General features: G+C 44.6%; 1 protein-coding gene and 1 pseudogene across 1 annotated transcript; one reads left to right on the top strand and one right to left on the bottom strand.

Annotated features, from left to right (window-relative positions):
• Positions 1–28,632: 28,632 nt before the first annotated feature.
• LOC137636757 (gastrula zinc finger protein XlCGF57.1-like) lies at positions 28,633–30,086 on the bottom strand (annotated as a pseudogene).
• Positions 30,087–81,896: 51,810 nt separating this feature from the next.
• LOC137636756 (zinc finger protein 813-like) lies at positions 81,897–283,214 on the top strand. Its single transcript, XM_068369133.1, has 2 exons — positions 81,897–82,072; positions 280,114–283,214. Exon 2 carries the CDS (start codon positions 280,335–280,337, stop codon positions 281,628–281,630), a length of 1,296 nt encoding a protein of 431 aa, XP_068225234.1. The 5' UTR covers positions 81,897–82,072; positions 280,114–280,334; the 3' UTR covers positions 281,631–283,214.
• The last annotated feature ends 5,144 nt before the right edge of the window (positions 283,215–288,358 follow it).

Raw genomic sequence — 288,358 nt, 5'->3', positions numbered from 1 at the left:
ATAAAACTTTACCAGGAATGTTATATCATGCATGAAGTGTGTAGGTGCCTAGGCTAGGAAGCCTAACACTCGTGAGGCTCGAAATAAATAGCCAAATCCATGACAACAAAGACATAATATAAGAATCCCTAGCTAAAATTCTAAATAGCTAAAGTTATTAAAGCGAATAATGATGGGAAGAGTCGCTCTCGCTAATTAAATGTACAGAAAGAACGACCGCGTCTATGACGCCATCCGGCTGGCAACAGCTCTTGTTACGTTAATTATCATCTCAATCGAAAAGCAAAACTGGCAAGAGCTTACATTTACATAATTCAAAGATATTACTTAACTTTCTAGAAGCTGATGAAGCTGGTGAAGACATCATAGCGACCAAAAAACTCCAAAATAGCGAGAGATAACACGGGGTAACACCGGTCAACGAAGCTACGTGAGAAAGAATGGCTTGGTGGCACCTCGCGGTGGCGATCTGGCGCACTATTTACAGTACAGTAGGGGAGTCGAGAGCGTTGTCTCTTTAACGACTCTTCTGATTCTTGCCACTCTTTCCTCTCGAAGCAAAAGCGCTATTGTGGGTGTAGATAGCCATGAGACGTGTCAAGAATACGTCCTCTGATATTACGCGATATCCCTTTTAAGATTTTAAGGGATATTGGCTCCAGGAGTTAGAATTCTGGATACCTTAGGTAAATTCTCTGGGATATATCACTGTAGTCAAATATACCTAGGAAGCTACCTTTGAAGGAACTTTCATCACGACGACATGGCCTGAGCCCAAAAATTATGTACAGTAAATACATCCTTAGGTTTGTTTAGGCCAAAGGGATTACCTTATGGTATTGCAAGTAGTCCAGCTATATGGCAACAAACTATGGATAAGATTTTTTCAGGAATGCAAGGAGTATTCATTTTTATAGATGATATTTTAATTGCTGGTAAAGACACAAGAGAACATAGAGAAAGATTGCAAACAGTTCTGAAGAAGTTGAAGGAACATAATATCAGGGTAAATAAGAGCAAATGTATTTTAGAAGTTGATTCAGTGGAATACTTAGGTTTTGTAAGGGTATTCACAAAACTAAAGAGAAAATTAAAGCTGTACAATCAACAAAAGTGCCCTCAAATGTTAAGGAATTACAATTATTTTTAGGTTTAGTAACATTTTATGGGAATTTCATTCAGAATTTGTCTACAATTGCACATCCATTGTATAATCTGTTGAATAAGGGTGTAGAATGGAAGTGGACAAAAGAGTGTCAGGAATCTTTTGAAAGAATCAAACAGGAAATGACATCACCTACATTCTTAGTACATTATCAAATGGATTTACCAGTTAAATTAGTATGTGATGCATCAAACATAGGTTTGGGTGCAGTATCATCTCATGTAATGCCAGATGAACAAAAAAAACCAATTGCATTCACTTCTAGAGTATTGAACAAGGCAGAAAGGAATTACTCTCAAATAGAAAAGGAAGGTTTAGCATTAGTTTATGGAGTTAAAAAAATTCCAAATGTATCTTTATGATATGAAAAAGTTCACACTTGTTGCAGATCATAAACCTTTATTAGCAATATTGGGTCCAAAAGCAAGTTTACCTACATTGGTAGCTGCAAGACTACACCGTTGGGCAATTACGTTAGCCGTATATGATATATAATACCGTCCAACATCTAACATGGGTAACGCAGATGCTTTATCCAGATTACCCGTAGACAAAGCTCCAGAAGAGTATGATGAAAGTGTTCTGTTAATTTCTGTATATGATATACCCATAACTGCAAAAGATGTAGCACACAGTACCAAGAGAGACCCAATACTTAGTAAGGTTTTAGAGAGTTTAATGACAGGTAGGGACTTATGTGGAAAAGAGGAAAATTGTAAACCGTATAAGGATATATGGTATGAACCGAGTTTAACACAAGGAATAGTGATGAGGGGTTCAAGGGTAGTTACTCCTAATTCACTGAGAAATAAGGTTTTGTCTGAAATACATGCTGATCACCAAGGTATTGTAAGATCAAATTCAATTGCAAGAACTTTTGTATGGTGGCCAGGTGTAGATAAAGATGTGGAATGTTACATAAGGAATTGTATGAATTGTGTTATGCAACAGAACAATCCTCAATTTGCTAGAAGGCATCCGTGGGAGTTACCCAGGTATCCATGGCAAAGAGTGCATATAGATTTTGCAGGTCCTTTTTTAAATTATTTGTTTTTGATAGTAGTAGATGCTTACTGTAAGTGGCCAGAAATTATCCCAATGAAGACAACAACATCTTACGCCATAATAAAAGAGTTAATGCAATTTTTTTCTATACATGGTATTCCAGAAAGAATTGTTACAGATAATGGTCCACGATTTACCTCACAAGAGTTTAAAGAATTTTGTAACGTCAATGGTATAAAGCATACATTTTCAGCAACATATCATCCATCTACCAATGGAGAGGCTGAAAGATTTGTCCAAATGTTTAAACACAATATGAAGTGAGGAAAAGCAAATTCAGGTAACATATTTTTTGCATGTATCAAAGTTTTTATTGTCTTATAGAACAACGCCGCACAGCACAACAGGCGTGACACCCTCAAATTTGTTGATGGGGAGGAGGATAAGGTGTAAGTTACATTTGTTGTATCCAAGTTTGCAAAGTTATTTAGAAGATAAAGGGTATAAACAAGTAGTAAAGCTTCCTAATGTAAGACATTTTTTACCTTTATCTGATGTCATGGTAAGATCGTACAACACTCCAGAGAAAGGGGTACCAGGAGAGATTGTAAGAGAGATAGGAAATTTACATTATGATGTTCGTGTTGGTGATAATGTTGTAAAACGTCATATTGATCAATTACAGCTATTAACAAGAAATACAGTAGAGCATGTGAATGTTATAGATTAGAAACTTAACCCTGGATAGGTACGGTGGGTCGTTTGCGACCCCGAGCGTCAAAAAAAAACAGGTTTTTCTCACGTGACTCACCCCTGTGACTGAATTTGTGGGTGATCGACCTGCAGGAGGTGTCTCCCCTACACGCTCTAGTAGTGTCCAGATGTGCATTGCTGTAGCTGTACTCCTTCCCCGATTTCTGAGACGCGTCGGGGTCGTTCGCGTCCGAGTTTACCCTTCTGAGGTAGTTTGCATAATTATCAAAGTTATTACGTATTATGAAATTGTCGTAGAATGGTGCAACTTGTATAGGTTATCAGTTGTGGAAAGTCTTGGTGGATTGTTTGGCTACCATGTGCATGTTTATTTTTTTAGTTAAAATGTCGTTCATCACCACGAGGACCATTTTACCGCGAGTGCCCCTTTTTCATTTTTTTTCATTTTTTTGCCAAGTCATTTTTCCGTAAGATATTGCCAAATAGTGTCGTAAAACTTTTGCTTGTTTAGTGTTGGAAAGTGTGTCTAGATGATCTGGCTACCCATGCATGACTTTGTTTTTGTCAGATACGACGTAGTTATTGGTATATTGGGTATTTAACTGCGGTTACCAATTTCTGTTTTTTTTTCAATATTTGTAAAAATTACTACGTAGTAAGGAATTGCCGTATATTATTCATTTTTTTTTCATGTTTATGTGTTAGAAAGTGTGCCTTGATGGTTGGGCTAACACGTGCATGTCTTTTTTTTTATCTGAGATGTCGTATATTAGAATGTCGGGCATTTTACCGCGAGTGTCCCTTTTTAATTTTTTTTAATTTTTTTGCCAAGTCATTTTTCCGTAAGATATTGCGAAATAGTGTCGTAAAACTTTTGCTTTTTTAATGTTGGAAAGTGTGTCTAGATGATCTGGCTACCCATGCGTGATTTTGTTTTTGTCAGATACGACGTAGTTATTGGTATATTGGGTATTTAACTGCGGTTGCCAATTTCTGTTTTTTTTTCAATATTTGTAAAAATTTACTACGTAGTAAGGAATTGCCGTATATTATTGATTTTTTTTCATGTTTATGTGTTAGAAAGTGTGCCTTGATGGTTGGGCTAACACGTGCATGTCTTTTTTTTTTATCTGAGATGCCGTATATTAGAATGTTGGGCATTTTTCCGCGAGTGCCCCTTTTTATTTGTTTTGCATTTTTGTGCTTAGTCATGTTACCGTAAGGAATTGGCAAGTAGTGTCGCAAAACTTATATTTTTATAGTGTTGGAAAGTGTTTCTAGATGATCTGGCTACCCATGCCTATTTTTTTTTTAGCCAGATATGGCGTATATATAAGTATGTGTTCGATTTTCCTGTGATTGCCATTTTTTCGTTTTTTCCCATTTCTTTCAAAATTACTACGTACTAAGGAACTATCACAGAGTAATATTTCATTTATATGTTTATTTGTCGGAAAATATGCCTTGATGGTTTGCCTAGCACGTGGCTGAAATTTTTTTTTTCTGAAATGCCGTATATTAGAATGGCCATTTTTCCACGAGTGCCCCTTTTTATTTGTTTTGCATTTTTTTGCTTAGTCATGTTACCGTAAGGAATTGGCAAGTAGTGTCGCAAAACTTATATTTTTATAGTGTTGGAAAGTGTTTCTAGATGATCTGGCTACCCATGCCTATCTTTTTTTTAGCCAGATATGGCGTATATATAGGTATGTGTTCGATTTTCCGGTGATTGCCATTTTTTCGTTTTTTCCCAATTCTTTCAAAATTACTACGTACTAAGGAACTATCACAGAGTAATGATTCCTCTAGATGTTTATTTGTCGGAAAATTTTGTTTACTTTTTTTTTGATTGAATATCATCAAATTTTTTTAGCTAAAATATTGTTTTACATTTTTTTTTTCGATTTTATTTCCCTTCAAAAAAAAATTTTTGGGTCAGAATTTTAATTTTATAGTCGTAAAATAATCGACAATTATCCAGCAACCCACCATACAATTTTCATGCATATCCAATAATAATTAGATTAGTAAATAACACCTTGAAATTGACATACCCTTCCTACATTTCAAGTTACAGATTAGGGAGTCTGAGTCAGTGTGGTTGGCGGCCATTTTGTGGACATATCCGAAGCGTAAGCTGCCCTATCTATATATATTCTTGTTCCCTATAGAATTTGTGATATTTTGGTATATTTTTACCTGCATTAATATCATATTATATATTAAATATATGTATTTTTTTACGAAATTTCCAAGTACTCAAAAAATTACTTTTAGATATGGCCCCTGATATAAATGTAATTTACAAAATAATGAAGATTTTTTTACATATTTCTATTTTAGGATAACATATGTTTATTCCCTAAAATAATTAGCCACTTCCTATTTCATTTGGGTACCCAAAAAAATTCATGAAATTTGGACAATTTTTTTTGGCCAAAAAAAGTTACCCTTTTTTTCTCATTTCAGATCTTCACCTCCATGGGTCTGACTTCATCCAAAATACATCAAGATGTGTCCTAAACATTCAAGAATCAATTCCTAAAAGGATTTGTGTATATATGTATAAACTTTATTTTTATGAAATTTTATGTCAGGTCTTTTTTTTTTCTACTTAATTTTTTAAAATATTTATAATAAATAGTTTTTCTGCAGATGAGTAGTATTTATCTTTACAGTTGTTTTAAGCATTCATTGAAGTTTTTTTTGGCAAAAGAAAAAAGGAGGTTACTGCAAAAACTGATTTTTCAAGAATTTTTTTTGGCGTCGGGGTCGTTCGCGTCCGAGTATACCCTTAAAGGGGTGTCCGAGGACCGTACCTATCCAGGGTTAAAGAAGTAGTTAGGTCAAATGAGTCAAATATTAACCAAGATGCTCCAACATCAAATGTAGATTCAGAACCAATTCATGTACCAGTACAAGATGAGGTTAAAATGCTTCCTACTAGGATTAATAGAGGAAAGCCCCCTGAGAGATTAGATTTATAAAGATTTTTACAATGTCAAGTTAAGGGGGAGGAGACTGTTATATAATATTGTAATAATGTACTGTAGGCTATTATTTTAAGTGTTGCATGTATTATGCAACATTGCATCATATTGCATGAATAAAATAAGTTATGCTTTGTGTATAAGTGAAATGCTTTATTTTGATATTAGGATTCAAGCATTTATTAATTACCTTAAAGATAGGATGTGATTCTTTATAGTTTTGTACTGGTGTAGGATTTAAGTCTTTTGGGAGCGATGCTCTTTTGTTGTTTAGCAATGTTTTGGTTTTGTCAGATTGTTTATGACGCTTCACACACACACACACTTGGGAGTTGGCTGTCACAGAGTAACGTAGACACAAGAGAAATTAAACTTGTATTTTAAGAATACCAACGTATCATTAAATCCCACCGAAAAATTGACGACCAGAGATGGGATCAGCTGAGGAACAATTACTAACAATTCTTCATCTATTTCTAGGTAAACATTATGGTTGTTAATTAAACATCCTATCAACATATTAAATTCGATCGGAGATAGTAAATCTCTTAGAATTACTAGCAAAATTCGAAACTCATCTCTTTTAGAGATTTAAGGATAAACCTTTCCTTCCCTCTGAGTGCCGCCATTAGGCGGCAACCCTATCTTTTGTCTAGCCATAGAGTAGTGTACTCTGTCTTGACTGAGATAGTGCTTCTGTCCATCCTCTTTGCCGGTGAGTATCCCAGTTTTGAAATACGACAGTAACTCAAAGTATTCAGTCTTGTTGACGGTAACTCTACAGATGGGGGATTAGTCATTCCCTACCGGTTAGACAGTTGCTGGCATAGGAAGCTCGGCTTCCCTAGTCCACTACCGGAATTGGTAGTACAGTTGCCGCCACCTTTCTCCCTTGTGGACTAGAAGACATGCCTTTTATCCGGCATAAGAAATTATGTTTCCTTGTTTTGCAGCCGACAGTAGGAGGCATATCTGTCGCCTTCTTTCTATGCAAAATATAAGACCCTTTCCCTTCCCCTTCTTTCTCTTAGTGACGGCCTAGCCATCACAACCTCTGTGGCCGGTATTCTACAATCTCCCCGCTTGCCGGGCTGATTACGATGCCGGCCGGGCTCCTACAAAGGCGGCTAGATTGCCGCTTTGACCTTCTCCCTAACGGAAGCAAGGCTCCGGGAAAGGTTGTGCTGGCTATGACGGCTGCCAGTGGGAGACCCATTACAACTTTGAGTATTCTTCAGTCCTCTCTTGGACTGCCATCCACAAACCCTGTAACCAGCAGTGCAGCAGGCAACAGATATTGTGGCTGGATGGAAGCTAGAATTAATACATTTTCTCCCCTTCCATTTGATTCCTCATTCTGGAAAGAAGGCAGTAGAGACAGTAGTCCCTACAACCCTAATTATTGTACTAAACTATAATAATATGGTAGCCCTTCTCTCCATTCTTTCTCTTTCTCTGTCGGCTAGTGCTGCCGGGTACTAGCCTAGCCGGTAGTATGCCAGCAGAACTACAGTATAAGACTATACAGTAGCCAGTATTCCTGCAGTATAGCAAATACAGCATTTAGAAAACTACAGTGTATAACATACAGTAGTAAGATTTCCAACATATTCTGTGTATCCTTTCACAGTCCATTGTTGAGGCTACTAAGTAAATGTTGAAGTGAAGTATTCCTTCAACATTCTGATGTACCCTAGATCATCAGAACATAAAAATCTTTACCCTACAGTATTAATATTTCACTTGTGGGGGAGTTAGTGCTAGTATACACTGACTCCAGCTTTATGTTCTAGAGCTATTCCACCCTATATTTCCCTAATAAGGAAAATTTAAAATATTAATATTGAGGGAGGTCACAGCAATTGCCTGGACAGGAAACACAGATATGTATCTTTCCTATTTCCTTTCTAGCTTACTATCCTAGGATATAATTATAATAGTAAGAATTACTTTTAATACATGTGAATTATTTACCAGTGTGATAAATTACCCCATACTCATTTCACTCTTTCTTTCCTTACAGGAGGAGCCCAAGGTGAAGTGTGCAATTATGTACTGCAACCACAAAAGAAGGAACTTTTGTGGCCACAACATGTGCAGGTCTCATGCCCCCTGCTCCATCACAACTGAAACCCTGAGGTACTGGAACCCGAAGGGTTGCAACAACGTCTGATCGGCCTTGATGTCCGAGGGTTTCAGTGACCCCAAGACGGCGGAGTCGAGGGATACTGCGTGGGAAACGCTTCGAAAGTGGGTAAGAGGGTTCCAGAAGAACTCTCCAGGACCTTACTTACCAAGGGAGACAATTAGAAGCCTTCTCTTCCCTAAGGCAACATCTGATGCGGTTGTGCCTAAGGTACGGGTCGAGCCTCCCTGCATACAACTGGCGATAGAGGCCAACATTAATAAGGCTTTGGAAGGCATGGACATCCATTAGGAAAGGATGTCAGAGGTGTCCTCAGACACCGAAAAGGATCTCCTTCAAGAAGACCCTGAAGAAGAGGTGGCTCAGCCACCCGAGGAGGTTGAAGAATCCGGATCAGCCAGAGACGGAAGACCCACTACTGTCTGTAACGGCATTACAACCTGTGCCATCAACCTCTTCGGCCCCAACCCCTCAACCAGACCCGCTGTTCCCCAAGGGCGAAGCGTTCATGGCGCAGATCCAGTTGATAATGGAAACTATGTGCAAGGAACAGCAAGAGATGAGAAAGGAAGTCAGGGAAGCATACCGCGCAGTCGCTTCTCACGGCTCCTACAAGCAGCCCAGAGTCTCTGACTGACCTCAATGCTCCGAAACCAACCCCTGGAGGTATGCGGAGTTCATGCCCATGATGAATGGGAAACTCTACGTCTCGGAGAAGATAAGGGCCATACCCCTTGACGATCTCCAATTCTGGCCGAACTTTGCAGCTTACCCAGAGTGCTTCATCAGGTTGAAGAACAAAACCTGCGTCTAAAGAAGAGACGGAACCTAAGGCGGTCATGGTCTTTGACCATGACAAGGCACAGGCTCTCTTGACGAGTAGCCTGAAGAAAGCAGGATATACGAACTCCAAGGTTTCTGCTTTGAGCAAGAGGCACCGTACCTTCCTTGCTCCTTCCTCTAGAGCTTTTCCCTTTACATCTAAAGCCTTCTACTGCGTACTAAAGGCAGTTGATGCAGGCAAACCATGCCGTATGCTAGAAGAGTGTAGACCATTGTCTCTAGTCCTGCCTACGGGCGAGAAGGACTGGAACGAGGCCCATCTAACCTTCTCGATTGCATAACTAGATGCAGATTTCGCAGGACAGCAGTTCAATGAGAACCTTCCAAAGCTGTCAGACTTTCTTCTGCGAAGAGAACAGGAGACAAAAGACTAGCCACCTCTCTGTCTCTCCAGAACTGCATGGAGATGTGTGTAGGCATCTCAAGTACCCCAGATATGTACACAGTCCTAGCCAAGATACACATGGCTACACTAGTTAAGGACATGTACACTTTCGTGAAGGCCAGGAGGGCCTGTATAGAGTACGTGTTTACCAATGCAACGGTCAAGCATGAGCCTAGGAAGTTGATCACTTTATGTATCTGGGGCAAGGACCTCTTCCCAAAGGAAGCAGTCCAAGAGGTAGTTGCTAAAGCTGCCACGGAGAATAGGAACCTTCTCTAAAAGTGGGGCATGTCTTCCAAAACGAAATTATCCTCTGACAGTGGTCCCCAACCCTAGAACAGGAAGACAAAGAAGCCACTAGGGCCTCATAGACCTGCGCAACATCCCACTGTTACCATGACCACAGTGCCCCAAATGGTTGCCCAGCGGCAAACCACTTTCCAGAGGGTGCCTCAGCAGTTAGTAGCCCAGTCACCAGCCTTTAAACCAGGCTTTGAGAGACACACCACTACCTTTCGCCCAAAAGGTAGAGGATCTAGGCGAGGCTCTTCAAGAAACCCCTCAAGGGGTAGAGGAGGACGTGGTCAGGGTAACAAACCCTCCGGATCATCCAAGCAATGAGATGCTCCAGGTAGGAGGAAGACTCTTCCACTTTCGAGATCGTTGGACCTTCGATTCCTGGGCCCACAGACTAAACAAGAATGGACTAGGGTGGAAATGGAACAGAACTCCACCTTCCTTTCCTCAATTCTTCCAACACTCCACCCTCTTATTGGAAGAATATACCTTAGAACTCTTGAATAAAAAGGTCATAAGGAAAGCAAAGTCCATCAAATTCCGGGGAAGGCTGTTTTGTGTTCCCAAGAAGGACTCGGGCAAACTCAGAGTCATTCTAGACTTGTCTCCGCTCAACAAGTTCATCAAAGATAACAAGTTCCAGATGTTAACCTTACAACACAGAAGGACCCTGTTACCGAAAGGGGCATACAGAGTCTCAATAGACCTAGCAGATGCTTACTGGCACCTTCCAGTCAGCTGCCCCCTCTCCTCCTACCTAGGATTCAAGTTACATAAGACAAAGTATGTTTTCAAAGCCATACCCTTCGGACTAAACATAGCCCCAAGGATATTCACAAAACTTGCAGACACAGTCGTACAACAGCTACACTTAGAAGGCATTCAGGTAGCAGCATACCTGGGCGACTGGCTGGTGTGGGCAGCATCCAAGACTGCTTGTCTGCAGGCAGCCACGAAGGTGATCCAGTTTTTGGACCATCTGGGCTTCAAGATCAACTACAATAAATCTCGCCTCTCTCCAGCTCAAGAGTTTCAATGGTTGGGAATCCATTGGAACTTGCAGTCACACCGCCTCTCCATTCCACCGAAGAAGAGGAGAGAGATTGCGGGTTCTGTCAAGAGACTACTGAAATCCAACAAGATTTCAAGATGCCAACAGGAAAGTGTACTGGGCTCTCTCCAGTTCGTAGCAGTAACAGCCCCAGTGCTAAGAGCACAACTAAAGAATGCGTCAGGAGTCTGGAGAAGATACGCATCACACACTCGAAGAGATCAACAGAGACCGACACCGACCTTATTGTGATCGCTTCAGAGGCTGTGGTCGAAGGTCAAGAGCCTAGCAAGGACTATTCCCTTACAACCACCTCAACCGTCAGTAATCATCCACACGGATGCCTCACTGGAAGGATTGGGAGGTCATTCCCATCAAAGGAAAGTTCAAGGGAACTGGTCACACCAGTTCAAAACCTTTCACATCAACATTCTGGAGGCCATGGCAGTCTTCCTAACGTTAAAGAATCTATCCCCTCACAGATCAGCCCACGTCAAGTTGGTCTTGGACAGCGAAGTGATAGTGAAATGTCCGAACCGACAAGGCTCGAGATCGCCCTACATCAATCACGAGATGTTGGCTATCTTTCGCTACGCAAGAAAGAAAAGATGGCACTTATCAGCAGTTCACCTACAAGGGTTCCGCAATGTGACACCGGACGCTCTATCCATGCGAAAGCCGAAAGAGTCAGAATGATCCCTACTCGCAGACTCATTCTCCTTCATCTTGGAAAAAGTCCCAGAACGGCAGATCGACCTCTTCGCAACGAGCGACAACAAGAAACTTCCTCGATATATAGCCCCTTACGAGAACCCTTGGGCAGAAGCGATGGAACAGATGGAATCATATCTATCTGTTCCCTCCAACAAATCTCCTGCTGAAGGTCCTCAACAAGCTGAGATCCTTCAAGGGGAAAGCAGCAGTAGTGGCCCCCAAATGGCCCAAGAGCAATTGGTTTCCTCTAGTGATAGAACTGAGGCTAAGGCCGTTTCCTCTACCAAACCCAGCTCTATCCCAACTGGTTCAGAAGTCGAATGTCTACGGTTCATCATTGAGAACCCAAAACCTACATCTCATGATTTTCTCGCCTTAGCAGCCAAGAAACGGTTTGGGATCTCAAAAGACAACATCGACTTTATAGAAGAATACAAGTCAAAGTCAACCAGAAGACAATATGAATCGTCTTGGAAGAAGTGGGTCTCCTTTGTCAAAGCAAAAAGGCCGGCAGAAATCTCAATAGACTTCTGCCTGTCCTTCATCCACCTTCATGAGCAAAGCCTGGCTTCCACCATGATAACTACGTGTAAGTTGGCTTTGACTAGACCTCTTCTCTACACCTTCCAGGTGGACCTGTCAAACGAAATCTTCAATAAGATTCAGAAAGCATGCGCTAGACTTAAACCGGCAACCTCTCCAAAGCCCATATCATGGTCATTGGACAAAGTCTTGCACTACGCTTCGAACTTGAACAGCGAAGATTGTTCCCTAAAGGATCTAATACAGAAAGAAATATTCTTGTTCACTATAGCCTCACAGGCTAGAGTTAGTGAAATAGTGGCCCTATCTAGAGACAACGGCCATATTCAGTTCACAGAAGAGGAAGAACTGAATATTTTTCCCGATCCTACCTTTCTCGCCAAAAACGAGCTACCCACTAAAAGGTGGGGACCTTGGAGAATCTGCCCTCTGAAGGAAGATGTCTCTCTATGTCCAGTAAAGTGTCTTAAGGTCTATCTTCGAAGAACTTCAGACTTCAAGGAAGGACAGCTCTTGATAGGCGAAACATCAGGATCAAACTTATCCCTAAAACAACTGAGGGCAAAACTTACATACTTTATTTGCAGAGCGGATCCTGACAGTACACCCGTAGGTCACGATCCTAGAAAAATTGCTTCCTCTCTGAACTTCTTTCAGCATATGGACTTTGATAGACTCCGCTCAAATACCGGTTGGAAATCCTCTAGAGTCTTTTATAAACATTACGTGAAGCAAGTGCATGAAATAAAAGACATGGTGGTGGTGGTAGGTAGTGTTATAAAACCTGTCATCTAGTGTTGCGATGAACAGTGAACTGTTTGGGACTTAACAGTGTAAAGGGTGAACAGGTATTAGTACTTATGAGTGTAATACCTTTTATTGAGAATCACTATGGTAATTCTTGGACTGTTCTATATAGTTGCAGAATCTAACCAATAACACCAGTGCCATGTGAACATTCGTACACAGTGTTGAAACATATCCAACATCTAAGTGAAATCAATCTAATAATTTCACAATACTGAGTGGCACCTGTGATTTACTAATATATATTTCTTCAATTACAGGTTATAAATATATTTATTACTTGAAAATGTTATTTATGTAAAAGATTCTATTTATAATACATTCGTTGTTGTATTTATTTGTGTCTATACAAATAGATACATGAAATGTATTTGCGTCTTATTTGCCCTACAAGTGATCGAATAAGTTTTCCAGTCTTTTATTTTCCTAAAATAAAAATAATTGAATATATACCAATGTATGAACAACCTGGTAATAGCTAAAATTCCACCTTGTTCCCACGAATACAACCTTGACAATTTTATAGTCAGTATTGACATATTCCCTGCACAGGGCAGGAAGCCCTAAGTTAGTTCCAAACTTAGTGGATGTGACAAACTTAGTGGATATGACAAATAACGGTAATATCATATAATCATTTAGTCAAGGTAAAGGCACTTATACAAACCCACAGATATAGTATTTTCAAGTAATTTTCTGGTAAACTTCCATCAGGATGACATGGCTGTGCCCAAAAACCAAATTTTGAGCAAAGCGAAAAATCTATTTTAGGGTGATAAGGCCATGTCGCCCTGATGAACCCTCCCTCCTTTCGAAAAAGGAGTATACATCTATGTAGCACAGTCCCCACCCGAAACTACTCTATCTGTGGCTATCCATGCTTAATTGCAACAAGGAATAGTTTGCTGTGGTGGTACCGGGAGGGGATCTACCAGGTAACCTTGATAACGGCTCCCCTTCAAATTCGCCACTCTTCCCCCTCAAAGCAAAAACTCTATTCAGGGTGAAGATTGATATGTATCGTATCAAGAAATACGTCCCCTGATATTATGCGATATCCTTAAGAGTTATTTTAAGGATACTCGCGCCAGGAGTTAGAATTCTGGAGACCTGTGGTCAATTCTCTGGGAGTATCACTGTAGCCAAAAATCCCTTAGAAAGCTGCCTAAAGGAACCTTCCATCAGGACAACATGGGCATAACACCCAAAAATAGATTTTTCGCTTTGCTCAAAATCCGTATATATATATATATATATATATATATATATATATATATATATATATATATATATATATATATATATATATATATATATAAAATGAAGAGAGGTTAGCCAGCTCTTAAGATGAGTTCCTCTCGTGTAGATTTAAGTTTATTATGCAAATTATGTAAGACTTTTGTCGTTCATTTCATTGTATTCTTTAAAGTCAGTATATGTAAATTTACATTATTTTTTAGCATTAACTTTTTTACTTCACGTATTTTGGTAACGAAGTCTTATGTAACTTGTTTGAGAGTGTTATGTGACCATACAAGATAGGAACAAGGGCTTATGTAATGTTCTTTTATATTTTTATGAGGTAAAATATGCCATGTGCTTAGGAAATTCTCGAAAAACCTAGTGATAGATCTTATCTTCTTTTTATTTCGGGAACAAAGGGTGGGCGGAGGTAGCTTACATAGAGAGCCATCTGGCATTAAGTAAATACAGGTTCGAGAGAGTAATACTTGGGATCTATGACGCCCTTAGCCCAACACCCCATGCTACTAGATCTCCTGGAAGCTTCTGGAAGTAGCTAAATTTCATGTAAAGACGACTCCATGGTTGCATAGATGAGATAGAGAATTCCAGCCTTAAGACAGCCATCTCCACCACCCACCTATCTATCATACGCAGCTCAGAGTATTGTTTTAAAAGTGTTCAGTGAAATCTCGAAGTTTTGGTGAGACAGGTTTTTGTAAACATAGTGAGTACTTGTAAAAGTTCTCTTGAGGTTTTCATAAACAGCCCTTTAGGAAGGTGATAGGTACTTGTCTTGTGATCCGGTTATCTATTTTCATTAAGTGTCAAACTTAAATATTGTATTCAGATTTAATTTCAAGTGAAACAAGTGATTGTATAATTTTCATATGTATTTCTTTTGTCGTAGTCTAAGGTTTATTCCGATTTAATATTTAAAGTCAAGTGCTTATATAATCTTCAGATTGTAACATTTTTGTCTTAATCTAAGTTTTGTTCAGACTTAATATTTCGAGTCATTTATTTTTTTTAAGTAAATTCTTTCAAAGTGTTGTAATTTATGTAGAATATACTAATTCTTGTAAAGGGTGTATTATTTCAATCATCAGTGTTTATTACAACCTTGCTTGTATCCTGTTAAGAGTTATAGTAAGGTTGTTTGAATAATTCTTAAGAATAATTACCGAGTTTTGTTTTGGGTGTACTTAAGAGACCTTTGGATATTCAATGTTTTATATATGACTGTCTGGGAGTTATTTAACTGTCTCAGAATTCGTGTATTAATATTTCCAAGCTTAACAGAATTAATGTAAAATCTAACAGGTGAGTTTGAAACTACGGAGGTTATTTAGCTTGCCACCTGCAACATATTTGATATTATATATTTGGTTCCCAGACCCGGGAGCCATCATCATATATATTTTTGGTGCCCAGACACGGGGAGTCATCATATAATATATATATATATATATATATATATATATATATATATATATATATATATATATATATATATATATATATATATAAATATATATATATATATATATATATATATATATATATATATATATATATGATTTGTAAATTGAACAAATAAAATAGGAAAAGCATCATAAATACACATTTATCATCTAAGTATAAATATATATATACAGTTATCATCTTAATATATTTAACAACTAATAAAATGTAAATAAAAAAAAAGAAAATAATTTAACGCATCTTCAAACCAAAAAGACAGGTTGTGGCAGAGTTCCACTTTGAGATCATTGTTTACAAAGTCATCAATTAGCCGGGGACAAGTAAAAATAACACTCGAGATTATCGGATAATTTAATATCACATCACATATCCAGTAGTAGAACAGTAAAGACTAGAGGGGCACTCAGTAGAGCGCAAACCTCCGCTGAGGCAGCATATTTCTCGAACGTTTACTCGACCTTAACCTTGACCTTAACATATATCAATTGGCGTGGATTTTCATACACTCAAATATGAACCAAGTTTGAAGTCTCTGTGACAACAATGTCCAAATTTACGGCTGATTACCAGAATTGGAAATTTTGCTTGACCAACCATCAATCACTGCAAGTCTCCATACTCTACAATTAAAATTGTGGCCAGGAAGCTGTTCACACCCACACAAACAAACGCACAAAAATGGGGTGAAACATAACCTCCTTCCAACTTTGCTGGCGGAGGAAAAAACCCTGGGGACAGAGGTGCTGTCTTTTTCACTAACTGGTTTATATCTATTCACTTTTGCCCAGATACTTCCAGTAAACTGGCTGTTATCATTTTCTAGATGTTATCCAAGTTAATAAATTTCTTATTGTTCCTTAACAACCCAGATGTGTTAGTGTGCAAATGTTATACATACACATTGTGGTTCCATCTTATGTCTCTTCAATGTGATATAGAAATATTAGACTTGTAGGCTAGGTTACTTCTTAGAATAAGTCAAAGTTTTAGGTTAACTTTAAACAATTTATTGATAGCTCCATCACTGGAGTATGGATGGTTTGGTCGGATGAACTAATGTATACATTTATAAACCCATGACCCAAGGGATCATTGGAGAGTTGGGAGTGTGACAGCAGCCATAACAGGATGTGAAAATAGACCATGCTAAAGCAATGCTTGGAAAGCATTGCATGAGTAAACATTTATGTACATCTTGTAAACATGTCACAACGCCTCCCGTGAGAAACAGTTGACCTATTGATCCCAACCGGAATCACCTGACTTCCAGCCATAGGGCTACGTGATCATTTCTCTTTGTATTTGTATGAAACTCTGAGATAGCTAATGTTGCGTTATCAACGCAAGCTTATTGTACAGCAGTTCTATTCATCTTTTCATACGGAATGGTCATCCAACCAAACCATCCATACTCCAGTGATGGAACTATCAATAAATTGTTTAAAGTTAACCTAAAACTTTGACATATTTTAAGAAGAACCTACAAGTCTAATATTTCTATATCACATTGAAGAGACATAAGGATGGAACTACAATGTGTACGTATAACATTCGCACACTAACAGAAGTAGTTAAATGATTGCACTCAAAATTGTCTGTCAGTCCTCATTTAGACACTGTCTGAAAGGGATCTTATTTCTATGCACTAGGTCCATGTTTCAGAAAATGTCTCTATCATACCATTTCTCAGCCACCTTTGGCGTCCTGATTTGCACTCTCTTACAGTTCACATAATCAAAATGTTTCAAGCTATATTTACTGAAGCTAACACTATACATTGGCAGTACCTGTCCTTACTTGAAATCTTACCTTCTCACATTCCAGGCGCTCCTTCAAACAGAAATTTTTTCAATCACAATTCAAGCAATCAATGATTCTCCATATCCCTGCATTCTAAAGCTTCTGTATCTCGACAAAAAGAGGCCTCAAGGTTTCTTTCGGTTTCCCTGTGGCCACTAATCCACTTTATCCTATAAATAGGAGTACAGTACATTATTGCGAGTTGGGTCAGCCAGAGATTTTTTAAGAAGGTAGGTGCGGTAGTTCATGGGAGGTACATGGTAGAAGCCACCAGCTTGTCTGACTGTATAATGTCACTTTTGACCTTTGCCTCAAGGATTAAGTGGGAAGTGGGAATTAAAGGGGTAAGGCTTGTAGTTAGGAAAAATACAAATAATTTTCTAAAATTTCTTATTTGTTCCTATACTGTAAATATACAAAACAATGTCCTCCAAAAATAGGAGACTCATCCTTAGGTGAGATACAGACTGGATGGTTCTTTTCTTTCCCGGACATGTTAAGGTGCCTTCAAAAACTTCTTAGCAGCTAATCATATATTTATAAATGGTGTTAGTTCCTCAGCCAGTAAGTGACGGTTACGGCTACTTCATCCTCTCAAGAGAACAAGAAAAGGTAAAAAAGCCGGTCATTCATCTTTCCTCGAGACGTATGCTGAACATGTTACCTTAGACAAGGTGCATACAGTACTTGCCCAGTGTGGGAGCTTGGAGAGCTGGGCAACTACTGAGCAGCACCCACAGGACCCAAGGGATGAAATCCAGGGGTTTATGGGCAACGTCCTAAAAGCACCGAGGTGAAGAAGGTCTGAAACTTGCGGTAAAGACTGTATGAAACTCGCAGACACGATCTTTAATTCACAGATGTGGATGGATACTGTGAAGACTAGCTGAGTTTTTCCCAAGTCTGTGTAACGTCACCTTACCAAAAAAGAGTAAAAACCCAGTCCCTCCATACTTGACATAATGAAAGAGCCACAAGAACTCTTACCTCTTGTAGCAGGAGGCACATGAGCTCAAGTGCATCACTAGATCCTACCTAGGAGATAGAAAAACAGAACAGCACTCAACTTGGGGACACTTAGAAGGGACAACGTAGGTAGACAAAATATTCCACTCTTCCTGAACAATGTGGGTACATTACAGGTACTTGATCTCTGGAGGGACTGTTACCGGCTACCAAGCTCAAAGGCTGGCTGATCAAATCCTGGGAAAAGGCCACCAAGCAAGCGCTCTTACACCCTTCTAGAGGAGGAGGAGGAGGGTAGCTTTCAAGTCAGCGTATACCTTTAACTTTCCTAGCATGGTATGCTGTTTATCAGTGCAGTCCTGGAGGGACCACTAACCTGCTATCAGTTCTACAGATGGAGCTGTCACATAAGGGTTGAGGTAGGCTATTGGAAATGTTGCTGTCAGTCCTTCTGCTGGAAGGTAGTTTGAGATCACCTCAAGCTTGATAGTTCCTTGTAGTGTTTGCAACCTCACCGTCCCTGTGAGCCACAGATACGAGATTTTGGTGGAGTCTAAAGGGCTACCTGCTGAGTCATCAGTAACCATTGCCTGGCCCTCCATGGTCCTAGCTTGGTCACAGCTGGGATAAAACTTCTAAAATACTGTGTAGTATTGAGCCTCATGATGGAAAAGGCCTGACTATTAGTATTAACTGTAACTGCATACCTAGTTTGCAGTTATTAGACTGAGACACTTAGGAATAATTGAAGGTGTAAATGCACTAAAAGTCCCTCAAGTCACTAAAAATATGCGGTCTTCCTCTGTGCAGGCTACGTAGCTAAGTTCCAACTGAAAGTAGTCTGAAAGCACGAGTATAGCCCAGATGAGAATGGACTCGTGCTCTGTCCCTGCAAAAATTCAACACGTGAGACAAAACGTTTGTATTCTCGAAGGAAGAAATTGCACTTCAACAAATGCTTACCATGTATGGACTCCTGCTATGAAGCGAAAGCAGTTAGAAAACACAAAATAAAACAATGGATTTTGAGCGAAGAGAAAAATCTATTTTTGGGTGAGGTAGCTATGTCGTCCTGATGGAAGTTCCTTCTTAGTAGCTTCCTAGATTATATTTGACTTCAGTGATATATCCCAGAGCATTTTACTAAAGGTATCCAGAATTCTAACTCCTGGAGCGAGTATCCCTTATATTTCTAAAAGGGATATCGCATAATATCAGAGGACGTATTCTTGACATGTCACATAGCTATCTACACCCCTAATAGCATTTACGCTTCGAGAGGGGAAAGTGGCAAGAATTATAGGAGAGCCGTTATTAAGGCAACACTCCTACTTTACTGTAATTGGGCGCCAGTCCGTCTCTGCGTGGCGTCATCTAGTCATTCTTTATAGCATTATATAGGTGCTACAGATACAGTATATTAGTGAGGGATTCATTATCCTTTGTCAAAAAGAGGGTGGGTCCATCAGGACGACATGGCTACCTCACCCAAAAATAGATTTTTCACTTCGCTCAAAATCCATTTTTTGGGCTCAGGCCATGTCGTCCTGATGGAAGTTTACCAGAGCATTAATTTATCTGTGGATTTTCAATAGTGCCCGTCATCTCAAGATAAATTTTCCTTGGTCGTCTGGACCTAGAGACACTTGATGTTGCCATTATACATCATTTAGCTGATCATGGACTATGTCACTGCTTCCTGTCCCTTACAGGGAAGAGTCTGGGAAGACTCTAGGAGAAAACCCAAGGATTGTGAGTTCAAGGAACACTCTAGCAAACAAGTTTGTATATTAGTGTCCTCATATACATAAAGCATAGTTTTTACTCTGCATGGAAATGATCTGTGTAGGTTACTGATACCTCCCGAATCTGTTCATTCATGGAGACAGATAGACAGGTTTACATTCGTGTAGGAAACCTTAATTCGGTAAGGTAAACAGGTCAGTACAATCAGTCATTACCAGTGACTGAACTTTAAAGCATAGCAAATTATCTGAAGAATGTTTGCTTGGAACAGAATAACCTTAGTTCCGAATATTTTTCCAAAATTAAGAGGATAAAAAGACGCTCTGACACAACCTTTATTGAATGGTTTGGGATATTTGGGGCGAAATGAGATGCAAAGATTCCTACTATCGTTTATTACAATAGAATAAAGAAATCATGGTTGTAACATTTACAATTAATCATATTTTTCGCTGAAAATATGTGTGAAAGCATAATTGGTAATAACAGAAGAAATTTTATAAGTTTCATCTGAAAAGGAAACACAAGCCACTCTATGGGAAATATGGAATATTTCACTTTGGATTCTGTTGTTACAAGGAACACTTGCATATGAATATGCATGGCACATGTGTCAGTCTATTATGCCTAATGTCACCCGTGTAATTAGAACAGTCTATAGTGTCATGCACTAGACACATCACTCAACATGATATACCATAAAAGTTTATCGTGTACACCCTTCACTAAAAGTCCCAAATAGTGCACTGTTCTTCGCAGAGATCAAGCGGCAGGTTTTAGTACACTACCTGCTGCCACCACGAAGTGTTTGATCTCCTGTAGTTGTTTTGCGTAGTGCTTGAAGAAAACCCTGGATGACTTCCATCTAGTGTAAGCGCGAAGACTTTCAAACGACATAGTTTAAAAGAAATTTAGAGACGAAGCAACTTTTCTCAGATCATGACCTGCGGGTGTACTGTCTGGAACCGCTCTGCGAATAAAATAGGTGATCTTCCCCCTTAGTTGTTTCAAGGTTAATGTCGAACCTGATGTTTCTCCCCTGAAAAGCTGACCTCCCTTAAAGTCTGAAGTTCTACGAAGATAGACCTTTAGGCATTCCACTTGGCATAGGGATGCTTCTTCCTTCAGAGGACAGATTCTCCAGGGACCCCACCTCTTAGTTCTTGGCGAGAAACGTTGGGTCTGGAAAAAGGATCAGTTCTCCGCAGTCTGTGAACTGAATGTGCCCATCATCCCTCGAGAGGGCCACTATTTCGCTAACTCTGGCTCCTGAGGCTAGTGCAAATAAGAATATCACCTTTCAAGTCAAGTCTTTTAGAGAGCAAATCTTCATTGTTCAAGGTTGATGCTAAGTGAAGAACCTTATCCAAGGACCATGAAATGGGCTTTGGAGGGGCTGCGGGCCAAAGTTTAGCGCTGGCTTTTGGAATCTTGTTGAAGATTTCGTTAGAGAAGTCCACCTGGAAGGCGTACAGCATGGGTCTGGTTAGATTTGCACGTAGCAATCGTGTTGGCTGCTAACCCTTGTTCATGGAGATGGATGAAGAAGGATAAACAGAAATCCGTAGAAATCTCCTTTGGTTTCTTTGCCTTGACAAAGGCGACCCATTTTTTCCAGGAAGACTCGTATTGTCTTCTCGTTGACTTTGACTTGTATTCTTCTAAGAAGTTAATACAGTCCTTTGAAATCCCGAACCTTTTCTTGACTGCTAAGGTGAGAAAATCATGATATGAAGGTTCCGGGATTTCTGTGATGAAGCTGAGACAGTCGATTTCTGCACTTGTTGAGTCAGAAATGGATCCGGCAACGGGATCAGCTTCAGGCGTAGTTCCATTATCAGGGGGAACCAGACGCTGTTGGGCCACTTGTGGGCCACTAATGCTGCCGTTCCGTGAAAGGATCTCAGTTTGTTGAGGACTTTCTGCAGAAGGTTGGTTGGAGGGAACAGGTAGATCTTGGACCATCTGTTCCAATCTAGGGACATTGCATCCATTGCTTCCGCTAGAGGATCCTCATACAGGGCTACATAACAGGGTAGCTTCTTGTTGTTGCTCGTTGCGAAGAGGTCTATTTGCAGTCCTGGGACATTGCGTAAGATGAAGGAGAATAATCTTGCGTTGATGTGGAAAGTTTTGAAGAGGGGAGACCAGGTTCCTTGGGCTTTCCGATGGTGAGAGTGGCCTCCCCACCCTTCCTTCGAGGCATCCGTGTGAACGGTGACTGACGGTGGAGGCGGTTGAAGGAGTACCTTCTTCTTTAGATACTTGGCCTCCGACCATGGCTTGAGGAGGGATCGCAGACGATTTGGTATCGGTCTTCGAGCATTTGATGCGTATTTTCTCCAAACTCCTGATGCATCTTTTAATTGAGCTCTCAATAGGGTCTGTCACTGAGGCGAACTGGAGAGACCCCAACACTCTCTCCTGTTGCCTTCTTGATATCCTGGCGGATTGAAGGAGTCTCGTGACAGATCCCACTATCTCTTTCGTCTCCTTTGATGGAATGGAAAGGCAGTGTGACTGTAAGTTCCAGTGGACACCCAGCCACTGGAACTTCTGAGCTGGAGATAGTCGAAACTTTTCCAAGTTGATCTTGAATCCTAGATGTTCCAGGAACTGGACCACTTCCTTGGAGGCTTGCGTGCACTCTTCTTTCGATGCTGCCCACACCAGCCAGTCGTCCAGGTAGGCTACCACCTGAATTCCCTTTAGGCGTAGTTGATGAATGACCGCATTCGCAAGCTTGGTGAATACCCTTGGGGTTATGTTCAGACCGAAGGGCATGGCTCTGAAGACGTACTGTCTTTTCTGTAGCTTGAATCCTAGGTAGGGGGAAACTTGACGGTTGATTGGAACATGCCAGTATGCATCCGTCATGTCTATGGAGACTGTGTATGCCTGTTTGGGCAAAAGGGTCCTTGTGTGTTGGAGCGTCAGCATTCTGAACTTTTAGTTCACTATGAACTTGTTGAGTGGTGATAGGTCTAGAATGACTCTGAGCTTTTCCGAGTCTTTCTTCGGAACACAGAACAGCCTTCCTTGGAATTTGATGGACTTTGCCCTCCTTACAACTCTCTTGTCTAAGAGTTTCTGAACGTATTCTTCCAATATGGGGTTGAGTGTTGGAAGAATAGAGGGAAGTTCGGTGGAGTTGTATTCCAACTCCACCCCAGTCCGTTCTTGATTTGGCTGTGGGCCCAGGGATCGAAGGTCCAGCGATCCCGAAAAAGGAGAAGTCTCCCTCCTACCGGCAGCATCTCACTTGGAGTGCTGGTTGGAGTGTTTGCCTCCTTGGCCACGTACACCTCTGTTGCCCCTACCTCTGAAGGGGCGTCTAGAGGCTCCACGAAAGGAACCTCGAGACTTCGGCCTAAAGGTCGTCGATTGCCTTTCAAAGGCTGGGGTGAAGACAGGCGACTGAGTCGCCACTGGTTGGGGCACCAGCTGGAAAGTGGTGGCTGGTTGTGCCACCGTCTGGGGCACCATGGCCATGGGGAGCTGTTGCTGTTGTCGAGGACGAGAGGGCACTTTTGGTCGTTTTGTCTTCCTTTTCGGCTGGGGACCCTCCTCAGCGGAAGACTTTCTTTTGGAGGACAACCCCTACTTGGAGAGGAGATTCCTGTTCTCCGTTGCGGCTTTGTACACGACCTCTTTGACCACTTCACTTGGGAAGAGGTCTTTTCCCCAGATGCTGGAGGCTATCAGCTTCCTTTGTTCGTGCCTCACCGCAGCCGAGGTGAACACGAACTCTCAACAAGCCCGGCGGCCTTTGAAATTATAAAGGTCTTTGGTGACCGTTGCCAAATGAGCTTTGGCAAAGACCATAAACATATCTGGGGTCTCGGGAACACTTGCCATTGTCTCTAACCCGGTTTGTAGAGACATGGAGGCGGCAAGTTGTTCTTTGGTCTCCTGCTCCCTGCGCAGGTGAAAGTCCGACAACTTTGGTAGGTCTTCATTGAACTGACGTCCGGCAATGTCAGCCTCCAGCTTCCCGACTGAGAAGGTGTTACAGACATCCTTCCAGTTCGCATCGTCAGATGGTAGGGCAAGGGAAAAGGGTCTACACTCCTCAAGTGTAGGACAAGGTTTTCCTATCTCGACTGCCTTCAAGGCTGCCTTAAACCCTTTCTCCATAAAGGGGAAGGCACGGGAAGAATCAGCAATGAAGGAAAGGTGCTTCTTGCTGAGAGCCGGCACCTTAGAATTAGTGAAGGCCCTCTCCTTCAAGATTTTGGTAAACAAGGCCTGGGCCTCAGGGAGGTCCAGAATGATGACCTCTTTTGGCTCAGTTTCCTCTTTGGAAGGGGGTTCCGTCCTCAGGCGAACGTAACAATCTGGATAGGCCCCTTTGCTGGGCCAGTGCCCAGTTTTTCGGAGAGGAAAATCTTCCCCCCTGACATCGGCATGTGCTCAGCATACCTCCAAGGGTCGATGTCAGAAAAGGCGGGAAGATCTTTGATGTTTAGCTTCTTGGGAGCTAAACGCGTAGACACGAGCTGGTGCATTTCAGTCCGTAGAGAAGCCTTCTTCTCAGACGACTGCTTTTGCATGTCCTGGAACATAGACAAAAGTGAGTGTAACGTATTGGTGATCGATTCTAGCTGGGGGGCAGAAGAAGAAATTGACGGATGAGGGGAATCTTAGGTTGAGCCTGGGGAATAATTGCATCCAAAGATGCCCTAGGGAACAGACAAGCCCTCATCTTTTCATTAGGAAGATATGGGCCAGAGGTGTTCTGAAAACCTCTGACCCATTTTCGCAGCGTATCTCTTGCCGCATTCCTTGACTCTGTGGACTTTTGATCATCAAAAGCCTCTTTCACCAGTTTGTCACAAACGGTACATAAATGTGGGTCCCAGTATTTTAGACATCCCTTCGTAATTGTGCAGCGCGCGTAGGTCCTGCACATAACATGGCCGCAGAGGCTCTTACTGCGGTCCTTGCAGAAATGGTTCCCGCACTCGGGATGCTCCTCCTGTAAAGAAAGAAAAGCATATAATAAGTATTCGGTGAAAATCTCAGATTTCATCGTACAGATTCATAAAATATTTATTTAGCTAAGGATAGTGTAAGCTAGAAAAAGGGAAAGACACCCACATGTGCCTCCTGTCCAGTCCATTGCTATGACCTCCTCCAATATTGAACAGAAAATTCTTGATGAATTATATGGGAAGATAATATCCTTGGATATAAAGTGTAATCTTAACACTGTCTTCCAAGTTCATCATTGGGGATTTTTTAAATAATAGATATCATCCATTAATTAAGCAGAGAGAATCGCTCTCTAGATGGGGTAGTCTCACAATAGGCTGCCCATGAATCACCTTGTAGGTTGGAAAAAATTTTGTGTATAGGCTACAGTTCAGACCATTGCCATCAGTACTGTGTGCCTGCTGGCATACGCCGGAATTGCTCTAGGCTATTAAAGGTATGTACTGCCTTCAAGATAAGGGGCGGCAGGTCGCCTGCAGTTGCTCCGCTGCCGGCAGCCGGAGGGTCCCTCTATCAAGGTGGACCTGCCGGCAGCCGGTGGAAAAAGTCTGTAGACTTTGGATGACCAGCCGCCGGCAGTCAATATGGTTGCCAGCGGCCGGCCAGAGTGTGTGCCAGTTGCCCTTGGGTCGCCGATCAATGGTACCCCATGGCAAGTGGCGGCAGAGCAAACTGACAGCGGTCAGTCGTCCGAGATGGCTGCCGGCAGCTTAGTCAGCCCAGGGTTGGTGACAGAAAAAGAAAAAGCGTGGATGGGGGAAAAGCAAAGGCTCAGCCTTGCAGACCTTCATCCGGAATGAGGGTTCAAATGGAAGGGGGAATATATTCGGTCTTCCATCCAACCATAGCCCATCCATATGGTAGTAGGGTCATGGAAGGCAATCCAAGGGAGGACTGAAGAATACTCTAAAGAAGGAGGAGGATCCCTGCCGGCAGCCAGCTCAGCCGGCGGCAGACAGGGAACCTCAGGGCAATTCCCCCAACTACCCATAGGGTCAATTGTAGAATGATGGCCAGGTAGTGTGGAGGCTAGGCCAACACCAAAGGACAGCAGGGGAGGGGCAAGGGTCTTGTAGGTGAGGTAACACCTAGAAGGCACTACCTAACCTAAGAGATTCTGATACATAGTAAAGACAACCTTAATGGCCGGAGAATTCAATTCCCCAGTTGGGTTAGTCTTAAGGGGGGAACAGAATCTAGTGCCGGAGGCCCTAGGCAAGGGAAGAATTCAATTCTTCTGCCTAGGACCTGCCAGTACAGGACTGTCTGCTAGGCCATGGAAAGGAGGAATTATCATATAACGCCTCCAGGGTATGGCCTAGGGAGGTCTAGCCTTCTGCATATACAACCTAACCTGACTTTGGAAATCATTTCACCAAGACGGACGGTTGTCAATGACAGACATTCTACTCTGATGTCCCGTTCTAAACTCAAAACCAACTCAGTGGTTGAGAGAAAGAAATGGGAACACCCCAGTAAAGATTTGCCAGAACACAGTTCAAGGCAAAGCCAACCGGAGTTAGCCTAGGCTAGTTAGAGGGAAGAGGAATTGCTCTTAAATCTCGCAAGGAGATTAGTATTGACTTAAAAGGTAAAAGAGGTGTCAGTCTTCATTTAAAAGACGATACAAGAGTAATTGGGGACATATATGAAAGTATACTAAAGCCCCTAGGCTGGTAGCCTAGGCGTAGTGAGAATCGGTCACCGAAACTCTCTCGTATACTATCTTGGAAGAGGAAAATATTTTATGCAGTAATATCTTAATTGTATAAAATATTGCCTGAGCTTCAATAAAACTTTACCAGGAAGGTTATATGATGCATGAAGTGTGCAGGTGCTTAGGCTAGGAAGCCTAGCACTCGTGGGGCTCGGTCATAATTCAGCCAAATACATGACAACAAGGGCATAATATAAAAGTTATCAAAGCGATAAATGCCAGGAAAGTCGTTCTGGCTAACTAAATGTACATGCAAAGAACGACCACGTCCATGACGCCATCCGGCTGGCAACAGCTCTTGTTACGTTAATTACAATCTTAAATCAAGGAAAAAACTAACAAGAGCTTACATTTATAGAATTCAAAGATAATACTTAACTTTCCAGAGGCAGATGAGGCTGGGGAAGACATCATCGCAGCAAAACAAACCAAAATAGCGAGAGATGACACGGGATAAACACCAGTCTAAGGCGCTTCAATAGAAAGAAATGACTAGATGGCGCCACGCAGAGACGGCCTGGCGCCCAATTACAGTACAGTAGGAGTGTTGCCTTAATAACGGCTCTCATATAATTCTTGCCACTTTCCCCTCTCGAAGCGTAAATGCTATTAGGGGTGTAGATAGCTATGGGACGTGTCAAGAATACGTCCTCTGATATTATGCGATATCCCTTTTAGAAATATAAGGGATACTCGCTCCAGGAGTTATAATTCTGGATACCTTTAGTAAAATGCTCTGGGATATATCACTGTAGTCAAATATAACCTAGGAAGCTACTAAGAAGGAACTTCCATCAGGACGACATTGCCTGAGCCCAAAAAAACACTTATCTTAAGCGAAGTAAAAAATTTCCCAACAGTCTGAAGAACAGCATTGATTACAACCGTACTCTTTGCACCCAAAGACAAAATTGCAGTGATACAGTTCGGCAGGCGGGTGGGTCTCCACCTCCTACCTCCCGCATCGACTTTTTTAAATATTGTATGGCTGTTCAAATTCAAAAATAAAGACTTACTCCTTTTCAAAGGACAATGTTTTGTACACATGTGTAATAAGTGAAATAATTATTATTACATGTTTAAAACACATGATGTAATATGTCATTTTGGATGAAGATGCTAGCCGTGGGATTTGCTGTAGTCACTAAAATCATAAACAGGATGCACAATGCAGCCTCAGCAATGTAACATTTTTCTTAAACATCAACACCAATGCATCAGTGTGTGAAAGTTTGTGACGTCACCGGATGCAGGTGTCTTCCGAGATTGTGTTTAAAATTGCTACATCAACTAAGCATACAATATCTGTGATATCGATAATTTAATCAGTTCATATCTATATTTCACTAGAATTGGTCATCCGACCAAACCAGCTCCCTCCTATGATGGAGATGTTTAACTCTGTTGTTTTTAGACAATAAATACTTTTAAAGCTAATAAGATGTACTTCGTTATCCAGCTTTACACATCTTAAACAACACATACTCAATGTGTGCTTATAAAAGTAGCACACTTATACATGTAAGAGCAAATGAAGAGGAGCATCCATTCTTGCTTAAACAGGAATAGGCTCAGCATCTTCCACTTACTGCATGGAATCCGGTAATTCTCGAGGTGCTTCACTTCGGTGATTATTCTCCCCTCCTGATTACCATGACCTCCAATAAGTAGGACTAATACTTCTGAACACTCTGGACACCCACCTTTTATCTTAGCTCTCTTTTCCATGACGTCTGCGTAGGAAACAGATATCTAGAAGTATATTCCATCAACCTCAATTTTCAAATACTATGTCCCTGCTTAATGACGTCCCTTCAATTTCTTAGTATAAAAATTCTATGCAATTAGAGTAATACAATTCCAATTATAATTTCCTTCAATATTTCTGGCAAACAAACAATATTTACCATTGTAATTTATCAATACAGTACTGTATACAACAAGAGTACATACAGTACTCCATTTTTTATAAAAAAAATACAGAAAAAATACATTCTGCCCAACATTCAGGCAAAATCTTTTCACACATTCTCGACGACAGTGTAAACACATGCCTTTCCACCTTTTTGGGACCTCAAATGTCTCTTGAGGGCAACTCTCTTGTCGAAGGCTTCTCCGTACCTCTCGCACACGTGACGCTTCACCGCGTGAGTCTTTTCGTGCTTCGTCATATACTTGATGTTGAATCTCTTTCCACAAACGCCGCACACGAAGGGCTTCTCCCCTGTATGTGTTCGTACATGACGCCGGAGGTTGCCATTCTGAATGAATCACCTCCCACAAACTGCACACACGAATGGTCTCTTCCCTAAGTGCGTTTTGGTGTGTTTGTTCAGGCCCCTTTTGCCAACGAAGCTCTTCCCGCATTCCTTGCAGACGAACGGCTTTTCCCGCTGTGGGTTTGGATGTGCTGATAGAAGTCCGAATGGAATCGGAACGTCTTTCCGCACTCGTTGCAGAAATACGGCTTTTCCCCGCGTGAATTCTCATGTGTTTGCATAGTACAGACTCCAGCCTGAATCTCTCCCCGCACTCATCGCAAACAAACAACTTTTGCTCATGTGTCCATAAGTGCTTCTTCTGTTCAGGCTTCCCCACAAAATGTTTCCCACATTCTACGCAAACAAGTGGCCTCTCGCTCAAATGGATGCGGCGCACGTGTCTGAGCAATTCATGCTTCCTTATAAAACTTTTTCCACATTCACTGCAGTTGAATGGCTTGATGCCCGTATGGGTTCTCAGATGCAGTTCAAGGTTTATCTTCCCGCAGAACGACTTACCGCAGGCGAGGCAGTCGAACGGCTTCTCTTCAGTGTGAGTCTTCATGTGCCTGTTCAAAGGATCTTTCACAGAGAAGCTTTTGCAGCACTCGGGGCAAGAAAAGGATTTCTCACCAGTGTGGGCTTTTCTCTCGTGCCCGACGAGGTGACCTTTCTGTCAGAATCTCTTGCCGCATTCCTTGCAACGAAACGGTTTGTCGCCCGTGTGCAACATCAGGTATTTTTAATACTGCACTTGTAGCTGAAGTGTTTTCCGCACACATCACACACAAACTGATTTTCTTTTATATTGCCCTTCTCAGCAGGAGGCTGCTCATTGCTAAAAGTCAATACCTTTCCAGATTCTAAATACATGTCTTTTTCTACTTCTTCATTGCTGATATTGTCAAGAAGCAAAGGCTGCCCCTTTTCCTTTTCTGAAAAAGTTCCTTTTCGTTGAAATTTTGCTGGTTCGCCATCGTCTTCTCGCGTGCTTTCCTCTCCATATTCCTTGTAAGTCTGGATCTTTTCAGTTTTAATTTCCACTTAATTAGATGGAAAAACAGTTTTTCCTCACTGAAAGTTGTAACGAACAAATGCGTTTCTGTTTCGTCTTCTTCGCTCTGAGACTTTACTGGGAATCTCTGAAATTCTCCAGGTACACTTTCTTCCCTGCTCTCTGTCAATGCTTGTATATTTTCAACTTTAGTTTCCATCTTATTCTAATCAAAACTCTACATTAAATTACTATTCCTTCACCACACTGAGCACACCCAAATAAACCACTGCTTGGAACTCATAGCTTTCATCTTGGCTCTTACATTTCAGTACTAAATTATTACAAAAATATTATCAGGGTCTGATTAAATAAATAATAGAATTAAGGTAATTTTGCGTAAATCCCCTGTCCATCTGATGTCACACTATTATATGTATATCTTCAGTTTTTTAAAAAGGACTTGAAATGAATGAGAGGAGTCTGAATAGTAATTATCCAATAATTCAAGTCCAAATGAGCTAATTGATAACTTTCATTTCACTCATCTCAAAAACAGCAATCACTGTTTTGATACGAATTAATTCCTGCTGTTAAATTTTAACAAAACGTAAGCATTTATTCTTCCATATATCATCAACAAGAAATACTATTGTCAGTGATATTCTAATACAATTCTAACCTTCCACAAATCCGATGATGAAATAATATCAATATTGTTTTTAGTTAAATGATATTTCAAGACTTACACAGTTCTTGAAAGACTTCCCTTTTATGCAAGTCTCATTAAACAGGATTATAAACAGGAACAGCTATTATGAAAAAGCCCTCGTGAACTTTATCATCTTTGTCACTGATCTCAGTGTAAAAATTCTACAAATGGACAAGTCCTACGAAACCTTAAAATTACCTTATTCTGCTTTCTCCTTCTAGTTTTGTAAAAGGGCAAAACTTGAAGATGTTTTTACTCTAACAAGAAATGCAGTGAGATCACAAACCTCTTCTTCAAATCTCCGACATATTCTTGACTTGTTCCTCTCCAACGCATCTTTCCAACTATAAAAGCTGAAATTCTTAAATGAGTTACAAAAATAAACACCAACACACTTCATAAAATCTGAATATGTAAATTTCTAAAACAACGGCTAATTTTTTTCATACAAATTCCTGATGACTTTCAATAGAATCAACTTTTTGTATCACACAAACACCCAGACTCATCTGTAAATTGTCCAGTCAGAGCCAAACTTCCACCTCTGTAAATTCCTTTACGTGTGCTTCAGGTGAGAGGAGAATAAGATGTCCTTCAGCTAGTCTCTAGAACCTTCCTCTTTCAAAAATATTGTAGATTTCTTTCAATTCGTATTTTTCCTTGCCATGCAAACCCAAGGCCTTTAATTAGGGAGATTTCAGTACAGTACTTCAGCATAAGCATAAATTGGTCGTTAAACTTAGCTAACGAACAGTTATCCAACTGGTAAGGGTGTGCAGCGAGGAACCCCACCCCCTCTCCAGTCGGAGAGCATTCTCTTTTGACCTTCGTCCCAGGTCTGAGAGTGGTTGTTGAGGAGGTAAGTTTAGTTAAAGATTCAGGTTTATATAATAAAGAAAAATACAAATATCTTTAAAAACTTATCATTTATTCCTACGCAACATACAAACCTTTTAATTGGGAAGATTCACTGCTTAGTGGGTTGGAAGTCCCCTGTAACCCAAACTAGATGGTTCAATTTCATCCCTGGAAGCGAGCAACGCTTGATCTATTGAGAAGCTAAGCAAGGGCTGTTGGCGCCCCCTATCTGCCTTGTATGTGGAAGAAAGACCAATAGGACCTGAGTTGTACATGTATACATGTATCCGATCAAAACTAGAGATCCCTTTCCCTGAGGGGGACATCAGTTGGTTACAAATACCAAGCAAAGATTATTGGGTTGGTATAAGTTCCATCAACTTCTGGTCCTTTACAGAAGGATGGGGAGGGTACTTCTTTAAACTTGAAGAATGGAACTCTGAAGAAAAACTCACATGCATCTAGTTCTACCAAATGAAAAAGAGCCAATCAAACTACCGTTCATTCCAGACTTACATCTACACGTTACCATAGAGGAGATGCATCCCTGTCCCATTAGGGAGCTGGGTTGGTTACATAACTAACTGAGCAGCCAAAACACAAGTCCAAGCACAAGATATCATGGGACTTGTGAAAACTTTCGCAAGAAAAAGGGTCATGAAGGTGGTCTGGTATGCAGATACTAACCTCTAACACTTGGCCTACTGACAGGATTCTCCTGAATGCTGGGGTGGTGCCAAGGCTACTGAATTGGGGAATTCTATGCTCTACCGATTATCTCACAAGATGAAGATAACAAAATTGGAAATAATTTGTAATTTTCCTAACATACAAACCTGGAGCTATTTATAGGGTATTAATTTTGGCAAACGCTGAAAACCAGCCAAGACCATTTTAGTGAGGGATAATTACCCCATCCGCTAATTAGCAGGAGGGGGTTGGGGTAGACTAGCTACCCCACTCACTCACACCTGTCAGTTAAGTAAGCACTTTTGCTTTCTGGCAAGACTTCTAGGTGGACAGGGTGGCAGGCCAATTTGTATAAATAGCTCCAGGTTTGCATGTTAGGAAAAATACAAATTATTTCCAAATTTGTTATTTGTTCCGACACAGATACAAACCTTCGCTATTTATAGGGTGACCTACTCTTAAGAGGGAGGAAGTTTTACCAACTGGCCTTGGTCATGACCCGGGGTTCCTTCTAATTGATCTTTGATCTAATTAGTAGGAACCATACCCTCGGTAAAATCAAAGTAGTTACAAGGTAACTCAATGATAGCGGCCTGCAGAAACTTATGTGAGAGGGACTCGTGGCTTCTCTTTACATAGGAACTTGAGAATAAGCATGAGTTCTAAGACATATCTATTACCCTACCTCATGAGGTATTGATGACGTAACAAAGTATTTATTCATACTCTCAGGATGCACAAGGGAAATGAATCTTACCTGCAGAGGGGTGAGGTCAGCTATGCTTTGGTCTTGCGAAGCTGTTTCCCCAGGGGGGGGGGGGGAGGAGGAGAAAGAAAGAAGGGAGCCAGACATTTTTTTCATTCACCCCAGACTAACCGGGGTAACATTAGTGCTCAACCCTCTCGAGTTGTATCTGTGTGCCGGTGAGTGAATACACTTGTGCGACCCTAAAAATATCCTGATTTAACGTGGATAACAAAAGGCTATCAAGTGCAATAGAGCTACAAGTTTTCGTGAATAGTCGGTGATTAGTTTGAGGTCAGAAAAGTGGGATAAAACGTCGGCATAGGTTAGTTATCTTGTGAATTACTAAAAATCTGATCAAGATGGCGCTCTATAATACAGGCAAAGCTTGGAGAAACATCGCTGGACTCAGCAAAAGTAAATTCCATGAGTTGGCGAAACAAGAGCTTGACCGTCTGATAACAGAGGTCATTAGTAACTCCAACCAGTGTGATGGAAAAATATTCACAGACATATTGAAACAATATGATCTAATAAACTGGAGCCAATCTGCGGAAAACATCAGCAAAATAATAGAAGAAATTCCAAAGAAGATCTAAGTGATAAAGAGACTTATAAAGAAAGTTTACATCAATCAACACAATCCATCAAGGAACAATAAGAAGTCCAATATGGTGAATATGCTGATTGATGCATTTGGAAAAAGAATGCTAAAATGGTGTAATACATGTAAGATATGGTATTCCATTAATAATCCTCAACAACTGATTAGAAAATGTGATGCCTGCCATGTTCCAACACACCCTGCATGTGCTGAAATACAGCAAAAAATAAAAAATAGAGACACAAAGGTATTCTGCTCAACATGCTTAGTCTGGATAGAAAATATAATTACGTCGAGACTAAATCTGCAAATAGTTGAAGAAGAAGAAGAAGAAAAAGAAGAAGAAGAAGAAGAAGAAGAAGAAGAAGAAGAAGAAGAAGAAGAAGAAGAAGAAGAGAAAAATTAACAGGATATGTGTAAGGATGCAGAGGAAATCATTGATATAACTTATGATGCCATCCAACAACATACTTATGAAGAAATGAATTATCAGAAGGAAACAAATAATAGACCCAAGAGACTCTACCTGGACCTACATACTTTTAGGGAAGAGCAAGAACAAGAAAAAAAAAAGATATAGTGTTCAATTTGCTGAAAAGAGGGAATTGCAGATTTGGCGAAAGATGCTACTACAAGCATCCAAAGATATGCCATAATTATGAAATATATGGTAAATGTGCGTATTTAGACGGATATGGAGACGAATGCAGAGATCTCCATCCAAAAATATGCAAAAACCTAAAAGAAGGAAAAGGATGCAGTTTCAACAAAAAATGTCGATATATGAATCCTGCAACCATGAATGAAAGTAAGAAAACTCAGCAAACTGAAAAGGAAAATGAAACAAAAAAGCAGGCCCATATATACTGCGCTATGCACCAAAGGCCCCAAGATATGAGGCCTTTCAACCCAAATATGCACATTTAGAGCCCAACTACAAAGAATGCATCTATAATGCCAGCGGTTGGTACAGATATGGGGATAATTGCAGGTATACACAAAAAAAATAAATATGAAGGCGAAAGAGCAAATATAATAGAAAAACTGGATTTTTTAATGGCAGAATTCCTGGAAATGAAGAAAAGAATATCATATCAGAACAGGAAGGAAGTATGGGAGAATCCATATCATTACCAATTTTAAATAATGGGAATGAAACACAAACCATAATAGTGATGAATGCATAGGGTTTAGTCACGAGTAACTCTAAAAGGAAAATAGAGTTCTTAGAAGAACTAACCCAAATAGAAAAAATGGATATATTAAATATAAGTGAAACATGGTATTCCTAAGAGACTGGCAGTGATGATCAGATAAAGGGTTTCCAAACTTATAGATCAGACAGAACAAATAGGAATCAAGGGGGAACCGCAATATATGGAAGAGACATAAATCAAGGAAAAGTCTGTGAAAAATACAGCAACACAGAATATGAATTGATTGTGGTAGAATTTGAATTTGAAAAACTAGTGAATATTGTAGTTTACAGACCCCCAAATACTAAGGAGTTTGACATAATAATAGAAAATATAGATGATATATGTAGAAACCATTAAGACTGGAAAATACTCCTATCCGGAGATTTTAACTTTCCTTTTGTGGATTGGAAAGAACGAATAGAAGAAAGTTATTGTATGTATACATATAAAAAAGAGAGTAATAGTAGCGCAGAAGATAAGAGGCAAAAAATAAACCACATTCCAACAAGAAAGGAAAAAGTCCTAGATCTAGTATTTGTGAATGAGGTGAATTATGTTACAGAAATAATAGTGTATAACACGGAAATTTCAGACCAAAATGTCATAGAATTAATAGTCCATTCCAAAGCAAGTGATCGCAGAAATAATCAAAGCACAAAACTTTGGGAAGGATATGGAAAATAAGATTTTTATAGTAAGAATATAAAATGGTCAGAAATAAATGAAGAACTGAATAAAGAATGGAAAAATGTATTTTTCAGTGATAATATACAGGTAAATACGGACATACTGTACAAATTACTGGAAAAAATTGTTGGAAATTATGTACCGATGAAAACAATAAACAAAAGACATGCATACCAAGAGATAGAAGGATCTTATTTCAGAAGATTAGAAATTGGAAGAAAAATCTTGCAAAAGAAAAAATGTGTGGAAAATGATGGAAATAAAATATAAGATAGAAAATGTAGAACAAAAGATTATATAGTCGAAAGAAAATGAAAAAAGGGACTTAGAAGAAAGGACACTTCTAAATATAAAAAAAAAACCAAAGTACTTTACTCCTATGCAAAAAAGATGAATAAAGGGAGATTAGAAATAGGCCCCTAAGAATTGAAGGACAGTTAACGAATGAAAAAAAGGAAATATGCAACATATTAGCAGAAAAATATAAGAGTGAGTTCACGCCAAGAATTGCGAATGAGAATAATGAAACAGAAATGAGAGAAGAAAATGTTGAATATCTAACGGATATAGATATTAATGAAGCAGATATTGTCAAGGCTATAAACAAAATTAAAAATGGATCGGCAGCCGGACCAGATGGAGCTCCAGCGATTTTGTTAAAAAAACTGCAAACACTATCGCGAAGCCGCTTGCAATACTGCTGAGACAAAGTGTAGATATTAGCGAGATATATGTTAAACATAAATTAGCTTATATAACCCCTATCTTCAAAAGTGGATCAAGACTAGAGGCAAGCAATTATAGACCTGTTAGTCTAACATCACATATTATGAAAGTGTATGAGAGGGTAATAAAAAAGAAAATAATGAATCATTTGGTTAAAAATAATTTGTTTGATATAGGTCAACACTGTTTTGTGCCCGGAAAAAGTACACAAACCCAACTGATAGCATACTATGAAAACATATACAAAAATATGATAAATGAAAAAGACACAGATGTGATCTATCTAGATTTTGCAAAAGCCTTTGACAAGGTAGACCATAATATATTAGAGAAAAAAATGAGAAAGCATAATATTGTGGGAAAGATAAGAAAATGGATAAAAGAATTTCTGCAAAACAGAAAACAGATAGTGATTGCAAATGACGAGAAATCAGATGAAGCTCATGTAATATCTGGCATGCGACAAGGTACGGTATTAGCTGCACTGCTGTTTGTTATTATGATCTCAGACATAGACTGTGATGTTGAAAACTCTGTAGTGAGAAGTTTCGCCGATGACACAACAATAAGTAGAGAAATTACTTGTGATGAAGATAGGAACTCACTACAAAGAGATCTAAACAAAATATATGAATAGGCGGAGATAGATAGGATGGTATTTAACTCCGATAAATTCGAATCAATAAATTATGGAAACAGAGAAGGAATGGTATATGCATACAAGGGACCTAATAACGAGACAGTCACAAACAAGGAAGCAATTAAAGACCTTGGTGTAATGTTAAATAGGAATATGTTATGCAATGACCAAATAGCAACACTGTTGGCTAAATGTAAAGCAAAAACAGGAATGTTATTCAGACACTTTGAAATAAGAAAAGCTGAACACATGATTATGCTTTACAAAACTTATGTACGTAGTACACTCGAGTACTGCAATGTGACATGGTACCCACACTACCACAAGGATATTGCACAAATAGAGAGTGTACAAAGGTCCTATACTGCTAGAATAGAAGAAGTTAAGGACCTTGACTACTGGGAAAGACTGCAATTTTTAAAACTATACCGTCTAGAAAGGAGAAGAGAACACTACATGATAATACAAGCGTGGAAGTAAATAGAAGGAATTACTGAAAACATCATGGAGCTAACAATATCAGAAAGAGCAAGCCGAGGTAGATTAATAGTGCCATAAAATATACCAGGAAAACTAAAGAAGGCGCACAGGACATTAATCCACTACGCACCAGCATCGATAATGCAGCAACTATTTAATGTGCTGTCAGCTGATCTAAGAAACATATCAGGAGCGAGCGTAGATGTGTTTAAGAATAAGCTCGATAAATACCTAAGATGCATCCTAGACCATCCAAGACTGGAAGATGCAAAATACACCGGAAGATGCATTAGCAACTCTCTGGTGGATGTACGAGGTGCCTCACACTGAGGAACCTGGGGAACCCAAACATAAAATAAGGCAATATGGCAATAAGGTACTTGTCCATCAAGGAGCCTGAGGCATTAGATCAATTGTTGTGCGGCCACCACAGGACCAGTGGAGAAGATTTCCATGCTGCTGTCGGTTACGTCTTTCAGGTACTGGGCTGTGAAGGTCGTCTGATGCTTCCACACACCCGTTTGCAATATCTGTGCCACAGAAAAATTCTTCTTGAACGCCAGAGACATTGCAATGCCTCTGACGTCATGAGCTCTGGGTCGGTTGGACAGAGGAGGGTCTGGATATAGAGTGTATTCGATTACTTTCCTTATCCAGGAGGAAATAGTATTCCTCGTGACCCTCCTCTTGACCTTCCCCGTGCTGACAAAAAGTGCTCGTACACGGGGGCGATCTTTTGCTGTTCTTCTTAAGTAACACCTCAGACTCCTTACTGGACATAGTAACAGTTGGTCTGGATCTTCGGTTACAGAACGAAGACTCTCTATCCGAAATGGGCCGAACCTGGAGTCCGGCACACCCGGATTTTGAGTCTTAGCTACAAACTCAGGGACGTAGTTGAGGATTACTTCCCCCCATCTCCAAGAGTAGGAGACATCAGCAGATACACCATGAAGTTCGCTGACTCTCTTGGCCAAAGCCAGAGCGAGCAGGAACACCGTCTTCCACGAGGGGTGGCGATCGGAGCCCTGGCGGAGTGATTCATAGGGGAAGCCCTTCAGAGACCTGAGGACCCGAACCACGTTCCAAGGAGGAGGTCTTAGCTCTGCCTGGGGACAAGTAAGCTTGTAACTGCATGTGAGCAAAGAAAGTTCCAACGAGGAGGAAATATCAACTCCTTTCAGTCTAAAGGCGAGACTCAAGGCTGAGCGGTAGCTTTTGACTGCCGAGACCGAAAAAGGAATTTCTTCCCGAAGGTATACAAGAAACTCCGCTATAGTTGGAACACAGGCATTGAGGAGAGAGATACCCCTTCCACGACACCAACCACAGAAAACTGACCACTTCGCCTGGTAGACTGCCTCTGTGGATCTCCTGAGGTGTCCAGCCATTCTTTTCACAACCGGTTGCGAAAAGCCTCTCTGTGTGAGGAGGTGCTGGATAGCCTCCAGGAGTGAAGTCGAAGCGAAGCTACGGCTTTGTGGAAGATGTTGGCATGTGGTTGTTTGAGGAGGTCGTGCTGTGAAAGAAGCTCTCTCGGGATCTCCGTGAGGAGATGCAGAAGGTCTGGGAACCATTCTGCGTGATGCCATAGCGGAGCTATGAGGGTCATTTGCAAGTTGCTTGCTCATACCTGGTTGAGGACTTTTCTCATCAGACAGAACAGGAGAGATGCGTAAGCGTCCAAGTTTATCCACCGTTGTTGGAAAGCATCCTGCCAAAGAGCTTGGGGATCCGGGACTGGGGAGCAGTACAATGGGAGCCTGAAATTCAGGGCCGTTGTGAACAGATCCACAGTCAGGGAACCCCACAAAGTCAGGACTGTTGGCTATCAGAGGATTCAAAGACCACTTGGTGCCAACTATCTGAGTCGCTCTGCTCAGCTTGTCTGCTAGCACATTCCTCTTGCCCAGAATGAAGCAAGCTGATAGAGTCACCGAGTTGTCCTCCGCCCATCTAAGTATCTCTACTGCAAGAGGGCACAGCTGCTGCGAAAAGGTACCGCCCTGTTTGCTTAGATAAGCTACTACCGTGGTGTTGTCACTCATCAACACCATGGAATGCCCCGCCAGGAGCTGGTGGAACTTTTTGAGGGCCGGAAAGGCTGCCCTCATCTCCAAGAGATTTATGTGCTGGTACCTTTCTCATTTGGACCATTGGCCGGAGATGTAATGGTGCAGCTCATGAGACCCACACCCTTCTTTTGATGCATCCGAAAAAAGCATCAATTCCGGGGGAGAGACGAGAAGATCGACCCCTTTGCAGAGGTTCGGCTCCGCCAGCCACCACCTGAGGTCCGACTGTTCCTCTAGCCCTTTGCAGACTAGGTGATCCCAGGAATTGGAGTGTCGGTTTCACTAGGATTTTAGTCGCCACTGAAGGGATCTCATCCTGAGGCGACTGTTGGGGACCAGTCGGGTCAGGGAAGAGAGGTGACCAAGAAGGTGAAGCCAATACTGCGCCGGGAGCTCTTCCCGACTAAGGAAGACCTGTGCTATCTCCCTCAGTCTCTGGATCCTTTCGTCTGATGGAAACGCTTTGTACCTTAGGGTGTCTAATCGCATGCCTAGGTATACGAGTTCTTGAGAGGGGAGCAGTTGAGACTTCTCAAGGTTTACCACGATCCCCAGATCCTGGCAAAACCTTAGAAACTCGTCTCGGTGGCGGAGAAGGGCCGCTTCCGAGTCTGCCAGACTCAGCCAGTCGTCCAAGTATCTTAGGAGACGGATGCCGACTCTGTGAGCCCAAGATAATACTAGGGCGAATACTTTCGGGAATACCTGTGGTGCTGTGGAAAGACCGAACCACAGTACCTTGAACTGGTAATGCTTCCGAATGAACATGAATCTCAGATACTTCCTGGAAGAGGGGTGAATTGGGATCTGGAAGTATGCGTCCTTCAGATCTAGAGGGCACATGAAGTCCTGGGGTATTATTGCCTATCTGACTGTGTCGGCCGTCTCCATCCTAAAAGGTGTCTGTTTGACAAACCTGTTCAGGGCCAAGAGGACGATTACTGATCTCCAGCCTCCAGACGCCTTTTTTACAAGAAAGAGTCGACTGTAGAAGCCTGGGGACCCATCGAGGACCTCCTGGAGAACTTCCTTCTCCAACATGGAGTGGACTTCTGCCCTGAGGGCGAACTCCTGTGTGGATCCCTTCACACAGGAGTTCGATGGAATCGGCGCTCGAGTCTGTGGAGGGAGAGAGAGCGTGAACGGGATACGATACCCTGAACACATCACCTCAACCGTCAAGGTTTCGGCCCCGTGGTGAAGCCACCTCTGCCAGGGCAGGCATCCCCCCACAGGCTGCGCAAATGGGAGGATTGCCTGTCTTATTGGGACCAGCCTCAGCCAGATCCCTTCTTACCCTTTCCTCCATGAAAGGACTTTTTTCTGTGAAAGGCCTGCTTTGCACCCTTTTTACCCTGCTGTCTTGGGTCTCTAGCCCTTTTCAGCAGCGGGTTTTGCTGTGCTTTCCGCTGTGGTTGAGAGGGGTAAACTCTAGCTGTTAAGAGCTTTTGGATGAGGGAGTCCTGACTGGACTTCCTCCACCTCTCTGCCAACCACTCGACATCCTCGGGATGGAACAAAGAATTGCCGTCGAAAGGAGCATTTCTCAGTCTCACTACTTCGGCCTGAGGGAGATGTCTATGGAACTTGCCTATGATGGCATCTCTCCTCTTCAGAATAGTGTTGGCCCAAAGGTTCACTACCTGATAGGAGAGGAACTCGATGGCCCGAGTGCCAGACAATAGGAAAGTCTCCAAAGACTTCCTGGAGGACTCCAGAGACAGGTCTTTAGACCGCATCAGTTGTCCTAAGGATCCTAACCAGAAATCCAGCCACGAAGTTGCCTGCATGGTGTACTTCGCCACCTTCTCCTGGTTTAGGATTTCAGAGGCTGAAAAGGAGACTGGAAGTCCCGTAAGTTTCTCAAAGAGGGTGGCCTTCGAGAGTGCATCTATAGAGTGGTCGAGAGGCAGCGTTGGAAGAGATTCCTTGAGGAACTTGTAGTACCTCCTCTGAAACACATACGGAGGAGGTAAGAGCTTGGAGGACGAGTTGGAGCGGAGAGAAGAGGTGGACCCAGTTGCCTGGGATACTGCCTTCTGTCTGGCACTCTTCAACCCCTTTGACCAGGGCAAAGCTGCACTGGTCCTATGAGGTTTCTGAGTGCCATAGAACTGATCAAGGACCGTTTCTTTCCCATCTAGAGGGGCTTCCAATGGATCTGGAAGTCCATTGATGGAACGGATGCAGGCTAGGACCGGCCAGAAGGTGTGTTCCGACTCTTTCCTCTCATCCTCCGTAAGCTTCGGGCTAGCACTGCTGGCAGAGCGTCGTCCTCGAGGTCGCTCTGCCCTTCCATGTCCGAGCTCTGATCCATAGGAGCCCTGAGTGGGTCAAAGTCGTCAACTGGATAGACTGGGGATAGGGAGACTGCCGAGGAGGTGCTCGCTTCCGGCTGCCTGGGAGGTAGTGAGGAAGGAAGTCTGGCCGAGGATTTGGGGATGGTGAACAAATCCTTCGGTTCCCTCCCAGGAAGCCGGAGGTCCTCTGTCCTCAAGGGCCTAGAAGACTCCATTGGCTTACGGGTGGAATGTAAGACCATTGCCGTATGGGGTGAGTCCCGTCCGGTCGCAGGTCATGCCTCCTTAAACCCTATCTCGACCGGTAAAGGACGGAAGGAGTCTCCATAGGAAGTAACCCTATCCTCCTTGGGGGGTGAAGGATGAATCCTTTTCCTTTTTCCCTTTGGTCTGGCCTGTGGCGTCTTGAACTACAGGGGGCTACCCTGAGGTTCATGCCTAATCTCCTCCATAGGTCTTTTGCAATGGGATGACCATCTTCCGAACTCCTCCTAGGATTGGAGGGAGGAGACGACCCTGGGAAGAGAGGAGGCAATAAGGGGATCCTAGGTGTGTCACCCTAGGGACTGGGAGCAGGGAACGACTCCTCTCATGGCTTGGCGCATTACATTGAATAAGGTGTTAAGCCACAGGAGGTCACGGGCTCCTGAGGAACTAAGGGGGAGGTCTTTAGGAAAGAACTACTCCCTGGGTTTAGGAACCTGGGCAGGTTTCCTAACTGTCTTGTCTGATGGAGGCTTCCCTACAGGCAAGATAGGCACAGGCCTACCCTTAGGGATAGGGTCTGGGCTCGGTCGCACAGGCGACACTTGTCTCTGTTGAGGCCTAAGAGGCTTGAGAGGCTGATTACGAGCGCCAATATGGTCGAGCGCTCTTTCGCCGAACTGTTGGTAAGCGGAAGGGTGCTCGTGCACGCGCCCTTCCTGATTGCGCGTACCTTTTTCGCGCTCGTGGCGTACATGAGGTTGTTCGCACACCTGGCGCGCATAAGGTTGCTCGCGCGCATGGCACACAGTGTTGTTCGCACGCATTAGGTTGTTCGCCCGCATGGCGAGCAACAGGATGTTTGTGCGCATGGCAAGCAACAGGATGTTCGCACATATGGCGCGCCATAGGATGAACGCGCGCGCCATGTTCGCCATTTTGTTTGTGCTCGCTAAGACGGTTGTGCGCGCCAAGTCAGTCGTGCGCGCCAATTTGGCCGTGCGCGCTAACTTGGTTGTGTGAGCGAAAACTCTCAAGTTGGTGAGAGAACTCTTTGCTACGCTCACCCGAAGGTTCACGATAGCTTGTGTTATGTGAGCGCGAACGATCAACATAATGAGAGTTTGAAAACTCTCTGTCATAAAAAGAATGACTCTGGTCACGAGAACCCGAAAGTTCAGCGTGAACTGTGTTGCGCAAATCCGAAGGATCAACGCAATGAGAAACCGAAGTTTCTCTGTCACGATACACCGAAGTGTTAGCACGACTTAAGTTACGAGAACCCAAGGATTCAGCATAACTCAGGTTACGCGACCCCGAAGGGTCAACGTAACGAGGAACCGAGGTTCCTCTGTCACGAGATCCCAAACGATCAACGCGACTGACGGTACGAGAACCCGGAGGTTTATCATTACCGTCGTTACGAGAGCCCGAGGGTTCAGCGTAACAGAAACCCAATGGTTTCAAGTCGTGAGAGCCTGAAGGTTCAGCGCGACGGAGACCCGAAGGACTCCTGCTGTCATGAGAACCTGCAGGATCAACATGATGAGAGCCCGAAGGCCCACGATCACGCCAGCCCAAAGGGTGACTGTCACGAGACCCCGAAGGGTCAAGGTGAGGAGAAGCAGCAGGTTCAAAAAGATGTCTCCTCTTAGCCCGAGAAAGAGAACGTACGGGGTGGAGAGGGTTTACCCACCCCTCCCCTCTACAAACCCTTGGAGAGGAACGTTCAACAGACTCCGCCCGAGGAGGAGACTGATTAAGGTCTACAGATAATTCTTCCTCAGGGGAGGAGAGTTCACCCGAAGGAGAACTCCGCTTATAGCAAGGTTCTCTTTCCGCCCCTGGAGGAGAACCTAAAGTGTAAGGAGATTGCCGATGTACAGAGGCAATCTTCTCTCACGAACGAGATATGTTCCCCCGAAGGGGAAGCTTGCCTTGGGGAGAGTCCTGCCACCGCCCCTGGTGGGTTAGCTAACTCCTCGGCATCAGAACCAGACTCTCGGCCTGACCAACGGGCAACGGCGCCTGTGCCCAGAAGAGGAAGATCAACCTCCACAGAGGAAGGAGATGACTGCCTTCTCTCTGCTCCCCTTTGAAGGAGTTCGAGAAGAACTTCCTTCGTAGGGGGACCATCGACGCCCAGCGATGGCCATAAAGACACAAGGTCTGGAAAAGAACAGGCGCTCCCTGGGGGAAGAGAAGGAGCCGACTAACTAGGGGAGCCGCCGCCTTCGTCTATCCCACAGGGTTGACCTGGAGTCACAAGCCCTGCTCTACTGCTTGACCGTGCCCCGGAAGGGCCTGGTCGAGGATTAGCTTTAGGCAGAGATTTGGGCGTAGAGGAAGCAGAAGCCCGCGATTTCTTCGATTCGAGGAAGATCCCGAAAGCGAAGATTTGCATTTAGACTTCTTCTTATGCACAAACCTCTCCCCCTGGGAAGCAGGCCATTCCCTACACTCGGAATAGGTGTTGTCCCGCGAACACTGAGTTCCCCTGAGTTCCCCGGCAAGCCGAGCATAAAGGGTGTGGGTCTGTCTCCACGGACAACATGAAGGTGCCACAGCAGCGGCCTTCAATCCCTGGAAATGTCCGCATAGCGGGACAATAACCAAACACACACCGATACACACAAAAGAAAAAGGAGAAGTAATAAAGTCAAGGCCAAAAGCAAAAGTGGTTACTCAACCGACAGGTGTGAGTGAGCAGGGTAGCTAGTCTACCCCAACCCCCTCCCACTAACTAGCAGATGGAGTAATTATCCCTCACTAAAATTGTCTTGGCTGGTTTTCAGCGTTGCCGAAAGTAATAACTTATAAATAGCGAAGGTTTGTATCTGTGTCGGAACAAAGAGAAGGTTTCTTGATAACTCTTTCTTGAACCAGCAAACGAAAAAGACTAACCCTCCGGCCTGAAGTGTCATCAGGTACCATTTAGATAGTGCTGCAGTGCCCTACTTTTGATCACCATGTAAGTTCTCCCAAAGGGAGGGGACAGCATAGGCCACTGGGTTCTGGGTTTTGGCAGGGAAGTCTGGCACCAAATTGAAGGAGATTTTCTTCCCCCCTTGGTGTGAAAGAATAAAAATGTATGTGATTTCCCTACCTCCCTTCGTTGATGCTAGAAATAGCCTAAGAACACACTTAAGAGCTGGAACTCTGTCTGGGGACCTGCACAAAGACTTAAACGAGAATATGGGAGTTTTGTGGGTCACGGTCATGTCCCACCTTGGGGACCCAAGAATCCTGGGTATAACAGCTTGCTTTAAGTTCCTCACGAGCCTAGACAACTCTCAGGAACGTAGTGGTCTGTACCCTTTCATCGGGAGGTCATACTCAAGTACGATCTGTAGCCTTTAGCAGAGAGGAGCTTCTTTTGGCGATGAAAGACAAGGAAGACTGCGGACTGTGTAAAAACTGCTCTAATGAGAGAAATATCCCTTCTACGACATCAGGCACAGAAGATAGTCCTTTTATCCTGGAAGAACAGCTGTAGAAGACGTTCAGAGACATCTGGACATCTGCCCCATGTCTTGTGAAGGGCTTTTGTTTTGACTCCAGGTTCCTTGATTCCACTGGGATCAGACGTATGTCCAGCTCCTGTTTATGAAAGACCGTCACTGACAGGTAACATCTTACCTCTGGAGAATGAAGCATGAGCAGTATTTCACCTTCCATGTAGAATGGATGAGGAAAAGCATTCAGCCTCCTCATTTACAGGACACTCTGACCCATATGGGGCTAAGCAGCTCCTATCAGTTTGGCTACTGGAGATAACATACCACTTACCTCCATGGGACTTCTGGTGATCTATCTGCCTAGACTTCTTCTTGAGAGAAGTACAAAAATCAGAGGGAGGAGAAGAAAAGGAGGATTGACATGAAGTATATGTGACCATTGAATAAGAAGCTCTTATGAGAAGGGCAGTGGTCACTGGCACTGGGGACATCAATATTGACCTTGGGGAAGGAGTAAAAGGCACAGGGGTATGCAGAACATAGGCAGGAACTGGAGGTACTTTTACATGCCTCACATGCACTGGGGTCACTGGTACGGTGGACACCAGGGGGAGCAACCTTAGTTACGAGCTCCTTTAATACAGATATGCAGGGCCAACCTGAAAAACTTAAAAAAGGCCAAAATTTCTTTAGGTCAAACTTGTCATGAACAGTCTGAACGCCGACGGGAGACCCTACAGGATGAGATGAAATGTAGCTTTCACTGTGAGAGGTCCACGCATTCCCACAACCTGAAACTCTAATCAATGAAGTGCCAAGGCCTACTGACTTTCCCTGCGCATTCCGCAAGGACAAAGCCAGGGGACTTTACTAAGAAGTCACAGTCAAACACAAATTCGAATGAGAGAATTAAGAGCTATAGAGGTTCTTCAGCATCAACCTGGCTGTTGCTACAGTTAACATCAGATAGTCCAACTTAGGTTTCTTCCTCTCTTTTTCAAGAATGCTTACCAATGCAGAGGAGGTCATGACCTGCACTCAGTATGATTGTGAATAATCATGCAAAACGCACATGGATAATTATGATTGATGACAAGTTTACACATATATCTGCAACATTTACCAACCTTCCCTGGGTTTTATTGCAATTTTTACTACGTCTTCATATTTCAGATGTAGCCATCAAACTAAACATACAATTTGAAAGAATAACTTCCAATGGTGCAAAAATACGTCATAACGAATCAATTGCTATTCCAGCTCCACCGAAGAAATATCGATATTCTATGGATGAAAATTTTGCATTTGTGCAGGAACAAGTTGAAAAGACAGGTACTTTTCTCTTTAAAATTAAAAAGTCATATCTCATGCATGGATAGGACTGTTAACAGTGGATTAAGGTCACATAACTAGGTAGATTAATGTAAGACTTAATCATAATAATTATAATAACAATAATGATAATAATGTGCATGTATGATGACGGCTGATTATGGATAAGGCAGTGTAAGTGTAAGGGGGGTCGCAGGGGGGCGTTAGCTCTCTGTTAGGTAGGAACTAAGAATACAGCAATGTAAGTGGGGTCGCAAAGGGACGTTAGACCCCACGTTAGATAGGGACACGGCTTCTAGGTTATTTGAGGTGGGTCGTTTAAGTTAGGTGGCGTTCTTTTGTGGAGGTTTAGCAGGACAACCTTCACAGATTTTGTAGGACAGCAGTCTTGTCTCATAAATAGCTAGAAAACGGGAAGAAATTCCCGTTTTTTATGCTCGACGTAGGACCTGCCCGCTGATCCATAATAATAATATTAGGATAATCTTTGAAATTTACAATACCTTTCATAATTATTACGAATCAAACACATAAACTATGTACTCTTTTACTACTTATATTGCAATTCAGACTATCATGGATTACAGTACAATAATACTATACCAAAGCAATTAGCTCGTTTCAATTTTCCCGCTGATCCAAAACCATACTCTAATGGGGTCCATTACAAAATTCAGGCAAATCTATAGAACTAATATGAATAAAAAAAATACTGATATACACCATCAAGTTCATTCATATTTTATTGGACACGATATCAATACTGTATATCGTAAAATAATAAGCCATTTACATCATTCTGTAATTGAAAATTAAGTCCCTTTTCTAAAATAACATTCTTTGAGTGACATGCAAACATGAGAAGGAGCCCTGGCTTGAGCTAAGCAAGAATTTTATTTCTAGGTTATATATTCTATAGATTATCCTTTGGATTTAATTTATTCATTAGACATTATAATAGACAGGAAACTTACCATTTAGACATAAAACGATGGTATATACAAGGTTTTGTTAAAACTCCGGTTCCTGGTTCCTGGTTCCTTATTGCTCACTCCGCAAAATAAGTTTGCGAGCACTCTTATCACTTTATAGATACGTGCAAAGCTTCTAAGCTTATTCTTATTATTGTTATTAAGTTTATATTACCTGTGCATTAAATAAATCAATATCTTAATGAGATTCTCAATCTTTACATTTACTCCATTCTACATTGAAATTAGATAGAATAACACCCTGCCTTCATCAGTTTTGGCAACCTATTTTGGTCAGTTTGAACTTCTTAAATTCTTCTTTTATACGCATTGCCCTACCTATAAATGCAGCCAGATTCCTGCTAGGATTTTTCAGCGTACCTAAACTTGTGTCTACATTCATTAACTGTCCTAATTTTGGGCATAAAAATAAATGTTCGGTAGTATCTTCTTCATCTTTGCACAGGTCACACAAAATGGATTTTGAGCGAAGCAAAAAATCTATTTTTGGGTAAGATAGCCATGTCGTCCTGATGGAAGGTTCATTTCAGTAGCTTCCTAGTGTATATTTGACTACAGTGATATTCCCAGAGAATTTAACTAAAGGTCTCCAGAATTCTAACTTCTGACGCGAATATCCTTAAAGAGTTTCCTTTTAGGATATCACATAATATCAAGGGACGGATTCTTGACACGCCACATAGCAATCTGCACCCTATATAGCGTTTACGCTTTGAGGGGGAAAAGGGGCAAAATAAAAGAGGAGCCGTTACAAAATTCTCCTCCTCCGTTACTGTTTGAGTACTCAGATGGTGCCACAATTGTCAGCCATCTTTATTCCTTTGTAGCCGGTACTTTTTGATACAGTAATATCGGGAGGGAGCCTGCCAAGGCCTTTCATAGAAAGGAGGGCGGGTCCTTCAGGACGACATGGCTATCTTACCCAAAAATAGATTTTTTGCTTCGCTCAAAACCCGTTTTTGGGGCTCAGGCCATATCGTCCTGATGGAAGTTTAACAGAGTATTAATGTATCGTGGATATCCCAGTTGTGCCTTTCAACTTCAAGACAATCTTTCCATGGTCCTTTAGACCTTAAGAGACCTATGACATTACCTTTATATGTCATTTCTGCTAATCATATACTATGTTAGTGCTTCCTGCCCTCTACAGGGAAGAGTCAAACTAGATTCGGAAAAAGTCTCGAAGTTGCATATTTTATGGAACCCACCTGGCATTCAAAACAGACATGCAGGTCTCATTGTATGTCATTAGCCAAAGTTTTTATCTAGCATTGGAAAAAGTTACATCTAGCTAGAAAGATTTGTATAAATGTGGGAACAAAGTTATAGCTTTTGTTCAATTACTTCACGCAGAATAAAGGGTTTAAATAAATGCTCTCATATAGGCTTTATTAGAAATGTTTAGGGCTAAATAAGAAGCACAAAACCATTAGTCATTTATTGTCAAGCAATAAATAGAGTTCAACATACATTTGCAACAATGTAAAAAATGCAAATGAAAAATCCTTTCAATAACATAGAGAAGATAAAATAAATCAGAAATGCTTGTTTTATCTGAAAAATAAAACTTTGCCACCTCACATGAAAAATTTTGTTTTAGAAATTTTAATGTCTTTCTGAGAATCTATCTATTTACACTTGTATAAGAAACACATGGCACTAGTGTTCAGTCTATGTTACACCACCTTAGTATATTGGAACAGTCCATAATGTCACCGTGATGACATTTCACTACCATGTTGCACTAAGCGACAGGTTTTAGCACACTACCTGCCGCTACCACGAAACGCTTTAATTCCTGCACTTGCTTCGCATAGTGGTTAAAGAACACCCTGGATGACTTCCATCCAGTAAACGAGCGAAGACTCAAAGTCCATAAGCTGGAAGAAATTTAACGATGAAGCAATCTTCCTAGGATCATGACCTGCGGGTGTACTGTCAGGATCCGCTCTGCGAATAAAGTAGGTGATCTTCACCCTTAGTTGTTTTAGTGATAGGTTTGAACCCAATGTTCCTCCTTTAAAGAGCTGTCCTCCCCTGAAGTCTGAAGTTCTGCGAAGATAGACCTTTAGACTCTCCACTGGACACAGCGAGACATCTTCCATCAGAGGGAAGATTCTCCAGGGACCCCACCTCTTAGTGGGTAGCTCATTCTTGGCGAGAAACGTTGGGTCAGGAAAGAGGTTTAGCTCACCCGTTTCAGCAAACTGGATATGGCCTTCTTCCCTAGACAGGGCCACTATTTCACTAACTCTAGCCCCTGAGGCTATAGCAAACAAGAAAATAACTTTCTGAGTCAAATCTTTCAAAGAGCAAGGCTCATTGTCCAAACTTGAGGCAAAATGTAGCACCTTATCAAGAGACCACAAGATGGGCCTTGGAGGTGCTGCAAGTCTAAGCCTGGCACAGTCCTTAGGGATTTTATTAAAAATTTCAATAGATAAGTCTATCTGGAAGGCATACAGTAAAGGTCTTGTCAAGGCAGATTTACACGTAGTTATCGTGTTGGCTGCTAAACCTTGTCCATGAAGGTGAATAAAGACAGACAAACAGAAATCCATCGAGATTTCCTTTAGATTCTTTGCCTAGACGAAAGCCACCTAATTCTTCCTTTTGGTAGATTTTGACTTATATTCCTCCGAGAAGTCAAGACTTTCTTTCTAGATCCCGAACCTTTTCTTTACTGCCAGGGAAAGAAAATCATGAGATGAAGGTCTTCAGTTTTCTGTAATGAAGAGAAGACAATCGACTTCTGAACTTGTAGAGACAGAACTGGGTCCGACAGAGGAATCAGCCTTGGCTGTAATTCCAGAATCAAGGGGTACTAGTTACTCCGGGGCCACTTGGGGCCACTAGGGCTGCTGTTCCCTGAAAAGATCTCAGCTTGTTGAGGACCTTCAACAGCAGGTTGGGTGGAGGGAACAGGTAAATTCTGGTCCATTTGTTCCAGTCCAGGGACATGGCGTCCACTGCTTCCACTCGAGGGTCCTCGTACGGAGCCACGTATTGAGTAAGTTTCTTGTCGCTCGTTGCAAAGAGGTCGATCTGAAGTTCTGGGATTTGATGCAAGATGAAGGAGAATGATTTTGCCTCTAGGGACCATTCTGACTCTATCAGAGCTATCCTGGATAGAGCGTCCGCTGTCACATTGCAGAACCCTTGAAGGTGAACTGCTGATAAGTGCCATCTCTTCTTTTCCGCTAGTCGGAAGATGGCCAACATCACTTGGTTGAGTTGAGGCGATCTTCAGACATCTTACTACCACTTCGCTGTTCAGAATCAGTCTTATGTGGACTGAAGGACACCACCTGGACACCTTGTAGGCGTAGTTGTTGAACGACTGCTTCTGAAAGCTTTGTGAAGATCTTTGGGGCTATGTTTAGCCCAAAGTGCATGGCTTTGAAAACGTACTTTCTTTTCTGTAGCCTGAATCCTAGGTAGGAGGAGACCTGGCAATTCACCGGAATATGCCATTAGGCATCCGCCATGTCTATGGAGACTGTGTATGCCCTGTTGGGCAATAGGGCCCTTATGTGTTGAAGGGTTAACATCTTGAACTTGTTGTTCTCGATAAACTTGTTGAGAGACAAATCCAGAATGACTCTGAGTTTGTCTGAGTCCTTCTTGGGAACACAAAATAGCCTTCCTTGGAATTTGATGGACTTTGCCCTCTTGATCACCCGTTTGCTCAAGAGCTCTCGGACGTATTCTTCCAGAACGGGTGTGGAGTGTTGGAAGAACTGAGGAAATGCTGGTGGAGCTGTCTTCCAGCTTCATCCTAGTCCATTCTTGATTATGCTGTGGGCCCAGGGATCGAAGATCCAACGATCCCGGAAGAGTCGGAGTCTTCCTTCTACAGGAGGCATCTTATTGCCTCTGGTTTCCGGAGGGCTTGCCTCCTGGACCGCTTGCTCCCCTACCTCCTCTTCCTCTAGAGGGACGTCTAGAGGAATCTCTACCCGAGCCTTTACCTCTAGGGCGAAAGGTAGTGGTCTGCCTCTCATAGGTGGGAGAAAAGGCTGGTGACTGAGTCACCACTTGCTGGGGTACTAACTGGTAGGTAGGTTGGGGCTGTGCCACCATCTGTGGGGCCGCAGTCACGGGAAGTTGTTGTTTAGCAGGGCGAGCTGGCACTCTTGGCCTTTTTGTCTTTCTCTTCGGTTGAGGACCCTCATCCGGAGAAGACTTTCTTTTCGTTGACATGCCCCACTTCTGGAGAAGATTTCTATTCTCCGTGGTGGCCTTGTCGACAATTTCCTTGACTAGATCGTTAGGAAACAGATCTTTCCCCCAGATGTTGGAAGATATCAACTTCCTGGGCTCGTGTTTGACAGCAGCCGAAGCTAACACAAATTCTCTACAAGCCCATCTTGCCCTAACAAAGCTGTAGAAATCTTTTGTTAGGGTTGCCAAATGTGCTTTGGCCAAGACCATGAACATGTCTGGGGTTCTTTGTTCACTGACCATTGCCTCCATGGACACCTGGAGGGACAGAGAGGCAGCAAGCCTCTCCTTTGTATCTTGTTCTCTATGTAGGAGAAACTCAGACAACTTGGGGAGGTTCTCGTTGAACTGGCATCCAGCGATGTCAGCCTCCGACTTCCCAACTGAGAAGGTTAGCTGAATGTCCTTCAAGTCATTACCATTGGATGGTAAAGCCAGGGAGAGAGGCCTACACTCATCTAGTATAGGGCAAGGTTTCCCTGCTTCCACTGCCTTAACCACTGCCCTGAATGATTTCTCCGCGAAGGGGAAAACCATAGTTGTGGGAGCAAGAAAAGAGGGAGGCTTCTTGCTCAGGGCCGGCACCTTAGAATTGGTGAAGCCCTTGTCCTTCAGGCTGCTGGAGAACAAAGCCTGGGCCTTCGAGTGATCAAGCACTATGACCTCCTTAGGCTCTGTTTCCTCCTTGGAAACCGGTTTGGTCCTAAGACGAACGAAGCAGTCTGGATAGGACTCAAAGCTGGGCCAGAACTCGACGTCCTCAATGGGGACAGCGCCCTGCTTTTCCGAAACGAAGATCTTGCCATTGGTTATGGGCATGTACTCGGCATGCCTCCATGGGTTAACCTAGTAACACGAGGGAAGATCCTTAACATTGAGCCTCTGTTAAGGCCCATGAGAAAGCGTAAGTCGAAGAATCTCCTTCTTGAGTTCAGGTTCCCTCTGCTCGATCTTCTTGTCATACATTTCCATCATAGCTGTGATGGCAGCCAGAGTGTCGTCCGACTTCGTAGGTTGAAGAGCGAAGGACGTACAGGGTACAGTTTCTGGGGCAGGAACTGACGAAACAGAGATTGTTTCGATCTCTTCCTCTTCCGTCTCAGGAGCCACCGGTGTCCTCTGACACCTCTGACATCCTCTAATCATCTGGATGCATGTCCTTCATTGCATCCGAGACATCCGTGTCGACAGATAGCTGCATGCAAGGGATCTCAGGGTGAGGCTGAGGAATAACAGCATCTGCAGATGCTTTGGGGAATAGCAGGGCTCTCATACACTCACTAGGGAGGTAAGGTCCCGTGGAGTTCTTTTGAAATCCACGAACCCATTTGTGTAACTTCTCCCGAGCTGCATCCCTTGACTCGGCTCTCTTGGGATTTTCAAATGCCTCATTCAACAGGTCCTTGCACACTGTACATACCTGTGGGTCCCAGTATTTTAGAGGTCCCTTGTTGATGGAACAGCAGGAGTGTGTCCTACACCCCAGATGGCCATGAAAGTTCTCGCGGCGAATACTGCAGAACACGCTGTCACACTTGACATAGTCCTCCTGTAAAGAGAGGAAAATAAAATAAGTATATTGTAGTCTATCTCATTAGACTAATAAATATTATAATAATAATTTCCATTCTATTTTATTGCATATAGCTTAGGATAGGTAAGCTGGAAATGAAATAGGAAAGACACATACATGTGGTTCCCGCCCAGCCAATTGCTGTGACCTTCCTCACTCTTAATTCTAGGGTATCCTCTATAAGAGGCCCAATGGAAGATTCTAGCCCATAAGGATAGAGTAGTGTAAACAACACCCACTTCCAAAAAGAGTTGATTAAAGAAACTGATCAACAATCAGTGTAAAGAAAAAGGGAATTCCTTTCCCAATTCTATTAGGTCTCAACATTAGACTGCTCCTGGATGCACAGAGTATGTTGGAAAACTTTGACTACTGTATAATTAAATACCATAGTTTTCTATCTGCAATATGCTCTATACTACAGATGTACTGTCTACTGTATATTTATATACAACAGTTACTGCCGGCAAGGCTAGTACTTAGACTTAATTCAACTGGCATGTCGGGAATTTTCGAACTGGCCATTCCAAAGTCCCGCCATTTGACATCAGAACGTTTCGTCAAATGAGGGAAAGGCTGGGGGATCTCGCGGGCGAATGACTGAGGTTTAATACACGACTGTATTGGAACTTAAATCTTAACCACCTGGTGGGGAAGGAGCGAGTGTTGTGGATTTTGTCTGTTTATGATATATCAATGATGAATCTAACGTAAAATCGAGGCAAAATGACAAAAATGTCTTATGTATGTGTTTAGTGTCAATGACTTTCCAAGTCATTGGATATGGACAAATTCTGGCCCTCAGCCGAAGCCTTAAACTTTCCCTTGTGTTTAAAGAAAAGCCTTAACTGTTTTGCGATCTTGTAGTAAATAAAAAAGCATTGTCAAACCCCTTGCAAAGAAATAAACTAAGATTTCCCTCCACTTTGCTAAGGAAACTTTAGTTAATGCGGGAAAACAAACTTTTCTTCGAAGCTGCTGAGCCTCACTTGGCCTCTTTGCTTCTTCGTCCCCCCTAAAGATAAGTCATTTATTAATTTGTTCTCTTCTCTCTACCTCGTGTACCGGGTTGGTTGTAGTATAAGTTTGTGTGCAAGACATGTAGTTTAATGTAGAGATCCTTGTGATTGGGGATCTGAATCCTGAGTTAAAATAGAATAGGGATATTTGGTGTGTGATTCGTTGTGTATTGAATTCGAATTGGCACTATTTTCAGTTTTTTTAATGAGTCCGGTGTGGACTTTGTGCTTGAAGAGCACGTGCTACATTACCAAGGGTCAGTCTTGTTTTTCATTAAGTCTTGTGAATGCTTAAGGATGTTGTTTGTCTTGTATCAGAGTTTATTTTTATAATAAAATTGTAAATTTTATCGCCATATTTTAGTTAACTCCTGGAAGGTTTTGGGAATCTCGCCTCTTCAAGGCCTTGCGATCCGCCCAGTACATCGGGCAGATTTAATAAACTGGTGAAAATCACAACATGGCACAAAATTCATTATATGTATATCCGGCAGCCCGCCAACTTGCCAGCGACCCACCAGACTGCCGGCAGCTCGCCGGTTGCCGGGTCACCGACTGAAGGCTCACCATCCCAGTCACCATTCAATGTGACTGGGTAGTGGCTATGTATAGCCGGCAACCCACCGACTTGCCAGCGACCCACCGGACTGCCGGCGGGTCACCGACTGAAGGCACACAATCCCAGCCATCATTCAATGTGACTGGGTAGTGGCCAAGTACAGACACTGCCAGCTCTAGCCGGCAGAGTCAGATGTGACAGTGAATCAATGGCTGCCAGACCACAAGGCTAGCCTGCACCTTGCCGCCTAGGTTAGTAGCCAGCAGCTGCCAGATAGATTAGTAGTTGGCGTCACTAGCCAATAGAGAGAGAGAGAAAGCAAGGAGTGAAGGATGATGAAAGGGTGGCGGCACTAGCCACTGTATCACACCTTCCTCCTGAACGATGGTTCTAATGGAAGGGGAGAACATATCATGATCAAGCTTCCACCCATCCGCAGCTATGCCTGTATCAGTCGGACAAAGGCAGCGGATGGCAGCCCAAGGGAGGACTGAAGAACACTCTAGGGCAAATGGGTCTCCTGCCAGCAGCTAGACCTGCCGAAACAGCTATCCCAGAACATCATATCATATAGGGAAGCTGAACGATTAGGCCATACAGGCAGAAGACCGAGCCGACCCTACAACCTGCCGGCAATTGGTGAGATTGTAGGACAGCGGACACAGAGATGTGATGGCTAGGCCATCACAAAAGGACAGAAAGGGACGGGGAAAAGGGTGCTGTATAAGGTGTGAGAGGAGCCGGCGGCATGCCATCCCTACCATACAAAAATTAAACTCTGTTTCAGTATTGGCGTCATCATAGGCATAAGGAGAGTACATTCTCCAGCCTAAGGTCTGCCAATACAGTAAACGGACTGGCATCATCAAGCCGTCACCTAACTTAAAGAGAAACAGAGTTCCCATGCCTGTGCCATCCCAGGCCAAAGAATAATCACTATTCTTCAGCCTAGGGTCTGCAGGCACAGGACTAGTTGCTAGACCACAGGGAGAAAGGGATCCCATGACCCCTCCAAGTGCAGTCTAGGGGGCAAGGCCTCCTATGCCACCCAACTACGTCCAACAGGGGAGTACATTCACCCTATTGGACAGCTGCCCGTACATGACAAATACTCTGAGGTTCTGACCCAAATCCAAAGCTCATCAACAATGGCTTGGTAAAGGGGCAGAAAACCCTAGCCTAACCTTACCATAATCACAATTCAAGGCAAGATCGGCTAGGATCGTAGCCATAGGCTACACTCAGAGGGAAGAAGGGATTACCTTCACATAAAGGTAACGGGGGAATTGTATGAAAGTACACTAAAGCCACAAAGCTATTAGCCTAGTGACAGTGAGATCGACTACCTGACTCATCGAAGCTCTGTTGTATACTATCTTGGAAGAGGAAAATTATTATGCAATCCATATATCTTACATGTATAAATTGCCTAATATCTTCATTTAAAATTAATAACACCAGGAACACCTATTATATCATGCAAGAGAGTAATCTAAAACACCTAGGCTAGGAAGCTTATCATCAACAAGATCGGCTACCTAATTCACCGAAACTAAAGAATACTATCGGCATAATATAATTAATTCCTAGCAATGAAGACTACATAGCTAAATATATTTATTTAAGCTCTTATACCGGGAAAGTCGTTCTGACTAACTAAATAACACATGCGTTACGAACAACAGCACCAAAGGCGACTCCAGTCCAGGCAATGGCTCTGCCAAAAACATAGTTAATTTCGAGTTAAATCTTTACTTTACAGCCAGAGCTAAATTTATACAATATAAGAATTAAATACTCAACTTTCCAGAAGTAGAAGATGCTGGAGATTGCATTATACTGTAATCCAATATAGCGAAAGAGCACTGGGAAAAATCACCGGGCTGACGCACTACAGAGAAAGGAATAAAGATGGCCGACGATTGTGGCACCATCTGAGTACTCAAACCGTAACGGAGGAGGAGAATTTTGTAACGGCTCCTTTTTTATTTTGCCACTTTTCCCCCTCAAAGCGTAAACACTATGCGGGGTGCAGATTGCTATGTGGCGTGTCAAGAATGTTCCTTGATATTATGCGATATCCTGAAAGGAAACTCTAAGGATATTCGTGCTAAAAGTTAGAATTCTGGAGACCTTTATTTAAATTCTCTGGGAATATCACTGCTGTCAAATATACCCTAGGAAGCTACTGAAATGAACCTTCCATCAGGACATGGTCTGAGCCCAAAAATTATCTTCATATTTTCCCCTGAAATTTGCTTTTAAATTGAGCATATTTAATCTTGTCTTCATTACTAGGGATGCCTTATCCAGATTCATTTCTCTGATATAAGGCAGTGGGCCATTTCCTTTAATAAAATGATATTTCCATAATAGAATAAATTTTTGAACATACTTACCCGCTGGTTATATAAGAATGGCTAAAGTCCCTAGACGCCTGGCAGAAATTCAAAATCTCCTGGCTATCGCAGATATGCCAGGTGCACACTAGTGCCCTTGCGGTAGACAGGTCGAACTGTACCAAACCCTTCAGATCTTCCATGCCCCATGGTCTCTAGAGGGGAGGAGGGTGGGTTTTTAACTTATATAACGAGCAGGTAAGTATGTTCAAAAATTTATTTTATTATGAAAATATAATTTTTAAACATAAAACTTACCAGCTGGTTATATAAGAATGGCTGATTGACACCCTTGGTGGTGAGTCAGAGACAGTAATATCATTGGAAATTCACTTAAGAGTTGCATATACAACTTAAGAGGTTCGTACCTGATAAGGAAGCTGACTGCAATGATTCTCTGCCTCATTCTGTAAGCTATCCTTAGGAGATCCAGCGGTCCACCCAGGGGGCTGATGATCTCTAGGAGCTGTCAAACGGAGCCATAACCTATAACAGGACAGGACCTCAACTAATACCCTTGTTCCGAACGCACTCAAGGAACAAATTGACCACCTGACCAAGCAACAGATTGCGGAAGACTGACGACCAATCTCCACATACAACCATAACTTTACAAGTTCCAAGAGAAAGAAAAGGGTATTAGGAAAAGGGAACGTAGTGGTAGATCATTCACCTACTATCGCATTCGCCGCTACGAATGGTCCCAACGTGTAACAGTCCTCATAGAGAGTCTGAACATGCTTTAAATAATGGGATGCCAATACAGTCTTACTTCTCCAGAAAGTTGTATCCATTATACTTCACAGAGAACGGCTTTCTTTAAAAGCCACTGAAGTCGTTACCGCTCTGACTTCATGCGTCTTCACCTTGAGGAGCCTCTGGTCTGCCTCATCACACTGGGTGTGAGCCTCCCTAATCAAGAGCCTTATGAAAAAGGATAAGGCGTTCTTCGACATGGGCAGTGAAGGTTTTCTTACTGCACACCACAGAGCCTCTGAGTTGCCTCTCAAATTCTTTGTTCTGTTCAAATGGAATCTTAATGCTCTTACAGGGCAGAGCAATTTCTCCAACTCTTCTCCCACAACATCATAGAGATTAAGGATCTCAAAAGACTTAGGCCATGGATGGGAAGGATATTCATTCTTGGCCAAAAAATCAAGCTGCAAGGAACGTATGGCTTTCCCATCTCGGAAACCAATGTTCCTGCTTAAGGCGTGAACTTCACTGACCCTCTTAGCAGTGGCTAAACTAACCAGAAACAGAGTTTTCAAGGTTAGATCCTTCAAAGAGGCCGAGTGTAACGGTTCGAATCTGTCACTCATGAGATATCTAAGAACAACGTCCAGGTTCCAGGCAGGTGATTCTGGTTGTCTTTTCTTTGAAGTATCAAAAGACTTAAGAAGATCCTGCAAGTCCTTATTGTTGGAAAAGTCCAAATTTCTGCGTCTAAAGACCATCGCCAACATACTTCTGTAACCTTTGATTGTTGAGGAAGAGAAGTTATGCTTATTCCTGAGGTCTAGGAAGAAATCGCCAATCTGAGTTATAGAGGTACTGTATGAAGACACCGAATTAGCTCTACACCATTCTCTGAATAACTCCCACTAGGACTAATACACTGTTACGAACTCCCTCTAGGAGGAAACCATAACGGGTTCTTTTATCTTAATCTCAAATCCAGAGACAAAAACACAAATCAGTAGGAGCGAGGAAAAACCAGAAAGACACAAGGGCAAAAATTTCACAATATTTATTACACAAATATATGAACACTGATGGCTCACAGAAAGTAACAAGTTGATCAAGTAAAATATGCCATCGATTAACTTAACGAGTCACCTAAAGCTAAAACTAAACCCTACTCTTTGTGAGGAAATCAAATCTTTAATGTTAAGGGACCCAAAAACCTTTACCCACCATGCTAACCTATTACTAAATAGAAAGGAAAGAAGTGGAAGAACATACAAAAAGAAAGAATAATCCTACCTATGACACAATAATCTAAACCTTAATATTAAAGTACATACTCTTATGACACTCAAACATTACACCTTCAACAGCTTTCACAATAATCAAATACACAAATAGATTAGTCCTTTGACACCGACCGGTATTAATATAGATGTAGGAATGTTCAATTTGATGTACGATATGTTTTCCCTGTTATGTGTATCTCTTTGCACGGTGTTCAGGAAAAGACACAAGTCAGTTCCCGCTCATCCCTTGATCTGTAATCAACTCTTGTACATTAAAGGAATAAACTGTTCCCGAGTATGTCTTAACCTGCTTACATGGCACAGTGAATCTCGTTCCAAAGCAGGACCTACAAGATGCTGAGACGAGGCCATCACAACACACCCAGGGGCACAGCAAGACGTTCCCCCAGGGGTACTGCAAGCAGGAATGCAACACCGGCATGCCGGAGCCACGAGGGACAGGACTTGTTACAGGCTTTGGTTAGCCTCATGGCACAAGGAAAACCAAATGGTTCAGCCTCGGCAGGTGTTAGGGCGATGTGCCCTGAGAAGTGTAGCTATGAGATGACACAAAGCAGTTTTCGAGAATGGTGTCGCTCTATGAGTGATTGGCTGGCTTTAGGAAACGTCTCAGGAGAGAATGCACTTATCAGTATCCGGTTAAACTGCGATGAGAAGTTAAGGATGGCTATAGATGCAACGCACTCAGAGGTTCAGTGGAGCTCATTAACAGCCTCTGAGGCATTTGACAGACTGAAGGAGATCACGACGAAGTCTGTGAATAAGGCAGTGGCATGGGACAAGTTTTTCTCAGCGCAATAAGGCGATCAAGAAACCACGAAATCTTTTGTGCATAGGTGCCAACAATTGGCCTTAGATTGTGGGTTTAAGTGTCCCCATTGTCGAGCTGATCTGAATGATTTTGTGTTAGTTCAGCTGATAACAAGTGGTTTAAGCAATGTGGGACTTAAGTAAGAGATCCTACAGGATTATGAGGTTTTCAATACTGTGCAGAAATTGTTACGTAAATGTGAAATTTATGAATCCGCAGAAAAGGATAGTATTAACGCTCGTGGAAGGGCAAACGTAGCTAGTTTGGTAAAAGGGGATGAGATAGGCTTAGACCTAGTTGAAAGTGGGTTAGAAGGTGAAAGTAAAATTATTGCTAGCTATAGGTCTAATAATAGTGACAAGGGACACGGCCGTGGCCGTAGTAGCTCGAAACCTACTGGTAGCAGTAAGTCAGATACCAGGTGTAGAAAGTGTGGTGGTTGTTCTCTTTGGCAGGGAAAATGTCCTGCTGATAATGTTAACTGTTTTCAGTGTGGTATTGTGGGGCACTTTGCTAAATTCTGTCGTCAACGGGGACAACAGCCCGCCAAAACGGCGCCTATTGTGGACGCGTCTGTTACGTCATGCACTGTTGCCTATCCACCTGCGGACAATTGCCAGGTAGGCCTATGTGCAGCAGTGGGGAAACTGCCGATGGTGAAAATAAAGGTTAAGCATGAGTTCTCATGTGAGTGAGTCGTTGTTGAGGCTGTTCCAGACACAGGGGCAGAAAGGTGTATAGTAGGGGTAGATTTGTTACCAAAATTGGGTTTGAAGGTACCTAATCTTTCTCGGTGTAATGTCAATGTAAATCACGCAGGGGAGAAGTCATTGAGAATATATGGGTCTGTTGATATGCTAATAGAATTGGGTGATAAATCAGTGAGCACTAGTGTTATCGTTGTGCAGGGTGCTACCCGTTTTTATATGTCTTTAGGAGTGTGTAAATCATTAGGTCTAGTGCATACAAAGTTTCCCCATCATACTGTCGCTACCGTGAATGACGTCACTCGGAAACCCTCTGCGTCGACTAACCCCCGCCAAACGCCTGAAGAAAACGTTCGCACACGGGTAGGGGGTGGTGGTCGTCTGCGCGAGATGCCATACGCTGCCACGGAGGAGAATGTCCCTAGGCTGAGGGACTGGCTACTGCAACGTTTTGCGAAGACTACGTTCAACATTTCAAGAAACCCTCTGCCAATGATGAAAGGAGCCCCTCATCACATTCACCTGAGGGAAGGTGCCATCCCCTATGCGTGTCATACACCTATACCAGTTCCTAAGCATTGGGAGGCTGATGTTAAGGCTCAGCTGGACGAAGATGTCAAATTAGGAGTAATTAGGGAGGTCCCTGCTGGTACAGCTACGGACTGGTGTGCGAGGATGGTAGTAGCAGCAAAGAAAAATGGTAAACCACGGAGGACCGTGGACTATCAAGAGCTTAATAAGAATTGCAAACGAGAAACGCATCACACATGTGCTCCTTTTGACATGGTCTCGGGTGTGCCACTTCGTACATATAAGACTGTAGTTGATGCCTATGCCGGATTCCACCAGGTGCCATTAGATGAGGAGAGCCGACAGTTGACAACGTTTATTACACCATGGGGGAGATACCAGTATTGTCGAACACCTATGGGTCATTGCGTGGCTCCTGATGCATACACGAAAAGGTTCGATGACGTCATTATTGATGTACACAGAAAGTACAAGTGCATAGATGATGTGTTGTTATATGACGTCAGTGTTGAGGGAGCCTTTTGGCATACTTGTGATTTTTTGCAATTATGTGGAGATAATGGTACTACGCTGAATCCGGATAAATTCCGATTTTGTCAAAGACAGGTAGATTTTGTGGGGTACGAACTTGATTAGGATAATTATAGGCCTTCTAATGAGCGTATGAGTGCCATTAAGAACTTCCCCATGCCTGCAAGCCCAACTATCACGGATATAAGATCTTGGTTTGGACTTGTGAACCAAATTGCACCTTTTGTGGCTGTAGCACCAGTAATGGAACCATTCAGGGATCTTCTCAAGAAATCCCCCCATTGGAAAGTTTATTGGGACCAACGTCTTCAAAACAGTTTTGTTGCAGCCCGTGACAGCATTTGCAAGATGTTGGGCGACGGACTGACATATTATGATAAGACAAGGCGCACTGCTGTTGTTACCGATTGGTGCAGAGAAGGAATGGGATTTGTTATATTGCAACAATATTGCAATTGCGAGGATCTCATTGCCCCTTTTTGTTGTAAGGGGGGATGGAAACTGGCATTATGTGGCAGCAGGCACCTGACGGAGGCGGAGGCCGGCTATGCCGTCATTGAGGGGGAAGCGGCTGCAGTAGTATGGTGCCTTAGGAAATCGAGATAGTTTTTACTGGGATGCCCGAATTTCATTTTAATCACGGACCATAGACCTTTGGTAAAACTCTTTGGGGATAGGAGCCTAAAAGACATTGCAAACCCGAGACTACTAAAGTTGAAGGAGAAAACTATGCAATATAGTATTACCATGAGATATTTGCCGGGGAAGAAGAATTCGGCAGCCGATACGATATCAAGTTACCCAGTGATTCGCAGTGAAACTACCGTCAAAGACGAAGAAGAGGAGGAACTTATGAACGAAGTTTGTATTGCCTCCATGACGTCATCGCTGGCGGATGACGTCATTACTATGGACTGGGCTACCATGAGGGGGGAAGCAGAGAAGGATCCTGATTATTTACTATTGCAGCGACGCATCAGCGAAGGGGGTTGGCCGTCGTCAAGGTCTCAAGTGGAGCCCTGCCTAAAACCTTTTTTCAATGTACGTGATAGACTGAGTGTCATTGAAGGATTAGTCACATATGCATATGATGAGGGGCATGTTCGTCTGGTAGTTCTGGAGGTACTACGTTTACGCATTGCAACCAATTTACATTCAGGTCATCAATCAACTGACTCCATGATCAGAAGAGCACGACAGGCGGTTTATTGGCCTAGGATTGAGGGTGACTTGGCAAATTATAGGGCACAGTGCCATGATTGCAACGTTGCGGCACCTTCGCAATAAAGGGAAAGTATTATATACACTCCCTCTCCCGAATATCCATTTCAGAGAACTGTTGCAGATTTATTTCAAGTAGCAGGGAGGCAGTATATGGTCTACGCCGATCGACTGACTGGATGGATGGAAATTTATTTCTTCGCTAATGGAACTACATCCGCAAGATTGATCCCAGTTTTTAGAAGATATTTTATGCAGTGGGGAGCACCTGAAGAAATATCAGTGGACGAGGGCACGAATCTAACGAGCATGGAAATGAGACATTTCTTCGGTAAGTGGGGGTATCTATGAGAGTGTCGTCTGCTCACTACCCCCAGTCCAACGGGCGGGCAGAAGCTGCTGTGCGCACCGCCAAACGAACATTATTGGGCAATACTCTACCTGATGGAGGGCTAGACAATGACAAGGTAGCTCAGGCGATATTGCAGTATAGAAATACACCATTACGTGGTATAGATAAGTCTCCTGCACAGCTGGCCATGGGTCGCCAACTTCGAGATTCGGTGCCAGTGTTAAAAAGTTATCATTTCATCACCGAGCATTGGTCGGAAACCTTGTCCGCAAGAGAGAGGGAAAGAAGCGTTGTTGAGCAACGAACATCATCCAAGTATAACGAGAAAGCCAAGGATCTTTCCCCCCTACAAATAGGTGAGAGGGTAGCTATCCAGGATGTGACTACACGAGCCTGGAATAGAAGCGGGGTGGTTATTGAAAAGAATAGCTACCGCCGATATCGCATAAGGTTAGACGGGAGCGGAAGAATTTCAACAAGAAATTGCAAGTATTTGAGATCCCTGCCACCCACATCACCTGAGGGAGAACCTACTCCCACCGCCTCAGGGGAGGCTGGCCCAGTACCCACCCAGGAGAAGTAGCACTAGGGTACGTCGTCCTCCGCAATGGCACGATTATTATATTACAGAGTAATTCATTTTAGTTGTGTTTGTTAAATATCCCCTAAACATGTCAAGTTTTGTGCATATACTTTAATCCTGATTATTTGTGTTCAATGAGTGTTCCTCTTGTCATGTTTACCATTCATGTATGTTCCAGCGCTGTGTCCGAAGGACTATCTTTATTATAGCTGAATTCCTTTTGCTTCACATATTACTACCTTTACCAGTTTTATTATTTTTGCAACTAAAAGGAGAAATCTATACCTATGTTTTAAATATACTATGTTTGCTTTGAATGGGGAGCTTTGATCTTAAAGGGGAAGTGTAGGAATGTTCAATTTGATGTACGATATGTTTTCCCTGTTATGTGTATCTCTTTGCACGGCGTTCAGGAAAAGACACAAGTCATTTCCCGCTCATCCCTTGATCTGTAATCAACTCTTGTACATTAAAGGAATCAACTGTTCCCGAGTATGTCTTAACCTGCTTACAATAGATTAGTCCATTTACTGCTCAAAAATGCTGTCACAGGATGTCACTCCAATCAGAAGAACTGCACTTCACAAACGGGGGAGGATATGCACTTTAGGTCTACGGCTTGCCAAAATACAGGGGATGTTCCTCTTACCTGAGGGAAGACTCCCTACATACTCCAACAAGGCCACTCTGGTGCTGATACAGTGGATATATCCATCAAAGACGAAAAAAGGCTCTCGAGCCCTACTCTACACCAAACTGCTAATGTCCAGATTAAGCCAGTAGGTCACTTAAACCATAGTTGCATGTCGTACTCCCACAAGTAGCTTCATATGTATAACTGCCTTCCACATTAAGAAGCAGCTCAATGACAGCAGATTGTATATATAATTCACAATAGCAGACAGATCAGCAGCGCCAGAGTTTTCAATGGCCTTGAACTACACTGCCAAGAATACTTTAGGAGAATCACAAGTCACCTCTCCTTACAACACTCCCAGTCACCACAAAGAAAAATAAACAGTTACAAATTTGCCAAGGAAGTAAAAATACCGAGGAAGGCCGCACTTCAAACTGCACTCAATAGATGGCGCCACAAAAACTTAAGCTTTTTCAACCAAAGCAAATTAAACACTACATTTAACCAAAATATATGTACTAATGTAAAACCAACAGCAAAATACTTAACTTAGCTTTACAAAATTGTAAATAAAATAGAAATGAAAGCCATCAGTGCAAAAAGGCAAAACAAGATTTTACTTTAAAATTACGTTACTGCCTGACATACACCTTGATGGTAGAGGACCTCCTTGCTCTCGCAATAACCTTGGCTGCCTCCTTCGAAAAATCTCTAGATCTAGCGAGTTTTTCAATAAGCTGAAGGCAGTCAGACGTAGAGCTCGGAGGTTTAGATGGTTTCTCTCCATGTGAGGTTGTCTGAGAAGATCTGGTCTTAAGGGAAGGCTTCTCGGGACGTCCACCATCCACTACAGTACCTCTGGAAACCAGCTTCTTGATGGCCAGAACGGAGCTATTAGAGTCATCCTGGTTCCTTCGTGCGACACGAACTTCTGCATTACCTTGTACAGAATCTTGAATGGTGGGAATGCATACCCCTCCATGTGTGACCAATCCATGAGGAAAGCGTCTATGTGCATGGCCTCGAGATCCAGCACTGGTGAACAGTACAATTCCAGTCTTTTCGTCTTTGCTGTTGCGAAAAGATCTACGAGGGGACGACCCCATAACTGCCACAGACTCTTGCAGACCTCCAGGTGTAACATCCATTCTGTGGGGAGAACCTGATCTCTCCTGCTGAGTCGTCCGCACTCACATTCTTAACCCCCTGAAGAAAACGAGTCAATAATGTCACTTCCCTTTCCTTCGCCCATACGAGAAGAGGCCTCGCTATCTTGTACAGAGACCGCGAGTGGGTCCCGCCTTGCTTCGCTATATAGGCTAGAGCTGTGGTACTCTCCGCATTGATTTGTACCACCTTGCCCAGGATCTGCTCCTTGAAGCCTTTGAGAGCCAAATGTATTGCCAGAAGCTCCTTTTGATTTATGTGGAGAGTTTTTTGCTCTATCGTCCACAGACCTGAGATCTCTCTCTTCCCTAATGTCGCTCCCCACCCCAAGTTTGAGGCATCGGAAAACAACACTAGGTCTGGGCTCTTTTGATTCAACGACAGGCCCTCCTGTAGTCTGTGCTCATTGTTCCACCACTGAAGGTGTGATTTTATAGGATCCGTGATGGGAATGCTTTCCATGTCGAGACTATCCCCTTTCTTCCAATGCCAATTGAGGTAAAACTAGAGGGGGCGTAAATGCAGCCTCCCTAGAGACACAAACTTCTCCAATGACGAGAGAGTCCCCAGAAGGCTCATCCATTCCCTCACTAAACTGACGTCCTTTTTTATAAAAGCCCAAAGTTTTAGGAGAGCAGTTTGGATCCTTACAGGCAATGAAAAAGCCTGAAAACTCTGACCCTGAATCTCCATCCCCAAATAAAGAATCTTCTAGGATGGAGTCAGTTGTGATTTCTTTGAATTCACTAGGAGTCCTAATTCCTTGATCAATTCCAATGTCATTTGTAGATCCTTCAAACAGCAATCGGCTGAGGTGGCTCTTATAAGCCAGTCGTCCAGGTACAGGTAGGACCTGATTCCCCTTAAATGCAGCATGCTTGCCACATTCAGCAGGATTTTCGTGAACAATAGAGGAGCTGTGCTGAGACCGAAACATAAGGCTCTGAACTGGAAGACCTGCAGCTGGGGTGTATTGGAATATGGAAGTAGGCATCTTGGAGATCTAAAGAGACCATCCAATCACCCTTCCTTACTGCTGCCAAAACCATCTTCTGTGTCTCCTTGGTAAACTTTGAGTTCTGGATGTAGCCATTGAGAACACTTACGCCCAGAACTGGTCTCCATTCTCCTGAACTCTTCGGTACTAAGAATAGCCGGTTTTAAAACTCTGGCGATGTTAAATCCTGTACCTTCTCTATTGTTCGCTTCTTCAGTAACAGACATTTGAAGTCACATGGCCTGCCTCTTGGTCCCTCCCTGTATCTGGGCGAAAGATCCACAGGATCTGTGACTCGTGGAGGATTTGATAAAAATGGAACCTTGTATCCCTCCTTCAACACTAGGACGGACCAAGGGTCCGCTCCATTCCTCTCCCAGGCCTTCCAGAAGTAATTCGGCCTGGCCCCTATGCTGTCCGAAGGATAGGGCAGTCAGACTCTACCTCGGCCGGTCTTAGTTCCTCTCTTCTTAGGTTTCCTCCCGTCGACCCTGAAGTTACCTCTTCCGATAGGTTTACCCCAAAAGGGCTGGGAGGATCGTACCCCTGAAGTGCCTTCTTTTGGTTTACAGGAAGAAAACGAAGAAGGCAGAACTTTCCTGGCCGTATTAGCCACTAGGTCATGAGTAGCCTTTTGGGTTAATGCAGTGGCAGCTTCCCCTACCAACTCTTTTGGGAATAGAGTAGAAGACAATGGAGAGAATAGCGACTCCGATCTCTGGTTAGGGAGAATTTCTGCAGAGAGGAAGGAACACATAGTGCCCCTCTTCTTTATTACTCTGGCCGTGAAAAGAGCAGCTAACTCGTTGGAGCCATCCCTGACTCCCTTGTCCATACAGGACATCAAATGAATGAGGCTGCTCATGTCCGTGCCTTTCATTTCAGAGACCTTTCTTCCTAGGGCTCCCAAAAACCAATCTAAAAAGTTAAAAACTTCAAAAGCCCTGAACATGCCTTTTAACAGATGACCGAATTCTGTCATCGACCACCACACTTTAGTTTTCCTCAAGGCCAGTCGATGAAAGGAATCCACAAGGCTTGAGAAATCTCCCTGGGCAGAGGCAGGAACTCCCAAGCCCAGAACTTCCCTGTCTCATACCAAATACTGGATTTGGAAGCCAATCTCGCAGGTGGAAAGGCAAAGCCCGTTTTGCCAAGAGTCTTCTTTGATTCCATCTAAGTTCCCATCAATTTCAAAGCTCTTTTAGAAGAGCGCGAGAGCACCATCTTTGTAAACAAAGGCACTTTTGTTGCCTTCCCCAAGGTAAATTCCGATGGGGGAGAACGTGGCACCAGAGGAGTAAAGTGGTCTGGAAAAAGTTCCGTGAAAACCAGCTTTAGTTTTTTGAGGGCCACTGAATGTTGAGGAAGTTTCTCCTCTTCTCCCTCAGAAATATCTTCCAGCGGTTCGTCCGGGCAAGATACCTCATCTGGTTCTTCTTCTGACAATTCAGCCATTGCAACCGTGTCCTGAACCGAAGCGTCAGTGCCGAAATGGGAGCGTTTGCGACGTTCATCGTCTCCCTCTATCTGGTGAACACAAGTCTTACACTTAAAGTCACGTTCAGTTTGGGAAACGGCATCTAACTGAAGTGGAGCGGTCGAGGTCGACTGATGTGCAACGTCAAGAATGGACTGACGCGCAGCGTCGAGGGTTAACTGACGTGAGCTGTCGCGATGACGCGAGGCGTCTGGTTGACGCTGACGCTCCATGCCATCATGAGACAACTGATGCGAGCCGTCGGGTTGACGCATAGCTTCTGCCTGCTGCTGATGCTGACGCTCCGCCGCATCATGAGTACACTGCCGTGAGCCATCATGGTGACGCGGTGCGTCTACCTGCCGCCGCTACCGTTCTGCATTGCGTTCGTTACCATCCTGCTGCTCAGCGGCTCGTTCTATTGTTAGGCGAACATCAACATTTTTGGAGGAAAGACGTTCGAAGAATGTTTTTTGCTGTGTAGCAGCCCCCTGACGTGACCCATCCATCTCACCCTGCCGTTGAACTCTGCGATTGGGAGATCGCCTGTGCGATAACGCGTCAGCACCAGAGACAACAGGCCGCCTGTGTGAAACAGAAGACTGACGCCCAACTGCACTGCTAACCGCAGGTTGATAAGATCGCATCAACAATGAGAGCTGCTGTTTCATACCCAATAACATCGACCATTTAGGATCGCTGCTATGCGATACATTAGAAGCTTTTCCTAATGGAAAATCACCTTCTACCTCGCTTCCATATCGCTTCCCACTTTCGGGCGACGAAAGCCAGTCTGACGGAAGCGGTGGTGCATGAACCGTCACATCAGAAACAGGCATTAGCTCCGAATCTGACAGTATTACATCATTATCCACATCAGAACCCCTGTCAGAGCGTTTCGCAGGCGAGCAACCCTCAGGGGACTGAAAACGCTCAGGCATATCCCAGTTACTACAGCCCGGTTGCGGAGGCGATTCGTGCTGCTGAACGACCACGTGAGTCCTTTTAAGCGGCCTAGAGGCGTGACGCCAGACCTCGCCAAACGAACCTTCATCCGAGGAAGGCGATAACGCACCAACCTCATCTTTCCTATGATGAGGGTGAGCGACCTGTGCTACGGCAGCAGGAACGCTCGAGGGGAAGTCTGAGCGATTGATGACGCCTCTCGTTCCCTTTCACCGTCCGACATTACTTCTCTCATGGGTTCGGGAGCTTAAAAGAGGTCGTAGGCTGGGTGAACGACAGGATCGCGCAGACGCACCCTCCACAACACTAAACACATTAGAAACACTTTTCACATTCGGTTGGTCGCCTGAGCGACAACTTTTAAGCACATTAATCTCGGACAAGATCTGGCTTTTGTCCGCAGCTAACGATTTGACTCCTTCCCCGAGAGCCTGAATCGCTGTTAACATATCCTTCATAGAAGGTTCCTTCGGTTGCTGATCTACCACTACGGGGGAAGGAATAGGATCAATGACATTAGGTAAGGACAAATCAATAGAACGAGATGAACTGTGCCTAACCCTGTCCCTCTCTAATCTTTTAATGTAACGTTCATAAGTTACCAACTCGCTATCGGTTAGCGAAAAGCATTCATTACACCGATCCCCAAAAGAACATGATTTTCCTCTACATTTAACACAAATATTATGAGGGTCCACAGAAGCCTTCGGAAGTCGAGTACGACAACCTTTAACACACTTCCGAAACACAGGAGAGGGGTCGGCCATATTGAATTGGTAAGAGAGAAACCAAAAACATAAACAAAGGTTAAATTACATAAATCAACCCAAAACAAAAAGATTTCAAGATAAAATGAAAAGGAAATCAATTACGCGAAAGCCCAAACTAAAAAAACGGAGTACATCACCAAATAACCGTCCAAAACAGAGTAAGCTTCGAGAGGATTTCCAATTGTTCCAGCCAGCAATGGCGGCAGAGATCTGAAGGGTTTGGTATAGTTCAACCTGTCTACCGTGAGGGCGCTAGTGTACACCTGGCATATCTGCGATAGCCGCGAGATTTTGAATTTGTGCCGGGCGTCTAGGGACTTTAGCCATTCTTATATAACCAGCGGGTAAGTTTTATGTTTAAAATCTTAATTTTTTCATTATTTTCTTTTTTTCTTCAATAGTTTCTTCTATTTTTTTCCATAATTCTTTTTTTGATTTCTTTTTCCCCTAGTCCTTTTCCCCCAACTTCTTATTTCTTCAACTTCCATCCCATATTTTACTGCAGATTTCTTCTATGCTCTTGCTTTCCATACGGGTTCTTCAACTGATCCTCAATTATCTCTCTTGCTAATCTTTTTTTCCTCAGAGTTTATGATATTATGGAAGAGCATTAATTTCTTATATTCTATTCTGCAGGACACCGGCCATATTCCTGTTTCTGCATATATGCCCCATTATGGAGTACTTGCAGGTAGTTCATACATATTTCTTATTATCATATATTGGAGGTTTTCCAGATCTTTCATATCTTTGTCCCTTATTACACACCAGGTCTCCACGTTGGCAAATATTGTTGGTACTACTGTTTCATATATTTTCTCTATGACTTCCAAAGCCATCTTCCCTACTTTTCTCGTATACCCATATTTTCTTATTTCTTGGGTCAAATATTCGACCCTCTGGCTTTTTTTACTGATACTCAATTCTTTGTTTCCTTTCCTGTTGTTGTTGTTGTTGTTATTGGGCGGAGGGATTCGCTTTTCCATCGGCACCTCCTTGGTTTTCTTCTTTGTTCAAATTCTTTTATTTTCTTCTCTCTTTTTTTCCTCATTTGATAAATATATTCTTTTCTTTTCTCTATTCCTTCTTTCTTGAACAGCACGTTTCTAGAGGATTGTCTATTCATATCTGTTGTACATGTTATAATTATTATATGATCCTATTTCATTCTTGTGCATTATAGGATCCTATTTCATTTATGTGTATTGTGTCGTCTATACATTATGTGCATTATAGGATCCTATTTCATTTATGTGTATTGCGTCATCTATACATTGGCGCTCATTTGTGAGAATGTAAGCAAACAGTGTTTCAGTTTGGCAGCTCATTTACTCGCTGCGTATATGGTACAGTATTATTGTCTATAGACTTTAGTTAAACTTTATTATCTATTATATGCTAGCAGCAAATGGTTCATTAGCTAGCTGTGAATACTGTGAATTTACTAACTGACCCATGTATGCTATTAGGTGTCAGTGTAATTTCATATTGAATTTATTTTGACTGCCGATGCAAATGCCATTTCATTTCTCATCATGCTATCTTTCATTGCAGATATTATCATTGTCATGTGATGCCTTCCAAGTGACAATAAACATTTCATGAACAAAAAGTGAATCTTATTTATGATAATATCAGTGATCTTGCTACATTACAATGCCTGCTGTACAATGCCCCATCGACAATTGCAATTATGTGACCCCCGACCTGTCTGACGCCATTGTTGCTGCCCTACTGACCGCCCATTGCATAAACCACACAGCTGCTGCTCGACCAGGTGCTGCAGCGCAACATGCACAAGTGGAAAAGGTTAAGAGGCCTACCATCACTGCCGCAGGAACCACTGAGGAATGGTCATATTTTTTAATAAGGTGGGATGAATATGTAAATGCCACAGCCATTAACGGGCAAGAAGCTGTTGTTCAGCTGCTAGAGTGTTGTGAAGATCAATTGCGTAAAGATGTAACTAGAGTTGCTGGAGGCAGCCTCCTCGCAAAACCTATTGCCGAAGTCATTGCTGCCATTCGAGCCCTAGCCGTACGTGAAGAAAATGTAATGGTGGCACGGGTCACACTCCATAATATGAGGCAAGACAGAGACGAACCCATCCGAGCATTTGGAGCCAGATTAAGGGGGCAAGCTGGTATATGTAAATTCCTCCTAGATTGCCCTTCCTGCGATAGTGAAGTGAATTATACTGAGCCAATTATTCAGGATATCCTTATCAGAGGCATTGAAGACCAGGAGATACAACTTGACCTGTTGGGTCACACAAATCAAAACATGACACTAGAAGAAGTTTTTAGATTTGTTGAAAGAAAAGAAGCCGGTAAACGCTCAGCGTCTTTATTCACGGAATCCCCAAGCACCGATGCCTCAAGTTCGTACAAAAAATTTAACCGAACCAGGATTGTGAAACATGACTTAAATAAACCTGCTTCTGATGTGAGTTGCTCTTATTGTGGTAAAACAGGGCATGGCAGAAAGGCCCCTGCAAGTCTCAGAAAATCAGAATGCCCTGCATTTGATAAAACATGCCTTTCTTGCAATAAATTACACCATTTTGCTTCAGTTTGCAGGAAGAAATCACCTCAGGCAAGTGGAATACAATCACATGCTGCAATCCAACCTGAAGATAATGCTGTGTTTAATGAACTTTGTTCTGTCACCACATATCATAACAACTCATCCATTACACTTGATCACCATCAGTATGACGCTATGTCAAAATCATGGATTAAAAGGCCCTCTGGGCCCCAACCATTCATTAACCTCAAAATATCCACTTCCTCAGAAGACTATTCCCACTTCGGCTTCAAACTTCACGCCCCACCGAAAGCAGCAGTGGCTCGAGTAATGGCAGACACAGGCTGTCAGAGTTGTCTGGCAGGTATCCATGCTCTGAATAAACTTCACATCAAGCATTCTGATCTGATTCCAGTTAATATCTCCATGAAAGCTGCCAACAGTAAAGGCATAAATATTCTAGGAGCCGTTATTCTTCGCTTTACAGGTACCAACAACAGGGGTAAATTGGTTGAAACCAGACAAATCACATATGTCACCGACAACTCTGACAAGATTTACTTGAGCAAAGAGGGCTGCATCGCCTTAGGTATAATCTCTTCCACCTTCCCCTGCATTGGCGAAGCGACACAGGAAACATCATCGACTAATATTCAGACAGAGGAATGCTCGTGCCCCCAGAGACAACTCCCCCCACCACCACCCCAAAAGTTACCATTCGCTGCAACGGAGGCTAATAGAGAGAAGTTGCAGAAGTTCCTCCTAGAGCACTACGCATCCAGCACTTTTAATACATGTGAACACCAAAAGCTACCCATGATGTCAGGACCCCCGTTAAAATTAATGATTGATCCACATGCTGAACCAGTAGCGGTACATACCCCTATACCCGTTCCCCTTCACTGGCAGGATGAGGTAAAACAAGGACTGGACCAGGATGTGAACCTAGGAGTCCTCGAACAGGTGCCCATAGGCGAGCCTGTCACATGGATGAGCCGTATGGTAGTTTGCGCCAAGAAGAATGGTAAACCACGTCGCACAGTAGATCTGCAAGCCCTCAACCTCCATGCCACTCGCGAAACACACCACACACCATCCCCTTTCCATCAAGCTCGTGCAGTGCCAGCAGGTAAACGTAAAACCGTCTTAGATGCCTGGAATGGATACCACAGCGTACCGCTACGGCCCGAAGACCGTCACCTAACCACATTCATCACACCATGGGGCCGCTACAGGTATTGCACGGCCCCACAAGGATACATAGCTTCTGGTGACGGCTATTCCAGACGATACGACGAACTGGTCGGTCATATCCCGAACAAAACCAAGTGCATCGATGACACGTTGCTCTGAGCAGACAACATAGAGGAGAGTTTCTTCCAGACAGTACAATGGTTAGATATTTGTGGTCATAATGGTATCATTTTAAATCCTGACAAGTTCGTTTTTTCAGCTAACACTGTCCAGTTTGCGGGGTTTGAAATCACACCAGATTGCGTCCGGCCATGTGAGAAATATTTGTCTGCAATACGCGATTTCCCCACACCAAAAAACATAACCGACGTGCGCTCCTGGTTTGGCCTCATCAATCAAGTCTCTTATGCCTTCTCTATGACCAAACGCATGACCCCGTTTCGTAACTTTTTGCGCCCTGGCAACCCTTTCTGTTGGGACAGACACATGGACACCCTTTTTGAGGAATCTAAAGATCACATAATCGACGAAATCAAGAGGGGCGTTCAGATCTACGATAAAGAAAAATCAACATGCCTTGCTACAGACTGGTCCAAATCAGGCATTGGGTTCTGGCTCACCCAAAAACACTGCCTGTGCACACCAACCCGGCCATTTTGCTGCAAATCGGGCTGGAAAACCACCTTAATTGGGAGTAGATTCACACACCCAGCAGAGTCTCGTTATGCACCCATTGAAGGAGAGGCCTTGGCTGTAGTGGAAGCCCTTAACAAAACCAGATTCTTCGTCCTTGGATGCCCTAGCTTGTTCATCGCAGTGGACCACAAGCCCCTACTCAAAATCTTTGGTGATCGATCTTTTGAAGACATCTCCAACGCTCGCCTTCGAAACTTAAAAGAAAAGACACTACGATACCGCTTCGAAATGGTCCATGTTCCTGGCACAAAACACAAAGCAGCCGACACGCTCTCACGACATCCCACAGGCAATGGTCCTCCAATGAAACTACGTTTGCAGGACGACATCGCATCCATGCACTCCTGCAGTGATGAAATAAAGGATGATATCGACTCTGCCCTGCAGTGTGCACACGTTACATCCCTGCAAACCCTTGGCTCAGTGACGTGGGACAAAGTTCAAACTGCAACTAACAGCTGCCCGGACTTTCAACATCTGATCTCACTGATTGAAAATGGCATCCCCGAGGCTAAGAATGACGTACCACCGCATCTCCACGAATACCATAAGTTCCGCCACGAATTGTATACTGTAGACGGTGTAGTCATCTACAAAGACAGAATTGTGATCCCCCCCACCCTTCGTAAACAAGTACTCCAAGCCCTTCATGCGGCTCACCAGGGAATCACCTCGATGACAGCACGAGCAGATTCGTCTGTATTTTGGCCCGGCATCTCTAAAGATCTCCAAGACACACGTATGAACTGTTATCACTGTAACCGCATTGCACCTTCCCAACCCGCCCTTCCCCCACATCCACAAAACCCTCCTGCCTATCCATTTCAGCATATTTGTGCCGATTTTTTCCACTACAAAGGACAACAGTACCTCGTTGTAGTGGACAGGTATTCAAATTGGCCTGTCATCGAACGCGCAGCAGATGGTGCCACTGGGCTTATCAACAGTCTACGGAGGATATTCGCAACATATGGAATCGCTGATGAGCTTTCTTCTGATGGTGGCCCAGAGTTCTCTGCAAAAATCACTCAAGATTTCCTTCAGGCTTGGGGGGTCGACCATCGTCTTTCCTCAACCTATTTTCCCCATTCTAATTGTAGGGCAGAGGTTGGCGTTAAAATAGCGAAAAGACTCCTCACCGACAACACTGGGCCCACAGGAGACCTGAACATCGACGCCTTTCAGCGCGCCGTCCTTCAATACCGGAATACCCCTGACAAAGAAACCAAAGTTTCTCCAGCTATGTGTATCTTCGGAAGGCCCATTAAGGATTTCATCCCCATCTTGCCAGGAAAATACAACCCCCATCCCACTTGGAGAAGCACCCTCGCACAACGCGAGGAAGCACTCCGGAATCGCCATATGAGAATGGCCGAGTACTGGACCGAGCACACTAAGCGGCCCCCGCCATTGAGAGTTGGCGACAACGTCCGCATCCAAAACCAGACAGGCCCGAACCCATTAAAATGGGACAAAACAGGCGTTGTGTCCGAAGTGCGTCAATTTGATCAGTACATTGTCAGGGTCGATGGCTCTGGAAGGGCTACTCTTCGCAACAGACAATTTCTGAGGAAATACATCCCTGCTATTCCAAGACGACCACGATTAACCATTGGATACCCAATTCCCCAGCACGAGAAATCACGTCAACGCCCATCATCGCCACCAGAACCTGATACAGAACCGCACTCTACTGATCGACTGGAAGTGCCACACCCTGCGCCTACATCTCCCACAGATGCCACACCACCCCCATCACCACGTCCTCAATCTCCCATAACACCTGTTCACCACCCACAGGCACCTGACGCAGCACTACATGATGCACACCCTGATACCTCTCCTAATAATTTCTTTCAAGCTCCCCCAAGTGCCCTTCCGGATCGTCCTCAGAGGCTGCGCAAGAAGCCTGCCTACTTGACTGACTATGATTGTAATACGTATTGATTCGTTTTTGCAGACCAATACTTTTCCACCCTTTATTTATCTTTATGATATTATATTTTTCATTCAGCTATGCTCCATAGCCACATAGCTAATATGCTTTTATAAAGTAGTTTTCATATATTGCTCCAACATGTTCAGTTTTGTTTTTGAGTTTTCTTATTAGTACCCCAAAAAAAACTTGGGAGGAGATAGAGGATTGTCTATTCATATCTGTTGTACATGTTATAATTATTATATGATCCTATTTCATTCTTGTGCATTATAGGATCCTATTTCATTTATGTGTATTGTGTCGTCTATACATTATGTGCATTATAGGATCCTATTTCATTTATGTGTATTGCGTCATCTATACATTGGCGCTCATTTGTGAGAATGTAAGCAAACAGTGTTTCAGTTTGGCAGCTCATTTACTCGCTGCGTATATGGTACAGTATTATTGTCTATAGACTTTAGTTAAACTTTATTATCTATTATATGCTAGCAGCAAATGGTTCATTAGCTAGCTGTGAATACTGTGAATTTACTAACTGACCCATGTATGCTATTAGGTGTCAGTGTAATTTCATATTGAATTTATTTTGACTGCCGATGCAAATGCCATTTCATTTCTCATCATGCTATCTTTCATTGCAGATATTATCATTGTCATGTGATGCCTTCCAAGTGACAATAAACATTTCATGAACAAAAAGTGAATCTTATTTAGTTTCCAATTATCTTCTTTTCTTCTTCATACGGCTTTTGCAATTCCACTATTTTTCTTCTTTCGTCACTGAGGTCTGGACACTCAAGAAGGAAGTGGGCGAGGTCTTCATTAACTGCCCCACATAGTTTACATTCTACCCTACCTCCTGCTTCATGTCTTTTCCTATCATTTAATTTCAAACAGTTGGACCTAGCTCTATACATAATAATAGAATTAGGTTTGTTATCATAAAACATTTCTTCTCCTATGTCGGGAATTTTTAACTGATCATTCGAAAGTCCCGCTATTTAACTCCACAAACGTTACGTTAAATTGAGGGAAGGCTGGAAGATCTCACGGGCGTTGAGACGAATGACTATGGTCTAATACGCGGCGGTATTAGGGCCTAAAACTTAACCACCTGGTAGGGAAGGAGCGGGTGTTAAAGAAATTGAGTATTTGTGATTTATGAATCACGAATGTAACGTCATGTTACTATACCACAATGAAAATGTCTTATGTATATGTTTAGAGCCAAGGACTCCCTAAGTTAGTGGATTACGGCAAATTATGGCCTTCAGCCGAATCATTAAGCTCCCCCTTGTATTTAAAGTAAGACTTTAACAGTTTCTCAGTCTTGTGGCAGATAAAGAAGCTTTAACCAACCCCTTATAAATTAATAAGGTAAGAATTCCCTCCCCTCTGCCAAGGACACTTTAGTCAGCGTGGGAAATCGGAGTTTTCGTCGGAGCTGCAGGAGCTCCGATTGTCCTCTTTGCCTAATATCCCCAGAACAAGTAAGTTGTCGCTATTGTTACGTCTCTGCTCCTTGTATAACCAGGTCAGTTTCCCCATAGTTTTTTGTAAGTGTGATGTGAGTTTTGTATCTGTACATATTTCGGTGATCCTTGTGATTGGGAATCAGATTCATTCACTAAATTACGATAGAAAGCCTTGGTATGTGGTCTACCAAGGTATTTTGTTAAAATTGGGTGTATTTTGTTCTTTTTAAGTCCAATGTGGACTTAGTATTCCACGAGCACGTGTAATGTTTCGAGTGAGATATTTCATTTATTAAGCAGTGTAATTGTTTTAATATGTTATTCCCTTATCAGACAACTATTTTTGTAATAAAATTGCAAAGTGTAGCCGTATTTTGTTTGATTCCTGGACGGTTTTGAGAGGCTTACCTCTTCAAGGTCTTGTTATCCGCCCTTAACATCGGACTTAGAACTAATCACATAATTGTCGAAGTGAAAATCACAACATCCTATTTGCCCTTTTTCTTGTTCGTATATTTCTAAACTATTTTTCTCTTTTATTTCATCCCTCCACTTTTTACCATCTACTTATCTAATTTTGGCCTTAAGCTCTTCTCTTCCCATTCTCCAAAAGGTTCTATCGTTCATTTCCATATCTTTAATCCACTGTGGAGAATTTTTTATGTTCTGAGTGGGAACTTAGTCCGGGAAAGTCTCCTCATGACAGTTACATAAAGTTCAACAGGGGAGGATAATGAGCACTTACTCTCGGGGCACAAACGCCCTGCTAATACTTTACTGTCACAATTTACTAACCTTCACTCTTAAATACAAAAGGGGGAAATTTCTCACTTTGGCTGCAACTATACGGTTCCCAGGTTTCACTCCTTCACTGCCTCCAGCCAGCAGCCCCAGGACTCCTTAGTGAGTCACGTTTTGGAAGAGGGGGATGGGGGTGAGCCAGAGGTGCACGGATTAACTGACCAGGCAGGTCAGTCGGCCAGGGTGCCTTCAGAACGAATGGGCCCGACACTAAGGTCGAGGAGATCACCTGGCTTCACCTTGCCAAACAAGTGACGGTCATGATGCGCGCGGTAATTCATTGGGGTGCCACATCGGGACTTCAGGACAGGGCCATGTGTGGTTGCAAAGAGTGCAGAGGAGGCAGGATTTTGTACTAAATACTTTAGATAAATCTTGCTGCTCTAAGGGAGTTTATCTATACAATAATCCTACCTATTCTGGCTTACTAAAATTTAATAGTTAAAATGAGAATTAGCAATGGGCTGGTGCGATGAGCATACATCTTAAAATTAACAAACCTTAATTGGTATTGAGAAATATAAGATGCACTAATTCAGCAGTATTGAAATTTATATTAAAATTCAGTTTAGGAATTTAACCTCGACCCATGTAGTTTAAGGAAAGAACCAATATACGCCAGGGTTACACTAAGGCTCTCTGTTGTGCGTATCTACGCGTTGACGTCACGAGCATGGCGTGCGCCACCGTCAACAAGTTTTAGTTTAGAATAGTCTTCCCTATGTTTCGTTAAAGAAAACTTGATGTAGGAGAGACGGCACAGTGTAAAATCCGGACGTCGGATGCCATCCGGGAGAAAAGTAATCGCTTGTATCACCGGGAAAGACGCGAAAATACACCTCTTTTTTGTGACTGGTAATGTTCACTGATACTTTCTGTTATTTTCTGAATAAATGTTCGAAAAATATTGATTTATTTTCATTTTATTGAGAATAATCTCAATCAGACGTCAACATTACACTATGTACTAAGTGATATTCTCAATAACATGAAAATAAACCAATATTTTTCGAACATTTATTCAGATAATAACAGAAAGTATCAGTGAACATTACCAGTCACAAAAAAGAGGTGTATTTTCGCGTCTTTCCTGGTGATACAAGCGATTACTTTTCTCCCGGACGGCATCCGACGTCCGACGTCCGGATTTTACGGCACAGTGTAAAATCCGGACGTCGGATACCGTCCGGGAGAATAGAAAATCGCTTGTATCACCGGGAAAGACGTGAAAATACACCTCTTTTTAGTGACTGGTAATGTTCACTGATACTTTCTGTTATTTTCTGAATAAATTTTCGAAAAAATATTGGTTTATTTTCATGTTATTGAGAATATCACTTAGTATATAGTGTAATGTTGACGTCCGATTGAGATTATTCTCAATAAAATGAAAATAAATCAATATTTTTCGAACATTTATTCAGGAAATAACAGAAAGTATCAGTGAAAATTACCAGTGTCAAAAAAGTGGTGTATTATGGCGCATTTACCGGTGATACAAGGGGTTTTCTATTCTCCCGGACGGCATCCGACGTCCGGATTTTACACTGTGCCGGATTTTACACTGTGCCAGGAGAGACCGTTTAATGGGTAGCTATAGTATTAGTAGAAGAGAGTTAAAAATACGATTGAAAGAGGAAGAGTGAAGAAAATTCTTCACATCCACCAGTTATTTTCATTTTCTTTCATTTCTTCCAGAATTGTCTTCAGCAAATAATTTCTCCCCTCTTCTATCCCTTTCACAAACCTTAGCCTTCCTCCTGCTATTCTAGTTTTCATTTCGGACATTCCTATCTCTCCCGTAGTGTTGCTACTGCTGCATATGATGGTGCTGCCAAAATTTTTCTTCCTACTCCGTTTTCAATCTGCTGCAATCGTTTTATTTAACTTTCTGTTATGTTCATTACTGCCGTGCCATACAGTATTCCCGGTAAGGCTACATTTTTTCCAATATGTTTTTCCTATCATTATTTTGTGGCAGCTTTTCGCAATAATTGAGTAGGTTAGGTTAGCTAGCTTTTCCGCCTTTTCCATCATTTTCTTCCTTTGTTTTACTGTGTACCATTCACCCAGATACTTATATTAGTAGTAACTCTATAGCGAATATTTACAACGTCACCATCACGGTTGACTTTGTCTTACCTTATTCACTATTAATTTCTTGGGTTAATATAAACCATGAAGTAAATGAACACAAGTTTACTCAAAGGATTATTTTTATTGATTTAAAAACCAGATTATTAATTTATTTGGAAAAATAAATTCATGAAAAATAAGGATACAAACTCTGATAGTATTAGAAACTATTCATCATATTGTAACATTTTCACAGTATCTGTATTTAGAATTATTTCAATTCTAAGATAATTAACATTTTTTATTATTTGTATGGTTTATAATTTCATAATCTTGGAAAAATTTAAGTAGGCCTGAACAAAGATATGTAATGAGAGAGAGAGAGAGAGAGAGAGAGAGAGAGAGAGAGAGAGAGAGAGAGAGAGAGAGAGAGAGAGAGAGAGAGAGAGAGAGAGAGAGTTGTTAAATTTGAGTAGATTAAGGAAGTACTGGAAGATCAAATAAGAGAACCATATGGGAAATGTTAGGGAAAAAGTATCATAGAAATATGGAATAAATATGATATTAAAATAGAAGAAGTAGGAAAGTATAAAAAAACAAGAACCCAAAAAGAAAAAAAAAAGAAATAAAAAGTAAAGTGGCAAATGGATTAAAAGAAATGGGAGAAATGAAAGCAGAGATGACCAAACTGACAGAAGAGACTACACGGGAGAACTTAACACTAATGAGGCAGTAATAGTTATGAAAACAAGGTTAAATACTCTAGAATTAAAAGAAAATTATAGAAATATGAATGATAATGATAGGCTTTGTGTGTTGTGTAGGGAGGCAGAGCATACTACTGAGAATATTTTTAACTAATGAGTTAAGGAAATTTAGAAAACCCTACTAAAGAGTTTCCCGGTATATTAGAAAGGTCATAGAAGTTAGAAGTAAAAGTATGCAATTTGTGAAGCTGTCTGTGTAGGAGGTAGACTGATGATAATAAATTTTCTGCAGATTGCAGCACTTTTCACCTAATGTGCCTCATCTAGTAGTATGCCCACAATCCAATGTTGTGGAGAGAGCAATGAGGAATCTTGAATTTCATTAGAGACTTCTTGCAAATAATGACACTCGTTTTACGTTCAACAGCTGTGCCTCAAAATAAACCATGTATTTAGAGGAGAAGCCACCTCATTGGGAAATTGTGTAATATACAAACTCAACTTGGTGTGACTGGGGATATTTGTAAAAGAAAAGTCAACGGATCGTTGTGAATCGAAATAAGGTGAGATAACTTGGATCTGTTTCTGGTTACTGATAATTTTGGAGTCTGTTTACAAGACAATGTTGTGGAGAGAGCAACGAGGAACCTGGAACGTAGACCCTGAATCACTTACTTTTCGTTTTTTTCAAAAGTGTATTTAATTGGGTTTCACGATAAAATGTGCCATAACAAGAAGGCCACTAACGCCTGTCAAACCGTTGTTAGAAGATTGAACCCTTCGTGGTATTATATAACTGTATTACAGGGCAATGTAACCGAGGAAAAAAACTACTTTTTCTTATAGAAAAAATTACGTTCTCTTCGAAAAAGACATTCGTTCCCGTCGCAAATGAATAGTTTCAGAAATATATATATATATATATATATATATATATATATATATATATATATATATATATATATATATATATATATATATATATATATATATCTATATCCTACGATAACAGGTGACCCCCAGTGGGAACTCGGGGTTTTGGGTGGGGAAAACGGGGTGTCTGTAGTTTTTGGGGATAGGGCAATATCTTTCTTATTACTAGCCAAATCGTTTTTCATTATGGGGAGATGTTCTTTACAATGATCCAACATACCATAATATGATGTTATTTTATCATATTTTATCATTTTGAATAGTATCATAATTTACCTTTACCACGGCAATATTTTCTAAGTTCAGCATGGTCCGAACGCAAGTCACGGGTAGCTCCTGCTTAGTTTCCAACTTTCCCGATAGATAGAGTCCGTGTCATTCCAGTCTAAGAAACGTTCGTTTTTACAATTTAATACTGTCCCGTCAATCTACATATTTACCTCCTTGTTAAGTTTGTAGTTTTTAGGGACACGTCATTTATAGTGATATTTGATACTGCTATGATAATTATCATGAATTGTTAGGTTAGGAAAAGGTCGTTACAATGCGTCGTCCGCTGAAGCCACGGCCAACACTCGATCGTAAAATTTCCCGCAAGCATTGTTTCCTGCCTGACTATAATAACACCTGTTTGGCGGCGCTCGGTTTGCCTATCAGCTGGTGGCGCAAGCTTGAACAGTTATCGATGTTCAGACTTATGTTTTTGCTAATTCCAACAATCTTCATTTTTAACCTCTTGTTAAGATTGTTATTTCGTTGGGACACGTCCTAAAATTATGCAGAATACTATTTTGTTTTATATACAACCAAAGGTTAGGCTAGCCAACATCTAGTTAAGATATTTCGGTAGATAAAGCCAGTGTCAAACATAGCAACCGAACTAAACCTTTCGTTGGCCGCATGATTTCAAATTTTTAATCCCCCCCCCACATGACCCGAGATTGACCTGGAGTCGACCCTTTCTAACTCTAACCGCCGTAATGGGTAGACGTGTTTCGTACAGTTACTCCTTGAGCGATATTATTGAGTTTATCACTCATATTGATCAAATTGATTCGATTAAGACACTAAGGTATATACACCTACGTGATTTTACTTGAGTTACCCCGAATTCTTTCATTATTTATTTCGAGAAGGCCTCTTAGGGGATTTTAGGGGTCCATGTGAGAAGTGTACAATTGATGTTGCGACATCGAATGTTAAGGTAAGCCTGAGTACTTTTTTATTATGACAATGTGGTTAAGATATAATTTTGAGTGCTGCCCATACCTTTTATTGTGTAGGAAAGAGACTTACGATGGGGGTCCGGGGGCTTGCCCCCTGGTAGGGGTAGTGACCTGGGAACTACTAGGTTTGGTTAGGTTGGGTTTGTGGGATTTGTATGTTAGCGACAGTGTTTGGGGGGTCGGCGGGGGGCATTCCCCCCCCCCCCCCCCCCCGGTTAGTTCACGAGGAAGGTAAGGAGATGGCTTGTAGGTCAGGTTAGGAGGGGAATTTTGGGTTAGTTGTCCATTTTTCTCGCACATTTCCGACATCCATGACCAGAGTGGTCCTAGTAAGTAGATTGTTGGGACAATCAATTACAAAACTAGTGAAATTAATATTATTTCATTCCGTGATCATTCCTGTAAAAAAGAGCCGATTTTGGACTTTTTTTTACTCGATTTTCGGCTGGTCAAAGGCCTGTCCCCATAAACTACAAAGGCTCCGGGGAAAACATATTGGGGAAACGATTTTTAAACGTAAAACAAGCCTTTTCTTCTTCATAAATTACTTTCTTGGACGTATAATAAACGGAGGAAAATACAAAACAGTATAACTGGATAAACTTTGGAGGCACCGTTGCAAAGGCTATGTCTCATGAAAATGAAAATGCTAGCGTATCATGCTAACATTAGCAGTGTTTTCCATTTAATCTTTCTCATTCTACTTGCCGGTTGTAGTCGCTCTTGTTCGTGCGTTTGTACATATCAGGTTTCGACCTTCTGCTCAGAGACTTTTCCTCCACCAATGGGATTTCTTCTTACAAGTCTATTACTTTATAAGTTATGTGATACCCTCGTATACATATTACGTTTGACCCCAGTATCACTCGTTTTATTATCCGATACCTTATGAAATCACCTCATTTTATATACCCATCAAATATTATTTATCATACATTCCATTTTATCTTCATATACTACTTTTATACATTTTGTTATTACCTTGTCACTCCCAGATTTCACATAAATACTTTCTCTGGATAAGTTTCCCATTCTGTTCATTCATGTTCACTCTCTAGACTCCGTTGCTTTTCCGTTAACCAATCACGAACTAATACGTATGTAAAGTTTGCACAGGGGGTGGGGGTTAATATTTCCCTACCCCCACCTTCCAACAATCCCTTTTCTGTGGAAGCCTTTGCCCAAGTCAGGTCTTTGTTAGTTCAAGTGACGTCCTTTGCGTATTTTACGATCGAAGTATTATAAAATTGTAACGACTTCAGTAATCCATACTTAAAAGTACTTTGGTGAATTCCAATGTAGATAATTTTCTTAAATCATGTAATGTAATATACCAACTTTTCAATATTAAACTTACCCGATAATCATGTAGCTGTCAACTCCGTTGCCCGACAGAATTCTATGGAGGGATACGCCAGCTATCACAATACTAGAAGGGGGTGTACTTACCAGCGCCACCTGTGGCCAGGTACTATAGTACTTCTTGTTGACACCTCCTCAATTTTTCCTCTGTCGTGCTTCCGGCAAGACGTTCTGGGATACGCTTATGTTCTTGGAGTATTTTCACGACTTTGGTGAAGTATTTCTCTTTGATTTCGGCTGTCGCTTTACTGGAAACTTCTATATTAGCTTAGTTAGCTTTTGGAATTAATTTGATTAATTATGGCGACGAAGAGAGTATGAACTCTCTTTCACCTTTAAATGGCTGACCCTTCCCTTAGACGGAAGTGTTGGTGTCTAAGAGAGTATAGACTCTCTTTCTTAATTTTGCTTAACAAAAGTTATAGATTTATTTTATATCTCTCCGCCTCTTATAGGCCTCTTCGATTAACTTCCTTTTATTATAAACTTATTAAAATTAATTTTTATATTTGTTTATATTCGACCTTCCTAATAGTAGGCGGTCTTTTCTTGGTACCGAAGTTAATTAACATTGAGCCCGTCATTTCGGTTTTACCTGTTAACATATTATGCTATTTTAATGTCTTTGAAAGAATTTCTTTGATAGTCTAGTACTGTTTTCAAAGTTGAACTAACGTTTTGTTTTGTCTCTGCAGTTGTTGACGTTCAGAACGTTCAACTTGCGCTCTATCGTTACGATAGAGAAAGAATTTTCACGGTTTCACGTTGCAGTAAGAGTAACCGTGTCTAGCGTTTTGTTCATTCTTTCTTAACTTAATGGTTTTAATCCTAATAAAGGAACTTTTCATTTTGGGAAATATTTCAGTTTTTTCCTTTAACAATAATATGTTTTAACGATATATATGATTGGGCTCTTCTCTCAGGTCCTAGTCAAGAGAGAGAGAGAGAGAGAGAGAGATAGAGACGGAGGGAGAAAGAGGAGGATAAACGTTTCATTCAAGCGAGTAACGTTGTTATCGTTTTGCTCTTCTCCCTAGTCTCTTTAGGGGAAGTAGGTAAACGTTTCTAGAGTGATCTAGTGTTTAGTCTTTTTCTCATGCTAGGAGTCAGCCTCCTCCACCCATGCGCCTTCCTTCTGCTACTTCCTTTGATCAGCCTTTGCAGACTGAGCCTCAGGTGTTCCCTCAACAGAGTCTTGAAGAGGAAACCACAACTTTTGTTGTTCCAGCTCGTTCTGACTCTGCTGTTCAGCATACCTTACCTCCATTTTCAAACATTATGATAATGGAGGTTATTCGTATTTCTTATAAAAATATATTTGTATTCCTTGCAATATATTTTTAACAATATCGCAAAATATGGCAAAATATGAATCATGAGTTATGAATGTAAGGTAAATATTATGTTGATATTAAAACCCCATGCAAGCATGCATAAAGCACTCTAGCACTGGTCATGGAATTTCTGAGAAATGTTAAACGCCATGCACACGCTCTGCTTACCTTACAGCATGCTCTACATACAGCATGCTCTGTTTTCAGCATGCTCTGCATACTACATGCTCTGCATACAGCATGCTCTGCATTCAGCATGCTCTGCATACAACATGCTCTACATACAGCATGCTCTGCATACAGCATGCTCTGCATACAACATGCTCTGCATACAGCATGCTCTGCATTCAGCATGCTCTGCATACAACATGCTCTGCATACAGCATGCTCTGCATTCAGCATGCTCTGCATACAACATGCTCTACATACAGCATGCTCTGCATACAGCATACTCTGCATACAACATGCTCTGCATACCTTACCGCATGCTTCTCAGTCACACATCTTTGGTTGTTGCCAACTCACTAGACTGTCAAGCAGTTTCATAACGTTGCCTTCTAGTCTGCTGCTTTTGCACCAGTGAACCCTCACTGAGAGAACTTAGCTTTTCTAGGATATGGTCCCTGTAGATGAGAAAGTTCTTTTCTCCCTCCTTCTGATATTCCCTTGAGGACTCTGTCATTTGGAGGGAGCCTTTAGCTGCATAGCCTCCTATGGACTTTTATTTAAGCATAACATGCTTCCAGGGAAGGTAATGGTTCCACTTCAGTCGCTAATCCCGTCTGTTACCACACCTGCTCCCATAGACCTTGAGCTGTGTTGCAAGACATGCAGTCCAAGCTTAGTCCTTGTTAGAGGATTTTTTGTTTACGGAGTCAATGTGTCACGGGGAAGACGTTCAACAACCAACAGAAGTGACTTGTTGTGACGCAGTGCGGCAACCTCAGCAACCCGATAAGGAGTTGTCTGTACGACCCAGACAGTCTAGACAGATTCGGGTTGTCACTGTACTTCCTCGCTTGCCCATGATTGACAGTTCACAGACTGTGCAGCAGTATCATGATCTTGTGTCCGGCTCCGTCAGACGACTGGCTTTTAAGAGCTCCCACAAGTCGTCGCTGTCTGGAGATTTTCAAATGGACTATGGATCTGACCAAGGAACTGGGCCTCCTGGTCAATTTTGAGGAGTCTCAGCTCGTTCCATCCCAGACCATTGTCTCCTTGGGTATGGATCTTCAGAGTCGAGCTTTTCGGACTTTTCCGTCGACCCCAAGGATCTTCCAAGCCCTAGAATGCATCCAGAGCATGCTGAGAAGGAACCGATGCTCAGTCAGGTAGTGGATGAGTCTAACAGGGACACTTTCATCGCTGGCCCTGTTCATCGTGTTAGGGAGACTCCACCTCCCCCCCCTTCAGTATCATCTAGCTGCTCACTGGATAAAGGACATGACGCTAGAGACGGTCTCAGTTCCTGTTTCCGAAGAGAGGAGGTCTTCTCTCGCGTGGTGTAAGAACAGCTTTCTTCTCAAGGAAGTCTACCTTTGGCTGTTCAGAAACACGACCGCCGTCTCCTCTCGGACGCATCAGACACGGGCTGGGGTGCGACTTTGGACGGACAAGAATGCTCGGGAACATGGAATCAGGAGCAAAGGACACTTCACATCAATTGCAAGGAGTTGTTGGCGGTTATTCTGGCCTTGATAAACTTCAAGTCCCTCCAGCTTAACAAAGTGGTGGAGGTGGACTCTGACAACACCACAGCCCTGGCTTACATCTTCAAGCAGGGAGGGACTCTTTCGTGGAAGTTGTTCTAGATCGCAAGGGACCTACTCATCTGGTCTAAAGATCGAAAGCTATCTGGTAACGAGGTTCATTCAGGGCGGTATGAATGTCATGGCAGATCACCTCAGACGGAAGGGTCAGGTCATCCCCACAGAGTGGACCCTTCTCAAGAATGTTTGCAGCAGACTTTGGGCCCTGTGGGGTCAGCCAACCATAGATCTGTTCACTACCTCGATAACCTAGAGACTCCTGTTGTATTATTCTCCGATTCCAGACCCAGCAGCAGTTCACGTGGATGCTTTTCTGCTGGATTGGTTCCATCTCGACCTGTATGCATTCCCGCCGTTCAAGATTGTCAACAGGGTACTTCAGAAGTTCTCCTCTCACAAAGGGACACGGCTGACGTTGGTTGGCTCCGCTCTGGCCCGCGAGAGAATGGTTCTTAGAGGTACTGCAATGGCTGGTCGACATTCCCAGGACTCTTCCTCTAGGAGTGAACCTTCTAAGTCTACCTCACGTAAAGAAGGTACACCCAATCCTCCACGCTCTTCGTCTGACTGCCTTCAGACTTTCGAAAGACTCTCAAGAGCTAGGGGCTTTTCGAAGGAGGCAGCCAGAGCGATTGCCAAAGCAAGGAGAACATCCACTCTCAGAATCTATCAGTCTCAAGGGGAAGTCTTCCGTAGCTGGTACAAGACCAATGCAGTTTCCTCAACCAGTACCACTGTAACCCAGATTGCTGACTTCCTGTTATATCTAAGGAAAGTAAGATCCCTTTCAGCTCCTACGATCAAGGGTTACAGAAGTATGTTGGCAGCGGTTTTCCGCCACAGAGGCTTGGATCTTTCCACCAACAAAGATCTACAGGACCTCCCTAGGTCTTTTGAGACCTCAAAGGAACGTCGGTTGTCCACTCCAGGCTGGAATCTAGACGTGGTCCTAAGGTTCCTTATGTCATCAAGATTTGAACCTCTCCAATCAGCCTCTTTGTAGGACCTCACATTAAAAACTCTTTTCCTCGTGTGCTTGACAACAGCTAAAAGAGTAAGTGAGATCCACGCCTTCAGCAGGATCATTGTTTTCACATCTGAAACGGCTACATGTTCCTTGCAGCTCGGTTTTTGCTAAACGAGCTTCCTTCACGTCCTTGGCCTAAGTCGTTCGAGATCCCAAGCCTGTCCAACTTGGTGGGGAATGATCTGAAGAGAGTACTTTGCCCAGTTAGAGCTCTTAGGTACTATCTAAAAAGGTCTTAACCTTTACAAGGACAATCAGAAGCCTTATAGTGTGCTATCAAGAAACCTTCTTTTCCAAGTTCTAAGAACTCAGTTTCTTACTATTCAGGCTTCTGATTAGAGAAACACATTCTCATCTGAAGGAAGAAGACCTTGCTTTGCTGAAGGTAAGGACACATGAAGTGGGAGCTGTGGCTACTTCAGTGGCCTTCAAACAGAGCCATTCTCTGCAGAGTGTTATGGATGCAACCTATTGGAGAAGCAAGTCAGTGTTCGCATCATTCTATCTCAAAGATGTCCAGTCTCTTTACGAGTACTGCTACACCCTGGGACCATTCGTAGCAACGAATGCAGTAGTAGGCGAGGGCTCAGCCACTACATTCCCATAATCCCATAACCTTTTAACCTTTCTCTTGAATACTTTTTATGGGTTGTACGGTCGGCTAAGAAGCCTTCCACATCCTTGTTGATTTGGCGGGTGGTCAATTCTTTCTTGAGAAGCGCCGAGGTTAAAGGTTGTGATGAGGTTCTTTAGTATGGGTTGCAGCCCTGTATACTTTAGCACCTTTGAGTTGATTCAGCCTCCCAAGAGGAACGCTGCGCTCAGTAAGGAAGACGATCTTATTAAAGGCAGAGTAACGGTTCAAGTCGACTTCCTTACCAGGTACTTATTATTTCATTGTTATTGTGGATAACTGATTATATGAAATACGGGATACTTAGCTATCCTTTAGTCTTGTACACTGGTTTTTCACCCACCCCCCTGGGTGTGAATCAGCTACATGATTATCGGGTAAGTTTAATATTGAAAAATGTTATTTTTATTAGTAAAATAAATTTTTGAATATACTTACCCGATAATCATGATTTAATCGACCCTCCCTTCCTCCCCATAGAGAACCAGTGGACCGAGGAAAAATTGAGGAGGTGTCAACAAGAAGTACTATAGTACCTGGCCACAGGTGGCGCTGGTAAGTACACCCCCTTCTAGTATTGTGATAGCTGGCGTATCCCTCCATAGAATTCTGTCGGGCAACGGAGTTGACAGCTACATGATTATCGGGTAAGTATATTCAAAAATTTATTTTACTAATAAAAATAACATTTTTACAGTGTTCCAAGTGCAGTGCTAAACTAAGGCAAAACTGTTAAAGACGCCACAGACTCAATCACAACACCCCCGTGACCCACAAGTTACGTCGTCATGGTCATAAAAGTAAGTCATTAATTTCTTTAACTTTAATGTGTTAGTTTTATTATATTTTGTTAGAGTGCGAAGCTCAACATTACCGGTTGCCAGTGCATACGAGGTTGATGTTTTATTTACCTGTGATCGTAAGTGAGGAGGAAGAAGAACCATTATATTTAACTTTGGTAATGTTAGCGTAGCATTACTAATGTTAGCGTGCGCAACTCAACATTACCGCTTGCCAGTACATACTAGCTTGATGTTTTATTTTCATGCGATTGAAGCTAGCTAAAGGCGGAACAAGAACCATTATATATAATGTTATCGTAACGGTACTAACGTTATTGTAACGTGAGTGAAGTGATAAAACAAATGGCATTATATTGGGTTTGTGACCTGGGAACTTGTATGTTAGGTTAGGTGAGTTTGTTAGGTTCTGTACCCTTTTTGTACTTTTTTATATATTGTGTAAAGGGTATTTGGAAAAATTCTGGTAAAGTTTTACTGTATTACAAATTCTCATTTCGAACAGAAAATATATGTTTTCCTATAGGAAATACAGTAGAACCTCGGTTTACGAATTTAATTCGTTCCTAATGCGAACTCGTAAACAGAAGAATTCGTATCGCGAAACGAATTTCCCCATAAGAATGTTATAAAATCGAAATAATTAGTTCAACCCATCTACAGTGAACCCTCGCTACTTCGCGGTTCGACCATCGCGGATTCACCACTTCGCGGATTTTTTTCATAACCCATGTATATACATATATCGCGGATTTTCCAGAAATATCGAAAATACCGCGAAGTGACCGATGGTGCGAGATTGGAGAAAGTAAGGAAAATTGAATCGTGATTGATTTTCAATATAAATGAAACTTTGAGGAGCAACAAAGATATCATTTGTTAGAGAGATAGAGAGAGGTAAGGAATGGGAGGTAGTGAAAAGTAGTCCACAGAGAGAGAGAGAGAGAGAAAGAGAGAGAGAGAGAGAGGGGGGGGGGGTTTAAATGTAATAAACAAAAAAAATTGATAGGTTATAACACATTGGTGCTTATGTAATATCAACTGCATACTGTAGACGGTTTGAATAAGTTAAGAAATGGTATAAATGATACTTTGTTAGTGTATTCGTACACACTCAGGAGCGGCAGCTAGATGACAGCTGATCTAATCACAGCCAAAAGTAAAAAAAAAAGAAGTCAACAATACTCGATTTTTAAAACAAACCCGAAATTTAAAAACAAAAGTACACGCTTTCTTAATGTGCAATTAACTATTTAAAGAGTGGCAATTTTCTAGAATAAAATGATATTTCCCAAAAAATAGTGGTTTGCTGATGAAATCGGATGCCGTATTTTTAGCTATGATTGAAATGGATGTAGACTCGGCCTAATTATTTCGTTTCGTATTTAATTGACACTAAGAAAACTAATTTTAGCTTCTTCATCTAAATGTAAGTATTGTATAACACGAAGAGAGAGAGAGAGAGAGAGAGAGAGAGAGAGAGAGAGAGAGAGAGAGAGAGAGAGAGAGAGAGAGAGAGAATCAGCTGTTGTACTCAAATGGCGTGTTTTTGTTTCGTGAGAATTTCATCGCCACGACTTTAACAACAACATACTGTACTGAACTTTACAGTATTATACAGACTACTGTAATATGATAAAGTAAAATATTTGTAATCTATTTTATATGAAATGGGGCTATTTTTTTTTGTTTAAAATTTACATTTACGTATGTAAAACAACTCTCTCTCTCTCTCTCTCTCTCTCTCTCTCTCTCTCTCTCTCTCTCTCTCTCTCTCTCTCTCTCGTAGATTGTTTTCCTGCTTTGCTACGTATGTATGATTTTATATAGATACGGTAAATAATATTTGTAATAACATATTTTATTAAAGCTTTTACTGTAATATCATTATTTATCACTTTTCAATATTAAACTTACCCGATAATCATGTAGCTGTCAACTCCGTTGCCCGACAGAATTCTACGGGAGGGATACGCCAGCTATCACTATACTAGAAGGGGGTGTACTCACCAGCGCCACCTGTGGCCAGGTACTGCAGTACTTCTTGTTGACACCACCTCAATTTTTCCTCTGTCGTGCTTCCGGCAAGACGTTCTGGGATACGCTTATAATTTTGGAGTATTGTTCACGGCTTTTGGTGAAGTATTTCTCTAAGATTTCAGCTGTCGCTATACTGGAAACTTTTCTATTAGCTTAGATAGCTTTTATTTGGTTTTGATTAATGGTTAACGATCTTTTTGCTTGATTTGGAATTCCCCTTGACTAGCTCTTTGATTCAAGATGTCTGACCTTTCACAAGCCCCACCCCATAGATGTAGGTCTTGTAATAGGCGTATTCCGAAGGCCTCGGTTGATCCTCACACCGCTTGTTCTGACTGTAGGGAAAGACCCTGTCAGTTGGAAGATCGATGTGAGGAATGCGCCGGCCTTTCGGAACTTGAATTTGTTCGATTCCTTAAATATTCAACCAAGTTAGAGAGAGAGAGAGTTAGGAGGAGTTCTTCTCGCTCTTCGCTTTTTTCCTCACCTCATGATCCTCAACCTTTTCCTCCCCCGGTAGTGGCTACCCCCGAACCTACTATTTGTGCTCAACCTGATATGTCTGTTGTTTTGCGTGCCATTCAGGCTTTAGGTGACAAGTGGAATCGGTGGTTAGTGACCATAAGTCTCTTATGGCAGAAGTCAAAGAACTTAAGGTCAAAAGTGCAGTGGGAGGTGATAGTGCCAGTGCAGTGCCAAGTGCTAGTGTCAGTGCGGTGCCAAGTGCTAGTGTCAGTGTCAGTGTTGTGAGTGAGGGTACTTCTGTGCGTGCCAGTCGTCCTCCCAGTCCGGGACCTCTTGCAAGCTCCCAAGCCCAGGGGAGAAGCAATGTCGAAGGGCAAAAGGGTTCGGCAGGCCTTGATCGGCGCACAGAAGTATCCTCGGTGGTTGCGGGCGTGTCTTACAGAGACCGTCACTCCCACCCGCAGACGATTGAGCCCTTATTTTCCTCGTCTGCAGAAGAAATGTCGGGGAGAAAACGCTGGACTCAGGTCTCAAGACCTCTCAAACGCAAAGTCCAGACCTCAAGAGTTCTACAACCTGGTTGCAGTCATTGGATTAGCTCTGACTCTCCGCAGTCATCAGGTGACTGCACACCTCCTAAGAGAGGTAAGGTGATGCCGCAGCAGACCTCATCTTCTGTTAAGGCTTTGCCTCAGCAGACCTTAGCGTCTGTCGACCCCAAGATGACTTTGCTGCAGTCCATGCAGTCACAGCTTGCGGTCTTAATGCGTGAGTGTCAGGCTGAGAAGGTTACACCTCCTCCTGCGATCGCTCCGCCTCACCGCAGTCCAGTCTGCCAGGCGTACGAAGTTGAGGTTCCTCAGGATACCTTACCGCGTACTGAGTTGCCAGTTACCAGCGGTGTGCAGCAACCTCCGCCTTCCTTAAGGCAACCTCAGCAATGGGAGCAGGAGTCTTATGCCTTACTTCCTCCGCTTCCGCTTGCGGTTAAACCAGCGAGGCAACAACCTCTTGAGGTACGACAACCTCTTCCATCCATGAGGCAGCCACCTCAGCACTCGCTGCAGCGACCTCAACCCTCCTCAAGGCGAGAGCCTCAACTCCTAAGGCTAGCACCTCAGGAACCTCAACTCGCGAGACAGGAACTGCGTTCTGCGCAGCCGCTACCTCAACTCTCGCAGCTCACACCTCAGGAACCTCAACTCGTTCCTCAGGAACCTGCTACTGCGCATCCACAACCCTTACAGCAAGCGCAACTCTTGAGACAAGTAACTCATGCTAGGAGTCAGCCACCTCAACCCATGCGCCTACCTTCCTCTACTCTTCTTGACCAGTCTTTGCAACCTGAATCTCAGGTTTTAACTCAGCAACAGAGACTTGAGGATGAAACCACAAGTGTTTATGCTCCCGCTTGTTCAGATTCTGCTGTTCAGCATACCGCTGTTACATTACCTCTCACTTCGCTACACTCTGGTGATGAGGTTTCTGAGGAGGAAGCTGCGCACCTGGATCCCTCTTCAGACGTAGAGGAACCCAAGTCTTCTCCTCTACCCATTGACTTTCGTAAGGTCCTGGCTCTTTTCAGAGAGGTATACCCGGACCATTTTGTTTCTGCTACCCCCCGCTCTCCTCCATCTGAGTTTTCGCTGGGCATGCAACCTGTTAAGTCAACTTATACTAAGCTCGTCTTTGCTAGGTCCTCTAAGAGAGCTTTAAGAATATTAGGGGAGTGGTTGCAGTCCAAACAGCAACTAGGGAAGACTTCCTTTATGTTCCCACCTACTAAGCTCACTTCTAAGGCGGGCGTATGGTATGCCACAGGAGAGGAACCAGGCTTGGGAGTCCCTGCCTCTGCCCAGGCTGACTTCTCAAGTTTGGTCGACTCTCCTCGTAGATCAGCAATGAGGCGCTCTAAGGTTTGCTGGACCTTTTCCGATTTAGACCACTTCTTAAAGGGTGTATTTCGTGCCTTTGAGATTTTCAATTTTCTAGACTGGTGCCTGGGGGCCCTGAGCAAGAAGACCTCCCCTGCGGACAAGGACTCAGCCATGCTTTTAATGTCCTGCATGGATAAAGCAATTCGGGATGGGTCTGGCGAGCTTGCATCAATGTTTGTTTCAGGAGTTCTTAAGAAAAGGGAGCAACTTTGCACCTTCCTTTCTTCCAGCATCACACCTTGTCAAAGGTCTCAACTCCTTTTTGCTCCGCTTTCTAAGTTCTTGTTCCCCGAAGAGCTTATCAAGGATTTGTCTGCGGCCATGATTCAGAAAGACACTCATGATCTTGTGGCCTCTTCAGCTCGTAAGGCTAAGGTTGCTCCCTCAGTTCCCAGGACTTACCGCACCCCAGTTGCTGATACTCCTGCTACAAGGTTTATTCCGCCCTTTCGTGGCAGAGCCCCCAGCCGAGGAAGCTCCCGTCCAGACTCTTCCAGGAGCAGGTCTAGGAAAGGTCCCAAGACTTCAAAAGGCAAACACTGACTCTCCTCCTCTCCAGACAGCAGTAGGAGCCAGACTCAAGACCTTCTGGCAAGCTTGGGAAAGAAGAGGTGCAGACGCCCAGTCTGTCAGGTGGCTCAGGGAAGGTTACAGGATACCATTCTGCCGCAAACCCCCTCTTACCACTTCTCCCATCAACCTCTCTCCCAACTACAAGGAAAAGGACAAGAGGCTAGCGTTACACCAGGAGGTGTCGCTCCTGTTACAGAAGAAGGCAGTGGTTATAGTCCGGGACCATCAATCCCCGGGCTTCTACAACCGTCTCTTTCTGGTGGCCAAGAAGACAGGAGGTTGGAGACCGGTGCTGGACGTCAGCTCGCTCAATGCTTATGTCACCAAGCAGACGTTCACTATGGAGACGACGAAGTCGGTCCTAGCAGCGGTCAGGCAGGAGGACTGGATGGTCTCGTTGGATCTGAAAGACGCTTACTTTCACGTTCCTATTCATCCAGACTCCCAACCTTTCCTGAGATTCGTTTTTGGAAAGGTTGTGTACCAATTCCAAGCCCTGTGTTTTGGCCTAAGCACAGCTCCTATGGTGTTTACGCATCTGATGAGGAATATTGCAAAATTCCTCCACTTATCGGACATCAGAGCCTCCCTTTATTTAGACGACTGGCTGTTGAGAGCCTCCACGAGTCGTCGCTGTCTGGAGAGTCTCAACTGGACTTTGGACTTGATCAAGGAACTGGGTCTGTTAGTCAACTTAGAAAAGTCCCAGCTCATTCCCTCCCAATCCATAGTTTACCTGGGAATGGAGATTCGGAGTCAGGATTTTCGGGCTTTTCCATCGGCCCCAAGGATAAGCCAAGCCCTAGATTGCATCCTGAGCATGCTGAAGAGGAACAGTTGCTCGGTGAGACAGTGGATGAGTCTCACAGGGACCCTGTCATCTTTAGCCCTGTTCGTCGAGTTAGGGAGACTCCACCTCCGCCCTCTCCAATTCCATCTAGCAGCTCATTGGGACAAGGATTTGACGCTCGAAGCAGTCTCTATCCCTGTCACCAAAGAGATGAAGACCACTCTCTTGTGGTGGAAGACCAACCTCCTTCTCAAGGAGGGCCTATCGTTAGCAATTCAGACCCCCAATCTTCATCTCTTCTCGGATGCATCAGACTCGGGCTGGGGCGCGACCTTGAACGGACAGGAATGCTCGGGAACGTGGAACAGGGAACAGGAAACGCTCCACATCAACTGCAAGGAGCTACTGGCAGTTCATATGGCCCTAATGAACTTCAAGTCCCTCCTGCTAGGCAAGGTGGTGGAGGTGAACTCCGACAACACCACAGCCTTGGCTTACATCTCCAAGCAGGGAGGGACCCATTCGAGGAACCTGTACGAGATAGCAAGGGACCTCCTCATTTGGTCAAGAAGTCTAAACCTCACTCTAGTAACGAGGTTCATTCAGGGCAACATGAACGTCTCAGCAGATCGCCTAAGCAGAAAAGATCAAGTCATCCCCACGGAATGGACCCTTCACAAGAGCGTGTGCAACAGACTTTGGACCTTGTGGGGTCAGCCTACGATAGATCTGTTTGCCACCTCCATGACCAAGAGGCTTCCTTTGTACTGTTCCCCAGTTCCAGACCCAGCAGCAGTTCATGTGGATGCTTTTCTGCTGAATTGGTCCCATCTCGACCTTTACGCATTCCCACCGTTCAAGATTATCAACAGAGTCATTCAGAAGTTCGTCTCGCACGAAGGGACACGGCTGACGCTGGTTGCTCCCCTTTGGCCTGCAAGAGAATGGTTCACAGAGGTACTACAATGGCTGGTCGACGTCCCCAGGACTCTCCCTCTAAGAGTGGACCTTCTACGTCAACCTCACCTAGACAAGGTGCACCCAAACCTCCACGCTCTTCGTCTGACTGCCTTCAGACTGTCGAAAGATTCGCTAGAGCTAGAGGCTTTTCGAAGGAGGCAGCCAGTGCGATTGCCAGAGCAAGGAGGGTATCCACTCGTAGAGTCTACCAATCCAAGTGGGAAGTCTTCCGAAGCTGGTGTAGAGCCAATGCAGTTTCCTCTACCAATACCTCTGTAACCCAAATAGCTGACTTCCTTTTACATCTAAGGAATGAGAGATCCCTTTCGGCTCCTACGATTAAAGGGTACAGAAGTATGTTGGCTTCAGTTCTCCGCCACAGAGGTTTGGACCTTTCTTCCAACAAGGACCTTCAAGACATCCTTAAGTCTTTCGAGACTTCTAAAGAACGTCGTTTACCCACTCCAGGCTGGAATCTAGACGTAGTCTTAAGGTTCCTTATGTCTCCTAGGTTCGAACCTCTCCAGTCAGCTTCCTTCAAGGACCTTACCCTCAAGACTCTTTTCCTCGTCTGCCTTGCAACAGCTAAAAGAGTCAGTGAGGTTCATGCCTTCAGCAAGAACATTGGGTTCACATCCGAATCTGCAACATGTTCTTTACAGCTCGGATTTTTAGCTAAGAATGAACTTCCTTCACGTCCTTGGCCTAGATCGTTTGAAATTCCTAGCCTTTCCAACATGGTGGGTAACGAGCTAGAAAGAGTTCTTTGCCCTGTCAGAGCTCTGAAATATTATCTTAATAGGTCAAAACCTATACGAGGACAGTCAGAAGCCTTATGGTGTGCAATCAAGAAACCTTCGCTGCCCATGTCCAAAAACGGAGTTTCGTATTATATAAGGCTTCTGATTAGAGAAGCCCATTCTCACATGAAGGATGAAGACCTTGCTTTGCTGAAGGTAAGGACCCACGAAGTGAGAGCCGTAGCCACTTCGATGGCCTTTAATAAGAACTGTTCTCTGCAGAGCATTATGGATGCAACTTATTGGAGGAGCAAGTCAGTGTTTGCATCATTTTATCTTAAAGATGTCCAGTCTCTTTACGAGAACTGCTACACCCTGGGACCATTCGTAGCAGCGAGTGCAGTAGTAGGTGAGGGCTCAGCCACTACATTCCCTTAATCCCATAACCTTTTTTAACCTTTTTCTTGAATGCTTTTATTGTTGTTTTTAGGTTGTTACGGTAGGCTAAGAAGCCTTCCGCATCCTTTTTTGATTTGGCGGGTGGTCAATTCATTCTTGAGAAGCGCCTGGGTTAGAGGTTGTGTAGAGGTCCTTCAGTATGGGTTGCAGCCCTGTATACTTTAGCACCTTAGAGTTGATTCAGCCTCCTAAGAGGAACGCTGCGCTCAGTAAGGAAGACGAACTTATTAAAGGCAGAGTAACGGTTCAAGTCGACTTCCTTACCAGGTACTTATTATTTCATTGTTATTCTGAAATAACTGATTATATGAAATACGGGATACTTAGCTATCCTTTAGTCTTGTACACTGGTTTTCACCCACCCCCCTGGGTGTGAATCAGCTACATGATTATCGGGTAAGTTTAATATTGAAAAATGTTATTTTCATTAGTAAAATAAATTTTTGAATATACTTACCCGATAATCATGATTTAATTGACCCACCCTTCCTCCCCATAGAGAACCAGTGGACCGAGGAAAAATTGAGGTGGTGTCAACAAGAAGTACTGCAGTACCTGGCCACAGGTGGCGCTGGTGAGTACACCCCCTTCTAGTATAGTGATAGCTGGCGTATCCCTCCCGTAGAATTCTGTCGGGCAACGGAGTTGACAGCTACATGATTATCGGGTAAGTATATTCAAAAATTTATTTTACTAATGAAAATAACATTTTCATCATGCGCGTTAAATTCCTTAGTTTGTTTACTGAGGGTACTTCATGACGCCGTCGTTTCAGGCGGCGTCATAAAGAAAAACAATTCATTTGGAAGTCCTAAGAAAAATTAAGTAAAACATTAGTAATAACCAAATCAACATACTGTACTGAATAATCAATATAATCGATGCAGAAACTAACCTATACACAGATGTGTAAATGCGTTTGTTTCTTCATTATAATCAGAGATAAACGTAAACAAAAAATTGGTTGCCATTTTTTATTGTGCTTTTTGGCGTGTTTAGGAAACGCATGATATAAAGTCGCCCTTAATATTTGTGCCTGTTTTAGTTTAGGGTACGTTAGTACATGCATTAAGTGTTCTGTACATTAAAGGGTAGTTTGTTAACAGTACTACGTACAAGGGAAAGTTTTAAAAGTCTGAATATACATGTTAAATAAATAGGTGAATATGCTGTCACTACTTCGCGGATTTTCACCTATCGCGGCCGGGTCTGGAACCTATCTACCGCGATAAACGAGGGTTCACTGTACAAAAACCAATTTTCACAAATTTTTCCTTACACATACAGTACTGTACTGTACTCTACACAAAATTATTAAAATATTGCAGTCATTTAATGATGAAAATATGGATATGCATGCACAGTAAACCTGAACTTTACCTTAGAGGAGTGTCGCTGCTGGCTTGATGGAGACGAGAGGAGGGGAAGGAGGAGGAGGGGGTTACTGCTTGGAGGGAGAATCTCCCTCCATGAGAACTTCAGGAACGTTGACTGGAGTTCTCTCGCGAGAATGGCGTTCACTATCACTGGTTTTGCGTTTGCGAGACTCTTGGTCGTCGTCTTTCACAGTTCTTTTCTCCCCCTTCACAAGATATTTTTCAATAGACACCTGCTTTTGTCTGTTCTTTAAAATTTTATAGAAGTGACCCACCCCATTATCGACTAATAAATTTATTGCACGGTCTGTTTCAGCCTTATTCGGGACATTTTCCTCAAGAAAACTTTTCACGTCTTCCCACTTCTTTAAAAAATCTTTTATCTCACTCGAAGACAGTGATTTTGCAGTGCCTCCCTCCTCCTCAGATGAGATTTCCTCTATTACCTCTCTTTGCTGCTGCTCATGCAGGTCCTTCAGCTCCTCGGTGGTCAGCTGCTCCTTATGCTCCTGCAGGAGGTCGTCGATGTCATCCGTGTCCACCTCCAGCCCCATTGCCTTGCCCAAGGACACAATATCCTCGTCAACTGCTTCCTCCTGGTTGGGTTCGAACCCCTCGAAATCCCGTTCTGCAACGGCGTCGGGCCACAGTTTCTTCCAGGCGGAATTGAGGGTTCTCCTGGTGACTCCTTGCCAGGCTTTATCAATTAAAGTAGGCAGTTGTAGATGGAGTAGTGATCCTTCCAAAACTCTCTGAGGGTAAGGTTGGTGCCCTCTGTTACTTCAAAGCAGCGCTGGAACATAGCTTTGGTATAAAGTTTTTTAAAATTTGAGATCACTTGCTGATCCATGGGCTGGAGTATTGGAGTGGTGTTGGGGGGTAGGAACTTCACCTTAATGAACTTATATTCCTCCGCTATGTCCTCTTCAATGGCTGGAGGATGGGCAGGAGCATTGTCCATTAACAGCAAGGCTTTGAGTGGGAGGTCCTTCTCCAGGAGGTATCTCTTGACTTCGGGACCAAAAACCTCGTTCATCCACTCAACGAAGAAGATCCTTGTCACCCAAGCCTTCGTATTAGAACGCCACATGACATGCAACTTTTTCTTCTGCACATTGTTCTTCTTGAAGGCTCGTGGATTCTCCGAGTGATACACCAGGAGAGGTTTAATTTTGCAATCCCCACTGGCGTTGGAACAGAACAGCAGGGTTAGACGGTCTTTCATGGGCTTATGGCCAGGAAGGGCCTTTTCTTCTGCCGTGATATAGGTCCTCCTGGGCATTTTCTTCCAAAAGAGGCCTGTCTCATCGCAATTAAACACCTGTTGGGAAACGTAGTCCTCGGAGTCCACGAGCCTTTTGAACTCTTTCACAAAAGACTCTGCTGCCTTCGTATCGGCGCTGGCCCCCTCGCCATGCCGAACAAAACTATGGATACCCGTTCTCTTCTTGAATTTTTCAAACCAACCACGGCTTGCCTTGAAACTTTGTTTTTCTGCTGATGTGCCTGGCTCACTTCTCACCAAGTCCTCGTAAATGGTTCTTGCCTTCTCGCAAATCATGTTCTCATTTACTGAATCTCCTGCGAGCTGCTTTTCATTTAACCACACCATTAATAAATTTTCTACGTCATCAAGAATAGGTGGCCGTTGTTTTGACAACGACGATACACCTTTAGCTACTTTAGCGGCCTTTATTTCTTCTTTTTTCTTTAATATTGTGCATATCGTCGACTGCGAGCGATTGAAAAAACTAGCAATGTCTTTCACACGCATGCCTTGGTCATGCTTCTCGATGATCTCCTTCTTCATCTCGATCGTTATCATCAGCTTCTTCTTACTGCTTTCCTTCTTCGTTCATCTTAGGAGCCATTGTCTATCACAATAATACACAGTACAGTACTGTAATCACAAATGAATGAAAATAAAACAAATCACAAACCACGTGTAAAAATCACAAAGAAATCGTCCACGAATTCACTAAGTATGTATGCTATCGAGACGGCGGATACTGAGATAATGAACGAGTGAAGGGGGTAATAAAGGGGATTAGGGGGTGGTAGGTATGCGTGGGAGGAGTCACGTGACTCCATTGTGAGATGCTGTCGTTAAGTTATTTCCATGAAAAATGCGATCAGGAAGCGCGGCGTTAACACTTTTCCACAAAAAACGGCGCGTGGGAGGGAAATTTAAATTCGTTAACCGATACAATATTCGTTAACCGAGACGAATTTTTCAGAGAAAGTCACTTCGTTAACCGAAAAATTTGTAAGCGGAGTCGTTCGTAAACCGAGGTTCTACTATGCGATTTGATCGAATTTCAACCTCAAACAAACAGAACAACCAATTCAACTAACATTTAGTAGCCGAACTGGTTGCTGTTATTACGGATGAAATGATGGTGAAAACCGGTTAAATCACGTTATTTTCTGTGGGAAAACATATACTGTATTTTCTATTAAAATGTTTGAATATAATGTCTTTTGTTATATATATTCAGTTAAAATGTTTAAACATAATGACTTGTTCAAATTCCGTGTCACTTTACGATGGCATTGCTAACGTTAGTAATGCTAGGGTATTATTAGAATGCGTATTTTAAAGCATTTTTCCATATACCCTTTACACAATATATAAAAAGGTACAAAAATGGTACAGAACCTAACAAACCCACCTAACCTAACCTAGAAGTTCCCAGGTCACAAACCCAATATAATGTCTTTTGTTATATATATTCTGTTAAAATGTTTAGATATAATGGGTTGTTCAAATTCCGTGTCACCTCACTCACGTTACGATAATGTTAGCACTGTTACGATAACATTAGCAACACTTGGAAGTACAGGGTGGTTTTAGAAGAGGTAGGGGTTGTATGAATCAGATTTTTACAGTTAGGCAGATATGCGAGAAATATTTAGCAAAAGGTAAGGAGGTGTATGTTGCGTTTATGGATCTGGAGAAAGCATATGATAGAGTTGATAGGGAAGCAATGTGGGATGTGATGAGGTTATATGGAGTTGGTGGAAGGTTGTTGCAAGCAGTGAAAAGTTTATACAAAGGTAGTAAAGCATGTGTTAGAATAGGAAATGAAGTGAGTGATTGGTTTCCGGTGAGAGTGGGGCTGAGACAGGGATGTGTGATGTCGCCGTGGTTGTTTAACTTGTATGTTGATGGAGTGGTGAGAGAGGTGAATGCTCGAGTGCTTGGACGAGGATTAAAACTGGTAGGCGAGAATGACCATGAATGGGAGGTAAATCTGTTGTTGTTTGCGGATGATACTGTACTGGTAGCAGACACAGAAGAGAAGCTTGACCGACTAGTGACAGAATTTGGAAGGGTGTGTGAGAGAAGGAAGTTGAGAGTTAATGTGGGTAAGAGTAAGGTTATGAGATGTACGAGAAGGGAAGGTGGTGCAAGGTTGAATGTCATGTTGAATGGAGAGTTACTTGAGGAGGTGGATCAGTTTAAGTACTTGGGGTCTATTGTTGCAGCAAATGGTGGAGTGGAAGCAGATGTACGTCAGAGAGTGAATGAAGGTTGCAAAGTGTTGGGGGCAGTTAAGGGAGTAGTAAAAAATAGAGGGTTGGGCATGAATGTAAAGAGAGTTCTATATGAGAAAGTGATTGTACCAACTGTGATGTATGGATCGGAGTCGTGGGGAATGAAAGTGATGGAGAGACAGAAATTGAATGTGTTTGAGATGAAGTGTCTGAGGAGTATGGCTGGTGTATCTCGAGTAGATAGGGTTAGGAACGAAGTGGTGAGGGAGAGAACGGGTGTAAGAAATGAGTTAGCGGCTAGAGTGGATATGAATGTGTTGAGGTGGTTTGGCCATGTTGAGAGAATGGAAAATGGTTGTCTGCTAAAGAAGGTGATGAATGCAAGAGTTGATGGGAGAAGTACAAGAGGAAGGCCAAAGTTTGGGTGGATGGATGGTGTGAAGAAAGCTCTGGGTGATAGGAGGATAGATGTGAGAGAGGCAAGAGAGCGTGCTAGAAATAGGAATGAATGGCGAGCGATTGTGACGCAGTTCCAGTAGGCCCTGCTGCTTCCTCCGGGGCCTTAGATGACCGCGGAGGTAGCAGCAGTAGGGGAGTCAGCATTATGAAGCTTCATCTGTGGTGGAAATGTGGGAGGTTGGGCTGTGGCACCCTAGCAGTACCAGCTGAACTCGGTTGAGTCCCTGATTAGGCTGAAGGAACATAGAGAGTAGAGGTCCCCTTTTTGTTTTGTTTCATTGTTGGTGTCGGCTACCCCCCAAAATTGGGGGAAGTGCCTTGGTATATAGATACATAATGGTTCTTGTTCTGCCACTGGCTCACTTACGCTCGCAGGAAAATAAAACATCAAGCTCGTATGTACTGGCAAGCGGTAATGTTGAGCTGCGCGCACTAACATTAGCAATATTACTCTCACAGGCAATGTTACGCTAACATTAGCAACGTTAAATATAATGGTTCTTGTTCCGCCACTGGCTCGCTTATGATTTCAGGAAAATAAAACATCAAGCTCGTATGCACTGGCAAGCGGTAATGTTGAGCTGCGAACACTAACAAAAATAGCAAAACTAACACATTAAAATTAAAAAAATTAATGACCTACTTTTATGACCCCGACGACGAAACTTTTGGGTCACGGGGGTGTTGTGACTGTGAGTCTGTGGCGTCTTAACTTTTTTGTCTTAGTTTAGTACTGCACTTGGAACACTGTAGACGTTGGTCTATTACATTACGAGATTTAAGAAAATTATCAACGTTGGAATTCCCTAAAATACTTTCAATTATGGATTACTGAGGCTGTTACAATTTTCTAAAACTTCCATCGTAAAATGCGCAAAAAGACGTCACTTGAACTAACAAAGACCTGATTTGGACAAAGGTTTCTACGGAAAAGGGTTTGTTGGAAGGTGGGGGTAGGGAAATATTAACCCCCACCCCCTGTGCAAACTTTCCATACGTATGGGTTTGCGATTGGTTAACGAAAAAGCAACGGAGTCTAGAGACTAAACATTGATGAACCAGAATGAGAAATTTGTCCAGAACAAGTATTTATGTGAAATCTGGGAGTGACAAGGTAATAACGAAATGTATAAAAGTAATATAGCAAGATAAAATGGAGTATATGATAAATAATATTTAATGGGAATATAAAATTAGGTGATTTTATAAGGTGCTGGATAATAAAACGAGTAATACTGAGGTCAAACGTAATATGTATATGAGGGCATTACATAAGAGGGATGGTAATAGTTGTACTGGTTCAAGTCATATACCTGAATAAAGCAGGTGAAATTTAATAGTTAAATTTGACGGCTAAGAAGAAGAAATCCTATTGGTGCAGGTGGAGTACATTAAGGTCCCGAATTATGCGAGAATTTAGTCGATCAATGACCTCGTATAAATGGAAAATCGCATTTGTTCCATAACTGACATACAAACCACGCTATTTAATATGGGTTTTGTTCCGTAACTGAAATACAAACCACACTATTTACATGGGGTAATTACTTCGGCGTAGCTGAAATGACGAGCCATAAGAATTTTAACAAGGGTTTACTACCCCATTGCTATTTAGCAGGGGGTAGGGAGGGGTAGCTTGCTACCCCTCCCCCCTCACATACAGTGCGTGCTCCACTTTACTTTTGGCTCGGATGGCGAGCGGATGTCTCCGCTCCCATCCTCGCTTGACAGCCATTAATGTTTTGTCTTTTAACTTACTTTTTCTTAAAATATTTAAACATTATTGATGTTTTTATATATTCTTGTGTATAGAATATAGTAAGTTTCCTTTTCAGTGTTTGTGCGGTGTGTGTCGTGTACGTCTATGAGAGTGATCGCCGGCTTAGCGCTAGGCCACCACGATTCTCTTCTTGGTCACGGCCGTTCACTCCTAGGCCACCTCTTACTCCGTACTACGTCTTCTACGATAGCTTCTCGGGCCGAGTCGCTATTTTGTTTTATTTGTCTCAATTATTTTTATGAAATCTAATTATATTTTTAACTTTTCAGCTCGTGGGATCTCTCCCCTTCGGGGGTCTGTGATTCTTGGAACATTCAAAGTCAGTTACATAATTATAGTGGTTATAATTCTGTTTTTGTTAAGTTTTTCGCCCTCCCCCCTCACCCGTGCATGTCAGTGGGGGAGGAGGGCGCATACCTAACGCTCGTTCTTATGTTTTACTTTCCCACGGGGTTACTCTTCAGAGTTTCACCCGGGGGAATTTCTGTTGAATAATTATCAATTTTTTATTTCCCAGTTTACGATGCTGTTTCTTCGTGGACTGTAGTGTGCCTTAGAAGCAGAGCTGTCCTGTTTATGCCTGCGGAGTTTGCTGTCGCTGCCGTCTCTCTAGGACATCATTATGGGCGTTCCCTTCTCTTAGAAGTTCCCCCGTGACTACTGTCAGCTCTTCAGTGCATTCTAGAACGATAAGGAGGTTCGCCTCCAAGGGTAGTTAGTTAACTTCCCTTCTTACCCTTTTTCCTGGTCCTTAGGCGGTTATGCTCTTGGGGCTGAGCGACCGCCCTTGTAACTTGCTCAAGGGGCTGAGCGGTTGCAAGGCCGGACCATGGTACTAAGTGACTATGCTCTCGGGGCTGAGCGGTCGCTTCTGTAGCTGTGCTCAAGGGGCTGAGCCGCTGCAGGATCAGTTTTGTGACCTCTCTCGTTCGCGAGGGAGGCCGCACTAAGGGCTCCTCTTCGGAGGATTGCTCTTCATGGTCTCTTCTACGAAGTGTCTCCTCCCGTTCACGAGAGAGGCCACTCATAGAGACTCCTCTTCGGAGGGTTGTTCCTGTTGAAACAGCTTGCTGTTGTCACTAACACTTCGGTGTTTAGTGACAGGGAAACTTTAGTTTCTCGTTTCTCTGACCCTTTGGGGTCTCGTAACATTAGTTTTTAAATATAAAACTTACCCGCTGGTTATATAAAAGCCAAGTCTCTGGACGCCTCGGCAGGAAATTCAAAATCTCTTGCGCAGCTATGCCAGGTGTACCCCAGCGCCCTCGCGGTACCACAGGTAGAACTATACCCAACCAATTCAGATTTTCCCTGCCGGCATAGCCGTCGGTTCTTTTGGAAATTCTTTCTCGCTTTTTACTCTGTTTGGACATTATTTGGTGATGTATTAACGTTTTTTTTTAGTTTAGGCTTTCGCCTTTTTTCTTTCATTTGAATGTGATCACGTATTTATATCTTAAAAGGTAAGATTAAAAGGTTTATCGACCTTTTTAAACCTTACGAAAGCATAGGACGAAAGGTAAACTTCTCGTCGATTGATTATGTCACTGGCTTATGTCGTAGGCTATAAGTCCGACTTGCTTTTACAAAGAATTATAAGTGAATACTTTCATTTGAAATATTAAGTTATAAATTTGATTAAAGGATTATTAATCTAAGAAAATTTCATCCTTTTAATAGTTTTCTTGAGGTAATCTTCATTCTGGAGAGGGAGATCTCAACCTTCCGGAGTCACCAGTGGTAGCTTATACACCCCCCCCCAAGCGGCGGCGCGAGCCCTAAACCAAGCCCCCTTGGGCGGAGTTACCAGGGACGAGCGGGTTGACTCGGCAATGGAAGTCAGATTTCTGAAGTTGACTTTGGCACAGAACGTTCTCCTCTTTTCCCTCCCGCTGCTCCCAACATATATTTGCTGGTTTTCATTATTCTGCACTCAGCAACCAGAGTAATATCTCAGCCCACGGCTTAATTATGGCTAGGCAAATTCTTACCACCGTGGAGGTGCATCGGCTTAGCGAAGACTCCAGCGAAGAGGAGAACGTAATCAGTAACGAAAAACGAACACAATCGACTGCAGGAAGTGAAATGCCTTCAAATTCTGTTATTGTTAATATGTTACTCCAACAGAATCAAACTCTCATGAAAATTATTCAGAAAAGGTAAGGTCTTAAATTCTGTTTACAACGAAAACGTCATATGGAAAGCAGCTGATTTAGACTCATGACGTCACAAATGCAAATGGCGGCCCCCATACGTAAGTTTGTTATGATTTGAAAGGTTAGAGCAGGCATTTCCGAACATAGCGTAAGTAGCTTAAGCAAAGCATGTGCATGATTACAACATGAATAATTGGAGTAAACAAACTAAATACTCCAATTTATATATATAACAAAATTATAACTAGGTATACAAAACAAATTGCTTGCCTGACACATCAAAAGCACGCAGCTTAATAGGCAGTATTCTAGACCACAGGTAAGTTCGAGTTTACATTTCTCACTTTAAACCCATCGACACTAGCCTAGGCCCTGGGGGGCGATCTGATAAGGGTTACATATGAGGCAGGTCTAGATTAATAATAATAACAGATATAAACTTAACATTCACTTAAATATGGCACTGAATTAACCTAAGAGGGCTATTTGAGTCGTGAACCCCATTGCCTGACTTCAGCCTTCTAGGTCCGTTGCTGTCCATATTTACTATACATGTTGAACAAACATTTAAATTAATCTATGGTAAATAAATCACTGATATTAAAACATTCATCTCGGCAGAAGTGGTTCACCTGCTAAGAAGAATGAGGCTCCCCCTCCTACTAAGCGCTCGAGACGATCACCTGAATTATCTGAAAGTGCAAATTTAGACCTCTTTTCCTTTTATAATAATGGAGATGAAAGTGATTACGAGGATTTCAACCTTCTTACCTTCCATAAACCCATTCCTTCATATATTTCCACCAATTTCAAAGCTGAACCATCTTTTCATAGAGAAGGGAAAATTCAATTGAATAATTCACTAGTAGCATTAACTTTCAGTGAAGGCCATAGTGATAACCGTGATGAATTCTTTGTTAATAGTCAAAATAAGGAGTTCTCAGACTTTTTTAACTTAATTAATACTCCAAAGTTGAACTTCTGGCCTGAAGGTAAGGTATTTGATGACAGCTACAAGAGAAAATTTTTTTATGACATAGAAAATATTAAAATGAGTTTTTCAATATTAAACTTACCCGATAATCATGTAGCTGTCAACTCCGTTGCCCGACAGAATTCTATGGAGGGATACGCCAGCTATCACAATACTAGAAGGGGGTGTATTTACCAGCGCCACCTGTGGCCAGGTACTCAAGTACTTCTTGTTGACACCTCCTCAATTATTCCTCTGTCGTGCTTCCGGCAAGACGTTCTGGGATACGCTTATGTTCTTGGAGTATTTTCACGACTTTGGTGAAGTATTTCTCTTTGATTTCGGCTGTCGCTTTACTGGAAACTTCTATATTAGCTTAGTTAGCTTTTGGAATTAATTTGATTAATTATGGTGGCGTAGAGAGTATGAACTCTCGTTCACCTTTCAATGGCCGACCCTTCCCTTAGACGGAAGTGTTGGTGTCTAAGAGAGTATAGATTCTCTTTCTTAATTTTGCTTAACAAAAGTTATAGATTAACTTCCTTTTATTATAAACTTATTAAAATTAATTTTTATATTTGTTTATATTCGACCTTCCTAATAGTAGGCGGTCTTTTCTTGGTACCGAAGTTAATTAACATTGAGCCCGTCATTTCGGTTTTATCTGTTAACATATTAGGCTATTTCCGCCACAGAGTTTGAAAGAATTTCTTTGATAGTCTCGTACTGTTTTCAAAGTTGAACTAACGTTTTGTTTTGTCTCTGCAGTTGTTGACGTTCAGAACGTTCAACTTGCACTCTATCGTTACGATAGAGAAGAATGTTCACGGTTTCACGTTGCAGTAAGAGTAACCGTGTCTAGCGTTTTGTTCATTCTTTCTTAACTTAATGGTTTTGATCCTAATAAAGGAACTTTTCAGTTTTTTCCTTTAACAATAATATGTTTTAACGATATATATGATTGGGCTCTTCTCTCAGATTCTAAGTCAAGAGAGAAAGAGAGAGATAGAGACGGAGGGAGAAAGAGGATAAACGTTTCATTCAAGCCTGCCAGGCGTACGAGTAACGTCGTTATCGTTATTGCTCTTCTCCCTAGTCTCTTTAGGGGAAGAAACTAAACGTTTCTAGAGTGATCTAGTGTTTAGTCTCTTTCCAGCCACTGAATTATCTTTCATTAGATTTTTCTGTTACATTGTAATTCTGTTTTCGCAATTACTAACTTTTGAAAAAGGATAGAATTGCGTGTTTCAGGTACAAACCACTTAAAGTTTCGAGTTCAGTGAAATAAGTGCAAACAGAAATCAAAGTGATAAGTGATTAGTGTGCGTGAGGGTACTTTTGTGCGCGCCAGTCGTCCTCCCAGTCCGGGACCTCTTGCAAGCTCCCAAGCCCAGGGGAGAAGCAATGTCGAAGGGCAGAAGGGTTCAGCAGGCCTTGATCGGCGCACAGAAGTATCCTCGGTGGTTGTGGGCGTGTCTTACCGAGACCGTCACTCCCACCCGCAGACGATTGAGCCCTTATTTTGCTCGTCTGCAGAAGAAATTTAGGGGAGAAAACGCTGGTCTCAGGTCTCAAGACCTTTTAAACGTAAAGTCCAGACATATGCCAGACGTACGAAGTTAGAGTTCACAGTCTTTGGGTTAGCTCTGACTCTCCTCAGTCATCAGTTGAATGCACTCCGCCTAAGAGGAGTAAGGTTCTGCCACAACAGAGCTCGACTGTTAAGGCTTTACCTCAGCCTACTGTAGTTTCTGTCGACCCCAAGTGGACTCTACTACAGTCCATGCAAGCACTGCTTTCGGACTTGATGCGTGGGTGTCGGGCTGAGAGTGTTGCGCATCCGCCTCCGCCTACACTCCCTCCGCCTATACTCGCTCCGCCTGATCGCAGTACCACCTGCCAGGCGTACGATGTTGTGGACTCTACCACAGTCCATGCAAGCACAGCTTTCGGACTTGATGCGTGAGTGTCGGGCTGAGAGTGTTGCTCCGCCGCCTCCGCCTACACTCCCTCCGCCGCCTCCGCCTACACTCCCTCCGCCTACACTCGCTCCGCCTGATCGCAGTACCACCTGCCAGGCGTACGATGTGGTGGACTCTACTACAGTCCATGCAAGCACAGCTTTCGGACTTGATGCGTGAGTGTCGGGCTGAGAGTGTTGCTCCTCCGCCTCCGCCTACACTCCCTCCGCCTACACTCGCTCCGCCTGATCGCAGTACCACCTGCCAGGCGTACGATGTTGTGGACTCTACTACAGTCCATGCAAGCACAGCTTTCGGACTTGATGCGTGAGTGTCGGGCTGAGAGTGTTGCTCCTCCGCCTCCGCCTACACTCTCTCCGACTACGCTCGCTCCGCCTGATCGCAGTATCACCTGCCAGGCGTACGATGTTGAGCCACGTGCTGAGTTTGCTGTTCCCAGTGGTGTTCAGCCTCCGCCTTCCTTAAGGCAACCTTTACAATGGGATCAGGAGGATTATACCTCTCTTCCTCCGCCTCCACTTGCTGTTCCACCAGTGATGCAACACTCGGTTGAGGTACAACAACCTCTCCCGTCCATGAGTCAGTCTCCTCAGCTCTCGCTGCAGCGAGCTCAACCCTCCACAAGGCAAGCACCACAACACCTTAGCCTTGCGCCTCAGGAGCCTCAGCTTGCGAGACATTTACCTTGTTCTGCGCAGCCTCTTCCTCATCGCGCTCCGCTCACACCACAGGAACTGGAACTTGCTACTCCGCTTCCGCCAACCGCTCAGCAAGCGCAACCCTTGGGTTCAACCACTCATGCTAGGAGTCAGCCTCCTCCACCCATGCGCCTTCCTTTTGCTTGTTTTTTATTCAGCCTTTGCAGACTGAGCCTCAGGTGTTCCCTCAACAGAGTCTTGAAGAGGAAACCACAACTATTGTTGTTCCAGCTCGTTATGACTCTGCTGTTCAGCATACCTTACCTCCATTTTCAAACCATGGCAAAAATATGAATCATGAGTTATGAATGTAAGGTAAACTTTATGTTGATTTTTAATCCCCATGCAAACATGCATAAAGCACTCTAGCACTGGTCATGGAATTTCTGAGAATGTTAAACGCCATGCACACGCTCTGCTTTCCTTACAGCAGGCTCTGCTTACAGCAGGCTCTGCTTACTACATGCTCAGCATACAGCATGCTCTGCATTCAGCATGCTCTGCATACAACATGCTCTGCATACAGCATGCTCTGCATTCAGCATGCTCTGCATACAACATGCTCTACATACAGCATGCTCTGCATACAGCATACTCTGCATACATCATGCTCTGCATACCTTACCGCATGCTTCTCAGTCACACATCTTGGGTTGTTGCCAACTCACTAGACTGTCAAGCAGTTTCATAACGTTGCCTTCTAGTCTGCTGCTTTTGCACCAGTGAACCCTCACTCAGAGAACTTAGCTTTTCTAGGATAAGGTCCCTGTAGATGAGAAAGTTCTTTTCTCCCTCCTTCTGATATTCCCTTGAGGACTCTGTCATTTGGAGGGAACCTTTAGCTGCATAACCTCCTATGGACTTTTATTTAAGCATAACATGCTTACAGGGAAGGTTATGGTTCCACTTCAGTCGCTAATCCCGTCTGTTACCACACCTTCTCCCATAGACCTTGAGCTGTGTTGCATGACATGCAGTCCAAGCTTAGTCCTTGTTAGAGGATTTTTTGTTTACGGAGTCATGTGTCACGGGGAAGACGTTCAACAACCAACAGAAGTGACTTGTTGTGACGCAGTGCGGCAACCTCAACAACCCGTTAAGGAGTTGTCTGTACGACCCAGACAGTCTAGACAGATTCGGGTTGTCACTGTACTTCCTCGCTTGCCCATGATTGACAGTTCACAGACTGTGCAGCAGTATCATGATCTTGTGTCCGGCTCCGTCAGACGACTGGCTTTTAAGAGCTCCCACAAGTCGTCGCTGTCTGGAGATTTTCAAAGGGACTATGGATCTGACCAAGGAACTAGGCCTCCTGGTCAATTTTGAGGAGTCTCAGCTCGTTCCATCCCAGACCATTGTCTCCTTGGGTATGGATCTTCAGAGTCGAGCTTTTCGGACTTTTCCGTCGGCCCCAAGGATCTTCCAAGCCCTAGAATGCATCCAGAGCATGCTGAGAAGGAACCGATGCTCAGTCAGGCAGTGGATGAGTCTAACAGGGACACTTTCATCACTGGCCCTGTTCATCGAGTTAAGGAGACTCCACCTCCGCCCCCTTCAGTATCATCTAGCTGCTCACTGGATAAAGGACATGACGCTAGAGACGGTCTCAGTTCCTGTTTCCGAAGAGATGAGGCCTACTCTAACGTGGTGGAAGAACAGCATTCTTCTCAAGGAAGGTCTACCATTGGCTGTTCAGACCCCCGACCACCGTCTCTTCTCGGACGCATCGGACACGGGCTGGGGTGCGACACTGGACGGACAGGAATGCTCGGGAACATGGAATCAGGAGCAAAGAACACTTCACATCAATTGCAAGGAGTTGTTGGCAGTTCATCTGGCCTTGATAAACTTCAAGTCCCTCCAGCTAAACAAGGTGGTGGAGGTGAACTCCGACAACACCACAGCCTTGGCTTACATCTCCAAGCAGGGAGGGACTCATTCGAGGAAGTTGTTCGAGATCGCAAGGGACCTCCTCATTTGGTCAAAAGATCGAAAGCTCACGCTGGTAACGAGGCTCTTTCAGGGCGATATGAATGTCATGGCAGATCGCCTCAGCCGGAAGGGTCAGGTCATCCCCACAGAGTGGACCCTTCACAAGAATGTTTGCAGCAGACTTTGGGCCCTGTGGGGTCAGCCAACCATAGATCTATTCGCTACCTCGATGACCAAGAGGTTCCTCTTGTATTGTTCTCCGATTCCAGACCCAGCAGCAGTTCACGTGGATGCCTTTCTGCTGGATTGGTCCCATCTCGACCTGTATGCATTCCCGCCGTTCAAGATTGTCAACAGAGTACTTCAGAAGTTCGCCTCTCACAAAGGGACACGGCTGACGTTGGTTGCTCCCCTCTGGCCCGCGAGAGAATGGTTCACCGAGGTACTGCAATGGCTGGTCGACGTTCCCAGGACTCTTCCTCTAAGAGTGGACCTTCTGCGTCAACCTCACGTAAAGAAGGTACACCCAAACCTCCACGCTCTTCGTCTGACTGCCTTCAGACTATCGAAAGACTCTCAAGAGCTAGAGGCTTTTCGAAGGAGGCAGCCAGAGCGATTGCCAGAGCAAGGACGACTTCCACTCTCAGAGTCTTTCAGTCTAAATGGGAAGTCTTCCGAAGCTGGTGCAAGGCCAATGCAGTTTCCTCAACCAGTACCACTGTAACCCAGATTGCTGACTTCCTGTTACATCTAAGGAACGTAAGATCCCTATCAGCTCCTACGATCAAGGGTTACAGAAGTATGTTGGCAGCGGTTTTCCGCCACAGAGGCTTGGATCTTTCCTCCAACAAAGATCTACAGGACCTCCTTAGGTCTTTTGAGACCTCAAAGGAACGTCGGTTGTCCACTCCAGGCTGGAATCTAGACGTGGTCCTAAGGTTCCTAATGTCATCAAGATTTGAACCGCTCCAATCAGCCTCTTTGTAGGACCTCACATTAAAAACTCTTTTCCTCGTGTGCTTAGCAACAGCTAAAAGAGTAAGTGAGATCCACGCCTTCAGCAGGAACATAGGTTTCACATCTGAAACGGCTACATGTTCCTTGCAGCTCGGTTTTTTGACTAAAAACGAGCTTCCTTCCCGTCCTTGGCCTAAGTCGTTCGAGATCCCAAGCCTGTCCAACATGGTGGGGAACGAACTGGAGAGAGTACTTTGCCCAGTTAGAGCTCTTAAGTACTATCTAAGAAGGTCAAAACCATTACGAGGACAATCAGAAGCCTTATGGTGTGCTATCAAGAAGCCTTCTCTACCAATGTCTAAGAACGCAGTTTCTTACTACATCAGGCTTCTGATTAGAGAAGCAAATTCTCATCTGAAGGAAGAAGACCTTGCTTTGCTGAAGGTAAGGACACATGAAGTGAGAGCTGTGGCTACTTCAGTGGCCTTCAAACAGAACCGTTCTCTGCAGAGTGTTATGGATGCAACCTATTGGAGAAGCAAGTCAGTGTTCGCATCATTCTATCTCAAAGATGTCCAGTCTCTTTACGAGTACTGCTACACCCTGGGACCATTCGTAGCAACGAATGCAGTAGTAGGCGAGGGCTCAGCCACTACATTCCCATAATCCCATAACTTTTTAACCTTTCTCTTGAATACTTTTTATGGGTTGTACGGTCGGCTAAGAAGCCTTCCACATCCTTGTTGATTTGGCGGGTGGTCAATTCTTTCTTGAGAAGCGCCGAGGTTAAAGGTTGTGATGAGGTCCTTTAGTATGGGTTACAGCCCTGTATACTTTAGCACCTTTGAGTTGATTCAGCCTCCCAAGAGGAACGCTGCGCTCAGTAAGGAAGACGATCTTATTAAAGGCAGAGTAACGGTTCAAGTCGACTTCCTTACCAGGTACTTATTATTTCATTGTTATTGTGGATAACTGATTATATGAAATACGGGATACTTAGCTATCCTTTAGTCTTGTACACTGGTTTTTTACCCACCCCCCTGGGTGTGAATCAGCTACATGATTATCGGGTAAGTTTGATATTGAAAAATGTTATTTTTATTAATAAAATAAATTTTTGAATATACTTACCCGATAATCATGATTTAATCGACCCTCCCTTCCTCCCCATAGAGAACCAGTGGACCGAGGAATAATTGAGGAGGTGTCAACAAGAAGTACTTGAGTACCTGGCCACAGGTGGCGCTGGTAAATACACCCCCTTCTAGTATTGTGATAGCTGGCGTATCCCTCCATAGAATTCTGTCGGGCAACGGAGTTGACAGCTACATGATTATCGGGTAAGTATATTCAAAAATTTATTTTATTAATAAAAATAACATATTTCTGCCTTTCAAGGGCATGCAGCACTGGCACACATTGTATACCCCTCCAAAGTAAATGACATTGATTTTTTGTTCAAGATTATTATTGGTCCCATAAGAAGGAGCATAGACCTCATACAAAATTTGATAAGAAATTTCAGGAGCAGAGCACTTCCTAGATACCTCAAGGAAGAGATAAGAGATCTTATAATCAAAGCAGACATTAAAGAAGTTTGGAATTTAACTGAAGACCAAAAATCAGCCATTGCTGCCTGCTTTCACAAGGGTCCCCTCCTCAGAGGAGGGGCAGCAAACTTCAGGGGTAGGAAATTCAACTTTGGGGGCAGATTTCAGGGAAGAAGGTTCTGTTTCCTCAAAGGTTACCCTAACTTTAGATTCAAGTCTCAGCCGCTTAGAAGAGGTAATAGGCTTCCCCCACGACACGAGCTACTCAAGCAACCACACTGCAACATCTACCACAAAGCCGTAGCATCGCTTCGGCTTCACGCCTGGAGACTATCCAGCATCCCCTCTCAGAAAAGAGTCGTTCCGCAACAAGTTGCGGAGCGAATGTCTCGACACCTGCGAAAGTCATCCGCAGGGGTCTACCAGGCGAAGTGGAGAGTCTTATGTGGTTGGTGTCGTGGGAGAGGTATCTCTCGCCTTGATGCCACTATTCCAGCAATAGCGGAATTATTGTATACCTGCGGGAGTAAATGCGCCTTTCGCTCTCGGCGGTGAAAGCCTATCGCTCAGCCTTAAGCCTGGCCTACAGGCTGAAAGGAATAGACATTTCCTCCTCGCTGGATCTTTCTTCGCTCATACGAAGCTAGGAACTTACCTGCCCCCAGTCGGAAGTGAGACCTCCTCCATGGAACATGGTTCGGGTTCTTAGGGCTCTCAAGAGACCTCTTTGCGAACCATTACGCCAGGCTTCCGATCGTCACCTGACATGGAAGACGGTGCTCCTGCTCACTCTGGCCTCGGCCAAGCGTGCCAGCGAACTTCATGATCTCTCGTACAACGTTGCCCATTTAGGAGGAGAGGGGGAGGTAACGTTCAGGTTCGTCCCTGAGTTGGTTACTAGACTCAAAATCTTGGAGCCCGGACCCTCGGTTCGACTCCTTCAGGATTTCGAGTCTCCGTTCTGTAACAGATGACCCAGACCATCTCCTGCTATGCCCAGTAAGGAGTCGGAGGTGTTACCTTAAAGAACAGCTGCAGTTCGTCCTCACGTGCAAGGCCTGTTTGGGAGCACAGGAAGGACGGAGAGGAGGGTCACCAAGAATACCTTTTCGTCCTGGATTCGAAGGGTCATCCATCACGCCCTGAATCCAGACCCTCCTCCGTCACGTCGCCTTAGAGCACACGACGTCAGAGTCATCGCAACGTCCCTGGCCTTCAAGAGGAACTACTCTGTGACGTAGGTGCTACAAGCTGGAGTCTGGAAGCGTCAAACGACCTTCACAGCCCACTACCTGCAGGACGTGACCCACAGGAGCTTCGATACGTTTTCTATCGGCCCTGTGGTGGCTACACAACAGCTGGTCTAACCTCAAGCTCCTTAATGGACAGGTAGCAGAAGGTTGAGGTCATTGTTACCCGGTTTTAGTCTGCGTGAATGAAAAAGTATGTCTGGCCCTTACTTCTTTCTTCATCCTCCCCTCTCTTGGGGAAAGCAGTATCCTGGGTTCTCTGCATAGCTGACCTCAAACCTCTGCAGGTAAACCATTCTTCCTTGTGTTCCTAGTATTAAGATAATACTGTCGCGTCCCCCATACCCTGACGAGGTTGTATTGGGAACGTCCTAGCCTAGAATTCCATCTAAGGGACTTCAGGTCAACTTCCTAGGACAACTCACACTTCATCCCTCCACACACGAGCTTATGTAGGCCGCACGTTCCTTGCGGAGCAAGGAACTTGCGAGGTGCAGGGACTCTTTTTCTCGAGTGCTGCTCACTTGGATTCTGAGCTCCCGGGCAAAGCTAAAGCCAGTAAGGCTGGGACTTTCCACCCTTCCTAAGGGGTAAGTCACCCCATGTAAATAGCGTGGTTTGTACAGTATTTCGGTTACGGAACAAATGACAAATTCGGAGATAATTTTTATTTTTCAATATTTAACTTAGCCGGTGATTATAATAGCTGCAACTCTGTTGCTCGACAGAAAAACTCTACGGAAAAATTCGCCAGCGATCGCTACACAGGTAGGGGGTGTACTCAACAGCGCCATCTGTCGTTCAGATACCCAGTACTCATTGTAAACAAAGAACTCAATTTTCTCTCTGTCGGGCTACCGGCAAGACCTACTAATTCACTGTTGCTAACTGGATTTGTTTTCACAACTATTTGGTGAAGTACACTACTGTATTCTAGTTTTGAGCTTTCGCTATGCAGGTGTTTTATCTTCATCTTAAAACTTGAACTCGTTTTGGATACTAGTTGCTCCCCTCTGGCCCGCGAGAGAATGGTTCACCGAGGTACTTCGATGGCTAGTAGACGTTCCCAGAACACTTCCCCTAAGGGTGGACCTTCTACGTCAGCCACACGTAAAGAAGGTACACCAAGGCCTCCACGCTCTTCGTCTGACTGCCTTCAGACTATCGAAAGACTCTCGAGAGCTAGAGGCTTTTCGAAGGAGGCAGCCAGAGCGATTGCTAGAGCAAGGAGAACATCCACCCTTAGAGTCTACCAATCGAAGTGGGAAATCTTCCGAAACTGGTGCAAGTCAGTATCCGTATCCTCGACCAGTACCTCTGTAACTCAAATAGCTGACTTCCTCTTATATCTGAGGAAAGAACGATCTCTTTCAGCTCCCACTATCAAGGGTTACAGAAGCATGTTGGCATCAGTCTTCCGTCACAGAGGCTTAGATCTTTCCAACAATAAAGATCTACAGGACCTCCTTAAGTCTTTTGAGACCACGAAGGAGCGTCGTTTGGTTACACCTGGTTGGAATTTAGACGTGGTACTAAGATTCCTTATGTCAGACAGGTTCGAGCCGCTACAATCAGCCTCCCTGAAAGATCTCACCTTAAAGACTCTTTTCCTGGTATGCTTAGCCACAGCTAAAAGAGTCAGTGAGATTCATGCCTTCAGCAAAGACATCGGATTCTCATCTGAAACGGCTACATGTTCTCTACAACTTGGTTTTCTAGCCAAAAACGAGCTGCCTTCTCGACCTTGGCCAAAATCGTTCGATATTCCAAGCTTATCGTATGGTTGGAAATGAACTAGAAAGAGTCTTATGCCCTGTAAGAGCTCTTAAGTTCTATTTAAAACGAACTAAACCTTTACGAGGCCCGTCTGAAGCTTTATGGTGTTCAGTTAAGAAACCATCTTTGCCTATGTCAAAGAATGCTTTATCCTATTTTATCAGACTGTTAATACGAGAAGCTCATTCCCATCTGAATGAGGAAGACCAAGCTTTGCTGAAGGTAAGGACACACGAAGTTAGAGCTGTTGCAACTTCCGTGGCCTTTAAACAAAATAGATCTCTGCGAAGTATAATCGACGCAACCTATTGGAAAAGCAAGTCAGTGTTCGCGTCTTTTTATCTTAAGGATGTCCAGTCTCTTTACGAGAACTGCTACACTCTGGGACCATTCGTAGCAGCGAGTGCAGTAGTGGGTGAGGGCTCAACCACTACAATTCCCTAATTCCATAACCTTTTTAATCTTTCTCTTGAAATGTTTTTATTGTTGTTTTTGGGTTGTCCGGAAGGCTAAGAAGCCTTTCGCATCCTAGTTGATTTGGCGGGTGGTCAAAGTCATTTCTTGAGAAGCGCCTAGATTAGAGGTTTTGATGAGGTCCTGTTGTATGGGTTGCAACCCTTGATACTTCAGCTCCTAGGGGTCGCTCAGCATCCTAAGAGGATCGCGAGGCTCCGTAAGGAAGACGTACTTAAAAAGGCAGAGTAATTGTTCAAGTCGACTTCCTTACCAGGTACCTATTTATTTTGTTTAGTTATTTTGATAACTTCTAAAATGAAATAAAAATTCTTAGCTCATATGATGTAAACATATTTTACTGGTCTCTACCCACCCCCCTGGGTGTGAATCAGCTATTATAATCACCGGCTAAGTTAAATATTGAAAAATGTTATTTTGATAATAAAATAAATTTTTGAATATACTTACCCGGTGATTATAAATTAAAGGACCCTCCCTTCCTCCCCAATAGAGACACAGTGGACCGAGGAGAAAATTGAGTTCTTTGTTTACAATGAGTACTGGGTATCTGAACGACAGATGGCGCTGTTGAGTACCTGTGTAGCGATCGCTGGCGAATTTTTCCGTAGAGTTTTTCTGTCGAGCAACAGAGTTGCAGCTATTATAATCACCGGGTAAGTATATTCAAAAATTTATTTTATTATCAAAATAACATTTTTCTTAACCATACAAACCTTAGCTATTTACACGTATTTGCACGCCAGCCCTGTCCCCCAAGGCAAGTCCTACCTCTAAGCGAAGTGAATCAGTTCACCAGTGTGTGAGGGGGGAGGGGTAGCTAGCTACCCCTCCCCTACCCCCTCGCTATCTAGCAAGAGGGTAGTTAACCCTCGTTAAAAATCTAATGGCTCGTCATTTCAGCTACGCTGAAAGTAATACCCCATGTGAATAGCTAAGGTTTGTATGGTTAGGAAAAATACAAATTATCTCCGAGTTTGTCATTTGTTCCGTAACCGAAATACAAACCACGCTATTTACATAGGGTTTCCTTTCGGCGTAGCTGAAATGACGAGCCATAAAGTTTTAATGAGGGTTTAACTACCCCCCCGCGCTAGTTAGCGGGGGTAGGGGAGTGGTAGCTAGCTACCCCTCCCCCCTCCACACACCGGTGAGCTGCTTCACTTCACTTTTGGCTTGGACGATGACAGTTGCTCTGTCCTGTCCTCGCATATTGACAGTCTTAATTTGTTTGCTTTTTTTTCTAGTGTGTGTTTGTTTGAAGTTGGCCTCTACCTTTGTTTTCCACCATGCAGAAATGCCCTGGACTTCCCGATCGCCCCTGCGGAACCTTTATGTCGGCGATCGAGACAGACCTTCACTCCCTTTGCCCGCAGTGTCGAGGTCAACGGTGTAGTAGTGATAATCTGTGTATTGAATGTCGGGAGTGGCCTACCTCCCAGTGGGAGAGGTTTGCGCGGCGGCGTAAGAAGAGTTCTAAGAGAGACCGTTCTTCCCCCAGGGGAAGGAAGGTTCCAAGGACTCTTCTTCCGTGGCCCGAACCTCCTCCGAAGCTACCGTTCGTTCGGTCTCTCGTGAGAGGCCGCCGAACGATAGCTTAGGCCCTTCTTGTTCCCAAACTCGGTGTGTGGGAGAGGGCGTTGCCTCCCATAGTGAGGCAGTTTCCTCTCCTCTGACGGGGGAGGATTTTATTGATTTTGTGGACTATGATCAGACAGTGTCTAATAATGACCTTTTTCAGCTTTGGACTTCCTTGGGGCTTAAGGGCTCGCCCTCCAAGGAAGCCCTGTTTGATCTGATCCAGTTAGGGGCAGCTGTCCAACAATCGCCGGTAATACCAGAGGTAGATCCTTTGGCTATTGACGACATTGTTGTGACAGAGGCGTCTGACGGGTCGGGTCAAACCCCTACTGATACTGTTGTTGTTGCTGCTGAAGGCCCAGGGTCCTCCTCCGAACATCCTTCGAGGGGGAAGCTGGGTCCAACGGTCTCTCCTGCGAGTGTTGCTCCCCCTCGGGGGAGTGCACTGACAGAGACTCCTCTTCGGAGGACCGACGATGCTGATTCCCTACCACGTGGTCGCCTTCGCCGTAAGGCTCGCCCTCCACTTCGTCGCCGAGGCCTTCCTTCTCCTTATAAGGGAGCCAGGAGGCGTCTACTCTTCGGGTCATCTTCGTCGGCCCCTGCGGATGATTCTACTCATCGGGAGCAGACCGTTACAGCAGCTCCTCTGGACCTCTCTGCTGATCGGTCGCGATCGCCTGTCCCTGCCAGATCTCCCTTGCATCCGCAAGCTCCGGTTCCTTCGGGGCAGAAGGACCTTCCCCACGATGTGGGTGAGGCCCTTCCGCGCCAGGTTACACCTGTGCGCCCGTCTGAAGCGCGCAAGCGCCACCGCTCTCCTGATCGCCAGCGCTCTCCTGCCCGTCAGTGCCCTCCTGCTCGCCAGCGCTCTCCTGCTGTAGTCTCCTGACTCTCCTCGTCAGCGCTCTCCTGTTCGCCAGCGCTCTCCTGCTCGTCAGCGCTCACTTGCTCGCCAGCGCTCGCCTGCTAGTCAGCACCCTGCTCGCAAGTGCTCTACGGCAGATGAGTTGTTAGACTCTTCTTGCCAGCGCTCTACTGACCGTCAGCACCCTCCTGATCGTCAGCGCTCTCCGGATCATCAGCGCTCTCCTGTTCGCCGACGCGCCCCTGTTCGCCAGCGCTCTCCTACTCATCGGCGCTCTCCTGCTCATCAGCTTTCGCCTGCTCACCAGCGGTCACCTGCTCAGCGATCGCCTGCGCGCCCGCGCACTTCAGCCCCTACTGTGCGCCCTGCGCGCCCGCGCACTTCAGCCCCTGCTGTGCGCCCTGCGCGCCCACGCACTTCAGCCCCTGCTGTGCACCCTGCGCGTCAACAGTCTCCTGAGCGCCACCCAGTTCCTACTACGCGGCCAGCGCGCCAACGCTCGCCCATGCGCCCACGATCTTTGGATCTAGGTGCTGGCAAGGACATTGTTCCTTTGCCTCGTCAGCGTTCCCCTACGCGACGGCCACTGCCTTCTTTCCAGTCTCTGGCGTGCACTAAAGTGCATACGCTCCCGCGCGCCCACGAACCAATTCCTGAGCCCACCCACAAGACTTCACCATCGAGACCTTCAGCCCCGACGCGCTATCCTACGCGTCAACGATCTCCTACGCGCCAGCATTCTCCTGCGCGCCTGCACGATTCTTCGCCTGTGCACGAGCGCTCACCAACGCGCCATCGCGCCCACGCCTTTGATCGCCACAGGGCTCCGACCCGTCCTCGTGCTACCTCTCCGGTACGAGGGCGGTCTCCTACGCGTTCCACGCGTCATCGATTGCCAACGCGCCGTCATTCGCCAGCTCGCCGTCACTCGCCAGTGCGACATCGCTTGCCAACGCGCCTGACATCGCCTAGGCCACATCGTTAGCCTACGCTCCATCACTCTCCTGATCGCCAGCGATCACTCAGGCGCTCCCGTTCGCCTGTGCTTTCTTGCACACCCTCGCCTGCTCGCTTACGCGCCCATTCGCCTACGCGCCCACGCTCCAAGTCGCCAACGCGCCCTCATGAGGCCGCGCCCTTGTCTCCACGCGCCCTCACGAGGCCGCTCCCTTGTCTCTACGCGCCCTCACGAGGCCGCTCCCTTGTCTCCATGCGCCCTCGCGCCTAGGCGCCCTCACGAGGCCGCGTCATTGTCTCCACGCGCCCACGCGCCTACGGTCGCCCGTGTGCGACCCCACGGGACGGCCATCGCGCGACCCCACGGGACGGCCATCGCGCGACCCCACGGGACGGCCATCGCGCGACCCCACGGGACGGCCATCGCGCGACCGCACGGGACGGCCATCGCGCGACCGCCAGAGCGAATCAGCGATCCGCCCATCGCGCGAACACCACCACAAACTCCAGCGCGATTTCCGCCGGGTTTCGCAGCGCACCCAACCTTGCAAGGCACCAGGCCCGCATACTTTCAGGTCATCCTCGCGATCTCCTTCACGGAAGCGCCGAGCACGCGTCCAGGAACAAGACGAGTCTTCAGAGAGGTCCGGACAACTTTCTTCTTCTCCGTTTCTTTTCAGACAGGTCCTGTAGTATCCACTCCGAAGGATCAACCGATCCCCTTTCCTCCAGCGGGAGTCGCTGACACTGTGTCAGTCAGCCGTCAGCCTTGGTTCGGTTCCCTGATTAAAGCGGTGGTGCAGGCTATGAAGCCAGCTCTCGCTGATCTGGGACTGAAACCAAAGGCTCCCTCGCCCCCGCTGAAGAGAAAGAGAGGAGTGGACTTCGCGGTGACTTCTCCCCGGGTTAAGCTGGCTCCCAAGAGGTCTGTTAGGAAGGCCCCTTCCCCTTCGCAGACGTTTTCTCCTTCTCCTGTGGACAAACCTTTCCCGTCCTCGGGAGAATCCAGCGAGGTGGGACACTCTCCCACAGCACCAATGGGAGGAACCCCACCTCAAGGAGGAGGAACGTCCCGCGTAGGAAGTACCTTCCAGACCACTTTGCTGGAGTCCTGTGTCCCTCCTAGGAGGGAACCCAAGGACTCCAAGACGTTACCTAAGTCATCTTCAAGGTTTTGTCCAGAGCCAGCCTTCCCCCCGGGAGAACGTCCGCGTTTCTCCCCATGAAGAGCTAATGGGGACAGGAGACTTAGCTACCAGCCCACAAGGAGGAGAGCAGCGAGAATTGGAACACGCCTTCTGGCAGGTCCTTGGACTAATGAGGCAGCTCAATAGTTTCAAGGATCCCGAGACCGCCCCTCGCGAAGGCAAGGATACGGTCCTGGACCAAGTTTATGGCACTCAGAAGACCCCCAAGACCAGTGCAGCCCTGCCCTGGTCCCAAGGGATGAAGAGTGCCAGGGACAAGGTCGAGGGCCAGATCTCCGATCTTGCCTCCTCCAGCCGTTCTGCTGCCGGGAACAAGCTCCTCCCACCTCCTCGCGTATAGCAGAGGAGGTACTTCGAGATCATGGAGGAGCCTTGTTTAACTCTTCCCCTGCACCACTCCGTGGAAGACCTCACCAAGGGTATCTCTGTGGAGAAACTCAACGCCCGGCAGGTGACATTCACCGCGGCAGAGGTCCTAAGCCAGGAGAAGGTTTGCGAAGTGTGCCATGCAGGCCACTTCGTGGCTGGATGTCTGGCTAGGATCTTTAGGCATCCTATTGGACTCTGAGGACTTGTCCAAGGAGAGCAAAAGGAAGGCCCTGGAGTCCTTCCTCCTCTCGGGAACTCGATCTATCGAGTTTCTAGCTCACCAAGTCACTAACCTGTGGGCCAACTTGGTCCTCAAGCACCGTGACACACGGTGACCGAGAGGTTTCACCCGAAGGTCCCCGCGATGGATGTCAGCAAGCTCAGACACTCCTCCATCCTTGGAGGAAGCCTGTTCGAGCCCAAGGATGTAGAACGGACTGCTGAGAGGTGGAAGAAAACGAGTCATGATTCGCTCCTCCAGAAGGCCCTTACATCCCAGCCCTACAAGCCTCCAGCTCCTCAACAACAGCAGCAGCCTCGCAGGACACCGAAGCAGGCTCCGGCAGCTAAGACTAAGGAGTCTAAACCGCAGCCCTTTCCTGTCAAAGACAAGAGGGGCACAAAGTCCTCCAGGGGAGGCAAAAATCCTAGGAGCGGCCGAGGCCGCAAGCGCTAGGATTGGCAATCCCCCTGCGTGTCCACCTGTGGGGGGATGTCTTTAAAGTTGCGTGCTCAGGTGGCAGCAACTCGTGGCCTATTCCTGGACGACCTCTGTGGTCGGATAAGGATATCGCGTCCCGTTCATTTCATCTCTACCTCCCCTGACAGCGAATCCAGTGTCGTTGAGCTCCTATGCCAGGGGATCGGCAAAGGGGCTAGCCCTTCGGGCAGAAGTCGAGACCATGCTCAAGAAGGATGCTCTCCAGGAGGTCGTAGACGGCTCCCCAGGCTTCTTCAGTCGACTCTTTCTTGTAAAGAAGGCGTCTGGAGGCTGGAGACCCGTCATCGACCTCTCAGCTCTGAACAAGTTTGTCAAGCAAACTTCATTCAGCATGGAGACAGCAGACACCGTCAGACTTGCAGTGAGACCGCAAGACTTCATGTGCACACTGGATCTGAAGGACGCGTACTTCCAGATCCCAATCCATCCGTCTTCCAGGAAGTACCTACGTTTCAGCCTAGACAACAAGATCTACCAGTTCAAGGTGCTGTGTTTCGGTCTCTCCACAGCACCTCAGGTGTTCACCAGAGTTTTCACACTGATATCTTCGTGGGCGCACAGGAACGGCATCCGTCTCCTTCGTTATCTGGACGACTGGCTGATCCTGGCAGACTCCGAGTCGACCCTTCTTCGACACCGAGACAGGCTTCTGGGAATTTGTCAAGACCTAGGGATCTTGGTAAATCTCGAGAAATCCTCTCTGCTCCCGACACAGCGACTGGTATATCTAGGCATGTTTTTAGACACCGATCTCCAGAGAGCCTTTTCATCAGACAACAGGATGGTTGCAAAGCCTTTTCTCAGTCGAGAAGATCTTCCAGCCCAATCTTGGTTACGTCTGTTAGGTCACCTAACCTCCCTTTCCCGTCTAGTTCCCAACGGCCGCCTCAGGATGAGATCTCTGCAGTGGCGGCTCAAGTCCCGTTGGGATCAAGGCAACGATTCCCGGGACTTCTTGGTCTCAATAGGACCTGCGGAACGGGCGGACCTGCGGTGGTGGCTGGCCGACGACTACCTCCGGAAGGGAGTGGATCTTTTCATCCTTCCCCGGATTTGATGTTGTTTTCGGACGCATCAAAAGAAGGGTGGGGGGCCCACGTTCTGAACCAGAGGGCCTGAGGCCTATGGTCAGAATCAGAAAAGTACCTCCACATCAACCTGCTAGAGCTGAAGGCCGTTTCTCTGGCCCTTCAACAGTTCCAACAGAACCTTGCAGACCACTCTGTGGAGGTGATGAGCGACAACACCACAGTAGTGGCTTATATCAACAAGCAGGGAGATACCTTTTCACAATAGCTATCTCATCTTGCAGTAGAGATACTGAGATGGACCGAAGTCCACTCGATACGTCTATCAGCGCGCTTCATTCCTGGGAAAAGGAATGTGCTCGCCGATAATCTGAGCAGAGCTTCGCAGATAGTGAGTACCGAGTGCTCTTTGGATCCTCTAGTAGCCAACAAAGTCCTGACTTTGTCGGGTTCCCCGATGGTGGACTTGTTTGCGACAGCCTTAAATTTCAAGCTGCCGCTGTACTGCTCCTCAGTCCCGGACCCCTAGGCACTCTGGCAAGATGCCTTCCAACAACGGTGGGACAACATCGACGTCTACGCCTTCCCACCGTTCAGTCTGATGAGAAGGGTGCTCAACAAGACCAGGATATCGGTCAACCTGTCGATGACCTTAATAGCTCCGCTATGGCATCATGCAGAGTGGTTCCCGGACCTTCTGCAGCTCCTGACGCAACCCCTGAGAGAGCTTCTCCCACGACACAAGCTACTCAGACGACCACATTGCAACATCTTCCACAAAGCTGGAGCTTCGCTTCGGCTTCACGCCTGGAGACAATCCAGCGTCCCCTCTCTGAGAGAGGCTTTTCGCAACAAGTTGCAGAAAGGATGTCTCGACACCTGCGAAAGTCATCCGCAGGTGTCTACCAGGCGAAGTGGAGAGTCTTCTGTGGTTGGTGTCGTGAGAGAGGTATCTCTCCCCTCGATGCCTCTATTCCAGCAATAGCGGAGTTCCTCGTTTATGTGCGGGAGGAAATGCGCCTTTCAGTCTCTGTGGTGAAAGGCTATCGCTCAGCCTTAAGCCTTGCCTTCAGGCTGAAAGGAATAGACATTTCCTCCTCGCTGGAACTTTCTCTACTCATACGTAGCTACGAGCTTACCTGCCCTCAGTCGGAAGTGAGACCACCTCCTTGGAACGTGGTTCGGGTCCTCAGGGCTCTGAAGAGACCTCCATTCGAACCATTACGCCAGGCCTCTGACCAACACCTGACTTGGAAGACGGTTTTCCTGCTTGCTCTGGCTTCAGCTAAGCGAATCAGTGAACTTCATGGTCTCTCATATGACGTCGCCCATTCAAGTGGATGGGGGGAGGTAACGTTCAAGTTCGTCCCTGAGTTTGTTGCTAAGACTCAGAACCCTGGAGTTCCGGACCCATGGTTCGACTCCTTCAGGGTTGTGAGTCTCCGCTCTGTAACAGATGACCCAGACCACCTGCTACTCTGCCCAGTGAGAAGTCTGAGACGTTATCTGAAGAGAACAGCTGTAGCCCGTCCCCACGTGCAAGCTCTGTTTGTGAGCACTGGTAGGACGAAGAGGAGGGTCACCAAGAACACCATCTCAGCCTGGATTCGACGTACCATCCATCACGCCCTGAATCCTGACCCTCCTCCATCACGTCGCCCTAGGGCACATGATTTCAGAGGCATCGTGGCGATGCCTCTGAAATCTCTGTGATGCAGGTTCTACAAGCGGGAGTCTGGAAGCGTCAGACGACTTTCACAGCCCACTACCTGCATGACGTGACCCACAGGAGCCTCGATACCTTTTCTATTGGCCCGGTGGTGGCTGCACAACAGCAGGTCTAACCTCAGGCTCCTTATTGGACAGGTAGCAGAAGGTTGAGGGCACTGTTACCCGGTTTTAGTCTGCGTGAATGAAAAAGTATGTCTGGCCCTTACTTCTTTCTTCATCCTCCCCTCTCTTGGGGAATGCAGCATCCTGGGTCTCTGCATAGCTGACCTCAAACCTCTGCAGGTAAACCATGCTTCCTTGTGTTCCTAGTATTAAGTACAATACTGTCGCGTCCCCCATACCCTGACGAGGTGGTATGGGGATGTCCTAGCCTGGAATTCCATATAAAGGACTTTAGGTCAACTTCCTAGGACGAGTCACACATCATCTCTCCACACACACTTATGTAGGCCTCTCGTTTCTTGCATAGCATCAAACTTGTGAGGTGCAGGGACTCTTTCTTGAGGTGCTGTGCACTCAGATTCTGAGTCCCCGGGTAAGCCAAGGCCAGTAAGGCTGGGGACTTTCCACCCTGCCTAAGGGTAAGTCACCCTATGTAAATAGCGTGGTTTGTATTTCGGTTACGGAACAAATGACAAATTCAGAGATAATTTGTATTTTTCCTAACCATACAGACCTTGGCTATTTACACATATTTGCCCGCCAGCCCTGTCCCCCGAGACAAGTCCTACCTCTAAGTGAAGTGAAGCAGCTCACCGGTGTGTGGAGGGGGGAGGGGTAGCTAGCTACCACTCCCCTACCCCCGCTAACTAGCGCGGGGTAGTTAAACCCTCGTTAAAACTTTATGGCTTGTCATTTCAGCTACGCCGAAAGGAAACCCTATGTAAATAACTAAGGTTTGTATAGTTAGGAATAATACAAATTATCTTCGAATTTGTCATTTTTATTACAGTTACTCCGCTCCCCCACTTCTCCCGTGGATGTCGACTGGGGAAGGAAAGGCGCAATACTTAATTCTTATTTTATGTGGTTCCCTCGGGGTTCCTCTTCGGAGTTCCTCCCTAGGGAATTTCTGTTAAATAATTATTTAATTCTATTTTCCCAGTTAACTATGCAGTTTTTCTTCGTTCGACTTAGAGTGCCAACGAAGCAGAGCTGTTCTGTTCATGCGTGGGGAATCTGCTGTCACTGCCGTCCCTCACAGGACGTCGTCATGGGCGTCATCCCTTCTCTTAGAAGTACTCCAGTGACAACATGGCCAGCACTTCAGATCATCTTAGAACGTTAAAGGAGGTTCGCCTCCAGGGGTTGGACAACTTCCCTTCCGAGGGAAGTTTCCTCCCCAGGTGTGAGGTTGTTTCTCCCTTCAGAGGGAGAACTTCCCATATCTTGATAAATTCATCATTTCCGACTGCTGTTGCTGCCCTTTGGCCAGACTTCTCTCCCCCCTTGCTGAGTTTCTCTTCCTTCAGGGGCGGAGTACAGTCTTGGCAAGTCTCTTCTACGAAGTGGTCACCTCTCTCGTTCGCGAGAGAGGCCACTCATAGAGACTCCTCTTCGGAGGATCGCTACTGCTAAGGTCAGCTTGCTGATCCACCGGCCCTTAGGGCCATCATCATGGGCGTCTTCTAGTCTCTTCTACGAAGTGTTCACCTCTCTCGTTCGCGAGAGAGGCCACTCATAGAGACTCCTCTTCGGAGGATTGCTACTGCTAAGGTCAGCTTGCTGATCCACTGGCCCTTAGGGGCATCATCATGGGCGTCTTCAAGTCTCTTCTACGAAGTATTCACCTCTCTTGTTCGTGGGAAAGGCCTCTCATAGAGACACCTCTTCGGAGGATCAAGCAGACCTTCCAGCGCAGCAGACCTACCAGGACCTCTTTGCATCTCAGTTCCTGATCGTCCTGCCAGCTGACATACCGATCTACCAGCGCAACCTTGTGCTGCAACAAAGTCCTTTGGACTTCGGTCCTGGACTCTAACACGGACCTTTTACGGTCCTCATCGGTGGATGCTCGCCCTTCCAAAGGGCACATCCCAGTTCCTGATCGTCCTACCAGCTGACCTATTGATTTACCAGCACAACCTTGCGCTGCAACGAAGTCCTTTGGACTTCGGTCCTGGACTCTTACGCAGACGGTCCCCATCGGTGGAGGCTCGCTCTTTTTTAAAGGGCACTTCACAGTTCCTGATCGTCCTGCCACTGGTCATCCTACCAGCTGATCCGCCAACCTACTAGCGCTACCTTCGCGCGCGCTCGCCGACATCCGCGCGCGTGCTCGCCAACATCCACTCGCAGGTACCGATGGTCTCCCGTGCGCACATTCACCGACATCCGCGCCCTGGTACCGATGGTCTCCCGCGCGCGGATACTGATGGACTCGCGCGCGTACATGCGCCGAGATTTTCACTCGCGAAATCCGACGATTTTCCGTGTGGTTACAGATGGTCTCCTGCGCGCGCTCTTTTATACGCGTGCGAGTGCCGACGATCCTCCAAGCGCGGGTACCGATGGTCTCCCGCGCGCACTCGCCAACATACTTACGCGCGCGAGCGCCGACTATCTTCCGCGCGCGGGTACCGATGGTTTCCCGCATGCGCGCCAATAGTCTTGCATGCGCGCACGCCAATAGTCTTCCGGGCGCGCGCTGATAGTCTTGTATGCAAGCGGGTGCCGACGATCTTCCGCTCGCGGGCGCCGATGGTCTCCCGTGCGGGCGCCGATGGTCTCCCGTGCGGGCGCCGATGGTCTCCCGTGCGGGCGCCGATGGTCTCCCGTGCGGGCGCCTCTGGTGTCCCCCAGCCCGCTCGCCGATGATAGTCTTGCACGCGCGCATGACAACAGTTCCGCGCGCTTGACAACAAATCCGCGCGCTTGACAACAAATCCGCGCGCGCGGGCCGACTTTCTTCCGCGTGCAGGCGCCTAGGGTCTCCCGCGTCGACCAACAGTATTGCGTGCGTGTGCTCCGACTTTTTTCTGCGTGCGGACGTCGATGGTATCCTGCACATGCGCCAACAGTCTACCGCGCACGCGCACTGACGGCCTTACGTGCGCGTGCCAACGGCCTTCGCACGTGCGCGCGCCAACGGCCTTCGCATGTGCGCGCGCCAACGGCCTTCGCACGTGTACGGCCTTCGCACGTGCGCGCTCCAATAATCTTGAGTGCGCGCAGACAGCTTTCCGCGCGCGTCGACGGTCTTCTACGTGCGGACGCCGATGGTCTTCCGCACTCACCCACCAACAGTCTCCACGTAGTACTCTCATGCACGCGCCAATGCTCCCACTCTTGAGCAACCAGTCACACGCTTCGGTGCAATCTATGGAGAATACACAAAACTACACTGTGCCTTACTGCGCGCCAGTGCTCTTCCTCATTTTCCTGCGCAGTTACAGTCCTGGATCCATGCGCCAGCTCTTGCCAAAGAGTCAAGGCTCGCAGATCCAATGCACCAGCTCTTACCTAAGAACCAGTGCTTGCCTGCTCTCCAGGCAGATATTAAGCACCAGCATCATCCTGTGTGCCATCGCTCCAGACTCACCTACACACTCGCGCAATTGTCAGTAAAAAGGAATAAAACTTTTTGGACAGGTCACCATTGCCCCATTCCTCCCCACAAACACATAAACATTGCCATCGGGAAAAGAGGAATAATGCTCCACATAAGGATTCAAGATCCCGAAGATTCTCTCTACAAGGGAATCGAAACGGGGAATCCTTGGTCCCTGTCTCTTCTGAAGTTTCTTTTTTCCTTGACTGACCACCAGCAGCAAACAGGAAAGCATCAACAGACTGATCTCTAGATTACTGTTTGCTGATGGCTAGTTCACAGTTTACTGATCGCTAGGTCGACGATCACCAGTTCTAGAGAGAGAGGCTTCAGCCTTTTAGACCCACTGGTTTTGCTATGACACACCCCTGGCTCCTCCCCCAGACAGCCGTAAGCGAGCACGAACCACGCCCATCGGGGCGTAGCAACCAGAGACATGTGAGTTGACAGGAGCCAAACCGACATATTTGAAGTTGACAGGACACAGGCAACACCTGTTACACCTCACCATTACTACAACCCTCCCCTAATTATTGTTACGAGGGACAACGACTTAATCAACCAATTAAAATGTCCAAAAAAGTTGTAGTATCAGCAGATGTGCATAATCTTAGCGAAACTAGTGATGATGACAATATTCCACCGGCACAACCCAAAAAGAAGAGATGTCCCTAAATGGAAGAAACGAGCCAGGAACCTTCCAACAGTGAAATTCTTCAATAGTTATTATTACAGAATCAAACATTATTGAAACTAGTGGAGAGAGGGTAAGGTTTAATATTCTGTTTTTATATAAAAATGTCTTGGATAGCAGCGGATATAGACTGATGACGTCACAAGCATGGCAGTAAAAGGTAAACAATGAGCCGGAATGGACCGTGCGGTAGTTATAATCGTAAAAGTTTGAAAATAGATAAATTTCGAGACCGAAGTACACTATCATATAATCCTAACCTATGTGTAAAGTGAGCCTAAACATTATAAGGGCTAGATACTTATATGCCAAAGGTAATTAATGTGGTAAGGTGAGGTGTTAACTAGGTTTGCCTTACGTTCCTAAGAGCCGAGTAGCCTAACTTTTCTAACTTTGAATTTAACATACTACGTCAATCTAGGCTACCTATTAGCCGCACCCTTTCGCCTATCCCACCGAGATCCTATCGTCGACATTTAACTGGAGGGGTTCCTGTCAAAGGCAGTATAATTGCACCTACCTCAGCTAATGGGTAGCATTTTATATCACACTCGTTTCCTTTCGATATAGTGGTTTACCCCTTACCATGAGGAACTGCGTCTTAAGAATTTCTGACAGGTCGACTATATAAATAATATAAGATGATTACTGTAGAGGCTATATAAAATTAATCATGGGATATTAGTGAGAGGATGCCGATTGACCTGAATTAACCGATGAAGGCCATTTGAGCTTAGAACCCGATTGCCTGGCTTCAGCCTTCTAGGTCTGCTGCTGTCCACCTGATTTGTAAATTCATGAGCCGTATTATAGACATCAGTTAAACTTTTATTATCAAATTTGAGTCTAGGTTTTCACTCCTATTGCAGAAGTGGTTCGACTGCAAAAAGGAATGACAATACTCCTCCTCCCAAGTGCCCTCACTGTAAAGTAGATTTACCTGAGAATGCAAATGAAGAATTATTTACAACTTATAATGAAGATAGTAGTGACTATGAAGAATTTAACCCGCTTACCTTTAACAAACCTATTCCTACTTATATATCTAACAATTTTAATGCTGTGCCCTCCATTCATAGAGATGGGAAAATACAATTAAATGACTCCCTAATTGCATTAACATTAAGTGAAGGAGACAAGAACTTTCATGATCAATTCTTTGTTTGTAATCATAATAAAGAACTTGCAGACCTTTTCAAATTGATAAATTTGCCAAAGTTGAACTTTTGGCCAAGTGGCATGTTGTTTAATGAAGATTTCAAGAAGAAATTTCACTTTTATATTGAAAACATTAAAATGGCTATATCTTCTTTTCAAGGGCATGCAGCTCTGGCGCAATTAGCTTACCCCTCTAAGATTAACGATATTTATTTCATTACTAAAGTGATAATTGGGCCTTTCAGGAAACACATTGATCTAATTAAAAGTTTAATCCACTCATTCAGAAGTAGAACTTTACCCAGGAACCTCAATTTAGATACCAGAGATGCTATTATTAAAGCTGAAACTAATGATGTATGGGTCTTATCAGATGATCAAAGGAAAGCTATTGCCTCATGCTTTCGAGGCGGTCCCCTTCCTAGAGGAGGGGACATTATCTCTAGAGGTGGAAGGTTCAACTTTGGCAAGCATCAGGGCTACCCCCAGGGGGAAAATTAACTTTTACAGAGGTTTCAGGGGAAGCTTTGGGTTCAGGAATAGGTTCAATCCCTACAGGCGAGGTATCAAGAGAGGTGGCCGAAGAGGGGGAAGGAGTACAGGGGGACAGACAGCAATTAATTCAGATGTCAAAGATAAGAAACAAAACTAATTAGGCTTTAATTCTTAATACCATCGAGCCCTGCTCGGACCAAGAGGAAAATAACCTGGAGCTACACAGTAAAGATAAAAATTTGGCAAATGCACCCACTTACAATTCAATGATATTGGAAGAGTTAAATTTCCCTACAGAAGCCTCTAGCTCCAAGGAAACCTCTCACGCCCCTCCAGTAAGTGGGATAGGTAGGTCATTGACAAATAAATTAACAAATTGGCAAAAACTCCCAGATTCTTCTTTTACATGCAACTTGATCAGTAAGGGTGTGAGACTCCCATTTACCAATAGAAATAAGGCTCAAAAGACTTTGAAAAGATTAGGGGTTGATAGATATTATTATTCTAGCAAGAGAATAATACTAGAGAGAGAATGTAACAGATTACTAGACTTAGGGGTAATAGAACAAATTAACAGAAATTCTTTCTACTACTCTAACCACATATTTTACAAGCTTAAACCCGATGGGAGCATTCTCCTAATCTTCGATATGAAATGCCTTAATACTATAATAAAAAAACCTTCTTTCTCTATGCTGAAACCTAAAACTATATTCCCTTATTTGCATTTAAACAACTAGGCATGTAGACTTGATTTAAAGGACGCTTATTGGCACGTCCCTCTTCATTCAAGAGCTCAAAGATTCTTAACGTTCAAATTAGGAAAGCGTAAATTCAAATGGACGGTTGTTCCCTTCGGGTTAAAGACAGCTTCCTACATCTTTTCCAAACTAATGTACACAGTAGTTAAATACATTAGGAAGAAATATAATATAATCATCTTTAACTACTTAGATGATATACTCATATTGGCAGATTGCTTTCACAAATGCAAGGCTCACATCCAAATAGTCATTGAAGTGCTCACAGAGCTGGGTTGGCAAATATCTATTAAAAAGTCTGTTATTCATCCAGTGCAAAAGATAGAGTTCCTAGGAGTTCATTATAACTTGGAGAATAAAACTATGAGACCAATGCAGAAAAACATTGATAAATGTATCAGGCTTGCCAATACAGTATCCAACTTGAACAGATCTGACCTCAAATTATATCAAAGATTGATACGATCACTTAACTTCTGTTCCTACTACACCTTTTATGGTAGATACTATCTTAAATTCCTTCACAGATTTCATAGATATTTTGCTAAAGGATATAGAATCATTCCTCCTTCTTTCAAATCCTTTCTAGAAGAATGGAAACAGACTAACATGTATAGTAATATAAACATTCCTAATAATCAAGTAGATCTAGAACTATTCACAGATGCATCCAACTTTGGCTGGAGTGGAGCATTAGCAGGAGAACATGGCATACTCTCGACTAATAATACATGGCTACAAAATGAGAATACTCTGCATATTAACATTAGAGAATTACTAGCATGCATTTACTGTATAAAACACTTCAGAGACAAACTAAGAAACAAAGTAGTACTAATTCACATAGATTCACAAGTAACAAACTGCTGGGTCAAAAAACATGGTAGCATTAGGAACAAATCGGCCCAGGAGGCCATCAAAGTGCTACTAAACATCAAAGGAAAATACAACATAGACATTCAAACTAAATGGATTAAAGGGAAAAGCAATGTGATGGCCGATTCCCTATCGAGAGACTTTGGTTCCATACATCCAGAAGCCACACTTGACGATAATCTATTCAATTTAATTTGCACAGATATGAATTTCTCTCCTGCAGATATGAATTTCTCTCCTGAAATAGACCTTTTCACCAATGGCTTTAATTCTAAATGTAAAAGATTTTGTTTTTCCGTACTCAACACAAAAGGATTCAGTAATAATGCCCTTCACATTAGCTGGGAAGATTCTTCTCCTCTTTATGCTTTTCCCCCAGGCTTCTTACTGCATAAAGTTGCTTTTAAGATATATAACGAATGTAATAACAACATGCTCTTCTGCACTGTTTCCCAGGAAACGGAACCATGGATTCCCCTAGTCAAGACAGTCTCCAAGGAATACCGGAAGTACAAAGTCAAAGCAGAAGGCTGCCAGATACTTCATATGGACTGTACCTTACCCTTAGCGCAACACCACTTAAATTTGATATCCTTCAGAATATAAAAGATGAACTACCTTCCATATTTCCTCCGGAGATATGCAACAAAATTACTTCCAATTTACGAGACAGCTCCATGGCCAAGTACCAAAATCTCTTCAGTAGCTTTAAAGAGTTCATACACAATAAATATGGAAGTAACAACAAGTTCCCTCTTTTATCAGTGCTACTCTATTTTAACAAATTAATAGACAAGGGCCTAACATACAACACACTAAAAGGATACCGAGCTGCTCTTGGACCGGTTTTGAAGGGATACTTTCCCAATTATTGTCTAGCAGAAGACAAGTATATTAAAGCTATGCTTGATGGAGTAAATAAAAGAAGACCCAGCAATTCTCATCAATTTCCAGGCTGGGATCTTGATAAAGTGGTTTCCTTCCTTAACACTACAAGAGATGATTCTATGCTGCTCATGATTCAGAAGACCTTATTCCTCGTAGCTTTGGCTTGCCCATTGAGAGCTAACCAATTTAATCATCTATGTATCTCCAGGAGCTCTTTCACGCCAGAAACCATTGTGTTAAGGAACCACCCTTCCTTCTTTTCCAAGAATCAGAGAAACAATTACACTCCTATTGAATTCAGCTTTAGGCGTCACCCTACCAAGCCAAAAATTTGTCCAGTTAGACAATTAAACCTTTATCTGGAGTACACAAATAAAATCTGTGCAGAAAGGAACATAGATAGGGAAGACCATATTTGGCTGGATGAAAACTTCAAGATCATGTCCCTTCCAAAGATGAGGCAGCTATTCAGGGACTGTATTTTCAGAGCTGATCCCAATGCCAGAAAACACTCCACCAATTTCCACTCTGTCAGAGGTCAAGCAGCTTCAAGGATGATGTATAATGGAGTTACGCTGCAAGAGATAATGACTAGAATGAATTGGAAAAGCAACTCTGTATTTGGGTCATTTTATGCTCTCCTCGGTCTACAGGGAGCTTTTGATGCAGTCGTTGCAGGACTTCATCTTCATGCCCCCTGAAGTATCGGGTGAGCAAAACCAGTGGGTCTGAAAGGCTGAAGCCTCTCTCTCTAGAACTGACAGTTTACTTGTGAACCTAAGTTCTTGAGAGAAGAGGCGAGGCCTTTCAGACCCAGGGTAGGTTCACCCTCCGACCCTACTCCCGTAACCGAGGAGACCATTCTGGAGGAAATAAAGGATTTGTAAAGTAATTACATACAAAGTCAACAGCTTACATGTTTCTGAAGGCCAACCATAACATTTTTAAATTATTCATAAATTTCTTTAAGATATACTTAGACTCTTATCCTTGCATTTAGAGGAGAGGCAACTTTTAGGTAACAAGATAGGAATATCTTGGAAAGGGGAGGTGAACTACTGTCACATTATATTATCTTAGAATATAAAGAGGAATGGAAAATGTTAAAATTCACAAATTGGAACTTTGAGTTACTACTTGTAGTAATTTGCAATCTCAAATAAATCTCACAACAGGAAAGTGGAATGGTAAGTACAGATATACTTCATAGCAACTTGCAACTTCAAATATGGCATTTTGGCTCCTGTCAACTCACATGTCTCTGGTTGCTCCGCCCCAATGGGCGTGGTTCGTGCTCGCTTACGGCTGTCTGGGGGAGGAGCCAGGGGTGTGTCATAGCAAAACCAGTGGGTCTGAAAGGCCTCGCCTCTTCTCTCCAGAACTTAGGTTCACAAGTAAACTATCAGATCGCCAATTGCTAGCTCAATGCTGATCTTTGACCTCTAGTCCCTCAAATGACTAACGATCTCCAATTGCTCTCATTTCCAATCACCGATTGCTAGTCAATAACCAGTCATCAGCTTGCTGATCACTAGATCACCGATGGGCTGCTCATCTTTCTTTGAGCATTGAACTTGGCTCGCTGATATCTGACCAGCCCATCTTCAGCTTGCTCATCTCCGACCAAACAGGGGGGACCATAATCAGCTGGCTGATCTCGAATTCACCATTGGCTCACAGACCACCGATTCATCGGTCATCGGTTATTTGCCAGCAGTTCGTGACTCGAACTTACTAGTCAACCGCTTCTTGTAGTTCCTAGATCAGAAGTTATACAACATACTTCTCGCTACTGGCCGTTTGCCATCACACTAAAGTGATCGGTAAACGTTAGACAACCCTCATCAATGGCTTGCCAACAGGGAACTACTTGCGAGCACTCTCCAACTGCACAGTAACCACGATACCTGACGGTTAACCATTGATTAACATTCGCCAGATTGATTCTATTCTAAGGAATAGCATCAATCCCATCAGGGCGCGTGGTAAAGCTAAGCGTGACCTTCCTTTTAAAGAAATTCTCTCTCAGAGAAGAATTCTTACACTGGGTATCGCGCCTGATCCTTTACGACACGAGTCAAGACTCCAGCGTCGATAATCTTCCATGCAAAAGTATCACCAAGGAGCTGTCCCTTTGGGTCGATGTTTACACCATGTTGGAGTTCGATCAAGGGCTAAGACCTCAGGTCTTCATTTGCATGGATGGATGGTTTGGACCTGGGAGTAAGTGTCCTTTACACTTACTCCCAGGTCCAAACCATCCATCTAGGAAGGTTGGAAGATTCAGTCTAGACAAACAAGAAACACCAGTTCAAGGCACTGTGCTTCGGTCTTTCCACTACACCCATCCTGGTCTCACAGGATCGGCTTCTGTCTCCGCTCTCTTGGGATGACTGACTGACCTTAGCAGACTCAGTGGCAACCTTGCATTAACACTGGAACTTCTGAAGTCTTTTTACCAAGATCCAGTGATTAGGGTAAACCTACGGAAATCTTCCCTACTTCCCTCCCAGGAGACTGGTGTATCTGGGAATGATTCTAAACACCAATCTCCACAAAAACCTTCTCGAAACGAGAACGACTTCCATTCCAGGAGACTTGAGTCAGAAAAGAAGAAAGGAGGGACCATAGTGCTGCACCACATGACCTCAGCCCTCTGGACAGAGCCCGAAGGTACCTTCACTTAAATCTCTTAAGAGATGAAGGTCAACTTTCCGGTCCTTCAGCAGCCTCATCGGTTCCTAACAGACCACTCAGTGATGTGATGGACGCCACACCACACACCACATAGAGACTCATAGAGACTCACATTGACAAGCAAGTAGGAACTGGCTTGTAGCCTCTTCCCATCTAATAGTATAAACACTATGATGGGCCAAAGTCCGTTCAGTACCACTATCAGCCCGCTTCATTCCAGACTGGAAGAAAGTGCTCACCGACAATCTGTGAACAGAATCTCAGATAAGGTATACCGACCGAATGGACTTTGGATCGCCATGTAGCCAACAAACCCCCGACTTTACGAGGTCCTCCAACTAGGGGGTCTGTTTGCAATGCTCGTGAATCTCAGGCTACCATTGCTCACCAGCCCTAGACCCCAAGGCTCTCTGGCAACAATGGTGGGTACAACAATGACGTTTACGTCTCGTCCCTGTTTATCTGGAGAAGGGTACTCAACAAGGCTAGAACATCGGTCAACCTCTCAAGGACTCTCCTAGCTCCGCTATGGCATTATGCAGAACAGTATCCAAACCTTTTGCAGCTCCTGATAGAGCCTCCAAGAGAACCCTCTCCACATAACAGACAACCCACTTCGACACCTACCACAAGCTATAGCTTTGCTATGATTGTACGCCTGAAAACTATCCAACATCTCTTTGCGAAAAGGTTGTCTAGATATCTGAGGAATTACTCAGCATCAGTCTGCCAGGCAGTATCACGTCTTGTGTGGTTGGCGTCATGTGAAAGTGTCTCTCCACTCAATACCTCGATTCCAGCAATAGCGGAATCTTCGAGTATATGCAAGAGGAAAAGACCCCCTATTCAGTTTCGATAAGTAAAGATGATCACTTAACCTTGATCCTTCACCTTCAAACTGAAAGAAAGAGGCACCCTCTCATCGATAGACTTTTCCTAACTCATACGGACTTACAACTTTCCTTTCCCCAATCAGAATTGAGACCTTCCTCTCAGAACATGGTTCAAATCTCTGATCCTTAAAGGGACCTCCTTGTGTTCCACTTCACCAGGGAACAAATTTTCTCCTGATTTAGGAACGCAATGTTCCATACACTCGGACAGCAACCATACGAGTCAAGGAACTTCATGGTCTCTCTTTCGACATCGCCCATCATTGAGAAGGGCGAAAGACAATGTTTAGTTTCGTCCCTGAGTATGTCACCAGACACAGTCTCCAGAGGTGACGGATCCTACACAAGTCTCAACTAGGTAACGGACGATCCAGATCATCCGTTACTGTACCCAGGGTAATGTATGAGACTTTACCTAAAGAAAATGGCAACAGCCTGCCCAGGTCCCTCCTCTTGTCAGCACTGGGAGAGACTAGAGAAGGATCACCGAAACATCATCTCGACATGACGACTCACAGTTTCAGGGGCATAACTATGCCCCTGGTCCTTCTTAGCAGATTACTCTGTGACGCAGGTTTTACAAGAAAGGATGTGAATGCTCCAGGTGACTTTCACAACCTTTCTCCTGCAAGACGTGACCCACAGGAACTTGATACGATCTCTATCGGTCCGGTGGTGGCTGCACAACAGCTGGTTGTATACCTCAAGCTCCTTATTGGACAAGTAGCAGAAGGTTGAGGGCACTGTTACCCGGTTTTAGTCTGCGTGAATGAAAAGATTTGACTGGGTCTTATTCTTTTCTTCATCCTACCCTCTCGTGGGGAAAGAAGCATCCTGGGTTCTCTGCATAAGCTGACCTCAAACCACTGCAGGTAAACCATGCTCCCTTGTGTACCTAGTATTAAGCTAATACTGTTGCGTCCCCATACCCTGGTGAGGTGGTATTGGGAAGTCTTGGTTACATTAGGTTTTTCCTACATAGACTCGGAATAACTTTACCTAGACAGTCACACTTCTACACGTCTCAACACAGCTTGCGTAGGCCGGGGACGTTGCATAGCAAGGTTTAGCGAGGGCAGGGACTCCTTATTTTTGAGTACTAACATCCTCAGATGAGGAGTCCCCGCACAAAGCCAAAAGCCAGATTGGCAGGGACGTCCACCCTTCCTAATGGGTGAGTCACCCCTAATAAATAGCGTGGTTTGTATTCCAGTTACGGAACAAATGACAAATTCGTAGATAATTTGTATTTTTCTTAACTATACAAACCTTAGCTATTTATACAAACTTGCCCGCCATCCCTATCCCCCTTGAAGTTCTACCTCCAAGCAAAGTGACTAAATCACAGGTGTGTGAACGGGAGTGGTAGCAAGCTACCCCTCCCCTACCCCCGCTAACTAGCGGTGTGGGTAGTTAACCCTCGCTAAATTTTAATGGCTCGTCATTTCAGCTCCGCCGAAAGTATAACCCTTATAAATAGCTAAGGTTTGTATAGTTAGGAAAAATACAAATTATCTACAAATTTGTCATGTTTGAAATATGACAAAATATTATCGACTCGTTACCGAAGTTTAGGCTATTCACTGTTTATAAACGAACCCAGCCTACGCGTGAAAACCTTGAACACCAACTGGGAAAAATAAAGCTTTTATGTATACTGTACTAAACAGAAATAATGCTTTAATATGCCATCAATATCAACACTAGAATTAAAATTATCGAAAGGTTAGAGAAAAATAAAGATTGCCGAGAACCTAACCACAGTTCTGGTTACATTTTGTCAGCTGGACTTGCATAGTTGAAGTTGGTTTCATTGTTGATGTGGAATTTTATCCTTTAATAGGCTATTTATTATGAAATTTTGTTGATAAGATGTAAGGTAAATATCATTTAGTAACAATTATTATCAAGCACTATTCAGAGCAACCAATTTACAGTACTTGAAAACACAATAGATTCGATACAATTTGTAGTGCTTGACTCCCAGACTTTGAACAGCTTCCCAGATACAGTAAATTTATTTTTGAAAAATAGCCATTGCATAATTAGAACACGCATAATTCGGGACTGTACTGTATATGTGCAAGGGGGGGGGGGGGAGATTATGCGCAGAAGGTCGAAACCTGCTATGTACAAACGAACAAATGAGAGCGACTACAAGCGAACCGTAGAATGACAAAAAATACATGAAAAACAGTGCTAATGTTAGCATGTTATGCTAACATTGCCGCAGCTCAATATTACCGTTTTTTTTTTTTTTTTTTTTTTTTTCATGAGACATAGCCTTTGCAACGGTGCCTCCTAAGTTTATCCTCTTATACTGTTTTGTCTTTTCCTCCGTTTATTATACATCCAAGAAGGTAAAGTATAGAGAAGAAAAGGCTTGCTTTACCATTATATACCATTTTCCTAGTATGTTTTCCCCACCCAAAATCCGGAGTTCCCACTGGGGGTCCCCCATTATCGTAGGATATATATATATATATATATATATATATATATATATATATATATATATATATATATATATATATATATATATGTATATATATATATATATATATATATATATATATATATATATACATATATATATATATATATATATATATATATATTTTTTTTTTTTTTGTTCGGTAACTGTGAAATACAAACCATGCTATTTACATGGGGTGATTACTTCGGCGCAGCCGATGACGAGCCATAAAGTTTTAACGGGGGTTTCTTATTCATACCGCTATTTAGCGGGGGGGGGGGGGGGGGGGGTAGGGAGGGGTAGCTAGCTACCCCTCCCCTCACACACACCGGAGAATACTCCACTTTACTTTTGGCTCGGATAGCGCTCGGAGGTCTCCGCTCCTATCCTCACTTGACGGCCATTATTGTTTTGTCTTTTAACTTTAATTTTCTTATACATAATATATTTAAATATTACTGATGTTTATATATATTTTTGTGTATAGAAAATAGTAAGTTTCCTTTGCTTTCGGTGTTGTGCGGTGTGTGTTGTGTACGTCTACTAGAGTTTCGCCGGCTTTTCAGGCTACCACGACCTTTTCGTGATCACGGCCTTTCACTCCTAGGCCACCATGGTTGCCTTTCGTGGAGACCGGCCCATTTCTTGAGGTCGTTCACCTCTTACTCCGTACTACGCCTACGATAGCTTCTCAGAACCGAGTCGCTATTTCGTCATTTTTGTCTCAATTGTTTTTACGAATATAATTGTGTTTTAACTTTTCAGCTCAGGGCTCACGTCCCATCTTGGGTCGGTGATCCTTGGAACATTCAAAGTCAGTTGCATAATCATCTTGTTATAATTCTGTTTTGTTAACTTTCGTCCCCCCCCTTACCTGGGCATGCTGGGTGGGGGAGGAGGGCGCATACCTTCTTTCGTTCTTATGTTCTTTCCCTCGGGGTTTCTCTTCGGAGTTTCGCCCGGGGGAATTTCTGTTAAATAATTATTCTGTTTTATTTTCCAGTTTACGATGCTGTTTCTTCGTGCCTGTTGTGTGTGCCTTCGAAGCAGAGCTGTCCTGATTATCCTGGGCAGTCAGCTTCGCCGCCGTCTCTCAAGGCATACGTCAGGGGCGTTCCCTTCTCTTAGAAGTTCCCCCGTGATTACTGCCAGCTCTTCATTGCATCCCAGAATGATAAGGAGGTTCGCCTCCAGGGTAGTTAGTTAACCCTTTTACCCCCAAAGGATGTACTGGTACGTTTCACAAAAGCCATCCCTTTACCCCCATGGACGTACCGGTACGTCCTTGCAAAAAAAATGCTATAAAATTTTTTTTTCATATTTTTGATATTTTGAGAAAATTCAGGCATTTTCCAAGAGAATGAGACCAACCTGACCTCTCTATGACAAAAATTAAGGCTGTTAGAGCAATTTAAAAAAATATACTGCAAAATGTGCTGGGAAAAAAATAACCCCCTGGGGGGTAAGGGTTGGAAATTTCCAAATAGCCTGGGGGTAAAAGGGTTAACTTCCCTTTTACTTTTCCCTGGTTCTTGGCGGTTATGCTCTTGGGGCTGAGCGACCGCCCTTGTGACTTGCTCAAGGGGCTGAGCGGTTGCAGGGCTAGACCATGGTACTAGCGACTATGCTCTCGGGGCTGAGCGGTCGCTTCTGTAGCTACACTCAAGGGGCTGAGCAGCTGCAGGTTCAGTCCGGCCCTCTCTCGTTCGCGAGGGAGGCTGCACTAAGGGCTCCTCCTCGGAGGATCGCTCCTTTGGTCTCTTCTACGAAGTATCCCCTCCCGTTTGCGTGAGAGGACACTCACAGAGACTCCTCTTCGGAGGATTGTTCCTGTTTACGTCTGCTGATCTCACGGCCTTTCGGGGCTCCTTAACCAGTCTCTTCTACGAAGTGCCCACCTCTCTTGTTCGCGAGGGAGACCACTCATAGAGACTCCTCTTCGGAGGATTGTTCCCGTCGTCAACAGCTTGCTGTTCAGTCACTAGCACTTCGGTGTTAGTGTCAGGGAAACTTCGGTTTCTCTTTTTCCCTGACCCTTCAGGGTCTCGTAACTTAGTTACGCAGTTCCCTCGGGCTCTCGTAACTTTAGTCACTTATGCACTTCGGTGTTTAGTGACGGAGAAACTTCGGTTTCTCGTTGCATTGACCCTTCGGGGTCTTGCAACTATCCCCTTGGGGCCTCTCTACTCAGGCTACGTTAGACCCTTGGTCTCTCGTACCTCAGTGTTCCTGTTGCATGCTGTATCCGTTCCTGACTGCAGACGCGCCTTGGGCACCCACGCCCCTGTTATCTAACGGGCTCCTCCCTTCGGGGCAGGAGAGACTTTCTCACACCCTGAGTAAATCTCTTAGGTGCCAGGTATCACCTGCGCGCCAACGTTCCCTTACGCGCTAGCGCTCGACTGCTGTTCCTGCTGTTCCTGCTGTTCCTGAGACTGCCTGAGAGACACCCTGTTCCAGTATTCAGTTAGGCTGCTACCAACGTTCCCTGCGCATTTGCGCACATCGTTGGGGTTCCTGAGATAGCGCACTGACGCTCACCAGCAGTTCAGCCTTCGGTGTCTCTAAGTCTCTTCTACAAAGGCCACCTCTCCCATTCGCGGGAAAGGTACCTCACAGAGACCACTCCTCGGAGTATTTAGCAGTCCCTCAGTTGATCGTCGGCACTGAAGTAGACCTCCTGGTCCTCTTCAGGGGATGCTCTCCTTTTTAGGGACACATCCCAGTTCCTGACCTACGAGTTAGCGATCCTTCAACCATTTCCGACAATCTTCTGTTGAGCAGGAGCCTACGATCCTCACTCACGCATAAGCGCTGAAGATCGCTCGTGTGCGGGATTATTTCCTGCCCGCAATCTCGTGATCGTCGACGATTTAGCCGACGATCCTCTGTTCGCGCTAACGCGTAAGCGTTGATGATCGCCCGCGCGTGGGATGGTTTCCGGCGCACGATCTCGCGATCGTCGAGGGTCATTAGCCAACGATCTTCTGTTCGCGCTAACGCGTAAGCGTTGATGATCGCCCGCGCGCGGGATGGTTTCCCGCGCGCGACCTTCAAGGCCCTTCCACTCGCGATCGTCAACCCAGCAACGGTCGTTACCCGGCGATCTTCGGATCCAGCGCTAGGCACGCAAGCGCTGACGATCTTCTTAGTGTGAGTAAGCGCCGAGGATCGGTCTGTGCACGGGATGGTTTCCCGCACGCGACAACGAGGCCGTCTGCACGTGATCATCGACGGCCGTTAGCCGGCGATCTTTGGATCCGGCGCTAAGCGAAAGCGCCGACAATCTTCTTAGTATGCTTAAGCTCCGATGATCATTCTGTGCGCGGGATGGTTTCTCGCGTACGGCAACGAGGCCACCCGCGTGCGATCATCGACGGCCGTCCGCCGCCGATCTTTGGATTCGGCGCTAGGCGCGCGAGCGCCGACGATCTTCACAGTACGCGTGAGCGCCGAAGATTGTTCCGTTCGTTGGATGGTTTCCCGCGCGCGACAATTGAGGCTCACGCAATCATTGCACGGATCGTCCGCGCGCGGTTTCCCGCTCGCGATCGTCGTAGATCGTCCGCGCGCGGGCACCGAGGTCCCCGCTCGTGATCGCCGACTATCTTCTCTCGCGCGCAAGCGCCGACAATCTTCGCTTACGCGTGAGCGTCGAAGATCGTCCGGGCTCGCGCGAATCGCCGACGATCGTCTTACATAGGTGGAGATCATTCGCACGCGGGCGCTATGGGTCCCCGCTCACTGTCTCCTACGGCTTTTCTCTCGCGCTAGCGCCGACGATCTGCGTACTCGCGTAAGCACCGCAGATCGTCAGCGTTATTCTTCCGCGCGTGGGATGGTTTCCCACATGCAATCGCCGACGGCGCTAGGACCGGCGATCTTTTTTCGCCGAGATCGTTCGCGCGTGGGATGGTTTCCCTCGCCCACGATCTTTCAAGCGCAAACGCCAGCGATCTTCATACGCGCGGAGACGCGGGGATCGTTCACGTGGGCGCCAATACGCCCACGCTCACGCGGGCATGCGGGCACAGTTATTCTGCTACGCATGCTTAATTCACACGCTACCCAGATCTGTGCTTTTCGCGCGATCGTCAGCGTGATCGGCGCACCGTTCTCCGACTCGAACGCGCCCTGTTTACATCAGGGCTTATGGCGATCAGGCCACCTCCGCGTTTCCCTCCCCCGCAGCGCAGAGCAGCGCCCTCTCCGGAGGGGGTGGAGGTTTCCGGACAGGTCAAAGGTCTCTTCTCCCTTCACTGCAGATTCTCTACAGGCGAACCCTCATGTGTCATCTCCCCCAGAGGATCGAACGATCCTCTTCCCTCCAGAGGGACTCCCTGTCAGCGCGAGGACTGGTCGACATCCCTGGTGGGATGCCGTCGTCAAAGTGCTCAAGCAGGTGATGAGCCTGTGCCTTCTGACTGGGTTAGCAACTTCCTCTCCCCCTGAAGGGGGTGAGAGGAATCCCTGGCATGGTATCTTCCCCAAGGACTATCCTGTCCCGTCACGAGTCCTTACGCAGGCGATGAGCCCTCCTCAGACTCCATCTCCCCTCCCCTGCAGATGAGCTTTGCCCATCCGCAGCAGGGTCGGAAGACCCGGTCCTCTCCCCCTTCACTCCATAGGGAGAATCCCCGCCTCTTCCTGAGGGTCCTATCGTGCGGAGGGGGCGAAGCCTTACATCCTTCATCGCTGGGGTCCTGTTTCTCTCCTAGGAGGGATCCTAAGGCCCTGTCTTCCGCAAAGATCGTATAGGATCCAGTTGGACCCTTGGGGCATGTCTACGAGTCTCCCCAAAAAGAGCCTCCGGGGATGGGAGACCTTGGTGCCAGTCCATCAGGAGGATGAGCTCCAGGGGTCGGAACTTGCGTTCTGGCAAGTTCTGGCTCTCAGGAGAAACCTCAAGGGGATCCCAGATTCAGAGATTCCTCTTCGGTAAGGGAAGGATTCGGTCCTGGACCGAGTTCTACTCACCCAAGGACTCCCTTACGCCAGTGCAGCTTGCCCTGGTCTCAGGGATTGGAGAGCGCTAGAGACTAGGCCGAGGGCCAGCTCTCCAAGCTTGCCTCCTTCAACAGTCCCGGTTGGTTTCGAACCCCTCCCTCCTCCCTGGGTAGGGATCGGTGAGGGGACGGGTCCTCCGGGCGTAAGTCCAGTCCATGTCGGAGAGGCGCCCCCTCCAAGAGGTGGCCAACGGGTTTCGAGGCTTCCATAATCGTCTCCTTCCCTTCTCGACTCTGTACTGGGTTGTCAAACAGTCTCCGTTCAGCATAGCGACAGCAGAGGCGGTCAGCTTTGCGGTGAGACCACAAGTCTTCATGGGTACACTGGTCTGGTAGGACTCGTACTTCCAGTCCTGGTTCACCCATCTTCAAGGAAGTACTTTGGAGTCCGCCTGAAAGGCAGGTATACCAGTTCAAGGGCTGTGCTTCGGCCTCTCCACAGCACCTCAACAGTTCTACGATACTTTCTCTTGGATCTCTTCATGGGCTCTCAGTATCGGCATCCGGCCTCTCCGTTTCCTGGGTGGCTGGCCGATCCTGGCAGACTCGGAGGCTTCCCTTCTTCGTCATCGGGACAAGCTCCTCGGACTTTACCAAGTTCTAAAAATCATGGTGGTCCTCGAGGAGTCCTCCCCGCAGCCCTCTCAGAGTCTGGTATACCGATCCTGGTCTTAGGCTCCTATCTCCCGTAGCCTTCCCTTCAGACGTCAGGGTACCAAGGCAGAGGAAGGTCGCGAGACCTTTCCTCACACGAGAAGACCCTCCAACCCAAGGTTGTTACGTCCTCCTCCCTGGGTCGTCTGGTTTCCACAGTCACCCCAGGTTGAGTTCTCTCCAGTGGCGACTTGGGGCGCGGGGGAGTCGGGGGCACGTCTCCTCAGACGCCGAGATCCCTGGGGGACAACCGGTACAGACAAACCCATAGGGGTGGGAAGCTGACGAGGGCCTACAAGAGGGAGTGGTCTTTCTCGTCCTTCCCCCTAACTTGATGCTGTTTTCGAACGCGTCAAAGAAAAGGGGGGGGGGCCCACGTTCTGATCCACGGGTCCTCAGGCCGGGGGTCAGAACCAGGAAGAACCTTTTCTAGTCCTACTAGAGACAGAAACCATGTTTCTGGCTCTTCAGTAGCTCCACCTAGCCTGGCAGACTACTCTGTGGTTATGAGGATCAACAACACCACAGTGATGGTTTTCTGGCCCAAACAAGGAGGTACTTTTCATTACAACCATCCCATCCTGCGGTAGAGATACTGGGATGGTCCGAGTCCCCCTCGGTCTCCTTGGCAGCTCGCTTGATTCCAGGCAAAGGAATGGGCTTGCCGACAGTCTGAGCATTGTGTCATGGACACCACATTCCAAGTGGTCTTTGGATCCTCAAGTAGCCTACAAGTCCTGCCTCAGTGAGGCTTCCTCGGTGGACTGGTTCGCTACAGCACTGAGCTGCAAGCTCCCGCTGTACTACTCCCTGGTCACGGATCCCAAGGCCCTCTGGTAGGAGGCCTTCCAGCAACGGTGGGACACCATCGATGTGTTGCCTCCGTAGCTTGCCCCTCTTCCCGCCGGGAGTCTATCCAGCATCTCCTCAAAGAGAGAGGATTTTCGCAACAAGTGGCGAAAAGGAGGCCTGGACACCTGCGCAAGTCTTCCGCAGTAGTCTCCTAGGCGATAGGGCCAGTTTCTGTGACCGGTGTCGGGGAGAAGGCATCCCTCCACATGTTGCCGCTCCCAGCAATAGCAGAGCCCCTAGTGGGATTGCGGGATAAGTGTGCCTTTTAGTTTAGATTGTGAAAGGCTATCCCTCAGCCTTAAATCTTGCCTCCTGACTCTAGGGACAAACATTTCTTCCCCCGCTGGAACTCTTCCTTCGCATGCAAAACCTTGTCCTTTCCAGCCCTCAGTCGAAGGGGAGACCTCCTCCTTGGGACGTGGTTCGAGTCCTCGAGTCTCTAAAGAGATCCCCTGATGAACCACTACGTAAGTCCCCAGCCCACCACCTTTCTGGGTAGACAGTGTTCCTGCTAGCCTATCTTCAGCCAAGCGAGTCACATGGTCTCTTTTACGACTACGCCCATTCAGGGGGTTAGGGGGAGGCAACATTCAGGTTCGTCCCTGAGGTTTGTTGCCGAGACTCAGAATCCGGGAGTGCCGGACCCGCTTCGACTCCTTCCAGGGTTCGAGTCTCCGTCCTGTAGCAGATGACTCAGTCCATCTCCTACCTTGCCGGTAGGGGGCCCAAGCTGGTGTCTTCAGAGAACAGCTGCAGTTCGTCTCCAGGTCCAAGTCTCGTTTGTGGATCCTGGGTAACGAGGAGAAGAGTCCCTCCTCCCAAAAGCAGAACAACCTCCCCGGTAGGGACGTGGAAACGAGGTCGGTCTGTGCGGAGGAACTCCCCTTCGCGGTCTCCCACAGGATCTCGGGACAGGATGAGTCCCCATTCCCCTACACCCAAAAGCAGGAGACCAGTCTCTCCGAAAGGGACGTGGGTGTTCGTCTCAGGGAACAACTTTAAAAACTTTTCCAGGCCTATTGGTTCGACACTTGAGCGGGCAGGAGACAGTCCCCCTAGAAGGACCTCCACGTGCCGCGCCAGGGAATCACCAGATGAGCGAAGGGCTACATCTTGCAGGCCTAAGACCCGTCCTGGAGACGTTTATCCCGCCCAGCGCAGGGGGCTGTCATCTAGGCCGGGCAGCCTCGACAGGTCTCCCCATCGAGACCCCAGAAGGGGAAGGACACCTCCGTCGAACTATCTCACGGAGGACACCGTTTCACCGAAAAAGGCCACGAAGAGGAGAGAGACGGCGGACGTCGAAGGTAAAGGGAACCGTGGACCCCGCCATCACGGCAGAGACCGAGATCACGATTCGCCCCGTCGGTCGGAAGGAGGGGAGGGCGAGTCGTCGGTGACGGAGGACTCCGCGTACAGGAGAGTCCTTGCCTTAATTAGGGGTTATAACAACCTTATAGAACCCGCCACTCAAGAGGAAGAACCCTGGACTTCAGGCCTGAACAAGTTCATAGCTGTCCCCGCCCAGAAAAAGTCCTCTCTCTCTCTTCCCGAGGCCAGTAACGTGGGGATTGGAAAGACTCACATTGATAAGGTCATATCCCGCAATAGCGACTCCTGCAGGGGTCACAGCTCAGCAAAGCTCCTACAGGGTTTGAAGTCGCAAACGAAATACTACTCTTTAGAAAATAGGCCGACCGGTGCGTGCAAGACCGAGGAAACCCTAGACATCCTGTGCCAGGGCATCTCCGACGGGAGGGCATCGGCAGCATCTACCTTCTTCTCCCCTTCCGAGTCGGCAATGATGGAGGAGATGTCCAAGGACTTAGTTAATGTGGCCTCCTGGCTGGATTGGTGGGCCACCACCCTAGTAGGCACCCAGATTCCTACAGACTCCATGGAACCTGCAAAACGGGAGGCTCTGAATGAGTTGCTGGGGTCAGGTAGCCGCGCCCTTAAATTCCTGACCTTTCAGTCTTTGGCTCTCTCCGCAAACTGGATTCTCCGGAGAAGAGATGCCCTAGTCAAGAACCTTCCCATTAAGATTCCTGACAGGGAAGCAAAAGCCTTGAAGACCTGCTCAGTCTGGGGGGAGCAGCTTATTCCTACGAAGAAGGCGGAAGAGGTCGTGGAGAAGTTGGCCAAAAAGAGGGAGCTACCTACCCTGAAGCCACAGACGGCACGCCGCCCCATCTTCAGGAGGCCAGTGACAGAAGCACCCATGGCCGCGAGTACCGCACCAACTCAAGGAAGGAGGGAACCCTCGTCAGGACAGTGGTCTTCCTCTGTGGTTCCCCCCCGAAGAGGTTCATCTTCTAACCCCCCAACGTATAGGTCTTCTTTCTACTCCTCCAGGAGGGGGAGAACAGGCCGTTCCTCCCGTAGGAGATAAGATGGGAGGCCCCACTCCCCTGCCCAAGCCTCAGGTAGGGGGATGCCTCAGACTCACGTGGCAAGCATGGAAGCTCCACGGAGCAGATCCGATGACAGTAACAGTACTAAAGGAGGGCTACAGGATCCCCTTCATGGAAGAGACACCCCCTCTGGTTCCAGCAACACAGGCAGACTGGTTGGTGCCCAAGGACCTGGTGAAGAGGGCAGCGTTGGACGAAGAAGTCAAGACGTTGCTGCAGAAGGGAGCCTTAGAAACAGTGACATTCCCGGGTCCGGGGTTCTACAGCCGCCTGTTCCTAGTGGAAAAAGCGACAGGAGGGTGGAGACCTGTAATAGACCTATCAGCCCTCAACAGGTTTCTCAGAAAAGTGACCTTCAAAATGGACACTCCAAGAACAGTCATGGCATCCTTGAGAGAGGGCGACTTTATGATTTCTATAGACCTCAAGGACGCCTACTTCCAAGTGCCCATTCATCCGTCGAGCAGGAAGTTTCTCCGGGTCAAGTGGGGTGCCCAGGTGTTACAATTCAAGGCCCTATGCTTCGGTCTTTCAACAGCCCCCCAGGTATTCACGAGGGTCTTTACGACGGTCTCCATATGGGCCCACGAACGGGGCATTCGACTCATCAGATACCTGGACGACTGGTTACTCCTTTCATCCTCAAAGGAAGACTTGAAACAACAGGGCGAAGATCTTCTTCAATTGTGCAAGACCCTGGGCATCGTGGTCAACTTGGAAAAATCACAGCTAACCCCATCCAACAGGAGGACGTACCTGGGAATGGTCCTGGATTCGTTACAGGTCAAGGCATTCCCAGCCACGGAAAGGCTGGACAACCTGGATCGAGTGCTCCGGCCCTTCCTTCTGGGTCGCCCCAGAAGAGCGAAGGATTGGCAAAGGTTGGTAGGGCACCTGGTGTCCCTAGAGAAGCTGGTACCTCACGGGAGACAGAACTTAAGGGTGGTTCAATGGAACTTAAAAGAACATTGGAACCAGAAAAGTTCCCCGGACATTCTGGATCCTCTCCTTTAGGAGTCCAGGAAGGCCTTGGAATAGTGGCAGGATCGGTCGAACACCCTAAGGGGGATGCCACTGTCCTCCTAACCTCCGGAGGTCCTTCTCTTCACGGACGCATCGAAGGACGGGTGGGGAGCCCATCTCCGGGAAAAGACAGCAAAGGGGGCGTGGTCAGAGGGGGAGAAATCCCTACACATAAATATCCTGGAAATGAGAGCGGTCCAAGAAGCCTGCAACCACTTCGAGGAGGACATGAGAGGGCATTCGGTGGCCCTAATGTCAGACAATGCAACGGTGGTGGCTTACGTGAAGAAGGAGGGGGGACTGAGATCAAAGGAATTGTGCGAACTAGCCCTTCAAATCCTAAAATGGGCGGAACAGAAGGACGTCATCCTGACGGCAAGGTTCATTCCAGGGAAGAACAACGTCCTAGCAGACGACCTCAGCAGAGTGGGGCAAGTGGTAGCGACAGAATGGTCCCTACACCCACAAGTGGCAAGCTACATTATACAGATGTGGGGATCTCCGGTAATGGATCTGTTTGTAACAAGGTTGAACGCTCAACTCCCCGTATTTTGTTCTCCCGTCCCAGATCCGAAGGCGGCAATGGAAGACGCCTTTCAACACAAGTGGGACAGACTGGACATGTACGCCTTCCCCCCCTTCTCCCTGATAAGGCAGGTCCTCAACAGAGTAAGGGCAGCAACCAACTTAAGGATGACTTTGGTAGCGCCTTGGTGGCCGGAGAGAGAATGGTTCGCGGACCTAAGGAACCTCACCGTCCTACCTCCTTGGCCTCTACCCGACAGGTCAGACCTATTAAAACAGCCACACTTTCAGCGGTTTCACAGAAACCCGCAAGCCCTTCGTCTTCACGCCTGGAGATTATCCAGCGGCTCCTGAAGAAGCAAGGGTACTCCGGCAAGACAGCCAGGAGGATGTGGCTATACCTGAGGAAATCATCCACAGCCGTCTACCAGTCTAAGTGGGCGGTATTTGTGAAGTGGTGCAGGGACAAGAAGATAGAGCCCTTGGAAGCGTCAGTGCCCGTGATAGCCGACTTCATGGTTTATCTCAGGGACAAGTTAGACATGTCAGTTCCAGCGATCAAGGGAGTTCGGGCGGCCCTGGGTCAAGTCTTTCTTCTCAAGGGCATAGATCTCGGCTCCTCCAGGCATATCTCCATGCTTATCAGAGCGTTCGAACAATCATGCCCCCCTTCCGCCCCTAGAATCCCGAGTTGGGACTTAGCGCGAGTCCTAGATATGTTACGGAAACCACCATTCGAGCCCTTAAAGGACATTGATGACAAGAATCTCACGCTCAAGGCGGTCTTCTTGCTAGCATTAGCCTCGGCTAAGAGGGTGGGCGAGCTACACGGACTGTCATTCGAGGTGGAACACACTAGGGGATGGAAGGAAGTAACCTTTAAGTTTGTCACATCCTTCGTCGCCAAGACTCAGAACCCCTCGGTGTGGGATCCGAGGTTTGAGAGCTTTTCGATTCCGGCAATCCCGAATAAAGGAAACCCGGAGGACCTAAAATTATGCCCGGTTAGGATTATTAGGAAATACCTTAAGAGAACGGCAAACCTCCGCCCGTCTATCAAGAATCTCTTCGTCTCATGGGGAAAAATAAAGAAAAACATATCCAAAAATACAGTTTCGTTCTGGCTCAGGAAAGTGATCACGCAAGCCTACTTAAAACAAGGTCTTCCTACACCGGGGAAACCCAGGGCTCACGATGTTCGGGGCATTAGCACCTCTCTAACGTTCGAAAAGAACATGTCAGTAGCGCAGGTTCTTCGAGCGGGAACTTGGTCCAACCAGTCGACCTTCACCGCACATTATCTCAAGGACTGTACGAGAAAGTCCCTAGACGGGTTTTCTATCGGGCCGGTCATCTCAGTCCTGCATTCGGTTTGACGGCTCAAGCCCCAGGCTCAATCGCGAAACATAAAGTATCTAGACACAAGGAGCCGAGTTCTATTTTCCCCCCTTTTCTAACTTTCTCGTACCGTCAGTCGTCATCAAGAAATATCGCTCATTACACAAGACGAAAATTCGCCATATCAAGCACAACGAAGATATTGCAGAAGGGTAAGTGTTATATCACACTTAATGAGTCTTTTACGTAGTTTTCCCTACTGTCCTCGGGGTCAGGGCTTAAGGGCACTCCCCCCTCCTAAGGTGTAAGTCTCCTAGAAAGTGTTTCGAGGTAAGTCTCTGTGTCAGAACAAATCACAAATTTTAAGTAATTTGTATTTTTCCTAACAATACTTACCGAAGAAACACTTTCGGTTTAGGGCCCCCCCAACCGTCCCCGCAGTGCCCCACTGACCTCGTGGTATTGTTCATTACATAAAACTTACTGGCGATGGCTTCTCAAAGACGCGCTACCTTCTCGGGCAATGCCCCCAGGTCATGTTATCTCCCGTTATTCAGGACAGTATAGAACATGGAAGTAGGGGGAAACTACGTAAAAATCTGGTCGTCGGAGAGGAGTTACCAGTAATCTCCTAGAAAGTGTTTCTTCGGTAAGCATTGTTAGGAAAAATACAAATTACTTAAAATTTGTGATATAATTTGTATTTTTCAATATTAAACTTACCCGATAATCATGTAGCTGTCAACTCCGTTGCCCGACAGAATTCTATGGAGGGATACGCCAGCTATCACAATACTAGAAGGGGGTGTACTTACCAGCGCCACCTGTGGCCAGGTACTATAGTACTTCTTGTTGACACCTCCTCAATTTTTCCTCTGTCGTGCTTCCGGCAAGACGTTCTGGGATACGCTTATGTTCTTGGAGTATTTTCACGACTTTGGTGAAGTATTTCTCTTTGATTTCGGCTGTCGCTTTACTGGAAACTTCTATATTAGCTTAGTTAGCTTTTGGAATTAATTTGATTAATTATGGTGACGAAGAGAGTATGAACTCTCTTTCACCTTTAAATGGCCGACCCTTCCCTTAGACGGAAGTGTTGGTGTCTAAGAGAGTATAGACTCTCTTTCTTAATTTTGCTTAACAAAAGTTATAGATTTATTTTATATCTCTCCGCCTCTTATAGGCCTCTTCGATTAACTTCCTTTTATTATAAACTTATTAAAATTAATTTTTATATTTGTTTATATTCGACCTTCCTAATAGTAGGCGGTCTTTTCTTGGTACCGAAGTTAATTAACATTGAGCCCGTCATTTCGGTTTTACCTGTTAACATATTATGCTATTTTAATGTCTTTGAAAGAATTTCTTTGATAGTCTAGTACTGTTTTCAAAGTTGAACTAACGTTTTGTTTTGTCTCTGCAGTTGTTGACGTTCAGAACGTTCAACTTGCGCTCTATCGTTACGATAGAGAAAGAATTTTCACGGTTTCACGTTGCAGTAAGAGTAACCGTGTCTAGCGTTTTGTTCATTCTTTCTTAACTTAATGGTTTTAATCCTAATAAAGGAACTTTTCATTTTGGGAAATATTTCAGTTTTTTCCTTTAACAATAATATGTTTTAACGATATATATGATTGGGCTCTTCTCTCAGGTCCTAGTCAAGAGAGAGAGAGAGAGAGAGAGAGAGAGAGAGATAGAGACGGAGGGAGAAAGAGGAGGATAAACGTTTCATTCAAGCGAGTAACGTTGTTATCGTTTTGCTCTTCTCCCTAGTCTCTTTAGGGGAAGTAGGTAAACGTTTCTAGAGTGATCTAGTGTTTAGTCTCTTTCCAGCCACTGAATTATTTATCTTTCATTAGATTTTTCTGTTACATTGTAATTCTGTTTTCGCAATTACTAACTTTTGAGAAAGGATAGAATTGCGTGTTTCAGGTACAAACCACTTAAAGTTTCGAGTTCAGTGAAATAAGTGCAAACAGAAAATCAAAGTGATAAGTGATTAGTGCGTGAGGGTACTTCTGTGCGCGCCAGTCGTCCTCCCAGTCCGGGACCTCTTGCAAGCTCCCAAGCCCAGGGGAAAAGCAATGTCGAAGGACAAAAGGGTTCAGCAGGCCTTGATCGGCGCACAGAAGTATCCTCGGTGGTTGTGGGCGTGTCTTACCGAGACCGTCACTCCCACCCGCAGACGATTGAGCCCTTATTTTGCTCGTCTGCAGAAGAAATTTAGGGGAGAAAACGCTGGTCTCAGGTTTCAAGACCTCTTAAACGTAAAGTCCAGACCTATGCCAGACGTACAAAGTTAGAGTTCAACAACCCGGATGCAGTCATTGGGTTAGCTCTGACTCTCCTCAGTCATCAGTTGAATGCACTCCGCCTAAGAGGAGTAAGGTTCTGCCGCAACAGATCTCTGCTGTTAAGGCTTTACCTCAGCAGACCTTAGTGTCTGCCGACCCCAAGTTGACTCTACTGCAGTCCATGCAGTCACAACTTTCGGTCTTGATGCGTGAGTGTCGGGCTGAGAGTGTTGCGCCTCCGCCTCCGCCTACACTCCCTCCGCCTGCGCTCGCTCCGCCTGATCGCAGTACCACCTGCCAGGCGTACGATGTTGAGCCACGTTCTGAGTTTGCTGTTCCCAGTGGTGTTTAGCCTCCGCCTTCCTTAAGGCAACCTTTACAATGGGATCAGGAGGATTATACCTCTCTTCCTCCGCCTCCACTTGCTGCTCCACCAGTGATGCAACACTCGGTTGAGGTACAACAACCTCTCCCGTCCATGAGTCAGTCTCCTCAGCTCTCGCTGCAGCGAGCTCAACCCTCCACAAGGCAAGCACCACTACACATTAGCCTTGCGCCTCAGGAGCCTCAGCTTGCGAGACATTTACCTTGTTCTGCGCAGCCTCTACCTCATCGCGCTCCGCTCACACCACAGGAACAGGAACTTGCTATTCCGCTTCCGCCAACCGCTCAGCAAGCGCAACCCTTGGGTTCAACCACTCATGCTAGGAGTCAGCCTCCTCCACCCATGCGCCTTCCTTCTGCTACTTCCTTTGATCAGCCTTTGCAGACTGAGCCTCAGGTGTTCCCTCAACAGAGTCTTGAAGAGGAAACCACAACTTTTGTTGTTCCAGCTCGTTCTGACTCTGCTGTTCAGCATACCTTACCTCCATTTTCAAACATTATGATAATGGAGGTTATTCGTATTTCTTATAAAAATATATTTGTATTCCTTGCAATATATTTTTAACAATATCGCAAAATATGGCAAAATATGAATCATGAGTTATGAATGTAAGGTAAATATTATGTTGATATTAAAACCCCATGCAAGCATGCATAAAGCACTCTAGCACTGGTCATGGAATTTCTGAGAAATGTTAAACGCCATGCACACGCTCTGCTTACCTTACAGCATGCTCTACATACAGCATGCTCTGTTTTCAGCATGCTCTGCATACTACATGCTCTGCATACAGCATGCTCTGCATTCAGCATGCTCTGCATACAACATGCTCTACATACAGCATGCTCTGCATACAGCATGCTCTGCATACAACATGCTCTGCATACAGCATGCTCTGCATTCAGCATGCTCTGCATACAACATGCTCTGCATACAGCATGCTCTGCATTCAGCATGCTCTGCATACAACATGCTCTACATACAGCATGCTCTGCATACAGCATACTCTGCATACAACATGCTCTGCATACCTTACCGCATGCTTCTCAGTCACACATCTTTGGTTGTTGCCAACTCACTAGACTGTCAAGCAGTTTCATAACGTTGCCTTCTAGTCTGCTGCTTTTGCACCAGTGAACCCTCACTGAGAGAACTTAGCTTTTCTAGGATATGGTCCCTGTAGATGAGAAAGTTCTTTTCTCCCTCCTTCTGATATTCCCTTGAGGACTCTGTCATTTGGAGGGAGCCTTTAGCTGCATAGCCTCCTATGGACTTTTATTTAAGCATAACATGCTTCCAGGGAAGGTAATGGTTCCACTTCAGTCGCTAATCCCGTCTGTTACCACACCTGCTCCCATAGACCTTGAGCTGTGTTGCAAGACATGCAGTCCAAGCTTAGTCCTTGTTAGAGGATTTTTTGTTTACGGAGTCAATGTGTCACGGGGAAGACGTTCAACAACCAACAGAAGTGACTTGTTGTGACGCAGTGCGGCAACCTCAGCAACCCGATAAGGAGTTGTCTGTACGACCCAGACAGTCTAGACAGATTCGGGTTGTCACTGTACTTCCTCGCTTGCCCATGATTGACAGTTCACAGACTGTGCAGCAGTACCATGATCTTGTGTCCGGCTCCGTCAGACGACTGGCTTTTAAGAGCTCCCACAAGTCGTCGCTGTCTGGAGATTTTCAAATGGACTATGGATCTGACCAAGGAACTGGGCCTCCTGGTCAATTTTGAGGAGTCTCAGCTCGTTCCATCCCAGACCATTGTCTCCTTGGGTATGGATCTTCAGAGTCGAGCTTTTCGGACTTTTCCGTCGGCCCCAAGGATCTTCCAAGCCCTAGAATGCATCCAGAGCATGCTGAGAAGGAACCGATGCTCAGTCAGGTAGTGGATGAGTCTAACAGGGACACTTTCATCGCTGGCCCTGTTCATCGTGTTAGGGAGACTCCACCTCCCCCCCCTTCAGTATCATCTAGCTGCTCACTGGATAAAGGACATGACGCTAGAGACGGTCTCAGTTCCTGTTTCCGAAGAGAGGAGGTCTTCTCTCGCGTGGTGTAAGAACAGCTTTCTTCTCAAGGAAGTCTACCTTTGGCTGTTCAGAAACACGACCGCCGTCTCCTCTCGGACGCATCAGACACGGGCTGGGGTGCGACTTTGGACGGACAAGAATGCTCGGGAACATGGAATCAGGAGCAAAGGACACTTCACATCAATTGCAAGGAGTTGTTGGCGGTTATTCTGGCCTTGATAAACTTCAAGTCCCTCCAGCTTAACAAAGTGGTGGAGGTGGACTCTGACAACACCACAGCCCTGGCTTACATCTTCAAGCAGGGAGGGACTCTTTCGTGGAAGTTGTTCTAGATCGCAAGGGACCTACTCATCTGGTCTAAAGATCGAAAACTATCTGGTAACGAGGTTCATTCAGGGCGGTATGAATGTCATGGCAGATCACCTCAGACGGAAGGGTCAGGTCATCCCCACAGAGTGGACCCTTCTCAAGAATGTTTGCAGCAGACTTTGGGCCCTGTGGGGTCAGCCAACCATAGATCTGTTCACTACCTCGATAACCTAGAGACTCCTGTTGTATTGTTCTCCGATTCCAGACCCAGCAGCAGTTCACGTGGATGCTTTTCTGCTGGATTGGTTCCATCTCGACCTGTATGCATTCCCGCCGTTCAAGATTGTCAACAGGGTACTTCAGAAGTTCTCCTCTCACAAAGGGACACGGCTGACGTTGGTTGGCTCCGCTCTGGCCCGCGAGAGAATGGTTCTTAGAGGTACTGCAATGGCTGGTCGACATTCCCAGGACTCTTCCTCTAGGAGTGAACCTTCTAAGTCTACCTCACGTAAAGAAGGTACACCCAATCCTCCACGCTCTTCGTCTGACTGCCTTCAGACTTTCGAAAGACTCTCAAGAGCTAGGGGCTTTTCGAAGGAGGCAGCCAGAGCGATTGCCAAAGCAAGGAGAACATCCACTCTCAGAATCTATCAGTCTCAAGGGGAAGTCTTCCGTAGCTGGTACAAGACCAATGCAGTTTCCTCAACCAGTACCACTGTAACCCAGATTGCTGACTTCCTGTTATATCTAAGGAAAGTAAGATCCCTTTCAGCTCCTACGATCAAGGGTTACAGAAGTATGTTGGCAGCGGTTTTCCGCCACAGAGGCTTGGATCTTTCCACCAACAAAGATCTACAGGACCTCCCTAGGTCTTTTGAGACCTCAAAGGAACGTCGGTTGTCCACTCCAGGCTGGAATCTAGACGTGGTCCTAAGGTTCCTTATGTCATCAAGATTTGAACCTCTCCAATCAGCCTCTTTGTAGGACCTCACATTAAAAACTCTTTTCCTCGTGTGCTTGACAACAGCTAAAAGAGTAAGTGAGATCCACGCCTTCAGCAGGATCATTGTTTTCACATCTGAAACGGCTACATGTTCCTTGCAGCTCGGTTTTTGCTAAACGAGCTTCCTTCACGTCCTTGGCCTAAGTCGTTCGAGATCCCAAGCCTGTCCAACTTGGTGGGGAATGATCTGAAGAGAGTACTTTGCCCAGTTAGAGCTCTTAGGTACTATCTAAAAAGGTCTTAACCTTTACAAGGACAATCAGAAGCCTTATAGTGTGCTATCAAGAAACCTTCTTTTCCAAGTTCTAAGAACTCAGTTTCTTACTATTCAGGCTTCTGATTAGAGAAACACATTCTCATCTGAAGGAAGAAGACCTTGCTTTGCTGAAGGTAAGGACACATGAAGTGGGAGCTGTGGCTACTTCAGTGGCCTTCAAACAGAGCCATTCTCTGCAGAGTGTTATGGATGCAACCTATTGGAGAAGCAAGTCAGTGTTCGCATCATTCTATCTCAAAGATGTCCAGTCTCTTTACGAGTACTGCTACACCCTGGGACCATTCGTAGCAACGAATGCAGTAGTAGGCGAGGGCTCAGCCACTACATTCCCATAATCCCATAACCTTTTAACCTTTCTCTTGAATACTTTTTATGGGTTGTACGGTCGGCTAAGAAGCCTTCCACATCCTTGTTGATTTGGCGGGTGGTCAATTCTTTCTTGAGAAGCGCCGAGGTTAAAGGTTGTGATGAGGTTCTTTAGTATGGGTTGCAGCCCTGTATACTTTAGCACCTTTGAGTTGATTCAGCCTCCCAAGAGGAACGCTGCGCTCAGTAAGGAAGACGATCTTATTAAAGGCAGAGTAACGGTTCAAGTCGACTTCCTTACCAGGTACTTATTATTTCATTGTTATTGTGGATAACTGATTATATGAAATACGGGATACTTAGCTATCCTTTAGTCTTGTACACTGGTTTTTCACCCACCCCCCTGGGTGTGAATCAGCTACATGATTATCGGGTAAGTTTAATATTGAAAAATGTTATTTTTATTAGTAAAATAAATTTTTGAATATACTTACCCGATAATCATGATTTAATCGACCCTCCCTTCCTCCCCATAGAGAACCAGTGGACCGAGGAAAAATTGAGGAGGTGTCAACAAGAAGTACTATAGTACCTGGCCACAGGTGGCGCTGGTAAGTACACCCCCTTCTAGTATTGTGATAGCTGGCGTATCCCTCCATAGAATTCTGTCGGGCAACGGAGTTGACAGCTACATGATTATCGGGTAAGTATATTCAAAAATTTATTTTACTAATAAAAATAACATTTTTCCTAACTATACAAACCTTAGCTATTTACAGTTATGTGCCCACCAGCCCTTTCCCCCAAGATAAGTCGTACCTCTAAGTAAAGTGGAGTATTCTCCGGTGTGTGTGAGGGGGAGGGGTAGCTAGCTACCCCTCCCTACCCCTCCCTACCCCCCCCCCTCCCCGCTAACTAGCGGTGGAGTAGGAAATCCTCGTTAAATCTTTATGGCTCGTCATCGGCTGCGCCGAAGTAATCACCCCATGTGAATAGCTAAGGTTTGTATAGTTAGGAAAAATACAAATTATCTACGAATTTGTCATATTTCTGAAACTATTCATTTACGACAGAAACGAGTGGCATTTTCGAAGAGCGGATTTTTTTCTATAGATATAAAATAGTTTTTTTCCTAAGTTACATTGCCCTTTAATACAGTACAATAATACCCAATATTCCTAGTAATATATGAAAATGTATTAGATTTTGGTAATTTATAACTAACTTTTTCAAGATAACGAATTGAATATACTGCCCGTGAAGTGTGCATGACTAGGCCTTAGTCATTGTTGTCAGCATCGGGAATGCTCGTCAGAAACATTGTTCGGAACTTTTTGAGTGAATTGCTCAAGATATCCCTAACCGAATAAACGGATTTTGAGCAAAGCGAAAAATCTATTTTTGGGTGAGATGGCCATGTCGTCCTGATGGAAGTTCCTAAAGGGTAGCTTCCTTGGGTATATATAACTACAGCGATATTCCCAGAGAATTTACCTTAAGGTACCCAGAATTCTAACTCCTGGAGCGAATATCCCTAATAAAAGAACCAGGAATATCGCGAAATATCAGAGGACGTATTCTTGACACGCCACATAGCAATCTGCACCCCGAACAGAGTTAACACTTCGAAGGGGTCAATTGGCAAGAAAACGAAAAACGAGAAAGAAAGGAGAACCGCTCGTAAGGTACCTCTCCTCTCCCGTTTCGTAAGCGTGCATTGCGCCGCTCACGGCGCCATCTGTATTCCCTTTAGCGATACACGAGGTGCTACAGATACTGTATGTAGGGAGGGGTCCTACAGCCCTTTTTAGAGGAAAAAGGAAGGGGGGTCCATCAGGACGACATAACCATCTCACCCAAAAATAGATTTTTCGCTTCGCTCAAAATCCGTTTTTTGGGCTCAAGCCATGTCGTCCTGATGGAAGTATACCAGAGCATTACTCTATCGGTGGATTCTCAAAATGTGCCATACTCCCAGAAGGTATTTCCCGGCCAACTAGACCTAGAGACCTAAGATGTTACCGTCATACATCTTTTCATCTAACCATAGACCATGTTAGTGCTTCCTGCCCCCTACAGGGAAGAGTCATACTAGACTCTGGAAAAGTTTCGAAGAGTACATATACCTATGTATGAATAACAGGCAAGCCAATATAGTGGTCTCACTCTATATCATGTAAAGCATAGTTTGTAAAAGAACCACTGAGTCAATATGAAATATCGACCAGTTCCCCATTCGATTACTGGATTGGACAAAGGTTTATATCCGGGTAGGAGGAAAACTTGCACATCCGCCACCGTCCCCTTAGGGCATGGAGTCCTCCCGCTAGGGGAAAGCATAAACCAATGAAAGATGCTTGCATAAAGGAACAATCTATTAGAATTATCCCAGATAAATATACGTAAACGTGATGCTAAATCATTTCAAGTAAAATGACACAGGCGAAGGAGACGCAAGGTTCACAAGAACTAGTTTATTGACAATCAATAAAATGAAACAGGTTAAACAACAATTATACATATATAAGAGGAGGATAACCAATAAATGAGCATAAGCATGATAGTAAACAGAAAACTTGTTTATCTGAAAGAAAACATTAGCACCACTTTTAACATACTGAAGTATCAAAATCATAAAAGTCTGTATTACTAATCAGTTACATTAGCGTTGGAAACGCTTGGCACACATGTCCGCACTTATGCTAGGTTCACCTTTAAATATGGAACAGTCAATGTGGGCCCCCTAGTGCCCTAACACTTAGTTTGTAGAGCAGTTCGTAACTACACACCCACCCCGGAATTAATCGTCCTAATTAAATTCACTGTTCCTCGCAGAGTTAAACAGCAGGTTTAACGACACTACCCACTGCTACTACAGACCTCTTCAGTTGCTCCACTTGCTTCGCATAGTGACGAAAGAAAACTCTGGAAGACTTCCAGCGAAGATGTTCGAAATCCATACTATTGAAGAAATTTAAGGATGAGGCAACTTTCCTCGGATCGTGACCTGCGGGTGTACTGTCTGGATCCGCTCTGCGAATAGAATAGGTGATGTTTCAGCGATAAATTTGAGCCTGATGTTTCTCCCCTGAATAGTTGACCACCCCTGAAGTCTGAAGTTCTACGAAGATAGACCTTTAGGCATTCCACTGGACATAGAGATGCATCTTCTTCCAGAGGGCAGATTCTCCAGGGACCCCACCTGTTGGTGGGTAACTCGTTCTTAGCGAAAAACGTAGGATCCGGAAACAAGTTCAGTTCTCCCCCATCCAAAAACTGAACACGACCTTCCTCTCTCGAGAGGGCTACAATTTCACTAACCCTGGCCCCCGAAGCGAGTGCAAACAAGAAAATAACTTTTTGGGTCAAATCCTTTAAAGCACACTCCTCATTGTTCAACAGCGAAGCGAAATGAAGAACTTTATCCAGAGACCATGAAATGGGCTTCGGAGGTGCTGATGGTCTGAGGCTAGCACAGGCTTTCGGAATTTTATTAAAAATATTGTTAGCGAGGTCGACCTGGAAGGCATATAAAATGGGTCTTGTCAAAGCAGATTTACACGTTGATATTGTGTTGGCTGCTAACCCTTGACCATGGAGGTGGATGGAGATAGATAAGCAGAAGTCCGTCGAGATCTTTTGCGGATTCTTCACCTTGACAAAGGCCACCCATTTTCTCCATGATGACTCGTATTGCCTTTTGTGGATCTGCACTTATATTCCTCTAGGAAGTATAAACTGTCTTTCGAAACACCGAAACGTTTTCTCACCGCTAGGGAGAGAAAATCATGAGCTACAGGTTCCGGGTTTTCTGTGATGAAGCGCAGACAGTCGACTTCTGAACTCGCTGGGTCAGAACTGGATCTGGTAACGGTAGACACTTCAGCCGTAGTTCCAATGCCAGAGGGAACCACTCGCTGTTTGGCCACTTGTGAGCCACTATTGCCGCTACTCCCTTGAAAGATCTCAGTTTGTTGAGGACCCTCAATAGAAGGTTGTGAGGAGGTAACAGGTAAATCCTGGACCATCTGTTCCAGTCGAGGGACATTGCGTCCACTGCTTCCGCCAAGGGATCCTTGTACGGGGACACGTAAAGGGGTAACTTCTTGTTGTCTTTCGTCGCAAAGAGGTCTATCTGCAGTTCTGGGACTTGACTCAAGATGAAGGAGAATGATCCTGCGTCTAGGGACCATTCCGACTCTATCGGTGTGAACCTGGATAGGGCGTCCGCTGTCACGTTGCAGACTCCTTGAAGGTGAACTGCCGACAGGTACCACTTCTTTTCCGCCAGTCGAAAGATGGCCAACATCACCTGGTTGAGTGGTGGTGACCTCGATCCTTGTCGATTCAAGCATCTCACAATCACCTTGCTGTCCAGTACCAACCTTATGTGGATCGAGCAGCGAGGGGAGACTTTCTTCAAGGTAAGGAGTACTGCCATAGCTTCCAGAAAGTTTATGTGAAATGTCTTGAATAGATTGGACCAAGTTTCTTGGGCCTTCTTCCGATGAGAATGACCTCCCCACCCCTCCTTTGAGGCGTCTGTATGAATAATCAACGAGGGGGGAGGTGGCTGAAGAAGCACCGACTTCTTTAGTTGCCGGACTCGGGACCAAGGCCTGAGAAGCGTACGTAGACGAAGCGGTACTGGTCTTATCAGATCTCTTCGCGTGTTTGATGCATAACTTCTCCAAACTCCGGTTGCATCCTTTAGCCGTGCTCTTAGCACCGGGTCTGTTACTGAGGCAAACTGGAGAGAACCCAGCACTCTCTCCTGTTTGCGTCTTGATATTCTTTCGGAATCCAGAAGTCTCTTGACAGAACCTGCTATCTCCTTCCTCTTCTTCGCAATGATGGAGAGTTAGTGTGACACTAGGTCCCAGTAGATTCCCAGCCACTGGAACTTTTGAGATGGAGAGAGCCGAGACTTTTTTCTGTTGATCTTGAAGCCTAGATGTTCTAGGAACTGGATCACTTGTAGGGAAGCTTGCAAACACTCTGTCTTGGATGCTGCCCACACCAGCCAGTCGTCCAATTAGGCTACTACCCGGATTCCTTTTAGGCGTAATTGTTTGAGAGCTGCGCTCGCAAGCTTCGTGAAGATCCTTGGGGCTATGTTTAGCCCGAATGGCATGGCTCTGAAGGCGTAGAGTCTTCGATGTAGCTTGAACCCTAGGTAGGGGGAGAGTTGGCGATTGATTGGAACGTGCCAATAGGGGTCTGACAAATCTATGGAGACGGTATATGCCCTCTTGGGCAGTAAGGTCCTTATGTGTTGCAGTGTTAGCATCTTGAACTTGCAGTTCACTATGAACTTGTTGAGTGGCGACAAGTCCAGAATGACTCTGAGTTTTTCTGAGTCCTTCTTGGGAACACAAAACAGCCTCCCTTGGAATTTGATGGACTTTACCCTTCGAATTACTCTTTTCTCAAAGAGTTCTTGAATGTACTCCTCCAGAACGGGGGTGGAGTGTTGGAAAAATCGAGGGCACAGGGGTGGAGTGCTGTACCAGCTCCAACCCAGTCCATTCTTGAGTAGGCTGTGGGCCCAGGGATCGAAGATCCACCGATCCCGAAAATTCTGAAGTCTCCCTCCTACCGGTATCATTTCACTTTGGCTGCTGTTGCCCAGAGGTCTTGCCTCCTTGACCGTGACCACCCCTGAATCCCCTCCCCCTTGAGGGGCGTCTAGATGAACCTCTGGCTGCCCCTCTAGGCTTCGCTCGAAAGGTAGTTGACTGCCCTTCGAACGCTGGGTTAAATGCCGGAGACTGCGTAGTCACGGATTGGCGTACCCAATGGTACATGGTCGGAGTTTGTGCCACGATCTGGGGCACTGTAGGCACAGGAAGTTGTTGCTGCTGCTGTCTGAATGGCTTGGCTGGTCGAGAGGGTAGCCTAGTCTTCTTAGTCTTCCTCTTTGGTTGGGGACCCTCATCCGGGGAAGACTTTCTCTTGAGAGATAGGCCCCACTTCTGGAGAAGGTTTCTATTCTCCGTGGTGGCCTTATCTACAACCTCCTTAACCGCTTCACTAGGGAAGAGGTCTCTGCCCCAAATGCTGGAGGAGATTAGTTTCCTTGGCTCGTGTCTCACCGCAACCAAGGCGAACACGAACTCCCTACAAGCCCTCCGAGCTTTGACGAAACAATAAAGGTCCTTCGTCACTGTGGCTAGGTGTGTCTTAGCCACTACCATAAACATTTCATGGACCTTCTGGTCACTTGCCATTGTCTCCAGAGTCGTTTGATGAGACATTGAGGCAGCAAGTCTTTCTTTTGTCTCAAGCTCCCTGCGCAAAAGAAAGTCAGACAGCTTGGGGAGGTTCTCACCGAACTGACGTCCGGCAATATCGGCCTCAAACTTCCTGACTGAGAAGGTAAGGTGGACGTCCTTCCAGTCTTTGTGGTCCATGGGTAGGGCCAAAGATAGAGGTTTACACTCCTCCAAGGAGGGGCATGGCTTACCTGCCTCGATTGCTTTCAGCACGGCCGTAAACCCTTTCTGTATAAAGGGGAAGTCTCTAGAAGGAGAGGACACAAAGGAAGGGTGCTTCTTACTCAAAGCAGGTACCTTTGAGTTTGTGAAGCCCCTCTCTTTCATCGAGCTTGACAACAAAGCTTGAGCCTTAGCGTGGTCAAAAACTATGACCTCCTTCGGCTCCGTTTCTTCCTTTGAGGCAGGTTCCTTCCTTAGACGGACATAACAGTCCGGATACGACTCCTTGCTGGGCCAGAATTCCACCTCCTCAAGGGGAACTAAGCCCAATTTCTCCGAGATGACGATCTTTCCCGTCGTCATAGGCATGTGCTCGGCATACCTCCAAGGGTTGGCATCTGAGCACAAGGGAAGGTCCTTCACGCTGAGCTTCTTCTGGGGCCCACATGATGCTGCAAGTCTCCGCATCTCCAACTTCATTGCAGTAGCCTTCTCATTATTTTCCTTCTGCATCTGTTGGATCATTCCAACGATGGAAGAAAGGGTCTTTCCCAGCTCCTCTGGGAGAGAGGACGATGTTGAGGGAATAGGTTCAGGGGCCTGAACCAGAGTAGCCGACACCTCTTCGAACTCTTCCTCCTCATTGTGTGGAGCCTGCTCTTCTTCCTGGTCTTTTGCCTGAAGGTCTTTTTCCAAACACTGGGACACCTCCGACATCCTATCGTCCAACTGGATGTCCTGCAGGGCATCCGCGACTTCAGCATCCACCGGGATCTGAACCAACGGTATCTCCGCTTGAGGCTGAGGAATCACTGCCTCTGCTGACGCCTTGGGGAAAAGGTAAGCCCTCATCTTCTCACTTGGAAGATAGGGGCCAAAAGTGTTCTTCTGAAAGCCCCTTACCCAGGTACGAAGCTTCTCCCTTGCTGGGTCCCTTGACTCCGCCGTCTTAGGGGAATCAAAAGCCTCAGTAATCAGGTTTGTGCATACGGTACATACCTGCCGGTCACAATACCGGAGATCACCTTTGGAGACTGCGCATGCTGCGTGCCTCCTACACAGGTCATGTCCGCAGAAGTTCTTGCTGTGGACGTTGCAGAAAATGCTTCCACACTTCGGATGGTCCTCCTGTAAAGAGAAGAAAATTCCATGAGTATCAAGTGAACTACGTAACACTGGATATACAGAGCTTAGAATCTCTAAACTAGAAAGGAAAGACACACACATGTAATTCCCACACAGCCAATTGCTGCAACCTTCTAGATAATAAAATTGTATGGTTATTCTATTCAAGAATGACCAATAAATAATTTCCAGAGGAAAACAGGTGTAGCTCACACCCAAATAAGTAATTTTAAAATACTGGATAGTAGACAAGAAGGAACTCACTTTCTTTATCTGTATGGTTACACCAAAGGGCTGTGCAAGACAACACAAGAGTGTTGAAAAAACTGTGTTGTAACATATACTATACTATAGTTTTCTCCCTGCAGTACATACTATACTGAAAAATACTGGCTACAGTATAGAAGGTAATGTGCTGGCCGGCACGTGCCGGCTGGCACACACCTTAACTAGTTCCAAAGCATACTACTTTTAGACTATAAGGCGGAAGAACGCTGGTTCCAATGCGTGGCAGTGACTGCCGGCCGGCAAATAAACAAGATAGCACCTGGCTGCCGGCCGCCAAACGTAGCGGCCGGCAGAACCTCGGTGTGTTTCTGTTGCCGGCCGGCAGGGGACTAAACAACAATAGCACCCGGCTGCCGGCCATTAATCGTAGCGGCCAGCAGAACTATGGTGTGATATTATAGCTGGCCGGCAAAGGTATACAACCAATGCCGGCCGGCAGCAAAAGAACCAGAGATCTTCCAAATGCCCGGCTGATGGCCAATTAGGCCGGCAGCCGGGCTAGGGTACAAACACTAGAAGAAAAACAGAATGGATGCCGGGATAAGAGACTGTACTGCCTCATAGTCCGGCAACCCGAAAGAGTGTACATAAGGAAGGGGAGAATATAACTTCAGTCTTCCTTGACCAATGCCATCTGGCTCTACAGACAAACATGGATGAGAGACCAAGGGAGGTCCGGGCAGCACTCAAAGCAAAAGACCCTTGCTCCACATCCTAACCTATGCTAGGTACAGATGTAGAATGACGGACAGGAATGCAATGGCTAGGCCATCACTAAGGAAAGAGGGGGAAAGGGGAAAAGAGGGTCCTGCCAACCTTGCTCTAATAATGAATCACCCGCATCCAAGAAAACTCATCTTAGCCTAGGGGAGATCCGAGGAGGGAGGCCAGCAGTACTTGCCATCTCCCTCGGAACCAAAGCAAGGAAGGCGTTTTTATTCACAAAAAAAGAGGATCTCATCCTCCACACCGAGAACAACAACACAGGACTAGTCTGCTAGATCACAAAAAGAAGGAATCATCTCGTACAGAAACCTTCGAAAATGAACTAAGGAGGCTAAGCCTCATATGTCTGCTGTCAGCCTAGCAAGGGAATCTCAACCACAATACTAGACAGAAACAGACTCAGACTAAGAACTCTGATGTCCTGCCCCTTCCTGAAGCCAGACTTACTGGAAACAGGAAAGAACAGAAACACCCTAATATAGTTGTATCTAAAGTCAATTCAGATAAACCATTAGGGTTAAGCCCAAGGCTTAAGCAGAGGGAAAGGGATTGCACACATTCTCCGAAGAGAAGAGAGCAACCGGGGAGTGTGAGAAAGTATACTAAGGCCCCATAGACAACTAGCCTAGGCGCAAAGAGAATCGATTACCTAAATCACCGAAACTCACTCGTATACTATCTTGGAAGAAAATCAACATAATCTTAAATGTATAAAACTTCCTAAAGCTTCAATAAAATTTTAAAACACTCGGAAATCTGAATATCATGCAGGAAAGTACTAGGGCCAAACGACTAGGCTACAAGGTCTAGCGTAGGCCAGAATCGGCAAATCATTCGCCAAAACAAAATACTAAAAGCATCATATAAAGAAATCCTATGTAAAGCTGAATAGCTAAAATTATTAAAGCGAAACAGCCGGGAACGTCGCTCTGGCTAACTAAATAACTAGTGCATAGCGAGCGACAGCGTCCAGGACGCCTCCGGTAGGCAACAGCTCTTGTAACAAAGATAACACTATCAAATTATTTTAAAATCACCAAGAGCTTACATTTATACATAAAAGAGATAATACTCAACTTATCAGAAGCAGAAGAAGTTGGAGAAAGCATTATAATGTTGAAATAAACCAAGAATTGCAAGATAACACAGGGAAAAACACCGAGTAGTTGAGCTACGCAAAAAGGAATACAGATGGCGCCGTGTGCGGCGCAATGCACGCTTACGAAACGGGAGAGGAGAGGTACCTTACGAGCGGCTCTCCTTTCTTTCTCGTTTTTTGTTTTCTTGCTAATTGACCCTTTCGAAGTGTTAACTCTGTTCGGGGTGCAGATTGCTATGTGGCGTGTCAAGAATACGTCCTCTGATATTTCGTGATATCCCTGGTTCTTTTATTAGCGATATTCGCTCCAGTAGTTAGAATTCTGGGTACCTTAAGGTAAATTCTCTGGGATTATCGCCGTAGTTATATATACCCAAGGAAGCTACCCTTTAGGAACTTCCATCAGGACGACATGGCTTGAGCCCAAAAATAACATATCGCGTCCCTCAGAATTATATCGCTGTTCGTATATACCCTCAAATAATGGTTTCTAGTTTCCATGGGGCTCCCCAAATGGAGTGAAGAGATGAAAAACTTTATTGACAATGGCATGTATATATTAACAAGGAATGCATAAAGAAATGGCCAGACATGCGGCATGAAGTAGAGAATTTAATAAGACTAACCTGGCCGAACTAGATCTGTTTTTGCGTGACCTAGCAGTGTTGTTCATGGTTTCTTCTTCGGCTCTTCCTGCACGGGCCTGCCAAAATTTGCTTGGGACCGGAATTTTGATGGTCCTTCTTCACACACGTCGCATAATAACAACAAATTAAAGTCCTGATGCGAATTTCCAGGTGTCCTACCGTTGCATGTGGTAATTCTCTTACCTAGGAACAAGACATATAGACAAAACACAAGGTATTTTGAGTTTCCCTTTCCAAGAACCTCTGAGAGTCCAATGGCACTTAACTTAACTTGTAGGAAAATACGTTCCAACAATGCGAGTGCTGAGGGAATCCTTTTTTCTTATACAGCTATATTACTTATATCGTCCTGTTTACATTCAAATACACATCTAAATTGCATATGATAATTTGATTTTATATTTGTTCCGTAACTGGAATACAAACCACGCTATTTATTAGAGGTTATACTTTCGGCGGAGCTGAAATGACGAGCCATTAAAATTTAGTGAGGGTTAACTACCTACACCGCTAGTTAGCGGGGGTTGGGGGGGGGGGGTGGTAGCTTGCTACCACTCCCGTTCACACACCTGTGATTTAGTCACTTTAATTTTGGCTCGGATCGAGAGCGGTTGTTTCCTCTCTCCCTCCTCGCCTATTCTGGACTGCCATTAATTTTTGTTTGTTCTGTAACTGACATACAAACCACGCTATTTAATAGGGGTATTACTTTCGGTGTAGCTGAAATGACGAGCCTTTAGAATTTTAACGAGAGTTTACTACCCCACCGGTAGTTAGCGGGGGCTAGGGAGGGTAGCTTGCTACCCCCCCCCCCCCCCTCACACACACCTGTGCTTGAGCTCACTTTGCTCTCGGCTCGGATGGTAGACGGACGTGTCCTCTCTCATCCTCACCTTGCTCTTAACAGCCATTAATGCTTTTTTGCTTTTTCTTTTACAGGTTTGAGTGGGAAGTTGGCCTCTGCGATTATGCGCACCTGTCCTGGATTACCCAACCGCCCCTGTGGAACATTCATGTCGGCGGTCGAGACGGACCCTCACACCCTTTGCCCTTACTGTAGAGGTCAAAGGTGTGATAGTGGTAATAAGTGTGGTGAGTGTAGGGAGAGGTCTACCTCCCAGTGGGAGAGGTTTTCTCGGCGACGTAAGAAGTAAGCCAGGCGGGATATTTCTCCTTCGAAGGTTTCTTTGAAAGAAAATAATCCCAAGGATTCTTTTTTCCGTTGCCAAAACCTCCTCCGAAGCTCCTGCTCGAGCGGCCTCTTTCGAGAGACCGTCGAGTGTTAGCGTAGGCGGTGGTTCTGTTTCCCAAACTCGGGGTTCGAGAGATGGCGTTGCCTCCCCTAGCGAGACAGCTACACCTCTCCTTCCGGGGGAGGATATATCATTAACAAATTTGTTTCAGCTTTGGTCTTCCTTGGGGCTTGAGGGTTCGCCCTCCATGGAAGCTCTACAGTACTTGACATCATCCGATTGGGTGCCACTGTCAAGCAATCGCCGACTTTGGCAGAGGTTGATCCTCTGTCTATTGTCTACGTTGTGGTGTCAGAGGTATCCAATGCGGTATCTCCTAATACCTCTGCCTCTCCACATCCCGCAGTAGCTGAAGGCTTAGTTTCTCCCGTTCCTGCTCAACCTACTAGGGAGAAACTAAGTTCAACAGTCTCTCCTGCCGGTGATTCTCCTCCTCGGGGGAGTTCACTTACAGAGACTCCTCTTCGGAGGACTGCAGAAGGTCAGCTTGCTGATCCTACGGCCCCCAGAGGGCGCATACGTCGCAGGGCTCGCCTTCCACATCGCCGGAGAGGCCTTCCTTCACCTTAGAAATGGGTGAAGAGGCGCCTCTTCGGTTCATCATCGTCATTGCAGTCTGCCGCAGAGGAGCCTCGTCAGCGTTCACCGACTGTTCCTAATATGGTCCTGGACCTCTCAGTGGATCGTTCGCGATCCCCTTCGGTGGAAGGTCGTCCTTTCAAAGGGCACGCTGACCTTCCACCCGAAAGACCTGCTGACCTGCCGTCGCCGTTCCTGGCAGCTGATGCGCTTTACGCGCCAACGAATCCTGTCTATCATAGTCAGGCACCGATCCCTATTACAGGGCAACAAGGGCGTACGCGTCATCGTGCGCATACGTCCCTTACGGGCCATGATAGTCATGCGCGCCAACGGTCTCCTGTGCGCAAGGCTTTGACTGAGGTAGCACGCCAGCGCTCACCTACGCGCCAGCGCTTACCTGCGCGCCAGCGCTCACCTGCGCGCCAGCACTCACCTGCGCGCCATCAACCTCCTGCGTGCCATCAACCTCCTGCGTGCCAACAACCCCTTGCGCGTCAGCGCTCTCCTACGCGTCAGCGCTCGCCAACGCGCCAGCGCTCCCCTGCGCGCCAGCGCTCTCTCGCGCACCGGCGCCTACATACAGTACATTTATCTCTCCTACATGCCCACGATCCTCGGATCTGGGAGCTGTAGGGAAGTCAAGGACTTATCCTACACACCAGTGCTCGCCAATGCGCCGCCCACTGTCTCCAGCGCGTCATCCCTCGCCAGCGCGCAATCGCGCACGTTCACCTGCTCACGCCCACGAGGATACGCGCGCGCGCCCTGCTCGCCCACGCCCATCCTCTCCAGCAGTTATGCGCCGCCATCCTGACGCGCGCCCGCAAGATGCACCCACGCACACAGGTTCCAACTGCGCGCCCGCGCCATGGCTATCTCTCCTGTGCGCGCGCCTTGCGACATCATCTGGGGCGCGCGAACTATCGCCTGCACGCCTACGGGTACAACATCCTGATCCTGCATGCCCACACGCGAGCGCACAATCAGCCTCCTGCGCACTCTCCTGTGTCTCCCCCGCGCGCTTCTACTCGCCATCACTCGCCTGCGCGCCCTCGCAGTCACCCGCACGAGCGCGCCCTCGCGCATCAGCAGTCCCCCATGCGTGCGCACGACCCCGGGTATTCCGCATCGCGCGAGCACCAATACCCTCCCCCGCGCGAGGCTGCCGGACAACGCACGGCAAGGTCGCCATCGCCACATTCCCCTCCCCGCAAGCGCAGAACAGCGCACTCGGCGGTAGAAGGGAAGCTTCCAGAAAGGTCCAGGAACACTTCTTCTTCTTCCTCTTTTCAGGCAAACCCCCCTATGGAAACTCCTCCCAGGGATCTGTCAAGTCCTGTCCCTCCAGAGCGAGTGTCTGACAGCGCAGCTATTAGCCAGCAGCCGTGGTTTGGGGCACTAATCAGAGTGGTTACACAGGCTGTCAAGCCTGTTCTCTCTGAATTGGGCCACAAATCCTTTTCTGCATCTACCCCTCTGGAGAGTAAAAGAGGAGTTTCGGACGCGGTGATTTCTCCAAGAACTAAGCTGTCTCCTCGTAAGCCCTCGAGGCAGGTTCCCTCTCCCCCCCAGTCTTTGTCTCCCTCCCTGTCGGATGAGGATTTCCCGTCCTCAGGGGAGTCGCGTGAGGTGGGACGTTCCTCCATCGCACCAATGAGGGAAACCCCAACTCGCGTTGAAAAATCTTCCCGGATAGGGGCGGAGAAGAACTTGCCCCCGTCTTTGTTAGAGTCTTGCATCCTTCCCAGGAAGGAGTCGAAGGACTCGAAGACAATACCTAAATCCTCGATGAGACTTAGGACGGAGCCAGCTAGTCACTTGGAGAATGTCCGTAATTCTCCCCTAGAAGAGCCTTTGGGGGACAGGAGACTTCGCTGCAAGTCCGACATCCGGAGGAGAATTACAGGAGTCAGAACATGCATTTTGGCAGGTTCTGACTCTGAGAACTTTCAATGGGTTTGCCAACCCAGAGATTCCCCCTCAAGAGGGCAAAGACACGCTCTTGGACCGAGTATTTGGAACTCGAAAACCTTCTAAGGCCAGTGCGGCTCTGCCCTGGTCTCAGGGGGTTAAGAGTACCATGGACAAGATCGCGGTCCAGCTCTCTGAGTTAGCCTCCTCCAACCGCTCCAGTGCCCGCAACAAGCTTCTCCCACCTCCTTGTGTACAGCAGAGGAGGTACTTTGAGATCCTGGAGGAGCCTTGTTTAGCTCTTCCTCTTCACCATTCTTTGGAAGAGCTTACCAGGGGAGTCCCTCTTGAGAGACTCTCCAACCTGCGGGTCTCATTCTCGGCAACTGAGATCCTTAACCAGGAGAAGGTTGCGAAGTGTGCTATGCAAGCCACTTCGTGGCTGAATATCTGGTTAGGGACCTTAGGTATCCTGATACGCTCTGAGGATTTCTCCAAAGAACGTATTAGGAAAGCTATTGAGACGTTCCTCCTCTCAGGCACTCGCACGATCGAGTTTCTGGCCCACCAAGTCTCGAACTTGTGGGTAAACACCATCTTGAAACGTCGAGATGCATAGGCTGAGGGGTTCCATCAGAAGGTCCCTAGCACCGAGATAAAAGAGGCTCGGGCATTCTTCCTTGGAAGGAACGAATCTGTTTGAGCCTAAGAACGTGGAGCATGCAGCTGAGAGGTGGAGGAAGTCCCACCAAGACTCCCTCCTGCATAGGGCTTTGACATCCAAGCCTTATAAGCCTCCAGCACCACAGCAGTCCTGTCCTACCAAGACCACGAAACTGACAATGGCAGCGAAGACAGTGTCTAAGCCCTTTCCTGTCAAGGACAGGAAAGGCAAAAAGTCTTCCAGGGGAGGTAAAAATCCTAGAGGGGGCAGCCGAAGCCGCAAGCGCTAGGATTGGCAGTCCCCCTGCATGTCCACCAGTGGGGGGATGCCTACAAAGTTGCGTAGACAGGTGGCAGCAACTCGGGGCTGATTCCTGGATGATTTCCGTAATCAGTCAGGGATATCGCATCCCGTTCACAACGTCTCTACCTCCCCTGATGACGAATCCAGTGTCATTGAGCTCCCTTGCCATGGGATCAGCAAGGGGGCAAGCCCTTCAGGCAGAAGTCCAGACCCTGTTGAAGAAGGGCGCTCACCAAGAGGTCCTCGACGGGTCTCCAGGCTTCTTCAGTCAACTCTTTCTTGTAAAGAAGGCATCTGGAGGCTGGAGACCAGTCATCGACCTCTCAGCTCTGAACAAGTTTGTCAAACAAACTTCGTTCAGCATGGAGACCGCAGACACGGTCAGACTAGTAACGAGACCGCAAGACTTCATGTGTACACTGGATCTGAAGGACGCGTACATCCAGATCCCAGTCCATCCGTCTTTAAGGAAGTACTTAAGATTCAGCCTAGACAACAAGGAGTACCAGTTCAAGGTGCTGTGTTTCGGTCTCTCCACAGCACCACAGGTTTTCGCCAGAGTGTTCACCCTAATATCTTCGTGGGCACACTGGATCGGCATCCGTCTCCTCCGTTATCTGGATGACTGGCTGATCCTAGCAGACTCGGTGTATTCCCTTCTTCAACACCGAGACAAACTTCTGGGACTTTGCCAGGATCTGGGGATCATGGTAAATCTTGAGAAGTCCTCTCCGCTTCCCACTCAAAGACTGGTATACCTAGGCATGATTATAGACACCAATCTCTACAAAGCCTTCCCATCAGACGACAGGATAGCAAGGCTGAGGAAGGTCGCAAGCCCTTTTCTCAGACGAGAAGAACTTCCAGCCCAATCATGGTTACGTCTCCTCGGTCACCTCTCATCTTTGGCTCGTTTAGTTCCCTACGGTCGCCTCAGGATGAGATCCCTCCAGTGGCGACTCAAGTCCCGGTGGAATCAAGGCTACGATTCCCCGGACGTCATGATCCCTATGGGACCTGCGGAACGGACGGACCTCCAGTGGTGGGTGACAGACAAGAACCTACGAAAAGGAGTGGATCTTCTCGTCCTCCCCCCGTATTTAATGCTGTTTTCGGACGCCTCAAAGAAAGGGTGGGGGCCCCACGTACTGCACCACACGACCTCAGGCCTGTGGTCAGAATCAGAAAAGTGCCTCCATATAAATCTTCTAGAGATGAAGGCCGTATTTTTGGCCGTTCAGCAGTTCCAACAATACCTGGCAGATCACTGTGGTGGTGATGAGCGACAGCACCACAGTAGTGGCTACATCAACAAACAAGGAGGTACCTTTTCGAAGCAGCTATCCCATCTTACAGTAGAGATACTGAGATGGACCGAAGTCCACTTGATTCCACTATCGGCTCGCTTCATTCCAGGCAAGAGGAATGTGCTCGCCGACAATCTGAGCAGAGCGTCTCAGATAGTGAGTACCGAGTGGCCTTTGGATCATCGAGTAGCCAACAAAGTCCTGACTTTGTGAGGTTCCCTGACTGTGGATCTGTACGCAACAGCGCTGAACTTCAAGCTTCCGATGTACTGCTCCTCAGTCCCAGATCCCAAGGCGCTCTGACAAGATGCCTTCCAACAACGGTAGGACAACATCGACGTTTACGCCTTTCCCCCGTTCTGTCTGATGAGGAGGGTGCTCAACAAGAGCAGAATATTGGTCAATCTTTCGATGACCCTCATAGCTCCGCTATGGTATCACGCGGAATGGTTTCCGGACCTTCTACAACTCCTAACGGAACTTCCGAGAGAACTCACTCCACGACACGATCTACTCAGACAATCACATGCAAACATCTTCCACAAAGCCGTAGGTTCACTACGACTTCACGCCTGGAGACTATCCAGCATCTCCTCGCTGAGAGAGGATTTTCGCAACAAGTTGCGATCAGGATATCTCGACATCTGCGAATGTCATCTGCAACTGTCTACCAGGCAAAGTGGAAAGACTTCTGTGGTTGGTGTCGTGGAAGGGGTATCTCTCCACTCGATGCCACTATTCCAACAATAGCAGAGTTCCTCGTGTATTTGTGGGAAGAAATGCTCCTTTCAGTCTCGGCGGTGAAAGGATATCGCTCAGCCTTAAGTCTAGCCTTCAGGCTCAAAGGAATGGACATTTCTTCTTCGCTGGAACTTTCCCTACTCATACAAAGTTATGAACTTACCTGCCCTCAGTCGGAAGTGAGACCTCCTCCATGAAATGTGGTTCGAGTTCTCAGGTCTCGTAAGAGACCTCCCTATGAACCATTACCCCAGGCTTCAGACCGCCACCTAACTTGGAAGACGGTGTTTCTACTAGCCTTGGCTTCGGCCAAGCAGGTTAGTGAACTTCATGGTCTCTCGTATGACATCGCCCATTCAAGGGGAGGGGGGGAGGTAACGTTCAGATTCGTCCCTGAATTTATTGCTAAGACTCAGAATCCGGGAGTGGCGGATCCTCGGTTCGACTCCTTCCAGATTTCAAGTCTCCGTTCTGTAACAGATGACCCAGACCATCTCCTACTATGTCTAGTAAGGAGTTTGAGGCTATATCTCAAAAGAATGGCTGCAGTCCGTCCTTAGGTGCCAGCGTTATTTGTTAGCACAGGGAGGACTAAGAGGAGCGTCACCAAGAACACCATCTCGGCATGGTTTCGTAGGGTGATTCATCTGTCCCTGAATCCAGACCCTCCTCCGTCACGTCGCCCTAGAGCACATGATGTCAGGGGCGTAGCTACGTCTGTGGCTTTCAAAAAGAATTTCTCAGTGACGCAGGTTATTCAAGCTGGGGTGTGGAAGCGTCAGACGACCTTCACAAGACGTGACCCATAGGAGGCTCGATACGTTCTGTATCGGCCCTGTGGTGGCTGCACAACAGCTGGTTTAAAACCTCAAGCTCCTTATTGGACAATTAGCAGAGGGTTGAGGGCATTGTTACCCGCTTTTAGTCTGCATGAATGAAAAGGTTTGTCTGGCCCTTATTATTTTCTTCATCTTCCCCTCTCTTGGGGAAAGCAGCATCCTGGGTTCTCTGTATAGCTGACCTCAAACCACTGCAGGTAGACCATGTTTCCTTGTGTTCCTAGTATTAAGCTAATACTGTCACATCCCCATACCCTGATGAGGTGGTATTGGGAGAGTCATAGCCTAAAGTTTCCATCTAAAGAACTTCAGGTCAACTTCCTAGGACGAGTCACACTTCATTATACCTTCACACATAGCTTGCGTAGGCCGCAGTCCTTGCGTAGCAAGGTTCTAGCGAGGTACAGGGACTCCTTATTTTTGAGTGCTAACACACTCAAATAACGAGCCCCCGGGCAAAGTCAAAAGCCAGTACTGACTGGGACATCCACCCTTCCTAATGGGTGAGTCACCCCTATTAAATAGCGGGGTTTGTATGTCAGTTATGGAACAAATGACAAATTCGTAGATAATTTGTATTTCTCCTAACTATACAAACCTTGGCTATTTAGTCAAACTTGCCCGCCAGCCCTATCCCCCTTGAAGTCCTACCTCGAAGCAAAGTGAGCTCAAGCACAGGTGTGTGTAAGGGGGGAGGGGCCGGGTAGCAAGCTACCCTCCCCTACCCCCGTAACTAGCGATTGGGTAGCAAACCCTTGTTAAAATTCCAATGGCTCATCAATTCAGCTTCGCCGAAAGTAATACCTCTATTAAATAGCGTTTGTATAGTTAGGAAAAATACAAATTATCTACAAATTTGTCATCTTTTAACTTACTTTTTCTTATACTGGTATATATATGAAAACATTTTTTATGTTTGTGTATACAGTAGGGTGCCGAATTATGTGAGAATTTTGTCGATCAATGACCTCGTATAAATGGAAAATAGCATATTTTGAAACACATAACTAACAGAAATAATTCCATTGGGGCCATGGCAACCAGCAACTTGACTATTCAAACGTGTTTACTACCCATTTCCAATACTTTTTATGTACTATACTATATTTTTTTATAATATCAAATTGTTCTTGTAAATAAATCAAACATTTAATATATTTTAAAGTTCTAATAACTTGAAAAAGGTTAAAATTACAACCAGGATGGGTGTAAACACCGTATATTTCCCGTTATAACATGACCCAAAATACAGACAAATTTTAATGTTTGTCATATCTATTGTATAAGACAACTGGTGAATAGCAAAACCATCACTCTAAAGACTAGCTTTTGTTGTATCATTGAAAATCCAGAATTATCAAAATAAAGGAGATTTCATATCATGCGTTTCCTAAACACGCCAAAAAGCACAATAAAAAACGACAACCAATGTTTTGTTTACGTTGATTTCTGATCATAACAAAGAAACAGAAGCATTTACACATCTGTGTATAGATTAGTTTTTGCATCGACAGCAATCTTACCAAGTATTGATTATATGTTGATTTTGTTATTACCAATGTTCTCCTTAATTTTTCTTAGAACTTCAAAATAAATGAAATGAATGCCATTTATAAAATGTTTTTCTTTATGACGCCGCCTGAAACGGAAACCTTCCGTTCGTTTACTGTATGCTCCATCTTCAATCATAATAAACAAACGAAAGCATTAAACGTGTAGGATGTTTCCATATAATGCATTTTGAAAGTTATTTGTATTCCCGCCATAATCTATTAAAAGCGGGAGATATTGAATCTGGGGCAGTCTCGCTGGAGAAAGCGTGGCCTCAACATTGTTATTGCATTGCTGCTCACCATGTATTGAATTGTGAATACATAACTATTGCACATTGCACGTGTTTGAGTATACCCAACCTGCTTACATGGCGCAGTGAGTAGGATTGCAGTGAAGCCTTCAAGATGTTGGGTGCAAGATACTCAACAACACCAAGAAGAGGGACCCTTCGACGGGCTGCACGTGGCAGCATCAATGGTGGGAATGAGGACCTTTTCTTGCAGCAGCAACAGAGCAGTGGTGCCCTCTCAGGTATGAGGGCAATTATACCCGACAAATGTTCGTACGAAATTTCACAAGGAGCATTTAGGAAGTGGCGTAGGTCAATGACAGATTGGTTCCAAATTGGCAGGGTTGCAACTGAAGATGCTGTGCTGAGCATTCGTTTGAACTGCGATGATCAGTTGCAAAGGGCATTGGATGCTTGTTATACAGCCGATGAATGGAAAGCCCTTTCTTTACATCAGGCATTGGATGCCGTCCAAGAAGTGACTCAAAAGTCTGTAAATCGTGCAATTCTGTGGGATAAATTTTTTAGTGCACAGCAAGGGCCTATGGAACCCGCGAAGACATATGTACATCGGTGTCAGGAATTGACTTTAGATTGTGCTTTCCGCTGTCCTCAGTGCCAAAATGACATGAGTGACTATATGCTGACTCACATGCTAGCCAGTGGTTTAAATAACTGTGGACTGAAACAAGAAATACTCCAGGACTACGAGAAATATAACAGTGTCGCCAAAATTCTACAGAAGTGTGAAATATATGAGGCAGCTGAAAGGGACAGTGGGGCAAACAAATTTAACCAGAAACTCATTACCGCCAAGGTGGGGAAGGAATTGCTGCCCTATAATAGTAATGAAACAGAACATAGTGATGTTGCGGCAGTAAAATCGAACTTTCGTCGACAGAAGGATAGTAAGCTGCTCATGTCAGGTAAGAGATGTGATAATTGTGGGCGCATTCATGAGAAAAATAAATGTAGCTGCTATGCAAATGAAGTGTGTTGCCACAACTGTGGTGTACGTAAAGGGTCATTTAGCTAGATATTGCAGAAAAAAAGTGTGAATAACAAGGCAGCAGGCATTGAAGTCGACCATGATGACGACACTATGTCAGTGACGGCATGCACATTAGTGCAACATTGTGGGGTCCAGCAGGTGACAGCATTGTCGGGAAAACTACCGTATGTACGCGTAAAAATTGAACATAAAATGAGACGTGATGTACCAATGTATGAGGCATTTATTGATGCCATTGCCGATACTGGGGCTGAAGTTTGTATTATGGGGGAAAAGGTTTTGCATCAATTAGGACTGAACGTGAAACAGTTGCATCGTTCGAACGCCAGGGTCAATCATGCAGCCGAAAAATCCATGAGAGTACTGGGTAGTGTGTGTTGTACAATAACATTATGTAGAAATATTGCTCTAAATATAGAGGTGTTAGTAGTGTGCGGTGTCTCTAGGCTATACCTATCTATAGATGTATGTAAGTGTTTAGGATTAGTGGATGCGAACTTTCCCCATCATGTTAAGGTAGACAGGATATCAGTAAATAATATTGGTAGGGAACGGCCCAATAGTGTGGATGCCAATGACGTCTTCAGTGATGTGAGCAACAACCATGACATCATAGAGTTGCCGTTCTCCTCTCAGGAGGCCAACGTACCTAAGCTCAAGAGGTGGATTTGGAGCGTTTCTCTGGTACGGTATTCAATACTAAACGGAATCCTTTACCGGTAATGAAGGGAAAGCCACACCATATCCACCTGCTCCCTGATGCAGTCCCATACGCATGCCATACGCCAATTCCAATTCCCAAACATTGGGAGCAAGAGGTAAAAAAACAGCTGGACGACGATGTAAAACTGGGAATAATCCGCCCCGTTCCTACAGGAACTGCAACCGATTGGTGTGCGCGAATGGTGGTAGTGGCTAAAAGGAACGGAAACCCAAGAAGAACAGTGGATTACCAAAGGCTAAACAAATTTTGCAAAAGAGAAACTTGATCAAAGTGATAAATAATGATATTAAAAGCTTTTAGTAAATACTTTATTACAAATATTATTTACCGTATCTATATAAATTCCTACGTACGTAGCAAAACAGGAAAACTATTTTTTTTCATTTTTTTTGCGTTTAATCAACAATTACTAACTGCCGCTAATAACAGAATGATAATTTACGATAATTCTAAACTGTTACTAAAGATGATTGTCCCTTCAATATCCAAAATACTTTTCCTAACTTCAGTTATAAGTCAACTTGTACCCCCCTCAATTATGAAACCATCTAGAAAAAAAAAGTAAGAGAAGAAGCAAGTACTAGGCCTATTTTTAAAGTTATCGAACAATTAAGTTACCGCTAAATGTTCGATGTGACAGAAATGGTGCGAGATTGGAGAAAGTATGGACAATTGAATCATGATTGATTTTCAATATAACAAACTTTGTGAAGCAACAAAAATTTCATTTGTTAGAGAGAGAGAGAGAGAGAGAGAGAGAGAGAGAGAGAGAGAGAGAGAGAGAGAGAGAGAGAGAGAGAGAGAGAGAGAGAGAGAGAGAGTGTGTGTGTGTTTTAAATGTACTAAACAAAAAAATATGATAGGTTATAACACATTGGTGCTTATGTAATATCAACTGTATAGATGGTTTGAATGAGTTAAGAAATGGTATAAACAATACTTTTTGGCCTCAAGCCATGTCATCCTGATGGAAGTTCTTAAAGTAGCTTCCTAAGGTATATATGTTACTACAGTGATATTCCCGTCGAATTAAACCTTCAGGTCCCAGAATTCTAACTCCTGGAGCGAATATCCTTAAATTTTCTCTCAAGGATATCGCATAATATCAGAGGACGTATTCAGTCTTTTTGCTGGCGGCAGAGCAGCAGGCTGAGTAGTCACTCCCCTGCCGGCTTTCAGCTGCCGGCATAGGAGGCTATGCCTCCCTAGGCCGCACTTGAAGTGGTTGTATGATGCCGCTACCTTCTCCCCTGCGGTCTAGAAGACTAGTCCTGTGTCGGCAGACCTTAGGCTGAAGAATAGACATTCTTCTGCCGCCTAGGATGGCACCGACACTGAAACGAAGGGAGAAACTTTGTTTCAGTATCGGCGCCATTCTAGGTGGCAGAAGAATATCTATTCTTCAGCCTAGGGTCTGCTGAAACAGTGTTGGGAGGGAGCGGCAATCCTGCCGCCTCCTCCTAACACTGTTTCGGCAGACCCTAGGCTGAAGAATAGATATTCTTCTGCCGTCTAGAATGGCGCCGATACTGAAACAGAGTTTCTCCCTTGTATGGTAGGGGCGGGAACCTTGCCGCCTTCTTCCACACTTTATACAGGACCCTTTTCCCTGCCCTTCTCTGTCCTTTAGCGATGGCCTAGACATCGCAACCCTGTGGCCGTCGTACTACAATCTCACCGCTTGCCGGGTAGGTTGTTGGGCCGGCCGGGCTCCTACATAAGCAACTGTATAGTCAATCAATCTTCCCTTATGGACGCAAGGCTCCGGGAAGGTTGTGTCGGCTGTGACAGCTGCCGGTGGGAGACCCCTGTTCTGTCAAGTGTTCTTCAGTCCTCTCTTGGACTGCCATTCACATACAAGGAACCGGCAGTGACCGGCAAGAGTTTTTGTTGTTGGATGGAAGCCTGAATGATACATTCTCCCCTTCCATTAGAACAATCATTCTGGAGGAATGCAGTAAGATTAAGTACTTACACCCTTATTTATTGTTAACAAACATTTAATAAGGTAGCCCTTCACTCCATGCTTTCTCTCTCTCTGTCAGCTAGTGCCGCCAGGTAGTAACCCTGTCGGTGAAAGCCAGCTGGGCCGGTGCCGTCAGGTACTAACCCAGCCGGCATGGGCCGGTGCCGCCAGGTACTACCCCAGCTGGCATGGGCCGGTGCCGCCAGGTACTACCCCACGATCGTGCCGCCAGGTGCTAGCCTAGCCGGCAACATGCCGGCTAAACTACAGTATATGATTATACAGTAGCCAGTATATTTGCAGTATAGATCATTCATACAGCAGACAGAAAACTATAGTATATATTATACAGTAGTTATTTTCCAACATTTCCTGTGTATCCTTGCACAGTCTATTGTTGAGACCAGTCATATATCGAAAGAAAAGATTTCTTTAAACATACTGATAGCTAATCAGTTAGCAATTTACCCCACATTGTTGAAACCTTGAGAATGGTCAGTGTTGTTACACTTATCTACCCCTAGGAGATAGAACCCTTCCCTTGGGTTTCCTGAATAGGAAGACTCTAGGGCTTTAATTTTGGGGGAGGTCACAGCAATTAGCTAGACAGGAAACACAGGTATGTGTCTTTCCTAGTTCCTTTCTAGCTTGAATATCCTAAGCTATAATGATTAGAATGTTAATAGTAATATTTAACATACAGTAATTGTTTATCAGGTGACAAACTACCGCATACTCATTTAAATTTCCTCTCTTTACAGGAGGATCAAGTGAAGTGCGAAGTCATCTTCTGCAACGTCAGGAGTAAGGACTTCTGCGGCCATAAAGAGTGCAGAGCTCATGCCCCCTGCACCACTACTAAAGAAGCTCTACGGTACTGGGACCCACAAGGCTGCACCATATGCAAGGCCTTGGTTACCGAAGCTTTTGATGACCCCAAGTCAGCGGAGTCAAGGGATGCAGCACGAGAAAAGCTGCGTAGATAGGTATATGGGTTCCAGAAGAACTCAACGGGACCGTACCTTCCTAACGAAAGGATGCACAACTTGCTGTTCCCTAAAGCGGGTATGGAAGCTTTCATACCCCAGACTCGACCCGAGATTCCATGCGTCCAGATTGCCGTAGTAACGGAAGTCAGCGACGCTTTACAAGGCATGGACATCCATCAAGAGGAGAGGATGTCTGAAGTGTCCTCAGACACTGAGAAGGATCTTCTTAGGGAAGGTCATGAGGAGAAGTCTACATTGACTCCTGAACAAGATGATGAAGTCGATTCGGAGTCCCTTCCGTCAGTGCCGGCTCTGGAGCCGTTACCTTCAACATCTTCCGCCCCTCCATCAGATGACATGAGACAGGCACTGGCCAATCTTACGGTGCTGATGGAGAGCATTCGCAAGCAAGGCGAAGAAACGGAGGCGAAACTTGAAAGGAAAATTGCTTGACTCTCCGCCTCCCGTGGGTCTCCCAAGAGACTCAGGGTTCAAGACCTCCCAATCTGCTCTGAAACTAATCCCTGGAGGTATGCAGAGTACATGCCAATCACTAATGGCAAACTCTTTATCTCAGAGAAGTTGGGAGGCGTCCCTATCGAAGACGTTCAGTTCTGGCCAAGCTTCAACGCTTACCCAGACTGCTTCATTCATCTGAAGCTGGAACCAGCATTGAAGGAAGAGACGGAACCCAAGGAGGTCATAGTACTTGACCATGACAAGGCACAGGCTCTTTTGTCAAGCAGCCTGAAGCAGGTGGGCTACATTAATTCTAAGGTGTCAGCGCTCAGCAAGAAACATCCTACCTTTTTTGTTCCAGCTTCAATAGCCTTCCCGTTTACATCGAAGGCTCTTAAAGCCATTATTAAGGCAATAGAGGCAGGCAAGCCTTGTCCTACACTTGACGAGTGTAGACCTTTGTCATTAGCCCTGCCCATGGAGGATAAGGATTGGAAGGAAGTCCACCTTACCTTTTCAGTTGGGAAGTTGGAGGCAGATATCGCTGGACATCAGTTGAACGAATATCTCCCAAAGCTGTCTGACATTCTCTTGCGTAGGGAGTAAGAAACGAAGGAAAGACTAACAGCATCTCTATCCCTACAGAACTGTTAAGAGATGGCTGCAGGCCTAAAGAGCACCTCGGATATGACCATGGTCATGGCCAAGATGCACATGGCTACCTTGGTAAAGGACCTGTACGGCTTTATTAAAGCCAGAAGGGTATGTAGAGAGTTCGTGTTTGCTTCAGCAGCTGTAAAACACGAACCCAGGAAGCTGATAGCTTCCAATATCTGGGGTAAGGACCTCTTCCCAAGTGAAGCAGTCAAGGAGGTAGTTGACAAGGCCGCCATGTAGAATAGAAACCTTCTCCAGAAGTGGGGCATGTCAGCTAAGAGGAAGTCTTCTCCAGATGAGGGTCCCCAGCCTAAGAAGACTAAGAGACCTAGATTACCCTCTTGGCCTGCCAATCATCAACATCCCACAGTCACCATGACCGCGGTGCCCCAAGTGGTTGCTCAACCACCAACCACTTACCAGATGGTACCTCAACAGCTGGTTGCCCAGTCACCAGCATTTAACCCTACGTTTGAGAGGCAGACCACTACCTTTCGTCCCAAAGGTAGAGGCTCTAGATGGGGCTCCTCAAAATAACCCTCACGAGGTAAGGGGGTAAAGGAGGACGCGTTCAGGGAGGTAAATCCTCCGGAAAACAGAAGCAATGAGATGCTTCAGGTAGGAGGGAGGCTCCAACAATTTCAGGATCGTTGGACCTTCGATCCTTGGGCCCACAGTCTAATCAAGAACGGACTTGGATGGAGCTGGAGCGAGGCTCCACCATCATTTCTTCAATTCTTCCAACACTCCACCCCCGTACTGGAAGAATATACCCTAGAACTATTGAGCAAGCAGGTATTAAGGAGGGCGAAGTCCATCAAATTCCAGGGAAGGCTGTTTTATGTTCCCAAGAAGGACTCAGACAAACTCAGAGTCATCTTATACTTGTTGCCACTCAACAAGTTCATAGAGAACATCAAGCTCAGGATGTTAACCCTTCAACACATAAGGACCCTACTACCAAAAGGGGCGTACATGGTCTCAATAGACCTGGCAGATGCTTACTGGCAAATTCCAGTCAACCGCCCTCTCTCCTCCTACCTAGGATTCAGGCTACAGAAGAAAAAGTACGTATTCAGAGCCATGCCCTTCGGACTAAACTTAGCCCCAAGGATTTTCACGAAACTTGCAGAAGCAGTCGTTCAACAACTACGCCTAGAAGGCGTTCAGGTAGCAGCGTACCTGGACGACTGGTTGGTGTGGGCAGCATCCAGGACGGCTTCTATGCAAGCATCCAAGAAAGTGATCCAGTTCCTGGATCATCTGGGATTCAAGACAAAACATCAAGACATCTCGACTCTCTCCAGCTCTAGAGTTTCAATGGCTGGGAATCCATTGGAACTTGAAGTCACACCGTCTCTCCATTCCCCCAGGGAAGAGGAGAGAGATTGCAGGATCTGTCAAGAGACTACTGAAATCCGACATGATCTCAAGACGCCAACAGGAAAGAGTACTGGGCTCTCTCCAGTTTGCATCAGTGACGGACCCAGTGCTAAAAGCACAACTAAAGATGCGTCAGGAGTCTAGAGAAGATACGCATCAAACGCTCGAAGAGATCAAAGAAGACCGATACCGACCTTACTTCGATCACTTCTCAAGCTATAGCCTAAGACCAAGAACCTAAAGAGGACCATGCCCTTGCAACCACCTCCACCATCAGTCACCATCCACACGAATGTCTCGACGGAAGGATGGGGAGGTCACTCCCATCAACGGAAAGTCCGAGTGACCTGGTCTTCTCTATTCAAGACCTTCCACATCAACATTTTGGAGGCCATGGCAGTCCTTTTGACGTTGAAAAAACCCCCCTCGTAGATCATCCCACATCAGGCTGATCCTGGACATTGAAGTGATAATGAGATGTCTGAATCGTCAAGGCTCGAGATCACCCCAAATAAATCAGGTGATATTGGCCATCTTTCGCCTGGCGGAAAAGAAGAGGTGGCATTTGTCAGCAGTTCACCTTCAAGGGTTCCGCAATGTGACGGCGGACGTTCTATCCAGGTTCACGCCAATAGAGTCAGAATGGTCCCTGGACGCAGACTCAGTCTCCTTCATCTTGCATCAAGTCCCGGAACTGCAGATCGACCTCTTCGCAACGAGTGACAATAAGAAACTACCTCGTTATGTAGCCCCATACGAGGACCCTCTAGCGGAGGCGACAGACGCCATGTCCCTCGACTGGAACAGATGGAACCGGATTTACCTGTTCCCTCCGACCAATCTCCTAAGAAACTACCTCGTTATGTAGCCCCATACGAGGACCCTCTAGCGGAGGCGACGGACGCCATGTCCCTTGACTGGAACAGATGGAACCGGATTTACCTGTTCCCTCCAACCAATCTCCTAATGAAGGTCCTCAACAAGCTGAGACCCTTTCGGGGAACGGCAGCTCTAGTGGCTCCCAAGTGGCCAAAGAGCAACTGGTTCCCTCTGGTATTGGAACTGAAGCCGAGGCTGGTCCCTCTTCCGGACCCAGCACTGTCTCAACAGGTCCAGAAGTCGACTGTCTTCGCTTCATCACAGAGAACCTAAAACCTTCATCTCATGATTTTCTCTCCTTAGCGGTAAAGAAAAGATTTGGGATCTCAAAAGGCACTATAGACTTCTTAGAAGAATACTGTACAACTCTAAGTCAACTAGGAGACAATATGAATCGTCTTGGAAAAAGTGGGTTGCTTTCGTGAAAGCAAAAGGACCAAAAGGAATCTCAGTGGACTTTTGTCTGTCCTTTATCCAGCTTCATAGACAAGGTCTGGCAGCCAACACAATAACTACGTGTAAGTCGGTTCTGACTAGACCTCTGCTATACACCTTCCAAGTATACATGTTGAATGAAATCTTTTAGCAAGATCCCTAAGGCATGTGCTAGACTCAGACCTGCAGCCCCTCCGAAGCCCGTTTCATGGTCCTTGGACAATGTGCTACTCTATGCTTCAACAGTGAACAATGAAGATTGCTCTCATAAGGACTTGACTCAAAAAGTCATTTTCCTGTTTGCTATAGCCTCGGGGGCTAGAGTTAGTGAAATAGTGGCCCTCTCCAGAGATGAGGGCCATATTCAGTTCACAGAAGCGGGAGAACTGAATCTTTTTCCTGATCCAACCTTTTTCGCTAAGAACGAGCTACCCACTATGAGATGGGGTCCCTAGAGAATCTGCCCTCTGAAGAAAGATGTCTCACTGTGTCCAGTGGAGTGTCTAAAGGTCTATCTTCGAAGAACTTCAGACTTCAGGGGAGGACAGCTCTTTACTGTAAAGGAGAAACTTCAGGATCAAACTTATCCCTAAAACAACTGAGGGCGAAGCTCACCTACTTTATTCGCAGAGCGGATCCTGACAGTACACCCGCAGGTCATGATCCAATGAAAATTGCTTCATCACTGAATTTTTTTCAGTATATGGACTTTGAGCGTCTTCGCTCATACACTGGATGGACGTCATCCAGAGTGTTCTACAAGCATTATGCGAAGCAAGTGCATGAACTGAAGCATTTTGTGGTGGCGGCAGGTAGTGTATTAAAACCTGTCGTCTAGTGCTGCGATGAACAGTGAATTGATTGGGACTCTAAATTTTCAGGTGAAGGTGTTGGCACCTCCCAGTGCAATACTTGTTAATGGTGACACTAAGGACTGTTCAAATTATTTCAGGTGGAGAAATAAACAGATAACACCCATGCTGTGTGTACTTTACACAGTGTTGACAATATTCAACATTACAAAAAACTATATCAGAAAGTTTATTAAATTTTCAAATTCAATTGTCGAACTAATCAAAATTTTTCCCTTTCAGGTGGAAACAAAATTTTTCTGTATTATGTTGACTGGTATATTTCTCATTACACATATTAACATATATTACACATGTTATTTTGTGTTGGTCATTTATTGTTAATAAATGAATATCAGTGTGCATTTGCGTCGTATTTCACCCTACAAATGATAGAAATAAAAGTATAAGCTAGCGTTTTTCTATCCTAAGTAAAACTGCATATATTATATGTCTGGACAATATATATAGCTGATAATTTTGCTCCTACACGAGATACAATCAATATTTTTTGATGCTATGTTCCAATACGTTATACGAACAGGGAGACTCTTGTATAACTATCTGAGACTCTATTCCAACACAATATACAAATCCTGAGACTCTTATTTTTATAGTTGATGCTATGTTTGTTCATACATTATATGCATACCTTGAAACTCCTTTCCTACCGTCTAGTATGACTCTTCCCTGCAGGAAGCAGGAGGCACTAACATTGTCTATGATTAGCAGTACTGTAATGACGTATAGCGGTAACGTCATATGTCTCAATGGTCTGGGTGACCATAGGAAAATTTGTCCCAAGGTTGAGGCACCTATAAATATCCACAGATACAGTACTTTCTAGTAATTCTCTGAGCCCAAAGAACGGATTTTGAGCGAAGCGAAAAATCTATTTTTGGGTGAGATAGCCATGTCGTCCTGATGGACCCACCCTCCTTTTCTATGGAAAAGGCCTTGGCAGGATCCCTCCCGAAATTACTATAATCTGTAGCACCATGCTCAATGCTACAAGGAATAAGTGCCATCTTATATACAGCGCCATCTAGATACTCAATAGTAGTATGGTAGGAAGGGTAACCTTTATAACGGCTCCCCTTCTATTTTTGCCACTTTTCCCCCTCGAAGCGTAAACGCTATTCGGGGTGAAGATTGCTATGTGTCGTATCAAGATATATGTCCCCTGATGTTATGCGATATCCTTAAGAGAAATTTTAAGGATATTCGCACCAGGAGTTAGAATTCTGGAGACCTAAAGGGTAATTCTCTGGGAATATCACTGTAGCCAAACACCCCTTAGAAAGCTACCAATAGGAACCTTCCATCAGGACGACATGGCTATCTCACCCAAAAATAAATTTTTCGCTTCGCTCAAAATCCGTTTTATAATCTGTAAGGGAAGAATATTCATATATTAGTTCATTGGTAAATGCCACTCAATTCTGTGAAATTAAATTGTTTGATTTCACTTAGATGTTGGATATGTTTCAACACTGTGTACAAATGTTCACACAGCACTGGTGTTATTGGTAAGATTCTGCACCTATATAGAACAGTCCATATATCACCATAGGGATTTTTACTAAAATGTATTACACTCGGAGGTGCTAATACCTGTTCACCCAATGCACTGTTAAGTCCCAAAGCAGTCCACTCTTCATCGTAGCACTAGGCGACAGGTTTTATAACACTACCTGCCGCCACCACAAAGTGTTTTATCTCGTGCACTTGCTTTGCATAATGTTTATAGAAGACTCTGGATGATTTCCAACCCGTATATGATCGGAGTCTATCAAAGTCCATGTGTTGAAAGAAGTTCAATGAGGAAGCAACTTCTCTAGGATCGTGACCTACGGGTGTACTGTCAGGATCCGCTCTACGAATAAAGTAGGTGAGTTTTGCCCTCAGTTGTTTTAGGGATAGGTTTGATCCTGAGGTTTCACCTTGGAAGAGCTGTCCCTCCTTGAAGTCTAAAGTTCTTTGAAGATAGACCTTAAAACACTCTACTGGACATGGAGAGATATCTTCCTTCAGAGGGCAGATTCACCAAGGACCTTAAAATACTCTAGTGGACATGGAGAGATATCTTCCTTCAGAGGGCAGATTCACCAAGGACCCCACCTTTTGGTGGGCAGCTCGTTTTTGGTAAGAAAGGTAGGATCGGGAAAAAGGTTCAGTTCTCCCTTTTCTGTGAACTGAATATGGCTTTTGTTCCTGGATAAGGCTCCTATTTCACTAACTCTAGCCCCTGAGTCTATAGCAAACTGGAATATCACTTTTTGTGTTAGATCCTTCAGGGTACAATCATCATTGTTCAAATTCAAAGCATAGTGCAAGACTTTGTCCAAAGACCATGATATGGGCTTTGGAGGGGTTGCTGGTTTGAGTCTAGTACATGCTTTGGGAATATTATTGAAAGGCGTAAAGAAGAGGTCTAGTCAAAGCTGACTTGCACACAGTTATTGTGGTGCAAGCTAGGCCTTGTTCATGAAGGTAGATGAAGGAGAGGAAATCTATTGAAATGTCTGTCGGTTTCATTGTTTTCACGAAGGAAACCCACTTCTTCCAGGACGATTCGTATTGTCTTCTAGTTGACTTGTATTCTTCTATAAATTTGATGTTGTCTTTTGAGATCCCAAACCTTTTCTTGGCTGCTAAGACGAGAAAATCATGAGATGTAGGTTTTTGGTTCTCAAGGATGAAGCGTAGACAGTCGACTTCTGAACCAGTTGGGATAGAACTGGGTTCGATAGAGGGAACAGCTTCAGTTTCAGTTCTAGAACTAGAGGGAACCAATTGCTTCTGGGCCATTTGGGGGCCACTACTGCTGCTGTTCCTCTGAAGGATCTCGGCTTGGTGAGACCTTCAGCAGGAGGTTGGTTGGTGGGAACAGATAGATGTGATTCCATCTGTTCCAATCGAGGTACATGGCGTCCATCGCTACTGCCCGAGGGTCCTCGTAAGGGGCTACATATCGAGGTAGTTTCTTGTTGTTGCTCATTGCGAAGACGTCAATCTGCAGTTCCGGGACTTTTTCTAAGATGAAGGAGAATGAGTATGCGTATAGGGACCATTCTGTCTCTATCGGCTTTTGCGTGGATAGAGCTTCCGCCGTCACATTGCGGAACCCTTGCAGGTGAACTGCTGATAAGTGCCATCTTTTCCTCCTTGCCAGGCGAAAGATGGCTAACATCACGTGATTGATGTGAGGTGATCTCAAGCTTTGTCGGCTCAGACATTTCACTATTACCTCGCTGTCCAAGACCAGTCTGATGTGGGCTGATATGCGAGGGGATAGTTCCTTCAACGTTAGGAAGACTGTCATAGCTTCCAAGATGTTGATGTGAAAGGTCTTGAACTGGTGTGACCAATTCCCTTGCACTTTCCTTTGATGGGAAGGGCCTCCCCATCCTACTGATGAGGCATCTGTGTGAATTACCACTGAAGGTTGAGGTGGTTGTAAGGGAATTGTCCTTGTCAGGCTCTTGACCTTTGACCACGGCCTTAGGAGCGTTCGCAGTAGGGTCAGTGTCAATCTTTGTTGATCTGTTCGAGCGTTTGATGCGTATCTTTTCCAGACTCCTGACGCATATTTTTTTTTTGTGCTTTTTAGCACTGGGTCTGTCATTGCTGCAAACTGGAGAGAGCTCAGTACTCTCTCCTCTTGGTGTCTTGAAATCTTCTTGAGTTTCAGTAGTCTCTTGACAGATCCCGCTATCTCTCTCCTCTTCTTCGGTGGAATGGAGAGGCGATGTGACTGCAAGTTCCAATGGATTCCTAACCATTGAAACTCCTGAGCTGGTGGAAGGCGAGACTTCTTGTGGTTGATATTGAAGCCCAGGTGTTCTAGGAACAGAATCACCTTTGTGGCTGCCTCCAGACAAACTGTCTTGAATGCTACCCACACCAGCCAGTTGTCCAGGTATGCCGCTACCTGAATGCCTTCTAAGTGCAGCTGTTGGACGACTGTGCCCGCAAGTTTTGTGAATATCCTTGGGGTTATGTTTAGTCCGAAGGGCATGGCTGTAAAGGCATATTTTGTATCCTGTACCCTGAATCCTAGGTAGGAGGAGAGAGGGCGGCTGACTGGTAGGTGCCAATAAGCATCCGCCAGGTCTATCGAGACTGTGTACGCCCCTTTCGGTAACAGGGTCCTTATGTGTTGCAGGGTAAGCATCCGGAACTTGTAGTTCTCAATGAACTTGAGTGGAGACAAGTCTAGAATGTCTCTGAGTTTGTCCGAGTCCATCTTGGGAACACAAAACAGCCTTCCCTGGAATTTGATGGACTTTGTTTTCCTTATTACCTTTTTGTTCAAGAGATCTAAGGTATATTTTTCCAATAAGGGGTTGGAGTGTTGGAAGAATTGAGGAAAAGGGGGTGGAATTTTTTTCCATTTCCAACCGAGTCCATTCTTGATTAGGCTGTGGGCCCAGGGATCTAAGGTCCAACAATCCCGAAAGTGGAAGAGTGTTCTTCCTACCTGGAGCATCTCATTACTGAGATGTTCCAGAGGGTATGCTTTTTTTACCACATCCTCCTCTACCCCTTGAGGGGTTTCTTGAGGAGCCTCTACCTCTGGGGTGAAAGGTAGTCGTGTGTCTCTCAAAGCCTGGATTGAACACAGGGGACTGAGCTACCAGCTGCTGGGGCACCATTTGGAAGGTGGTTTGTGGCTGGTCTACCATTTGGGGCACTGTGGTCATGGTCATGGTTGGATGCTGTGCAGGCTTGCGTGGCTTCTTTGTCTTCCTATTTTTCGGTTGGGGACCAGCATCTGAGGATGATTTCCTCTTGGAAGACATGCCCCACTTCTGGAGAAGGTTTCTATTCTCCGTGGCAGCTTTTGCAATGACCTCCTGAACCATTTCTTTTGGGAAGAGGTCCTTGCCCCAGATACATGAAGTGATCAGCTTCTTGGGCTCGTGTTTGATCGTTGCAGTGGCAAACACATACTCTCTACAGGCCCTCCTGGCCTTAACGAAAGCGTACATGTCCTTAACAATGGTAGCCATGTGTGTCTTGGCTAGGACCATGTACATATCTGGGGTATTGGAAAGGCCTGCACACATCTCCATACAGTTCTGAAGAGACAAAGAGTCGGCTAGTCTCTCTTTTGTCTCCTTTTCCCATCTCAAAAGATGTTCTGACAGTTTGGAAGGTTCTCATTGAACTGTTGACCTGCTATCTCCGGATCCTGTTTAGAGACTGAGAAGTTTAGATGAACCTCGTTCCATTCCTTCTGGCAGGTAGGCATGGCTAGAGATAATGGTCTGAATTCCTCTAGCACTGGGCATGGTTTGCCCGCATCAACTGCTTTCAGCACACAGTTAAGAGCTTTGACTGAAAAGGGGAAAGCTCTGGAGGAAGGAGCAATGAAGGTAGGATGTTTCTTGGTCAAAGCTGAAACCTTAGAGTTGGTGTAACTGGCTTTCTTTAAGGTATTGGATAAGAGAGCCTGTGCCTTGTCATGCTCAAAGATCATGACCTTTTTCGGTTCCGTCTCCTCACGAGATGCTGGTTCATCCTGCAATCTCACGTAACATTCTAGGTATGCTGATATGTTAAGCCAGAATTGGAGATCTTCGAGGGGTTTGGCCCCCATCTTCTCGGAGATGTACAGTTTCCCATTCATCATGGGCATATACTCCTCATACCTCCTGGGGTTGGTTTTGGAGCAATGAGGTGAGTCAGAGACTTTGATAGGCTTATGAGAGCCTTTGAAAGCGCCCGAGTGTTTCACTTCTCTTGCTTCCCTCCTAATCTCCTGATGTTCCTTGCGGAACGATTCCACCATCTGCTGAAGTTGTCCTAGGAACACTTTGCTCTTGGCTATCAGCGGTTCAAGATGGGGAGTTGGGGCCGAAGAAGTTGACGGCACGGGTTGATATGCCATCACAGAAAACTGAGGGTCTTTTGATATCGTCGATACGGATCCTTTTTCCTCCGTGGGGGGTTGAGCCGCCACTTCTTCAGGATTTTCTTGCAGAAGATCCTTTTCGGTGTCGGTAGACATCTCCGACATCCGTTCCTGGTGGATGTCCATGCCTTCGAGTGCCTTATTAATGTCACCATCTATTGTCAGCTGAATGAAGGGAGGCTTAACCTGTGCCTGGGGCACAACCGCGTCGGATTGGGCCTTAGGGAACAGAAGGCATCTCGTAGCTTCATTGGGCAGGTAAGGTCCCGGAGAGTTCTTTTGGAACCCTCTCACCCACCTCCGAAGAGTTTCCCTTGCTGTATCCCTTGACTCCGTAGTCTCAGGAATATCTTCACCGAATCCCTCGGTCATCAGAGCCGAGCAGACAGTGCAACCCTTCAGATCCCAATACCTCAGGGTTTCAGTTGTGATGGAGCTGGGGCATGAGACCTGCACATCTTGTGGCCACAAAAGTCCGTACTTTTGTGGTTGCAGAACATGACTGCACACTTCACCTTAGGCTCCTCCAGTAAGGAAAGAAAGAGTGAAATGAGTATAAGGTAATTTATATCACTGATATAATTACATATGCTTAAAATAGTATAATTTACTATTATTTATTATAGCTTTGGATAGTAAGCTAGAAAAGAAGTAGGAAAGACACATATCTGTGTTTCCTCTCCAGGCAGTTGCTGTGACCTCCTACAATATTAATGTTTTTAATTTCCTTATTAGGGAAAATACAGAGTGGAATGACTCCCTTACGTAGAGCCAAAGTCAGTGAATACTAACGCTAACTCCTCCACTTGTAAAATATTTTTACTGAATGGTAATCATTGGTGTCCCAATGATGTAGGATTCATCAGGATGTTGAAGGAATACTTCACCTCAACATGTTTTAATCGGTCTCAACAATGGACTGTGAAAGGATACACAGAATATGTTGGAAATTTCATACTACTGTATCATTATATACCGTAGTTTTATAACTGCTGTATTGTTATACTGCAAGAATACTGGCTACTGTATTGTCTTATACTGTAGTTTTACCGGTATACTACAGGGTTAGGCTAGTACCTGGTGGCACTAGCTGACAGGGAGAGAGAAAGAATGGAAAGAAGGACTTCCGTATTATTATAGTTTAGTACAATAATTAGGAGTGTAGGGACTATTGCCTCTACTGCCTTCTTTCCAGAATAAGAATTCAAATGGAAGGGGAGGAATACATTGATTCTAGCTTCCATCCAGCCACAAATTCTGTTGCCGGCTGTACTGCCGGTTACAGAGAGGACTGAAGAATACTCAATAGTCTAATGGGTTTCCCACCGGCAGCCGTCAGTGTCGGCTCAACCTTTCCTGGAGCTTTGCTTCCGTTAGGGAGTTGGTCGAAGCGGCAACCTAACTGCCTTTGTAGGAACCCGGCCGGTAACCCAGTCCGCCTGGCAAGCGGGGATGATTGTAGAATACCAGCCATAGGATATTTGTGGACAGAAGGGGAAGGGAAAGGGTCTTATATTTTACAGAGGAAGGTGGTGGCAAGTATGCCTCCTACTTTATTCAAGGAAGTCTAGCTTCCTATACCGGCGCCGTCATGGGCGGCAGGGGAATGACGATTCCCTAGCCTGAGACATTGCCGGATATAAGACATGTTTTATAGTCCACAAGGGAGAAAGGTGGCGGCAATTATACTGCCCACTTTCGGTTGTAGACTAGAGAAGCCTAGCTTCCTTTGCCGACAACGGTGTAACCGGCAGAGGAATAACTATTCCATTGTCGATAATGTTGTCGGCTACAAGACGAAGTACCCTGAGTTACTGCCATATTTCAAGGCTGGGATACTTACCGGCAAAGAAGATCGACAGTAAAACACTATCCAAGTCAAGCCAGAGCACACTACTCGATGGCGATGACAGAAGATAGTGTTGTCGCCTGGTATGGCGGCATTCAGGGGGGAAGAAGGGTTTATCCTCATTTCTCTAAAAGAGAAGCATTTCAAATTATACTAGTAATTCTAGGAGATGTATATATCTCCGACCGAATTAATAAAAACGATACTAGAGGTTAAACGGGGGATAACGTTACTAAAGTATACTAAAACTTCACTAGTATAATTTTGCTTAAATAGCTAGAATTTCTTTATAGCTAATACCGGGAACGTCACACTACTATCTAAATAAAGCATTTATGGCGTGCGACAGCGGTCTTAAAATGTCCGCCTCCGGAGATGGCAGTGCTCCACTTAAGGGGACCGTCCGCCATGTCCGCCATTTTTTTTTCTAATGATCCAAATTACACCATTTCTATATATGTTTTAAACATATATAATACCTTCATCATATGAAAATTTAAAGTAATTTGATCAAAAACTTTTGGATTTATTAGCAAATATCATGGTTTAAAAAAAAAATTTAGGTACATTTTTTCCCCACTACTATAATATCAATTGTATTGAAACTTATACCATAAAAACTACTCTATCAACCGAACAATTCTGTCAGACAGAATTTTGATTTTCCTTTTTGTTTTTTTAATGAATTTTTATTTTTTTTCCTCGTCTAGACGGAAAATAATCGTGAAAAAAAATATAAAAAGAAAATAAAAATTTCGTTTGACAGAATTGTGGGAATTTTATTCTTCTTTTCAATGATATCTTTCTCTCTAATATTGAACAACAAATAAGTGAGAAAAATGTACCTAAGTGTGAATAAGTATGTTTTTGAGTTATGAGCTCCCAAAGATTTGCAACAAATTTTCGCTTCTTTTCTCAAAGAAATCAAGATAATATTATTATGATAACTTTTATTGTTTATTCTTACATAAATGCACCCTAAACGAGGTATTTGAACCCTCAGTTTACTATTCCTATGTTACGAGTTGCCAGCGATCTCTTATTGTTGCCAGTGTTTTAGTTAGCAGGTTTCAGCTTTTACTCTTATTCATGTTTCCCTCTTCCTTGGTCCTTTTTTTTTTTGTTCTCCACTTACTTTTTGTTCTTTCTATCACCTTATGTAACATTGGCATTGCTATAAAGTTCCAGAAGACGTTGTGAAAGCACAATCTACATACGAACTTCAGGTAAATAAACACATGCATTATAATTTCTATATGTCTTTGGAAACTTTGCAGATGTTCTCGTAGTTGGTAGTTTTCATTTAGCTACCCTCTACCAATGCCTTTCATTTCTGCCAGAAGTACGATATATCGAAACATAAGAGTAAGAGAGAGAGAGAGAGAGAGAGAGAGAGAGAGAGAGAGAGAGAGAGAGAGAGAGAGAGAGAGAGAGAGAGAGAGAATCAACCATTATTTTATTCTAAGAGAGTTGAACATTGATATTATAGAATATGTATAAATGGCATCTTTGAATAATTTGAGAGAGAGAAAGAGAGATGCAAAAATAAACATAACTACGATTCTGTCAAACTCATGCAGACGACAGTAAGTATGACGTCATAATTTAAAGACCGCTATATCATTATTGTTTGGAAAAATGATAGACTATTTTTTTCTTTTTATGACCTTAGGTAACATTGTGATTGCTATAAAGTTCCCGAGGATGTTATGAAAGCACAATCTACATGCGAACTTCAAGAGAAAGAGAGAGAGAATTATAGTATTTGTATAAATGGCAGTTTTATATAATTCGAGAGAGAGAGAGAACTACAATTCTCTCAAACTCAGTCAGATAGACGACGCAGTTAGGATTACGTCATCATTTAAAGACCGCTATATCTTCATTGTTTGGAAAAAATATTGACTATTTGTTCTTTTTATGACCTTAGGTAACATTGGCCTTGCTATAAAGTTCCCGAGGACGTTGTGAAAACAATCTACATACGAACTTCAAGTAAACAAACGCATGCATTATAACTTCTGTAAGTGTTTGGAAACTTTGGCTTCTGTTCTCTGAGGAGTAGAATTCGTTCAACTACGTTCTACCAATGCCTCTTATTTCTGCCAGACGTACGATAGTTCAAAACATAAGTGAAAAATCGCTATAGATATGCAAAAATAACACACAGACGATTTTTTCAAACTCAGTCATGCAGAAGACACAGTAAGGATGACGTCATAATTTAAAGACCGCTATATCTTCGTTATTTGTAAAATTCATTGGCTGAAACTTCTGGGGAGCATATACGATATGCTTATGCATACATAGAAGCACTAAAATGATTTTCCATTTCTGAAAGTTATGTCAAAACCCCATGGCAGACAGCCCTCTTAACACACCTAAATTATGTTAATTTAACTGTGAGAAGGGAGCTAAAAATTATACACAGGAAAGATTAAATACTCAACTTTCCAGAGGATGAAGATGCTGGAGATTGCATGATAATGTTCCTTGAAATAAATAACAACACCGAGACAAGCATGGGAGAACACCGTGCTTAAATTCTAATTTTTAAAGGAATAATACGCTGTAGTAGTACTGGGAGGGGATCCACCGGGTAACCTTGATAACGACTCCCCTTTCGTTCGCCACTCTTCCCCCTCAAAGAGTTAAATCTATTCGGGGTGAAGATTGCCATGTGTCGTACTAAGAAATACGTCCCCTGATTTTATGCGATATCCTTAATAGTTACATTAAGGATACTCGCGCCCAGAGATAGAATTCTGGAGACCTATGGTTAATTCTCTGGAAGTATTACTGTGGCTAAATATTCCTTAGAAAGCCACCTAAAGGAACCTTCCATCAGGATGACATGGCTGAGCCCAAAAAATCTGATATTGTGATATGGAAGAAAGAAGGAAAAACAGCAAAGATTATAGATGTGAGAGTTCTTATGCCTTCGCACGATTGCCCAGGCTGTTAGCTCTCAGAGTTGACAAGGTGACACGGTGCCACCAAACAGCTCATGCGAAGCACAGAGTAGTCCCCCAGGTCAGGCACTAGCCAGTTAGTTTTTTGGACTTACACCCACCTAACGGTGAGTTTCCACTGTAAAGATCGTAGGGGTTTGTATATAGCGTTGTAACAAATGACAGTTATTCCGTAACCGAAATACAAACCACGCTATTTACATTGGGTTTACCTTTTAGCGCAGCTGAAATGGCGAGCCATTAGAATTTAACAAGGGTGTATTACCCCCGCGCTAGTTAGCGGGGGGCTAGGGGAGTGGTAGCTAGCTACCCCTCCCCCCCTCCTCACACACAGGTGAATGCCCACTTTCACTTTTGGCTCGGACTGGGGTAGACGTCTCTGTCTTGGTCCTCGCTTGGCAGCCATTGTTTGTTTTGTCTTTACTTAATCACTTACTTTTCCTTTACTCAATATATTGTAAACATGTTTTCATGTTTGTATATATATTTGAGTATAGAAATCAGTAAGTTTCCTTTTCAGAGTTGTGTGTGTAGTGTACGATATCTCCGTGGAGTCCTCGGCAGTTAGGCCACCATGGCGTAATTTTATGGGTTGCGATCGAGTTTGACTTCGGTCTTTCTCTCTCTCTCTCTCTCTCGAGGTCGTTCACCCCTTTACTACGTGTTACTACGCCCTTGTAGCTTCCTTCCCGTGTGGGGGGGTTGCTACACCGTACGTTTTGTCTCAGTTAGTTTATGAATCTAATTGTAGTTGTTAATTTTTTTTCAGCTTGTAGAACGATTCCTTTCGGGGTTTTCGTTCTTTCTTTAGTGTTCATTCTTTTTTAAATTACATAATTACATAGTTTCATAATTATAATTGTTATAATTCTGTTTTGGTTACAGCTCTCCTTCCGTGAGTGTAAGTGCTTGTGAGGGTACGTGCCTGTGGTGTAATTCTTGTTTCCTTTCCCTCGGGATTCCTCTTCGGAGCCTTCTCGGGGGAATGAATGTGTACTAATGTTTTTTTTTTTTTTTTTTTTTTTTCACAGTTACCGATCTAGTTCGTTTCTGTGATATGGCCCGGTGTGAGCTGTCTTGTGGAGGCCTGGGGATTCGGCTGTTGCTGCCTCCCCTTTGGATTTTCGTCAGGGGCGTGTCTCCTTCTACTGGAAGTACTCCCGTGACGATTGACAGCTCTCCAGTTCATTTTAGAACTCAGGAGGCTTGCCTCCTTGGGTAGGTAACTTTCCTTCCGGGGGAAGTTTTTCCTGTCCAGGCTTGAGTTTTTCCCCTTTTGGGGGATTCTTCTCTTGCCTTTTTTTCGTGCGACTATGCTCTTGGTGCTGAGCGGTCACACCTGCAGTTTCGCTCAAGGGGCTGGGCAACTGCAGGAGCCCCTCTTCGGAGGATTGCTCCTTTTAGGTCACTGGCTGACCAGTCTCTTCTACGAAGTGTTTCTCTTTCGTTCGCGAGAGAGTACACTCATAGAGACTCCTCTTCGGAGGATTCTTCTGCTGCTGTTGCTGTTGGCCTCCTTCGCCGTAAGGCTCACCGTCCGCCTCGTCGTAAGGGCCTCTCATCTCCCTATAAGGGGGCTAAGAGGCGCCTTTTTTGAATCTACGTTTGCAGCCTACAACTCCTTCATCCACCCTGATGCAGATGGACAACGGTCTTCCCGACGGACAACGGTCTTCCCGACGGACAACGGTCTTCCGACGGACATCAGTCTCCCGGCGGACAGGAACGGTCTTCCGGCCTCTCCTGCTCATCAGCACTTCCTGGTCGCTAGCGCTCTCCTGTTCGCCAACGCTCTCCTGTTCGTCAGTGCTCTCCTGCTCGTCGGCGCTCTCCTGCTCGTCAGGACTCTCCTGCTCGTCGGCACTCACCTGCTCGTCGGCGCTCTCTTGATGTTCGCCCTGCTCATCAGCTCTCTTCTGAGCGTCAGCGCTCATTTGATGATCATCGCCCTGCGGTCTCTGTCCATCCTACAGTTCCTGCTGAGCTACCTGCCCGCCATCAGTCTTCTGACTCTGTGGCTACGCGACATCGTTCAGCGCGTGTGTCAAAAGCACATGTTCGCCAACGCGCCAGCGATCTTCCTGTTCCAGCTCGTGAACGCGCCGCGCCACCTGTCCTTTCACAGGACACGCGTCGACCTCCTGCTCGCCAGCGATCTCCTGCTCGCCAGCGATCACCTACGCGCCAGCGATCACCTACGCGCCAGCGATCATCTGCTCGCCAGCGTTCACCTGCGCGCCAGCGTTCACCTGCTCGCCAGCGCGCACAGGCGATTTAACTATCACCTATTCTCCAGCGTTCTCCCACGCGTCAACGATCGCCTACAGGCCAGCGTTCACCTGCTCGTCAGCGTTCACCTGCTCGTCAGCGTGCACAAGCGATTTTAGTATCGCCTATTCACCAGCGTTTTATGCGTCAGCGATCACCTGTTTCTCGGCGATCTCCAGACCGCCCGCGTGTGTTACAGCCTGAGCGCCAACGTTCTCCAACGCTTCTTAAGGGACATGGTTCACTAGCTACTAGCTCGCCATCGCGCGATCGCTCACCTGCGCATGCTGATCGCTATCGCACGCCAACGCGTCGCCATGCCACAACGCGCCATGGCCTACCTGCGTGTCAGCGCTCACCAGCTCATCACCGATCGCCTGTTGATCCACACCGCCAGCGGTCTTCCTCACCCACGCGGCAGCTCGTTTCCTCGCCATTTCACCAACGCTTGCGTTCGCCGCCTTGGACACGCTCTCATTCACCTGCCCACCCTTGCGCCCACTCGCCCGCGCGACCGCTGCCCGCGTGCCCGCGCAATCATTCGCCTGCGCGCCCGCACGATCATTCGCCTGCGCGCCCGCGCGATCACTCGCCTGCGCGCCCGCGCGACCGCTCGCCTACGTGCCCGCGCGACCATTCACCTGCGTGCCCGCGCGATCGCTCGGCCGCGCTCCCTCGCGCGACCATCGTTCGCGGCGAACTCCGCAGCCGGGGGTAGCAGCAGGAACGCATGTTCCTAGACAACGCTCGGGATCGCCTCAACCCAAACACAGGTTGGTAGTGCAGGACAAGGATACTACTGAGGAGAGGTTAGTACACCATTCTCCCCACCTTCTTTTCAGGCAGCTACTGTGGTGTCCACTCCAAAGGATCGCCCGATCCCTTTCCCTTTAGCGAGGATTTTGGACTCTGTGTCCTTGGAGCAGCAGACTTGGTTTGGTCCTCTGGCGCGGGCGTTAGTGAGGGTTATGAAACCAGCACTCGCCGACCAGGGTAACAAACCAACGGCTGTCTCTCCTACGCTGAAGAGAAAGAGAGGAGTGGACTTCGTGGTGACTTCCCCCAGGGCGAAGTTGGTTCCCAAGAGGTCGGTCTCGAAGGCCCCTTCTCCTGCTCGAGGGCTTCCTCCTTCTCCCATGGACGAGGCCTTTCCGTCCTCAGGTGAGTCCAGTGGGGCGGTAGTCTTCCCCTCGGGACCAAGGGGGGAGACTTCGCTTCATGGAGGAGAATCATCTCGTGAGGGAGGGGCCCCTCGAATCTCTTGGTTGGGGTATCCCTCCCAGGAGGGAATCCAAGGACTCCAAAACCGTCCCGAAATCCTCCTCAAGGATTCGCCAGGAACCCACAACTACCCGGGGGAATGTCCACGTTTCACCCCAGGAAGAGATCCCTGGGGCAGGAGACTTAGCTGCCAGCCCGCAGGGAGGAGAACAGCAGGAATCCGAACATATCTTGTGGCAGGGCCTAAGCCTGATAAGGCAACTTAACGGGCTTATGGATCCAGTCATCGCCCCCCGTGAAGGGAAAGACACGATCTTGGATGAAGTGTTTGACGTTCGGAAGGCCCCGAAGTCCAGTGCGGCTCTGCCCTGGTCTCGGGGTCTGAAGAGTGCCAGAGCTAGGGCCATCCTTGAGAAGAGTTTTTTTGTGCCCAAGGACAGAGACTTAGACAGCGGCTGTGCGGAGGAAGTCAACTTCCGTTTTCACTCCTCCAAGGCGCTTTCTTCCAGACACTGCAGGGCTCCAGCGCCTTTTTCTTTCAACCACATCGGCCTAGTTATCGGCTACGACAACTGAGACAAGGTGTCCAATTGCAGTTTCCTCCTGTCAGGAACAGATGGCACGGGAGGCTCCCCCGGGGGGGGACATAGTCCTAAAGGGAGCGGCAGAGTTCACGAACTCTAGGATTGCAGGTTTCACGCTGGGAGGATGCTTAAGGTTACTCATCCGGATGACAGTTTACCGATGCCCATTCCCGCACGATCTCTGTGATCAGCCAAGGATATCGCGCCTGCCGTCTCTGTCAGCGAATTCAGTGTCTCTGAACCTCTATGCCATAACGTCGGCAAGAGTTGCCCGTTTGGGCAGAATGATCCATACCTTAGGCGAAGGTCCTCCATAGGATCATCGACGGCTTCACCCCCGGCTTCTTCAGTCGATCCTTTCTTGTAAGGAAGTATCTGAGACGGGAGTTCCGTAGTCGACCTCTCAGCCCTGATCAAGTTTGTCGAACAAACTTCGGCCAGCGTAGAACAGCAGAATCGATCAGACTGATAACGAGGCGACAGGACTCCTTAAACCCTGGATCAGAAGGACGGGTACTTTGTTTGCATTCCATCCATCTTCCAGGGAGCTCGTGGAATTCAGCCTAGACTGCAGGTATTCCTGCTTATGATGCAGTGTGGCGATCCCTCCGTGGCATCGCAGGTTTTTTTCCCCAGAGAACTCTCCCTGCTTTCCTCATGGCCGCTCAGTTGCATGCTTCCGCCTCCTTTGCTTTTTGGAGGGCTGGTTAACTCCGGTAGGCTCGGGTTCGACCTTCTTCAGCGCAGGGACAAGCTTCCGGATGCTTACCATGAGTGTGGGTTCATGGTATTTTGCTAGGAGCCTTCTCTTCTTCTGCCTCAACATCTGGAGTATCTGGCCATGATATTGAGTCAACGGCCTTACCACGTTGGAAACCCCGCTTCTCGTCCGTCCAGCGAGGGTAAGCAACGTCGGTTCTGGTCGGCACTTGGATGGGTGAACACCTGGGGACGCCAGATTCTGCTGCCACATCCTCCGGGCCTTCCCTTCAGTTGACTGTGGCAAGGCTGAGGAGAGTCGCAGTACCTGTTCTCAGTCAAGCAGAGCTTTCAGCCCTACCTTGGAACGTTTCCTAGTTCTCCTTTCCTCGTTGACCCGTCTATAGTCCGAACGGTGGCCTCAGGATAAGTTCCATGTGGGGCGGTCCAAGTTCCGGTGGTTTCAGGCAACGATTAACCGGACTTCCTGGCCCCTATGGGACCAGCGGAACTATTAGACCTGCAATGGGTGTTGACCTATGGAACCTCTTGATGGGAGTGGATATTCTCGTCCTTTCCCCACATTCTTGATGCTGTTCTCGGACTCGTCAAAGGAAAGGGGGGAGGGGGGGGGCATGTTCCGGTCCAGGCCTATGGTCAGGACCTGAAGGATACTTCTCCATCATTCAGGCAGGCTTAGGGGCCGTAGTCTGGCCCCTCTACAGATCCTACAGCTCCTGCCAAGTCGCTCCGTGCGCGTCAACTTCATGGTTCTGGCGTGTTCTAACCAGCAGGGGACGCATTTTCACACCTTCACATCTTGCAGTAGAGATACCAAGATGATTGAGATACTCTCAATTCCACCATCGGCTCTCTCATTCCAGGCAGAGGAATGTTCTTTCCGACTATCCGAGCAGAGCCTCGTAAAGAGTGTACCTGGGGGTCTTTGGCCTTGAGTAACCAGCAAGTCCTAGTCTGGGGGACCTGATCGCGATAGCTTGGAACCTCAAGCTTCCGCTGTTCTTCCCCCAGTCTCAGACCCCGAGACTCTGGCAAGATGCATTCCGGTGATGGGGGGACAACTTCGACGCCTGCGTCTTCCCTTCTTTTTGTCTGTGGGGAATGGGTCTCAACAGGACCAGGTTGTCTTGTCAACCTTTCAATGGGAGAGCTCCACTGGGACTATGCGTAGAACGGTTTCTGGACCCTCTGCTTCCCCTGACGGAACTCCCGGGAGAGCTTCTCCCACGGCACAGACTACTCAAACAACCTCACTACAACGTCTTTCACGAACCGGGGGGTCGCTTCGACTTCATGCTTGGAGACACTACGCCTCCTCCTCAAGAAGAGACAACCCGCTACAGTCGCGGGACAGAGGTCGCGTTATCTGCGATAGTCATCCGCAGGGGTCTTCCAGACAAAGTGAAGAGTCTTCGGTGGTTGGTGCTGTGGGAGATATACCTCTTCCCTTGAGGCCTCTTCTCCAGCAATAACGGTCTTATTGCCTATCGGCGGGAGGAAACTCCTTTCCGCTCTCGGCAATGAAGCCTGTCGCTCAGCCTTTCCCTGACCTTCAGGCTTAACCCTGGATAGGTACGGTCCTCGGACACCCCTTTAAGGGTATACTCGGACGCGAACGACCCCGACGCCAAAAAAAATTTTTGAAAAATCAGTTTTTGCAGTAACCTCCTTTTTTCTTTTGCCAAAAAAAACTTCAATGAATGCTTAAAACAACTGTAAAGATAAATACTACTCATCTGCAGAAAAACTATTTATTATAAATATTTTAAAAAATTAAGTAGAAAAAAAAAAGACCTGACATAAAAATTCATAAAAAAAAAGTTTATACATATATACACAAATCCTTTTAGGAATTGATTCTTGAATGTTTAGGACACATCTTGATGTATTTTGGATGAAGTCAGACCCATGGAGGTGAAGATCTGAAATGAGAAAAAAAGGGTAACTTTTTTTGGTCAAAAAAAATTGTCCAAATTTCATGAATTTTTTTGCGTACCCAAATGAAATAGGAAGTGGCTAATTTTTTTAGGGAATAAACATATGTTATCTTAAAATAGAAATATGTAAAAAAATCTTCATTATTTTGTAAATTACATTTATATCAGGGGCCATATCTAAAGGTAATTTTTTGAGTACTTGGAAATTTCGTAAAAAAATACATATATTTAATATATAATATGATATTTATGCAGGTAAAAATATACCAAAATATCACAAATTCTATAGGGAACAAGAATATATATAGATAGGGCAGCTTACGCTTCGGATATGTCCACAAAATGGCCGCCAACCACACTGACTCAGACTCCCTAATCTGCCACTTGAAATGTAGGAAGGGTATGTCAATTTCAAGGTGTTATTTACTAATCTAATTATTATTGGATATGCATAAAAATTGTATGGTGGGTTGCTGGATAATTGTCGATTATTTTACGACTATAAAATTAAAATTCTGACCCAAAAATTTTTTTTTGAAGGGAAATAAAATCGAAAAAAAAATGTAAAACAATATTTTAGCTAAAAAAATTTGATGATATTCAATCAAAAAAAAAGTAAACAAAATTTTCCGACAAATAAACATCTAGAGGAATCATTACTCTGTGATAGTTCCTTAGTACGTAGTAATTTTGAAAGAATTGGGAAAAAACGAAAAAATGGCAATCACCGGAAAATCGAACACATACCTATATATACGCCATATCTGGCTAAAAAAAAGATAGGCATGGGTAGCCAGATCATCTAGAAACACATTCCAACACTATAAAAATATAAGTTTTGCGACACTACTTGCCAATTCCTTACGGTAACATGACTAAGCAAAAAAAATGCAAAACAAATAAAAAGGGGCACTCGTGGAAAAATGGCCATTCTAATATACGGCATTTCAGAAAAAAAAAATTTCAGCCACGTGCTAGGCAAACCATCAAGGCATATTTTCCGACAAATAAACATATAAATGAAATATTACTCTGTGATAGTTCCTTAGTACGTAGTAATTTTGAAAGAAATGGGAAAAAACGAAAAAATGGCAATCACAGGAAAATCGAACACATACTTATATATACGCCATATCTGGCTAAAAAAAAAATAGGCATGGGTAGCCAGATCATCTAGGAACACTTTCCAACACTATAAAAATATAAGTTTTGCGACACTACTTGCCAATTCCTTACGGTAACATGACTAAGCAAAAAAATGCAAAACAAATAAAAAGGGGCACTCGCGGAAAAATGCCCAACATTCTAATATACGGCATCTCAGATAAAAAAAAAAGACATGCACGTGTTAGCCCAACCATCAAGGCACACTTTCTAACACATAAACATGAAAAAAAAATCAATAATATACGGCAATTCCTTACTACGTAGTAAATTTTTACAAATATTGAAAAAAAAACAGAAATTGGCAACCGCAGTTAAATACCCAATATACCAATAACTACGTCGTATCTGACAAAAACAAAATCACGCATGGGTAGCCAGATCATCTAGACACACTTTCCAACATTAAAAAAGCAAAAGTTTTACGACACTATTTCGCAATATCTTACGGAAAAATGACTTGGCAAAAAAATTAAAAAAAATTAAAAAGGGACACTCGCGGTAAAATGCCCGACATTCTAATATACGACATCTCAGATAAAAAAAAAGACATGCACGTGTTAGCCCAACCATCAAGGCACACTTTCTAACACATAAACATGAAAAAAAAATGAATAATATACGGCAATTCCTTACTACGTAGTAATTTTTACAAATATTGAAAAAAAAACAGAAATTGGTAACCGCAGTTAAATACCCAATATACCAATAACTACGTCGTATCTGACAAAAACAAAGTCATGCATGGGTAGCCAGATCATCTAGACACACTTTCCAACACTAAACAAGCAAAAGTTTTACGACACTATTTGGCAATATCTTACGGAAAAATGACTTGGCAAAAAAATTAAAAAAAATGAAAAAAGGGCACTCGCGGTAAAATGGTCCTCGTGGTGATGAACGACATTTTAACTAAAAAAAAAAACATGCACATGGTAGCCAAACAATCCACCAAGACTTTCCACAACTGATAATCTATACAAGTTGCACCATTCTACGACAATTTCATAATACGTAATAACTTTGATAATTATGCAAACTACCTCAGAAGGGTAAACTCGGATGCGAACGACCCCGACGCGTCTCAGAAATCGGGGAAGGAGTACAGCTACAGCAATGCACATCTGGACACTACTAGAGCGTGTAGGGGAGACACCTCCTGCAGGTCGATCACCCACAAATTCAGTCACAGGGGTGAGTCACGTGAGAAAAACCTGTTTTTTTTTGACGCTCGGGGTCGCAAACGACCCACCGTACCTATCCAGGGTTAAAGGAATAACTTTTTCCTGCCCGCTGGATCTTGCCTCGCTCATGCGAAGCTACGATCGTCCCTGCCCTAGTCGGAGGGAGACCTCCAACTTGGAGCATGGCTCGGACTTTTTAGTCCCTTAAGTGATCTTCTCAAGACCCTTTACGACAGGCCTCTGATTGTATTCCGTCTTGTGTCTCCTGCTCACCCTGGCCGCGGCCAGTGTGTAAGCAATCTTCTTGGTCTCGTACGACTCCGCCCTTTCTAAGAAAGAGGGGAAGGCAACATTCAGGTTCGCTCCTGAGTTGTTGGCTAGACTCAGAATCTTGGGGTCCCGGCCCTTCGGTCCAATTCCTTCAAGATTTCGAGTCTCCATTCTGTATCTAATGTCCCAAGACCTTCTCTTTCTTGCCAGTAAAGGAATCGAGAGGTTAGCTTTGGGAACAGCTGCAGTTTGTCCTCAGTTGCAGCCGATTTGGGAGCACAAGGAGGACACGGGGAGAGTCACCAGTAGACCTCTTCAGCTCGGCCTCAAGGACATTCATCTCGACCTGTCTCCAGACCCTCCCCCGTCACGTCGCCCTACAGCCCGATGTTGGATACATCGCAACGTCCCTCGCCTTCGAGTAATACTGCTCTGTGACGCAGGTGCTACAAGCTGGAGTCTGGAAGCGTCTAATGACCTTCGCAGCCCGCTTCCTGCAGGGCGTGACCCACAGGAGTTTCGATACGTTTTCTATCGCTCTGTGGTGGCTACACAACAGCTGGTCTAACCTCGGGCTCCTTTTTGGACAGGTAGCAGAAGGTTGAGGGCATTGTTATCAGGTTTTAGTCTGCATGAACGAAAGAAGTATGTCTGGCCCTTATTTCTTTCTTCATCATCCCCTCTACGGGGAAGCAGCATCCTGGTTTCTGCATAGCTGACTTCGAACCTCTGCAGGAAACCATGCTTCCTTGTGTTCCGAGTATTGAGTCAATACTGTCGCATCCCCCATACCCTGACAAGGTGGTATTGGGAACGTCCTAACCAAGAGTTCCTTCTGGAACTCCAGGTCAACTGCCTAGGATGGGTCACACTTCTTCCTTCACACACACAAGCTTATGTAGGCCACACGGTTCCTTGCGGAGCAAGGAACTTGTGAGGTGCAGGGACTCCTTTTCTCGAGTGCGACTCACTCGGATTCTGAGTTCCCGGGTAAAGCCAAAGCCAGTATGGCTGGGGACTTTCCACCCTACCTAAGGGGTAAGTCACCCAATGTAAATAGCGTGGTTTGTATTTCGGTTACGGAACAAATGACAAATTCGAAGATAATTTGTATTTTTCCTAACCATACAAACCTTAGCTATTTACACATATTTGCCCGCCAGCCCTGTCCCCCAAGACAAGTCCTACCTCTAAGTGAAAGTGAGCATTCACCTGTGTGTGAGGGGGGGAGGGGTAGCTAGCTACCACTCCCCTACCCCCCCCCCCCCCCGCTAACTAGCGCGGGGGTAATACACCCTCGTTAAATTCTAATGGCTCTCCATTTCAGCTGCACTAAAAGGTAAACCCAATGTAAATAGCTAAGGTTTGTATGGTTAGGAAAAATACAAATTATCTTCGAATTTGTCATATTTGGAAATGATTTGTATTTTTCTTATGTACCTCTGTACAATCCTGGAGCTCTTAACACATATTGGTCCTGTCATCACTTTCCCCTAGGAAGTTTTGCTGCAATTGCAAAGTGACGTTCAGTTATAACTGCTGGTGGGAGTAGGGTGGTTGGTCCAACTCTTGCTCTCCCTTCGCTAACTAGCGTAGAATAGTTACACCTTGCTAAATGTTTTACAGCTAGTTCTAGCCGTTGCCAAAATGCATCTCCTCTAAAAAGAGCTCCAGGTTTGTATAGTTAGGAAAAATATAAATTATTTCCAAATTTCTCATATCAGCATAATTATTACTATTAGAAGCCAAGATGCAAAAGCAAATTGCTACTAGCCCAAGGGTCCAAATAGTTGACAGCCTGGTGCAGTAAAGAAATGGGAATGTAAAGAATAAACTATATAAGTGAAATGAAAAATTAGATTATTTGAAGATAGATAACAATGTTGAATAAATAAGCATTATAAAAACTAAGAAAGGAAACATGGTCAACAGAAAAACATTTGCACTACGTTTGAACTTGCAAATATCTGCCAATTCAGTTGCAGGGGCAGTAGTTGATTGGGTTGGTCACAGCCTAAATAAATCTTAGGGAATGATATACAGCATTGAACCTTTTGAAAGAATGCTGGTGACATTGTCTCTTTTTTAAAGTAATACTGGATGATTCTACCCGCTTCTTGTACTGTAGTGAAGTTTTGAATGTTAGCGGGAAGGAAGAATTAAAAGCCAGTCTACTTGTATTAGAATATGAAGCCATGCAATTATTTACAAAATACTATGGTATGGAGATAGCTTCATTTTGGTGGTTTGAATACAAGTATAGTAATAAGGTAGAAAAGTATCATTATTTTTAAGATTTATGTGATTTTCTTGATGTAATCTCTTTTATGGTCTTAGTGATTAGTTTAGGTTATATAATTTTCTATGGATTGTCCTTGAGAGGAGAAACTTCATTAGAATATCTAAATATTTGGTTTCTCTTTCATTTCCACAATTGTTCTTCAAAGACATTTCAATCTGCTTTGCTCTTTCTGGAGAGAGAGTTTCTCGTCAAATAATTTTACAGCATTCTTAGTACAATACTGTATTCAGGTTTCACAAGAATGAAGTTAAGATTTAAATATATTTCTTCCGTAACTGGAATACAAACCACGCTATTTAATAGGGGTATTACTTTCAGCGTAGCTAAAATGACGAGCCATTAATTTTTAACGGGGGTTTACTACCCACACCGCTAGTTAGCGGGGGTAGGGGAGGGTAGCTTACTACGCCCCCCCCTCCCTCTTACACACCTGTGCTTGAGCTCACTTTGCTCTGCTCGGATGGTGGTTGGACGTGTCCACTTTCATCGTCGCCGTCATATTGGCACCCATTTAATTGCTTTTGTTCTTTTCTTTTTCTAGTTAATGTATATGTGAAGTTAGCCTCTGCGATCATGCGCACCTGCCCTGGGTTTCCCCGACTGCCCCTTTGGAACATTTATGTCGGCGGTCGAGACTGATCCTTACGCCCTTTGTCCTTCTTGTAGGGGCTAATGGTGTGATAGTAACAAGAAGTGTAGTGAGTGTAGGGAGTGGTCTGACTCCCAGTGGGAGAGGTTTTCGCGACGACGGAAGAAGTCCAAACTGGATATTTCTCCTTCGAAGGTTGCTTTGAAAGGAGTAAAACCCAAGGCCTCTTCTTCCGTTGCCCAAACCTCCTCCGAAGCTCCCACTCGGTCGGTCTCTTTCGAGAGACCGTCGAGTGGTAACGTAGACCAATGTATTGTTAACCAACCTTGGGTCTCGAGAGATGACGTTGCTTCCCCTAGCGAAGCAGCTCCGCGTCTCCCTCCAGGGTAGGATATGTCACTAGCCTCGTTATTTCAGCTTTGGTCCTCTTTGGGGCTTACAGGTTCGCCCTCCAAGGAGGTTTTGCTTAACTACATCCGATTGGGCGCTGCTGTCAAGAAATCCTCGTCACAAACTCTATGGTAGCTGACGGCTTAGATTCTCCCGTTCCTGATCAGCCTACGAGGGGGAAACTAAATCCATCGTCAGTCTCTCCTGCTAGTGTTTCTCCCCCTCCGGGGAGTTCACTTACAGAGACTCCTCTTCGGAGAACTGCAGGTCATCTTGCTGATCCAACGGCCCCCAGAGGGCGCATTCATCGGAAGGCTAGCCTTCCTCTTCACCATAGAGGCCTTCTTTCACTTGCGGTGAGGAGGCACCTCTTTGGTTCAACATCTTCGATGCAGTCCCCCGCAGAGGAGCAGCCTCTTGACCAATCATCCGTCACTTAACCTGCATTGGTCCTGGACCTCTCTGCAGATCGTTCGCGTTTTCCGTAGGTGGAAAGTCCTCCTTTTAAAGGACACGTCGACCTTCCACCCGACAGATCTGCCGACCTGCCATCGCTGTTCCTGCATGGGCCTAACAAGGCTCCATTCAAGAGTACTATTGCGCGCCAACATCTTACGCTACGCACCCATGAAACCTGACAAGCGCAGGTCAGGCCCCATCACTATGCGCGGACATTCATCCTAACTCTATCACAGGGCATCAAGAGCTTACGCGCCAACACGCGCATACGCTCCAAAGAGAGCATAAGTTCATCACGCGCTATGCGCGCCCTCATGCACAGATGCGCCCACGATCTCCTGCGCGCCCTGCGCAAACTGCGCCCACACGCCCTGCTCTTACGCGCCAACAGTCTCCTACGCTCCCGCTCCCATCTGCGCACCAGCGCTCACCTGCGCGCCATGCTGCGCACCATCCTACGCGCCAGGTAAAACTTGCGCTCCAACTTTCCACTGATAGCAAGATTTCTGGGAAGTCCGCCATGCTACCTTCTCCCACGCGTCAACCTTACCAACACGCCAGCACTCACCTGCGCGCCAACCCTTACCAATGCGCCAACCCTTACCAACGCGCCAGCGCTCACCTGCGCTCCAGCCTTCTCCCGCGCGCATCCGCAAGGATATGCGCGCATGCCCTGCGCACGCTCGTCTATCCTCTCCGAGAGATGCGCTCCAACATTCTCCCGCGCGCCCGCGCTAGGGAACTTTTTCCTGCGCGTGCGCCCTACGCCCGGCACAGACGTGCGCGAACACTCTTCCCGCGCGCTCTTCGTGATAAACCTGCGTGCTCGAATACTCTCCCACGCGCGCCTCTGAAAAAGTTTGTCAAACAAACTCCGTTCAGCATGGAGACGGCAGATACGGTCAGACTAGCAGGAAGACCGCAAGACTTCATGTGCACACTGGACCTAAAGGACGCGTACTTCCAGATCCCAGTCCATCCGTTTTCAAGGAAGTAATTAAGATTCAGCCTAGACAACAGAATGTACCAGTTCAAGATGCTGTGCTTCGGTCTTTCCACAGCACCACAAGTCTTCACCAGAGTGTTCACCCTAGTATCATCTTGGGCACACAGGATTGGCATCTGTCTCCTCTGTTATCTGGACGACTGGTTAATCCTAGCAGACTTGGTGTCAACCCTTCTTCAACACCGAGACAAACTTCTGAGACTTTGCCAAGATCTGGGGATCATGGTAAATCTCGAAAAGTCTTCCCTGCTTCCCACTCAAAGACTGGTATACTTAGGCATGATTATAGACACCACTCTCCACAAAGCCTTCCCATCAGACGACAGGAGAGCAAGGCTGAGGAAGGTCACAAGACCTTTTCTCAGACGAAAAGAACTTCCAGCCCAATCATGGTTACGTCTCCTCGGTCACCTTTCATCGCTGGCCCGTCTAGTTCCCAATAGTCGCCTCAGGATGAGATCCCTCCAGTGGCGACTCAAGTCCCGGTGGAATCAAGCGTACGACTCCCCGGAGATCCAGATCCTCATGGGACATGCGGAACTGACGGATCTCCAGTGGTGGGTGGCAGACGAGAACCTACGAAAAGGAGTGGATCTTCTCGTACTCCCCCTGGATTTAATGCTGTTTTCAGATGCTTCAAAAAAAGGGTTGGGGGCCCACGTGCTGCACCTCACGACCTTAGGCCTCTAGTCAGAGTCAGAAAAGTACCTCCACATAAATCTCCTAGAGATGAAGGCCGTCTTTCTAGCCCTTCAACAGTTCCAGCAATACCTGGCAAGTCACTCTGTGGTGGTGATGAGGGAGAACACCACAGTAGTGGCCTACATCAACAAACAAGGAGGTACTTTTTCGCAGCAACTATCCCATCTAGCAGTAAATATACTGAGATGGGCCGAAATCCACTCAATACCACTGTCGGCACTCTTCATTCCGGGTAAGAGGAATGTGCTCGCCGACAACCTGAGCAGAGCATCTCAGACAGTGAGTACCGAGTGGTCTTTTGTATCATCTAGTAGCCAATAAAGTCCTGACTTTGTGGGGTTCTCCGACTGTGGACCTCTTCGCAACGGCCCTGAACTTCAGGCTCCCGCTGTACTGTTCCCCAGTCCCAGACCCCAAGGCTCTCTGGCAAAATGCTTTCCAACAACGGTGTGACAACATCGACGTTACGCCTTTCCCCCGTTCTGTCTGATGAGGAGGGTACTCTACGAGACCAGAACATCGGTCAATCTTTCGATGACCCTCATAGCTCCACTATGGCATCACGCAGAGTGGTTCCCAAACCTTCTGCAACTCCTAATAGAGCCACCAAGAGAACTCCCTCCACGACACAATTTACTCAAACAACCAACATCTTCCACAAAGCCGTAGGCTTACTACGACTTCATGCCTGGAGACTATCCAGCATCTCCTCTCTGAGAGAGGATTTTCGCAACAAGTTGCAATCAGGATGTCTGGACACCTGCGAAAGTCTTCAGCAGCAGTCTACCAGGCAAAGTGGAAAGTCTTCTGTAGTTGGTGTCATGGAAGGGGTATCTCTCCACTCGATGCCCCTATTCCAGCAATAGCGGAGTTCCTCAGGCTGAAATGAATGGACATTTCTTCATCGCTAGAACTTTCTCTACTCATACGGAGTTATGAACTTACCTTTCCTCTGTCGGAAGTGAGACCTCCCCCATGGAATGTGGTTCGAGTTCTCAGGTCTCTTAAGAGACCTCCCTATGAACCATTATGCCAGGCATCAGATCGCCACCTAACCTGGAAGACAGTGTTCCTGCTAGCTTTGGCCTCGGCCAAGCGAGTCAGCAAACTTCATGGTCTCTCGTATGACATCGCTCATTCAAGGGGATGGGGGGAGGTAACGTTCAGCTTTGTCCCTGAGTTTATTGCTAAGACTCAGAATCCGGGAGTAGCGGATCCTCGATTTGACTCCTTCCGGATTTCTAGTCTCCGTTCTGTAACAGATGACCCAGACCATCTCTTACTATGCCCAGTAATGAGCTTGAGGCTGTACCTCAAAAGAACAGCCGCAACCCGTCCTCATGTGCCAGCACTATTCATCAGCACAGGAAGGATTAAGAGGAGGGTCACCAAGAACACCATCTCTGCATGGATTCGCAGGGTATTTGACCTGGCACTGAATCCAGACCCTCCTCTATCACGTCTCCCCAGAGCACATGATGTCAGGAGCATAGCTACGTCCCTGGCCTTCAAAAGAAATTATTCAGACGCATGTTCTTCAAGCTGGGTTGTGGAAACGACAAACCACGTTCACATCCCACTACCTGCAAGATGTGACCCACAGGAGACTCGATACTTTCTATTTATGTCCTGTGGTGGCTGCACAACAGCTGGTTTAAAGCCTCAAGCTCCTTATTGGACAAGTAGCAGAAGGTTGAGGGCATTGTTACCCGGTTTTAGTCTGCATGAATGAAAAGGTTTGACTGGCCCTTATTCTTTTCTTCATCATCCCCTCTCTTGGGGAAAGCAGCATCCTGGGTTCTCGGCATAGCTGACCCCAAACCACTGTAGGTAAACCATGTTCCCTTGTGTTCCTAGTATTAATATTAATACTGTTACGTCCCCATACCCTGACAAGGTGGTATTGGGAAAGTCCTAGTCTACAAGTTTCCATCTAAAGAACTTCAGAACAACTTTCTAGGACGAGTCACACTTCTTCATACCTTCACACACAGCTTGCATAGGCCGCAGACCTTGCGTAGCAACGTTTTAGCGAGGTGCAGGGACTCCTTATTTCTTGTGTGCTTACACACTCAAATAAGGAGCCCCCGGGCAAAGCCAAAAGCCAGACTGGCTGGGAGGTCCACCCTTCCTAATGGGTGAGTCACCCTTATTAAATAGCCTGGTTTGTATTCCAGGTACAGAACAAATGGCAAATTCGTAGATAATTTGTATTTTTCCTAACTATACAAACCTTAGCTATTTAACCAAACTTGGCTGCCAGCCCTATCCCCCTTGAAGTCCTACCTCTAAGCAAAGTGAGGTCAAGCACAGGTGTGTGAAAGAGGGGGCGGGGTGGGGGCCGGTATCAAGCTACCCTCCCCTACCCCCGCTAACTAGCGGTGTGGATAGTAAACCCTCGTTAAAAATTAATGGCTCGTCATTTCAGCTACAGCAAAAGTAATACCCCTATTAAATAGCTAAGTTTTGTATAGTTAGGAAAAATACAAATTATCTACGAATTTGACTTTTTGCTGAGTAATATTCCAAGTCCCAGGGCTGGGTCTTCTCGGTAAAATCCCTAACCCAATTTATTTAAGGATAAATTCTACAGGTTTCAGTATTAATGGGAGTTTACAAAATTGAATATCTGATGTTTTTAAGTTTACAGTATATTGATTGTATTTGTGGTACAGAACAGTAATCATGTCCAGAGGCTGTCATTGTTTGTTTTTGGAAATTCAATTTGGTTGGGCGCATAGCTCACCCTAATGTTAACTGTACTAAATGGATTTTGAGCAAAGAGAAAAAGCTATTTTTGGGTGAGATATCCATGTCGTCCTGATGGAAGGTTCCTTTAGGTAGGCTTTTTAATGGATATTTGCTACATTGAAACGCCCAGAGAAATAAACCGAAGGTTTCCAGAATTCTAACTCCTGGCGCGATTCATCCGTAATATAACTTTTTGGGCTCAAGCCATGTCGTCCTGATGAAAGTTCCTTATAGTAGCTTCTTAAGGGATATATGTACTACAGTGATATTCCCAGAGAATTTTACCTTTAGGTATCCAGAATTTTAATTCCTGGCGCGAATATTGTTAAATTTTCTCTCAAGGATATCGCATAATATCAGAGGACGTATTCTTGCCACGCCACATAGCAATCTGCACCCCTAATAGCGTTTACGCTTCGAGGGGGGTGTGGCAGAATAGAAGGGGAGCCGTATCAAGGCTACCCCCGTTCTCGCACTACTATTGAGTATAACAACAGTGCCATCTCCAAGATGGCGGACATTCCTTATTTTGTAGCGATTTCGCTCAGTGGTGTTCCCTGGTGATCTAACTTTTTGGATCGTTTTGCAGGATTATAATTATGTATTCTCCATCTTCTTCCACCTCTGGAAAGTTGAGTATTGGGTCTTTACTATGAGTATATTTTAGCTCCTGTTTCACAGTGAGATTAGAGCAATTTATTGTGCTTAGGAGCTAGGCCTGTTACCGGAGGCGCAATGGGCGCTGTCATTCGTTAGGCATGTTTTATTTAGTTAGTAGAACGACTTCCCGGTTTTGAATAGAATTAATTAATTTTTAATTATGTAAGCTATTTAGGCAAATTATACCTGTAAAGATATTTATAATGTGCATAATTTCCTTTTGTATGTCGATCGTATAGTTAGAGTTTCGGTGAGCTAGGTAACCGAGATCTCGTCTCGCCTAGGTAACCTAACCTAGGCGTTTTATTATATGTTCAGACATTTCCCCGGTTGCCCTCGTGTATTGTTTTCAATTCAAGTGGAGATAGATATCTCCTAGAATTATATGAAACATTACATGTTTCCATGGAGATTTAAGTTTAATCTCTCCTTCCCTCTGAGCGTAGCTTCAGGCTACAATCCTAGTGGGTCAGCCCTGAATTTTATTCAGGCATGACTAGCCTAGGGTTATTCTGTCTCTTCCCTTAACCGCAGCTTGTGGTATACCAGCAGGTTTTGGGATTCAGTCAGAATCTCAGAGTATTTAGTCTTGTGTCAGCGACCTGCCGGCAGGGTGAATGGGTTGTAGGATACCATCATTCCCCTGCCGGCTAGGCTGCCGACATAGAAGGCTAGCCCTCCCTAGCCGCACTTGAAGTGGTGGTAGGATACCATCTTCTCCTTGCGGTCTAGAAGACTAGTGCTGTGCTCGCAGCCCCCTAGGCTGAAGAATAGTATTCTTCTTTGCCTAGGATGGCGGCGGCACTGGAACTCTGTTTCTTCCTTGTTGAAAGGAGACGGCAATGCCGCTGTCCCCTCAACTGTATTGGCTATCTCTAGGTTGGAGAACTGAGTCTCTCCTGTCACCTAGGATACCGCCGATACTGAAACAGAGTTTCCTTAAGGCGTGGTAGGACTAACAACTTTGCCAGCTCCTTCTACACCTTATACAGGACCCGGTTCCCTCCCCCTCTGTCCACTTTATGATGGCCGAGCTATTGTCTTTAACTGGGCCGGCGTCCTGCAACCTTACCGTTGCCGGTGGGTTGCCGGGGCCGACCAGACTATTTCTCTACGGCTGTTGTCCAGCTGCCGGTAGCTATGTTAGCTGCAGGCAGCCATGACAACTGCCGGCGGCCAAGTTGAATGTCGGTGACCATGTGTCTTTCAACTTCCGGCGACAATGCATACTGCTGGTAGCCACATCATCTGTCGGCAACTATGGTCTCTGCCGGTGGCTGGTGACTGGCTGGCGGCTGCCGGAAGCCATGATGGCTATGAGTGAGAAGTCCCTTCTCTACCCAAGGTTCTTCAGTCCTCCCTTGGACTGCTAGCCACAGGTTCTGTTGCCGGAGTACCGCCGGACAGGCCGGCACAGATAGGTGCTGACTCAGACGGCAGCACGCCAACTGTACTGGTACTGCCGGAGGCTAGCCTGCGGGCAGTGTATCAGCGGCACCTTGCCGGCGATAGTACTGTAGCTGAATGGAAGCCTGAATGGTACATTCTCCCCTTCCCTTTGAACCTTCTTTCTGGAGAAAGGCGGTAAAATTAGACTTTACATCCTTAATTACTGTATACATACACAGTAAGGAGTAGCCTTACTCCATGCTATCTCTCTCTCTTTTAGCTAGCATGCTGTATATGCTGGCAAGCTCTAGCTATGCCGGCAACATGCTGGCTGAACTACAGTATATGCTATGCAGGTAGCCAGTATATCTGCAGTATAGAATATACTGCAGATAGAAAACTACTATATATATTATACTAATAGTTATTTCCAATATTTCATGGGTATCCCTACACAGGTATTTGCTGAGCCCAATCCCATATTGAATGAATATAATTTCTTCAATATTGTGATTAGAAATCAGTTTTTGGATTACCCTACAATATTAAATATTTTCAAGGCTGTGGTGTTACACTCCTAACCCTTAAAGGGTAGAGCCTTTATCCTTGAGTCTCCCTGATCAGGCAACTCTATGATTTAATATTGTAAGGAAGACCACGGCAAATAGGTTGGGTGGGATACACAAATATGTGTCTTTTTCTTTTTTTTTTTCCTAGTCCAGTTGGCGTCATGCCAGCTGGACCGCGCTGTCAAATGCTTGTTACAAAAGCAGCATACTGGCTGAACTACAATATATAATTGTACAGTAGCCAGTAATTTGCATATATATATATATATATATATATATATATATATATATATATATATATATATATATATATATATATATATATATATATACATACTGCAAATAGAAAACTACAGTACAACCATACAATAGTAATTTCTAACATAGCTTGGGTACCCTTTTGCGAGCTTCTGTTGGTATCGCTCCTATATTGAAAGAATAGTATTTCTTCAATATTCTGATTGAGAATCAGTCATCCTAACCCCACATTGTTAAGAATAAAAAGGGACAGGGAATTTGTACTTCTCTACCCTTAGGGGTAAGAGCCCTTTTAGTTGGAGTTCCTTGAAAGAGGAATCTCCCAATAGTTAATACTGAGGGGAGGTAACAGCAGTATGTGTCTCCTACTATCCCTTTAGCTTACTATCCTAAGCTATTCTGTAAAAGATGACTTTTGCATGTTGATTATCAGTGAGACAATCCATTATACAGTATACTCATTCTGTTTTCCTTTCTTTACAGGAGGAACACCAGATGACTTGTGCTATAGTCTTCTGCAAGGCCAAGAGTAAGTATTTTTACGGTCATAATATTTGCAGGTTTCATGCCCCCTGAAATATTATTTCCGAATCCCTACATTATTGGAACCCGCAGGTTTTCAATATATGTCGGACATTAATGTCTGAAGGTTTCGAGAATCCCAAGTCTATAGAGACTAGAGATACAGCTCAATACAAATTACGCAACTGGGTGAGAGGCTTCCAGAAAATCTCTCCGGGACCTTACCTACCTAATGATAGGATGCGTAAGCTACTATTTCCAAAGACAAGTAAGGAAATAGTGGTGCCTTGGGCATCAATTACATCCCCCGACGGCCAGATAGCCTTTGGGAAGGAGGGCAGGAAGTGCCCGGGGGTAGAAGGGGAAAATGTCGTGTCAGAATTGCCTCCGCCTATGCCGACTCTAGTCATTGACATCGACATCTTTGTCTTCTACCCCTCTATTAGATAGAATGGAACAATTATGTGCCCAAGTGAATAATCTAATAGAGAGCTTTCGTAAACAAAACGAAAAGCAGGAAGTAAAATGCAAGATAGAACCTCGCAAAGCTTCTCTTGTCGCTTCCCAAGGGTCATTCAAACGGCCCATGGATCAAGACCTACCGACATGCTCCAAAAGCAATCCTTGGAGGTTTGCGGAGCTGATGCCAGTTTTAAATGCCAAACTCTACATCTCGGAGAAAATGGGTGCTGTTCCTTTGGACAAAATCCAATTTTGGCCAAGCTTTGATGCTTTCCGTAATTGTTTTGTTCGACTGAGGTATGAACCAAAGTCAAGAAAAGGAACGGAATCGAAGGAGGTCATGATTCTCGACCATGATAAGGCACAGGCTATCCTGTCATGTAGCCTGAAAAAGGAGGGTTACTCAGAGTCGAAGGTATTCGCACTGGATAACAGGCACCCTTCCTTTCTTGCTCCTGCTTCAATCTCATTCCCCTTTTTGAGGAAGTCATTTAAATCTGTTGCCAAGGCAGTGGAGGCGGGTAGGCCATGTCCTGCGCGCTCGAGGAGTGCAAGCCTCCGTCACCAGCCTTTCCTCGCTCAAATATACTGGATGGAAATCATCCAGAGTGTTCTACAAGCACTATGCTAAGCAGGTCCATGAACTGGAGCATTATGTGGTGGCGGCAGGTAGTGTTTTAAAACCTGCCGTCTAATTTTGCCATGAACAGCTAATTGACTGGGACTGTCAATTAAAGGGAGAAGGGGTCATCACTTTTAGGGTGACCTCCTTTAAATGAGTGTTACCATGGTGACACTAATTCTGTTCAAATCCCAGGTGTGGAATTATACAGATAGCCCTAGTGCCGTGTGTACGTAGTACACAGTGTCGATAGAATGTAACCGGTACAGAGATCATGAAGAGAAATTCTATTAAAGAAAATTTCAATTTGAGAGTGGCACTCATCATTTCTTTTCCTTTCAAGAAAGAAATATAGTCTCTATATTCGTTACGTGTATAATTCCATTGTCATGCTACATTCGTTTAACTGGTTAATCTCATTTAGTCATTTATTAGGAATAAATGTCTATTAGAATGTATTGCGTCCGAATTCGCCCGAAAATTGCATGTATAAAATGCCAGAGTTCTTTGACTTACTAATGTAAGTATTCTTCATGTAGTTGTATGCTCACAAACAATAGATATAAGAGACACTGATATTGATTCGGCAATATATACAAACTATGAGACTGTTTGTATATTCGTGTGTACTTATGTTTCATACAATATATGTTAACCTTGAGACCCCTTTTCTACTGTCTAGTATGTCTCAATTGGTCCACATGACCATAGAAATGTTGTCCCAAGGTTGAGGCCCAGATGAAAATCCACAGATACACTAATACTCTGGTATGCTTCCATCAGGACGACATGGCTTGAGCCCAAAAAAATGGATTTTGAAGCGAAGCGAAAAATCTTTTTTGGGTGAGATGGCCATGCCGTCCTGATGGACCCACCCATTTCTTCTAAAAAGAAAAGATCGTCACAGTATCCCTCCGAAAGTACTGTATCTGTAGCAACATGCTCAATGCTACAAGGAATGTCCACCATCTTGGAGATGGCGCTGTTGTCATACTCAATAGTAGTACGAGAACGGGGATAACCTTGATACAGCTCCCCTTCTATTCTGCCACACCCCCCTCGAAGCGTAAATGCTATTAAGGGTGCAGATTGCTATGTGGCGTATCAAGAATACGTCCTCTGATATGCGATATCCTTGAGATAAAATTAAAGGATATTTGCGCCAGGAGTTAGAATTCTGGATACCCGAAGGTAAAATTCTCTGAGAATATCACTGTTAGTACATAATATCCCTTAGGAAGCTACTTTAAGGAACTTCCATCAGGACGACATGGCCATCTCACCCAAAAATAGATTTTTCGCTTCGCTTCAAAATCTGTTTTAAGGATGTCGCATAATATCAGGGGACGTATTTTTTAGATACGACACGTAGCAAGCTTCACCCTGAATAGATTTAACTCTTTGAGGGGGAAGAGTGGCAAACGAAAGGGGAGCCGTTATCCAGGTACCCGGTGGACTCCCTCCCCGTACTACTACGGCTCATCATTCCGAACTTGCATTTAAGTGGAAATAGCTGCAGGTAGAGTAGTTTCGGGTGGGGTCATCAAGAAAGAAGGGTGGGTCCATCAGGACGACATGGCTATCTCACCCAAAAATAGATTTCTGGGTCGACCTGTGACGCCCGGTGAAAAGGGTCCTTCTTATCTCTTTTCTGATATAAATACTTCCAAATATACCAGAGAAAGTTAAAGCATGGAATGCAGAGGTTACTACCCTCGCGCAAGCACCCTAAGGGCGTCGTGTATAAAGATAGGGCGTGTGAAAACCACTATTCACAGGTCATCTTCCATTTAGATCAATCCTTCATCAAAAGGGGGAGCCGCCACAACGGCACTAACCGAACTCACCTGATCCACTCAGCGACGCCCGCCTCGAGCGCCATCTACACATCCTTCTTTTGGACTCGTGTTTGACAATTACCCTGATTTTGTGCTCTCGTGTTTTGGCTGTTTTTTTGGATATCTTCACCATGGCTGAAGCTCTTCTTACCCCTACTCCAATGTTAAGTACCATAGATTGTTTTGACAGTATTTTTAGTACCAGGCAAGTTAATGTTAAGTAATAGGAAGTGTTTTAATGCGTTCGGCTTTTTGCCTTCCCGAGGCCCACGCGGCCATTTTTGTTGTTTACGCTCAGTGCGTTTCAGTTTTGATTGTTTTGTTGCCCTTTTGGTACTTTTGTCATTCTAGGTTCCTTTTAATCTTATCCTAAGATTATAGGCTGTATGCCTCTTATATTGAACCGATTTATTATTATTATTATTATTGGTACTTTTTAGTCATTTACGAGTCCGTTTCTTGTTAATGAAGAATAGCGTTCGGGGTTTTATTACAGTTTAGTACCGCCACCTTAGTCGGCATTTTTCGTTACGATTCGATATGGTTTTTGACTGTTTTTTACCCTCCCCCTTTCGCTATTCTTCGTTACATTTCTTTTTTATTATTTTCATTCGGACAGATGTGTTTTATATATTGTGGAGGTTCGTGCTTTGTTAGATTGATCGTTGTAACCGCCAAGCGCGAAAGGCTGGAGTTCCCATTTTCTTTACCATAGATTTGGGTTCTACCTCTCTCTATCTCCCCCTTCTGGGAATTATTCGTCGTAGAAGAGTTTTTGTTTTTAGAAGGTTACTTCGTTCTTTCTTGGCTATTGGTTTGTTATTAGATCCCGTTCGTGTTAGAGTCTATTATAGGTAGTTGGCCTGCCTTGTGCTGCCACCTGTTCCCCCTCCCCCTAGTCCCACCCTCTCCCCACTCCGGCCTGGGAGTTGGGTCAGGACATCCTTCCGACTCCGCCATGAGTTTCACTAATATGAGCTGGGAACGCTCGCTTACCTATTTATCTAGTGCGCCCCTTCGGTAGGCAATCCTACCCTCGTTGGCCCTCCGCACCTTGACTCCGGCTTCGGCCCTTAGTTTCACACGACAATCAGATATATCTCCCCCCCCCCTTTTTTTGTTTTACTCTCCGGTGGCATCCTGCCGGAGATCCTTTTGGAGATCAAGTTATTGAATTGTTTTTACTGTATCCCGTAGTTGGATTAAGGATCTAACCCCCCCCCCGCCGGGCCTCCGTCGCCCTACGGCACTCTCCCATTCCAATATGCCATACTCTTATCAGTAATTCCTCCGGAGCTCCGGCTCCTCCATATGCATATACTGTAGTATATTCACTCATAATATTTATCTTGTGGTAATTACGGCGGAGCTCCGGCTCCTTATATTACACGACCCCATTTCTGCACATCAACTAGAATCTCCCTTAGCTTTACTTATTTTTTATTGTGTTAATAAAGCCTCCGGGAGACTTTGTACTTATTTTACCTTTTTATTACAGAAAGTGCACTGCGCCGCCAAAGGCTGCTCTGCTACCTTTCTGGATCCGGTAGGCCATGACGTCTGCCGGTCCCACGCCCACTGTGTGATCTCCTTTGTTCTGGAAGCTGGCCAGCCCGCTTACATGGTCTGGTTCCCGGAGGTGTGCACGCTCTGCTATGAGCTGTCCTCCATTCTCCTCAATGATGAGGTAAGTTTCTCAATGTTATCATGCATGCTATATTTTGAGGCTCCGCTTTTATATAGTTTGTCGATTTAAGATTTCTCAATTCTCATTCATGCTACTTTTTATATGGAGGCTCAGCTACTTATAGATATTCTCTTAATCACCTAATTTTCGTAGGAGTTTGCCGTCTGCCGTTCTAAGTTACTCCCCTTTTTCAGGCTGACAAGGATTCGCTCCGGACGGCCAAAACCAGCCTCCGGACTTGGGTGTCTGGTTTTGGAAGGAATGCCCCAACTGGTTGCCCTTACCTCCTCGATGCAGACATGGCCTCCCGGCTGTTTCCGGTTCATCCTCTGCCGCGGTACCCTTGGAGCAAGCTGCTCCCATCATTGAGGGTATCAGGGCGGCCCTTCCTGTAGAAGAGGAACACCAGCTCTCCGGCGACATCTCCACCCTCGACATCCACACTGAACCGATGGATGAGCAGGTTAGTGGTGCAGAGTTAGCAGAATCCTTTCTTTCCCCTACTCCTTCCTCTACTTCTTCTTTCCTCGGCTTTGACAAGCCTCAGGCTTCTCCTTGGGAGGGTTCCGTCTCTGTCCGTCCCAAGGTTAAGCCAATACGCAAAAACAAACCTAAAACCAGTACTTCAGCTTCGCCACAATCCGTATATCCGGTCCCAGGACCTTCCTCAGCCCCTGACATCCCAATGCTGTCACGAACTCCTCCTCCTTCTAAAGGACAGAGGAGTAAGTCCACAAAATCCAAGGTTTCAGCTCTATTATCACGTCCCAGTAGCAAGAAACTTCTCTCCTTACCTCGGCTTCCGCCTAGGCAAGAAATCCTATGCGTTCAAAGTGATGCCCTTTGGCCTCACCATCGCCCCCAGGATATTTACAAAGCTAGGGGAGACGGTGCTAGAACAGCTCAGGAGCCAGGGAATCATGGTGATAGCTTATATGGATGACTGGCTCATCTGGGCACAGACGATTCAAGACTGCCACAAGGCTACAACCAAAGTGGTTCAGTTTCTGCACAAGATAGGATTCCAAGTCAACTTACAGAAATCTTGCCTACAACCAGCAAGCAAATTCGAATGGTTAGGCATCCGCTGGGATCTCACAAGTCACGAACTGTCTCTTCCTCCCAAAAAGGTCAAAGAGATAGCTTCGAAGACAAGACACTTCATCAGGAACAAACAGATTTCAAGAAGAGCCTTAGAAAGAGTTCTAGGCTTACTCCAATTCGCTTCAGTGACAGACCTCTTATTGAAGGCCAAACTCAAAGACATCAATCGAGTTTGGAGAAAGAGAGCTGCAACCCGATTACGAGACAAGATATCGACGATTCCCTCAGTCTTAGTACGAAGATTCCGGCCATGGTCAAAACCAGAGAACCTCTCCAAATCGGTCCCTCTGCAATCCCCTCCTCCACGGGTGACGATTCACACAGACGCGTCTCTCAGTGGTTGGGGGGGGCTATTACAAACACCAGATGTTTCAGGGCTCTTGGTCCCCTGCGATGAAACAATTCCACATCAATGTGTTAGAGGCCATTGCAGTATTACTGACCTTAAAACGACTATCCCCTCCACGCTCCACTCACATCAGGATAGTCTCCGACAGCACGGCAGTAGTTCACTGCATAAACAGAGGCGGATCAAAATCTTCCAATCTAAATCAAGTCCTGGTCACAATCTTTACCTTGGCAACCGAAAAGAACTAGTTCTTTCAGCCACTCACCTAGCAGGAGTCCAGAACGTGATAGCGGACTCACTATCCAGGACTAAACCACTAGAATCAGAATGGTCCCTAGACATGAATTCATTCCAGTGGATCTCCAGACTGGTTCCCGGTCTCCAGGTAGACTTGTTTGCGACGCAGCTCAACCACAAACTTCCCTGTTACGTGGCCCCGAACCTGGACCCTCAGGCTTATGCTATGGACGCATTAGCCCTGGATTGGAACCGTTGGAAGAGGATTTACCTATTCCCTCCGGTGAATCTTCTGATGAAAGTTTTACCCAAACTACGCTCCTTCCACGGAAAGGTGGCTTTGGTAGCACCTTATTGGCTGAAAAGCAGCTGGTTTCCTCTCCTCCTAGAGTTGAAACTTCGCCCATTCCGGATCCCATTCCCCAAGCTGACCCAAGTGGTCCAAACACGGACTGTGTCAGATTCCTCAAGGATAGCACAAACCCTAACTTTGTGGATTTCATGAAATTTGCAGCCCATAAGGATGCAAATATTGACCCGGAAAATGTCCTCTTTATTGAATCAGACAAGAGAGACTCCACACTTAGACAATATGATTCGGCGGTTAAGAAACTAGCGGAATTTCTAAAGAATTCGGAAGAAACTCGAATGACCTCGAACCTGTCTATTTCGTTCTTTCGGTCCCTTTTTGACAAGGGCCTAGCAGCTAGTACTATAACCACGATCAAGTCAGCTTTGAAAAAGATCTTCCATGTGGGTTTCAATATTGACCTAGCGGATTCCTATTTTTCATCCATTCCAAAAGCCTGTGCTAGGCTCAAACCTTCTGTTCGTCCACAGAAAATCTCGTGGTTTCTGAACGACGTCCTCAAGCTCGCCTCAGACACCGATAACGAATCCTGGTCTTACACATCGCTTCTTAGGAAGACCTTATTTCTCACAGCCATGGCCTCAGGTGCTAGAATCTCGGAATTAGCAGCTCTCTCCCGTAATCCTGAAAACCTAGATTTCCTCTCATCAGAAGTACTACTCTCTCCAGATAGAGCTTTCTTAGCCAAGAATGAGGACCCACAAAATAGGTGGTCCCCCTGGAAAATTATTCCTTTACCCCAAGATGCTTCTTTGTGTCCAGTCGCTACGCTTCGGGCCTTTTTGGCTAGGACTGCATCATGCTCTTCTGGCCCCTTGTTTGTCAGGGAACAAGGGGTTACTATTTCCATCCAAGGCATCAGACAGCAAATCCTTTATTTTATCAAGCAAGCTAACCCGGAATCTTTTCCACATGCACATGATATCCGGGCTGTTGCCACCTCCATCAATTACTTTCAGAACATGGATTTTGATGACCTTAAGAAGTACAGGGGTTGGAAATCCCCGATGGTTTTCATACGCCACTATTTAAACAACTTACAGGCCCTTAAATTTCCTACTATTGCAGCTGGGAGTGTCATCTCCCGATTAATTTCTTACCCTTCTTCCTTTCGTCCTCCTCGCCCTTCTCCCTTCCCCCTGCCACTCTCACCGCGATGCCTCTCACCTCGGTCGGTGTTTTAGCCTTATTGCTATGTTATGTCGGGGTTTAGCCCCATTATTATTTTATGTCATGTTGCCTTGGTCATTTTGGTAACTATTATTTTGGATTGTATATTCTTTGGTATCCAAGGGTATTGTACAGTTTGCCATGTTTTTTGTACACTTTTTATCTTAATATGTTTTGCCTCTTGCCATTTGTGATTACCATTTGCCACCTATGTTTCTGGGCTAGACCAATATGACATTTTTGAGCTTTTGTACAGGATGCTTTACTTGTTCTTTCATGGCATTGTTTAATTTTTAAGGATTTGTTCCTTTGTATGTGACAGTACGTTCCTTAATATATATAACCTCCAATTACATAACGTTTTTACTTTCCCTTTGCTTTGTGTTCTTGGAAGGCATTCTCTGGTACATTTTCACCGGGCGTCACAGGTCGACCCAGAAAAGGGATTTTGACGAAGGAAAAATCTATTTCTTGGGAGATACCTGTGACGCCCGGTGAAACCCTTCCCTGGTTTTTTCCCCATCCCTTTCCTTTCCAAGCCATCTCAGATAGAAGGATGTGTAGATGGCGCTTGAGGCGGGCGTCACTGAGTGGATCAGGTGAGTTCGGTTAATGCCGTTGTGGTGGCTCCCCCTTTTGATGAAGGATTGATCTAAATGGAAGATGACCTGTGAATAGTGGTTTTCACATGCCCTATCTTTATACACGACGTGCTGAAACTTGATGACGGGCAAGAGGGCTCTCGAACTTGGGGAAATTACTCCCCAAGTTCGAATCTAAATTTCTCTCCCTCTCCTCTATTCCTTCTGCTCAACATTTCTTCGACCTTCTCCTTATTTTATCATATATATATATATATATATATATATATATATATATATATATATATATATATATATATATATATATATATGTATATATATATATATATATATATATATATATATATATATATATATATATATATATATATATATATATACTGTATATATATATATTTTATTTGTTCATTTATTTATTCATCTATTTATTTTTATTTTATTAAAATGGTGTAGATATTTCCACATTTGTTATTATTGCCTCCTTAGATGAATGGGAGAAGGGATCACAGTTGGGAGGTATTTGCATTCAAAGCTATATATGAGAGTATTGGATGATCTCAGCCATCCCAAAGATGGTTTGGACCTTTTTGGCGGAACTACTCTCAAGGGTTGGGTCATCGGAATCCAGGGGGATCCAATCCTTGAGGTGGGACTCTTGGCTTTTGGCCAGAAGCCCATCATTACAGATATGGGGAGGATGATTCCATATATCCTTGGTCTCAGTCCTAACAGGCGGGTTTAGCTTACACCTGTGCCTCTATATCTGTTTTGATGCTATCCTTCCTTCGGGTAGGGTATGGAGTGGACCATCTGGGAAGTATACTCTCATTGTGCCGATAGTGGAGAATGCAAATTTCCTTTCCAATGTATGATACTTTCTTAAAATTCTCAAGCAGGTAAACTAACAAACCATCAAAAAACAAAGAAAATCCCACCCTTAACTATGGACCCTTCAAATACTGACTCCCCATCCCCTGGATTTGCTGACTCCCCCCTTCCACTGTTGATGACCTCTGTTGATGTGAATAGGGAAAGTTCCGCTGATGACCTCGAAATGGGAAAGGACCATTCTACTGATATTTCAAAATCGAGTCATTTTGGTAACACGAGGAAACTTTGAATCCTTCATGTTACCCAAATTTCAATAGAGACAAATTATGATGATCTATATAAAGCATTTGAATGTTATGTATGCATAAAAGAAATAAGGATGAAACTTGAAGCTGAAACATAGGATTCATGGATATCTTATAGTAGTTATGAGGAAGCATTTAGTGCAATAAGTAACTTGAATAATATTATAATTGATAACTTGAATGTCGCGGCTGCTCTCTGCGATAAGGTACCAAAAGATTTGGATGTGTATAGGCCTGCTGATTGGTTGGAAAAAGACGCAGATTTAGTTATGCCCTCCCAGAGAAATCCAAAACCACCGATGTGGCTTATAGCTGAATCAAAGGGGGTTACAGGGAATTATTCTAAAATGCAAATTGATTCAGAAAAAAGTAGGAACTATTGCACCAGGCGATATATCTCGTTTTGGAAAAAATAGTTTCCTTATCCATACCAAATCCAATACACCGTCTGTAATATTGTCCAATATGAAAATAAGTAATGATGACATTAAGTTAGATGTCAAACCCCACCTAAATTTTAGCTACGGAAGGGGGTTAGTTTTTAACAGAGATCTATGTGAATTTACAGAGGAGATATTGGCCATGTGTCCACTAAATGTATGGAAAGTTCACAAAGTCCCAGGTACATCAATGATAATCCTTACGTTCCAGAATGCTGATGTACCTTTTCATATTATTATTGAGAACGAAAGGATTAAAGTAAGACCCTTCAAGCAGAAGCCACTGCAATGCTTCAATTGTTTTAGATTTGGGCATCCGTCTAAAGTTTGCAAAAATGAGAAGATGTGTGGTATTTTCTCCAAATCTTACCATGGAGAGTGTGCACTTGGAGCCAGGTGTTTAAATTGCAGCTTGAATCATAAATCCACAGACAAGTGCTGCGAGCTATATAAGTTGGAGGAAGCTGCCCTCAACAAATCGAACATAGAACATATAAGTGTGACCCATGCCAAAAGACTGTTAAATAAATCAAATATATATGCTAAGGCATTAAAATCAAACCAACCTAGTACTGCCAATAGCTCAAAGAAAATTATAACATCTGATAAAATGTCAAATAACGAGGTAACCATATTACCTCCTGAGGCTTTACCACGGTGTATTAACACTAGGTCATTGTCCATTGCTGTACAGCCTTCATCCCCCATTACAAAAAATAATACAAACCTCTCTCAGGCCATATCCTTGCCTGATCTGATGGAGGTTCCACTTAGGACTAACTTACCTGATGCACCTGTAGTGGGAAAGGTACAAAAACCTCGTATCCCACCAACTATTAACCGTAAAAGAGAGACCTCCATCTCTCTCTCCACCCTCCATTAGAAACGTTAAGGTTATGACATCAAATAAATTTGATGTTTTGTCTGTTGATGTTTCTAATGAACCAGAAGATAAACTGAATAAATCAGAAATTCAAGTTGAGGTCCACCATCCACCTCAACAAATTGATCAAAAGGATACAAAGAAAAACACAAACGTAAAACCCAACATAACAAGACCACCTTTGAAGAAACCTACAGGTAATAATGTTAGATTAAAAACTGCTAATGGGAAGACCTTATCCAAGATGTCTTCCAGAAATAGTCCATAGTTTTCTCCTCCATTTTGCAATGGAACTGTCATGGTTTGAGGGTGAAATATGGAGAACTTAAGCTCCTAATTCATAAACATTCCCCCATAATTGTATGGCTACAGGAAAGTATGCTTGATTCTAACACTCCTAGTCCTCGAGAGTATGTTAGCTATAGAACACCATATAATCAACAAGCAGGCAGCCATGGCGGAAGTCTCATGTACGTTCGTCGAGATGTTCCCAAAATACCTATGTCTATACGTACAACCCTGCAGGCAGTGGTTGTACAAATTGATATAGGGAGAAAATATACAATATGCTCTCTGTACTTACCTCCAAATGATAATATTTTATATGATGATTTAGCAGAGGTCATTCAACAACTCCCTCAACTTTTTCTCTTACTGGGAGATATGAATGGTAGACATCCTTTATGGGGTGATGTTTTGGCCAACGCAAGGGGCAATATTATCTCATCAATTATGGAGAATGAGGATGTGGGACTCTTTAATACAGGAGAGCCCACGCACTTCTATGTTCAGACAGGTACAGTTGCCTCAAAGTATTCCTTTACCCCTTACGCTTATGTTTTATGAAAATAGTATGGTAACACCGCAATGAAAGCCTATTTGTCTTGTAACGACGGACGTGAATGGTCGAGCTATTGGTATGCCAGTGCTCCTATTTTTATAAACACTACTGTAGACAATATATTAATGATATACGAATAATAGTTCACATTACAAGTGAAATAAGTTGCTGTTAAATACTTAGAAAAATAGTATAGTAACAGAGTAGTAATAATAGCAATGGTAAAAATCATATTCATTCCTGATTAATCAGACATCGTCAACCTTCGTTACATTCAGTTGAGGCAGGCGTTTGCTGAAATCCAACTTTAGTTCATAGTAGATATATGGGTTCTTTTTCAGAACATAATTATTTGAATGGAAATACGCTTTCGATTTATATAACCCATCAATTTATAAAGAAATGAGATCATAAACCGCAAATTTCAAGACCTATAAATATAATTTCATAAAGGCAATTATGATAGCCATTGACAGGTCATGATACGGAAGGCTTGGGGAAAAATTAATAGACAACCCGATGTATAAAGGAACAAATATATCCAGTGTATCATTCATATATATATATATTTTTTTAATTCGAGCCACGTCTCACCAGAGTAGCCTAGATGGAAATTTCTCTGGGCGGTAATTAAACTCGAGTCATCTGAGTAACAACACACCTTAACCACCCTGATGGTCTTTATATCATTGGTAGATATGGTTGCACACCGATAAAATCAGTACTCATATAGATGATAGAGAGAGACTGAACTATGGTTGGTTTTATTTTGTCAATTTCGTTGGTATTATCAAACAATACTATATAGACCTTTTATAATACCTTGATAATGACAACAGGGACTCGATTAGATAAATGTTGTATAGCCATGTCATTATATAATAAGATAACTCCGATATCCTTGTGTCTTCAATACTTATTACAATACGGTGGGGGTCTGAAACAAGTTATTGACGTCAAACTAGCTGTTTCACAGATCTCGTTCAATATGTAATATTTCCCTCCACATATGACCTAACAAAACATCAAGAAGGAATCATCAGTCGCATGTTAATTTTTATGAAAATAAATTCCATGATGATCATTCTCAGAGCAGTAAGGTATAAATTCATGACGGGCAGTTCGAGAATTTATCGGTTGTCAAAAGCCCACTTGACAACGGAATTACTTTAGGGAATGTAAGTGCTTCGTAAGATATCACTTTTAATACTAAATATTCTAGATAAGATAATTAGCAATTAAAACTCGCAACTAGATGCACCATAGATGGGTAGATACATAGAGATAAAGAGATGGATTGAATTGCTTTCAGTTATCGTCAGGTTTAGAATTTTTATTTTTTTTTTATTTTACATTTAACTTAAATGACTAAATTGCACCCTCAGTTGAGCTGGCCTTGGTCTTAATCGTTGGTAAAAAATAAAATACCCAAGTCTTTTATTATATAATTATGAATTTTCTTTATTAAAATCAGCTGGATTCATCGATGAATTTATAGCAAATATCTGAAAACTATGTATTACAAATTTGTGATATTCAATGTTTAATCGCAATCATAACTTCGTATTAACCTTTTGTTTTAGTACTCAAGCGATACTGGTTGATTGAAGCTTATTATTTTTTTTTTCAGTTTCCATTCTCATGACATTCCTTACATTTGTGGGCAAGGTTTAGTGAAATCAATATGGAAATAAATTATTTAATTCTAGTTATACAATGTTGAATTGTAAAAAAGAAAATAAGTAAAACAAGATCGTATTTGAAACATTAATATTTTGTCCATCCAACATTACGTGCAATAACATCTTGCAATCTGTTTTGCATTGACGAGACGTGGTTATACACAACTTGTCGGTTGCGGCGGAACAGTTCCCAATCGTTGAGAACATGCTGGAAAAGACGCTGGTGGTTACGCTCCTGACCCTGCTCCCAGCTGTTGACGATGTTCCCCCAGACATTTTCGATCGGGTTCAAGTCGCATGCTTTGCTTGGCCAGGGAAGGAGAACAATGTCGCGCTGTTCAGCAAACCATGCTCGGACAATTCTCGCAGTATGGATGGAACAGTTATCCTAAAAGAAATAATATAACTGATTAATCATACTGTTAGAACAAGGTGGAAGGAGAACAATTTATATTTTCAATATAAATGACGGCAAAATAATGCCGTTTAGTCCAGCAAAAGGAGTCACAATAATGATTAATAAAAGGGCTTGAGTAGCCAAGGAGGAGACGTGGGTGTTGTGTGTTGATAAGAATATTTGGTCTACTTTTCATGAAGAGGCAAAAAATACCTTGTAACAATTTCAGTGGCTTTATTTGGCGGCTTTAGATTCATCAGGGAATGTAGATCAATGATGTTGATGTAAGATCCTTTTACAGTTATAAAACTAATAAATCCAAGACAAAAGTCTTATTGAGTAATTTGAAACTACTTTATGACCAATATCAGCAATGAGTTGATACCATATTTGTCAAGAAAGGGCATTCATATAACTAAAAAAAAAAAAAAAAAAAAATAATGCACATACCTGCATGAAAATTATCTGCTCAGGATAAGGAAGAGCATAAGCGCAAACGGAAGGAACCATCACCTCTTCCAAAATTTCGAGATACTGCTCAGCGTTGAACCTTCCACTGATCTGGGCCAATTCACCAACGCCATGCAGGTGTATCTACCTCCAAACGTTACAGGTGATATGGCCGCTTCTGGCTACTTGATAAATATTCTGGCTGTCGTATCTCGTGTTATCACGCCTCCAGCAATGCAGACGACCATGCGTGTTAGAAGCGAAGGTCTTTTCGTCACTGAAAATTACTCTGCCCCAGAAGTCTAACCCCTCTTCCAAATAACGTTGAGCAAATTCCAGCCGTGCCGTTTTATGACGATCCTCCAGCTTTTGTTTCACTGCCGGAGTCCTATGGTGGTTACCGTCTGCGTGGAGCCTATTTCTTATAGTTCCAGACGAAACACGCAAGTTCAGTGTGTCCCTTATGGCAACTGCATTTATAAATGGGCTTTGCGTGGCTACTTCCGAAATCGCCCTATCTTCTTCTGGGGTCGTTTTTCTTGGCCCACCAGCTCTTGGCCTGTCGTTGAGGTTTCCAGACTCTTCCCATCTTCGACACCAAAGTCAAACTGTTGGCAATGAAATTCTTAATTCTCTTGCAATACGTTTGTAAGACATGCCAGAGTCTCTCATGCCTACAATTCTGCTGCTATTGCTGATTCTTTGTTGATTGCGATCCATTGTCTACTCTAGTCACTAAACCGCTACTCAAGAGAATGACATAATGGACTAACAGAGGTCACGACATCACTTACTGGCCCCGCCTCTCTCTCTCTTTCTGAGTTATACAGCTTTAATCGAGTCCCTGTGTCATTCTCAAGGTATTAAAAAAGGTTTATATAGTACTGTTCGATAATACCAACGAAATTGACATAAAATAAACCCAACCATAGTTCAGTCTCTCTCTCTTATCTATATGAGTACGATTTTATTGGTGTGCAACCATATCTACCAATGATATAAAGACCATCAGGGTGGTTAAGGTGTGTTGTTACTCAAATGACTCGAGTTTAATTACCACCCAGAGAAATTTCCATCTAGGCTACTCTGGTGAGACGTGGCTCGAATTAAAAATATATATATATATGAATGAAACACTGGATATATTTGTTCCTTTATACATCGGGTTGTCTATTAATTTTTCCCCAAGCCTTCCGTATCATGACCTGTCAATGGCTATCATAAATGCCTTTATGAAATTATATTTATAGGTCTTGAAATTTGCGGTTTATGATCTCATTTCTTTATAAATTGATGGATTATATAAATCGAAAGCGTATTTCCATTCAAATAATTATGTTCTGAAAAAGAACCCATATATCTACTATGAACTAAAGTTGGATTTCAGCAAACGCCTGCCTCAACTGAATGTAATGAAGGTTGACGATGTCTGATTAATCAGGAATGAATATGATTTTTACCATTGCTATTATTACTACTCTGTTACTATACTATTTTTCTAAGTATTTAACAGCAACTTATTTCACTTGTAATGTGAACTATTATTCGTATATCATTAATATATTGTCTACAGTAGTGTTTATAAAAATAGGAGCACTGGCATACCAATAGCTCGACCATTCACGTCCGTCGTTACAAGACAAATAGGCTTTCATTGCGGTGTTACCATACTATTTTCATAAAACATAAGCGTAAGGGGTAAAGGAATACTTTGAGGCAACTGTACCTTGTCATGCATTGACCTTTCAATCGCAAGCTCTATCTGCCTTCTTGATTTTGATTGGAGGACATTAGATGATTGGCATACTAGTGATCATGTACCAATCATTATAAACACCAACAAGGGTCCGCCTTTGCAAAGATCGCCATGATGGAATCTAGACAAGGCAGACTGGGTTAAATTTCGTAAGCTAAGTGAAATCGAAGGGAGAGCAGAACAGTTTGAGAGTATTGATGATGCCATAGACCTACTGAATGGAACTCTCCATACAGCAGGAATCAATTCGACTCCCAAAACCACAGGACTATTCAAAAGACGACCAGTCCCGTGGTGGTCCTCAGAATTAACAGCCTTGCACAGAGCCAACAGAAAATCCCTGACTAGATTGCGTAGACACTGTACGGATGAAAATTTGATATCATACAAAAAGTGTAGAGTACAGTTCCATCGTGCCATAAAAGAAGCTAGACGCCAATCTTGGGTGGCATTTGTTTCCTCCATTAATAGTAGAACACCACCATCTTCTGTATGGAGGAAAATAAAAAAGATTGCAGGCAAATTCACCCCGAACCCACCACCAGTGTTGAAAGTGAATGGTCAGTTTGTGACTGAAGGAAATGAAATTAACAATGCCCTGGCTGACCATTTTTCAAATGTATCGTGCAAGAGTGTAGCAGCTCCTGGTCACCAGTACAGGAGCATTGAAGAAAAGAAAATTTTAAATTTGGCAACAGGAAGGGAAGAATCGTATAATTCTCCTTTTACTGAAAGAGAACTTGATTCCACACTTGCTACTTGCAACGATACAGCTCCTGGACTCGATGGAATTCCATATGCAATGGTTAAACATGTACATTTTAATACAAAGTTATTTATTTTAAGTATTATTAATAGAATATCGCATGATCATAGTTACCCAAGTGTTCGGGAACTAGCCATTATTTTAGCCTTTTTAAAACCTGGTAAGGACAAGTTTTTAGCAGCAAGCTATCGACCTATTGCATTGACTTCGTGTTTATGTAAAATCATGGAGAAGATAGTCAATGCAAGGTTGATGTGGTATCTTGAAAAGAAGGGTATTTTATCACCGATTCAATGTGGATGCAGAAAAATGCACTCAACAACTGATGTGTTAATAAGACTTGAGTCCTCTATTTGTGAAGCCTTTGCTTCCAAACAGCACCATGTGAGTTTTTTTTTTTTACCTTGAAAAAGGCATATGATACCACATGGAGATATGGTATACTTAAAACAATTCATGAACTAGGATTAAAAGGAGAACTACCACTATTTATTCAGTCATTTCTTTCGCATAGAGTTTTTCAAGTGAGAGTGGGAAAAACTCTTTCAGAGAGTAGTGTCAGGAAGAAGGAGTTCCTCAGTGGAGTGTGCTGAGTGTAACCCTTTTTGCACTAGCAATTAATGGGATATCCTCAGTCATTCCCCAAGATGGTCTCTCAACATAATTTGTGGATGATCTCTCAATATCATTTGCTGGCACTAGAATGGCAATGGTCGAGAGAAAAATCCAACTCTCTATAGACAAAATTATCCAGTGGGCTGACGTGAATGGATTCAAGTTCTCGACAAGTAAAACTACCATTGTCCATTTTTGTCGTATCCGAGGAGTACATCCAGACCCGGATATATACACTAAAGGTCAACGGATACCATGTGCAAGTGAAGCTAAATTTTTAGGTTTGATATTTGATTTTAGGCTTACATGGGTTTCTCACTTAAAAGCAAAATGTCTCGAGGCTCTGAATTTCTTAAAAGTATTGTCCCATACATCATGGGGGGCAGACTGCTATACTATTTTAAAATTATACAAGGCCTTGATTTTTTCCAAAATTAGTTATAGATATGAAATATACTCTTCAGCCACCCCAAGCTAGTTAAAAATATTAGACTCAATACATCATGCAGGTATTAGATTATCTACAGGAGCATTTAAAACCTCACCTATCCCAAGTCTCCTTGTTGATGCTGGAGAGCTACCTCTAGACCTTTACCAAATGTCTTCCATTTTTCGGTATTGGTTTAGATTGTAAAGACTCCCTAACTCTTTAGCCTTTCAGACTGCAAGCCTTGTAAGACACGCATCATACTTTGAGTTGCACCCAAAATCTCCTCAACCTTATGGCTTTCAGGTGAAACGATTATTAAACAGTCTGGATATAATTAGAAGTAAGGTACTTCCTTTCAAGGTATCATCAATGCCTCCATGGAAATTACCAGAGATATCTTTTTGTAAATACTTTACTGGAGTTAAGAAGAATATGACTGACCTAGAAGCCAGGTCTCTTTTTTATGGAACATGTTGAAGAACATAGAGGATCAACTTTTATATATACTGATGGCTCCAAATCTGATGCTGGCGTCAGATTTGGAGTACATAGTAATGGTTTTAATTGTAGAGGTGCACTTCCTCTAACAGCTACCATATTTACTGCGGAACTGTATGGCATATTAACCGCTATTGAGAAAATAGCGTTGGAGAAGGAGGGTAATTTTACAATTTTTAGTGATGCAAGGACTGTCCTTCAAGCTTTAGAAGTTTTTAATTCTAACAACCCCCTAGTTTTAAAGATTTTAGAATGGCCTTTTATTATTGGACGGAGAGGTACAATGGTTAGATGTTGTTGGGTTCCAGCACATGTAGGCAGATTCACTGGCAAAGAATGCTGCATCCGAGTTGCTGCCAAGAAGATATCCCATTCCGTGTAACGATTTCCTACATAACATCAAGAAATTGCTTTGTAATAAATGGCAACAGCACTGGGATAGTCTAGATAGCAATAAAATGAGAGAAGTAACAAATGCCATATCTCCTTGGAGGTATAACATGATGCCCCAAAAATGGGAGACTTCTCTTTGTCGTCTCCGTATTGGTCACACTCGGTTGACACACGAGTTTCTGCTGAAGGGCCAACACCAACCCTATTGTGAAGACTGTTTAGTACCTCTAACAGTGAGGCATTTGTTGACTGAATGCCCCAATTATAATAACTTAAGGAATAGATATTTGTTTAAGGCTCGAGGTGATGGTGGCAGGTTCATCCTTGCCAAGATTCTTGGACATGATGTGTCCTTCTATGCAAGTGGCATTTTTAGATTTATTTCAGAAGCAGGTCTTCTGAACACTATCTAACGTTTATAATGACATTCAACTTTTACGGTTTTAATTGAATAATCTATAATTTTCATGTATATATAAACTAAATGATATCGGCGTCAATGACCTTAGATGTCAGGATGCCTGAAAACCTTAAATCAATCAATCAATCAATCAACAATAAGGATTCAGGGCTTGATTTTCCATAGGGAGGGAAGGTAATATCTTGGAAATATGTACTCTGATTGCAAGTTGGGCTTGGGAGCTTCTAGGGTTTGATTAAAACACTAGTATGCTTTATTCATCTGTAACTGAGATAGCAGCAACGAGACGCTAATACGTTTAGTATTTCTACCTTGCAACTAGATTATCAAATGTAGTTACACTAGGGTATGAATCTGATCCAACATTGAAAACACGTCAGGGTCCATATTTTCTCTTGTCGAAAAAATATGTAATTTCCTCGAAAGGATGCCACTCAATGGAGATGTGAAACCAAATCTGACTGATTTGTACAGAATTTGGGAATGCATGAACACTGTGATGCAATGTTCACTCGGCACTGGTGTTATTGGTCAGATATGCACCTGTATGGAACAGTGTGTTAATCATCATTGTGATTTGCACTCGAGGGTAAATGTACCCCTGCACCCGATGCACTGGAAAGTCCCAAAGCCGTTCACTGTTCATCACAACACTAGACAACGGGTTTTATAACACTGCCCACCACCACCACAACATATTTTATTTCATGTACTTGCTTCGTAAAGTGTCTGTAAAAGATTCTGGATGATCTCCACCCAGTGCCTGAGCGGAGTCTTCGAAAGCCCCTGTGTAGGAAGAAGTTCAACAAAGAAGATACTTTCATTAGATCGTGACCTGCGGGTGAGCTGTCAGGATCCGCTCTGCGAATAAGTAGGTGAGTTTTGCTCTCAGTTATCTTAGGGATAGATTTTGATCGTGAGCTGTCCTTCCTTGAAGTCTGGAGTTCTACGAAGATAGACCTTAAGACACTCTACTGGGCATAGAGAGACATCTTCCTTCAGTGGGCAGTTTCTATAAGGACCCCACCTCTTGGTGTGTAGCTCGTTCTTGGCAAGAAAGGCAGGATCAAGAAAAGGGTTCAGTTCTCCTGTCTAGGAACTGAATATGGCCTACATTCCTGATAAGGCCACTATTTCACTAACTCTAGCCCCTGAGTCTATTGCGAACAGAAAAATTACTTTCTGTGTTAGATTTTTTGGAGTACAATCCTCATTGTTTAGGTTCGAAGCATAGTGCAAGACTTTGACCAACGACCATGTGATGCGCTTTGGAGGGGTTTCCGTCTTGAGTCTAGCGCATGCTTTTGGTACCTTATTGAAGGTTTCGTATGATTGGCCTTGATTTTAGTGCTGCCTTTGACCGTGTTAATCATGAGGCCCTTGTTTTCAAACTCAAACAGTTGGGAGCGGGTCGGTCGTTTCTTAGCATTATTATTGATTTTTTAAGTAAAAAATCTCAAAGAGTTGTTGTTGATGGGTACCATAGTGAGTATAGGAGTGTGATATCCGGTGTTCCACAGGGTAGTGTTCTTGGCCCATTACTTTTCATACTATATACACATGACATGTGGTTTGGCCTAGAAAACAAGCTTGTTGCATATGCAGATGATGGTACTCTCTTTGGATCAATTCCATCCCCTGAATGTAGATCTGGGGTTGTGGAATCTCTTAACAGAGATTTAGCTAAGATCAGTGCATGGTGCAATTATGGGGTATGAAGTTGAATCCTAATAAAAATCAAAGTATGATTGTAAGTAGGTCAAGGACGGTGGCTCCTCAACATCCGGATCTCAGTATTGATAATGTTTCTTTGAATTTATATGACTCTTTTAAAATTTTAGGTGTGATTCTCGACAGCAAATTTACTTTTGAGAAACACATTAGGTCTGTGTCTTCTTCAATTGCACAAAAAAATTGGCTTATTGAGGAAGTCTTACAAGATTTTCGGTGATCAATCTATTCTGAAGAAGTGTTTTAATTCTTTCATTCTACCTTGTTTTGAGTATTGTTCTCCTGTCTGGTGTTCATCTGCTGATTCTCATCTTAATTTTTTGGACAGAAACTTACGGTCTATTAAATTTCTTATTCCTGGTTTAGATATTAATCTTTGGCACCGTCGTTCAATTAGTTCATTATGCATGTTGCATAATATTTTTCATAACTCTGGCCATCCTTTACATTCAGATATCCCTGGATAATTCTATCCTGTTCGTAATACTAGGCAGGCAGTTCATTCTAATAGCCAGGCCTTCTCCATCATGAGGCTCAATACTACACAGTATTCTAGAAGTTTTATTCCAGCTGTTACCAAGTTGTGGAATGATCTTCCTAATCAGGTAGTTGAATCAGTAGAACTTCAAAAGTTCAAAGTTGGAGCAAATGTTCTTATGTTGACCAGGCTAACATGAGTCTTTTTATAGTTTATATATGACATATCTGTCTTTGACGTTGTTAATAGTTTATATAGGACTTATCTGTTTTGACATTGTCACTGTTTTTAGAATGATTTATTGTTAATTTATTCTCATCATTTATTTATTTCCTTATTTCCTTTTCTCACTGGGCTATTTTTCCCTGTTGGAGCCCTTGGGCTTATAGCATCTTGCTTTTCCAACTAGGGTTGTAGCTTGGCTAGTAATAATAATAATAATAATAACAGTTGTGAGGTCCACCTCAAAGGCGTATGGAAGAAGTCTAGTCAGGGCGGACTTACACGCAGTTATCATAGTGGAAGCCAGGCCTTGTTCAAGTAGGTAAATGAATAAAGAGAGACAGAAATCTGTTAAAATTTCTGTTGGTCCCCTGGTTTTCACAAAGGATACCTATTTCTTCCAAGATGATTCATATTGTCTCCTGGTTGAACTTGACTTGTATTCTTTAATGAAGTCGACCTTGTCCTTCGAGATCCCAAACTTTTTGTTTGCTGCTAGAGCGAGAAAATCATGAGATGTAGGTTGTTGGTTCTCGAGGATGAAGGATGAAGCGTAAACAGTCGATTTCTGAACTAATTGGGATAAAACTGGGTTCGGCAGAGGAAACAGCAGCTTCAGTTTCAATTCTAGAACTAGAGGGAACTAATTGCTTTTGGGCCATTTGGGGGCCACTACTGCAGCTTTTCCTCTGAAGGATCTCAGCTTGTCGAGGACTTTTAGCAGTAGATTGGTTGGTGGAAACAGGTAAATCCGATTCCATCTGTTCCAGTCGAGAGACATGGCGTCTTTCGCTTCTGCTTGAGGGTCCATGTAAGGGGCTACATAAAGAGGTAGTTTCTTGTTGTCGCTTGTCGCGAAAAGGTCGATCTGCAGTCCCGGGACGTTTTCCGAGGTGAAGAAGAATGAGTCTGCGTTTAGGGACCACTCTGTCTCTATCGGCTTTCGCCTGGATAGAGCGTCCGCCATCACATTGCGGAACCCTTGCAGGTGAACTGCTGATAGGTGCCATCTTCTCTTCCTTGCCAGGTGGAAGATGGCTAACATCACATGATTGATGTGAGGTGATCTCGATCCTTGTCAATTTAGACATTTTACTATCACTTCGTTGTACAGGACCAATCTTATGTGCTTTGCACTGCAAGGGGATAGTTTCTTCAAAGTTAGGAAGACTGCTATGTCCTCCAAAATGTTTATGTGAAAGGTTTTGAACTGGTCCGACCAATTCCCTTGCACTTTTCTCTCATGAGAATGGCCTCCCCATCCTTCCAGGGAGGTGTCCTTGTGTATCACAACTGATGGTTGTGGTGGTTTTAGGGGAATTGTCCACACTAGGTTCTTGGATGTCGACCACGGCCTTAGTAGCGTGTGCAATCAGGTCGGGGTCAACCTTAGTTGATCTCTTCAAGCGTTTGATGCGTATCTCCTCCAAACTCCTGACGCATCCTTTAGTTGTGCATTTAGCACTGGGTCTGTCACTGCTGCAAACCAGAGAGAGCCCAATACTCTTTCCTGTTGGCGCCTTGAAATCCTCTTGTATCGGATTAGTCCCTTGACAGCTCCCGCTATTTCTCTCCTCTTCTTTAATAGAATGGAGAGGTGGTGTGACTGCAATTTACCATGGATTCCTAACCATTGAAACTTGTGAGCTGGAGAAAGACGAGACTTCTAGCGATTGATCTTGAAGCCCAGGTAAAACCCAGCATAACAAGACCATCTCTGAAGAAACCTACAGGTAATAATGTTAGATTAAAAACTGCTAATGGGAAGACCTCATCCAAGATGTCTTCCAGAAGTAATCCTTGGTTTTCTCCTCCATTTTGCAATGGAATTGTCATGGTTTAAGGGTCAAATATAGAGAACTTAAGCTCCTAATTCACGAACATTCCCCCATAATATTATGTCTACAGGAAAGTAAGCTTGATGCTAACACACACTTTGTCCTCGAGAGTATGTTAGCTATAGAACACCATATAATCAACAAGCAGGGAGCCATGGCGGAAGTCTCATGTACGTTCGTCGAGATGTTCCCCAAATCCCTTTGTCTATACGTACAACCCTGCAAATTGATATAAGGAGAAAATATACAATATGCTCTCTGTACTTACCTCCAAATGATAATATTTTATATGATGAAATAATAGAGGTCATTCAACAACTCCCGCAACCTTTTCTCTTGCTGGGAGATACGAATGGTAAACATCCTTTATGGGGTGATGTTTTGGCAAACACAAGGGGCAATATTATCTAATCAATTGTGGAGAATGAGGATGTGGGACTCCTTAATACAGGAGAGCCCACGGACTTCCATGTTCAGACAGGTACCTTGTCATGCATTTACCTTTCAATTGCAAGCTCTAACTGCCTTCTTGATTTTGATTGGAGGACATTAGAGGATTGGCATACTAGTGATCATGTACCGATCATTATAAACACCAACAAGGGTCCGCCTTTACAAAGATCGCCACGATGGAATCTTGACAAGGCAGACTGGGTTAAATTTCGTAAGCTAAGTGAAATCGAGGGTAGTGCAGAACAGTTTGAAAGTATTGATGATGCCACAGACCTACTGAATGGAACTTTTCATACGGCAGGAATCAATTTGATTTCCAAAACCACAGAACTATTCAAAAGACGACCAGTCCCTTGGTGGTCTTCAGAATTAACAGCCTTGCACAGAGCCACCAGAAAGTCTCTGACTAGATTGCGTAGACGCCGTACTGATGAAAATTTGATAACATACAAAAAGTGTAGAGCACAGTTCTGTCGTGCCATGAAAGAAGCTAGACGCCATTCTTGGGTGGTTTTTGTTTCCTCCATTGATAGTAGAACACCACCATCTTCTGTATGGAGGAAAATAAAAAAAGATTGCAGGCAAATTTACCCCGAACCCACCACCAGTGTTGAAAGTGAATGGTCACTATGTGATTGAAGAAAATGAAGTTAGCAATGCCCTGGCTGACCATTTTTCAAATGTATCGTGCTAGAGTGTAGCAGCTCCTAGTCACCAGTACAGGAGCATTGAAGAAAAGAAAATTTTAAATTTGGCAACAGGAAGGGAAGAATCGTATAATTCTCCTTTTACTGAAAGAGAACTTGATTCCACACTCGCTACTTATAACGATACAGCCCCTTGACCCGATGGAATTCCATATGCAATGGTTCAAGATGTGCCTTTTAATACAAAGTTATTTATTTTAAGTATTATTAATAGAATATCGCATGATCATAGTTACCCAAGTGTTTGGGAACTAGCCATTATTTTAGCCTTTTTAAAACCCGGTAAGGACAAGTTTTTAGCAGCAAGCTATCGACCTATTGCATTGACTTCGTGTTTATGTAAAATCATGGAGAAGATGGTCAATGCAAGGTTGATGTGGTACCTTGAAAAGAAGGGTATTTTATCACCGATTCAATGTGAATTCAGAAAAATGCACTCAACGACTGATGTGTTAATACGACTTGAGTCCTCTATTTGTGAAGCCTTTGCTTCCAAACAGCACCATGTGACAGTTTTTTTTTTTTACCTTGAAAAGGCATATGATACCACATGGAGATATGGTATACTTAAAAGAATTCATGAATTAGGATTAAAAGGAGAACTACCACTATTTATTCAGTCATTTCTTTCGCATAGAGTTTTTCAAGTGAGAGTGGGGGAAACTCTATCAAATAGTAAGTGTCAGGAAGGAGGAGTTCCTTAGGGGAGTGTGCTGAGTGTAACCCTTTTTGCACTAGCAATTAATGGGATATCCTCAGTCATTCCCCGAGATATTCTTTCAACATTATTTGTGGATGATCTCACAATATCATTTGCTGGAACTAGAATGGCAATGGTTGAGATAAAAATCCAACTCTCTATTGACAAAATTATCCAGTGGGCTGACATGAATGGATTTAAGTTCTCAACAAGTAAAACTACCATTGTCCAATTTTGTTTTATCCGGGGTGTACATCCAGACCCGGATATATACATTAAAGGTCAACGGATACCATGTGCAAGTGAAGCTAAATTTTTAGGTTTGACATTTGATTGTAGGCTTACATGGGTTTCTCACTTGAAAGCGTTAAAAGCTAAATGTCTTGAGGCTCTGAATATCTTAAAAGTATTGTCCCATACATCATGGGGGCAGACCGCAATACTATATTAAAATTATACAAGGCCTTGTATTTTTCCAAAATTAGTTATGGATGTGAAATTTACTCTTCAGCTACTCCAAGCCGGTTAAAAATATCAGATTCTATACATCATGCTGGTATTAGATTGTCTACAGGAGCATTTAAAACCTCACCTATCCCAAGTCTCCTTGTTGATACTGGAGAGTTACCTCTAGACCTTTACCAAATGTCTTCCATTATTCGGTATTGGTTTAGATTGTAAAGACTCCCTAACTCTTTAGCCTTTCAGACTGCAAGCCTTTAAAGACAGACATCATACTTTGAGTTGCACCCAAAATCTCCTCAACCTTATGGCTTTCGGGTGAAACGATTATTAAACAGTCTGGATATAATTAGAAGTAAGGTACTTCCTTTCAATGTATCATCACTGCCTCCATGGAAATTACCAGAGATATCTTTTTGTAAATACTTTATTGGAATTAAGAAGAATATGACCGACCAGAAGCTTGGTCTCTTTTTTAATGAACATGTTGAAGAACATAGAGGATCAACTTTTATATATACTGATGGCTCCAAATCTGTTGCTCGCGTTGGATTTGGAGTACATAGTAATGGTTTTAATTGTAGAGGTGCACTTCCTCCAACAGCTTCCATATTTACTGCAGAACTGTATGGCATATTAACAGTTATTAAGAAAATAGCGTTGAAGGAGGTTAATTTTACAATTTTTAGTGATGCAAGGAGTGTCCTTCAAGCTTTAGAAGTTTTTAATCCTAGTAACCCTCTAGTTTTAAAGATTTTAGAATGGCTTTTTATTATTGGACGGAGAGTTACAATGGTTAGATGTTGGGTTCCAGCACATGTAGGTGTGTCTGGGAATGAGAAGGCAGATTCACTGGCAAAGAATGCTGCATCCGAGTTGCTGCCAAGAAGGTATCCCATTCCGTGTAACGATTTCCTACCTAACATCAAGAAATTGCTTTGTAATAAGTGGCAACAGCACTGGGATATTCTAGATAGCAATAAAATGAGAGAAGTAACAAATATCATATCCCATTGGAGGTATAACATGACGCCCGGAAAATGGGAACTTCTCTTTGTCGTCTTTGTATTGGTCACACTCGGTTGACACACGAGTTTCTGCTGAAGGGCCAACACCAACCGAATTGTGACGACTGTTTAGTACCTCTAACAGTGAGGCATTTGTTGACCGAATGCTCCAATTATAATAATTTAAGACATTGTTTTTGAGGCTCGAGGTGAGGGTGGCAGGTTCATCCTTGCCAAGATTCTTGGATATGATGTGTCCTACTCTGCAAGTGGCATTTTTAGTTTTATTTCAGAAGTAGGTCTTTTGAAAACTATCTAACTTTTATAATGACATTCAACTTTTATGGTTTTAAATGAATATTCTTCAATTTTTTTATATATATAAACTTAATGATATCGGCATCAATGACCGTAGATGTTAGGATGCCTGAAAACTTTAAAACAATCAATCAATCACCGTTGCTGCAGCGAACAATGTTCTCTACAGGTCCTTCTTGACATGACAAAGGCATACAAGTCCTTCACAAGGGTACCCATATGAGACTTGGCTAGGATCATATACATGTCTGGGGCGTTATTTAGGCCTGCACACATTTCCAAGCAGTTCTGATGAGACAGGGAGGTGGCAAGTCTTTCTTTCGTCTCCTGTTCCCGGTGTCCGGTAATTACATCGCCATAATTTCATCGCGGTAATTACATCGCCGTAATTTCATCGCAGTAATTACATCGTGGTAATTACATCGCATGGTAATTACATCTTATGCATTTTCACCGCATTATAAATACATCGCAATATATCACATCGTCTGTAATTTCATCGTCAGGTAAGTAAACTGCTCAAAGCCAAAAATAAATGAACAATAAAACAAAAAACTTTTGTGCTTGAATTACTTTTTTTTAATAAGTGCTGCTTTGCATTGATGTATTAGTATGTAAATAAATAAAATAAAAATTTTAATGGATGTTGCATTCTTTTTCTTTCAAGAAAATGAATGAATGAATTTATGAAATTTAGGCTCAAAAGCTAAGCACTGGGCAGCAAAAGCCATTCAGTGTTTAAACCTAAATTAAATATATATTGAAGTTTGTTAAACAATAAATTAATTAAAAACTATAATAAAAATCTGAATTAAGATATACATATCTATAAGTTCTAAAATCTATCATAAAACTCTTATTGAAAATATACTATCATAAAACCATAAAAGCAACTATAGTTTGTAAAATACATCTATTTTCTTTAAAAAGTTTACGAGGGAATCTACTGGGCAATTATCGTCTATTTAAAATAAAACTGGTGTCAAACAGCTAATAGTTCTCGAAGCCGAACAAAAAATTAAAAGCTTATTTAAAACCCTGTTAATACTAAATATTTATTTTTCTTTTTTAAAATAAAAATTTTCGTGGTTAATATAAAGACAATCATGAAAAGCATAAAACAACTAAAAATTTTTAATCTTCAAAAATTCAAGACGATGAAATTACGGCGATGTAATTACAGTGAATCCCTGTTCCCGTCTCTAAAGATGGTCTGGCAACTTTGAAAAGGTTCTCATTAAACTGCTGGCCTGCTATCTCCGGATCCAACTTCGAGACGGAAAAGATTAGATGTACCTCTTTCAACTTCTCCTTGTAGGTGGGCATAGCTAGAGATAATGGTTTGCATTCCTCTAGAATTGGGGGGGTTTGCCCTCTTCGACTGCTTTCATGACACAGTCGAGGGCTTTCACCGAAAAGGGGAAGGCTCTGGAGGAAGGAGCAATGAAGGTTGGGTGCTTCTTGCTCAATGCTGAGAGTTTGGAGTTGGTATATCCGGCTCCTTTCAGGGTCTTGGTAAGGATGGCTTGTGCCTAGTCATGTTCGAAGACAATGACTTCCTTCGGTACCATCTCCTTGCGGGATGCAGGTTCATCTCGCAGTGTCACGTAGCAATCTGGGTATGCTGAAAAGCTGGGCCACAATTGAAGATCTTCAAGGGGTTTGGCCCCCAACTTCTCGGAGATGTAAAGCTTCCCATTCATCATGGGCATGTGCTCCGTATACCTCCAGGGTTTGGTTTTGGAGCAGTGAGGGAGGTCAGATACTTTGAGGGGCTTAGCAGACCCCCTGGAAGCACCAGGGCGTTTCCCTTGTACCTCTCTCTTTGTCTCTTTGAGATCTTGCTTCATCTCTTCTTAGTCCTTCCGAAACACTGGCAACATCTGCTGGATCGACCTGTGTAGTCGGTTGGGGAGTTGGGGCTGAAGAGGTTGACGGCATAGGTTGATATGCTGTCACGGTGGACTTGGGGGTCCTCAGTCACCGTCGAAACGGATCCTTCTTCCTTCGTTGGTGGTTGAACCACGTCTTCTTCAGGGCCTTCTTACAGTAGGTCCTGTTCGGTGTCGGTAGACACCTCCGACATCCGTTCTTGGTGGATGTCAATGCCTTCAAGTGGCTTGTTAATGTCCGCGTTGATCTTGAGTTTAATGAAGGGAGACTGGACCTGTTCCTGGGGCACTACGCACTGGATTAAGCCTTAAGGAATAGAAGGCACCTAAGAGATTCGTTAGGTAGGTAAGGTCCTGGAGAGTTCTTTTGGAACCCTCTTACCCACCTACAAAGGGTTTCCCTTGCTGTATCCCTAGCCTCTGTGGTGGCAGGGATATCTTCTCCAAAGCCGTTGGTCAGCAAGGTCGAGCAGTTGGAGCAACCCTTCGGGTCCCAGTACCTCAGGGATCCAGATATGATGTAGCAGGGGGCATGAGACATGCACATCGTATGCCCACAAAAGTCCTTAATTTTGTGGTTGCAGAACACAACTGCACACGTCACCATTGGCTCCTCCTGTAAAGGAAAAAAGGGTGAAATGAGTATACAGTTGTTTATATCATTGATATAAATGCATACTTTTAATAGTATTACTTACTATTATATTTAATAGCTTAGGATAGTAAGCTAGAAATGAAATAGGAAAGACACATATCTGTGTTTCCTCTCCCAGGCAATCGCTGAGACCTACGTCAATATTAATATTAATATTTAATACGTAGAGCCGGAGTTAGTGAATATTTCACCTGTAGAATATTGATACTGAACGGTGTTTCATAAGTGTCCCGATAATCAAAGGATTCATCTGGGTGTTGAGGGAATACTTCAACCTCAACATGTTATGCAGTCCCAACAATAGACTGTGATAGGATACACAGTATGTTAGAAATACTTGTACAGTAGACCCACGGCATACGGCGTCCCCAGCTTACGTTTTTTTCACGTTACGGTGTGGAATACGATTTTTTTTCGTCCCCTCGTTACGACATTATCCCCCACCTTACGGCATCGAATTCTGAAACTCAAATTTGGCGGTTTCTACGCGTACGACTGTGCGAGTCAGTAGCTTACCACCACGTTCATACGTCACTGCATACGTCACTAAGAAGCTGGTTTGCTATTGGTCGGCGTCACGGCATCACTAAGATGCCGATTCGCTATTGGCCGAAAATCCTCCCACAATGCTTGAGAGAGATGCTGCCTCTCTCTCTCTCTTTGTCATACGCGCGCTCAGTTCAGAATCTCGTGTGCGTTTCGTAAAGACTTGATCTCGTGTCAGTGCTTGCGATATTGTTATTTTTTGTGCATTTTAGTGCTTAACTGTAACTTTAATTCGTTAGCCATGGGTCCCAAGATTGCTAGTGATGTTGAAGGCAGAAGTAAGAAGATGATAACTATGGAAACGAAGCTGGAGATCATAAAGAAATATGAAGAAGGGATGCGCATCGTTACCCTCGCTAATACGTACGGCCGTAACCAATCTATGATTGGTACAATTATTGAGAATAAGGAAGCCATTAAAGCAAGTAAGTCTTCTAAAGGCATGACTGTCCTTGCTAGTGGAAGGACCTCAATCAACGATGAGATGGAGAGCGCCATATTTGCCGATCTCGTGGAAGCCCAGAGAGACGGCGGAGGCGAAGAAACGTCGCAGCAAGCCCCCCAAGAGTTTAAGGCTTCTCATGGGTGGTTTGATCGGTTTAGGGAGAAGACTGGTATTCACTCAGTCGTCAGGCATAGAGAGGCGGCCAGTTCTGACAAGAAAGCAGCAGAAGAATTCCTCAAGAAGTTTGAGAATGTAATTTCCAGAGAAGGCTACATTCCTCAGCAAGTTTTTAACTGCGATGAAACTGGCCTTTTCTGGAAGAAAATGCCCCGCCATACATATATCACAGCTGAAGAAAGAAAACTTCCTGGCCATAAACCAATTAAGGACAGACTAACGCTCGCATTTTGTGCAAATGCCAGTGGGGACTAAAAATTAAGCCCCTACTGGTATACCACTCAGAAAATTCTCGTGCCTTCAAAGCACAAAATATCATGAAGGAGAGGCTCTCGGTATTTTGGAAGTCTAATGCTAAGGCCTGGGTCACGAGGACCATATTTATTGAGTGGATAAACGTCTGCTTCGGTCCTGCTGTCAAGAACTATTTAGAAGAGAACGATCTTGGTCTGAAATGTCTCCTGGTGCTGGACAATGCCCCTGCTCACCCTCCTGGCCTCGAGGACATCATTCATCCTGACTTCTCCTTCATTAAGGTTCTCTATCTGCCACCAAACACCACCCCTCTCCTCCAGCCTATGGACCAGCAGGTGATTGCCAACTTCGAGAAGCTTTACACGAAGCATCTGTTCAGAAGATGCTTCAAAGTGACTGAAAGCACTCAACTCACCCTCCGTGAATTTTTGAGGGGGCATTTTGACATCGTTCAATGCCTGAAGATGATCGACACAGCTTGGAATGAGGTTTCACGGCACACCTTGAACTCCTCATGGAAGAAACTGTGGCCAGCTGTTGTAGCAGAACGAGACTTTGAAAGTTTCGATCCCTCAACCGAAGACGAGGTCGTTGATGATCCTGCCCCTGAGGGTGATATTGAGGAAATGAATTCAATCGGGAGGTCCATGGGGCTTGTTGTCTATGAGGCTGACGTCCATAACCTTATCGAGGAGCACAGGGAGGAGCTTACGGCTGAAGACTTAAAGGAGTTAGAGGCAATGCAGTTGACGATCAATCAAGAAGAGCACAGCTCTAGTGGAGGCGAGGACGGGGGGGGGGAGACTGAAGAAATGACATCGTCAGAAATAAGGGAAGCTATCGGTTGGTATGAAAATCTTACGAGTTTCATTGAAAAGAAACACCCAGAAAAATTTCACACAAGTCGTCTTATGCAGAGTGTTAATGATAAGTGTATGAGTCATTTTAGGAATATGTTGAGGAATCGTCAGAAACAGGCTTCTTTGGATAGATATTTCTCCAAAAGAGAAATGTCAGAAAGCAAAGACGATAATAGTGATTCTATCAAAAAAGCTAAAAAAAGAGTAATTTTTTAAGTTCTAAAAAAAAAAATTTCAAAAGACAAAAATAATAACAAAAAGCATTTTTAATTTTAAGTGTGTATTAGTAAAAATAAATTTATTATTAAGTGTACATAAGTAGCATTGATACTTTTTTATATCTACCGTCTACTCCCCCTCTGCCTCCAACCACTACCAGCTCAAGTCACGTCACTCCAAAGGTAAATAAGATTTAATTTTTTCTTTACAGTACTGTACAGTATATAGTTTTTATTTATAATGTTATTTAATTATATACTGTACAGTACTGTACACTACATGTATATTATATATAAGTATACTGTAGTACAGTGCTTACTATATTACTGTATTGTATTTTGTTACATTCTAATTTTCAGTGTTTTTACCAGGGGTTTTTCACGCATTAAATATTCTATTGCCCGCCATACGACATTTTCACCATACGATACCAACTCCGGAACGGATTAATGTCGTATGGCGGGGCCTACTGTACTAGTGTATTGTTGTATACTGTAGTTTTACCAACTATTGTATTGTTTTATACTGTAATTTTACCGGTATACTACCGGGGTTAGGCTGGTACCTGGCGGCACTAACTGACAGAGAGAGAGAAAGAATGGAAAGGAGGATCTCCTATTATTATGAGTTAGCACAATAATTGGAAGTGTAGGAAGGCTACTGCTGCCTACTGTCTCCTTGCCAGAATGAGAGTTCTAATGGAAGGGGAGGAATGCTTCTGATTCCAGCATCCATCCATCCACAACTTTTGCCTCCGGCTGTACTGCCGGTTGCAAGTTTTGTGGATGGCAGGCCAAGAGAGGGCTGAAGAATTCTCAACAGTATATTGAGTTTCCCACCGGCAGCCGTCAGGGCCGACTCAGTCTTTTCCCCCGGGGCATTCACCTCCGGTGAAGGAAGGACATAAGGAGGAAGTGGCCGAGGCGGCAACCTAACCGCCGCTGGTAGGGTCCCGGCCAGCAACGTAGTCAACCCGGCAAGCCGGGAGGATTGTCAGATTACCGGAGAAAGAATGTTGTGATGGCTAGGTCGACACTAAAGGACAGAGGGGGGAGGGTAAATGGTCTTATAGTTTACAGGGGAGAAAGGCGGCGGCAGGTATGCCGCCTACTTTCGTCTGTAAACTAAGGAAGCATGGCTTCCTGTGCCGACGACGCTGTGGGCGGCAGAGGAACAAAGATTCCCCTGTCGGCGACATTGTCGGGTGTAAGACTATACACCCTGAGCTACCATCTTACTTCAATGCTGGGTACTCGGCGACAAAGAAGGTAGATGGTATACGACTAAATAAGTCAAGCCGGAGTTTACTACTCGCGGCGATAACGAAAGACAGAGGTTGCCGCTTGTAATGTCGGCGCTCAGGAAGGGAGAAATGGTTTAGCCTCTTTTCTCTAAAAGAGAAAAGTATGGAACCATAGCCATAAATTCTAGGGTAAAGATATCCCCGTCCGAATTAATAGGGAACGATACGATGAGGTTAAACAATGGGAATTACTTTACTAACGTATACATAACGAGTTAGGCTAACCTAACTCCGATGGGGACCGCGGAAAAAGGTTGGTACCAACGGGGTCCCCGGCGTATATGAAAAGTAAAGTTACATATCGGAAGAGGAATAATTAAATAGTATGCAATATCTTCACTAGTATAATTTGACTAACTAGCTAGAATTTTTTTTTTTTTTATAGCTAAATACCGAGTGTTGCATTACTGACTAAATAAAGTGTATTTTTGGGCTCAGGCCATATCATCCTAATGGAAGGTTCCTATTGATAGCTTTCTAAGGGATATTTGACTGCATTGATACTCCCAGAGAATTGAACTTTAGGTCTCCAGAATTCTAACTCCTGGCACGAATATCCTTAAAATTTCTCTTAAGAAGGATATCGCATAATATCAGGGGACGTATATCTTGATACGACACATAGCAATCTTCACCACGAATAGCGTTTTCGTTTCGAGGGGGAAGAGTGGCAAAAACAGAAGGAGAGCCTTTGTCAAGGTTAACCTTCCTCCCGTACTATTACGAGTATCCAAGATGGTGCTCATTCCTATTTTTGTAGCGAATTCGCACGGTGGTTTTCCATGTTGCTCTAACGTTTGTGATCGATTATCTGAGGATTAATCATGCAATCTCCAGCTTCTTCTGCCTCTGGAAAGTTGATCATTTATTCTTTACAGTTTATAATTTTTAGCTCCTGCTTTACAGAGAAATTAGGGTAATTTTATGTGATCGGAGCATGGCCTTCACCGGAGGCGCCATGGGCGCTATCATTCTTAACGCATATGTTATTTAGTTAGCAGAACAACATTCCAGGGTGTAATAGCATGAATAAATTATGAAAGTTATTTAGCCACCATTATACTAGGAAAGTTGTATATTTCGATCGTATACTTTAGTTTCAGCGATTTAGGTAACCGAATCTCGCCCTGCGCTAGGCTACCTAGCCTACACGCTTCAGTATACTTTCTTACATGATATAGTTTGACTTTCCTGGTTGTAATAGCATTAATAAATTATGAAAGCTATTTAGGCACAATTATACTAGTAAAGATATATATAATTATGAATATTTTTCCTCTTCCTTATGTCGATCATATACGTTTGAGTTTCGGCGATTTAGGTAACCGAAATCTCGCCCGAGCTTGGTTATCTAGCCTATGCGCTTCAGTATACTTTCAAACATGTTCCCCGGTTACCCTCATGTATCATTTTATCAATTCATCGGGAGATAGATATCTCCTAGAATTAATTATATAACTCGATACTCGTCTTCTGTGGAGATTTAAGGATAATCCCTCCTCCCCTCTGAGTGCCGCCTTAGGCGACAACCCTATCTTGGTCTTGCACTAGGGTAGACACTCCGGCTTGACTAGGCTAGTGTTTTCTGTCTCCTGCCATTTCTGGGGAGTATCCCGGATTTGGTTTTTAGACAGAACCTCAGAGTATTCAGTCTTTATGCCGACAGCCAAGCAGCAGGGTGAGTAGTCACAACCCCTGCCGGCTTACAGCTGCCGACATAGGAGGCTATGCCTCCCTAGGCCGCACTTGAAGTGGTTGTATGATGCCACCACCTTCTCCCCTGCGGTCTAGAAGACTAGTCCTGTTTCGGCAGACCTTAGGCGGAAGAATAGATATTCTTCTGCCGCCTAGGATGGCACCGATACTGAATCAGAGTTTCTCCCTTGTGTGGTAGTGGCGGCAACCCTGCCGCCGTCTTCCACACTTGATACAGGACCCTTTCCCTGCCCCTCTCTGTCCTTTAGCGATGCCCTAGCCATCCCAACCCTGTGGCCGTCGTCCTACAATCCTATAGCTTGCCAGGTAGGTTGTGGTGCCGGCTAGGCTCCTACATAAGCAGCTGTATAGTTACTCAGTCTTCCCTTAAGAACGCAAGGCTCCGGGAGAGCTTGTGACGGCTGTGACGGCTGCCGGTGGGAGACCCCTCTACTATCGAGTGTTCTTCAGTCCTCTCTTGGATTGCCATCCACATCCCTGAAACCGGTGACCGGCAGTGGGTTTTGTGGCTAGATGGAAGCTTCAATGATGCATTCTCCCCTTCCATTTTGAACCCTCATTCTGTAGGAAGGCAGTAAGATTAAGTACTTACACCCTTATTTATTGTTAACAAACATTCAATAAGATAGCCCTTCACTCCATGCTTTCTCTCTCTCTGTCAGCTTGTGCTGCCAGGTACTAACTCAGCTGGCAACATGCTGGCTGGGCCGGTGCGTCGCCAGCTGGAATGGTGCCACCAGGTACTAACCCAGCCGGCGACATGCTGGTTGGGCCGGTGCCACCAGGTACTAACCAGCCGGCAACATGCCCACTGGATCGTGCCGCCAGGTACTAGCCTAGCCGGCAACATGCCGGCTGAACTACAGTATATAGTTATACAGCAGCTAGTATATCTGCAGTATACATTATACTGCAGACAGAAAACTATAGTATATATTATACAGTAGTTATTTTCCAACATACCTTGTGCTTTCTGGCACAGTCTGTTGTTGAGACCAATACTTTATTGGAAGGAAAGATTTCCTCCAATATACTGATAGTTAATCAGTTTACAACTTACCCCCAATATTAAAGATCTTAAGAAGGGTCAGTGTTAAGATACACTTATCTACCCCTAGGGGTTAGGACACTTCTCTTGGGTTTCCTGAGAGGAAAATTGTATGGATTTAATTTTGGGGGAGGTCATAGCAGTAGGCTGGACAGAAAGTACAAGTATGTGTCTTTCCTAGTTCCTTTCTAGCTTGAATATCCTAAGCTATGATGGTTTAAATATTAATATTAATATTTTACATAATTTGTTTATCATGTGAGATAAACAACCGCATACTCATTTAATTTTCCTCTCTTTACCTGAGGACCTAGTGAAGTGCAAATTCATCTTCTGCAACATCAGGAGTAGTGACTTTTGTTGCCACAAAGGGTGCAGGTCTCATGCCCCCTGCACCATCACTAAAGAAGACCCCAAGTCAGCGGAATCAAGAGATGCAGCACGAGAAAAGCTGCGTAGATGGGTACGGGGGTTCCAAAAGAACTCTACAGGACCGTACCTTCCTAACGAAAGAATGGGCAAATTGCTGTTCCCTAAAGCGGGCATTGAAGCTGTCATACCACAGGTACGACCTGAAATACCATGCGTCCAGATTGCCTTCGAGACAGAAGTCAGTGACTCATTACAAGGTATGGACATCCTACAAGAAGAAAGGATGTCTGCAGTGTCCTCGGACACTGAGAAGGATCTTCTCAAGGAAGATCACGAGGAGGAGTCTACACTGATTCCTGAGGAAGATGATGAAGTTGAGTCGGAGTCCCTTCCACCGGTGCCGGCACTGGAGCTGTTACCGTCAACATCTTCTGCCCCTCCATCAGACGACATGAGACAGGCACTGGCCAATCTTACAGCTCTAATGGAGAGCATTCGTAAGCAAGGCAAAGCTAGGGAAGCGAAACTTGAAAGAGAGCTCAGTGAAGCTCAACTCTCTGCCTCCCATGGTTCTCATAAGACACTCAGAGTCCAAGTCCTCCCACCCTGCTCCGAAACTAATCCCTGGAGATATGCGGAGTATATGCCGATCACCAACGACAAACTCTACATTTCGAAGAAGATGGGAGCCGTCCCTATTGATGACATTCAGTTCCGGCCAAGCTTCAATGCTTACCCAGACTGCTTTATTCGTCTGAAGCTGCAACCAGCGTTGAAGGAAGAGACGAAACCCGAGGAGGTCGTAGTATTCGAGTCCAAGTCCTCCCACCCTGCTCCGAAACTAATCCCTGGAGATATGCGGAGTATATGCCGATCACCAACGACAAACTCTACATTTCGAAGAAGATGGGAGCCGTCCCTATTGATGACATTCAGTTCCGGCCAAGCTTCAATGCTTACCCAGACTGCTTTATTCGTCTGAAGCTGCAACCAGCGTTGAAGGAAGAGACGAAACCCGAGGAGGTCGTAGTATTCGACCATGACAAGGCATAGGCTCTTTTGTCAAGCAGCCTAAAGGACGTGGGCTACACAAATTCTAAGGTGTCTGCCCTGAGCAAGAAACATCCTACCTTTCTTGGTCCAGCTTCAATAGCCTTCCCCTTTACATCGAAGGCTCTTAAAGCCATTGTCAAGGCAATAGAGGCAGGCAAACCTTGTCCTACACTGGAAGAGTGTAGGCCTCTGTCGTTAGCCCTGCCCATGGAGGATAAGGATTGGAAAGAAGTCCACATTACCTTCTCAGTTGGGAAGTTGGAGGCAGATATCGCTGGACGACAGTTCAACAAGAATCTCCCAAAGCTGTCAGACTTTGTCTTGCGTAGGGAGAAAGAAACGAAAGAAAGACTAGCGGTATCTGTATCTCTACAGAAATGTATGGAGATGTGCGCAGACTTGAAGAGCACCCCAGATATGAATATGGTCATGGCCAAGATGCACATGGCTACCTTGGTAAAGGACCTGTACGGCTTTATCAAAGCCAGGAGAGCACGCAGAGAGTTCGTGTTTGCTACAGCAACGGTAAAACACAAACCCAGGAAGCTGATAGCTTCCAATATCTGGGGTAAAGACCTCTTCCCAAATGAAGTGGTCTAGGAGGCAGTTGACAAAGCCGCCACGGAGAATAAGAACCTTCTCCAGAAGTGGTGCATGTCATCTAAATGGAAGTCTTCCCCGGATGAGGGTCCCCAGCCTAAGAAGAAGACTAAGAGACCTAGACTACCGTCTTGGCCTGCCAAGCAACAACATCCCACAGTCAGCATGACCGTGGTGCCTCAAGTGGTTGCTCAACCGTAAACCACTTACGAAATGGTACCTCAACAGCTGGTTGCCCAGTCACCAGCATTCAACCCTGCGTTTGAGAGGCAGACCACTACCTTTCGTCCCAAAGGTAGAGGCTCCAGACGGGGCTCCTCAAAACACCCCTCACGAGGTAAAGGAGGACGCGGTCAGGGAGGTAAATCCTCAGAAAAACAGAAGCAATGAGATGCTTCAGGTAGGAGGGAGGCTCCAACAATTTCAGGATCGTTGGACCTTCGATCCTTGGGCCCACAGCCTAATCAAGAACAGACTTGGATGGAGCTGGAGCAAGGCTCCACCATCATTTCCCCAATTCTTCCAACACTCCACCCCCGTCCTGGAAGAATATACCCTAGAACTATTGAACAAACAGGTAATAAGGAGGGAAAAATCCATCAAATTCCAGGGAAAGCTTTTTTGTGTTCCAAAGAAGGACTCAGACAAACTCAGAGTCATTCTGGACTTGTCGCAACTCAAATTCATCGAGAACAACAAGTTCAGGATGTTAACCCTTCAACAAATAAGGACCCTGTTACCATTGTCTCGATAGACTTGGCAGATGCTTATTGGAATATTCGAGTCAACCGCCCCCTCTCCTCCTACCTAGGATTCAGGCACCAGAAGAAAAATTACATCTTCAGAGCCATGCCCTTCGGACTAAACATAGCCCCAAGGATTTCCCGAAACTTGCAGACGCAGTCGTTCAACAACTATGCCTAGAAGGTGTTAAGGTAGCAGCGTACCTGGACAACTGGCTGGTGTGGGCAGCATCCAGGACGGCTTGTCTGCAAGCATCCAAGAAAGTGATCCAGTTCCTGGAACACCTGGGATTCAAGATCAACATTAAGAAGTCTCGACTTTCTCCAGCTCAAGAGTTTCAATGGCTGGGAATCCATTGGAACTTGAAGTCACACCGTCTCTCCATTCCCCCAGGGAAGAGGAGAGAGAGTATAGGATCTGTCAAGAGACTACTGAAATGCAACAGGATCTCAAGATGCCAACAGGAAAGAGTACTGGGCTCTCTTCAGTTTCCAGCAGTGACAGACCCAGTGCTAAAAGCACAACTGAAAGATGCGTCAGGAGTCTGGAGAAGATACGCATCAAACGCTCGAAGAGATCAAAGAAGACCGATACCGACTTTACTACGATCACTTCTCAAGCTATATTCGAAGGCCAAGAACCTAAACAGGACTGTGCCCTTGCAACCACCTCCAGCATTGGTGACCATCCACACAGATGCCTCGACGGAAGGATGGGGAGGTCACTCCCATCAAAGGAAAGTTCAAGGGACCTGGTCTTCTTTGTTCACGACCTTTTACATCAACATTTTGGAGGTCATGGCAGCCCTTTTGACATTGAAGAAACTCTCCCCTTGCAGATCAGCCCACATCAGACTGATCCTGGACAGTGAGGTGGTAATGAGATGTCTGAACTGTCAAGGCTCGAGATCACCCCAGATCAACCAAGTAATATTGGCCATCTTCCGTCTGGCGGAAAAGAAGAGATGGCATTTATCAGCAGTTCACCTTCAAGGGTTCCGCAATGTGACAGCGGACGCTCTATCCAGGCTCAAGCCGATAGAGTCAGAATGGTCCCTAGACACAGACTCATTCTCCTTCATCTTACATCAAGTCCCGGAACTGCAGATCGACCTCTTCACAACGAGCGACAACAAGAATCTGATATGTAGCTCCATACGAGGACCATCTAGCGGAGGCGACAGGTCGCCATGTCCCTCGACTGGAATAGGTGGGACCGGATTTACCTGTTCCCTCCGACCAATCTCCTAATGAAGGTCCTCAACAGGCTGAGATCCTTTCGAGGAACGGCAGCTCTAGTGGCTCCCAAGTGGCCAAAGAGCCACTGGTTCCCTCTGGTAATGGAACTGAAGCTGAGGCTGGTCCCTCTACTGGACCCAGCACTATCCCAACAGGTACAGAAGTCGACTGTCTTCGCTTCATCACAGAGAACCTAAAACCTTCATCTCATGATTTTCTCAAAAGGCAGTACAGTGGAACCTCTACACACGAACGTATCTACATCCGAATTTTCCAACATTCGAAGTAAAATTCGAGCAATTTTTCGACTCTACACCCGAATTCTATTTCGACACACGAAGTAAGCAATTTTCGTCGTACTGGTTGTATCTGAATTTTTCGACACGCGAAGTACAATTCGAACACGTTCCTACTCTACACCAGAATTTTTTTTCGACACCCGAAGTAAACAATACCCGTGCACGTAGATGGTACTCATAGCGCCGGATGTATTTTTTATTTCCGCCGATAGAAGGCAGCATTTCTACCTCGGCGGGACCCTCAATTAGCGTGGCTTGGGACATTCCTCTGTTTTCGTCGGCTTTGTGTGGTTGTGCCCTGTGAGTTTTGCTATTAACTGTGTTTTAATCGTGATTTTTTACGTTTATCCTTTTACGGTATTTTACATAAATCATGGGTCCTAAAAGGCTTAGTTTCTTAAGTGGTAGTGGTAGTGGTGAGAAAAGGAATAAGGAAATGCTTTCTTTAGAAGTAAAGCAAGGAATTATTGAAAAGCATGAGTGAACTTGCAGAAGAACATCACGACGAACTTACTACAGAGGAGCTCAAGGAACTCCATGCTATGTCTGAGCACATGAGTGATGACAAGGAAGGGATCGAGGAGGTAGAACATGTTAGGTTCGGCACAAATAAAAGAGGTGTTAGGAAAATATCAAGACGTGGTCGACTTCATCGACAAATACCATCCAAAGAAATTGCAGGTTTGTCGTGTAGTTGCGCAGTTTGATGATGTTTCCCTAATTCATTTTTGAAACATTCTGAAAAGCTGTACCAAGCAACTTTCTATCGATAGCTTCTTTAAAAAAACTACGAAGTGAACTCGTGATTAAGAGGAAGGAAGTGGTTCAAAGAAAACGGCAAAGAGTGAAGCGAAAGAAAGTGAAACAAAAAAAAAACGGCACAGATTGAAGAGAAAAAAATTCAATCAATTTTAAGTGTAGAGTGAAAGTGATTAAAATTAATCATCAAAAAGAAAAAAAGAAAATGTAAAAAAATATAAAATATGAAAAAAAAAAAAAATAAGCTAAGTTAGGTTAAAGTTCACTTAGTGTAAGTTAGAATAAGTTACGGTAGTGTACGTTTATCGTAGTCAACCTCTCTACCTCCTCGCCGCCCGTTCGTCTCCTCTATATGTAGCAAGACCAACACCTGCACTGGACTTTCTAAGGTAAAATGACGCTAAAAAACCATTTCTTATTTATTATTTCTTGATAATTATTCTTTTTTACATGTCTATTATCTAATTTAGAGTGCATATTGTCATGTGTAATTATGTGTAGTAATTTATTAAGGAGTTATCATAGGTTTTTGGGCTCAACCACAGATTAATCCTATTTCAATGTATTCTTATGGGAAAATTCGTTTCTACATCCGAAGTCGGTTGTGGGATGGATTAAATTCATATGTAGAGTATAGACTTTTTAGAAGAATACAAGTCCGAGTCAACCAAAAGACAATATGAATCGTCTTGGAATAAGTGGGTTGCTTTACGCCTTCCAAGTGGACCTGTCGAACGAAATCTTTAACAAGATCCCTAAGGCATGTGCTAGACTCAGGTCTGCAGCTCCTCTGAAGTGAACAATGAAGATTGCTCACTTAAGGATCTGGCTCAAAAAGTCATTTTCCTGTTTGCTATAGCCTCGGGGGCTAGAGTTAGTGAAATAGTGGCCCTATCCAGAAACGAGGGCCATATTCAGTTCACAGAAGTGGGAGAACTGAATCTTTTTTTCTTATCCAACCTTTCTCGGTAAGAACGAGCTACCCACTAAAAGATGGGATCCCTGTAGAATCTGCCCTCTCAAGGAAGATGTCTCTCCGTGTCCAGTAGAATGTCTAAAGGTCTATCTTCGAAGAATTTCCGACTTCAGGGGAGGACAGCTCTTTAAAGGAGAAAGTTCAGGATCCAACTTATCCCTAAAACAACTGAGGGCGAAGCTCGCCTACTTTATTCGCAGAGCGGATCCTGACAGTACACCCGCAGGTCACGATCCAAGAAAAATTGCTTCATCACTGAACTTTTTTCAGTATATGGACTTTGAGCGTCTTCGCTCGTACAGTGGATGGAAATCATCCAAAGTCTTCTGTAAACATTATGCAAAACAAGTGTATGAGTTGAAGCATTTTGTGGTGGCGGCAGGTAGTGTATTAAAACCTGTCGTCTAGTACTGCAATGAACAATGAATTGATTGGGACTATCAATTACCGGGTAAAGGTGATGACACCTTCCAGTGCAATACTTTTCAAGTGAGTGTCACCACGGTGACACTAAAGACTGTTCAAATTATTTCAGGTAGAGAATTATACACATAACAGAAAACTATATTACAGAAAAGGGATTTTGACAAAGGAAAAATCTATTTCTGGGTCGACCTGTGACGCCCGATTAAAAGGGTCCTTCCTTACACTTGCATCGCCGTTATGTCTTTACCTTCAGCCTTGCCTTCTTCTGGAAAGTTGAGTACCAGGTCCCAGTATTGTTTAAATAAGCTCTGGCCGTAAAGTAACTTATACTTTTCGTAATATTTCGTGTTATGTGGCGGAGCTGTGCTGGTACCGGACACGCCATTTTATGGCGTCACTGTTCTCTTGCATGCCTTATTTAGCTAGCCAGAACAGCTTTTTCCGGCCTCTTAACTAATTGCTATTGTTAGTTATTTAGTCTTCATAACTAGGAACTTCATATATCGTGTTTTAACGCTCTATTATCCGGTCTTCGTTCGACCCCATACTAGATCGCTTGCTTAGCCCCTAGGCTAGATTGCCTAGCACTTGTGTTCATACATGATATGTTCCAGTGATCCTAGGTTAAGTTATGAAGATAGCGGCATTATTTATCATACTGTTAACTGTGATGTAAGTGTTTTTCGCCTTCAGGGACCATATAGGGGACCGGTTTGATTGCGTTCCTTTCTAACCTAACCTAAATGTAGGAACCCCTATATGCTCCCTACATCCCCTGCCTACGGGCATTCCCTCTGCGTGGCCGAGCTTCCCCTTCTATATAGGGGAATCTTGTCCACAATCAGAGTATTTATCGCTTCTCTGTCTACCCTAAGGGAATGATCCCCCCTTAGGGTTGCGACCAAGAAAGAGGAACGGCTCTGTCCTTCCTCAGTTGCTCATGGTTAGGTTACTCACCCTTCCCTGCAACTTGCGATGTGTCTTTCAGCCTACCTAGCATGGGAATTAACACTCCTTATCTAGGTTAGGCCGGGGGGGGGGGCGCTAGTTCTGCACTTTTATAGTTTGAGACGGTACTCTTGCACTGTTCTCATTCTGGTTACCTACCCTAGGCTAGGGAGTGTCCTCCCTTTCCTTGGTGGCCGTTCTTGTACAGAGCCTCCCCTATGGAAGACCCCCTCTTCTTCTCCCTCTCCACCTATCCCTTTGGTATAGGCTAGCCCATACATAGGCTTGCCTATACACATCTGTCCCTAGTCCTACAACTCCTTCCCTGGTTGGAGTGGTAGGGCTATCTTGATCTCCTGCTGAGCAGGCCGCTCTGGCACACATACAATTCATAGCGTTCTATGGGGGTACCCACTGGCAGCGATTTGTCCAGCAGGGGATTCCCCCTCTTGAGTGTACTCTAACCCTCCCTTGGGTTACACTGGCACCCGGCCGGCTGCCAGCCCCCTGCCATTGGATGCTAGGAGTATCTACTCCTATCATGTGTACACTCTCTCTGGAGGGATGCAGGAGGGGTATGTGGTCTTATCCCTCCAATCCCTCCTTATCTGTCTCTCCATCTACCCTGGTGCCGGTCCCTTGCCGCCTCTACTGCCGGCGATACCCCCCTACACTTTGGTGACACTCTCTCATGAGATACCCTCCCTCCTCTAAGTCGTCAGCCTTCCGTGTGCCGGAGGCTGCCGCCTTCCGTCGGCATACAACTGATGATCCACCCCTCCCTTACCCAGTTTCGGTTGTCCGACCTTCGGGCCGGCCTCCGGCGTGCCGGCATTGATTGCCGGCGGTCTGGGTATACTGTACTACCATACACTTAATTGTCTTATGAACTGATCACCAAGCCATCAGCCTTCGGCTGCCGGAGCTGCCGCCTCCCGCCGGCGTTCGGCGGCGGTCGCCAAGTTGGTATTATGCTTAGATTCTCAATGTGTCTGTCATAATGCCTTACACCCTGCTGGAGCGGCCTCCGGCGTGCCGTCGGCCTGCCGGCGCCCTCCGGAGGCGCCAAGGGACATGCACCCCTTCTACTACCGGTCGACAACATGCCGACAGTCTTACACTGCAGCCAGATGGCTTAGCCACTTCTATACATAGGTATTGTTTTACCATCCTACTAGTGGCTGGGCTGTCTTCTTGCACATTACAATTTTCCAGCATACTCTGTGTGTCTTAGCACAGCCGGTTGCCGGAACCTAGATCTATACGGGGTCCCCCATTACCCCTTAACCCCAAGGAACTGAGCGGTCTCAGTCCCTGATACACCTCGCAGGCAATCTCTGCTAGAACTTAGCTTCTACCCACTACGGTGATCCATGCGGATTTCCGTTTTGTGTCCCTTGGTCACAAATGAAATTGCCTATTGATAAGGTTACGGTAACCGACTGGGCGGGATTCACGAGTATGTGTCTATCTACTTTCTTTCCCGCTCCTATTCTTAAACATTACAACATTCATGAATTATTTAATGTTAGATGAAATTTTGACTACTTAAAATTTAACTTTAGAGTAATGTAAGTCATTCTTATGCCTTCCATATACTCATGATCTCTTTCTTTTACAGGAGGAGTATATGAAGTGTGAACACAACTTCTGCGGAGTGAAACGCCCGGACTTCTACGGGCACTAGGCATGTCGGACCCACGCCCCCTGCGCCAACAAGAAAGGCGACCTGAAATTCTGGGACCCGCAGCACTGTACAGTCTGCAAGAGTCGTCTGATCGAAGCGTTCGACGATCCTCCTTCAGCGGAGGTAAGGGACAACGCTCGGGAGAAGCTACGCAAGTGGGTGCGTGGCTTCCAGAAGAATGCCACCGTCCGGTGGCATTCTCGCTACCGAAGATTCGAGGGCCTTGCTATTTTCAAAGGCATCAAAAAACTCAGTGGTCCCCAGTGATCAGATTCCCAGTCCATGCATGAGTGCCGTCTAGATTCCGGCAACGTGGAACGTATGTCGGAAGTGTCGGAAACAACGGAGAGGAACCTCATGGGCGAGGAGCTCGACTATGAGGAAGATCAGGTGGAATACCCTGATTCGGAGCATGAGGTCGCTCCCACTCCTACCCCTACACCAACTCCTACGCCGACCGAGGAATCCCTTCCTTCAACATCTGCCACCCCGGATCCTATCCCATCAGGCACTCAGGAGGTCTTCAAGATGCTTGAAGCCCTCATGGATAAGAAACTTCGCAAGACCCACGAGCTATTCAGGTCTAACCTAGGAAGTTTTAAGCAACTGAAACGGATTTCGGTTAAAGACCTCCCTGCCTGCTCGGATACTAACCCATGGAGGTATGTCGAGCACATGCCGATCACCACGGGCAAGATCTTCATCAGTGAGAAGGTCAGCTCGATCGCGTTGGAAGAAGTGGAGTTCTTCCCGAACTTTGAGGCTTATCCGGACTGTTACGTCCGACTCAGGTCCGAACCCGCCTCTAAAGAAGAGACCGAACCGAAGGAGGTAATTGTGTTCGATCTCTCGAAGGCCCAGGCTATGCTAGCCAACACGGTGAAGAGTAGGGGCTTCACCAATTCCAAGATGCCGGCGCTTAGTAAAAAGCACCCAACCTTCGTCGCACCGAACAATGCGACCTTCCCCTTTATTGAAAAGGCCTTCACTGCGGTACTGAAAGCAGTGGAAGAAGGGAAACCTTGCCCTGTACTGGAGGAGTGCAGGTCCTTCTCCCTGACTACTCCCCCTGATGATAGACACTGGAAAGACGTCCAGTCATCATTCACAGTGGGGAAGCTAGAGCCGGACGTTGCTGGTCGTCAGTTTAATGACGACCTCCCAAAACTCAACCATCACCTCCTTCGTAGGGAACAAGATACGAAGGAGAGGCTTGCCGCATCAATGTCCCTCTAGGTACAGCTTGAAGTCATGGCCGGTGACACTAGGATTCCAGACTTCTACATGGTCCTTGCCAAAACGCATTTGGCAACTGTCATGAAGGACCTGTACAGCTTCACTAGGGCTCGCAGAGCCTGTCGTGAATTCGTGTTCGCAAACGCTACGGTGAGACACGAACCCCGGAGGCTGATTTCCTCCAATATCTGGGGTAAACACCTCTTTCCCTCCTCCCTAGTGAAAGAGATCGCCGACAAAGCCGCCACGGAGAACAGGAACCTTCTCCATAAGTGGGGCATGTCGAAGAAAAGGAAATCCTCTCAGGACGATGGCCCTCAACATAAGAGGAAACCTCAGAAACCAAAACCCCAGCAACGTCAACAGAGACGGCAGTTTCCGGGTTCCGCTACTCCCCAAGTGGCAGCTCAGCCACAACAGACCTTTCAGCTGGTCACCCAACCGATAGTCTCTCAGTCACCGGTCTTCACCCCTGCATTTGAGCAGCAAACCACTACCTTTCGTCCCAAAGATAGAGGCTCAAACAGACGTTCAGGCAGAGATATGTCTCGCCGCCCCTCCAGAGGCAGAGGAGGAAGGGAATCCAGCGGCCGAGGTAGCAAACCCTCGGGAAGCCAGAAGCAATGAAGTGTTTCCGGTGGGAGGAAGACTCCGCCAATTCCAGGATCGTTGGACCTTCGATCCCTGGGCACACAGCATCGTCAAGAAGGGACTAGGCTGGAGCTGGACAAAACAACCCCCAGCCTTCCAGCAATTCTTCCAACAGTCAACCCCCCTCCTGGAAGAGTACGTCCTAGAACTCTTGAACAAGAAGGGGATAAGGAGGGTAAAGTCAACCAGGTTCCAAGGGAGACTATTTTGCGTCCCCAAGAGTTATCCCCCCTCAACAAGTTCATTGCGAACAACAAGTTCAAGATGCTGACTCTTCAACAAATAAGGACCCTCCTGCCTCAAGGGTCCTACACGGTCTCTATAGACCTGGCGGATGCCTACTGGCACGTTCCAATGAACCATCACGCTTCCTCCTACCTAGGATTTCGACTCCAAAGGAAAAGTTACGCCGTCAGGGCCATGCCCTTCGGGCTCAACGTGGCCCCACGGATCTTCACCAAGCTGTCAGACGCCATCGTTCAACAGCTCCGCCTTCGCGGCGTCCAAGTGATGGCTTACCTAGACGACTGGCTGGTCTGGGCGACATCGCCCGAAGATTGTGTACGATCCTGCAACAAAGTCACCCAGTCTCTAGAACACCTGGGATTCAAGATAAACACCGAGAAATCTCGCCTCTCTCCAGCTCAGAAGTTCCAATGGTTAGGAATCCATTGGGATCTTCAGTCACACTGCCTCTCCATCCCACAGAAGGAAAGGAAGGAAATAGCAGGGTCTGTTAAAAAACTGCTGAAATCCAAACGGATCTCAAGACGACAGCAGGAACAAGTTCTAGGCTCTCTACAGTTCGCCTCTGTGACAAACCCAGTGCTTCGTGCACAGCTAAAGGATGCCGCGGGAGTCTGGAGACGTTCTGCATCCATCGCTCGAAGAGACCTCAAGAGACGGCTCCCAAACAGACTTCGGTTACTCTTAAAGCCGTGGTCGGAAGCAAAGGCCCTGAAAAGGTCCATCCCTCTTCAACACCCACCTCCATCACTCAACATCCACACGGACGCTTCGCTGGAGGGTTGAGGAGGTCACTCCCACCAACGACAGGTTCAAGGAACATGGTCTCCCCTATTCAAGACGTTTCACATCAACATCTTGGAGGCCATGGCGGTCCTTCTCACTCTGAAGAAACTCGCTCCGCCTCCCTCGATCCACATCCGTCTGACTCTGGACAACTCGGTGGTAGTCAGATGTCTCAATCGTCAGGGCTCAAGATCGCCCCAGATAAATCAGGTACTTCTTCCGATCTTCCGTCTGGCAGAAAAGAAGAGATGGCACCTGTCTGCAGTTCACCTACAAGGATTCCGCAATGTGACGGCGGACGCTCTATCACGGACAAACCCAATAGAGTCGGAATGGTCTCTAGATGCAAGATCATTCTACTTCATCTCTCGCCAAGTCCCGGAACTTCAGATCGATCTCTTCGCAACGGGCGACAACAATCAACTTCCTCGTTATGTGGCCCCATACGAGGACCCCGATGCAGAAGCAGTGGACGCCATGTCACTGGATTGGAACAGATGATCCAGGATATACCTGTTCCCTCCCCCCAACCTTCTGCTGAAAGTCCTCTCCAAACTGAGAACCTTCAAAGGGACAGCGGCCCTAGTGGCTCCCAAGTGGCCCCGGAGCAATTGGTACCCCCTGGTCCTGGAGCTGCAGCCCAAGCTGATTTCCATCCCGGGCCCAGTTCTCTCTCAGCAAGTACAGAAGTCGACTGTCTTCGCTTCATCACTGAAAGTCAGGGACCTTCATCTCATGATTTTCTCTCCCTAGCCGCGAAGAAAAGGTTTGGGATCTCGAAGAAAAGTCTAGACTTCCTCGAGGAATACAAGACCGAATCCACACGACGGCAATACGAATCATCCTGGAGAAAGTGGGTCTCGTTCGTCAAAGCAAAAAATCCTACGGAAATCACCATTGATTTTTGCATGTCCTTCTTCATTCACCTTCATGGACAAGGCTTAGCAGCCAACACGATTTCTACCTGCAAATCGGCTTTGACTAGACCACTACTGTACGCCTTCCAGATTGATCTGTCCAGCGATATCTTCAATAAACTACCAAAGGCATGCGCTAGACTACGCCCAGCACCTCCGCCAAAACCTATCTCCTGGTCCCTGGACAAGGTGCTCCAATTTGCCTCTAACTTGGACAACGATTCGTGCCCTCTCAAGGATCTGACTCAAAAAGTTATATTCCTTTTTGCTCTTGCCTCGGGAGCCCGAGTCAGCGAAATAGTGGCATTATCAAGAGACGAGGGTCATATCCTGTTCACAGATACAGGAGAACTTACCCTCTTCCCTGATCCGACGTTTCTCGCAAAAAACGAATTACCCACCAAGAGATGGGGCCCCTGGAGAATCTGCCCCCTGAAGAAAGATGTCTCTCTATGTCCAGTAGAGAGTCTCAAGGTCTATCTTCGAAGAACTTCAGACTTCGGTGGAGGTCAACTCTTCAAAGGAGAAACATCGGGTAGCGACCTGTCACTAAAACAACTAAGAGCGAAAATCACCTACTTCATTCACAGAGCGGATCCTGACAGTACACCCGCAGGTCACGATCCTAGAAAAGTCGCATCTTCTTTGAATTTCTTCCAGAGTATGGATTTCGAAAGCCTCAAGAGCTTCACAGGATGGAAATCTTCGCGCGTTTTCTTCAAGTACTACGCGAAGCAAATGCATGAAGTCAAACATTTCGTGGTAGCCGCAGGTAGTGTTATGAAACCTGCCGTTTAACTCTGCATAGAACAACGAGTTACTTGGGACTTTAACTCTACGGGTGCCTGTGTTGACCCTCGTGTGATACATAGTGATTTCATGGACACTTAGTGTTTCTAATAGACTGTTCTTACCAAGGTGAAATGTCATAGACTTCACATGAGTGCCACATGCCTTAGGGCATGATGTGTTTTTTCTTTGAAAAAGACTGACGTTCCTCTGGAACTTGTGCTTTCTAAATTTGAAATTTCTTTCAGATTCAAGATTGAAGTCTTTTAATTTCTATGTACATTATTTATTATTGTAAATTAACTTTACATCCTTTATTGCATTTATTACTACTATAACCTGCAATTTATGAAATAAAATGTCTATTTTATTACTTGTGCGTCTCTCTTCGCTCCTATTTACACTATGAAATACATGAATGTCATAGTTTCATTTACCCCTTTCCTTTGAAATGAGAAGAATAATATAGTTCGTCTGTATTATATACTCACCTATGCTGTGTAATATTCCTACTTGAATACTTACCTTCACCATACCTTCGAGACCAGATTGTTCTCTAACCATGGAATATAGTGATTAGCTATCACTCATCTACTCTTGAGAATGTTCCTACACGAATATTGACCATTCTGTCTTGTCTCTGAGTCCTTCATGAACTCTCTGCAGGGTGAGTAGCCCTTCGATGACCACTTTGAATTTTGGTATAACCCGTTGGGACTTCTCTGCCAGGGGGGCAGGAAGCTGGATCCCACGGAACCTCTACCAAGGTCACATTACATACCTCTATTTGAAGCCCTTGGCACTTACTCAAATATGGGGAAATTTTCCACGATACATTGATTCTCTGGTACTCTTCCATCAGGACGTCATGGCTTGAGCCCACGCGAAAAATGTATTTTTGGGTGAGATAGCCATGACGTCCTGATGGACCCTCCCTTCTATTCTAGTCCAGCCTTTCAGGCCCCACCCTGTCCTGCTGTATCATGGAGATTAGCAAGGAGCTGGCATCAGGATGAGGACGGACGTGACGTCATTTAGCAATGGCGCCCGTTTGTTTACGTTTCGAGTACCAAAAGTAGCCACGGACGAGTGTAACTGTGGAACGGCTCCCCAGTTATTCTCCACCTTTCTATATCGAAGTGTTAACTCTATATGGGGTGCAGATAGCTATGTGGCGTGTTAATACATGCGTCCCCTGTTGATATACGATGTCTTAAAGGGAAACCTTTAGGATACTCGCACCAGAAGTTAGAATTCTGTGATAATCTGTGGTTTAATTCTCTGGGAATATCCTTGTAGTTAAATATACCCAAGGAAGCTACCGAAGGAACCTTCCATCAGGACATCATGGCTATCTCACCCAAAAATAGATTTTTCGCTTCGCTCAAAATCCGTTTTTTATTACAGAAAGTTCGCTGTGCTGCCAAAGGTTGCTCCGCCTCCTTTAGTGATCCGGTAGGCCACGATATCTGCCATCCCCTTCGTCCGTGAGCCGGGCCAATCCCCTTACATGGTGTGGTTCCCGGATGCATGCACGCTGTGTTATGACCTTACGTCAATCCTCTGGAATGACGATGTGAGTATTTTCAATTTTAATTGAACTATATTAGAAAATTTTATTGAATTTTCAAATTCAATAGGGGCATTACTTATTTCTTCCCTTTCAGGTGGAAACAATTTTTCCTGTATTATGTTACCTAATGTATATTCTCTTTATATATATTAACATATATTACACATGTTACTTTATATTTGGTCATTTATTGTGAATAAATGTCTATTTATGTGTAATTGCGTACTATTTCGTCCTACAATTAACACAAAGTATAGCCAGAGTTTTCTTACCTAATTACCTAAGTAAAACTTTATATTATTGTATGTTTAGACAATAAATATAGCTGATACTTTTGCTCCAACACAATATACAAACAGTGAGACTCCTGTATATCTAGTTGATACTATGTTCCAACACAATATACAAAGAGTGAGACTCTCGTATTTCTAGCTGATGCTATGTTCCAACACTATATACAAAACTATGAGACTTTTGTATATCTGGTTGATGTTATTTTCCAACACAATATACAGACCGTTAGACTTTTGTATATATAATTGATACAATATAATTCATAATTCATACAATATATGGAAACCTTGAGACCTTTTTCCTTCTGTCTAGTATGACTCTTCCCTGCAGGGGCTAGGAAGCACTAACATTGTCAATGATTAGTGGTAATGACGTATAACAGTAACGTTATGTCTCGTTGGTCTGGATGACCATAGGAAAATTTGTCCCAAGGTTAAGGCACCTATAAAAATCCACAGATACAGTACTTTCTAGTAATTCTCTGGTAAACTTCCATCAGGGCGACATGGCCTGAGCCCAAAAAAAGGATTTTGAGCGAAGCGAAAGATATATTTTTGGGTGAGATAGCCATGTCGTCCTGATGGACCCACCCTCCTTTTCTATAGAAAAGGCCTTGGCAGGATCCGTCACAAAAATACTATATCTGTAGCACCATGGTCAATGCTACAAGGAATAAGCGCCATCTTGGATACTTGTAATAGCACGGGAGGAAGGGTAACTTTGATAACAGTTCTGTTTTTGCCACTCTTCCCCCTCGATAACGAAAACGCTATTCGGGGTGAAGATTGCTATGTGTCGTATCAAGATATACGTCCCCTGATATTATGCGATATTCTTAAGAGAAATTTTAAGGATATTCACGCCAGGAGTTAGAATTCTGGAGACCTATAGGTCAATTCTCTGAGAATATCACTGTAGTCAAATATCCCTTAGAAAGCTACCAATATGAACCTTCCATCAGGATGACATGGCTATCTCACCCAAAAATAGATTTTTCGCTTCACTCACAATCCGTTTTATCACGAGCGACAGCAGTCTCAAAGTGGCCGCCTCCGGTGTTGGCTACGCTCATCCAAACACACTTAAATTATACGAATTTAACTGTGAGAAGGGAGCCTTAAAATTATGCACAGGAAAGATTAGATACAGTACTCTACTTTCCAGAGGATGAAGATGCTGAAGATTGCATGATAATATTCCGAAATCCGTAACAAACACCGGGAATAGTATGGGAGCGCACTTAGCTTAAATGCTACAGATTAAAGGAATGATGAGCCGTGGTAGTACGGGGAGGGGGTCCACCGGGTACCTAGATAACGGCTCCCCTTTCGTTCGCCACTCTTCCCCCTCAAAGAGTTAAATCTATTCGGGGTGAAGATTGCTGTGAGGTATCTAAAAAATACGTCCCGATATTATGCGACATCCTTAAAGTTATATTACGGATGAATCGCGCCAGGAGTTAGAATTCTGGAAACCTTCGGTTTATTTCTCTGGGAGTATCACTGTAAAAAATATCCCTTAGAAAGGCTACCTAAAGGAACCTTCCATCGGTATGACATGGCCGAGCCCAAAAAGTGCAATAATTTGGGTTTAATTTTGTGTCGAAGTTAGTTGTCGGTGTTTGCATATGGAAAATGGAAGACTGAAGGATTAAAAGCAATATTTTTTATGTAACTTTTGAGAAATATTTTTTTGTTCCATCACTTTATACAAGCCTTTGCTATTTATAGGGATATTACTTTCGGCTAGGCTGGAAAATGAGCCATAAGATTTTTAGCGAGGGTTAACTACCCATTCCGCTAGTTAGTGGGGTAGGGAGGGCGGTTGCTTGCTACCGCTCCCTCTCATACATTGGTGATTTAGCTCACTTTTTGTTTTGGCTTGTTATCGTTCTTCCTCCTCACCTAGTTATATTTTGAACTGCCATTAATGGTTTTTATTTGTTCATTCTCTTTAAAAGTATGTGTTTGTGTTGACTTTTGCTACCATGCATACCTACCCTGGACTTCAAGGCTGGCCCTGCAGTACCTTCATGTTGGCTGTGGACACCGACCTCCACACCCTTTGTCCCACCTGCAGAGGTCAACGGTGTGATTGTGGTAATATGTGTAATGAGTGTCGGAAGTGGTCTGCCTACCAGTGGGAAAGATTTGGGCAACGGGGGAAGAACAAGTCAAAGTGGGATATTTCTCTTTCCAAGGTTTCTTTGAAGGGAAAAAACACAAGACCTCTTCTTCTACCTCCTGACCTTCATCCGAAGCTCCTACTCGTTCGGCCTCTTCCAGGAGACTGTAGAGCAGTAGCGTAGACCCTTCTATTTGTGGCCAACCCTTGTCCTTGAGAGATGGTGTTGTTTCCCCTAGCGAAGCGGCCCCACTTCTCCCCCCGGTAGAGGCCTTGTCTATGTCTTCTGTGTTACAGGTGTGGTCATGCTTGGGGCTCCTGGGTCTGCCCGCCAAGGACTCCTTGCTGCAACTTATCCTCCCCGTTACAAGTGTGCAGCCGTCGTTGACCGCAGGAGGATCCTCTAATTCGTGTTGACGTTTTGGTGTGAGAGGCGTCTTCTGTGGCCGCTGCTGACGCATCTGCCCCTGTAAACTCTCTGGCTGTTGCTGACGACTATGTTTCCCCTGTTCTGTCCATCCTACGAGGGGGAAACTAAGTCCATCGTCTGTCTCCTGTGAGTGGTCCTTCCCCTCGGAGGAGTTCTCTCATAGAGACTCCTCTTTGGAGGACTGCTGATCTAGGTGAGCTTACTGATCCCACATCTCGGAGCTCCCCCTCCGCTTAACCTGAGAGGTTGCCCTTGACCATCGGTGAAAAGGCACCTCTTCAGCTCTTCAGCCTTGTGTTTGCAGCCGTCCCCCGCAGAGGAGCCTCTGCTTTAGTCGTCTTCTGGCCCTCAACCTTCGCTCATTCCTGGTCATTATCCTGACAACGCTGCCGCTAGTCCTCGGTCGTCAACTCTTCTGTGGATCGTTTGTGATCCCTATTAGTGGATGTTCACCCTTCCAAAGGGCACTTCCTTGGTCCAGTTCAACCTTTCTGCCAACCTGCCCTCATCCTTCCTGTCCCCTGTACATCATCCAGATGTTCTTCCGAAGCGTTCAACTGCGCACTAACACTCTCCAGCTCGCCAGCGGCCTGCAGTGCACCAGTGCTCTCCAACAGCATTTTTTGGCGGTAAAAGGCTATCGCTCAGCCTCAAACCTCGCCTTTAGACTGAATGGAATGGATATTTTTTCATCGCTAGAACTTTCCTTACTTATACGGAGTTATGAACTTACCTGTCCTCAGTCTGAAGTGAGACCTCCCCCATGGAACATGGTTCGAGTTCTCAGGTCTCTAAAGAGACCTCCCTTTAAACCATTATCGCCACCTAACTTGGAAGACGGTGTTCATGCTAGCTTTGGCTTCGGCCAAGCAAGTTAAAGAACTTCATGGTCTCTCATACGACATCGCCCATTCAAGGAGAAAAGGGAGAGGTAACGTTCAGCTTTGTCCCTGAGTTTGTTGCTAGGACTCAGAACCCGGGAGTAGTGGATCTTCGATTCAACTCCTTCCGGATTTCGAGTCTTCGTTCTGTAACAGATGACCCTGATCATCTCTTACTCTGCCCAGTGAGGAGTTTGAGGTTGTACCTTAAGAGAACAGCCGCAGCCTGTCCCTGTGTGCCTGCACTCTTCGCCAGCTCAGGAAGGACCAAGAGGCAGGTCACCAAGAACACCATCTCAGCATGGATTTGCAAGGTCATAGACCATGTGCTGAATCCAGACCCTCTTCCTTCACGTCACCCCAGAGCTCATGGTGTCAGGGGCGTAGCTACGTCCCTGGCATTCAATAGGAGCTTCTCAGAAACAGGTTCTTCAGGCTGGGGTGTGGAAGCGTCAGAACACTTTCACAGCCCAATGCCTGCAAGATATGACCCATAGGAGGCCCGATACGTTTTCTGTCGGCCCAGTGGTGGCTGCACAACAGCTGGTATTATACCTCAAGCTCCTTATTGGACAAGTAGCAGAAAGTTGAGGGCACTGTATACCCGGTTTTAATTCTGCTTGAATGAAAAGGTTTGACTGGCTCATATTCTTTTCTTCATCGTCCCCCTCTTGCGGAAAGCAGCATCCTGGGTTCTCTGCATACGCTGAACTCAAACCACTGCAGGTAAACCATGCTCCCTTGTGTACCTAGTATTAAGCTAATACTGTTGCGTCCTCATACACTGGCGAGGTTGTATTAGGAAAGTCTTGGTTACAACAGTTTTCATTACAAAAGAATCGAAATAACTTTTATCTGGATGGTCACACTTCTAAATGTATCAACATACAGCGTGTGTAGGCCCCTTTGTGATCAGGGCAACACCTGCCCTGGGTGATGAGACTGGTCTGCCTCCCAGCTGGAGAGCTTTAGACGTAGGTGCCAGAAGTCTTAAGAGGGATACTTTGCCTTGGGGTCCTCATCGAAGTCAAAGAAACCTCTGACTTCTTAATTGACCCCCTGATCTCTTCCCGAATCTCTTACTCGATCAGTCTCCCGGGGAACGTTCAAGCAGAAGCATAGACCATCTAACATCAGGTCAACTTTGGGGTTTGAAGGACAGAACTGTGGTGATATTTTACATGTGTGGCCATCACTGGGTATGGCTGGTCCCCTGTCGAACAAGGCGTTGTTGGAGCTTCTCCATTGAGCTTCTGAGAGAAAGTGACTCTGGCTTCGTTTGAGGTGGATCTGTTGCCGATGAGTGTTGTCTTTGGCTACCCTGGAGTTTCTGCCACTTTGTCCACAGAGGGGTGTTCACCTTTGTCTTTGCCTCCTGTGGAACTATAAAAGAAGACATAATTCTTTTGTGTTTTACAGTAAAGCAACCTTTTTCTTGCCAGTCATCACTAGCTGGACCATAGAGAATGATTGCATAGCAGTCATTACCATAGTGTTTATTGATTCAGTATATTTCACAGACCGTAAGTGGACCCTTCAGTGAAAATAGGCTAAAGGCTGAATACCATTTATCATTTATTATTTTTATCATGATTATTTTTATCTCTGTCAATCGTTTTCCCATCATAATATAATTGCCTCATATATATTGACAGATTTTCCATGGGTAGTGTTTCACATACACGTCCCCAGAAACAAGTGACCATAAAGTGGCATAGAAAGAGTAACAGCAGCAGTCAAAGTTAAGGGTTGTCAATGTCCAAACCCTGCTGACTCCTTTTGTAGATAATTAACCGCAATGTTGTGTGGTTCTCCTTTAAGCTTGAAGCTTTCTTATGTAACAAGCTTGGAACTTTCCTATGTCACAAGCTTGGAACTTTATGTTCCAAGTTTGAAGCTTTCTTATGTCGCAAGCTTGGAACTTTTTTATGTCACAAGCTTGAACCTTTTTTATGTCACAAGCTTGGAACTTTGTTTGAATACTTTCACTTTGACCGAAAAGGCTCTTTTTTTGGTGTTAATTGCTAAGAAATTTGCATCATAAACCCTTTATATTTTATATTTTTATTTTTTGGGTGTGGAATGTCTAAAAAAGAAATGTACTTGTGCTTTTGTAATGATATAGGAGTGCCCAATGAGTGGGCAGCTTTTTTTATTTTTTTTATTTTAGATAATTTTTCTGTCCAGTTTTTTTCAATTCTTATTCCATGTCATTGTAATGAACTTTTGTTGCCAAGTCGTCTCCCCTTCGTTCAAGTATCCCCAGAAGGACAAATGCCCACTTACGGGCTTAAGAAGTCTTCAGGTGTACACCTACCCCCTCTCCCCTGATTTGGGTGGCTCTTATCAAGCGAGGGAAACCAGTCGTCTTTCCTTGGCCCTCATCGCTCCCTTCTGACCTCGGAAGGACTGGTTCCCAGACCTCTTTGTGGTCTTAGTGGAGTCTCCTGTCTGATTGCTAGAGAGATCAGATCTACACGAACAGCCTCACTTTCATCGTTTTCATCAGGGGCTCCACATGCTTCATCTTCATGCTTGGAGCCTGTCAGGAGGTTTTCAAGGTAAGAAGGCTTTTCATTTAGTTAATTTAAGAATTCACACGGGAGAGAAGCCATACAATTGCGATGGACAGTTTTTTGACGCTGGTGCCGGATGAACGGTCATTCTTCATCCAGACCTTCTCAGTCGAAAATTACAGAATTCCTGGTCCATCTTCACAGGGATGGAGGGTATCTCTTGTTCTTAAGAAGGTACTGGACAACACAAAAGCAACCAGAAAGAAACAACTTACCAAGTGAGTAATGTTACTTTGCCATATCACTAGAACCAAAGCAAAGGCAAAGCGAGAGATATGGAAGAGTTTGTGGTAAATGTTCTTGTCTGTGCAAGATTACTCTACAGCCTTTTGCTGTTCATAATTCTGATGGAAGGCTCAGAGGTGCATAGCAGTATTAGCAAGACAATTTTGATGGTGACTGGAGAGGAAGTACAGTAAAGGAAATAACACAATGGATGAAATGTCATTGTCTTTTTGAAGAGCAAGGGGAAAACTATTTAAAGAATAAAACCAATAAGGTCACAGGAAATACTGTGGATTATAGAATCTACAGAGGATACGAGATTTTTAGATGCCTGAAATGTGTAACAAGAACAGATAGAACACAGATCAATGTCTATGGTTTTTATATTTAGGAAAAATACAAATTACAGTACTTTATGAATTTATTTTATTTTTAGAAAACTCCATTATTTTCATTGTGCTTTGCTCTTCACCAACTGATTGTAGTTTTCTATTATTTCAGACTTTTCATCCCAGAGGAAGGAATCGTCCACCTCTTGCTGCTAAAGCTTGTAAGCTACTGAAGGTATATGCAAGACACATAAGACTGGAAAAGAAAGGGTCATGTTGGAACTTTTTGTTGTACAGTATGGTGTCTGAGAATAGGAAGTTTAGTCTTAATTTCCTCTTTGAAGTCTATTGAAAATAATATTAAGGGGTGTTTCATCTTGTGATAGGGAGAGGATGATGAATTCTGAACCACCTTTTGAATTTTCAGTGAAAAGTGAAATTGAAGATCTATATCCACCTACAGTTGATCCAGAAAATAATGATACGTCTGGCAGTGTTGCTCTCTTTAATGATGGCGCTCTTTTCTTGGACCCAAAAATGGAAGTCAAGGTAGAGCCGGAAATATTTGATTCTAGGGAAAGCAACTTGAATAATTCCTACGAGTACGATGCTTCAGTGAGTGAAAACAGTTCAGTAAATTGGAAAGGGGATGTTGATGAGGAAAGTAAAGACATTTACTTGAGGACAGTTAAGGAAGAGGATAAAGGAAAAGAAAAGGGAAGACTTTCATGTGTAATCAGTGGAAGAGAATTATTACAGAAAGATGGTTTGAATGAAGAGGTGAATCAAATAAATGAGAAGCAGATAAAAAAAAGGATCTTTGGTAATGTTAACTACAATGCTCTAGCTAGAAAGCGATTCCCATGCACTGAATGTGGGAAATCGTTTTCTAATAGATTTAATCTTACAGTGCATTTAAGAATTCACACGGGAGAGAGCCCATACAAATGTAATATCTGTAGTAAAACATTTACTACAAAACATAATCTCACTGAACATTTAAGAATTCACAGAGGAGAGAAGCCATACAAATGTAATGGCTGTAGCAAAACATTTAGTAGACAATCACATTTCACTACACATTTAAAACTTCACACCGGAGAGAAGCCATACAAATGCAATGTCTGTAGCAAAACATTTACTAGAGAATCATATCTCACTAGACATTTAAGACTTCACATGGGAGAGAAGCCATACAAATGTAATGTCTGTAGCAAAACATTTACTAGAGAATCATATCTCACTATACATTTAAGAATTCACACGGGAGAAAAGCCATACAAATGTAATGTCTGTAGCAAAACATTTACTAAAAAACATAATCTCACTGAACATTTAAGAATTCACAGAGGAGAAAAGCCATACAAATGTAATGTTTGTAGCAAAACATTTACTACAAAACATAATCTCACTGAACATTTAAGAATTCACAGAGGAGAAAAGCCATACAAATGTAATGTCTGTAGCAAAACATTTAATAGACAACCACATCTCACTAGACATTTAAGACTTCACACGGGAGAGAAGCCATACAAATGTAATATCTGTAGTAAAACATTTACTAGACAATCAAATCTCACTATACATTTAAGAATTCACACGGGAGAGAAGCCATACAATTGCGATGTCTGTAGCAAAACATTTATTACAAAACATAATCTCACTAAACATTCAAGAATTCACACATGAGAGAAGCCATACAACTGCGATGTCTGTAGCAAAACATTTACTAGAAAACCAAATCTCACTGAACATTTAATAATTCACATGGGAGAGAGGCCATACAAGTGCAAATTCTGTAGCGAATTCTTTACTTCGTAAAACTATCTCACAAAACATAAGAAATCACATGAGAGATCTATTCCAATGTCATGATTGTGGCAAAACATATAATTTAAAACAGAGACTCGATAAACATTTAAGAAGAACTCACATGGAAGGGAACCAATCACGTGCAAGGACTGTGGTAAGGCTTTCTGCTCTGAAGGTTTCCTCAAGAATCATTATAGAAGGAGGTGCTATAAAATCTGATATTGTGATCTGGCATAAAGGAGAAAAAACAGCAGAGATTACAGATGAAAGTTCTCACCCCTCCGCACGAATGCCCAGGGCGTTAGCTCTCAGAGTCGACGAGGTGACATGATGCCTCCAAACAGCTCATGCGAACCACAGAGTAGCCCCCCACGTCAGGCACTAGCCAATTAGTTTTTTGGACTTACACCCACGTAATGTTGAGTCTCCACTGTAAATATCGTAGGGGTTTGTATATAGTGCAGTAATAAATGACAAATTTGGAAATAATTTGTATATTTTCCTATATACAATCCTGGATCTCTTAACACATACTGGTCCCGCTATCACCTTCCCCCAGGAAGTCCTGCCGCAATTGCAAAGTGACGTTCAGTTACAACTGCTGGTGTAAGCAGGTCCAACTCTAGCTCTCCCTTCGCTATCTAGCATAGGGTAGTTACACCTTGCTAAATGTTTTACAGCTAGTTCCAGCTGTTGCCAAAATGCATCTCCAGTGTAAAGAGCTCCAGGTTTGTATAGTTAGGAAAGATATAGATTATTTCCAAATTTCTCATATCAGCATAATTATTACTTTTAGAAGCCAAGATGCAAAAGTAAATTTCTACTCCCCCAAGGGACCAAATAATTGGCAGCCTGGTGCAGTAAAGAAATAGGAATGTAAAGAATAAACTATATAAGAGAAATGAAAAATGAGATTATTTCAAGATAGATAACAATGTTTAATAAATAAGCATTATAAAAACTAGGAAAGGAAACATCGTCAACAGAAAAACATTTGTACTAAGTTTGAACTTGCAAATATCTGCCAATTCAGTTGCAGGGGCAGTAGTTGATTGGGTTGGTCACAGCCTAAATAAATCTTAGGGAATGATATACAGCATTAAACCTTTTGAAAGAATCCTGGTGACATTGTCTCTTTTTTTAAAGTAATACTGGATGATTCTACCTGCGTCTTGTACTGTAGTGAAGTTTTGAATGTTAGCGGGAAGGAAGATTTAAAAGCAAGTCTGCTCGTATTGGAATATTAAGCCATGCAATTATTTACAAAGTACTATGGTATGGAGATAGCTTCATTTTGGGGGTTTGAATATAAGTATAGTAATAAGGTAGAAAAGTATCATTATTTTTAAGATTTATGTGATTTTCTTGATGTAATCTTTTATGGTCTTAGTGATTAGTTTAGGTTATAAAATTTTCTATGGATTGTCCTTGAGAGAATCTTCATTAAAATATCTAAATATTTGGTTACTCTTTTATTTCCACAATTGCTCTTCTCAAACATTTCAATCTGCATTGGTCTCTCTGGAGTGAGAGTTTCTTGTCAAATGATTTTACAGCATTCTTAGTACTGTACTGTATTCAGGTTTCACAAGAGTGAAGTTCAAAATTTTAAGATATTTTGCCGAGTAATAGTCCAAGTTCTAGGGTTGAGTCTTCTGGGTAAACCCAATTTATTTAGGAATGAATTATACAGGTTTCAGTATTAATGTGAGTTTACTAAATTGAATAGCTGATGTTGTTAATTAAGTTTACAGTATATTGATTGTATTTGTGGTACAGAGCAGCAATCATGTCCAGAGGCTGTCATAGTTTGGTTTTTGGAAATTCAATTTGGTTGGGCTCATAGCTCACCCTAATGTTAACTGTACCAAGTGCAATCATTTGGGTTTAATTTCTGGTCAAGTTTGTTTTTGGTGTTTGCATATGGAAAATAGAAAACTGAAGGATTAAATGCAATATTTTTTTCTTATGTAACTTTCAAGAAATATTTGTTTGTTCCGTCATTTTATACAAACCTTCGCTATTTATAGGGATATTACTTTCGGCGAGGCTGGAAAATAAGCTATAAGACTTTTAGCGAGAGTTAACTACCCATTCCGCTAGTTAGTGGGGGTAGGGGGGGTAGCATGCTACTGCTCCCTCTAACACACCGGTGATTTAGCTCACTTTGGTTTTGGCTCGTTGTCGTTCTTCATCCTCACCCAGTTATATTTTGGACTGCCATTAATGGTTTTTGTTTGTGCTTTCTCTTTAATAGTATGTGTGTCTGTTGACTTTTGCCACCATGCGTACCTGCCCTGGACTTGAAGGCTGGCCTGCGTTACCTTCATGTAGGCCGTGGACACCAACTTCCACACCCTTTGTCCCACCAGCAGAGGTCAACGGTGTGATTGTAGTAATATCTGTAATGAGTGTCGGGATTGGTCTGCCTCCTAGTGGGAAAGGTTTGGGCAACGGCGGAAGAAGTTAAAGCGGGATATTTCTCTTTCCAAGGTTCCTTTGAAGGGAAAAAAACACAAGCCTCTTCTTCTGCCTCCCTACCTTCCACCATTCTGTCCATCCTTTGAGGAGGAAACTAAGTCCATCATCTGCCTCCTGTGAGTGGCTCTCACCATCGGGGGAGTTCTTTCATAGAGACTCCTCTTTGGAGGATTGCTGGTATAGGTGAGCTTGCTGTTCCCACTTCTCAGAGCTCACCCTCCGCTTCGACTGAGAGATTGCCTCTGATCATCGGTGAAAAGGCGCTTCTTTGGCCTTGTCTTTGCAGCTGTCCCCCGCAGAGGAGCTTCTGCTTTAGTCATCTTCTGGCCTTCAACCTTCGCCCATTCCTGGTCATTATCCTGACGACACTGCTGCTAGTCCTTGGCCGTGGACTCTTCTGTGGATCATTCGCGATCCCTATCAGTGGATGTTTGCCCGTCCAAAGGGGACTTCCCTGGTCCAGTTCGACCTTTGTGCCAACCTGCTGTCATCCTTCCTGTCTCCTGTACATCATCCGGATGCTCTTCCAAAGCGTTCAGCTGCGCGCCAACACTTTCCAGCTCACCAGTGCCCTGCAGTGCACCAGTGCTCTCCAACAGCATGTCAGCGACAGCCTGTATTCCAACGCTTTTAGACCGTCTTCGCTCTCCAGTGCTTCGATGTTTGCCTTACCACCAGCCTTCTCCTGCTCGTCCTCAGCACCCTCCAACCCCCCAGCGATCTACCGATTGCTGGTGCTCTTCAGCGTAGCCTCTCCATTCCAAAGAGCAGTGTAGCCCCTCCATTCCAAATAGCAGCGTTTGCCATCGCTTGCCAGCCAACCTACGCTCGCCAGTGCAACTGCACTCCCCAGCTCAAGCTCGTCAGCGCTCTCCAAACCAGCATCCTTCAGCTCACTGGCGTTCTCCAAGGCCCACCTGTGTGCCAGTGCTCTCCTGCGCATTCACCGGAAACTGCGCACCAGCATCCTCTTGCACATTGCCAGCGCTCTCCTGCACCCCAACGCTCTCCTGCGCCCCAGCACTCTTCTGCACACAAGCTCTCTCCGGCCCACCAGTGCCCGCCTATGCACCTGCACTCACCGGCACACTTGCGCCATGGCCATGAGCAGGCTCTACAAGCTCGTATGTTTATTGAACATCAAATTGACAGGTGACCATCGCCTCATTCCCATCCCCGCAAATGCATTACAGTGCTACCAGCAGGGAAAGGGGAAGGGGTCTTCTCAGAAGAGTTCATGATCCCGAAACTGCCCTCCTCGATGGTGGACCTTTCAACAGCAGAGACTCTTGACAGTGAACCTTCGGTCCCTTTCCCTTCAGGGGATCTTTCTGACAGTGCGTCAGTCAGTCAGCAGCCGTTGTTCAGTGCTATTCTCAGAATAGTGGTACAAGCCTTCAAGCCATCTCTGTCTGCCAGCTCTTCGGAGCAACCTTACAGGTCCAGCAGACATATTGCAAGGAACCACGGCTTCTTGTTCTCCCCTGTAGAGGAAGACAGGAGTCTCGGATGCAGGCACTTTCCTGAGGGTAAAGCTGACTCCTGTTAGGCCATCTTCCACCAGACACTCTCCTACCTCACCTCTGCCGAGAGAGTTGCGTGAGGGAGGGGCTTCCTCTCTTCCTCCCTTCGGAGGAAGTTTCCCCTCGCACAGATAGTTCTCCACCTCCGTTGGAAGTCATGAGGGACATGACAATCCGGCCTTCAATGCTTGAGTCATACCTCCTTCCTCAGAAGGAACATAAGGACTCCAAGACTCTTCCAAAGTCCTCTTCAAGGACCTCTAATTCTACAGATGCAGCCAGTCACTCAAGGGATATCCGCAACCCACCCCGAGAAGAGCTCTTGGGGGTGGAAGAAGGAGACTTTGCTGCCAGTTCAATGTCGGAAGGAGAACAGAAAGTGTCAGAACATGCATTCTGGCAAGTTCAGACTCTCATGAGGGTTCTCAGTTTTTTTACCAACCCAGAGATACCGCTGTAGTGGTTTGCGGACTGTGGCCAGAGGTAGCACCCGAACCTTCTAGTGTCCGAATGCCGACCACAGGCCAACGTTCACTACACATCAAATATACAACGGTGGAATACCCAAAAATCTGAGTAAAAGGCAAACAATCAAGGATGAACTGAGCACCACCCCTTGATCTATTCTGGGCAAGGGGACCCAGCTAGAATCTTACTTTCTTCTTAAATTCCCTTTCCTTGGGCTAGCTGGATTAACATATAAGATGAACGTTGATTCATTCCTGGGAAAAAAATAGCAGCCTATGTGAATAGCTTGAATTTAAGGTTAGATAGCTTCAAGTTCAAGTAAGGGTCAGAACATTAAGTGAAAGGGAACATTTATCAATTTTTTTAAATCGGACAACAGAATACAGTGTGGGAGAAAAAATTATGATAAATAACTTATGAGAAAGGTTAGAGAAAGATTAAAAAACAGTGGCTGCGAATAGGACATCATGGTGAAAGGTTCTGAAATGAAATGCTGTATTCATAAAAAGCAAGCAAAAAAATATCTATCTGTAAAGGAAAAAAAAACTTAGGAATACATTAACATTGTTTTTCTCAAATTCCAGTAAACAATTAAAAGAAAAATTAGCATCCCTTTACACTGCAGCTCCACACAAAAAAAACAAGATAAAGCAAGAGAAAGAATACTAAGTTACATGCAAGATATATCACTACTCGGTTACAAAACGGAACTTTAAAATCCTATCAAGACCATGACAACGGAACCCTCAATGCCCGAATTTTTACCGAAACTTCCCCAATGTTAATAATCAATGGCCTTAATATTGATCAGTCATGCTCTGCTGTCAATCTGCTTTGAAGTATGGCAGCTAAAACTGAAGAATGACATGCTAAAATACAGCTGTGGGCCAGTGTCTGTCTTCCATCATTACTTACAATCACAACATCACACAATTTATTCTTACACCGAAGTTCCTGTAAGCTTACAAAGTGTTGACATCACATTGAAGGGACAGCATGAAAAGTATTGCACTTTACTTAATACAACACCTCATTACAGTTTTTCCTTGATTGCAGGACACTAACATATCATAAGCTAATTCTTTTGCTTCATCTCACTCATATCATGAATATGGAAAACTCAGTCACCATAAACTTTATTTTCAGCAGGAATCTTAGATCTCCAATCAGGAGGATTCCCAGTCATCCCAATCTCTTTTCCAAGTTGACCCCTATCAGTCTGACGATGAAGGCATCCAAGAGTCATTGCAGACCTTCAGTTATAACAGTAGCGTAGATGACATTGATCTGTCCACCATATCATCTTCACAATCTCATATAACAACACAGTAGCTTACTTCTAGTTAAAAGGCACGATAATATGAATACAGAGCAGCATCACAGACCACTACACACTGGTAACAGGCAATAATCCACATTCATAATGTTTTAGTAGATTACTTGCCGGATACTCCTACTTTCCTTACACTCCCTACTGAGTGTAGGGGGCTGCTGTCAATAGCTGTAAAAAAGATAATAACGGATTAAAGCATTTTTATGGGGCACAGAGGGATATTTAAACAAAAAAAATAACAGTATGTTTCATAATATACAATCCACTAAGCTTTCTTAGATACAAACCATTTTCTTTTATTCCATCCCCCCCCCTCATTAGCCCTCAAGCCCATCCAAAAAAATGCCTCGTAACTGACAGCAACACCCAACATAAACTCTGTACATTCAAGTGAAAAAATTTTACCTTGCAAAAATAAATTCTGTAAAAAGGTAGGAAGATCAACTAAAGATTTAATTCATCATCCCTTCCTTCAAACACATATCCAATTGTAAGTTTACATTAGGTACAATACATTATTTCAAAACAAAAAGCAATAGGAATGGACAATAAACTATCAGATAATATGGAAGCACAGTACTTAAAAACACAAAATTAGATTATCGTCTATTCCTCCCAACAATGCTTCAATAACATACAATATAATAAATTTCAGTATTTACAAAGAAACATTTCAGTATTTCAGGTACTGTATACATTCAGGATCTATCAAGGAAAAAAATTACATTCATTGCAGTCCAAAATCAATTAAAAGAATACAAAACTCATTGATTTTGGACTACTGGTATTACAGGATATTA

The sequence above is a fragment of the Palaemon carinicauda genome, unplaced genomic scaffold, assembly GCF_036898095.1.
Source record: "Palaemon carinicauda isolate YSFRI2023 unplaced genomic scaffold, ASM3689809v2 scaffold38, whole genome shotgun sequence".
NCBI lineage: Eukaryota > Metazoa > Arthropoda > Malacostraca > Decapoda > Palaemonidae > Palaemon > Palaemon carinicauda.
The sequence above is the reverse complement of the archived record's forward strand: the minus strand, read 5'-3'. Positions and strand labels throughout refer to the sequence as shown.

Coding starts and splice junctions, on each gene's coding strand:
- LOC137636756 (XM_068369133.1), top strand. CDS start 280,335: ATGATGAATTCTGAACCACCTTTTGAATTTTCAGTGAAAAGTGAAATT.